The sequence below is a fragment of the Marmota flaviventris genome, chromosome X (genome assembly GCF_047511675.1).
Source record: "Marmota flaviventris isolate mMarFla1 chromosome X, mMarFla1.hap1, whole genome shotgun sequence".
In the NCBI taxonomy this organism is placed as follows: domain Eukaryota; kingdom Metazoa; phylum Chordata; class Mammalia; order Rodentia; family Sciuridae; genus Marmota; species Marmota flaviventris.
This window is the reverse complement of record NC_092518.1, coordinates 52,825,497-53,089,023: the sequence shown is the minus strand read 5'-3', so window position 1 is coordinate 53,089,023 and position 263,527 is coordinate 52,825,497. Positions and strand designations below refer to the sequence as shown.

At 36.4% G+C, this 263,527-nt stretch overlaps 2 protein-coding genes, 1 long non-coding RNA gene and 1 pseudogene across 3 annotated transcripts; 2 read left to right on the top strand and 2 right to left on the bottom strand.

Moving 5' to 3' along the window:
• Positions 1-30,117: 30,117 nt before the first annotated feature.
• Uprt (uracil phosphoribosyltransferase homolog) lies at positions 30,118-51,813 on the top strand. The gene is made up of 7 exons (XM_027922976.2): positions 30,118-30,662; positions 41,334-41,376; positions 44,315-44,384; positions 45,431-45,493; positions 47,379-47,540; positions 48,175-48,273; positions 50,589-51,813. Exons 1-7 carry the CDS (start codon positions 30,292-30,294, stop codon positions 50,693-50,695), a joined length of 915 nt encoding a protein of 304 aa, XP_027778777.1. The 5' UTR covers positions 30,118-30,291; the 3' UTR covers positions 50,696-51,813.
• A 21,962-nt stretch (positions 51,814-73,775) lies between these two features.
• On the bottom strand, positions 73,776-77,199 carry LOC114081486 (serine-protein kinase ATM-like; annotated as a pseudogene).
• Positions 77,200-88,946: 11,747 nt separating this feature from the next.
• On the bottom strand, positions 88,947-193,825 carry Zdhhc15 (zinc finger DHHC-type palmitoyltransferase 15). The gene is made up of 12 exons (XM_027922975.2): positions 193,455-193,825; positions 170,076-170,102; positions 143,447-143,541; positions 136,906-137,026; positions 127,164-127,233; positions 125,203-125,235; positions 124,345-124,465; positions 120,285-120,417; positions 118,217-118,343; positions 115,824-115,927; positions 103,518-103,595; positions 88,947-93,047 (listed from the first exon to the last, which is right to left on the bottom strand). The coding sequence occupies exons 1-11, from the start codon at positions 193,588-193,590 to the stop codon at positions 103,549-103,551; spliced, it is 1,014 nt and encodes a 337-aa protein (XP_027778776.1). The 5' UTR covers positions 193,591-193,825; the 3' UTR covers positions 88,947-93,047; positions 103,518-103,548.
• An 84-nt stretch (positions 193,826-193,909) lies between these two features.
• On the top strand, positions 193,910-245,109 carry LOC139703309 (uncharacterized). The gene is made up of 3 exons (XR_011705711.1): positions 193,910-194,230; positions 229,937-230,007; positions 245,012-245,109. It is a non-coding gene; the product is annotated as an uncharacterized lncRNA (long non-coding RNA).
• The last annotated feature ends 18,418 nt before the right edge of the window (positions 245,110-263,527 follow it).

Genomic DNA, 263,527 nt, shown 5'->3' with positions numbered 1-263,527 from the left:
GAGCGCATAATACAGGAGACATTATTTGCAAAAGATGCACAAAGAACTGATGTCCAAAATATACAAAGAAGTCTTAAAAGTCAACAATAAGACAACAAACAATCCTATTTAAAAGTGGGCCAAAGACTTGAACACACATCTTACCAAAGAAGACATAGAGATGTAAAATAAACATGAAAAGATGTGAAACATCCTGTCATTGGAGAATTGCAAATTAAAACAACAATAAGATACCATTAGACATTTAATAGAATGCCTAAAATATAAAATACTAATACCACCAAATAATGGCAAGGATGTGGGTCAATAGGAACTCTGATTCATTGCTGATGGGAATGGGGGCAATTTCTTACACAGCTAAACATACTCTTACCATGTGATCCAGCAATTGTATTCCCTTGTGTTTACACAAATGATTAAAAACATAGCCACATAGAAATATCCATGTAGATATTTATAGCAGCTTTATTCATATTTGCTAAAACTTGGAGGCTAACTAGAATGTCTTTTCATTGTTGAATGGGGCAATTAAACTTCAGTCTATCCAGGGAATGAAGTATTATTCAGTATGAAAAATTTGAGTTATCAATCATGACCTTAAGTATTTTAAATATGTAATGCTCCCTCATTGATATACAAAATTACATATAAGAGAATTTGAGGGGGAAGGGAAAAAAACAAGAGAAAGAATTAAATTACAACAGATGGGGTAGAGAGAGAAGATGGGAGGGGAGGGGAGGGGGGATAGTAGAGGATAGGAAAGGTAGTAGAATACAACAGTTACTAATATGGCATTATGTAAAAATGTGGATGTGTAATTGATGTGATTCTGCAATCTATATTTGGGGTAAAAATGGGAGTTCATAACCCACTTGAGTTGAATGTATGAAATATGATATGTCAAGAGTTTTGTAATGTTGTGAATAACCAATAAAAAATAAAGTGTTTTAAGAAATAAAAAAAATAGGTAATGCTAAATGAAAGAAATCAATCTGAAAAAGTTTAAATACCATATGATTCCAACTATATGACATTCTGGAAAAGACAATACTAGAGAAACAGTAAAAAGATTGGTGGTTGTCAATGGTTAGGGGAGAGAAATAGATGACATTTACCTTTATTTTGGTGGTGCTGGGGCTTGATGCCAAGCAACCACTCTACCACCAAGTCACACTCCCACCCCAAGGAGTAATGAATATGCAGAACACAGAGGGTTTTTATATCAGTGAAAATATTGTGTGTTTTAGTCAGCTCTTATGCGGCTGTGACTGAAGGACCCAATCAGCACAATTGTAGAGGAGGAAAAGTTTTTTTTTTTTTTTTTGAGGGCTCACAGTTTCAGAGGTATCAGTCTTTAGAAGTCCAGCACCATTCCTCAGGGCTCCAGGTGAGGCTGAATATCGTGGCAGAAAAGTGTGTCAGAGGGAAGCAGCTCACATGGTGATAAGGAAGCAGAGAGAGAGGTCACCACTTGCCAGATACAAATATATACCCCAAAGCCATGCCCCCAATTAAGTACTTCCAACAGACACACCCAACCTGCCTCCAGTTACCACTCAGTTAATTTCTTCAGAGATCAACTCACTGATTAGGTTAAGGCTAAAACTGATCATTTCTCCCCTGAATCTTCTTGCATTGTCTCACATGTGAACTTTTTGGGGGATACCTCACATCCAAACCATAACATTATGTATGATACTATAATGGTGGATACATGTCACTATATATTTTTCAAAACCCACAGACTATGACACTGAGTAAACTATAGACTTTAGGTGGTAATAATATGTCATACGGGTTCATCAGTAGTAACAAAGGTGCCACTCTAGTGTGGGATGTGAATAGTTGGGGAGTGTTATGTTTTAGATGTGGTGTCCCCCAAAAGCTCATGTGTGAGAAAATGCAAGATTTGAAGGAGAAATGACAGAGTTATAGTCTTAACCTAAAGTGAATTAATCCCCTGATAGGCAAGTGGTATTTGAAGTGGTAGGGTGTGGCTGGAGAAGGTGAGAATTGGGGGTGTGGCTTTGGGGGAACATATTAGTATTTGGCAAGTGGAGACTCTCTCTCTCTCTGCTTTCTGATCATCATGTGAGCTGCTTCCCTCTGCCACATTCTTCTGCCATGATATCCTGCCTCACCTTGAGACCCAAAGAATGGAGCCAGCTGTCCATGGACTAAGATCTCTGAAACCATGAGCCCTCAAATAAACTTTTCCTCCTCTACAATTGTTCTGGTCATGTATTTAAGCCACAACAGTGAAAAAGCCGACAAAAACAGGGAGGCTATATATGTTGGGTGTGAGGGGACATATGGGAACTCTCTGCTTTCTGCTCAGTTTTGCTGTGAACATAACATTGCTCTAAAAATATCTAAAAAAGAACTGTTAAAACTCAACAAAACAAACACACAAATAAAAAATGGGTAAAAGGCTTGAGTAGACACTTCACCAAAAAGGAGATATGGATGGCACATAAGGACATGAAAAGAAGTTCAACAACTTCAGTCATTAGGAAACTGAAATATAAAGCCACAATAAAATAAACCTTACAATTGTTAGAATGGCAAAAGTAAAATATCCTGACTCTACCATGGGTGGACAAGCTGAGGAACAATTGTTTCTCTCATATATTGCAACTTGATACAGTATGTTTGCAAAAAAAAATGTTGGCAAAACAGTTTGGATGCCATATAACCAAGCAATTTTACTGCTATTATCACATATGCCCTAGAAAAATAAAAACTGAGTTATCACAAAAAAAAATTGTAATTGAATATTTATTGCATCTGTGTTCAAAATTTTCCCAAACTGGAAAAACCCAAAATGTCTTTCCATTGGAGTTATAGTTTGTATATTAAGTGTCCCCCCAAAAATTCATGTATGAGACAAAGTAAGAAAGCTTAGAGGTAAAATGATTGGGTTAAGAGAGCCTTAACCTAATCAGTATGTTAATCCCCTGATAGGAATTGAGTGGTTACTATAGGTAGGTAGTGTATGGCTACAGCAGGGCGGTCATTGGGGGTATGCCTTTGGAGTATGTATTTTGTTTCTGGTGAGGAATTCTCCCCACCCCTCCTCCTTCCTGGTGTGATGTCCTGAGTAGCTTCCCTCTACCACACCTTTCTACCCTGAAGTTCCACCTTGCCTTAAGCCCTAAGGAACAGAGCTGGCTGTCAATGCACTGAGACCTCTGAACCTGTGAGACTCAAAATAAACATTTCCTTCTCTAATTGTTCTTGTCAGGTCTTTTGGTCACAGCAGCAAAAATGCCGACTAAAACAATTGGTGAATGGATAAACAGTGGTACAGCCATTCTATGGAATACTAGCTAGCAATAAAAAAGGAATGAACTATTTTTGTATGCAACAAGATACATAACTCTCTGGCATTTTCGAAGAAAATATTTTCCCATTCATTTTATGAGGCCACAATTACCCTGATACCAAAATCATACAGATGGTAGAAGATAAAAAGTCATTAACGACCAACATCCTGGGGCTGGGGCTGTAGCTCAGTGGTGGAGCGCCTGCCTCGAAAATATGAGGCACTGGGTTTGATCCTCAGCACCACATAAAAGTATGTGTGTGTGTGTGTGTGTGTGTGTGTGTGTGTGTGTGTATAAAGACCAACATCCGTCATGAAAATAAATGCCAAAACCTTCACAAAATATTATTACCTCAAATCTAGCCATATGTAAAATGAAGTATAAAGTGTGACCAAGTGGGCTTTATTCTAGAAATACTAGGCTGCTTCAATATTTCAAAATCAATTAATATAATTCATCATATTAAGATTGTAAAGAAGAAAACCCACATGATATTTTCATTTGGTGGGAAAAAAGCATTTGAATAAACTCAACATACATTGAAGATAAAACTTCACTTTAGGGACTGAAAAGAATCTCCTCAATCTGATGAAGAGAATTTATAAAGAACATACAATTAACTTCATACATAATGGTGAAAAATTGAAAGCCTTCCCTCTAGCATTTTATAAAAGACAAGTATGTTTTTTCTCAGTATTCCTACCCAACATAGTAATGGAAGTCCTAGCCATGCAATACGCAAGAAAAGGAAATAAGAAGCAAGCAAATTTAAAAGGAAAAGATGCAATTGTTCTTGCTTGCACATTATGTAATTTTACATTTAGAAAATCCGGAAAAATCTACTAGACAAAATAAACTTCTAGGCCTAAGAAAGGAGTTTAACAAAATTTCAGGATACATGGTCAATATAGAAAAATCAGTCTTACTTCCATATGTTAGTAATGAACAATTGGACATTGAAATTTAATATACCATTCATTTACAATAGCTTCAATAAAAAATTAAATATTTAAATATAAATCTAACAAAATGTGTTCAGGATCTATAGCTTAAAAGTACAAAACTCTTATGAAGAAGATCAGTGAAGACCTAAATAAGAGATTGAAGGTATTGGCTTCATAAGGAAGGCAGGAAATCTGAATAAGATAGGGTCCCAGCTATTAGAGAACTTGCAATTTGGTAGGGGACAAATATATGTACTAAAATAGCCACTAAGGAGTTTGTAACTAGTGCCACAGAGAAGTATCATCAAGATTCACATGAATTTTCAGGAGGAGGGAATTGCTCCAAGATGAAGGGATTAGGAACAGGCAATTTAATTTTATCTGGAAGGTTTATATCAAGTAGATGGAGGGGCAGAATTTATAATAAAAAAGAAGGTTATAAGCCAAAAATAGATAGGAAAATGTACATGATATGTAGGGAAGAGTAAGTGGTCAAGGTTTATAGAAGCATGAAGTTCTTATAAGGGAGTACTGGAAAATAAGCTAGAAAAGTAGTTTTGGAGAAATATAATGTGTTTTGAATGTCAGATGGTTCAGTTTAAGTTACATTCAGTTTGAAATAGGAAACCAGTAAAGGAAAGCATGTGTTTGTAATAACAGGAAATCATGTCGATATCTAAAAAGGAAAATCTAGGTCAGCATAACCTTTAGACATTTGTAGAAGAGTTGCCTGGGTACAGGTTTAGGAAATAGTTACCATAGTGTCAGTCTCTATAGGAAAAATTGCTGGAACAGCTTGCCATCTAGTACAGAGAAATTAATGAAGCATTACATTTAAAAATTACAAAAGTAGGAAGAAAAGCAAAGGACAGAACTGACTGAGAACCAGAGGCCAAAGCTAGGTTGAAACAGGCATGGAGGAATACATAGAAGCAAACTTGAGGATTAAATTGATACAAGAAATAAAGGAGTAAATAGGTGAACATGTGGACAAAAATGGCTCAGAATGTGGAGGGGGCTTCATAAGAGCTTGCCTGAGAGCCAAAAATCCTTCATAACTGAATTCCAAATTAGATGGACATATTCATAGATTCCAGACAGTGATCTTTCTCAACATTCCCCAAACTCACCATTTTTTTTCATGCTTTTGCACATACATTTTCCCTGCATTCCTTAATATTTGTTCCTTTTTCAACCTTATTTTTACTCTTCATCTACCTGGTTCACATTATTCCGCCTTCAAGACCTAGTTCAAGTGACACATCCTTGTGAAACTTTGAGTACAGTCAATGCCTCATTTCTTAGTTCAAATTTCTTCCTTAGTAGTTTATATTGCAATGATCTTCCTCCCTCATTAGATCTTTAGCTACTTGTTAATACTCTATTTTATTTATCCTATATTCACAGTACTTGGCATAATACCTCAAATATAGATTACAGGAAATTGAATTATCAATTACCTAATTCATTTTTAAGAAACCTTTGGCTTCAATTTGCCTTATTTTAAAGAGATCTTATTATTGTCATTGATATTAATCTTCACTTAAACATTCTCCAGCAGGTGAAATATGGTATACTCTGTTATCACATTGTCTTTGAATCATATTAGTTGGTGGATAATTCCAGATGTTTCCAATTTATCTGTTGCAAGGGTCATACAAGAAATATTGATTTTATACCTGGTGAGTTCTCAGAAAGTTTGGGTGAAAAATCAGTGGTGGGATAATAGTGATAAAAATAATAGTTCTGGGCTGGGGTATGTGAATATTCATTTCCCCAGAGTTTTGTTTCAGATCCATACCTGCTCCAAACTACAAGGTCCTTGAGAGAGCTATATTGAAATAGGAATTCAGAGTGTTTTGAACCATGATTATCTTTCCTCTTTAATCAGAGGTCTGAGTGATCATGGTGGTAATAATTAACAGATTGGGTTTAGCGAGATAATTCTCTGAAGTCTACTTAACAGTTGTGGTGCTAATGGTGGAACCAGGAAATACTGAGGATAAAAATGATAATTCCGTGGAATAGTATGTTCTGCACTGCAAATTAGTGTTTTGTTTTTGAGAGAAAGTTGTGCGTTAGAAATGATGACATTCATTTTATAAAGTTTGAGTAACACTGGGATCTAGTTTGGATATGCATTTTGGTGTATTCTGTTTTACCATGCACCTGAAACTAATCTGCTGAGGTTAATAAAACTTGCTCCTAGAGAGGAAAATATAAGTATTTTCACAAAATAATTAGAAGATGGTGACCTTGATTGGAGAAGATTTGGTTCAAGACCTAGTGGTGCATTTTTGGGACATTTTTGCAGCCAAAGTGATGTCTTGAAGGGGAGGAAAGTTTCATTTGTTTAATGTATTGAGTAGCATAAAGAAGAGTTTTATTACAGGCTGGGGTTGTGGCTCAGCGGTAGAGCGCTGCCTAGCACATGTGAGGCCCTGGGTTCAATCTTCAGTACCACATAAAAATAAATAAAGGCATTGTGTCCAACTACAACTAAAAAAAAATAAATACTTTTTTAAAAAAAGAATTTTATTACTAAAATTACTATAAGTGGAGTTTTAGCATAATAAAATTCATATTGTAGCACAAGAAGTTAAGGCCTCCGAGTTTTTGAAGACTTTCTGCTTGCTAATTGAATACTCTGCCCAGTGGCACATTTCATTTGCCTTTAAATGGAGTTTGATATAATTAATGATCAATAATCAACCATAAGTGTCTTGGAGAAGCTAAAGTAATTGAAGGGAAAGTTCATGGCATAGACATATGATATGGATTTATGTTTCCCTAGGGTAAAATAAAAGAAGGTGCAGAATTGGGACTTTGGTACTATATGAGGCTGAGCATAAAAACAGAAGGTAGGCTTGCATATACAAGGGTCTGATGTTATCCTTAGATGAGAAAGGCAAAACTCTTTTGTTCAGTTTCAGCAACAGATAGACAGTGATAAGTGGGTTTCATCAAATATTATCTTTTGTTTTAGCCCTAAATTACAGAATAACTTACTCTACACTATAATAAATATAAATAAATATGAAGATTAAACCATGAACGTTTGACATTCAGGACATTCTTCCTCTTTTAGATAAGAAAGTATTTTAATGAGCAAGTGTGTACCCTACTTTCAGAATATTTCTGTAACATATTGGTTGGTGAAAATACTTGTCTCCAAGTTATCGATTGCAGGGACCTTATCTGTGACTTGGTAGACTCACAAGATTTAGGTGAAAATCAATATCAAATGGTTCTAGAAAAAACACTGAATAATTCTATTCACATCAAGACACTTTGAGAATAATGAATTCACAGTAAGACAACATGCTGAAGCAATTCTGACACATCTACATTCTGGGCATTGATCAACATTTACAACCTGCTATATATATATGCCACACATTATAATAAGCTCTGAAGATATAATGTAAAAAACATGATCTTTGCAATTGAGGTGCACATAGTCTAAGTAATGACATTCCAGACAAACCTTGAGATAGGCCACTATCATGAGTTCATTAATTAATGTGGGCAACTTTTTGAGAAATCTGACAATTCATGTTGGCCAGTTTTCTTTAATCATTTGCTTTAAGACATCATTCCTTGTCTCCACATCATTCTTTTGGCATGCCCATTTGCTTGAGGATGGTAAGGCACAATAATGACAAGGGATGGAAACAGAACTTACGATTACTGAATACCCACAATTTACTAAGAACTGTGCTAGGTACTTGATATATGATATTTTGTTTAATTCTTATAATAAACCCGTGAAATAGGGGAAGTTATATGATTCTCAGTATTCAGATAAGGATAAGGAGCCTCAAGAAAATTATTCTGGTTACACAATTTGGAAGGCAGAGAAAATAAAATCTAGTTCTACCTACAGAGCTCATTTATTTCTGTTACATTAAATTGTGAAGCAGGTGATGGAAATGTGAATCATATTAAAAGCCAGGCAGCCTGTGAGTAAACTGGAGTATGTCACAAATAGTTCAGAAATGAGGCATGTCTTCTGAGAATGCTAAGTTGCAAATAAGATGATTTAAAAAAGAACTCTAATCCCACATTTTAATTTTTCTCTTGAATATTTACAGCATTGATTGTCTTCAAAGAATCAGCCTTTTCTTTTATTGTTTTTCTCTATTGTTTTTGTTTTTAATTTCACTACTTTCTGTCCTTATCTTTTATTATTTCCTTCCTTCTGCTTGCTTGAATTTATTGTTCTCTTCTTTTTCTAGGTTTTTTGAATTGAGAATTTAAAAGCATTGATTTGAGACATTTATTCTTTTCTAATGTAATCATTTCTTTAAAAATTTTAAGTTGTTTTAATTAGTTATACATGACAGTAGAATGCATTTATGCACTTTGATATATCATACATAGATGGGATATAATTTCTCATTTTTCAGAGTGTACATGTTTTAGAATCACATTGGTCATGCAGTCATATATATGTACATAAAGTAATAATGTCTGTTTTGTTCTACTGTCCTTCCTATCCCGACATACCCTCCCCTCCCCTCCCTTCACTTCCCTTAACCTAATATAAGGTAACTTAACTCTATTCTTCTCTAGTGCCTTACCCCCTTATTGTGAATTAGCATCTTCATATTAGAGAAAACATTTGGCCTTTGGTTTTTTTGGGATTGGGTTATTTTGCTTAGCATGATATTCTCCAACTCCATCTATCTATTGGCAAATGCCATAATTTCATTCTTCTTTAAAGCTGAATAATATTCCATTGAATATATCTACCACATTTTCTTTATCCATTCATCTATTGAAGGACATGTAGGTTGGTTCCATAGTTTAGCTATTGTGAATTGAGCTACTATAAACATTGATATGAGATACTATAAACTTTGATTGATACATAGTGTGCTAATTTTAAGTTCTTTGGGTATAAACCAAGGAGTGGAGAAGCTGGGTCAAATAGTGGTTCCACTCTAAGTTCTCTGAGGAATGTCCATACTGCTTTCCATAGTGGTTGTACCAATTTGCAGTCCCACCAGAAATGTATGAGTGTGCCTTTTTCCCTACGTCCTCACCAACATTTATTGTTGCCTGTATTTTTGATGATTGCCCTTCTGACTGGAGTGAGATGAAATCTTAGAGTAGTTTTGATTTGCATTTCTCTAATTACCAGAGATGTTGAACAATTTTTCATATATTTGTTGATTGATTGTATGTCTTCTTCTCTGAAGTGTCTGTTCAGTTCCTTAGCCCATTTATTGATTGGGTTATATGCGTTTTTTTTTTTGTTGTTAATTTTTTGAGTTCTTTATATATCCTAGAGCTTAATGGTTTATTGAAGGTGAATGTAGTAAAGATTTTCTCCCGATCTGTAGGCTTTCTCCTCACGTTATTTTTTTCCTTTGCTGAGAAGAAGCTTTTTCATTTAAATCCATCCTATTTGTTAATCTTTGAATTTAATTCTTGCGCTTTAGTGGTCTTGTTAAGGAAGTCAGATTCTACGCCAACATGATAAACATTTGGGCCTACTTTTTCTTCTATTAGGTGCAGGGTCTCTGTTCTAGAGCCTAAGTCTTTGATCCACTTTGAGTTGATTTTTATACAAGGTGAGAGATAGAGGTTTCATTTCATTTTCCTACATATGAATTTCTAGTTTTGCCAGAACCACTTGTTGAAGAGGCTATCTTTTCTTCAGTGAATGTTTCTGGCACCTTTGTTTAGTATGAGATAACCTTTGATTTATTTATGTGGGTTTGTCTCTGTGTTCTTTATTCTGTACCATTGGTCTACAAGTCTATGCCATTTTTGTTACTATAGCTCTGCAGTATAGTTTAAGGTCTGGTAATGTGATGCCTCCTGCTTCACTCTTCTTGATAAGGATTGCTTTGGCTATTCTGGGTCTCTTATTTTTCCAAATAAATTTCATGATTGCTTTTCCTAGTTCTACAAAGAATGTCATTGGGATTTTAATAAAAATTGCATTAAATCTGTATAATGCTTTTGGTAGTGTGGCAATTTTGACAATATTAGTTCTGCTTATCCAGGAGCATGGGAGATCTTTTCATCTTCTGAGGTTTTCTTCAATTTCTTTCTTTAGTGTTACGTAGTTTCCATTGTAGAGGTCTTTCACCTCGTTTGTTAGATTGATTTCCAGGTATTTTATTTTACTTGAGGCTATTGTGAATGGGGTAGTTCTCCTAATTTCTCTTTCAGTGTATTACTTGCTGATGTATAGGAATGTGTTTGATTTGTGGGTATTGATTTTATATCCTGCTACTTTGCTGAATTCATTCATTAGTTCTAGAAGTTTTCTGGTAGAATTTTTTGGATCTTCTAGATATATAATTAGGTTATGAGTAAATAGTGATAGTTTGAGTTCTTCTTTACCTATTTGTATTCCTTTAATTTCTTTATTCTAATTACTCTGGCTAGAGTTTTAAGGATGATGTTGAATAGAAGTGATGAAAGAGAACATCCTTGACTTGTTCCAGTTTTTAGAGGGAATGCTTTCAATTTTTTCTCCAGTTAGAATGATGCTAGCCTTGGGTTGAGCATATATAGCTTTTACAATGTTGACGTATGTTCCTACTATCCTTAGTTTTTCTAGTGTTTTGAACATGAAGGTGTGCTATATTTTGTCAAATGCTTTTTCTGCATCTATTGAGATGATCATATGATTCTTGTTCTTAAGTCAATTAATATGATGAATTATATTTATTGATTTCCATATGTTGAACCAACCCTGCATCCCTGGGATGAACCCCACTTGATCATGGTGCATTACCTTTTTAATATGTTTTTGTATATGATTTGCCAGAATTTTATTGAGAATTTTTGCATCTATGTTCATCAGGATATTGGTCTGAAGTTTTCTTTCCTTGATGTGTCTTTGTCTGGTTTTGGTATCAGGGTGATATTAGCCTCATAGAATGAATTTTGAAGGGTTCTCTCTTTTTCTATGTCATGGAATACTTTGAGAAGTATTGGTGTTAATTCTTCTTTGAAGGTCTTGTAGAACTTGGCTGAGAATCTGTTTGGTCCTGGGCTTTTCTTGGTTGGTAGGCTATTGATGGTATTTTCTATTTCATTACTTGCAATTGATTTGTTGAAATCATGTATGACCTCCTCATTCAGTTTGTGTAGGACTCATGTCTCTAGCAATTTGTTGATATCTTCTATATTTTCTATTTTATTAGAGAATAAATTTTCAAAATAGTTTCTAATTATCTTCTGTATTTCAGACATATCTCTTGTGATATTTTCTTCTTAATCTTGTATTTCAGTAATTTGAGTTTTCTCTCCTTTTCTTTTTATTAGCATAATCAGGGGTTGATCTGTTTTATTTATTTTTTCAAAGAAACAACTTTTTGTTTTGTCAATTTTTTCAATTATTTCTTTTGTTTCAATTTTATTGATTTCAGCTCTGATTTTAATTATTTCCTGTTTTCTACTGCTTTTGGTGTTGATTTGTTCTTCTTTTACTAGGGCTTTGAGATGTAGTGTTAGGTCATTTATTTGTTGACTTTTTATTCTTTTAATGAATGCACTCAGTGTAATACACTTTCCTCTTAGTACTATGTCCATAGTGTCCCAGAGATTCTTTTAAAAATATTTTTTAGTTGTTGATGGACCTTTATTTTAGTTACTTGTATGTGGTGCTGAGAGTCAAACCCAGTGCCTCATGCATGCTAGGCTAGCACTCTACCACTGAGCCACAACCCCAGCCCCATGTCTCAGAGATTTTATGTTGTATCAGTGTTCTCATTTCCCTCTAAGAATTTTTTATGTCATCCTTGATTTCTTATACTATCCATTTATCATTCAATAGTGTATTATATAGTCTTCATTTGTTAGAGTAGCTTCTATTTTTTACTTTATCATTGATTTCTAATTTTATTCCATTGTGATCTGATAGAATGCAGGGTATTATCTCTGTCTTTTTGTATTTACTAAGATTTGTTTTTTGGCATAAGATATGGTCTATTTTAGAGAAGGAGGTATGTGCTTCTGAGAAGAAAGTATATTTGCTGGTTGATGGATGAAGTATCCTACATATGTCTATTAAGTCTAAATTATTAATTGTATTATTTAGTTCTATAGTTTCTTGAGTTTTTGTTTGGAAGATCTGTTCAGTAGTGAGAGAGGTGTGTTAAAGTCACCCACTATTACTGTGTTGTGATCTATTTGATTCTTGAAATTGAAAAGGGTTTGTGATGTATATAGATGCTCCATTGTTTGGGGCATAAATATTTATATTTGTTACATCCTACTGATACATACTTCCCTTAAGAAGTATGGAATGTCCTTCTTTGTCTCTTCTGATTAACTTCGGCTTGAAGTCTACTTTATCTAAGATGAGGATAGAAACCCCTGCTTGTTTATGCAATCCATATGAGTGATATGCTTTTTCTCATCTTTCACCTTTATCCTGTGGATGTCTTTGCCCATGAGGTGAGTCTCTTGAAGACAGCATATTGTTTGGTCTTGCTTTTAAATCCAATCCACCAATCTATGTCTTTTGATTGATCAGTTTATGCTCTTAACATTCAAGGTTATTATTGAGATATGATTTGTATTTCCTGTTATTTTGACTTATTTCTGGTTTTTAATTTGACTTAGTTTCTCTGTTGGTTGAATATTCCTTTAGTGTAGATCCTCACTTTGCTGTTTTTTGCTTTTTCTTTTTTACCTCATCCTCATGGAGTATTTTGTTGATAATGTTCTGTAGTATAGGCTTTCTAGTTGTGAATTCTTTTTTGTTACTCATGGAAGGTTTTAATTTCATCTTCAAATCTGAAGCTTAATTTTGCTAAATATAAAATCCTTGGTTGGCATCCATTTTCTTTCAGAGCTTGAAATATATTATTCCAGGACTTCCTAGCTTTGATGGTCTGGATTGAGAAATCCTTTGAGATCCGAATTGGTTTCTCCCATATGTAATTTGGTGAAAGTCAAGATTCCCTACTTACCTTTTGCTAATGAGTGTGGTTTCAGTTTTCCCAGTGATGTTTGACTGGACTAGACTGTCTGGCTAGACTCCCCACTCCCTGACTAGAGAAAATAGACTTTTATTAGGGCTTTTTGGTTTGTATCTATTGATGTTTCTGAATTGTTTACCCCTCTAACACCTAGTTATATGAGGTAAAAAGAAATTCAAAGCTGATCACAGTGGCACACACCTGTAATGCCAGCTGCTTGAGAGGCTGAGGCAGGAGGATTGCAAGTTCAAAGCCAGCCTCAGCAACTTAGTGAGGCCCTAAACAACTTAATGAGGCCAAAGTACACTGTTATATTGAGTTCATGTATGAATATGTAACAATGAATCCCACTGTTATGTATAATTATAATGTACTAATAAAAAGGCAAAAACATAAAAAATACAAAAGCCACCAGCTGCTGAAATGATGTTCCAGATGTTGGCCCACTTACCTCCTGAAAGTTGACCAATCTTTAAACTCCACTCTTCCCCAAAACATATATGACATAAGCAGGCTATTGTGTTAGATTGTGCCCAAATGGCATAAATCTGTTTTACCACAAAAAGCAATAAATTCAAAATTTGTCTTTTTTTTTTTAAATGAACTTTCTTTAGGGGTTGGTGATGTAGTTCAGTTGTAGGGGACTTTCCCAGCATGTGTGAGCCTCTAAATTCAACCTGGCTTCATAAAAATGAACAAAATAAAAAGCCTTCCCTTAGTATTTCTTGAATGTTGAGTCTTCAAGCAATAAGTTTTCTAAATTTTTTTTTCTGGGTAAGTCTATTTTTTTAAAATTTAGTTGTACATGAACACAATACCTTTATTTATTTATTTTTATGTGGTGCTGAGGATTGAACCCAGTGCCTCACATATGCTAGGCAAGCGCTCTACCATTGAGCCACAACCCCAGCCCTGAGTAAGTCTATTTTGACTTTATCTTTTTTAACAATAGCCTTACTGGATATAGGATAATTGGTTGAGTTTATTCTTTGAGGACTTTGAATATATTATCCCACTATCTTCTGGCCTCCATTGTTTCTGTCTGTGAAGCCAGCTGTAAATTTACTAGGGTTCCCACATAAGTGACATGTGTTTTTTCCTCTTGTTGTTTCAAGATTTTCTGGTTTTGATTTTCAGCATTCTTAATATGCTGTGTCTGTTTGTTAATATATTTGCATTTATTCTACTTGGAGTTCATTGATCCTCCTGAATGTGTAGGATATTGTTTGCCAATAAATTTGGAAATTTTTCAGCAAAATTATTTCTTCAGGTATTTTTTTCAACTTTATCTTTTTTCTTTTATATTCTTCATTTTGTATATGTTTGTGTGATTAATAGTATCTCACATTTCTCTAAGTCTGTTTAATTTTTTCCTCTCTATTGCATAATCTCTACCAATATCTCTCCAAGACCATTAATACCATTAGCAATTTTCTTCTACCAGTTCAAATCTAATATTGAGGCCCTGTGGTTTTCCCATGTTTTACATTTTATTTATTGGTTTTTTGTTTGTTTGTTTGTTTGTTTTGGTGCTGGGGATTGTACCCGGGCCTTGTGCATGTGAGGCAAGCATTCTACCAACTGAGCTATATCCCAGCCCTTATTGTGCTTTTAAACACAGAATTTTTATTTGGTTCTTTAAAAAACTTTATTGATATATTATACTTGATGCAACATTGTCATTATATCTTCATTTGCTTCTTTATCAAACTTTACTTTAATTCTATGGATATATTAGAATGAGTATTTTGAAATCCCTTCCTGTTGAATCCAGTATCTGTTCACTCTCAAAGGCAGTTTCTGTTCCCTGGTTGTTGTTTCTTTCCCAGTGTGTGGGTTATACTTTCCTGTTTCTTTAAGTGTCTCATAGTTTTTGTTGAAAACTGGACATTAGAAAATATTTTGTAACAACTCTGGGTATTGCTTCTCCCTCACAATTTTTATTATTTATTTCCTTATTTCTTTAAAGACTAGCTGAAGTATTTAGGTGGTTTATTTGCCCTTTTTCCTTGTTGTTTCCCACAGTGAAGTGTCTGATGTTGTTCCTCAGGGGGGGGGTGTGTGGCTTTGGGTATGCCACAGTTGCCTTAGGGATAACAGTGGTACTGGTAGAAGTCTTTTCCACTCTTTCCCTGACCACATCCAGTAGTTAAGTCCCTATCTTTACTGTAATGTCTTGGGGTATAAATTCCACTACAAAATACAGTAGTCTTCCTTAATCTACAATTTTGCTTTCCATGGTTTTAGTTGTGTGTGTGTATGGTCCAATGCAGGCTGAAAATATTAAATGGAAAGTTCAGAAATAATTTGTGCATTTTAAATTGCATACTATTCTGAGTAGCATGATGAAATCTCTCTCTATCTTGTCCAGGATGTGACTTGTCCCTTTGTCAAGCATTTCTATGCTGTACATACTACCCTCCCACTAGTGACTAAGTAGCCATCATAGTTATTATATCAACTTTTAGGTATTGCAGTGCTTATGTTCAAGTAATCCTTACATAGTAGCTATGTCAAGCCTGCATCATTCATCTTACTTCATTTCATCACATAGGCACTATATAAGATATATATATATATATATATATATATATATATGAACAAAAAGGGTGAGTACAGTATTTTGTAGATATTTTTGAGAAACAGAAAGATCAAACTCATGTAACCTTATTGAAAGTATGTTGTTATAATTGCTCCATTATATTAATCCTGTTAATCTCTTACTGTGCTTAATTTATAAATTAAACTTTATCAAACTCCTGTCAAAAGGAAGAGGTTATGACAAAGGGAATTTACAGAAGACTGTTGGATCTAATGAAAATACAATCTAGACTATACATAGCAAGTGTGCAGGAGAGAACCAGGGGAAAAATAGCTGCAGGACCCTGTTTGAGTTTAGAACAAGTATCAAACACTGACTTCATAAAATATTTCTTAGGAGCCACAATTTGATTAATTACAGTAATCCCCCCCATTCATAGGGGGTGTCATAGTCAGCTTTTTTCCACTGTGACTAAAAGATCCAACTAGAACAATTTTGGAGGAGGAAAAGTTTATTTGTGGGCCCATGGTTTCTGAGGTCTCAGTCTACAGACAGCAGGCTCCATTCCTTGTTTCCAAGTGAATAAGGACATCCTGGAAGAAGAGTGTGGCAGAGGGAAGCAGCTCACATGTTGATCAGAAAGGAGAGAGAGAGAGAGAGAGAGAGAGAGAGAGAGAGAGAGAGAGAGAGAGATCTCCACTTGCCAAATATAAATATATACACCAAAGCCATGCCCCCAATGCCCCACTTCCTCCAGCCACACCCATTTGCCTTTAGTTACCACTCAATTAATCTCATCAGATGATTAGTTCACTGATTGGTTTTTGAGGTGTATATATTGTTTTTTTTGGTATACACACACACATATGTATATACACACACACTACATACGTGTGTGTGTGTGTGTGTGTGTGAGAGAGAGAGAGAGAGAGAGAGAGAGAGAGAGAGAGAGAGAAAGCTTTTTTTTCTTTTCTGCAGTACTAGAGTACTAGGGGTTGAATCCAGGGGTGATCTTCCCCTAAGCTATATCCCTAGCCCTTTATTTATTTATTTATTTTAATTTGAGACAGGGTCTCCCTAAGTTGCCCAGGCTGGCCTCAAACCTGGAAAATCCTTCCTCAGCTTCCTGAGTAGCTGAAATTATAGGCATGCAACCACCACATCTGGCATAAAGTTTAATTTACAAATTAAGCACAGTTTAAGATTAACAAAAATAACAAAATAGAGTGATTATAACAGCATAGTTGCAATAAAAGTCATATGAATTCAATCTTTCACTCTTACCCCCCAACCAATTTGCTGGCAAAATTTATAGGCTTTATCTGTAAAATATGTCAGCATTTGGCCACTTTCCACCCCCTCCAGCTAGGTCTAAGCTACTATTATCTCTCCCCTGGATTGTTGCAATTGCTCTCTAATTGATCTTCTTATGCCCATCCTCAACATGGTTCTCCTTTCTTCTACCTCCTAACATACCAGCATGATATTTTTAAAACCTAAATTGTATTAGGTTATCCCTCTTCTTAAAACCATCTTATGTCTCCCTATCTCAGGGGAAAAGCCTATATGCTCTTACAATGGCCTAAATGACTCCACAATGTCTGCCTGCTTCCTGCCTAGTTTACTCTGACCACATCTGCTATTACTGTTGGCTCTCACTCACTCTGAACCCTCCTACTCACTCTGCTCTTTTCAAAAATATGTTTGGTACCAGGGACTGAACCCAGGGTGCTTAACAATGAGCCACATCCCCAGCCCTTTTATTTTTTATTTAGAAACAGGGCCTCACTAAGTTGCTGAGGCTGGCTTTGAAATTATGACCCATTTGCCTCAGCCTCTGGAGCCCCTGGGATTACAGGCAAGCACCACCATGACCAGCTCACTCTCCTCTTTTACACAAGAACCTCTTTTTCTCAGGACTTTTGTATTTCTTATTCCCTCTGCTAGGAACACTCTTCCTTCAACTATCTCTATAGATTGTATCCATATTTCCTCAGGTCTTTGTCCTTATGTTATCTTTTCAATGTGTTTTTCTCTAATTACCCCCACTTGAAATTGATCTCCTTTCTCTCCCATTTCTCTGTTCCCCTCTCTGCTTGCTACTATTTAACATCATGTATATTTCACTTAGTTACTTTATATATTGTCTGTATCCCTGCCATTTGTCTGTAATCTCCATCATGGCAGGGATATTTTTGTTTTTCTCATCAGCCAACATTTAAGAAGAATGTTTGATACAAAGTTGTTTTAAAATAATATTTGTTGAGAAAAAGAACTAAAGTTCACAATGTAAGGAGGGTGCATAAGGGCACTTTCTGAGCTGGGAGAGTAGGGCATAGAAATAAAGATGTGGGGGCTGGGGATGTGGCTCAAGTGGTAACTCGCTCACCTGACATGTGCAGGGCACTGGGTTCCATCCTCAGCACCACATAAAAATAAAATAAAGATGTTGTGTCCACCGAAAACTAAAAAATAAATATTAAAAAAATTCTCTCTCTCTCTCTCTCTCTCTCTCTCTCTCTCTCTCTCTCTCTCTCCCTTTAAAAAAAAGATGTGGAACAAAGCCTCCTCTAATAAAGGGTATAGAATAAATCCCTCTTTATTTTCATCATGAATTGGGCACAAACTGGCTTTGTGCATATATATGAGCTCCAGAGTGCCTCAGGGCCCAACATGTTCCTTTTCCCTCCATCCCCTATCATCCAGTCAAACCATTAGGTATTTGATTGCCAAATCACTTGGGCCGTGACAATGCTTCACAATGTCCATGAGCATAAGCCCCTCCTTACTTAGCAGGTTGATACACTGGTAGATTTCCAATATTCTCCATATTGTTATCACTGTTGTAGTTACATGACTTCACACACTTGAGGTTAAGAGAAGAGGATGAGGGTGGTAGAGATGGTGTTTGGAATATAACTGTTTTGGGCCTGGAGCCAGAGCCAGAGTTCAGCTCTCATCATTATTTACTCAGAACTATGTGTCCCACACAGGAATTTTCCACAGACATGCTATTGTACAAATATTTTAATAATAGAAAAATATGAGAACTTCAAGGGACCCTGAGACCCTATTTCCATATTTCATGATAGAAGAACATGAGACCCAGAGAGGGGACAAAACTTACCCAAGTTCCTACATACAGCAAATTAGAGAAATTGAATTTTTGCTCCTTGTCTCCTAGGCTAATATTCTTTCAAGTAGTAGACATTGAATTCTTTCTTGTGGGATACCCAGTTAAAGAGAATACCCCTAGAATCAGCAAAAATATTGTAATATAAGCCAAATGCAATATAGTAATCCCCTTTACCTGCAGGAGATATGTTCCAAGACCCCCAGTGGATGCCTGAAACCATGCATAATACCAAGCCATATCTATACTATGTTTTTCTTATACCTACATATCTATGAAAAGCTTAATTTATAAATGGGCATAGTAAAGAGAAGAGGTTAACAATTCTCTCTCAAAATATCTTGTTGTACTGAACTCATCTTTCTTCTTACCTATAGTTGATCATAAATAACTGAAACCATGAAAAATGAAACTGTGGATAAAGAGTATAATACATGATTCCTATACTTACCTAGAGAATTTTATCTCATCAATAATTAAGTGATATGTGTCAGGACTTTTGTCAGCAGGTGCATGTTAGTTCATAGTCTTATAACTTCGTCTTAACAAATCAAAGCCAGAACACATTTAATTAATCTTGTCAATCCAATTCACTGGTAAGTAGTTCTGATACTGCAATTTGCAAAGTAGGAGTTTAATCAACTGCAGCATTATCTCTTTCCTTTTGATTTTTTGACAGTTTAAAACATCAGGTTCACACAGGCACTTTGATAATGGGGTTGTTTGGAATTGTGTTTCTTTCTGTAATAGATTGGGTACCTCTGGAAACAGACTGAGGTAGAGATTTGTGTGCAGGAAGTTTATTGGGAAGTGCTTTTCAGAACAACATCTGAGAGGGAATAAAAGAAGAAAGGCTGAGTAGAGGGAGAAGCTGCCACAAAGGACTCAGTAAACTAAATGGAAGTTCTGAGGTTGGAATGGCCCTCCAAAGACATTTCAAATTAAGGCAAGGGTATGTGGGTCTTTGTATCACCACAGGGATGTGTCAGTGGATGCAGTCTGCTTCCATAAAAGAGAAGGGTGTATAACACTGAGTAGGGCAGATCTCTTAGCCTAGGACAATTCCTGGTGAGAGATATATTTCTAAGTCTTAAAAGGCAACATTCTGGATAGCTAAAGAATGAGTGCCTAAGTCCTGACTGGCAGATGAGGTGGCACACCATAGAATGTATCACACTTTCTCTTCCCTTATATTCAACCATCCCCCACTTACCCAAATGGTTTCTTTCATTCATTCCATGCTTTACTCTGTACTATTAAGCCTATAACAGGGTTTAGCAAAATTGTACTTTCTCTTTGGTTTTGGAATATAGATTCTGTTGATAATTAAAATCTACAGTCAAGAAGAAATGAGTGTCTTTGCCTGGTTTTGGGATCCAGGTGATATTGGCCTCATAGAATGAGTTTAGAATTACTGTCTCTTTTTTTCTATTTCCTGAAATAAATTGAAGAGTATTGGTATCTTCTTTAAAGGTCATGTAGAACTCGGCTGTGTATCCATCTGGTCCTGGGCTTTTCTTGGTTGGTAAGCTTTTGATGGCTTCTTCTATTTCCTCACTTGATATTGGTCTGTTTAAATTGTGTGTATCTTCTTGACTCAATCTGGGAAAATCATATGACTTAAGAAATTTGTCGATGCCTTCAATGTCTTCTATTTTATTGGAGTATAAGATTTCAAAATAATTTCTAATTATCCTCTGTATTTCTGTAGTGTCTGTTGTGATATTACCTTTTTCATCACATATACTAGTAATTTGAGTTCTCTCTCTCCCTCTCTTCATTAGCATGGCTAAGGGTCTGATAATTTTATTTATTTTTTCAAAGAACCAACTTTTTGTTTTGTCAATTTTTTTCAATTGTTTCTTTTGTTTCAATTTCATTTCGAATTTTAATCATTTCTTGACTTCTACTGCTTTTCCTGCTGATTTGTTCTTCTTTCTCTAGGGCTTTGAGATATAGTATGAGGTCATTTATTTGTTGACTTTTTCTTCTTTTAAGGAATGAACTCCATGCAATGAATTTTCCTCTTAGTACTGCTTTCAGAGTGTCCCAGAGATTTTGATATGTTATGTCTGTGTTCTAATTTACCTCTAAGAATTTTTTAATCTCCTCCTTGATGTATTCTGTAACCCATTGTTCATTCAGTAGCATATTGTTTATTCTCCAAGTGATGGAGACAATTTTATTTTTTATTTTGTCATAGATTTCCAATTTCATTCCATTATGATCTGATAAAATGCATGGTAATATCTCTACTTTTTTGTATTTGCTAAGCGTTGTTTTGTGGCATAGATGGTCTACTTTAGAGAAGGATCCATGTGCTGCTGAGAAGAAAGTGTATCCACTTGCTGCAGGTTGAAGTATTCTATATATGTCAGTTAAGTCTAAGTTATTGATCATGTTATTGTGTAGTTTCTTTATTCAACTTTTGTTTGGAAGATCTATCCAGTGGTGAGAGAGGTGTGTTAAAGTCATCCAAGATTACTGTGTTGTGGTCAATTTGACTCTTGAACTTGAGATCATAGCTGCACCATTGTTTGGGGCATCTATATTTATGATTGTCATGTCTTGTTGGTGTATGGTTCTCTTGAGCAGTATATCTAATGAACATAGATGCAAAAATTCTCAATAAAATTCTGGCAAATCAAATACAATAACATATCAAAAAGATTGTGCACCATGATCAAGTGGGATTCATCCCAGGGTTGCAAGGTTGGTTCAACATATGGAAATCAATAAATGTAATTCATCACATTAATAGACTTAAAAATAAGAATCATATGATCATCTCAATAGATGCAGAAAGCATTTGACAAAATACAGCACCTCTTTATGTTCAAAACACTAGAAAAGCTAGTAATAACAGGAACATATATCAACATTGTAAAGGCTATCTATGCTAAGCCTCAGGCCAAGATCATTCTAAATGGAGAAAAATTGAAGGCATTCCCTCTAAAAGCTAGAACAAGACAGGGATGCCCTCTTTCACCACTTCTATTCAACATAGTTCTTGAAACACTGGACAGAGCAATTAGATGAAAGAAATCAAAGGGATATGTATAGGAAATTAGCACTAATTGCTGATGATAGGATTCTATACCTAGAAGACCCAAAAAACTCCACCAGAAAACTTCTAGAACTAGTAAATGAATTTAGCAAAGTAGCAGGATATAAAATCAACACCCATAAATTAAAGGCATTTCTATATATCAGTGACAAAGCCTCTGAGAAGGAAATGAGGAAAACTACCCGTTCACAATAACCTCAGAAAAAATAAGATACTTGAGAATCAACTTAATGAAAGAGGTGAGAGATCTACACAATGAAAACTACAGAACCCTAAAGAGAGAAGTCAAAGAAGACCTTAGAAGATGGAAAGATCTACCTTGCTCTTGGATAGGCAGAATTAATATTATCAAAATGACCATACTACCAAGAGCACTATACAGATTTAATGCATTTCTGATCAAAATCCCAATGGCATTCCTCATAGAATTAGAAAAAGCAATCATGAAATTCATCTGGAAAAATAAGAGACCCAGAATAGTTATAGCAGGTGGCATCGCTATGCCAGACCTTAAACTATACTACAGAGCAATAGTAACAAAACAGCATGGTATTAGCACCAAAACAGACTGGTAGACCAATTGTAAAGAATAGAGGACATAGAGACTAACCCACAAAATTATAGTTATCTTATATTAGACTAAGTTGCCAAAAACATGTACTGGAGAAAAGATAGCCTCTTCAACAAATGGTTCTAGGAAAACTGAAAATCCATATGCAACAAAATGAAAGTAAACCCCTATCTCTCACCATGCACAAAACTTAAATTAAAAAGGATCAAGGACCTAGAAATTAAACCAGAGACTCGGTGACTAATAGAAGAAAAAGTAGGCCCTAATTTTCATCATGTGGGATTAGGCCCCAACTTCCTTAATAAGACTCCTATAGTGCAAGAATTAAAACTAAGAATCAATAAATGGGATGGAATCAAACTAAAAAGTTTCTTCTCAGCAAAAGCAATAATCTGTGAAGTGAACAGAGAGCCCACATCCTGGGAGCAAATTTTTACCCCTCACACATCAGATAGAGCACTTATTGCTAGGGTATATAAAGAACTCAAAAAGCTAAGCACCAAAAAAACACATAACCCAATCAACAAATGGGCCAAGGACCTAAACAGACACTTATCAGAAGAGGATATAAAATCAATCAACAAATATATGAAAAAAATGCTCATCATCTATAGCAATCTGAGAAATGCAAATAGCTACTCTAAGATTTCATCTCACTCTAGTCAGAATGGCAGCTGTTATGAAGACATACAACAATAAGTGTTTGAGAGGATGTGGGGAAAAAGGTACACTCATACATTGCTCGTGGGACTGCAAATTGATGCAGCCAATATGGAAAGCAGTATAGAGATTCCTTGGAAATCTGGGAATGGAACCACTATTTGACCCAGCTATTCCTCTTCTCGGACTATCCCCAAATAACTTAAAAACAGCATAATACAGGGACACAGCCACATCAATGTTTATAGCAGCACAATTCACAATAGCTAAACTGTGGAGCCAAACTGTTTGCCCTTCAGTGGATGAATGGATAAAAAAATGTGGCATATATACACAATGGAATTTTACTCAGCAATAAAAGAGAATAAAATCATGGCATTTGCAGGTAAATGGATGGCGTTGGAGAAGATAATGGTAAGTGAAGTTAGCCAATCCCAGAAAAAAAATGCCAAATGTTTTCTCTGATATAAGGAGGCTGACTCATAGTGGGGTAGGGAGGGGAAGCATGGGAGGAATAGATGAATTCTAGATAGGGAAGAGGGGTGGGAGGGAAAGGGAGGGGAGAGGGGATTAGCAAGGACAGTGGAATGTGATGGACATCATTATCCAAAGTACATATATGAAGACTAGAATTGGATGTCAACATACTTTATACACAGATATGAAAAATTGTGGTATATATGTGTAATAAGAATTGTAATGCAAAAAAAACCCCCAAAGTATATGTATAAAGGCATGAATTGATGTGAACATATTCTATATATAAAGATATGAAAAATTGTACTCTATATATGTGTAATAAGAATTGTAATGCATTCCGCTGTCCTGTATTTAAAATAATAAAATCAATAAAACTTTAAAAAAAAAGAAGAAGAAATGAGGGAGACTGACTAGCAACTATAAACTGGGAACCATGACACTTCTGTTCTTTTGGGGGGATACTGGGGATTGAACTCAGGGGCACTCGACCACTGAGCCACATCCCCAGCCCTATTTTGTATTTTATTTAGAGACAGGGTTTCACTGAGTTGCTAAGCACCTCACTATTGCTGAGGCTGGCTTTGAACTCACTATCCTCCTGCCTCAGACTCCAGAGCTGCCGGGATTACAGGCATGCACCACCGCTCCCGGCCTTCTGTTCTTAATATGTCAATTTTAAAGGTTTTCTTTTATACAAGTTCTACTCTTTTATACAAGATCTGCTAGTCCTGCCTCCCACACTTTACCAGGAACTATTTAGGATCTCTATGGAAGGTGTAGTATTCAACAAGTAAGCTAACCTGCAAAGGCTGGTAATATTATTTGAAAAGTGATTAAACATTTTTAAAGTCCTGAGATGTGTTGCAACATGGATTAACCTGGAGGACATTATGCTAAATGAAATAAGCCAGGCATCGAAAGACTGAATGATCTCACTAATACGTAAAATCTTAAAGAGTTGAACTCAATCAGAGACTGGAATATTGTTTTCCAGGGACATGGTATGAAGAAATGTTGGTCAAAGGATATTAACTTTCACTTATAAAATAAATGAGTTCTGGGCGTGGTGACTATACTTAATAATATTGTACAGTATACCTGACATTTGCTAAAAGAGTAGATTTTAAGTGTGCTCACCACACACAATATGGTAACTACTTGAAGTGATTGATGTGTTAATTCGCATTATTGTAGTTATCATGTTATTATGGTTTAGATATGAGGTTTCTCACAAAAGCTCGTGTGTGAGACAATGCAAAAAAGTTTAGAGATGAAATGATCGGATTAGGAGAACCCTAACCTAATCAATTCATTAATCAACTTGAAAGGATTAACTGGGTGGTAACTGTAGGCAGATAGAGTGTGGCTGGAGGAGGTGGGTCATTGAGGGTGTGTCTGTGGGGTTTATATTTTGTCCATGGTGAGGGGAGCTTTCCGCTTTCTGATTATCATGTCTTGAGCTGCTTTCCTCTGCCACACCCTTCTGCCATAATATTCTGCCTTATGGGCCCAGAGGAACAGAGTCAACCATTAATGGACTGAGACCTCTGAAACCAAGAGTGCTGAATAAACTTTTCTTCCTCTAAAATTGTTCTTGCTATTTCTTTTGGTCACAGCAAAAGCTGACTAAAACACATGCTATAATGTATATACATATCAAAACAGCACATTGTATACCTTAAATGTATACAATAGTTTTGTCTGTTATATCTCAATAAAGCTGGAAATAAGCTAACAAACAGAATAACAGGATCAGGCATTAAAGAAAAATATTTGAAAGTAGGAGAAATAAATAATAAATAATAAAAGTTATACATTTAAAAAGACACCCAAATAGACATTTTGAGATCCATAAGAACCAAGGTAAGATATACGTCTGAAAGGTGATACAGATATTCATTTGGAAAGGAAAGTGAATCACAGTATTTGTTCATTGTTTATCTTTTAATTAATATATTTTGTTTGTAAGAAATTTAAAATTATAGCGTAGTGGCTTAGAAGCATCCCCAAAGTCAACTTGAATTAAGTGATTCTAGGAATTAGCACACAAAGCAATTGCCTAAGAGTTCATCAGAGGACTGAGTATCAATAAAACATTATATTAGGATTCCTCAGCTCTATTCTATAGTACAAATTTTTGGTCATAGTTTAGATATAGTACTATAGGTGAGATAATATCTAGTGTAGCATAAAGTATATGAATAAACTTGGAGTAATCAGAGGATCTGGGTTAAAGAAACAATCTGGTTGAGCTGATCAAACTTAGGGTTTGAATGCCAGCTCCTGTACTTAACTGCCTACATGACATTATCAGATTAATTAAATCTTAATAGGTCTCAGTTCTTATCTGTAAAATGGGATTAACAATAAGGCCTATTTCCTAAAGTTATTGGAATATTTAAATGAGATGTTTGAGGTATATTACATAAAACATAGGGTTTAATATTAGTTTTATTTTTTCCTCACTATGCTACTACTACTTAAGATATGACTTAAATTAGGCTCCAAAGTCTCAATTTTCTCACCTGTAAAACAGGAATAAAAATACTGCACCTGACTTCTCCACAATATCAAATGAGATAACTTACATAAAAGTGTCTTGTAAAGGCACTATGTAAGTTGCATGAGAAGGATTCCTATTAGTACATGCAATTGTATTGTTGTTTCCCATAACTGTTAGGGATCATCTCAAATTTAGAGCTTGAAATCTAAAATGAAATTCATAGTCATCTCAGTTATTGCAATTTTCCAGCTTTTTGCTTTATCTGTCTCTGTACCTCCATCAAAAAGTGGGAAAAGGAGCAGACATGGTGGTGCATGGCTGTAATCCCAGTCACTGAAGAGGCTAAGGCAGAAGGATTACAAGTCCAAGGCCAGCTTGGGCAACTCAGCAAGACCCTGTCTGAAAAAAATATGAAGGGCTGGGAATACAGCTCAGTGGAAGAACATCTTGGGGTTCAATCCCCAGGACCACAAAAAAGAAAAGCAAGCAAGTAAGTAGTGGGAAAGGGGCTAGGGGTACAGCTCCAGCAAGTTGGTTCTTACGGATCTCAAAATGTCTTGGTAGAACACTTGCCAAGCATTCACAAGATTCTGGATTTGATCCCCAGCCCCACCAAATAAAGAAATAAATAGGAATCAAGAAAGCTAAATTAAAATTTGTCAATTCTACTGTTAGTATCTATGGTGAAGGTTTCCATGCTGCTTTATCCGTTGGTTATTAAAGATTCATGCTATCCATGACCTCTAGGAAATTCCAAGATCTTCTCTCATTTTTCTTTTTTTTAAAAAGTGTTTTTAAGATTAAAAAAATTATTTATTCTAATTGGTTACACATGACTTGTATATTGCCTTTTGAAACATCATACATAAATGGAGTATAACTTCTCATTCTTCTAGTTGTACAATGTAGAGCTACACAGGTCATGTAATCATATATGCACATAAGGTAATCATGTCTGATTCATTCTATTATCATTCATACCCCCATAAACCCTCCCCTCCCTTCATTCCTCTCTATCTAATCCAAAGTATCTCTATCTACGCCCCCTTGTTGTGAATTAGCATATGTATATCAGAGAAAATATTTGGCCTTTGGTTTTTTTGGGGATTGGCTTATTTTGCTTAGAATGATATTCTGCGGTTCTATTCATTTACCAGCAGATGCCATAATTTCATTCTTCTTTATGGCTGAGTAATATTCCATTGTGTGTATACATACCACAATTTCATTATCCCTCATCTGTTGGAGGGCACCTAGGTTGGTTTCATAGTTTAGCTATTGTGAATTGAGCTGCTATAAATGTTGATGTGGCTGCGTTACTGTAGTATGCTGATTTTAAGTCCTTTGAGTATAAACTGAGGAGTTGGATAGCTGGGTCAAATGATGGTTCTATTTCAAGTTTTCTGAGGAATATCCATACTGCTGTCCATAGTGGTTGCACCAATTTGCAGTCCCACCAGCAATGTATGAGTGTACATTTCACACTTTTGCCACATTTATTGTTACTTGTATTCTTGATAATTACCATTCTGACTGGAGTGAGATGGAATCTCAATATAGTTTTTTAAAAATTATTTTTGGAGTTGTAGATGGACAGAATGCCTCTATTTTATTCATTTATTTTTATGTGGTGCTAAGGTTCGAACCCAGTGGCTCACACATGCTAGGCAAGTGCTCTGCCACTAAGCTACAGCCCCAGCCCCTCAGTATAGTTTTGATTTGCATTTCTCTAATTGCTAGAGATGTTGAACATTTTTTTCATATATTTGTTGAGAGATTGTATTTCTTTTTCTGTGAAGTGTCTGTTCAGTTTCTCATTTTTCTTTATATGTGTTCCAGCACCTGGCAAATAGTAAAGGCTCAATCAGTATTTGTTATCTGAATTATTTCATGAATCTATAGGAATGTGTAAAGAAGACTAGATTTGGAGTCAAAAGAATAGGGTTCATGTTTTGGCTCTGTTCCTTTTTGGATGTGTAATCTTGGACAAATTCCTTTAGGAAACAGAATTATACAGATATTGTCCATAAATAGGTATTGGAAATCCTAAAGATTTTTTGAAATTTAAATGAGACTGTATATGACTCTTTGTAAATTATACAACATCAAGCTTAAAGTGTTGTTATGATTAATAATTAGTGAATTTTGCCTTTAAAAAGCCTTAAATGGGGACTGAGGTTGGAGCTCAGTAGTAGAGCACTTGCCTAGCACATGTGAGGCACTGGGTTCAATTCTCAGCACCACATAAAATAAATAAATAAAGTTATTTTTTAAAAGCCTTAAATAAATTTCCTATATAAATAGAACTGTTAATGCTTATTTGTTAATATAGGTAAATGTATGCATGAGGGCTTACTATGAAAGTGAAAAGAAGACATACTGACAACTGTACTGTTCTAATTCATATTCTGTGGTATTCACAATAAGGTCACATGGCTGATTAGACACTGGACAAGACTACATCGCAGTTTTGGTTCTGGGATGTCTTATAATACCATTTTAAATTCATTACTGCATTTAAATTACTGCTAATGATAAAATGCTGCATTTCAATGTTTTCCCTCAGAGTATTCATGTGCAAAATAGCCATTCAATTGTTCCTGCCCACTTCAAGTTAGCAGATGCCACTTTTAAACCCAGAGACTCTTTCCTTTGTATTATGTACTAGGTTAATAGATGCACAATCTTACAAATCAGGATTACAATTCTAGGTTGTAATTCTTATCATCCAATCAAATTTAAACTCTACACTATAGTTACAAGTTAATAGTATACAGACCTGGAGGGTGAGGTACAAAACAGATATTGAAGGAGGAAATAGCACTAATAACAATACCAAAACAACACATTAACACACAGAAAATGAAAAACACAGAGCCAGATCAAGGCTCAAGTCCTGTTAAAGAACAGGATGTTTCTACTGTTACTCATACTTCTCTAAATCTCTGCACATGTGGTCATGTTCCTCTGTGGAAGGAGGAATTTTAAGAATTGACTTTTTGGAAGGCAAAATAGAATTACAGAATGTCAAAAGTGGAAGGACATTCAGGGACCAAATAGTGCTTCTCACTTTATAGATGGGAAAAGTCATGCCCAGAGAATGGAAAGGGCTTGTCAAATGTTGTCCAATAATTTTTTGGCAGAATTAGCACATTTCTGACTTTCAAATTGTAGCTCTTAACAAAAGCAGCGTATAATGTGCTCTCAAAGACTACCATTTTTAAAAATCACAATCACTGGGTTGTTAAGAACAAAAATTCTTGGTTCCCATTTCAAATCTTCTGAATCACAATCTCAAAGGTGGGTCATGAGAACCTGCATTTTTAACAAGCTCTACATTTGTTTTCATATACACCGAGTTTTGAAAAGTAGTGAGTCCACACACTTAAGAAAAAAAGCATCTTTCCATGTATTTAAAAGAAACAAATTGGTAGTGGATCTGAAATGGCATCAGAATCCCCATGGTAACGTGTGCAATGAAGGGCCCAACCAATCCAGGTAAGAAAAGCTTTAGCAGTCAAGCACACTTATGAAGCTGCAGCTTGTACAACAGTCTAATAGGGAACAGGCCCTTCATCAGCATGCCAGGTGTTTTTTTACTCCCTCCTTCAGTTACAAAGACAAACTATCCTGAAGATGCCTTTACTGAAGTATATTTTCTCTGCCTAGACAAAAAGTCTGAAAACATGTGCCTTAAGTGGGTGATCTAATCCCCACTTCTCCTGGCTGTACCCATTACCCCAAATGTGGAAGACCTATAAGCCCCCGGAAGACCCAGAAACCAGGCGCTCCAGGCAAAAGCAGCCTTTACAGGCTATGTGCTGGAATCCACGCAGCATAGTTGACTCAAAAGAGTTAACAAGTAGCCTGCTTTAGAGTGGCAGGGAGAGAGGCCAATAGGGTGTCTACGTGAGCAGTACGTCCGGTGTGGGCAGGAGTGAGGCAAAGCTGGTGAAAGGAAACTGTTAGCGGCCTAGAGGTGAGAGGGCAGGCAGGGTTAGGGATTTCGAGAAGGCGGGGGACGACTGGGAGAGCACCGGGCCTCTGCCCCTTCTCCCCGCTCTCCTTTGTTCTTAGAGTTCCGTAGCAGCGGGGACAGCCCGGGGCTCGGTGTATGGCCACGGAGTTACAGCCTCCGGACTCCATGCCCTGTCACAACCAGCAAGTAAACTCTGCCTCAACCCCATGCCCAGAGCCGTTGCGACCTAGCGACCAGAACCCGGATCATGCCGAGGGAAATAGCGCTTCTGTGGCCAAGCTGACTCTCCTCACCGGGCACGCCCATTCTAGCGTGCCAGCTGAGCGGGCTTCTCAGGCCTGCGGCAGCGCCAACCTTAACTCTGAGTGCAACAATGACAGTGGAGACGCACCTCAGGGCGACTCCCTCCTAGGGGATTGCGAACTCTCCAGGCAGATTGGGGCGCAGCTTAAACTACTGCCTATGAACGATCAGATCCGGGAACTGCAAACCATCATCCGGGACAAGTAAGCCCAGAGCGGAAGGGAAAGGGAGATGGAAGGTCCACACGGGGTGGGCGGGGTTTGGAAGTAAAACTGGGAAGGGATAGTGTTCTTGAACTTGGCACAACTGGTTTTAGGAGAGTAGGACAGGGCCTTTTCTTTCGAGTGTGTAGTGTGTGTCTGTACACGAGGTGACACATGCCTCCAGCCCTTTCCTAGTTCCCGCGTTCAACCTGCTTTGTGTAGTGACCTTTCAAGTAGCCTCAGGTCTCTTCCGGCCTCTTTGTTTTTCTCAGGGATGACGAATCTCAACCTTTCCAGGCAGTGAACGCCCCTAAGTTATCTGCCCAGTGACTGTCCACGTGGTAAATTTATAATCAAGAAATGGTTACTACCTTTAGTTATGCATCAACACCAAATAACTCAGGCTCACGAATAGAAGTAAAACAATTTCTCGGAAATTCTATTGTACTCCATTAGCTTTCTGACCCTTCAGTTTTTGCTACGGCAAATATGTCATTTTGTTTTAGGTCTTGGAATTCAGATTTATCTGATCAGATGAAAGCTTATTATCCAGGTCTTATCAAGTTTTATTATAAACTTTCACAACATAGTTAACAGACCAAAGGGATCTAAAGGAGCCTTTAACCTCTCCTAATCCCACAAACCAATGTAGCCAGAATATAATTCTAAAATGCTATTTTGAAATTTTACAAACCCATGTTGTATATGGGTATTTTCAAAGGTAATAATGCACCATAATGAACTACAGCTGATTTCTTTATTAACAGCACTTTTTCTTTTCCTTTTTTTTTCTTTTGAGTCTTGCTATGTTGCCCAGGGTGGCCTCCAGCTCCTGGGCCTCAGTCTTCTAAATACCTGGAACTACAGATGCATGCTTGCTGTCACACCAGACTCCAATTAGCACATTAAATGAGTAGCTACAGCATGTCAGAACACCATCTTTTCAGTGGTGGGGGCATGCCTTAGTCTTTTTAAAATCTACTGTATGTCGGGATACCATAAGGCTATTCTTTTTAAATTTTTTAAAATATTTACTTTTTAGTTATAGGTGGGCCCAATATCTTTATTTTTTAAAAAATTTTTTATGTGGTGCTGAGGATCGAACCCAGTGCCTCATGCATGCTAGACAAGCACTCTACCACTGAGCTACAGCCTCAAGGCTATCTATTCTTAACATACAGCTTTGATTTGGTAACTGCCCTACTCAGCAGCCTTCTTTGGCTTCTCAAAGCCTACCAAATAAAGTCCAGGATCCTTGGCTTGACTTTAATTTCCCCCCCCCCCCAGCACATAGTTTCTAGGAACTATTATGAAACATCTCTGCTTCTGTTTTCTTCTGGAATTCCCTATATCCCCTCCATACATGTTCAGATCCTACCTGTTTTTCAAGGTCAAACCCATTTCCATCCACCTTTGTCTCTGCCAGGAAGCTTTCCTTTTAATCATTCATCCTGGCCTATCTCCCTTGGCCTTTTTAATGCACCATTGGCCTTCTGTTTTGCATATTGTTACTTGTGCATTGATCTTTTCCTGCCTATGAGGTTTTAAGCCCCTTGAGGGCAAAATTTTTTGTTTTTGAGTTCCAACCATGTCTTGCGAGAAACAGATACTCAATTACTAAAGATTTTTTCTAGCTCTTAAAATTATATTAAACTATCCTAGTAACTGTATAAATGGTAAAAACTTCTGTGTTATGTGACCTAATAGATTAAGTAGTGATCTTAAATGCTTTGCTAAATTAAAACATATGTGACACAAAGAAAATAGGATGATAATTCTTGTTTCTGTAAAACAGGAGTTAACTAACATTGGGTCTTGTGTCCCACTTCACCTGTGGATGAATTTCAGGGATTTAGTCAACCCTAAGAAACTGGCTGGAATATTTTATTTATATGTGCATTTTTAATGGTTGCTTTAAAAACAATATATTTATTGAGACATAACTCATACACCATACAATTTGAGCATTTGAAGTGCATAGTTTAATGGTTTTAACTATGTTCATGGCTGTGTATCATCATATTCTGCAATTAGTTTTTGAACATTTTCATCACTCCAAAAAGAAACTTCATACCCACTTTCCATTTCCCTTCAATCCCTCCCCAAGCTCTAGACAATCACTGATCTACTGTATATCTGCTTTGCCTCTTCTATACATTTCTTTTTAAATTTGTTTTTAACTGATACATAACATAAACATTACACGTTAATGGGGTGCCATATAATGTTTAATACACATACATACACACTACATGATGTTTCAATCAGATTAAATATATCTATATATCCAAACATTTGTCATTTCTTTATGGCAAAAACTTTTGAAACCCTTTATTCTAGCTTTTTGAAATGTACAGTATATTATTGTTATTTATGGTCACCCTACAGTGCAGTAATAGTATACCAGAGATTCTTGGTCCTATCTAACTTACATTGATCAAATTTTTTCTTATCCCTTCTCCCATCCTATTCTTCCTAGCCTCTGGTAACCACCATTCTATTGTCAATTTCTACAAGATCAATATTTTTTAGATTCCACTTATGAAAAAAGATCATGCAGTACGTGCTATTTGGGACATTTCAAATAAAAGAATCTCTTCTGGGCATGGTGACACATACCTGTAATATCAGCTGCTCCCATGGCTGAGGCAGGAGGATCAAAAGATTGTGACCGGCCTGGGTAACTTAGCCAGACTCTGTCTTAGAATTAAAAAATGAAAAAGGCTAAGAATGTAACTCAGTGCTACAGCTCTTGCCTAGCATGTGTGAAGCCCAGGTTTGATCCTATACACATAGAACACAAAAGGAATCATACTATATGTGATTCTTCTGTGACTGTTTTCTTTTAGCATAATATTTTCAGGGATCAGCCATGTTCTATCAGTTTATCATTTCTTTTTATATCTGAAGGGTATTCCATTGTATGTATATACTGTAGTTTGCTTATTCATTTAACATTTGATGGATATTTGGGTGGTCTTCATTCTTCTGCTATTCTGAAAACTGCTACTATGAGCAGTTGCTTATGTGCCTTTTTTTAATAAGGTGAGGATCCTTAGATTTCATTACATTTCACAGAGAATCATAGTAATGTAAAGGTCAAGAACCATTACTATTGAGCTGGGAAAGAGCATGACATTCAGCATTTACATATGACAGTATCTGTACATACCTGAATATACTTCAAGGTTTTTTTTTTTTATCTTTTGTGTTCACTCTCTCTCCCTCTCCCCCCTCCCCCTCCCTCCCCCCACCCCCTTCTGCTGAGGATAGAACTCTGGGCCTCTTACTTGCTAGGCAAATGCTCTACTGCTGAGCTACATCTCCAGCTCACCTGATTGTACTTTATTACAAAAGCCTGGGTTAGATAGTAAATCTGGGTGTAAGTAGAATATTTTTCTGAGTTTGTAAGGAGACAGCAGGATTCAGAGGATCCTGCAAGATGTTTTAGCATCTCTGTGCTTCAGCATATTTTCATTTGTAAATTAAGATTTTGGTACTACCTCATGGAGCTCCGGGCAGGCTAAAACAAGATACTGTCCATGAACATTTGTTATTATTTGTGAGGAGCTGTGTACATTTAAGGCATTCCAAGCCTTCAAATTTGGATTTGTGTACTTTTCTTATTAAAACAGTAAAAGGGGGCTGGGAGTATAGCTCAGTGGCAGAGCACTTGCCTAGCACATGCAAGGCACTGAATTTGATCCCTAGCACCAAAACAAAAAACAAAAACTAACAAGGCAGTAAAAGGAATTCAACTGCAGATAGAACTCACATTCTTCTTTTGAAAATCACTGAGATTCCTAGATAAATGTTATTATACTTTGATACAGTGCGGAAAGACCCACTATAATTTTTGATAAGCTGAGGCTTATTTAGACTGGGGACAGTGTTTTTAGATTTGTTTTTGTTAACTGAATCTGTTAACAGAGGATTTCTCCTCTGTCCCTTTTCTTTAAAAAATTGTCACCCCTCACATAAACAAGACCTGTTTCAGCTTCTGTATCAGGCTGAGGTGGTGCTTATGGTAAGAAAAGCTATATTTATGTAGGTCTGGTTATGGAAGTTGCCGTTGATTGTCATGCCCTGTTCAGGCATGTGAACAGCATTTGTGTGCACTATGGAGCCCTCTGATAATAGAAATCGTTGGAGTTCATGTTGTGTTTTTTTATTGTTCCTGATCTTCAGTATCCATCTAGTGAAGGGATTGCTTTATGAGTTGACTTTGGCATGTGAAACAAGTTGATCCAGCAGGACTGTATGTTGTTGTTATTGTATGTGTGTGTTTGTGTGTGTGTGTATACATATATGTGTGTGTGTGTATATGTGTATGTATATAGGTATATATATATATGTATGTGTGTGTGTGTGTGTATATATATATATATATATATATATATATATCAAAATTGAGAACATTGTAATGATTTAAAATGACTTTTTGTTTTGAAATGTGATATTTGAAACATAATATGTTGGCCATATTATTAAATTTCACAGAAATTATTTTCTCTGTGAGAGTGCAGCAGTCCAAACACCAGATGAGCAGATAATTTACTCAGTCATACATACATGGGTCACTGGTGAACTATGTAAAAGAAATGACTCCTTCATTTCCTTGTGTTTTTATTGTTGTTGGAGTTTTTCTTCTCATTGTTGTTGACATGGTTTAAATCACATATCCTTCCCTTCTTGCTTCCTTTATATACTAAATCAGTTACAGTCTGAGTGTACTGTGCTTTTTCCCTTGAAGATAGTTCATGGTGTCATATTTAAAGCAATGCAGTATATTTAAAATTTCGCCCTCCTTGCCCAGTTTTTTGTTTTCTTTTGTTTCCTGGAACATTATAATAAAGCTGTTTTGTGAGCTGTTGAATATATCCTATGTATATACTTGTCCTAGGAGGGCCTTTCATATGTCCTCTACAGGTTGCTTGGATGAGAGTTGAGCAACCTTGAGAGTATTTTAGTCCATGAATTAGCACTAAAGAAGGAGTGCATTCAGCCTTATAAATGTTTTTAGTCACCTGGAGAGGAGACAATTAACCTCAGGATAGATGAACATTTTTGCAACTCCTTTTTTTGTTGTTGTTGTTACTAGGGATTGAACCCAGGGGTTCTTAACCACTGAGCCACATCACCAGCCTTTTAAAAAATATGTTTTATTACAGACAGGGTCTTGCTGAGTTGCTAAGTGCCTTGCTGAGTTGCTAAGTGCCTTGCTAAGTTGCTAAGTGCCTTGCTAAGTTGCTGAGACTAGCTTTGAACTCCTGCCTTAGCCTCCAGAGCTTCTGGGATCACAGGCGTGTGCCACCACACCTGGCTTCTCCTATGCTACTCTAATGTGAGTGCAGCCTAATGTGATTTGAGTCATCAAAGCGATATAATATTCTTAACCAAAACATTGTATCAGTATTGCCTGTGGAGTGTTTTTTTTTTTTTTTAAATATGAGTAGATGGTCTTCATCCTTAGAGGTGGTTTGAATAGTCTCAATGGAATCTGACCCCACGTTCTGGGAGAATAGTCAGTGTCCCCTATGTGAATTGCCTGGCTTCAGATTTGGATACAGAGTGGTCCAAGGATTCCACACACTAAACCAAATCAGCCTAGAGAACCTAGCCTGGCATCATCCCAAGACTGGAGGAATATCAGAACTTTTCCCTTAAATTTGTACAAAACCAAAATGTTCACCAAAGAAAAAACCTGACCTGCAAATTGTTTAAAACATAGACATGTCTTTGGTTTTCATGTGTTTCCCAGACAAATTTTCTAACTGGCTTTTAGTGCAATATGGAGGAAGTCACATCTTTAAGTCATACAGACAGACAACTATTATTGGGCCTATCATAGTAATGTCTCACCAACTAGACTGGTCACTGAGGAGGCAGAAATAGGATCTGGCCTGGTACAGAGGCATTAACATAGCAATCATAATAAGAGGTAATGATGATTTCTCTTGCTTTTCTATCTGATCTTGAATGTTTACATTGAATGCTGCTTTGAGGTGCAAATAAATCATTAGTGGCACTCTGTTTTATGAGCTTATTAAGAAAGTTCTAAAGATCTTGGTCTTGATGGCTTGCACCTGGAAGGTAGTAAAAGCTCTGTCTGTAGATTTGTCCTAGGAGGGGTTTGGTATGGCTTCCACAGATTGCTTGGATGAAAGTTAATCCAGTAGGACTACTATTGTTGTGTTGTTGTTTGTGTGTGTGTGGGGGGGGCAAGACTGAGAACGTTGTAATGATTTAAAATATTTTTTTAGTTGTAGATGGACACGATACCTTTGTTTTATTTATTTATTTGTAAGTGGTGCTGAGGATCAAACCTGGTACCTCACACATGCTAGGCACGTGTTCCACCACTGAGCCAAAACCCCAGCCCCTAAAATGACTTTTTATTTAACTTTTCACATTGGGTTAGGTTTGTTCTGAGTACTTCTTGTTTTTTTTTTTGGTGTGTGTGTGTGTGTGTGTGCATGAAGGTGAAGGAAGGAGGAGTAAAAATATTTATAAATCATTTGCATACCATGGCACATGTTTGGGCTATTCTTTATTTTAGTGATTATATAATAGCAGGGGGGTAAAGCTATGTCTTCAGATCTTTCACTAAACATTAACTTTAAATGAAACATAATTTTGATTTAAACCTGCCAAAAATATTTAATGTTTCATTTCCCTTTAACCTGTTATTTAACAAATAAAAACATGTTAGAGTGAAAACTCATATTCTTATTTTAATATTCTTACTTTTAAATTCCATTTAATTCTTCCTCCTCAACTTAAGTTGCCAGATAAAATACAGCAAGCCTAGTTAAATTGAATTCAAATAAATAATGAATAACTCTTTCATATAAGTGGAACTTAAATATTGCATGGGCTTTATGAAACAGATTTAATTGGGCATCCTGTATTTTTATTTGCTAAGTGCCCAACTCCAGCTTCCCCTGCCCCAAATGCTGCAGACAATCCTTGTGTATGATCTTTCTGGAGAAAGGGTGATACGTTTAAACTTGAAATAACACCTAATGCAGTGCTGCGAGGATTTGATAAAATTAAATTGTAATGAGTCAGAAGATTTTGCTTGAATCACTTTTGGAAAGAATAAATTCTTATATGTGATGTGCTTATTACATACACTTTACAAGCCATATTATAAAAACTTCTCCCTCTTCAGAAGGAACATTTTGATGATGTTTTATTGCTTGAAAGGCTCTTTATTTCATTGTTTGCATTGTATATGCATGCCAATTTGATTCTCAGGGAGATAAATATCTTAAGAATTGGCTACCTTTTAGTAAACTTTCTTTTATTAGAGCAAAATATAAATAAGGGATTTACTCAGGCACTTGGAATCCGAGAGCTTCCGGCAAGGAAGAGCCTTGAGATACTTCACCTCTATAAGCCTCACTGCTCCCCTTGCTAAAGTGGTAGTAATAATAGAATCTACCCCTTAAGGGTGTGTGAGGATTAAATAAGATAATGCACCAGAAGTGCTTAATACTTGACTCCAAGGAAACTTTTTTAATAAATGGAGGCTCTGAGAAAGAATGGGGTAATGTAATGTGTGATGTTAGGTACCTCCTATAACTTATGGACTTTCAAAAAGCTTTATAATTAAGTTGTTGGGAATTTGTGATGTAAATATATTTATACACAATGTATATATACACGTGTGTGTGTACATACACACATATTGTTGTTATTGATTTTTGTGAAAAAAATGGTGGGAGATTTGTCAGGTTTATTCTGAGTAGATAGAAAAACCAGAGTAGAGTGATTAAATGGAAGTTTCTGTTACAAGAATCAAAGTGATAATCATCCCAGGAAAAGATGTCCTCCAACAGTCTAGAGAGCCCATCCGGTGGTAATGATGTGGTAGTGGTAGTGGTAGTAGTGAGCTTATTAAGAAAAAGGAAGAGGCTCTTTACTTGAAGTCTTAATTTTTTAATGTTATAAAAATTCCTTTCATATTTCTGTATCTTATGGATGAAACATAAATATCTAGCCTTTTAAAGGAAAGGTTGTTCAGACTGTTAAGAGGTTTCATCTTGGTTTATATTTGCTATGAGATATATATGTTTTAAAATACACACGATTGCTGTATTCTCTCTGGACATTTTAAAGTGCTTTATAGACAGTCATACATAACAAGCAGGGAAGATTCAGGTTTATCCAGTCCACATTAAAATGAGGATTTGGTTTCCAGTATGAATCTTGTTCTTTGATTGTTTCTATGCAAAGTTCACTTTTTAAAATGTCTGCTTTGGGCTTTCATCTTGTTGCTTAAGGTTTGTGACATATTTGTGTTGGGGGAGGTGTCAAGAAAAGTGTATTTTCAGGTATGATTAGGTCTCCATTGTTAAACCTGTCTGGGGTTTGCACAGTTTAAAAGATGCTCAGTTTAATATTAATTAGATTTCCATACTTTGAAATATGAATGCTTGAATATGATTGTTTAAATATGCAATATTTGATTATTTAGATATATATTTTAGAATTTTTCCAGGGATGTGTTTCTGTGTGCTTTTGCTTTGTGATGATTTTGCATTAGATCTTTGAGGGGCACTCTTATCAGATAGAAGATGATTGTTGTTTTCCAAAGCTTTGTTTCCAGTAGGAGGGATTTGTTTTAAATGGTTTTGAGACAAAATAATTATGATTTAAAACAAAGTGTATGGAATGAATAAGAATGAGGGTCTGGTTTACATTAAAACATCTTCACTAACAAATAATTTTACCCAGTGTTGAACCTAAAGCAGGGTCTCAGAAAATATGTGCAGGTTGATTGATCCAACAAGTCAATATCTGCTTTATGATACTCTAGTCTCAACAATGTTAAGGATTAAATGTGATATCAAATGCTACTATGATTTTTTTAAAAAAATAATTACCTTATTTTATTCAAGCTTGAATCTCAAAATTAATTTAAAGTAAACAGTATGAGTCTGAAGTCTGCCTTTGAAAGGACAGGAGGAAGATTAGTAATTACTGTTTGTAGTGGGGTAACTTGGAGCAATGAATGGTTTACTTGTAGGCCAAATAATTGTCAGGAGGTGTAACAGTTCGTATTAGGTTTCATGATGTATACCATCATACAAAAGTTATCAGGTGAGGCTTATTTTTTTTAGATGATCTGAAAGATGTTAAAGTGTCTGATTCCAAAATAAAACAACAAATTTGGGCAGATCTGATCACTTAAGCTAGTATAACTTTTCTGTGTAATATGTAGATGTGTAACTTAAGAAACATAATACAATTTCAGTGTGTTCTAAAGATATAGCACAGCATATTTCATTAAGGCAAATCCAGATTTTTCTTCCCTTTTGAAAAACTCAATTCAGGCTGCCTAGACAAGTTTGTATAGGTCTCACAGAACAGTAGGCTTCAGTATTTTTTTATACAGTTTACTGCTTTTTCCTTCCTTGACAAGCATGTTGTGAAGATTAATTATAGAAATGAAAGGTGCTGGTGAATAGTGTAGTCTCATTTGAAAGCCACAGCACACAAAATGGTGTCTGTTTTAAATGGGTTCTCTGTATGTATAGGGGTGTGTGTGTGTGTGTGTGTGTGTGTGTGTGTGTCTGTGGAGAGTTTTCTGAATTTAAGGAATATTTGTACATAAAGAACACAGATCTATATTCTTGCTTTTGCTCAATTACAGTCCATATTTTAGAGAGTTAATATCTGTAATATGATATAATTGTGGCTACTCTAAACCTAATACCATTTGTATCAGTGATATTTCATTGCTTTCCTACATCAGAAAAAGTGAATGCAGCTTGAAAAAATGGTGATTAATGATATGCTGAGATACTATGTGCTTGCAGTATACCATTTTGATGTTGTGTTGGGGAAAATTTTAGGTATGCTTTGGATAGGCCGGTAGGGATTTTTAGACACTTAAGGTGTAAATCAGTGCATTCAGAACTTACATGGAAGAATGTGGAGGAATATTAATAGATTTTTACACATGGAAAGAACATCAATCATTCCCTTTTTGGATAGTAAACAGCTTGTGGGTAGATGCAATCCTGGATTATTAGTACTTGGGTGTCTCAGAATATAAAGGGAATGTTTATAAAAATGGCAGAAAGATCTTGTGTATGAAAAACTTGTTAAAAAATTATCTGAGAAAAAGGCCTTGGAAATTGGGTTACACATTCTTGAAAGAGGTTGCAAAAATAGATTTATTTGTCTGTACCATTATAATTCCAAAATGGATTAGAGATAAAGTGGATAGGTCACTTATCTCAATAATATAGGGCATAGATCAAGGTGACTTAAGGGGGAGCGTTGGGAGAACTTGGTTTTCTTACTGCAAAATTTCCTTGTTTAAGCTTTGGTCTTGTTGCCATGTTCTAGAGGGAACTTTGTTCATCTCCTGATTGAATAATATGTACTTGGGTAGTTCATTGGGGGACTGCATGATCTTTTCAATTCATATCTTTTATGTTGATATCAAATAAGCATTTTCAATAATATTTTTCAAGTCATTTCATTTTGGTGCCAGTATACTAGTAAAAAATATCTTGTTTTAGTAATAGTTTGTATGCATAAGCATTTAAGCTTTTAGTATGTAATAGGTCTTAATATCAGTATAACTATATGTATTAAGCAAATATTTTACCTTAAAGCTCTAATTTAGACTAAAACTTGTACTATTTTTTTTAGGACAGCCAGTAGAGGGGACTTCATGTTTTCTGCGGATCGTTTGGTAGGTGGAGGCTTTCCATTTTCATTTCATTGTTGAACCTAGTGATATACTCATGGTAGGCGAGGGGGCTTTTTGTTCTGAGCATTCTGGGGGTGAGATAGATTGGAAGAGGTAACCATCATCTTGCTAGGCTTCTGAAGTGTTCTTCCCACTGTTGCATTAAAGTTCTGCCTCAGTCCCTTTCACCTCAAAGCATTGCCCATGAACTCATTCCCTGTTCACGTACTCAGGTACTACTGCCTCTCAGATGGAATTTGGTAATTTGGTGCTCAGCAACTCTTAATTGCCTCATCTTAGATCAATGAAGTAAAGTGTATTTGAGGAAAACCAAAGATGTAAAGAGAACTAGTGATGTCCATCTAACACAAAAAAACTAATACATTCTTTTGTAGTTTACATGGGAGCAGGGCTGTGTTTATTTTGCCTCTGTTCTTTACTATCCTCACATATGATATACTAAGTTGAACTCTCTTTACTTTCCTGGGGGTCTTCTTATTAAGGTTTGGCCAAGCCCAATTCTGTTTAGCTCGAGTCATCAGGAAGGATCTCAGGTCAAATTGTTTAGTTTTTAAAGTAACCACTATTTTCTATTTGTATGTATGTATTTATATATATATATATACACACACACACACACACACACACACACACACACATCAGTGTACCCAGTGTTTGGAATGAAGCTGACACTTTTTCTGCTCTAGTTATTAATCGTCATCATTCATGAATATATGCTGGACTCATGTGAATCAGACACTGTGATAGGTTGTGTTGGGAGGGAGGAAATATAGCAACCAGGAATATATGCATAGCTCCTGATCTTGTGGAGTTCACAATCTTAATACTGTTGTCAGTTTGTAGTTTGGGAAAGAAAATAATGTGGCTTAGTAACCTTGCAGTTATAATCAAATAGAAGAAAGTAGATTATTAATGGAAATGTGAGGGGGGAAAACATGAAACTTTTCATTTAGATTTTCCCTAGAGAGTTTATTCCAAAAGAATGTAGATAGTTCCTATTCTGCTTTTGGTTTTAAATATTCTTGGTTTAGAAACTAATTCTACATAAAATTATTTGTGCTTTCAAGGGCAATAATAACCCTTGGATAGAACCAAGATAAATGTGGGTGACATTTCTGGGGCAATAGGTCATGTTTTTTGTTTTTGTTTTTGCTTTTAGTTTTATCTAACCAAAAGAATAGATTCAAGAAGGAAGAAAATTGTGTTTTAATGGCTACTTGGAGAGAAGAGTGATCTTCATGTTCACTGATAGAAATTATTCCTCTTTTTTCTGTTTTCCTTGGGCTCTTTTTTCTTTTCTTCCTTTTTTTTCATTTTGAGACAGGACCTTGCTCTGTAGCCCAGGCTGGCTTCAAACTCCTGGGCTCAAGCAATCCTATCTCAGCCTTCCAAGTAGGTGGAACTAAAGGCATGCATCACCTTACCAGGCACACATGCTCTTTTGTATAGGAAGTAGGAGTTAAGTTCATGGTTATTATAAAGTGCTTTCCTGAAATAACAGGTATTACATTCTAACCAAATGAGATAATAAGAACCTATGACATAATTCACCTGGGGGGATGGTGATTTGGACCTCTGTTCTTTGCACTTGGCTTTGAAGGATCCCATATGTGGTGGGGGAGGGTCTATTGTGATTGTGGTAGGGACTGTAGCTGTTTAGGTTTCTATAGTTGAGGATTTCTAATATATCATCTCCTTATAGTGGACATTAAGTCTGTCCTGCATTTGTAAGGGTTGACTTCCCTGGCCCTCAGATCCTGGAGTTTTTAATATTTTATTTATTTATGTTGGGGTGCTGGGTATTGACAGGGCCTTGCATATGCTAAGCATACAATCTACTGCTGAGATATACTCCCAGACTCTTTATATTTTAGTCACCCTTCTTCTGATTTTATGTAAGATTCGTACATACTAATTTCTATCCCAGGGTGGCAGGGGATGGGGCAGGAGACAGGACTCTTTAGACTAGTGTTACTAGGAGGAGGTGGTCTAAGGTCTTCTTCAAAGAATCCTCTGTAATGTGCTCATAAGAATCAGAAATCTCCACAAAAGTGGTGGCTAGAGGTGAGTGTGAACATGTGCACAGTGTTCATGAAGTTTTCGGACCCTCTCTCTGATTCTGCAGGCTGACAAAGTGCTGGGTCGTTTAGAATTGATCATTTTAATGGCAGCAGGGTGTTATGTTGTGATAACAGAGCATGGAGCCTGATGCTTCACCCTGCTGTTCCTGATTCTTAATCAGTAATGTAATATTGATTGGAGAAAATGTGCTTTGTAGGCTCAACTCTGCCTTTGTTATAATAGGCTTTGGTTGATCATGGGAATAGCATGCCTGGTTTAGTTTTCCTCTGTATCACACATTATGATTCTTGTAAGCCTTTTCAATATCTGAGAAACCCCCAAGACATTCTATTGGATCCTCCTTCAGACTCAGCAGACGGAATCAGCCTATCCACTCATTTATTTCAAACTCACAAGAACTTTAAGGCATTATTTCCATTATGGTGAACCTTTGTTTAAAAATGATCCAGCTTAACAGTTTGAAAAGTACTGAACGAGGCAGAGAAGGTTCCAGTGGGCACTATTTCTAAGGTAACCAGAAGTATGTTAATTCCAAGGGTGACTGTCATGACTCTTGTCACTTACTGGAGTTTTGCATCTCTCAGGGCCTGGACTGATTGATTAGGAATCAGAAGGCGTATTGGAGCCCTTTGGTGGCAGTCATGTCCCCATTGGAGGTTAAATACCTAGCAGCAAGCAGCCTGGCATTTAGATCTATTCTGCCTCTAATACATCATGGGGGCACCCTTCCTATCTACATAAAAACTAAATCCTTGCCTAGTGTGCTACTGACTCTGCCTACTGTCAGCAGGAGATTCTCAGCAGGTTCTTTCAACTTATTCCTCCTTTGACTCTCTAGATCAGACTTGTTGTGGAAGAGGGATTGAATCAGCTGCCATATAAAGAATGCATGGTGACCACGCCAACAGGTAACCAGGCCATTACTCTCAAATTTTCCTCATAAAAATTTTGAGCTAGATTGGGGGAAAATGGAAGGCAAGCAGTGTGAGTAAAATCAGTATGCAAAATGAGATGTCTAGGTGGAGTTGTTCTTTTAAACATCTTTAAAGAACTCCAAGACATTTAGTAAAGAAATTTTTGTAGGTGACTTTTTGTTAGTGGCTTGCTTGTCAATTCAAATAAAAGGTTAATAAATATTATTCAGCATACAGGATTACCTCTGATGATGGGTCATTGGGACCAGATTTAGGAATTGCTGGCAGCTTATCTTCTCCTCTGTTGAGAAGCTGCTGGTGTTAACAAATGGGGAAGCTGGTTTGGCATTGAAACTCCAGGTTTAAAAAAAAGATGAGAAGAAAAAAAGAAAAATGATGAGAATTGGAGAAATTACCTTGTTCTAATAGGAAATAGCCAAAGATCCTTTTTTCAGAATTTGAAATTACACTTTGGTTCTATAATAGATAATAGAAAACTGTTCTATTTGAAGGATTGACTTTATGGAAAATTGGGGGTTGAGCTTATTACATCATAATTGACATAAATTCAGGAGCAGACCAAGGGTTGAGTAGCTTGATAACTACTCCAGCCTCTTCTGCTTTTAAGGCAGAATGGAGGCTCATAAAAAGAGATGGAATAAGGAGGCTTCTGCCGTGGCTCTCAGTGGGATCCCAGTTTGAATTGATGGGGTACATAGTATTCTCAGAGTGTAGTGATTCTTCTTTGAATTCAATTTGAGGAACGTGTATGTGAATATCATGCTATGATAAGTTCTATTCCCATTCGATGAAGTCTGCCTCTCCCAATTATCACCACAGGTTTTATATGAGGAATTAAGAAATAACTATGAAAAATCATGACTCATCTCATTACTTTCACAGGGAACTTAAGGCATTATACAATGGGTCTGGATAAGGATTACTTTGTACCCATCTGCTTTAAACCATAGGTACTTTTATAGAATAAGTAGGTTTTTCCATTGATGAAAGATAAATTCTTTGGTTTTATATCCCAACAGGGTACAAGTATGAAGGAGTGAAATTTGAGAAGGGAAATTGTGGGGTCAGCATAATGAGAAGCGGTAGGTTTGCATATATGTGATTTTATCTCTTGCATGCATAGAAATGGCTGCTGTTTTCCAGGAGACATGTGAGTTTGTCTGTCATAATTGTGGCCTGCCTTCCCTTAAATCTTACCACCTATGTTGTCTATTTTCCTGCTATCTTGAAGTCGTGACCTATGTCCTGCTAAGTTTGGCTACCTTTAACTGCAGAACATCTTCTCAAGTGGCCTGCTCCCATGGACAAACCAGCTTTCAAAAAGATTCAGGGGAGGATGGGAGGACAGGACGATGTGATGCTGCTGTCTTGAGGAGAACAGGCAGTGTTCACAGGAATGTGGCATAAATTTAGGCTTGAACAACTTGAATACCTGGCCAGAGAAAATATTTGTTCAGTTTTCTGTTGCAGGGAACAGTACTACTCTGTTAAGAGTGGGACTTATTTAGTATTTTTTTTTAATTTTATATTGATGGCTATGTGACTATGTAGACAAAAGCAATCATCATTAGCTCTAGGATTCCCATTTGCTGGTTGTATTGTGTCTGAGTCTCTCTAAACCAACCTTTGCACAGCAAAATTGCATGCCTATAACTAGAACCTATACCTGTTATGTGGGATGTTTTTTTCCATTCAGCAAGCATAATTTTTTGCACAAGATTCATTTTCTTTTCTTTTCTTTGGCAAAAGTGGTAGAAGTCCCACTTGCTTGTGTTGAAAACAGTTGAATTTTTTTTTTTTTTTTTTGGTATTTGGGATTTAACCCAGGGGCCCTTTACCACTGAGCTACTTACTCAGCCATTTTTGTTTTTCGAGACAGGGTCTCACTAAGTTGTTTAGGGCCTTCCTAAGTTGCTTGGGCTGGCTTCACACTTACAATCCTCCTATCCCATTCTCCTAAGCCACTAGGATTACAGGCATGGGCCACCCTGCCTGGCACAGATGGATTTTTTTTAATGCTTATTTTTTTAGGTGTAGATGGACACAACACAATGCCTTTATTTATTTATTTTTTTTATGTGGTGCTGAGGATCAAACCCGGGTCCCGCCCATGCTAGGCGAGCGCTCTACTGCTGAGCCACAATCCCAGCCCACAGATGGATTTTTTTAACATAAAGATTAACTTTGCTGCTGGGTGCTCCACTGCACCCTCCTGTAATCCCAGCGGCTTGGAGGCTGAGGCAGCAAGATCATGAGACCCTGTCTCTAAATAAAATACAAAATAGGGCTGAGGATGTGACTCAGTGGTTGAGTGCCTCTGAGTTCAAAACCCAGTACCCAAAGAAAAAAAAAGATCGACTTTTCTCCTCTGGCTGTAAAGTTGAGTTTGTGAACAATTGAATACCTTCAGTAAAACTGGCATGTGAAGCTCCCTTTGTAAAGAAGGTATCTCTTAAGCAATGTTATCATTCTCAGGACAATATTATTCATCTTTTTTAATGGGTGAAGACTGTTTTAATGGCGAAGAGACTGTTTTTTTTTTTTTTTTTTTTTTTAGTACCAGGGATTAAACTTGGGCACTCGCCCACTGAGCTACATCCTTAGCCCTATTTTGCATTTTATTTGGAGACAAGGTCTCATGAGTTCTTTTTGCTGAGGCTGGCTTTGAACTCATGATCTTCCTGTTTCAGCCTCCCGACCTGCTGGGATCATAGGTATGCGCCACTGTGCCCGGCAAGAAACTGGTTTTATGTTTCCACTAGTGATATAAAGTTTCTTCTTAAATTTGAATGAAAACAGTTAATTTTAAGAAAAAAAAATAGTATTGGTAGAATTCTGATATGGCCTAAAAAAGGAATTCACACTCAAAAATAGCTCACATACTCTGCTTTAGCCTATTCTTGGACTTTGACCCTCTCCCCAAATATTTTTTCCTTTTCCTTGTTTTTATTCATTTATTTCTTCAAGGTGAGGCAATGGAACAAGGTTTACGAGACTGCTGTCGATCCATACGAATTGGAAAGATCCTGATTCAGAGCGATGAGGAGACACAAAGAGCCAAAGTATATTATGCCAAGTTCCCTCCAGACATCTATCGGAGAAAAGTCCTTCTGATGTATCCAATTCTCAGTGAGTGGCTTGAATTTAATTTGTAAGCTTTTGTGAGGATTTAAATTTCACCTTAGTGTTTCTCTCCTAGGTACCCTGATACAAAAAGCTCAAATAGATTCTAAATGTATATTTTTCTCAGTTTGATTTGTAGTTGCTCTGGGAAGTTCACCAGGGAATTTTCATTGTGCAATAAGGAAATATACATTAGTCAAACTTTATTAGTTGTAAAGAGCTTCTGTCTTGAAATAAACACATTGAAGCTAATGACCTAATGAGGCAAAATATATAGAACAGATAGTATATTGAAACATGTCTCCTCTCTAGCCTAATGAATACAGCAGTGATTTTTTTTTCTCTAGGAGGTAATATTTTTTTCTGTTATTCTGTTCTCTTTACATGGTCTTCCATGCAGGTGAGTGGGCATATGTTAGATTTGGTAACTCAAGTACTAAATGAATTTAGGGATTTTAGGTATTTAAGAACTTTATGTGTCATGTCCGTTATTGAAAATAACACTGATAAAGAATAAGCACCTTTAAATGAATCTTTGCCTAGTGATCTCATATATTAGATTATTATATTGCTCTTACTTCAAAAACATTTTTTAAAAAAGTTAATGTTGCTAATATATTTTGTTGTCTTTTGATTTCAGGTACGGGAAATACTGTGATTGAAGCTGTAAAAGTTCTCATAGAACATGGAGTTCAACCCAGTGTTATTATCCTACTCAGTCTCTTCTCTACTCCTCATGGTAAGTTCAGCAAGAGGTAGTAACTGGAGTTCTCATGTAATCATGAGATGGATATGTGTGCATCTGTCTTGCTTCTCATTCTGAGAGAAAGTTTAGTTTCCTCCATATTAAATTTAAATCTAATTTTGGTAGTTGTAATTTTTGTCTGTCATCTCCAAGCTTAGTGATAATATTTTACAACTATTTTCTGAGATGGAGTCTCATATGTTGACTAGGCACAAGTGTTCTTCCTGAGGTGTGGGGCTCCAGGCACCCACCACCATGCCCAACTTATTTTACACCATTCTGATGTTCAAATTCATATGGAGAAGTATGAACTAACGACATGCAAAAGAATTTCAGTTATTTTCCTTGTGGCCCTGATTGGGTAGAGCCTGCAGATGGCTGAAAGGTCCTTGTTTCCTCTGGCTCCCCATTGGAGACTGAGAACAGCTTTAAGCCACAAGAAATTTGAGATTCTATCTCGTCCTCTGCCCTTATTGAAGTAAGTTTTGCAGTGTGTAGAAAAGAGCAGAAGATTTTAAAGTTAGACTTCTATTCAAGGGGTGTGGTGAGAAAACTCTGTTCTTCATTTCCTGTGAGAGATGTGCCTAGTTTAAGACTTTAGCTTTTTCACCATACAATTTAGGACAAATGGTAATGTGTTCTAAGAAAATAGTTATAAATACACATAGGAATTTAGTTTCTATGATATGCATTATAAGTTTACTTACGAGGAAAAATTTTCAAAATATATAAATGACTAACAAGGAAATGGATAAACAAATAATACATACTTAGAGAATGTAATATAGAAATATCAAATCATGTTTTTGTAAAATATTTAATGACATAAAAAGCATAGGCAGTAAATGTAAAAAAAAGTATAATCAGTAATAGCATTAGAATACCATGGAATGTTATCACCAAGTTTAGAGATGACCAATACAAATTATGAATATTTTAACTACCAAATTCAGACTTTAATTTAACATAATACCTAATAAATCTTTTCTCAGCATTAGAGGCTAAGCAGATACATAATAATATTTCAATTTTGGTTTAAAAGTAAATGCACACTATCAGTAGTGGTTATTTTATGATGGAGAGATTCTGAGTGATTTTCATTTTATTTTCAAGTTATTTGAGGAAATTTTGAAGTGTTCTACAATGAATTTGTATTTGCTTCATAATTGAAAAGAAAGAGAAATAGAAGGCTTCTCTAGTCCAGGTGTTTCCTTATTTCTAAATGTTCTATGTCTCAACCAACCATAGAGAAGCTACAGGGTAACTGATTAGGAAAGCTACTTTTCTGTAGGCTATTGTATAAAAATTATGGCCTTTTTGATTACTTTGTTGTTTTGTAACCAAAAATTACCTGTAATTTAAACATTGATGGTGATGGAGGGTGATTTGCTTGATCATTATTATATGTAACACTGGTAGCATTGACAACATTGAGATAATTCAGTAAAATGCACCTTTGCAAATAGAAAGGTAATCTCTTTTGTTCCAATAGTGTTTATTAGAATAGGCGTACTATTCTGTTACATTATAGCTGAAAAAGTCCCATTCTGTGACAGGTTTGCCATACCAATTTAGATTGACTGGGTTCCAACCAATCTTAATTCCCTGCCTATCCCCTTCCTCCAAAGCTTAAGTCATTACTTCTAAAAAAAAAAAAAAAAAACTGTCTTGCTCTGACACACAAAGAAGTCTTTGTACTTGTTTCTCAAGTACTTGTTTTCTCAGTTGGGAAACCTTCATTTTATGTGTGATCCTCTTTTTAGAAAGGACTGTATTCACTCTATTCTAGCCACCTTTAAAATAAAACAACTGATCACTATGGCACACGCCTGTAATCCAAGCAGCTTGGGAGGCTGAGGTAGGAGGATTGTGAGTTCAAAGCCAGCCTCAGCAACTCAGCAAGATCTTGTCTGTAGATAAAATATTTAAAGAGGGCTGGGGATGTTGCTCAGTGGTTAAGCACCCCTGGGTTCAATCCTTTGTACCAAAAAATCAAAAATAAACAAAAAACTCTTCAGGGGAACAGTTACTATAAGTGAATAACTCTTTTTCAAATCTTGGATATAAACCAGTTTGATCCTAAGGATGTATTAGTGAGAGGGCAAGGTCATAGTGTGACTACTATCATATTTTAAATATCAGATATTACATAAATGAAGAGATAAGCCACATCTGACTAGGAATCAAAAGGCCATTGCTCTCTATCTTCTGTCAATATTAGATTTAGTGACAATAACTATAAAATTCCTGAATTCCAACTAGTCCTACCCAAAATTCCTGCCATAACAATTTTTTTTAATTTTTTGAAGGTGCCAAATCAATCATTCAAGAATTTCCAGAGATCACAATTTTAACTACTGAAGTTCATCCTGTTGCACCTACACATTTTGGACAGAAATACTTTGGAACAGACTAAGTTACTGAAGGAAAATGAAATATCTTGTGTAATATTACAGTTATGTTTTGATTTTCTGTTTGTTTTACTTTGCTTAAGGACTGGTGGAAAAATAAACATTAAAAATCCTTTGTAACTTTGGAAGTGGCTATAGTAAAAAGGAAATATTTGAGTTTTATTAATTTTATTTGGTTATTTCTTAACAGCTGATACCAAATTTAATAATGAAGCACATGCACAGCCCTTAGAAAAGATGGAAATTTTAATAGCATGCTAGTGAAAATTGCTGAACCTTCAGTGAATAGAAATTGTTCCCTAATTTATGATCCTCTTAGTATGAAGGTTGCTCACAGCCACAAATGAAACCTCAATGAGAGTCAGTTCTTTGGCCCACTACAGTTTGGATTTCACTTAGTGTGCTTTTAGCTCTAGGGAGGTTTCATGTTATGTGGCTGTTGTCCACCTTCTTCTACTCTTCCTAGTACTATACATGCTGGTAACTTGGACAGGAGAGAAAAAGAATGCCTCCTGAAATATTACATTTCCATTAATATCCTCATTTAAATGGTAGACACAGGATGCATAGTTAATTCTTCAGTAAGGCCATTATGTTGCTCATGGGTCACTGCCCAAACTGTGCATGGTTGATAGGTGCCTTGCCAAGATGTTATATGGTGAAGAAGATGGTTGGGCATTTTTAGTACCTGGAACTGTAACATTTCACAGGCTGAACCAGGGATGTCTGGATGCCAACAAGGGAGAGCTAAGGTATGATTAATGCCACCAATCCTCTAGAAAGGAATTAGTGGCAGCTATTCTAAGGAGTGGGGAAAAGGGAAGATTGTTGCTAGATTTCATAGCCAATAAGTAAATCAAAGTAGATCATTTTTAATTTGCATATTTCTACTAGAGGCCTTTGATTGGATAATTAGTTATTTTGCATGTTTGTCAACTGTAGATGTTATGAAATGGAAAAGAAAAACATATGCTCTTTAAAAAATTCCTAAGATTTTTTTATGTTAATATTTAAGTTTTAGTGAAGGAAAGAAACCATTTTAAAAATCAGTCTTTGTGTTCTAAAATCTGCTTGTAAAACCATGATCCCATTTTACATTGATATTAAAAAAATTTAACAGTGGTGACTGGCTGACTACTTGATTAATTCTACTTTCCTGGTCGTCTATTGTGGGCCTCTGTTCAAAAGTACCAAAAAGAGCAAAAGGCAGTGTCTTGGAAAGAACTGAAGCTGAGGAAAGTCCGCAAAGATTAGAGGGGAGGAAAGAAAACTGGTATATGATGGATTACACTTTACCTTTGCAACCTAGAACACTAGAACTTTACTATATTTTCCTTTTATTTTTGAAGATCGCCACATGATAAACAGATTAATACATTACTCATGTTACCATTCTCATAGGGCAAATGTTACTTTCAGTTTATCATTGAAATTCTCATCTATATTTGTCAGTCAAGTATTTTGATACAATGTGGATTTTGTTCACTCCTGATTAGCAGAAGCTGTACTGAAGCTCATCAAAGCCAAAGTTATCTCAGGAAAGATATGACCCAGCAACAGATTTGCTAGAGATTGTTGCATTAAATTAGATGGACTACCATGACACTTGGCTCCATCTTTACTTTTAACCTATTTGGGTTTACATTTAATCTGGGTTTCTTATAAGCAGTCTAAATTTGGTCTTGCTTTTTAAAAATTAAATGTGACAGTCTCTGACTTTTAATTTGGATGTTTAGATCATTCATTTATTTATTTTTATTCTAAATTGTTATATATTACAGCAGAATGCATTACAATTCATACTACACATAGAATACAATTTTTCATATCTCTGGTTGTACACAAAGTATAATCACACCATTTGTGTCTTTATACTTGTACTTAGGGTAATGATGTCTGTCTCATTCCACTGTCTTTTCTACCCCCATGCCCCTTCCCTCCCCCTCCCTCCCCTTTGCCCTATCTAGAGTTCATCTACTACCATGCTCTACCCCCCAACCCCATTATGAATCAGCATACTTATATCACAGAAAACATTTGGCATTTGGGTTTTTGGGATTGGCTAACTTCATTTAGCATCATATTCTCCAACTCCATCCATTTACCTGCAAATGCCATGATTTTATTCTCTTTTAATGCTGAATAATATTCCATTGTGTATACATACGACATTTTCTTCATCCATTCATCTACTGAAGGATATCTAGATTGGTTCCACAGTTTAGCTATTGTGAATTGAGCTGCTATATATATTGATGTGGTTTTGTCCCTGTAGTATGCTGTTTTTAAGTCCTTTGGGTATAGACCAAGGAGTGGGATAGCTGGGTCAAATGGTGATTCCATTCCCATGTTTCCAAGGAATATTCATACTGCTTTCCACATTGGCTGCACCAATTTGCAGTCCCACCAGCAATGTCTGAGTGTATCTTTTTCCCCACATCCTCACCAACATTTATTGTTGTTTGTATTCTTAATAGCTGTCATTCTGACTAGAGAGAGATGAAATCTTAGAGTAGTTTTGATTTGCATTTCTCTAATTGCTAGAGATGTTGAACATTTTTTCATATATTTGTTGATTGATTGTATATCATCTTCTGAGAAGTGTCTTTTCAGTCCTTGACCCATTTATTGATTGGGTTATTTGTTTTTTTGGTGTTTAGATTTTTGAGTTCTTTATATATCCTGGAGATTAGTGCTCTATCTGATGTGCGTGTGGTAAAGATTTGCTCCCAAAGTGTAGGCTCTCTATTCACCTCACTGATTGTTTCTTTTGCTGAGAAGAAGCTTTTTAGTTTGAATTCATCCCATTTATTGATTCTTTATTTTAATTCTTGCACTGTAGGAGTCAGGGCCTAATCCAACATAATTGAGATTTGGGCCTACTTTTTCTTCTATTAAGGACTCAGTGTCTCTGGTTTAATTTCTATGTCCTTGATCCACTTTGAGTTGAGTTTTGTGCATGGCGAGAGATAGGGGTTTAATTACATTTTGTTGCATAGGGATTTCCGGTTTTCCCAGCACTATTTGTTGAAGAGGCTGTCTTTTCTCCAATGCATGTTTTTGGCACCTTTGTCTAATATAACTGTAATTATTTAATGTGGTTATTAATATGATTGTTTTTAAATCTACCATCTCACTGTTTGCCTGCCTTCTATTCTTTATTCACTTTTCTCTCCTTTTTACCTTGAATTATTTATGATTCCATTTTACCTCTTGATGACTTATTAGATATAATGCTTTGTTACTTAGTTCTTTTAGGGTTTATAGTATACACCTTTCATTTATCATAGTCCACTTCAAGTATAAGAACTTAAAATAATGTTCTTCCATTCCCCCTACTAGCCTTTGTGCTCTTTTTGTTGTATATTTCATTCCATACATATTGAACCCTATAATGCTTTATTTTTGCTTTCAACAGTTATTTTTTAAAGAGATAAGACAAAAATAAGAAAAATATTATTTTAATTTATTCATGTGTTTATCATTTTAGTGCTTTCAATTTTTTGTATAGATCCAGATTTCCATCAGGTATTATTTTCCTTCTACCCAAGGGACATCCTTCCTATTTCTTGTAGTGCAACTCTCCTCCTAGTGATGAATTATTTCAGTTTTTGTGTGTCTTTTTAAAAAAGAACAAAGTCATTTAAAAAGTCAATGAAATGTTTTTTTATTTCACCTATGCTTTACAAGGATATTTCATTATCATAGGATTTAGATTGGCAGATTTTTTCTTTTGTTACTACAAAAAAATTGCATTAAATCTTTCTTGCATTTCTTTGATGAAAAAACTTGTTATTTTTCCACTTCCATTTAATTTAATTATTGATGAACTAGGATTTATATCTGCCATTTTTGCTAATTGTTTTCTATGTCTTCTCTCCATTACTGCTTTCTTTGATGTTAACTAGACATTTTCTTTTTCCTTTCTTGGTTACTGGGGATTGAACCCCTAGGAGTGCTCTACCACTTAGCTATATCCACAGCCCTTTTTATTTTGTTTTGAGACATTAAATTTAAATTGCCCAGAGTGGTCTTGAATTTGAGATCCTCCTAACTCAGCCTCCCTAGTCTCTGGGATTATAGGCATGTATAACTAGGTATTTTCTTGTGTATCTGTGATGGGGATCCTCAAGACTATCTCCAAAACTCATAGGACTCAGAAGTCATTATACTCATGGTTTATTACAGAAACCAGATACAAAGCAAAATTAGTAAGGGTTTATGGGCATGTGGGGCAAAGTCTGGAAGAAACCAGATGCAAGCCTTCAAGAGTCCTTTTCCAGTAGAATTTCACAGAATGCACTTAATTCCTCTATCTACAACATGTGTGAAATATGGTCTTTCATGTAGCTCACTTGAGCCTAAATATTCCAGAGGTTTTGTTCATGTGGGTGTCCAGTGCCTGCTTGATGGATTGTAGTTACCAAAACCATCAGAAGGAAAGCAGTCGTTCCCCATAAATCACATTGTTTATGCACACCACAACAAATTGTTAGTGTGGTTCAAAGCTCCAAGTATGCAAAATAATCTTATCAGTTAGAATTTTCAAACGCCTTAATTCCTACTTCCTAGACAAGGGCCATTTGTAAGAACAGATAACTCTGGGAATGTGTAAGGTGTGAGCAAATCAGACCTGCTGAGTCAACTCTTTGCTGTAAGTCCACCCAAAATAGGCAAAGACTTGAAGAAGCAACTAATTCATCCTATCAAGGTGTTTATATATATATATGTGTGTGTGTGTGTGTGTGTGTGTGTGTGTGTGTGTGTGTGTATCCATATTTGTATTAATTTGTTTCTTCCCTTGGTCTACCTTTATACTTTATGATAAATACATCAAGGTATTTAGCAATTAATTAGTTGATGGTTAACTTGATCTGGTCCCTCCTCAAGCCAAGCATTTTCCATTGATATCAGGTCCTGAGGAAACTTTAGTTACATTTACTTTATATATAATTATCAATATCTGAATTATGTCTTATTTACATAAGGTAATTGAATCTAACCAGCAAATTCTAACATTACACCATATTACACAATGGTTATAGTACTGTTATGTATCATTCCACAAGTAGAATTAGCTATTTGTTATACCTTCCCAACATAATTGGCCCTTGACCACGTGCCAGATGTTCTTTTTTTTTTCATGCAAGAGAACTTTATTAGAAATAAAAATAAAGTAAAAGTGAGGCTTAAGCAAAAAGCACTCTCAAGAGAGACAGTGGACCATCTCCAAGCTGAGAATGACAAAGGAGACAATGCTGTCCCCAGTTTTATTTCTGTTTGATGTTTACCAGGAGAACTGGGAGCCACCTTCTGTGCTCTTTGCCAATCAGGTGTTCAGCTCCTCCTTCACGTCAGGTGGTGGAGTTTTTGACCTTAGTTGGTCTTCTCCGGAACTGTCATGGTAGCCATCCTATTTAGGGGATACTACCAGATGTTCTTATAGAAAGGTGCTGTCACAATTTACCAGGATTTGGATACTTCCAGGTTCCAAGTTAGATAGTATATTGGTTTGCTTGGACTGTCATTACAATATACCATGGACTAGGTGGCTTTAACAATGGACATTTATTTTGTCATGATTCTGGAGGTAAGTCCATGATTAAGGCATTGGCAAGTTTGGTTTCTTCTGAGGTCTCTTTCTCTCTGACTCTCAAATGACCACCTTCTTATTGTGTCCTCACATGGTCTTTCCCCTGCATAATAGATCCATGGTGTCTATATGTCCAAATTTTCTATTATGGTACCAGTCAAATTGGATTAGGCCCTACCTAATGGCCTCATTTTAATGAAATCCCCTCTTTAAAGACCCTATCTTCAAATATAGATACTAGTGGTTAGGGTTTTAACATTTGAATGGTGGGGGAGACACAATTCAGCCCATAACATTTGGGGCAAAGCTAGTCATCCTGTCTCAATTCACATGATTTTACTAAGACTGTTTTCTTTGTGTGCTGTTATGTAGCAAGGCCCATCTGTTTCTTATGACAAGTATAAGGGTACAATTTAGAATGATTTCTACTGATAACTGCTGCAAGGTACAATTTATTTGATTCATTCTTGGGTTGAGGGTAAACAATATACATTTATGTAAATTAATTTTGCTTCTAGAGAACTTAGAAGTTTGGAGGTCAATAACATTTCCAGAAGTGTTGATGAAGGTCATTACCTATGGTGAAAGGTATTAACCTATTTCTAGTTCAGGATCTGTCTGTTTTAAAAGAGTCAGAAGACCCTCTTGGGTCAGGGTATAAGCCCTTTCTGAGCACTGAGTCCTAGAATTCTGCAACATTTTTCAGTGAATCTGCCTGACTGAGTTTGCTAAAACTTCACCATCTTTCTAGGCTGATTATCATCCTCTTCCTTTCTTCTGGAAGTGTATCCCTTCTAATGGGATTAAAGGAGAACTCAGTTTGATCCAGCAAATATCACTACTTGTTATATCTCCTCATAAAATCAGTATGTTCAAGAAACATCTTCACTTCCATGTTCATTGTGGTACTATTCGCTATAGCCAAGAAATGTAAACAATCTAAGTGTCCATCAAATGACTAAAGGATTAAAAACATTGATACATATACACAATGCAATATTATTCATCCAAAAGAATGAAATCCTGTCATTTACAACAACATATATGGAACTAAAGATCATTATGTTAAGTGTAATAAGCAAGGTACAGAAAGACAATTGCTTCCTGATCTCTTATGTGGAATCTAAAAAGCTTAATATCATGGATGTTGAGAGTAGACATGGTGCTTAGCAGAGGCCAGGGAGAGTAAATAGTAAGGGATTGGGATTGATCTGTGGATACTAAGTTAGATAATAAGAAGTCCTGGTATGCTATTTATTGCATGGTAGGGTAACTATAGATAATCATACTGTACATTTCAAAAAGCTAGAAGAAAGTATTTTAAAAGTTTTCACAATAAAGAAGTCATAAAAGCTTGAGAAGATAAATATGTTTAACCCTATTTAAACATTATACAATGTATACATCTATTGAAATATCACATGATACTGCATTAATATGTATATTTTTATGTTTTTATATATTGTTAAAATTAAATAAATGAAAAAGGATTCAAGTTTATCCTTTGATGTTTAAACTTGGCATCTATTGCTCATATAAGCTCTTTTCTGTCTTGTTGACCAGTATTTAATCCATCAAGTGTGTGGTTGCCATCATGTACAAATTGCTTGAGTGCAATTAGGACACATTTTGTACCCCAAAATGTTGGGTATCCATACAGAAGTTATGTAGCTAGTAATCACACTTACATGTAATTTACTCTTTTTTTTTTTTAATTTTTTATTGTGGGTTGTTCAAAACATTACAAATTTCTTGACATATCATATTCCACACTTTGATTCAAGTGGGTTATGAACTCCCACCTTCACCCCATACACAGATTGCAGAATCACATCAGTTACACATCCATTGATATACAAATTGCCATACTAGTGTCTGTTGTGCTCCGCTGCCTTTCCCATCCTCCACCCTCCCCCCTCCCCACCTCTCCCCTCCCCTCCCCTCTTCTCTCTCTACCTCCTCCACTGTATAACCCTGAGGGTCTCCTTCCATTACCATGCAATTTCCCTTCTCTCTCCCTTTCCCTCCCACCTCTCATCCCTGTTAAATGTTAATCTTCTTCTCCTGTTCTTCGTCCCTACACTGTTCTTAGTTACTCTCCTTATATCAAAGAAGACATTTGGCATTTGTTTTTTAGGGATTGGCTAGCTTCACTTAGCATAATCTGCTCTAATACCATCCATTTCCCTGTAAATTCTATGATTTTGTCATTTTTTAATGCAGAGTAATACTCCATTGTGTATAAATGCCACATTTTTTTTATCCATTCGTCTATTGAAGGGCATCTAGGTTGGTTCCACAGTCTTGCTATTGTGAACTGTGCTGCTATGAACATCGATGTAGCAGTGTCCCTGTAGCATGCTCTTTTTAGGTCTTTAGGGAATAGACCAAGAAGGGGAATAGCTGGGTCAAATGGTGGCTCCATTCCCAGCTTTCCAAGAAATCTCCATACTGCTTTCCAAATTGGCTGCACCAATCTGCAGTCCCACCAGCAATGTACAAGTGTACCCTTTTCCCCACATCCTCGCCAGCACTTGTTGTTTGACTTCCTAATGGCTGCCAATCTTACTGGAGTGAGATGGTATCTTAGGGTGGTTTTGATTTGCATTTCTCTGACAGCTAGAGATGTTGAGCATTTTTTCATGTACTTGTTGATTGACTGTGTGTCCTCCTCTGAGAAGTGTCTGTTCAGGTCCTTGGCCCATTTGTTGATTGGGTTGTTTGTTTTCTTATTGTCTAATTTTTTGAGTTCTTTGTATACTCTGGATATTAGGGCTCTATCTGAAGTGTGAGGAGTAAAGATTTGTTCCCAGGGTGTAGGCTCCCTATTTACCTCTCTTATTGTTTCTTTTGCTGAGAAAAAACTTTTTAGTTTGAGTAAGTCCCATTTGTTGATTCTAGTTATTAACTTTTGTGCTATGGGTGTCCTATTGAGGAATTTGGAGCCCGACCCCACCGACTGTAGATCGTAGCCAACTTTTTCTTCTATCAGACGGCGCGTCTCTGATTTGATATCAAGCTCCTTGATCCATTTTGAATTCACTTTTGTGCATGGCGAGAGAAAGGGATTCAGTTTCATTTTGTTGCATATGGATTTCCAGTTTTCCCAGCACCATTTGTTGAAGATGCTATCCTTCCTCCATTGCATGCTTTTAGCCCCTTTATCAAATATAAGATAGTTGTAGTTTTGTGGATTGGTTTCTGTGTCCTCTATTCTGTACCATTGGTCCACCCGCCTGTTTTGGTACCAGTACCATGCTGTTTTTGTTACTATTGCTCTGTAGTATAGTTTGAAGTCTGGTATCGCTATACCGCCTGATTCACACTTCCTGCTTAGCATTGTTTTTGCTATTCTGGGTCTTTTATTTTTCCATATGAATTTCATGATTGCTTTCTCTATTTCTATAAGAAATGCCGATGGGATTTTGATTGGCATTGCATTAAACCTATAGAGAACTTTTGGTAATATCGCCATTTTGATGATGTTAGTTCTGCCTATCCATGAACAGGGTATATTTTTCCATCTTCTAAGATCTTCTTCTATTTCTCTCTTTAGGGTTCTGTAGTTTTCATTGTATAAGTCTTTCACCTCTTTTGTTAGGTTGATTCCCAAGTATTTTATTTTTTTTGAAGATATTTTGAATGGAGTGGTTGTCCTCATTTCCAATTCAGAGGATTTGTCGCTGATATACAGGAATGCCTTTGATTTATGCGTGTTGATTTTATATCCTGCCACTTTGCTTAATTCATTTATTAGCTCTAATAGTTTCTTTGTAGAGCCTTTTGGGTCTGCTAGGTATAGAATCATATCATCTGCAAATAGTGATAATTTAAGTTCTTCTTTTCCTATTTTTATGCCTTTAATTTCTTTCGTCTGTCTAATTGCTCTGGCCAGTGTTTCGAGAACTATGTTGAACAGAAGTGGAGAGAGAGGGCATCCCTGTCTAGTTCCAGATTTTAGAGGGAATGCCTTCAGTTTTTCTCCATTCAGAATGATGCTAGCCTGAGGCTTAGCATAGATTGCTTTTACAATATTGAGGTATGTTCCTGTTATCCCTAGTTTTTCTAGAGTTTTGAACATAAAGGGATGCTGTACTTTGTCAAATGCTTTTTCCGCATCTATCGAGATGATCATATGGTTCTTATTTTTAAGTCTATTGATGTGGTGAATAACATTTATTGATTTCCGTATATTGAACCAGCCTTGCATCCCAGGGATGAATCCTACTTGATCATGGTGTACAATTTTTTTGATATGTTTTTGTATCCGATTCGCCAGAATTTTATTGAGGATTTTTGCATCTAGGTTCATTAGAGATATTGGTCTGTAGTTTTCTTTCTTTGAAGTGTCTTTGTCTGGTTTAGGTATCAGGGTGATGTTGGCCTCATAGAATGAATTTGGAAGTTCTCCCTCCTTTTCTATTTCCTGAAGTAGCTTGAAAAGTATTGGTATTAGTTCTTCTTTAAAGGTTTTGTAAAATTCTGCTGTATACCCATCTGGACCTGGGCTTTTCTTAGTTGGTAGTCTTTTTATGGTTTCTTCTATTTCCTCAATTGATATTGGTCTGTTTAGGTTTTCTATATCCTCCTGACTCAATCTGGGCAGATCATATGACTTAAGAAATTTATCTATGCCTTCACTATCTTCTAATTTGTTGGAGTATAAGGATTCAAAATAGTTTTTGATTATCTTCTGTATTTCTGAAGTGTCTGTTGTGATATTGCCTTTTTCATCCCGTATGCTAGTAATTTGAGTTCTCTCTCTTCTTCTCTTCGCTAGCATCGCTAAGGGTCTGTCGATTTTGTTTATTTTTTCAAAGAACCAACTTTTAGTTTTGTCAATTTTTTCAATTGTTTCTTTTGTTTCAATTTCATTAATTTCAGCTCTGATTTTAATTATTTCTTGCCTTCTACTTCTTTTGCTGTTGTTTTGCTCTTCTTTTTCAAGGATTTTGAGATGAAGTATGAGATCATTTATTTGTTGGTTTTTTCTTTTTTTAAGGAATGAACTCCAAGCAATGAATTTTCCTCTTAGAACTGCTTTCAATGTGTCCCATAGATTCCGATATGTTGTGTCTGTGTTTTCATTTATCTCTAAGAATTTTTTAATTTCCTTCTTGATGTCTTCTATAACCCATTGATCATTCAGTAACCTATTGTTCATTCTCCAAGTGATGTATGCTTTTTCCTTCCTTCTTTTATCGTTGATTTTCAGTTTCATTCCATTATGATCAGATAAGATGCATGGTATTATCTCTACTCCTTTATATTGTCTAAGAGTTGCCCTGTGACATAATATATGATCTATTTTTGAGAAGGATCCATGTGCTGCTGAGAAAAAAGTGTAACTGCTTGATGTTGGGTGGTATATTCTATATATGTCCATTAGGTCTAGGTTATTAATAGTGTTATTGAGTTCTATAGTTTCCTTATTCAACTTTTGTTTGGAAGATCTGTCCAGTGGCGAGAGAGGTGTGTTGAAGTCTCCCATGATTATGGTATGGTGGTCTATTAGACTCTTGAACTTGAGAAGAGTTTGTTTGACGAACATAGCTGCACCATTGTTTGGGGCATAAATATTTATAATTGTTATGTCTTGTTGGTGTATGGTTCCCTTAAGCAGTATGTAGTGTCCCTCTTTATCTCTTTTGATTAACTTTGGCTTGAAATCTATTTTATTTGATATGAGTATGGACACTCCTGCTTGTTTCCGAAGTCCATATGAGTGATATGATTTTTCCCAACCTTTCACCTTCAGCCTATGTAAGTCTTTTCCTATCAAATGCGTCTCCTGTAGGCAGCATATTGTTGGGTCTTGTTTTGTGATCCATTCTACTAGCCTGTGTCTCTTAATTGGTGAGTTTAAGCCATTAACATTTAGGGTTATTATTGAGATATGGGTTGTTCTTCCAGCCATATTTGTTTATTTCTGTTACTAAACATGGTTTGTTTTCCTCTTTGATTATCCCCCCCCCTTTACTGTCCTACCTCCCACTGTTGGTTTTCATTGTTATTTTCCATTTCCTCTTCCTGTAATGCTTTGGCGAGGATGTTTTGAAGAGATGGTTTTCTAGCTGCAAATTCTTTAAACTTTTGTTTATCGTGGAAGGTTTTAATTTCATCCTCCATCCTGAAGCTTAATTTCGCTGGATACACAATTCTTGGTTGGAACCCATTTTCTTTCAGTGTTTGAAATATGTTATTCCAGGATCTTCTAGCTTTCAGAGTCTGTGTTGACAGATCAGCTGTTATCCTGATTGGCTTACCCCTAAATGTAATCTGCTTCCTTTCTCTTGTAGCTTTTAAAATTCTCTCCTTATTCTGTATGTTGGGCATCTTCATTATAATGTGTCTAGGTGTGGATCTCTTATGATTTTGCACATTCGGCGTCCTGTAGGCTTCTAGGATTTGGGATTCTGTCTCATTCTTCAAGTCTGGGAAGTTTTCTTGTATTATTTCATTGAATAGACTTCTCATTCCTTTGGTTTGGAGCTCTGTACCTTCCTGTATCCCAATGACTCTTAAATTTGGTCTCTTAATGTTATCCCATATTTCTTGGATGTTCTGCTCATGGTTTCTTAACAGTCTTGCTGAGCTGTCTATGTTCTTTTCCAGTTGAAATACTTTGTCTTCATTGTCTGATGTTCTATCTTCTAAGTGTTCTACTCTGCTGGTAGTATTCTCCATTGAGTTTTTAAGTTGGTTTATTGCTTCCTGCATTTCTAGGATTTCTGTTTGTTTGTTTTTTATAACCTCTATCTCCCTGTATAGTTGATCCTTTGCTTCCTGGATTTGTTTGCGTAATTCGTTGTCGAAGTGATCTTTCATTGTCTGATTTTGCTGTTTAATGTCTTCCTTGATACTCCAGATCATCTGAAGCATGTATATCCTGAATTCTTTATCTGACATTCCATCTGCTGCAGCTGTTACCTCTTCTAAAGTTGCGTTGACCTGCATTGCTTGTGGTCCTTTCTTTCCTTGTCTTTTCATACTGCTTGCGTATCTTTCCTGCAGGTGCGGGCGGCGGCTCTGCTCTCTTCTTATTCCAATTGGGGTGTCGTGGCTACCACGCCGGCAGGTCACTGGGCCTGTTCTGGGAGCTGGCGGCGGCTCTGTTCTGCCCCTACTCCAATTGGGGTGACGAGTGTACCACGCCGGCAGGCCACTGGGCCTGATCCGCCGGTCGGTTGCAGGTTTGCCTACCCTGCAGGCGCGGGCGGCGGCTCTACTCTGCCCCTACTGCAAATGGGGTGACGTGTCTGTCGTACCGGCAGGCCACTGGGCCTGTCCTGCTGGTCGGTCGCAGATCTGCCCACCTTTCGGGCACGGGTGGAGGCTCTGCTCTGCCCCTACTCCAATTGGGGTGTCGTGACTACCCCGCCTGCAGGACACTGGGCCTGTTCCTGGCACGGGCGGCGACTCTGCTCTGCCACTACTCCAATTAGGGTGGTGTTTGTACCACGCCGGCAGGCTCCTGGGCCTGATCCGCAGGTCTGTTGTAGGTCTGCCTACCTTGGAGGCGCGGGCGGCGGATCTGCCCTGCCCCTCCTACCACGCCTGCGGACCCCTGGGCCTGATCTACAGGTTGATCACTGGTCTGCTCACCCTGCGGGCACGGGTGGCGGTTCTGCTCCGCCCCCGATTGGGGTCACGTGACCACCACACCGGCAGGGCCTGATCCGGGCGTGGGAGAAGGATCTGCTCTGCCCCTACTCCAATTGGGGTGACGTGTGTACCACACTGGCAGGCCACTGGGCCTGACCCGCCAGGCTGTCACAGGTCTGTTTACCTTGCACGCTCATTCGTCACAGCGCGAACCGCGGCTCTGCCCTGCCCCTCCTACCACGCCCATGTACCACTGGGTCGCGGGTCTGCCCACCTTGCGGTTGCGGGTGGCGGCTCCGCTCCGCCCCCTCTCCAATTGGGGTCACGCGGTCACCACGCTGGCGAGCCGCTGGGCCTGCTCCGGGCGCTGGCGGCGGCCCGGCTCCTTCCCTCTGGCTCGACGACAAATTGAGGAGACTCGGGTGACTGTGCCTCACCCCCCCTACCAGGAGACCAACTGCTTATGTCACCACTGGTATTGATGAAGTTCCCTCCTCCGCCGCTTTCTGCAGACATCAGATCTCTGCCATGTTGGTATCCTATGCGAATGGCAGCATTTCGTTCCCCTTGCCGGGCAACCAAAGCACCGGGTGAGTCCTGACCGGCCCTCAGCAGGACCCGGACCGAGAAGCAGTTTCCGCGGGCTCCTAGCCCCGGGCCAGGGAAGTTCCGGGAGCCGGAACTCGGCCACTCCGTGCTCGGTGTAAGCTCCTATAAATGTAAGCTCCAAGAAGCAGTCCCCGCGGGCTCAGTTCCGGGAGCCGTAATTCGGCTGCTTAGTGCTTGTTGTATGCTCTGGTAGGCGCAGGGTCCAAGAAGCAGCCTCTGCGGGCTCAGCAGCCCTGGGCCATGGCGGTTCCGGGAGCCGGAACTCGGCTGCCCCGCGCTGGGTATTCACTCCGATAAGATCAGGTTCTAAGAAGCACCCAGGCGCTGAGCCCTAGCAATCTGTCTGCAAGCCGGAGGCGAATTGCAGCCTGAAATTACCTGTTCTATGGCTGAATGAGCTGCGGTCAGTCGAAAACAGCAGTGGTGACGTCAGTTTACCCACATGGTGGCTGCTGGCCTCCTCTGTGGTCTGACCGGTGTGGAGAACCGAGATGAACCGCTTCCTTCCCCCGTCTCGAACCCAGAATTCAGCCCTGAGTACGGTGCTTGCGCGGCTGGCAGAAACTGCAGCGCTGTAACCCTGCGTCTCTATCCCAGCGCACGCTGCAGATTCTAGCCTCGGGCCGATTTGCTGAATAAGCAGTGCGACAAACCTCTCGCGTTTGAGTCCCCGTAGCTGATCCTCGTGCGATGGAAATCCTTCCTCCAGGTTCCGGAGCACCCCACTATTGCTGGAAATTCCTAACAAGATATCCTTTAGCCGTCCTGACTTGTCATACTCCCACACAGTGAAGCAGCACACGGGGGCAATGCACTCCCCTCGCCGCCATCTTTTTTTTCTTCCTGTAATTTACTCTTGAGTTTGACATAAAGGCCTTCCTTGCCTCAAGGTGGAGTCAATTCCTATGAGAATTTGATCCTACCATGTGCTGCCTACTACCTTTCCATCAGAAGCTCATTGTTTTTTATTTTATTTAATAGCTTTATACCCACAGAGACAAGGGTGAATTGCATTTATACATAATACACTTTGTTTTTTAAATATGTATGTAAATTTAATAATGAAGCTATAGGAAGTTGCAGGAGGTCTAAACAAGAAGCAACTAACTACTTGTAATAACAGAGCATCAGTGTGGTATCTCAAAATACCCTGGAGCCTCCTGAGGTTTATACATAATATGCTTTGGCATCATGGGCAAGTGACTGTGACATTCTGTTCAAAATAACCAAAAACTTTTCTTAAGTATTTAGTGATCAAAGTTTGCAATTACGCAGTGATCTGTGTGTCAACTATAAACTGCATGGTTCGATGATTTGACAGGGAGTAATTCCTAGAAGATTATTCCGAAATGATACTGTTTTTAGTATATTTAACATGAATTTTAAGAATCAAAAGATATTACTAGAGACCCATCAGAGAACCTGACCAGAATATTTCCCAGCATGATTCCCATTAGGGCATCTGATGTAACTGTGGTAAGAGAGAATTGTATTCTCTTTCTCTGAGCCTTGCTTGAAGAACTAATGTAATATTGTATTTCCCTCATTGCATAGTGGAAAGGAGCAAGAGGGCAGCTGAGTAAGATCTTCCAGTGATCACCCCTGTAGACACATCAAGTCAAACAGCTACTCATGCACCAAACTACCTTCACAGAGCTAAGGAAATCAGATGAGAGACCATATTGCCTGCTTTTTGTAAAACAAAATGAAAAGACAAGAAGGCAGAAAGGAAAGAGTTGACCACATAACCCCTCCCTCAACTCCCAAGCAGCCTAGCGTGGAAAGAAGTGCCTCCTGCTTGGAGGGAGAAGGAATTAATTCCCTCATTGTATAATCCATCTATCTGTTCTTTTACCTGCAGCTATATTTCTTTTATTTGTCATTGATTTCTTAAAAAAGATTTTAATAGTTATTGATGGACCTGTATTTATTTATTTGTTTATATGTGGTGCTGAGAATAGAACCCAGTGCCTCATACATGCCAGGTGAGCACTCTACCACTGAGCCCCAACTCTAGCCCCTTGTCATTGAATTTAACCTTAAATATTTATCTTTGGAGGATAGAACTGACCCAGATTGATGGCAGCAGCAATGTGAGTCTAGTGTGTGCTTCCATTTTAGTCCATTCCTACCTATATAGAGTTACACATATATATATATAACTAATGGCTTATCTTGATCACTGGGCAATATAACTGCTACCATTGTTGATCCCAATTTTATAAGATGGGTATAAAGTTTAATCCATTCCAAATTCCAATAGTCCCCCTCTTATCCAGAGGAGTTGAGTTCCAAGACCCTCGGTGGATCCTGGAAACCACAAATTTAATGCCTTTTTCCATTTATCATGCTGTGCCCATATTTTTTTGCAGTTTAAGATGTGACAGCAAAACTAGCAGATTTCTTTTTCCTTCTTCACCAATTCACAGATACAAGATTCAGTCTTAATGTAGATCTTAGTAATTTCAGCATACAGATTTTTTCCCCCTTAAGTCAAGAACTGTCACCTTTTCACTTAAAAGAAGCACTTTATGGCTTCTATTTGGCATATTAGAATTGCCAACATCTACTCTTGCACTGTGGGGCTCTTGGTAAGTATAATAAGGGCCAGTTGAACATAAGCACTATGATAACCTGAATACTCAATCTGATAACTAAGAGAGCTACTCAGTGATAGTGTATATAGCATGGATAAAACGGACAAAAAGATAATTTATGTCCTGGGTGGGACAGAGCAAAACAGCATAAGATTTCATTACAATATCCAGAAGAGTCACATTTTTATTTATTTGTTTATTTTTTTATAGTGCTGGATGTTGAAACCAGGGTCTTTGTACATGCCAGGAAATCACTCTATCACTGAGCCACATCCCTAGCCCAACTCCACATTTTTAAACCTGTGAATTGCTTTTTAAAGAATTTTCCATAAATTTTTATCACTGCTTGTAACTTGAACCACCATAGAAAGCAGTGTGTTAAGGGAGAGTGTTGTTTCTTGCTTAGGGATCAACACTGCTTTTCACAGGCATAATTGTATCTCTGGTCCCAAAATCACTACCTCAGGTAGGAAATAAGAATGGTAGGGTAATGTGTGGAAGAATGATATAGTTGTAATAGTATTCTCCCTGCCCTCAATACCCCATATCACCCACAAAAGTGGAGGAGTCTATCTAGTGGGTGCCTTTCTTTGGTCTTTCTCAAGTTGAGTGTGAGCACACACTTATAAATGGAAACTTTCATGCCTTTGTCTCCTGCCAATATTTTAGAGAGAGAATTAACACACCATAAAGTAAAAGCTTTAAAGTGTTCAAGTGGATGATTTCTAATATATTCACAAACCTAAGCAACTATCACAATCTAATCACAGAATATTTTCATCAATTCAGTAAGAAACCCTGTATTCATTAGTAGTCATGTCCCGTTCCCCCTCCCCCAGTCCCTGGCAACCACTAATCTACTTTCTGTTTCTATGGATTTGTCTATTCTGAGCATTAGTTATAAATGGAATCATATAATGTGTGATTCATTTCAGTTAATTTTCATGTATGATATAAGGAAAGAATTTAACTTTATTCTTTTGCACATGGATATCCAGTTCTTCTGGCACATTTGTTGAAAAGATCATTGATTCCCCCATTGAATTGTCTTGGCATCCTTGTCGAGAATCAATTGGCCATAAATATAAGGATTTATTTCTGGACTCTCAATTCTATTTCATTTTCCTGTGGGTCTATCCTTATGCCATTTTATTACTATAACTTTGTAGTAAGTTTTGACATCAGGAAATATGTGTCCTTCTATATCGTTATTCCTTTGGAAGAGTGTTTTAGCTATTTGGGACCCCTTGCAATTACTTATGAATTTTAGGATCCGCTTTTCCATTTCTGCAAATGAACCATTGGGAATTTGATAGGGATTACAAAGAATCTGTAGGTCACTTGGAGTAGTAGTGACATCTTAATATTAAGTCTTCTACTCCATAAACATGGGCTATGTTTTCATTTACTTAAGTCCTCTTTTATTTTTTCTACAGCATTTTATAGATTTTAGGGTATAAGTATTACACATTCTTGCTTAGATTTATTATTAAATATTCAATTTTTTGATGTCATTGTAAATGGAGTTGTTTATTTTCTTTTGGATTGTTAATTGCTAGTGTATAGAAATAGTGATTTGTGAGTTGATCTTATGTCCTGCAACTTTGCTGAATTAATTTATTAGGTTTTTTTTGTGTTTATTCTTTGGGATTTTCCATATATAAGACCATGCCATCAACACACAGAGATAGCTTTACTCCTTCCTTTTCAATTTGGATATAATTTTTTTCTTTTTTGCTTACCATGGCTAGTAACAATGTTGAATAAAAATGGTTAAATTAGATGTCCTTGTCTTATTAAAGGTCTTAGGGAAAATAACTTCATACTACCATTATTGGGTACCATAAAATGTACCTTTTTATCTCCATTAACATTTTTTTTTGTCTAATATCTATTTGAGCGATAATAGCACAGTCATTCCAGTTTTCTTATGGGTGTTCTTTGTATGATACATTTTTTTCAACATTTTGTTTTCCATCTATTCTCATCTTTGAATTTAAAATATCTTTCCTATAGACAAGATATAATTGGATGTTATTTTATCTACCCTAACAATCTCTGAATTTGTTGGATTGCTTGATCCCTTCACATTTAATATTATTATTGATATAGTTGGATTTATGCCTGTCATTTAGTTTTACTTTTCCATATATTTCATGTCATTTCTGTTCCTCTGTCTTGCCTTCCCTACTTTCCTTTACATTAAGTGAATATTTTATTCATATTAATTATTTTTCATTATTGTAAAGTTATTTTCTTATTGACTACTCTAGACCCTAGGGGCCTTACCATATGCAGATGTTCCTCAACTAATGATGGGGATACATTCTGATAAATTGTCAGTTGAAAGTATCATAAATTGAATTTACATTTAATACATCTACCAAACATACATTTAATACATTTAAATACACCTACCATATTGAATATACCAAAAGTACATTTAATATATTACCATACATCCTAGCTTATAATATAGTAGACTTCAGAGTATGGGTTGTTCACCCTTGTGATCATGTGGTTGATTAGGAGCTCTGTCTCCCTGCCCAGCATAGTGAGAGAGTACTGTAGTGCTTATTGCTAGCCTTGGAAAAGATCAAAATTCAAAGTATGGTTTCTACTGATACATATCATTTTTTCACCATTGTAAAGTTGAAAATTTGTAAGTCAAATTATTATAAGTTGGGAACTGAGTGTGCATCTCCACTTTAGATTCTATTAGCAATAAGAAAAACCAAAGTATTTTTACTACTCTCAGACATCCTATGCAGCGTTTTTGATATACTAGATATGTGGGAATTTCTCACACACCAAGAAATCATTTCTCCCATGGACACTTGTGGAGTGTCCTCTAATGCAATTCAATTCTGACACTATTTTACCTAGAAATAGCACCAGATCCCACAGATTAAGGGCTGAGTTCCCATAAGACTGCTTCCTACTTCCCACTTCTCACTTCATGATGCCAGTTACAAGCTCCAGAATGTATTATCTATTTCTGACTAATGAGCTATAAATTGAGGGTTCCCAAGACCCCATCTTTGGGTTTGATTAATTGGCTAGACAGCTCAAAGAACTCAGGGAAATATTTATGTTTACTGGTTTATTATAAAGGATATTACCAAGAATACAGATGAACAACCAGATGGAGGAGACGCATAGGGCAAAGTGTGTGAAGGGACATGGAACTTCCAAGCTCTTTCCAGGCCTTCCACAGTCCAGAACCTTCACTTGTTCCAGTCGGGATGCTCCTTGAACCTTGTTCTTTGAGGTTTTGCGGAGGCTTCATCGCATAGGCATTATTGATTATATCATTGGCCAGTGGTGATCAACACAACTTTAAGCCTTTCTTCTCTCCCTAAAGGTTTGGTTGGCAGAAAGTGGGATTGAAAGTTCTAACACTAATCATATAGTTGGTATCCCAGGCAATCAGCCTCTATCCTGAGGCCATCCAGGATTCCTTGGACATCAGTCATTTTATTAGCCTACCAAAGGACAAGAGATTCTAAGGGCTTTAGGAACTGTGTGCTAGGAACCAGAGGCAGAGATCAAATATACATTTCTTATTGCATCACAGTATCACAGATTCATACTAACTTAATCCCAATGATATATAAAGACATCACCCTCTGTAGCTCTATTTCCTCTTTTCACTGATATTATTATGTATATTATGCTATATATGTTAAACACCAAATAATATACTGTTACAATTTTTACTTTATTTAATTTTATGTCTTTTAAAGAACCTATGGAAAAAATAACAAGTGTAACAGAATGTGTTAGTCAGGTTGCTGTTGCAATGGCAAAATACCTGAGAAAATCAACTTAAAAGGAGGAAAGATTTATTTTGGCTCACAGTTTCAGATTTCAGTCCATGGTCACTTGGCCTTATCACTTTGGGCCTGCAGAGAGGCAGAACATCATGGCAAGGAATATGCAGTGGAGCAAAGCTGCTCACCTCATGGTGGCCAGGAAGCCAAGAGAATGAAATGGAGGGAGAAGGGCAGGGGCCAATGCCCACTTCATGGGCATACCCCCAATGACTGAAATGCCTTCCACTAGGCACCATCTCCTGGAGTTTTTGCCACCACCCCATAGCACCTCAGGATGAACACATATGTTTTCAGAGGACATTCACTATCTAGACCATAATGCAGAAGTGATTATATTAACTTACTTGCCATTTCTTGGTATTTTTTCATTGTTTATTGTGGAGTTAATATCATTTCCTTTCTGACTGATACAGCTTCACTCTTTCCCACCACCTTTTTAAAAAAAATTATTTATTCTAATTTGTTATACCCACAGCAGAATGCACGTGTGTGTATGCATGCATGCATGTGTGTGTGTGTATGCTGGTAAAATAGGATAATAGGCCAAAGATGCATCTTACAATAGTTTTTTTATAATTTGCATGTGTCTCAATGAAGCTTTTACCAAAAAGAATCTTTGATAGAGCTGGATAAGATTGAAAAGGGAAAGAAATGTGAAAAGTGTAGATCATATTTATTTATTTGGTACTGGGGATTGGACCCAGGGGTGCTTTATCACAAAACCTCATTCCCCCCTTTTTAAAAAAATATTTTTTAAGTTGTTGATGAATTTTTATTTTGTTTATTTATCCGTAGTGCTTAGAATCGAACCCAGTGTGTCACACATGCTAGGCAAGTGCTCTACCACTGAGCTACAGCCCCAGCCCCCATATCCCCTTTTAAAAAAAATTATTTGTTCCTTTTAGTTATACATGACAGTAGATTATATTTCGATAGATTTATATAAACATGGAGTATATATTATTCTAATTATGATCCCAGTCTTATGATTGTATATGATGTAGAGATTCACTGTGATGTCTTTTATTTTTTTATTTTGAGACAAGGCCTCACTAAATTGCTGAAACTGTTCTCAAAATTTTGATCCTCCTGTCTCAGTCTCCTGAGTTGCTGAGATTACAGGCATGTGCCACCATGCTGGATAGTTCTCCCACTTCTTTGGTGCTGTTATTGCCAAGTTAATTTATTTATGTTATGAGCCCAATGATACAGTATATACTTATTGTTTTATAAAATCATTTCTGAAATCAGTTAAGAAAGGAAAGAAATGGTATGAATTATACTTACCAATTATATATAATTATAATTAATAATATATAATGGTGTTTATAATTTATATACATCATATAAATACAATATACTATAATAACCTTTATGATGCTGTTTGATTTTTTTCATGTGTGGATTTGAAATACTCTCTGGTGTCAGTTTTTTCATACCAAAGAAATTTCTTTCATATTTCTTATTAGGTCATATTAGCATATTCTCTCATTTTTTAATCTAGAAAGTCTTTATTTCTCTTTGGTTTTTTAATACCTTTATTTATCTATCTATCTATCTATCTATCTATCTATCTATCTATCTATCTATCTGCCGCAGTCTGGCTGGGCACAATCAGGAGCCACTTGTCAAAAGAAACTAACTTTATTTTTAGAACCACACACGCCAAACAAAACAGCCTCTCAGGAAAAACCCTCAGAGCCTCAACTGCCACCACCGGCTTTCCACAAGCCTCTCTCTCCCACACAAGCTTCTCTCCACCTCCCACAATCCTCCTGCTCTTGAGGCCGATTGGCTGGGTCACGTGGGCGGAGCCAAAAAAGTCCCCCAATGAGCAGCTCCGTGGTCTGAAAGGGCAGGGAAACAGCCCAATGAGCATCACCGCAGGGGAGACAATCAGCTAGATGTTGCTGGGGCCGCTGTGAGCCAATCATCAGCCGGCAGCTGGAAGTTTGCTGTGGCCCCTTCAGCTGTGGCTCTCAACATCTATCTATCTATCTATCTATTTATATGTAGTGCTGAGGATCAAACCTAGTAAGTACCTCACACATGCTAGGCAAGCGCTCTGCCATTGAGCTGTAACTCCAGCCCCTCCTTGTTTTTTGTTGTGATAATACACACACATACACACACACACATAACACACACACACACACAATTTGCCATTTTAACCATTATAAATGTACAGCTCAGTGTGCAATCGTCTCTACTATCCATTTCCAAAACTGAAATCTATAACCATTAAGTAATAATTCTTCATTCTTTCCTCCCTCATGCCTTTCCAGTTTTGTGTTTACTTTCTATCAGTATGGATTTGCCTAGTCTGAATATTTTATATAAGTGAATCATACAATATATGTCCTTTTGTATATGGCTTATTTCACTTAGCATTCTTTCTTCCTTCCTTCCTTCCTTTCATCTGAATGCTTTCATTGGTAAAATTTCATTTCTTTTTTAAATTGCTTTTTTTGGTAAATACATGACAGCAGAATACATTACAATTCTTATTACACGTATACAGCACAATTTTTCATATCTCTGTATATAAAGTATGTTGACACCAATTCATGTCTTCATACATGTACTTTGGATAATGATGTCTATCACATTCCTCCATCATTGCTAACCCCCTGCCCCCTCCCATTCCCTCCCTCCCTCTACCCTATCTAGAATTCATCTATTCCTCCCATGCTCCCCCTCCCTACCCCACTATGAGTCAGCCTCCTTATATCAGAGGAAACATTGGCATTTGTTTTTTGGGGATTGGCTAACTTCACTTACCATTATCTTCTCCAACTGCATCCATTTATAAGGAAAACTTTCACAACCAACCTTTATAACTTACCTAGGCACTTTGCTGAGATATTTCACACCAGTTTCTCACTGAATGAGTATCTTTGAGTAGTATGTTGCTACAATCAGCTCCGTAAATACCATTTGATGAATCTCTCACTGTATCCATAATATAATTCAAGAGTTCTTTACATTTTAGCCTGTGTACTCTCTTTGTTGCACATTTGAGGAAGCATCTGACCAAACTACTGATTTCTTGGAACTTTTTCTGTATGGAGGTTTGTGTTGGGGCTGATACATTTCATTTTTCTGTTCTTAGACATTCTATTTCTTTCTGAATATATTTCTGTTAAAATCTAAAAACAGCATCCCAATTCAAATATTTTCCTTGTTTGGAATCTGAATGTCTATCTAAATGTTGAGCTGTTCCAGGATCCCAAATCAGACATTTACATTTCTGAACTTTTTTATTTCATTCTGTAGCTCTATCATGTTCTAGTTGTCAGTAGCAAATAATCAGATCATTAAGTGCTAAACTTGTGGTTTTGATTTTAGAACATATTATCTCTTCTTGCTTCTGGTTTAAATGTGGTATGCTAGCACAATAATTTCAAGGTTTATGCACGTTGTAGTGTATATCAGGGCTCATTCTATCACTGGTATTCTATTGTATGTATATGCCACATTTTTAATCCATTCCTCTGTTGATGGAAAATTTAATTGTTCACACTTTCTTTTGCTTATTGTTTGATTTTTTTTTAGTGGGGTCTCACTATGTTGCCAAGACTGGCTTAAAAACCAAAACACTTTCTTGCTATGAGGAATAAGGCTGAACTGAGCACTGACATACAAGTATCTGTCAAGTCCCTATTTTCAGTTCTTTTGGATACATTTGTAAGAGTGGAACTGCTAGGTCATATGGCAATTCTATAGTTAAAGGAATTGACAAAGTGTTTTCCACAGTGGCTGTGCACCATTTGATATTACTAATAGCAAAGTGTGAGTTCTGATTTATCCACATCCTTGTTAACACTTTCAATTTCCTGGTTTTCTAAGTATGTATATTGTAGCATTTCTAGTAGGTGTGAAGTAGTATCTCATTGTGGTTTTGATTTACAATTTCCTGATAGTTAATGATTTTGAATATTTTTTTCTTTCTTTGAATATTTTTTCATGTATTCATTATTTATTCATAAATCCTCTTGGAGAAATTTTATTCTAGTTTTCTTTTTTTTCCTGTTTTTGCCCATTTTTAAATTGGGTTGTCTGCTTGTTGTTCAATTGAAGAAGTTCTTTATATATTAAACCCTTATCAGTTATGTGGTTTGCAAATATTGTTGGTATTGTGTTGACTGTCTTTTTGCTTTCTCAATAATGTTCTTTGATGCACAAAAGCTGTTACATTTGATGAAATCCGATTGATGTATTTTGTTGTTATTGCTTGCACTTTTTGTATCATATCTAAGAATATATTGCCAAACGTAAGGTCACAAATATTTTCCCTATGTTTTCTTCTGGTATGGTTTGTATGTGATTTGTAACTCAAAGGTTCATGTGTTAGAAGGCTGGTCTCTAATGGGATGATGTGATGATGGGAGCTTAAGAGGTGGAACCCAGCTTGAGGACAGTTTGGTCACTGTGTGTGTGTGGGGGGGAGACACTAACTTTGGAAGGAAATAATGCTGATCTTGCAGAATGAGTTCATTCTCTTAAGAATAAGTTGATATAAAAGAGTGAGATTGTCTCCTATCCTGTCTCTGTTTTCCTATCTTGCCATATGATGCCTCCCTATTGTATGCCCTCCCTCTACTGTGATGCCATTCACCATGAGATCCTCACCAATGATGAGCTGATACCAGCTCCATGCCCGTGAGCCTCCACTATTGTGAGCTAAATAAAACTCCTTTCTTTATGAAGTACCTGTCCTCAAGTATTTTGTTATAGTAACTGAAAATGGATAAATACATCTTCTAAAATTTTTTGAATATAATTTTATGCTTAGCTCTTTGATCCATTTTTGAATTAATTTTTATATGTGTAAATCCAGTTATACCAGCATCACATTTGAAGGAACTATTCTTTTCACATTGAATGGATTTGGCATCCTTGTGAAAAATCAATTGGCTACAGAGATATTGTTTATTTTGAGCTCCTCCTTTCAATTGCATTTTATGTAGGTCTAATGTGCTTTTAGTACACTGTTTTGATTATTTTAGCTTATTAGTAAGGTTTGATATTAAAAAAGATGTGGATAGGGCTGGGGATGTGGCTCAAGCAGTAGCACGCTTGCCTGGCATGTGTTTGGCCCGGGTTTGATCCTCAGCACCACATACAAACAAAGATGTTGTGTCTGTCAAACTAAAAAATAAATATTAAAATTCTCAAAAAATGTTAAAAAAAGATGTGGATTTCCTTAATTTCTTCTTCTTTTATTTAATACTAGGGATGTAGCTCAATGGTATAGTGCTTGCCTAGTAGGCACAATGCCCTGAGTTTGATCCCCACCACTGCAAAAATTATTTTGGCTATTTGGGCCCACTTAAAATACACATGAATTCAAGGATCAGCTTTTCCATATTTGCAGAAACACAGCCATTGGGACACTGATAGAAATCACATTGAATCTATAGATTGTTTTAGGTTTGTATTGCCATGCTAATAATATTATGTGTCTCTGTGTGCATTAGATGTCTCTTTATTGTCTTTCAACAAAGTTTTCCAGTTTTCAGTATGGAAGTTTTTCATCTCAGTTAAATTTATTTCTAGGTATTTTCTAGATATTATTGTAAATAAAATTACTCTATTTCCTTTTCAAATTATTAATTGCTGATTTAGAGAAATAAAACTGATTCTTGTGTATTGATCTTGTACCTTGCAATCTGGATAAATTCCTTTATTAGTCTAATTGCTTTCTTATGGACTCTTTGGGATCTTCTCTATATAAGATCAATTCATCTGTGATTAAGGATAGTCTCATTTCTTCCTTTCTGATTTGAATGCCTTTTATTTCTTTTTTTCTAATTACTATGGCTATCCAAATATGACCTAGTTTCCTTTATGATTTCTTCTTTGACCCAAGGGTTATTTAATAATACATTATTTAATTTCCACAAAATTGTGAATTTCTCTTTTTTTCTGTTATTAATTCCTAGTTTCATGACCTTGCAGTCCTTGTTAGACTCTTTGGGCTACCACAACAGAATACCAAGGACCAGCTGCTTAAACAGACATTTGTTTTCTCACACTTCTGGAGGCTGGAAGTCCAAGGTTAAGGTGCCAACAGGTACAGGCAGGGTTGTTTTTTGGCACGTTCTGTCATCCTGGCTTGCAGACAGCCACCTTCTTTCTGTGTATCTTCTACTTCTTATAAGCACAACAATCCTGCTGGATTCAGACTCCACTTTAGAGGCCTCATTTAACTTTAATGACTTTATTTTTTCTGTGATGGTGCAGATCAAACACAGTGCCTTGCACATGGTAAGCAAGTACTCCACAACTGAGCTACATCCCTAACCCCTTTAATTACTTTCTTAAAAGTCTTATGACCAAATACAGTCAGATCAGTATTTTATAGCTTCAACCTACAAATTTTGGGGATACACAATTTAATCCATAACATCAGGGTTTGCTGGTGTTCTGTTTTGAAGGCAGTAGTAGTAGTCCTTTTGTTTAGTGACTTTTACAAACTTTTTTGTATAGACCGTATTCCTTTTTGGATGTGGTCAGTGAAATCACTATTTAGCTCATGTCCAACTAATATTTTGACAGACATTCATGAATAACAATAGCTTAAAACAGGAAAAAACAAACAAAAAACTCCAAAAGAAACAAAAAAAGAAAACCAAAATCAATGCCCCTAAACCAAAACACTTCATTTAGTCTTTGCAGATTGGCTCTGGGCTAAAGCAATCCTTCAGCACTTAACCAGGTTTGTTCTGAGCCTAGGGATAAGCACAACATGAAAGTTTAGATTCAAGTCTTTTCTGAGCATTCATCTTGCCAAAGGCATGCACATGGGCTTCTAAATTTCTTCCTATATGTGGATGCTTCTGAATTCTTTATTTTTTCCCAACAATTCTCCCCAGCTTTTTCTCCCAGACTTTAGATGGTCTATTGTTTCTATCTTTTGCTTCAGGTGTCTGTGGATTATTCTCTTTACAGTATTTTCCAGCAATACACACCACTTTTCCAGCCTGAGTTCCAAGTTTGGAAAAACAGAGAATAGTACCTTGCAGTAATCTTTCATGTTGCTCTCAGACAGGTTAGAACAGGCATACACAATAATTTGTGAATAAGCTTTGCTCTGCTCCCACCAGAATCAGAGACCAAGATCCTACACTGGGAACATGGTCTGCTGCCACTTCAAGGCACAAAGCTTTCCACCATTTTCAAGTTTGTTTTTTCTTCATTCATGTTTGGTTGCTACATACATGTGACTGTTTTCTAGATTTATGACAAAATTGGTCCTGACAGTTTTTGCTTTTTTCAATAGTTCTGTAGGGGACAAAAGAATGGAGCTATTCTGTAATTTTGTTTTTCTTTTTGAAAGATAGTTTTTCTGCTCTTAAGATTGTTGATTGATAGGTTTTTTTAGCACTTTGAGTATTTCATTCTGCTGTCTTCTGGCCTATATTGTTTCTGGTAAAAAAAAATCAACTGTTATTCTTACTGAGATTGTCTTGCAAGTGATGAGTCATTTTTCTCTGTTTCTTTCAAGATTTCTTTTGCCTTTGGATTTTGACATTTTGGTGTATCTAGATCTCTTGGCCTTATCTACTTTGAGTTCATTAAAATCATAGAGTTTTTCATTATATATGAGAGGTTTCAGTCATTTCTTTGGACATTTTTTTTCTGCTTCTTTGCTTCTCTCCTTTCATTCTGGTACTTCCATTGCATTTGTTGGTGTGATTAATGATGCCCCACATTTACATGACTCTATCTACTTTTCTTCATTCTTTTCTTCTCTGTTCTTTGGATTCCATAATCTTCATCATCTGTCTTCAAGTTTGCTGATTCTTTCATCTTCCAGCTCAAATTTACTATCAAACACCTCAGTGAATTTTTCAATTTCTTTTACTTTTCAACTTGAGTTTTCATTTTTTTAAAATATCTGTCCATTTATTGGTTTTCTTTATTTGATGAGAAATTATCATCATACCTTTATTGCTTTAAGCATAGTTTCCTTTAATTCTTTGAACATACTTACTGTAGGTGTTTGAAAGTCTTTGTCAGCTAAGTCTGACTTCTAGGCCCTCTCAAAGGCAGTTTCTGTTATGTGATTTTTTCCCCTATGTATTAGTCATTTTTTCTTGTTTCTTTGTATGTTTCATATTTTTAAGTTGAAATTTCAACATTTCAGATAATATATCCTAGCAAATTTGGATATCATTCACTTTGCCTTTTGAGCCTGTTTTTGTTTTTTTGGTTTTTTTTTTAGCTTAGAAATTCAGCAGGACTATTTTAGTACAGTCTATTTCCAATGTAATGTGAAGCATATGATGTCACTCTTCAGATTCAGCCTTGGGCATGCACACAGTCCCCATGGGATTACATACATTAAGCAAAGCTCTTTCTGACTGTGTCTTTCCCTGATCTTTCTGTTAAGCTATCTGCCTCTGTTAGCAATATACCCAACCATTAACCTCTACTAATTGCTGGCTGATCGCTCTATTTCTAAATTTGTGACTTGAGTAATAAATTGTTTTACAATCTGATCAGTTTGGGCATTTTTGCAACAGCAGTCTCTGGTGCAATTTTTGGGAGGGTGCTGGCATTGAACCCAGAGGCTTACACATGCTAAGCATACCCTCTACCACTGAGCTTTGCCCCAACCCTAGCAGTAATCTTTGAAACAAATTCTTGAGGCTTGTTTCTACCACAGAAGGGCTTTTATTCACTCTTTCTGATTTTCTGTTAAACATCTATGATTTAGCTTCTTGCTCTATTGACGCTAGAGTCTTCTCTTGATTGCTTACCACCAAAATTTTCATTGTTTTTAAGAGCACCCTTACACTTGAATTCTCCTACACTCTGTTCTGAATAAATTCTCTTCTGTTGGGAGAACTTTGAACTACCTGTTCTCATGGTCCTGCCTCTCCCTTTGGGCAAAACATCTGCACAACTCTTCAGAACAGTTCACACGGAAAGTGCCTCACTTGTCTGGAGTGAATGCCCTGCTTCATGAGGAGGGGACTGCTTTGGAATTGTAGCCTCTGGTCTTCCTTTTCCTCTCCTGTTATGCAACCATACTGAATGAGCAAGATTGTTTGAGGGTGACTGAGACACTGATATTTTCAATCTGTCTTGCCTTGGATGCAACTTCTCTCCCATGGCTATGGGCTGATGGATGAAGGGTCCCAAAATTACAAGTCCCTTTTGGCTAAGACAGAATTTCTGCCACATGAAATTAAAGGGATGGGATGAGAAATGTTAGTGGCCTGCCTCTCCAGAGCAGATCCTGGAGCCTTTCACTGGTAACTGGAGGGGGAGAGGGAGCCCTGTGCTGCATCCACATGAGGAAGAACTTGGATCATGCTAAGCTGGGGGTAGTGCAAATGGAGGGAGCAGGCTGTGTTTCAAATGCTATATATTATGACTGTTCATAGTGAGATTTCATAGATTTTCTGGAATCATTGTATGCTCTTAGAACAATTTCCAGAGATTTCAAATGGTTGTTTTAACTATATGTTTTTTTTTTTTTTTTACCAGTTATGGTTCTTTTGCTGGGGAGAGCAAAAGATGATATTAACTCCACCATTCTGGAGTTAATCTCCTTTGGCCATTATTTCTTCAAAATATTTTTCTGCTTCCTCTCCTTCAGGAATACAATTACACTTATGTTAAGCAAAATGAAGATGTCCCACAGTCCACTGTCTGTTCTTTTTGTCTCTTTTCCCCTTTTCTGTTTAATTTTAGATAGTTTCTAAGCTACCTACACTTGCTGTGTGATAAAGTTCACTGATCATTTTTCTGTAGTGTCGAATCATGTGTTAATACCATCAAGCAATTTTTTTTCATCTGTTATCTTTTTTAACTCTGGAAGCTCAGTATTTTAAAATCCATGTTTCTTCTTAACATGCTGAGGTTTTCTTGTACATTTTTGAACATATGAAATAAAGATGTAATAACTGTTCTAATGTTTTCCTACAAATTTCTTTATCTCTGCCACTTCTGGATCTGGTTTTCCTGATAGAATTTTGTTTATTGGTTGTATTTTATGGCTCATTTGAACATCTGATAATTTTTATTGGGTGCCAGATGTACATTTCACCATGTTGCACAATACATATCTTTGTTACCATTAATATTGAGTTTTGTTCTGGGACACAGTGAACTTACTTGTGAATAATCTGATCCTTTTAATACTTGTTTTCAAGGTTTGCTGGGCAGATCCAGAGCACCGGTTAGTCTAAGCATATTTTTTCCAACCATTCACTGCATGAAATCCTTGTGAGTATTCTAGCCCATCATCTACAAGCTATCAGGTTTTCCCACTCTAGCTGGATGCAAAATAGACTGGTTCTGGACCTGTGGGTGGGATAGTGATTGTTTCCCCTGCTCCTTTTGTGTGGTTCTTTAGGTTCTCCACTTGGAGAACCACCCATTGTGTAGCATTAGTTTATACACAATTAAAAGAGATATTAAAATTTTAGGCATGCAACTTGTGAGATCTAATAAATGACAAAGAGTTATTGAGTAAAAATGAGTATAATGCCTGTAATAGAAAATTCTCTTTAAAAACCTATTTCTGACATTTAAAAACCAATGTCAGTATCACTAAAAATAACACTGACATGAGCTAAATATTCCAAGAGCTGTCATCTTAAGATTAATTTAATTTGATGAGAAGCATTTGGTCCCCTGTTGTCTGAAGAGAGGACTTTATATAGTACCTGCTGTGTACACAGCCCGTCTCTCTGATATCCTTAGCAACAACCATACTGCTGCTCACCCAACTGCTTCGAAGCCTCAGGTAATGGGGTAGAGGATTATGGAAACAGAAAATTCTGAAAATATAATAAGCTCAGCAATAGACTTTGGATTAATTGGTAACTTGTAGCCAAGTTTGATTATGTAGCACAGGATCACATCCAAGTACACTTATTTGATTTGATGATTGTATAAAAGTGGAACACAATTTAAGGTAGGAAGTTCGTGTGTGTGTGTGTGTGTGTGTGGTGCTGAAGATCAAATCCTCCTATATGCTAACCATGTACTAGCTACACCCCAGCCCCAAGTTAAAAATTTGAAACTAGGATATGTAAATGTGTTAAAGAGCCTCTCAAAACCTTCTGAAATTATAAAATTTGTTACTTTATGTGGAGGGTGTCCATGGCTTTTTCCAGATTCTGAAAGGAGTATCTGACCAAACTAAGGTTTAAAGCAACCTCAAATGATTTTTTTTTGAGAGAGAGAATGTTTTAATATTTATTTTTCAGTTTTCAGTGGACACAACATCTTTATTTTATTTTTATGTGGTGCTGGGGATCGAACCCAGAGCTCCACGCATGCCAGGCGAGCGTATTACCGCTTGAGCCACATCCCCAGCCCTCAAATGATTTTAAATATTGTCCCTCTCTTCTTTCCTACCTCCTTCCTATTCCTCTTTTCTTTCTTGTCAACAGTATTCACAAAGATGATAACTTTTGGCAGCGAAAATTATTATGAAGAAGTCTATTTAAAACTATATTGGTAATCCCAGCAACTCAGGAGACTGAGGCAGGAGGATTGCAATTTTGAGACCAGCCTCAATAGCTTAGAACCTAAGCAACTTAGACTCTGTCTCAAAATTAAAATCATTTAAAAATGATAGGGATATGGCTCAGTGGTTAAAGGCCCCTGGTTTAATCCCTGGTACCAGCCTCCCCCTGACCAATAAAAGAAAGAGAAGAAAAGCTTGATTGGGCAGCACTAGAAAGACTCCACATAATAAATACATTTTTAAATTGATCAACCACGACAGTAGTGTCTGCACTCTTTGAAAACAGTCATATTAATGCAAAGTTGTTTTTGATAACTTTGGCTGAACTGAGTTTGTCTGAAACTTTAAGATGAATAAGAAGTAGAAAAGTTCCTATGTTCATGATAAATAAAAGTAGTTAAAAATGTTTAGAAATAGGTGCTCCATGTGATTTCTGTTAAGATAATCAGAGTGATTTTAATTCTGAAGTCATCTCTGGATTACTCAGCTAATAGGATAGTTGTAGCAGAGGTAAATTAATGTTACTCTTGACTAAACTGCAAATTTTATAGACTAAAAATACCTATCTATAGTATGCTGTTTTTAAGTCCTTTGGGGTATAGTCCGAGGAGAGGGATAGCTGGGTCAAATGGTGGTGCCATTCCCAGATTTCCAAGGAATCTCCATACTGCTTTCCAAATTGGCTGCACCAATTTGCAGTCCCACCAGCAGTGTATGAGTGTACCTTTTCTTCCACATCCTCACCAACTTATTGTTGTTTGTCTTCATAATAGCTGCCATTCTGACTGGAGTGAGATGATATCTTAGAGTAGTTTTGATTTGCATTTCTCTGATTGCTAGAGATGATAATAGAGGTGATGAGCATTTTTTCATATATTTGTTGATTGATTGTATATCCTCTTCTGAGAAGTGTCTGTTCAAGTTCTTGGCCCATTTGTTGATTGGGTTATTTGTGTGTGTGTGTGTGTGTGTGTGTGTGTGTGTGTGTGTGTGTTTTGGTGCTTAGCTTTTTGATTTCTTTATATACCCTAGAGATTAGTGCTCTATCTGATGTGTGAAGGGTAAAGATTTGCTCCCAGGATGTGGGCTCTCTGTTCACCTCATAGATTGCTTCTTTTGCTGAGAAGAAACTTTTTAGTTTTATCCCATTTATTAATTCTTAGTTTTAATTATTGCACTATAGGAGTCTTATTAAGGAAGTTGGGGCCTAATCCCATATGATGAAGATTAGGGCCTACTTTTTCTTCTATTAGGCACTAGGTCCCTGGTTTAATTCCTAGGTCTTTTGATCCACTTTGAGTTGAGTTTTGTGCATGGTGAGAGATAGGGGTTTACTTTCATTTTGCTACATATGGATTTCCAGTTTTCCTAGCACCATTTGTTGAAGATGCTTTTTTTTCCTCCAATGCATGTTTTTGGTACTTTTGTCTAATATAAGATAACTGTAATTTTGTGGGTTAGTCTCTGTGTCCTCTATTCTTTACCATTGGTCTACCAGTCTATTTTGGTGCCAATACCATGCTGTTTTTGTTACTATTGCTCTGTAATATAGTTTAAGGTCTGTATAGTGATGCCACCTGCTTCACTCTTTCTGCTGAAGATTGTTTTAGCTATTCAGGGTCTTTTATTTTTCCAGATGAATTTCATGATTGCTTTTTCTATTTCTATGAGGAATGCCATTGGGATTTTGATCAGAATTGCATTAAATATGTATAGTACTTTTGGTAGTATGGTCATTGTGATAATATTAATTCTGCCTATCCAAGAGCAAGGTACCAGCACAATTTACAATAGCTAAACTGTGGAGCCAACTTAGATGCCCTTTAGTGGATGAATGGATAAAAAAACATGTGGCATATATACACAATGGAATTTTACTCAGCAATAAAAGAGAATAAAATCATGGCATTTGCAGGTAAATGGATGGCATTGGAGAAGATAATGTTAAGTGAAGTTAGCCAATCCCCAAAAAGCAAATGCTGAATGTTTTCTCTGATATAATGAGGCTGACTCATGGTTGGGTAGGGAGGGGGAGCATGGGAAGAATAGATGAATTCCAGATAGGGAAGAGGGGTGGGAGGGAAAGGGAGGGGGCAGGAGATTAGCAAGGATGGTGCAATGTGATGGACATCATTATCCAAAGTACATGTATGAACTGGTGTCAACATACTTTATATACAACCAGAGATATGAAAAATTGTGCTGTATACATTTTATAAGAATTGTAATGCATTCCACTGTCATTTATTAAAAAACAATAAATAAAAAAGAAAATACTTATCTAAAAAATAGAAGGCTCACAATTTAGAGGAAATGACAATCAAGGAAAATAGGTTAACAATGTTATTTCCTATCTCATCTTGCTATTCTCTTTTTTAAAAAAAATACCTTTATTCATTTGTTTATATGTGGTGCTGAGATCTAACCCAGTGCCTCACACATGCTAGGCAAGTGCTCTACCACTGAGCCATAACTCCAGCCCTCCTTTTTGTTTTTCTAAAAATATTTTTCTAGTAGATGGACGCATACCTTTATTTTATTTATATGTGGTGCTGAGAATTGAACCCTTCATTATCTTCTATTTTATTGGAATATAGGTTTTCAAAATAATTTCTAATTGTCTTCTGTATTTCTGTAGCGTCTGTTGTGATATTGCCTTTTTCATCCCGTATGTTAGTAATTTGAGTTCTCTCTCTTCTTCTCTTCGTTAGCATGGCTAAGGGTCTGTCGATCTTATTTATTTTTTCAAAGAACCAACTTTTAGTTTTGTTAATTTTTTCCATAGTTTCTTTTGTTTCAATTTCGTTGATTTCCGCTCTGATTTTAATTATTTCTTGTCTTCTGCTACATTTGCTGTTGTTTTGCTCTTCCTTTTCTAGGGCTTTGAGATGAAGTGTGAGCTCATTTATTCCAAATTCCTTAATAGGACACCCATAGCACAAAAGTTGATAACAAGAATCAACAAATGGGACTTACTTAAACTGAAAAGTTTTCTCTCAGCAAGAGAAACAATAAAAGAGGTAAATAGGGAGCCTACATCATGGGAACAAATTTTTACTCCTCACACTTCAGATAGAGCCCTAATATCCAGAGTATACAAAGAACTCAAAAAATTAAACAATAAGAAAACAAATAACCCAATCAACAAATGGGCCAAAGACCTGAACAGACACTTCTCAGAGGAGGACATACAATCAATCAACAAGTACATGAAAAAATGCTCACCATCTCTAGCAGTCAGAGAAATGCAAATCAAAACCACCCTAAGATACCATCTCACTCCAGTAAGATTGGCAGCCATTATGAAGTCAAACAACAACAAGTGCTGGAGAGGATGTGGGGAAAAGGGTACTCTTGTACATTGCTGGTGGGACTGCAAACTGGTGCGGCCAATCTGGAAAGCAGTATGGAGATTCCTGGGAAAGCTGGGAATGGAACCACCATTTGACCCAGCTATTGCCCTTCTTGGACTATTCCCTGAAGACCTTAAAAGAGCGTACTACAGGGATACTGCTACATCGATGTTCATAGCAGCACAATTCACAATTGCTAGCCTGTGGAACCAACCCAGATGCCCTTCAATAGATGAATGGATAAAAAAAATGTGGCATTTATACACCATGGAGTACTACGCAGCACTAAAAAATGACAAAATCATAGAATTTGCAGGGAAATGGATGGCACTAGAGCAGATCATGCTTAGTGAAGCTAGCCAATCCCTAAAAAACAAATACCAAATGTCTTCTTTGATATAATGAGAGCAACTAAGAACAGAGCAGGGAGGAAGAGCAGGAAGAAAAGATTAACATTAAACAGATACATGAGGTGGGATGGAAAGGGAGAGAAAGGGAAATTGCATGGTAATGGAGGGAGACCCTCATTGTTATACAAAATTACATATAAGAGGTAGTGAGGGGAATGGGAAAATAAACAAGGACAGAAATGAATTACAGTGGATGGGGTAGTGAGAGAAGATGGGAGGGGAGGGAGGGGGGATAGTAGAGGATAGTAAAGGTAGCAGAATACAACAGTTACTAATAGGGCATTATGTAAAAATGTGGATGTGTAACCGATGTGATTCTGCAATCTGTATTTGGGGTAAAATTGGGAGTTCATAACCAACTTGAATCTATTGTATGAAATATGATATGTCAATAGCTTTATAATGTTTTGAACAACCAATAAAAAAAATAAATTAAAAAAAAAAAGAGAATTGAACCCAGTGCTTCACATCTTCTAGGCAAGCGCTCTATCACTGAGCTACAACTCTAGCTTCTCCCTCTTGATTTTTTACATCTTATAGAAACCTCAACTCTCAGAATCCAGTAGTCTGACATACATACATATAGTTTTTGTAACTCAAAAGCAATTTCAGGTTTGTATTTGTATTTGTTCCCTTGGAACCACATACTCTAATTGTCCAGGTGTGACTTAGATTGGTAAGAATAACTTAATGGCTTTTTTTTTTTTTTTTTTACTAATTTATAACCTACATTCCTATTGTTCCAATAGTAAAACTTTTGTTTTCCCTGTACAGTGAACTGTTTTGTTTTCACTGAAAGTCTAGACATGCAAGAGCAAGACATATTAGAGCACTGTCAGGATAAGGGTTTGAGATTGTGCTCATTTGTAAAATTGATTTGAGTACTTCATTTAAGGCTTATGAGGAAAAAGATTTTTCAAATATACTTTTTTTTTGGGGGGGGGGTGGTGGTATTGGGGATTTAGCCCAGGACTTTGCACATGCCAGGCAAATGCTCTACAACTGAGCTATATACCCAGCCCCCAAATGTACTTTTTTTATCATAAAATTTCCACCCCTCTAGAGTTGGTAGTCTAAACACTGAAATGTGCTACTGTGTGAGAATATTTTAATATTCGAAAAGAAACTGACTAGTTTTTCAATGTCACCGCATATGGTGAGAAAATTAGATTTGAAAAATTCTGTTTCTTATAACATGAAGAAAATGCTTGTCAATATGTTTACATGTTCCTGTATAAGGCTTTATACATATATCTTTTTAATATCTATAAAATTTCTTTTTAAATGTCTATGCCTTGAATTTCCTTGGTAACTTTAACTCAAATAAGATTATTATACAAAGGTTTTTTTCTTTTATGCCTTTTTTAAAATCTAGAAATTAGTTGTTCTTTGTTTCTAGTATGATAGGAATGTCTTTTTTACATTGTGTTTGTGATGCAAATTAAAGCTGTTTGTAGCTGATGCAGTAGAATATATTAAAAAGGATGTTCAACAGAGATATTTGAGATTTCTACCTAAGACAAAGTAAGCACTTTTTTTTTTATAAGCTTAACTGGAATAAAAGATTTTCTTTTAGGTTTTGTGTTAAGCCTGACCTCTATGGGTTTGGCCTCTCTTAAGTGATTTAAGTTCTCCATTATTATTTTGTCAGATAGTCACAGATGACTTTTCTAAACTTTGGTTTTCAATATTTTGCATTTCTAATGACTTCTGCCTTCTTGGCTGGCTAATTGGGGGAATTTCTCCATTTTGTCTGTAAAGGACTTTTGTGCAAATAATACATCTTTTGCAGGAAACCTTATTTGGGGATTACTTACTGAGGGTATTTTCAAATATTTCTCTGAGAGTAATGTATGATTTAGAGGCAAGTGGGCCAGAATGTTCTTTTCTCAGGATCATTGTATGTTTTTTCAGGTGACATGCATCTACATAAATAGTAAACATAATTTTTGGTGTTATAAAAGCAAACCAGGAGCTAGGGCTGTGGCTCAGAGGTAGCTCACATGCCTGGAATGTGTGAGGCACTGGGTTCGATTCTCAGCACCACATAAAAATAAATAAATTAATTAAATGAAGTTCTATCAACAATTGAAAATATATATAATATGTATTTATTAAAAAAAGCAAACCAGAGCCAGGCACAGTAGTGCACACCTGTAATCCCAGCAGCTTGGGAGGCTGAGACAGGAGGATCGCGAGTTCAAAGCCAGCCTCAGCAAAAGCGAGGAGATAAGCAATGCAGTGAGACCCTGTCTCTAAATAAAATACAAAATAGGGCTTGGGTTGTGGCTCAGTGGTCAAGTGCCCCTAAATTCAATCCCTTGTAGCCCTCCCCCCAAAAAAAAAGCAAACCAGAGTTCACATCACCCTTAGATACCAAACAACAACTCCTTCTTTTTCTTTTTACTTCTCAACAATGACAGAGTGAAAGACAAAAATGTGTGAGACTGTGCAGAGACTGAATATGATTAAATGTCATTAGACTGGTCAGCTTTCTATGTAAAAGCCATTGCTGTTAATTTTCCAACTCACATTCATGTGGGAACGAAGAGAGAAATACTGAACACATGGGACTGGGTGTTCAGAAGATGAGATGTTACAGAAGAGTCTATATACCACACATGCCAATCAGCCTGGGAGTGAATAATCTTCACTATACACCATGACATGAGATGTATACGCTTCCATTGGAGCAGTCTAAAACTTCAGGCTTTGCCAACGTTGTTTAACAAAACCATAACATAGAAAAGAAACAAAAATTTTATGCATATACTTTTAATAAGGACATAGGAAGATAAAGCTAGACAGCATTTGTCAGTATTTCTGCAGCAAGACACATGGTTTTAAGAATACTATATACAATCACTTTGAACAGATTGGTGGAAAAAAGGATTTGTAGCAAATTGGCAACTTGAGCTTAACTGCTGAGGTCCCCAGTGCCTTTCTTTTTCTGGTTCTCCAATACATTTCACATATTACCAAGACCCAGTCCCAGCTTTCCTGCTGTGTTCCTTTGCTGATTTAGCCAGCAGGGTGAAAGCAATTATTCCTTGAATGCATCTTATCTTATTGTTTTTTTCCCTTTAATGCCACTCCCTACTAAGAATCTATTTCCTGATATATTGAATCCATTGTATGTTTTAACTCATTCTGCTGATGGCTGTGTACCAGGCTGCTCCAAAGAACACATTTAATGATTTTGAACACTGTGCAGGACACAGCTCTAGCCCTTTTGGGGAAGTAAACAAGTCATGGGTTGCATGCTATTAGGAGCCACCCATTCATTATTATATTACATAATAGTCACATGCAAAAGACTACAGTTTAATATGGCACATTGCAGCTATGGTTAAATTTGGATGTACCATGCCTCATCAACCATTTCCTACTGATTGGATGGAGCTCATGAATTTTCTGAGAACATGGGACTTGTGAAAGGGTCTGACAATCTTGTTAGATATTCTCTGTGCCTCTGCATAGAACTTGTCTTTTACACCAACTGAGTCTCAGCCACTGTGAAAGTGAGGTTTTAGAATGTATATATGAAATGTTCTTTACTTTCTGTGATTATTAGACATGTTTTTAGAAGTAGAATCACTCCTTTAAGGTATTTGCTCCTGATGACCAGGCAGCCTGCTTTGGAAGGAGTGTGTGTGAGTGTGAGTGTGTGTGTGTGTGTGTGTGTGTACGTGTTTATGTAGATATGTGTGATTGGAGATGAAAGAGAAACTCTTTGATACTGTCATATTCTTATGAATTGGGGCTTTGTTAAATTTCAGGTATACATTAAATTAATGTATAATCAATATTCTTAAAACATACCTGCTAGCATGTGCTTAAATCTCCATTAACCTCAATGTCTACACTTCATGTAATTTGGCATAAACATGGGGGCGCACATTATTTTCCCTGGTGAAGCAGCCCTGAAACTGGGCCTTATGGATGCCATAGGAGATTATGACACTGGCTGATGCCATGTCACATGGGGCCAATGGGGGAAAGAGGCACATAGTGCATTAGAAAATAGGAGTTATATAAATTGCTTACTTAAGATTTCGGACAAAGTGCAACTCTTCTGGAATGTACTTCTGTCCTAATTGCTCTAAGCTGTTCCATGGTGATTTCAGTGCTACGAAGCCAAATCACTCTGTGTATTGGACATGATGACTGTGAGCACATCCATGTGCTTTTGGGAAGCATTTCATCTATTTTACATTTATTTTCCCCTATTGTGGAACAATAATTTACATTATCTTTCCAAAGACATTGTTGAACAAATGGAAGAACATTAACAAAATTCTCTAAGCTATGCAATAAAAAAATCAGCAATGAAAGTAAAGAAGAAAGAATGGAGCATCTTGGTTTGCTTAGAAATACTGTCATGGTTAAACTTTTCATTCCAGTCCTGCAATTAAAGACATATAAGAGCACTAGGAAGTTAACATAGCACCTTTTGGCTGTAGGATCTTAACAATGTGTATCTTCATTTTGCAAATGGGGGAGAAGAGTACCAGAAATTGGAAAATGAGATCCCACAGAGGATATTGGGCAGGACTCCAAGGAAAGAAAGCAAAGGAGCAAGGTCAGCATGTGCTAATTATTAAACAAAAAACTGTCTTCTTGATCAATAATCAACCAGATATTTGACTAAGTACAGTATTCAATACCCTTATGATCTACAAATAGGGATAATATCAGAGTCTATGAACTAGTGGGATCAAGGTGCTAACATAGGAATAAGGTTTCTTTTTTTCTCAAGCCTTCAGGTAAAACCCTGAATCATTTGGCCTTCTGAAGACATTAAATAGTCAGTTTTGCATTATAGCTCCCCTGAGCTTTACCCTTCCAGAGGTTCCCTGTAGTTTACTGTCTTTTGTGACCTGATTTCTGTGAGAGCTGAGTGCTAATACAATCAATGCTTCAAAGAAGTTCTTGTTGCCTTTCCTGACTCTAAATCATAGAAAGTAGCTGCTCTGCCTAAACTCTTGGCAGAAGATGACAGACAGGAAAGGGGAAGATTGCTTTGAGGCCCACTGTACTCCATTTAATATTACATTTGTATAGGAATAGAAGGCAAACTTGTCCATCATAAAACCATGTGGATGGCCCAATAAGCTTTCAAGAGAAACCTAAGCAATAAAAGTGTTCTAGAAGAGCGGAAAGGGAAAAACCTTCCCATCTGAACATGTAAGATCTCATCATGAAATCTAGCGTGCATAGTCTTCTGGGCTGCTTCATAGCTTCTGAGTTTAAGAAACAGACCCTGGCCCCTGGCCCAAATAGATTTAATAATGCCTAGTATTCTCAAATGAAACGCTGACCACAATCCATTTATTTTATGCTAAAAATCTCACTTTGGTCAAAATTACAGAGGGGGTCCAAATTAACAGGTTCTGTCATTGCTTTATGTAGCTGAATTGCTCACTGTCTCAGTTGCATTAGTGCCTCAACACTGATTTATTTGTAATAGGCAACTCTATTTTTTAACTGAAAAAGATTTCAGGGAGGATAATTTAGTGAACTTAACCATCCCACAAGGAGCTCAATTCCTTGATATCTGTAAGATGCCTCTAACTCCCACTGATCTCTATAAGAGTTGGGGCTTTTATTGTCAGCAGCTGGACACTAGAGTGCTGGTTGAAAAATGAAAAACATCAATACTCTTAGGTATTATTATTATAAAGAAGCAGCATTAGTGTCCATACTCATTGATTCAGGCACTAGGACTGAAAGAAAGGCTGATTATAAATAAATGGGGAAATGGATATAAACTATCTTAATGGCTGAGCTACCACTGAGGCTTTAAAAAAAGGGGATTGGCATATTACTGTTCAGTTATCACTATCTGTACATTAACCCCTGCTGTGAAAATACAGATCTTTAGTTAATCCTCAGGCTAATGTCAGCTGTGAAACTTCACCCTTTGAACAGTATTGTAATTAAACCTGAAAATCACCCTAAAACCCTTTACAAAACCGATGGCCCATAACTTAGGCTGCTTATAATTTTTCTTTCATCATAACAGTACTTTATAAAAGCTAAAATAAAACTAGAGAGCAGAGAAATGAATAAAAGTAATTGGAGAATTTTACCATAGCCTGACATTAACACTCTTTAAAACACTAATTCTTATGTTTCATAAAGTGGAAGTCTGATCTGATCTAATCTGATCTGATCTGATCTTTTCTATTAGCTGTGGTGCTTCCAGGAACCTCTGTGACAGAGAACAGGTTTTACATTATTGTTTGATTCTCAATTTGAGGACCTTGATCATAGTGTATTGAATCTCCCTCTCAAATTTGAGACATTTGATATATGGATGATTCAAAGCTCAGCAAATATTGAAATTGCTATTTAGGGAAAAGGCATGATTAATAAATCCTCAGGCTTTTTAAACCTTGAATTTTACAACTTTAGAGCAGAATTTTGTATAGATATGCTGCACATATACATGTTTATAAAGGCACATGCACCAAGCAGCCAATGTATGCTGATTGCCCCCAATACCAAAAAGACCCTTGTAGATATAACTAATAGTTTTTCTGGGGGAATTAAGGATTCCAAAGAAGGCATCTGAATTCCCTTTTACCTGACAAGATGAATGTAAAGATATATATCTTATATTTAGGCTTTCGTCAATTGGGAGAGGATAGGAAAGGAAGAAAAACTGGCTTGAAGTTATTGTTACCAACTGCAGAGCAGTCAGTAAATTAAATAATTTGTAAAGTCCTGAAACATCTGCACAGCAAGTATTTGATGGAATGCTTTCAAACTGTGAAGCTTTAAATCCAACATGGTGGCTTATTTTGAGAATGGTTCCCAATATTGAACTCTGTAAGCCTCATGAGAGATGGTGAGTCCTGGGAATAAAAAGAAGAAATTCATAGGTGAGCTGAACAACAGTAAAATTTCACATGGAAACACCCATTTAACAATAATATGTAACTGTTAAAATTATGTTTATGAAGAATATGGAATGTACTGGAAAATGTAAATTGAAAAGGATGAAATGCAAAATTAAATACATAAATTAGAGTTATTTTAACCCCCAAATTGGATGTGGAATAAAAGTCTGAGAAAATTCACTAAATTGTTGTAAGTGGTTGACTCATGGGTAACATATTTTTATATTCTCTACTGTCTACTTGGATTTTTTCATATTTTCTTTAGAAAATATGTAATAATTTGTTAATTCAAAATGCTTATTTTTGAAATCTACAAGGAAATAACATGAGCTTTGAAATTGAGCAGTTCCAAATTAGAATTCTAGCTTTGTCACTTGTTAAGTTGGTGACTCTAGATAAATTGTGTAAATGGACCTTAGTTTTCTCATCTGTAAAATTAACATAATAAAATCAGACTAAAGGAATAGAATACAGGATATCCTCAAGTAGCTATTTTTAGTATAAGCTTTCTGGAAAACAATTCAACCATATACACTGAGTCTTAAAAAGTTCATAACATAAATTTGCTTCTAGGATCCTATCTTACAGAAATGGTTATAAATGAGGGGAACAGATTTCTGTTCTGTCTTATCATAATACTGGAAAATTAAATAAAATAAAATAAATAAAAATTAAATAAAACCTCAATGTTGGACAGCAGAGAAATGGTTAAATAAAAATTGTTGCTTGATATAACTGAAAAATTACTTTTGGTGTAACTGAAAACAACAGAATTCAAAACAGAACACAATATGGTCTCAATGTTTAAAATATATCAATAGAGCCAGGGGTGGAAGTGCACCCCCACCAACTTGGAAGTCTAAAGCAAGAGGATCACAAGTTTGAGGCTAGCCTCAGCAACTCAGTGAGGCTCCAAGCAACTTTGTCTCAAAATTAAAAAAATAAAAGGACTGGGAATGTAAATCAGTAGTTAAGCAACCCCAGATTCAATCCCTCATATATAAATATCTCCACAGAAAATACTGGAAAGGATACAAAAAAATGTTAACAAGTTATCTTTAGGTGGTAGGGTTATACGTGATTTTTTTCATAGTTTTTTTCTTTTTCAAGTATCCTTAATATACTTTTAGAATTAATTCAAGCATATTATTATTTTCTGGTTATAAAAGCAATACACTTCATCATAGAATACGTGGAAAATATAGAAAGAGAAAAAGAAGAATAGTGACCTCTAATCTTATAGACTGTTGCCCATCTTCTCTCCTCATCCATTAATCCAGTAAATGTTTACTGAATACTTACCCCATGCCATGCATTTAGCTGATACTAAAATGTCAACAAGACATAATCATTGCCTTCAAGGAGTGTACAATTCATTGTGGACAGCAGATAGGCAAATAGACTATTACAACACAAAACAAAAGTCTCTTGTAACAGTATTATGATAGCATCCAGAAGGGATATATAGTTTAGTTGTGGGAGTTACTCAGTGATATCCTAAATAAGTGATGTGGAATGTGAAACCAGAGGATAAATATTATTTAGCCAGCTGAAGTAGAGCTGGGGTGGAAAATGTGGGAGTTGTCAAGAAAGAATCGCAGTCATGCAAAATAGTAGGGGCATGTTTGAGAGACTGAACAAAGTACAGTATGGTTTAAGCATATAGTTTGAGGATAGGACTGGTGGAGAGGAAACTTCAAGGTTGAGAATAATGAGAGATAAGCCTGGAGATAGGAGTATGGGCTGGATCATGAAAGGAGTTGTAAACCATGTTAAAGAGTTCAGACTATTCAAAGACCAGTAAGAAAAGCTACTAAAAAGATTGAGCTTTTCACCATTGTAGTTATAATACAAAGAATGGACTAGAAGGGGACAAGACTGGAGACAGACCAGTGAAGAGGCTATTGAAGTAATACAGGTGACATATGATCTAGCGGTCATGATAATTAAAATAGAGGAAAGTGCACAGCTTCCAAAAATATTTAGAAATTGTAATCAATGCACCTTGGTGATTAATCAGAGAAGGGATGAGGTGAAGCAGAGAGAACAAAAATGGGAAATTGATTTTTTGTTTTTGGAGGGAGTAAGGTTATTCAGATCTGGAGCTCAGGAGAGAGTTCTGGGCTGGAGATGCATATTCAGTAATCAGTATATATACAGTCTTTAGCCAAGAAATGACAAAAGGAATAAGTAGATTTATGTGATGGTCAGGAGAAAGCCTACAAAGTTCGGGACGACATTGTTTTAGGAGATTTCTGATGGTAGAGGGGAGGAAGGAGGGTATAAGAAGTTTGTGTTTGAGAGAAGGTTTTTTCTTTTTTTTTGCAGTGCTGGGATCAAACCTAGGGCCTCTTTCTTGTCAGGCAAATGTTCTTCTAGTACTGAGCTATACCACCCATCCTGATTTAATTTTTTAATTTTAAATTTTAAATGCAATAAAATTAACTTTTGTTTGGTCTACAATTCTGTGAACTTTTACACATGCATAGAATCTTGTAACTGTCATCACAGAATGCAGAGCCTCCCCTCACTCCTAACCCTGGCAACCACTGACGTGTTTTCTCTCCCTATATTTTTGCCTTTTCCAAAATGTCATATGAATGGAATCATGCAGTATTGTAGCCTTTTGAGACTGAGTTTTTTTTCACTTAGCATAATGCATTTGAGATTCATCTATGTTGTTGCAAGCATTAATAGTTCATTCTTTTTTATTGCTGAGTAGTATAGTTTGTTTACCCACTCAAAAAGACTTGTTTTCCAGCTTTAGACTTTTGTGAGTATAGGTGCTATCAATATTCATATGCAAACTTTTCTGTAAATATACGGTTTCACTTCTTTAGGGGAAATATTTAGTAATAGGATTACTGAGTCATATAGTGTTTAATTTTACGAGAAACTGCCAAATTGATTTTCAGAATAACTTCACAATTTTGCATTCCCAATAGTAATGCATGAGATTGAATTTTTCTGCGTCCCTATTAGCATTGGTATTATTGCAATATTTAAATTTTTTTCTCATTCTGGTATGGGTGTAATAGAATTTTCTTATGGTTTTAATTTGCATTTCCTAATAGCCAATGATGTTGAGCATCTTTTCTTGTGCTTATTTGCCATTTGTATATCTTCTCTGATGAAATGTGCATTTAAACACTTTGTGCATTTTTATTATGTTGGATTTTCTTACTTATATATAATGAGTTTTAGAGCACTTAACATATTATGGATATAGTGTTTTTATCATATATGTCTTTTGCAAATATTTTCTTCCAGTTAATGACTTATATTTGTATTTCCTTACTAGTGTTTTTCATACAACAAATGTTTTTAATTTTGTTGAAGTCCAATTTGTAATTTTTTTCTTTTATTGTCACACCTAAATCCTTTTTGCCTAACTCAAAGTGAAGAAGATTTTCTCCCGAGAGTTTAGTTTTACACTTCTATTTAGGTTCATGATCCATTTTGCATTAATTTCTGTATATGTTGAGGTGTATTTTGTGTGAGGATGTCCAGTTTTTCCAATACCATCTTTTGAAATGATTGTATATTCTCAATTGAACTGACATTACACATTTGTGTAAAAACCAATTGACCTTCTTTATGTGGGTCTATTTCTGTATTTTATTCTGTTCCATTAGTTTATGGGCCTAAACTTTTGCCAATGTCACACTGTTTTGAGTCCTGTAGCTTTATAATATGTCTAAATTGAATAGTTTTGAGTTCTCTGGTTTTGTTTTTCTTTTTTTTAATTGATTTTTTTTTTAAAAAAATAAATGACAGTGGAATGCACTACAATTCTTATTACACATATACAGCACAATTTTTTATATCTCTGGTTGGATATAAAGTATACAATTGACAAATTGACACCAATTTGTGTCTTCATACATGTACTTTGGATAATGATGTCTATCACATTCCTCCATCCTTGCTAATCCCCTGCCCCCTCCCTTTCCCTCCCATCCCTCTGCCCCATCTAGAATTTGTCTATTCCTCCCATGCTCCTCCTCCCTACCCCAGTATGAGTCAGCCTCCTTATATCAGAGAAAACATTTGACATTTGTTTTTTTTTTATTTTTTTTTGACATTTGTTTTTTTTTTGGATTAGCTAACTTCACTTTGCATTATCTTCTCCAACTGCATCCATTTACCTGCAAATGTCATGATTTTATTTTCTTTTATCGCTGAGTAAAATTCCAGTGTGTGTACATATGCCACATGTTTTTATCCAGACATCTACTGAAGGGCATCTAGGTTGGCTCCACAGTTGTTTTTCTTTTTTTTTTTTTAACACAGTGTCATTTTTAATACCTTTATTTTGTTTATTTTTAAATTTATTTTTATGTGGTTCTGGGGATCAAACCCAGTGCCTCACATGTGCTAGGCAAGTGCTATATCACTGAGCCACAACCCTAGCCCTTGTTTTTCTTCTTTAGAATTGTTTTGACTATTCTAGTTCTTTTGCTTTTCCATATACATTTTAGAATAGGTTTGTCCATACTTATAAAAAACCTTGCTAGAATTTTAATTGGGATCTAATTAGATCTTCATGTCAATTTGGAGAGAATTAATCTCTCTTTTTTTTTGAGATGGAGTTTCACAATATTTTCTGGGCTACTGTCAAACTCATAGGTTCAAGCCATTCTCCGGCCTCAACCTTCCAAGTAGTTGGGACTACAGGTGTACACCTTTGTGCCCAACTAACAACTGAAAACTATTTGAGTCTTCTCGCTCATGAATATGGTATGTCTTTCCATTTATTTGGGTCTTCTTTGGTTTCTTTCATTAGTGTTTTGTAGATTTTAGCATGCAGATCCTATATAAGATTTGTTATATTTATGTCTAGTTATTTAACTTTTTTGGAGTACTGTGTTTTTAATCTTAGATTCACAGCTGTAAATTGCTAATATATAAAAACATAATAGATATTTGAGTGTTGGTCTTGTGTGCTGTAAATTTGCTAAGCTCACTTATTAGTTATAGTAGTTTTGTAGATTCTTTGAATTATCTACATATACAATCATGTCATCTGCAAACAAAGATATATAACTTCTTTCTTTCCAACTGGAATATCTTTTATTTCTTTAGCATTATTGCATATGTTAGGACTTTCATTATAATACAGGACAAGAATAATATGAAAGAATAGATGAAGCTATGGCTAATGGAGAACAGAAGTACCACCTGTGGTTATATAGTATTTAAATAATAAGTAGTTAAGAATTACCTAAGTAAGTAAATAACGAAGACTTATCAGGTCAGTTGAGGCTAGAGGCCACACATCTGTAATCTCAGTCATGATATTTGCAATCAGTAGCAATCAATATTTATAATGCATTTTTTGTGGTAGTTTTCAACAGCCTGGGTGTAGGAGTGGAGAAGAGAGACAGATGGATTGAATCTGGAATTTGGGTTTTTGCTGACTAGGGCAATGAATTTAGTGGCATAAGAATATTAGCAAGAGAATTTGAAATGCCTAGGCTTGATGAAGATGTAGGTAACTCATATCAAAATTTTGTCTTTACTTATATTTTTGGCATATTTCCTTTCAATGGTTTTCTATATATATATAGATGTATTTTATATTTAAAAGTTTTAAATTAAAATGTAATTTTATAAAGTTTTCAAGGCACATTCCTGTTGGAACCTGTATTTTTTTTGTTGCCAAATATATTTCATTGTATGGGTATATCTCATTTTATTTATCTACTTATCAGTAGATGGACACTTGGGTTGTTTCTACTTTTTGAACAAAATGAATAATCTTATGAATATTTATATAAAAATTTCTGTGGATGTATGTTTTCATTTTTCTTGGTTATATATCTAGGAGGTTTTTTTGTGTGTGTGGTGCTGGGGATTGAACCCAGGGCCTTGTGCATGTGAGGCAAGCACTCTACCAACTGAGCTATATCCCTAGCCCTAGGAATAGAATTATTGGGTCATTTGGTAATTATATATTTAACATCTCAAGGAACTGCCAAAATGTTTTCAAGAATGACTACACCATTTTACTTTCCCAGCAGCAATGTATCAGGGTTTTGACTTCTTCACATCCTCACCAAAATTGTTTTCATCTATCTTTTTCATTGTAACTACACCAAGTGGATGTTAATTGATATCTCATTGTGGTTTTAATTTCCGTTTCCCTAATGGCGAATGATGTTGAACATTTTTTCATGTGTTTAGTGGTTGTTTGTTCATTTGTATATCTTCTTTGGCAAAATATCTGTTTAAGTTCTTTGTCCAGTTTAAAAATTGGGTTATTTTCCTTTAATTATTGAATTGTATGTGTTATTCATATGTTCTGCATTCAAGTCTCATCAGATATTTGACTTATGAATGTTTTCTCCCCAACACCACTTATTTTATGTTACTATTTATATGAAGTGTACAAAATAGGCAAATCCATAGTGATAGAAAGTAGACTAGCAACTGCTTAGGGGTGGGAATGGTGAGAATGGGGAGTGGCTGCTTATTTGTATGGGGATTCTTTTTGGGGTAAGAAATGTTCTAAAATTGATTTTTGTTATGGTGAATATACTAAAAGGCACTGAATTATAAATGTTCAAATTATATAGTATGAGAATTATATCTCAATAAAACTGACAAAAAATATCACTATTTATTTATTTATTTGGTACTGGGGATTGAACTCAGGCATGTTCTACCACTGAGCTACATTTCCAGTCCTTTTTGACTTCTTATTTTGAGACAGGGTCTTACAAGTTGCTGAGGCTGACCTCAAACTTGTGATTCTCTTGCCTTGGTCTCCCAAGTTGCTGGGATGACATGAATGTACCACCTAGGCCTGGGTAAAATTATACTTTTGAATTTGGGGTTGGGGTGGAGTTCGTGGTAGCATGTGCAAGATCCTGGGTTCAATTTCTAACACCATGTAAAAATGAAATTAAGCTGCATTCACACAGCTTTTTCATAGTCTTATTAATTATTCTTTAAATAATTATTTTAATAGTCACACAATTTTTCTTCAGAATGATGTACCAATATATTTCACCATTCCTCTATTGCTAGATACTTAGTTTTGCTTCAAAATTTCTACCATTATAATAAATTGATGATAAATAATTGTGCAGAGCTCAGATTATTTCATTAAAATACATTCCTAAAATGAATTAGACAAAATTATGCTCTGTGAATGTATATGCACAGTGAATTCCACTTTTATGTATATCTATAAAGCACCAATTAAAACAAATAGATAAATAAATAGAAGGAAGACCATTAGCAGAGGAAGGGGAATTGGGGGAGGGAGGAGGTGTTGGAAAAAGGAGGCACCTGGGACTTAAATGGAGCAAATTAAATTTCACACATGTATGATTATGCCAAAATGAACTCAACTATTATGTATAACTAGAATGCACAAATAAAAGCATAAAATACATTCCTAAAATGGAATTAGTTACTAGATAAAATTGTAAGAACAATTTAAGGCTTTTATACATGTCACCAAATTACTCTAAAAAAATGATCTATGTATTTAAACTTACATCAGTAGTGTAAAATAACATCTATTTCAACATGTCTTTGCCAATACTAGGTACCACAATTTGTAAGTACTGGCTGATTTAATAGACAAAAATTGCTATTTTAGGTTATTTTAATTTGTATTCTTTTATGGTGAAGTTGAACAATTCTCACGCATCTTCATTTTAATTCATATGTTACTGATTTTTCATATCTTTTGTCCATTTTCTAACATTGCTTACTGATTTACAACAGCTTTCTAATTTATGGATGTTTAATTTTGTGCACTGTATATTCTGCAAATGTTTTTATGAGTTTGCCTTTTCATTTTGAAAAAAAATCATCTAGAATCAGTGCATTTTTTGTGTAAAAATATGGCAATAATTTCTTTTTATACACAAAAATTTGAGACAAAATGAAAATAAAGTCAGCGTTTGTTAACTCTAAATGGCAAGCACATATGTAAATCATCATTCTATCCTTCATTCTTTAACTAAAATATGTTTCAAAATAAAATAAAGGAAAATATATAGACATTTAATAATTTGAACATATATAACTATTCACCTGTTCTGTTCATAGACATTAAAGTTGTTTTAGTTTGGAGTTTTTATAAATATCACTGTAATAATTATTTATATATTTTGTTTTTATTTTTATTATAATAATTATTATTATTTGTGGTGCTGGGGATTGAACCTATGGCCTTGCACATGCAAGGCAAGCACTCTACTAACTGAGCTATACACTTCCAGTCCAACATTTAAAAAAAAAATTCTCCATTTCTTGATAAGTTTTAAAATGCTCCAATTCTTCCCTCCGGTGTGCCCAAACACTCTTTTATTATTATCAGAACATAACTTTGTGTTTTTTTTCTATAAACTAATTGGTTCAGTTAATTGGACAAATTGCCATGGAAAAGGTATGAAACATATAAAAATATATTTCATAGTTCAATATTCACTGAAGGTGTTCTGAAAAACGTAAGTGTTATATAGTAATATGAGTTTGGGAAACAATTTGTTCCACTTTGGGGGACTCACAATGTTCTGTAGCATGTTAAAAGTCCTGATAAATACTGCAATAAAGAAAAATGTCCATGATTTGCACAAAGGGAAGGATCCAACAGTTAAATTAGTTCAAGTGAATATTACAACCTCCTGTTGGTGAGTCACAAAATTCAGTAGCATATTGAAAGCTTTAAGAACTCCTACAAGAAAGACAACTCTCTCTCCGGCTGGGGTTGTGGCTCAGCGGTAGAGCGCTTTCCTAGCACTGCGATGCCCTGGGTTCGATCCTCAGCACCACATAAAAATAAATAAATAAATAAAGGTATTTGTGTACATCTACAACTAAAAAAAAATAAAATATTAAAAAGACAACTCTCTAACCCTTATATAGGGTTTTGTAGAATACCTTGATAACATACAAAAATCAGAAAAGAAGAGAGATGAGCACCATAGATAACTGAAATCTAGATACTACTAGCATATGAATTATCTTAGCTAAATATTAAACATTTCATCTAGGCTGTGGATAAGAAAGTAGATGGAATTCTTCCTTCTTTTTAATATTATTATTATCATTATTATTTGCTACCAGGGATTGAACCCAGAGGTGCTTTACCACTGAGCATATCCCTAGCCCTATTTATTTATTTAGAGGTAGGGTCTCCATAAGTTGCTTAGGGCCTTGAAAAATTGCTGAGGCTGGCCTTGAACTTGCAATCCTCTTGCCGCAGCCTCCCATGTCACTGGGATTACAGGTGTGCACCATCATGCCTGGCTTTAACCTTTAAAATTTTTTTAGTTGTATATGGACATAATACCTTTATTTATTTTTATGTGGTGCTGAGGATCGAACCCAGTTCCTCACACATGCAAGTTACAACCCCAGCCCCTTTAACCTTTGATTATGTGTGAAGATGGAGAGTAAGTAGCCCAAGTCAGATTTTTAAATGTAATGCCATCATGAAAAGAGCACAATTTGAGGTCAGCCCTGGGTTGAAATCCTAGGTGAGCTACTTATTAGCATGTAATCTCAGATAAGTAGTTTAACACCTCTCTGCACCTCATTTTTCTCATAAGTAAAATGGGAATAGTAATATTTGCCTCACAGAGTTAACATGAGGATTAAATGAGATAACACATACAAAGTACACAGCAAAATGACCGGCATATACAAAGTCTTATACAGTATCTTTACTTGTATATAGCTGACCTTCTGTAAGGGACAGAATTGAGACCTCAGAACCCACAGGCAGATTGACAGCCTTCTGAATAATTGATAACTTTTTCTTGAGAAAAGAATTGGAAATTTTACCAGATTAGAGTTTTGAGCTTCATGGTATTTCTATAACTAAAAATCTCCTTTTAATATTAAATTCCACTTGGTTTATTTACCTGTGAGTGCTGCAAAGAGAAGTCTGTTTAGCTTTTCACTAGGCTAAAGAGAATCCTGTGTGTAAAGCTGCCTGCCACTGATTAAAGATTAGTAGCATTTTAGGAGGGTTGGAGTGTAGGGAGGATGCTTTTTGCCTGTTAGTGGGTAAGAGTAGGTTATTAACTGACATAATGGAGTCAGGCAAAAGGAACCTATTTGTAACCCATATCATTTCAGAGGCCTGGAATGCACCGTGACAAGGTTTATAATTCACAGTATGAAAGTAGATAACCTGAATGGAATGTTTGGCTGTTTCAGTATCCCCTGGGGTCTTTTAGCACAAGTGACATAAGTGTGAGTTTGTAGGGAATAAAGGAGTCTTTTTCAGTACACTGCACAGAGAAATTATGTGTAGAACATCTGCTTATGTGCACAATGAGATTGAAGAATTTAACATTCTGTTTACCAGAATGAGAATTATTCCTTTTGTAGTTATGTTCCAAAGGCTACTTCTTAGCAGTCTGGTGGCCCTGAATGTGCTTCCCTAGAAATACTGACCTGTTTGAGAGATTCAGAAATGAGAAAACTGCTACGTTTCTGTTTCCACTGCAAGAGATGATGAGACTTCTGGATAATCTGTAAGATTGAAAAATAAAGGTGAGTGCTATGATTTGGATATGGTTTGAGTCTCTTCCTGAAAAGTTCATGTGTTAGAAGCTTGATCCTTGGTGTGGCAGTGTTGAGGTGGTAACCCTTTAAGAGACAGTGCCTGGTGGAAGCTGATTAGGTCATTGGGGGGTGCCACACTCAGAAGGCAATATTGTAGTTATCACTACCTGGTTAGTTCTTATAAAAGCAGGTTATTATAAAGCAAGACCACGCCATGTGTTTGGCCCCTTCTACATGTGGCCACTTCCTTTTCTGTTTCTCTACCATGTTGTGATGGAGCTAGTGGGGCTTTGCCAGAATGCTGTTCTCATGATGTTTGGACTCTCCAGCCATCAGAATTTTGAGTCAAATAAACCTCTTTTGTTTATAAAGTACTTACCCTCAATTATTTTCTTATAGCAACAGAAAATAGAATAAGACAGTGATCAAATGCCCCCGTGTCTCATTTGGGTAGCTATTCATTCAATGGCATTTTTTCTTCTTATCTACTCTGGAGACAGCAAATATCTACAAATATTTACAGACTGGTGTTCTACATGGGAGCATTTGTAAACAGTCCAGCTATTCACATTCCAAGAGCAATCAGCCTTCTATACTATGAACTAAGATTACTTTATTTATCAGCATTATCTGATCCATAATAATGACTGGTATTTGACTTAAATAGCTGTGATGACAGCTCAACATCATCTGACTTTAATGGAATGTTTTGGGTCTCCCTACTCACAAAATTACCCTATCTTGCTGTTATTCCATTGGACATAATTGAGATAGCTATTATAGTACTTTAGGTGTTGGTATATTTCTAAAAAGGAGTGAGGTTTCTAGAAAATAAGAGTCCCCAGATTAACAAGTAACATCATTTGTGGTACAAATGTTTTTGTTTCTGACCTCCAGCTTTTTGGAAGAGCAAAATACACTCTGAATCAGCAGCTTAATGCATGGATAATCACTTTCTTCATACACTCAGCATAATAATGTACTTGGCACTTGGAGATAAAAAAAAATTGACAGTGGTCATCCCCTACAGTTTCTGCCTGGTATATTTTCTTTTATGAAATTAGTGTGTCATCCAGAGTACTTCCATAACTGGGAGATCTCTGAAGACTCAGGGCCAAGCAGTCAGGGTGGGTTACCTTTGCCATGGCAGGTTAACAAACCCTCATGCCAGTGAGTTAACTAGGAAAATTCCAAACACAAGGCTGCTTTCTTCTAGGAATAGTGGAAAAGTAAAAATGCTTCTGAGAATGTTTTTCCTTTGAATCATGATCCCATGGTAGGCACAATATTCTGTGTTGTCTGGAATCCCAGCCTCATAGTATTCTTGCTATTGAATCTGAACAGAAAACAGCTGTAGTGACCAGGTCTTCAGTGATGGACATAGAGAATAACTCATATTTGTACAACAAAGGGAAACAGAGGCAGAAAGTGTTTAAGGATGCAACTCATCTCACCTATCCAACATTTCTACCAAGAAGGCAATTGACAGAGGAAAAGACAATTCTGGAAGTATAACAAATTTCTTTGCCTTGCTGCTTCTGAGAAGTGATGTTAATCCTTTTGATGCTTACTCCTTGAAAATGGTTGGTTGTCTCAATATTTTTAGGTGTGGTTGGCAAAAATGAACCTTTCCAGAACAGATTTTTAGGATTCTGCTAAGTGGATTTTTTTTACTTTTTTTCCATTGCAAGTCACAATTTTATTTGGCACAAAACATTTCCACCATGCAGTTATTTGAATTAAAATCATGTGCTTTCAGACATTGATATTTGTGCTGAAAAACATGATTACCAATTTCCTTCATTGTTTTACTCCCAGGGTAAGATTAAGGTAAGGCTGCATAGGTAGGCTCACCTGGTAAGAACCAAATTGAGAAAATGCAGATACTTAAAATAAAATAAGGTTCTTCATAACAAAAGACAAATGAACAATCTAGGAAGTCAATTCACCCTCTCTTTTTTTGCCATCTGCACTTATACTACTTCCCCATCCCACCTGCTTTTGCTGCCTATGCAGTAGTGATTTCACCATTATTCAATGGGTGAGTACTTGAATCAAGGATGATATCATTTTAGTCTTCTTGAATGCTGACGCTTGCCTTGTTTTTTTTTCCTGTTTGTCCTAGATCTCCTCCATTTCTTTAACATTCTAGGTTCCTAATAAACCCTTGATTCTATGTAAAGTGACTATGACAGCATATTTACATTTCTTTCTAGCCAGTGGTTCTCAAAGATTGGGAAGAGTAGAGAAAAGGATGCAATGTGGAGTCTGGAAGAACTTGCACTGTGCTGTGACAACTTCATGACCTTACATAAATCATAAACCAGACTCAGTTATTTTTTAATCTATAAAATAAGGCAATGATCTCTCATTTATATTATTTTTCATACCTACCATGAAATATGAGTGTTTGCTAATGTTCTATCTTTGAACCTCTGAATTTTTCTTTCATCATTCATTTCCTTGTCCACATAGATGCATGCCAATACTGCTTATATGATTCCCAATTTTTACTTTCTCTAATTTTATTCTCTCCTTTGATTTTCTCCTTCACCTTTCATGGGTTTATCTGCCATAATTCCTATAACTACCAACGACTTCCAGATCTCTCTAGTTGGTGGGACTATGTCCAGTTATTTAAAATGTCTCTTAGCTTTGATCCCTCCTCTCCATTTTTAGTGTTACAACTACTCATGAATCTATTACGACACACACTGGACTTCCTGCTGCTCTTTTTAGGTCTTATCTATCCAAATTGTAACTCATCATGCTTATCAGTACCTGAGTAATATTTCTCAAATTTATCTTTCATTATATCAATATTAACTCACGACCTTAACTTTAATAGCTATTTCCTTCATCAAGTCTACAAAGCCCTCCACCATGAGGTTTTATCTTACCTCTCTGAAGACTACTGCTCACAATGCACAATGCCTACCATGTGCTTCAGAATGGGTGGCCTCTTTAGTCTTCTTATCACATTCACATTGTACCTCTTACTTGAAGTGTCCTCTTAGCATCTATGTTAATGTTTTCCACCCTAATCACATTTAAGGAAGTCCTACCTCTTCCTTAAAACCTTACTTGTATTGACCATATCCTTTCCCTTTTTATTGATATAGTTTAAGCATCACTAACCATCAATCACACACCATATGTATCACACAGTGCTTAGTATAAGGCTAAGCCTACATTAGGTATGTAATTAATAGCATCACTTTTATAGAAATGCTCACAATCAAATGCATTGGACTTAAGGGCTTTTCTCATCTTTCCCTGCAATTGTGAATTTCTTGAGGGCAGAGGCCTCTTTTCACTTATCTTTATATCCCTCCATAGTACCATGTTTGATGTATCCCCTCGGAAGTGCCTTCTGACCTCAATGGTTAAAGACTTGCATTATTTCAGAGTTTATGACTGGACAATGCAGGTAAAACAGTAAAATGAACATCCATGATACTACTGCATGAAATGAGTTTTCTAGGAGCCAAGGGCATGGATACTCTCTTCTTATCTAGAGACCATGGGGATCATGTTACTTGCAGATTGCTTACTTACCCAAAGGAGTAGCCCCACCCTAACCTAGTATATTATGTTTGATCCTTTCAGGGATGAGACCTAGAATTACTACTCTTGAGCAAAGGCAAATGACAGGTGTGAGAATAGGTCGTTGATAGACTGGTGGCCAAATGCTAGATAGAGGTGATAAGGGGAGAAACTATGTGCATATAGAGAATATATGAATAAAATATTTGGTTTCAGGACACATGAGGTATATTAAAATGTAAGTTTACAATGTCCTTTAGTATATAATAGCATTCTTTTTTTAAAAAAGAAAACTGGGAATGGAATCACCATCATGGCATTTGCAGGTAAATGGATGGAGTTGGAAAAGATAATGATAAGTGAAGTTAGCCAATCCCCAAAAAACAAATGACAAATGTTTTCTGTGATTTAAGGATGCTGATTCATAATGGGGTTGGTGGGGAGCATGGGAGGATTAGATGAACTGTAGATAGGGCAGAGGGGAGGGAGGGAAAGGGAGGGGGTATGAAAGATAGTGGAATGAGATGGACATCATTACCCTAAGTACATATATGAAGACATGAACAGTGTGACTCTACTTTGTGTTACAAACAGAGATATGAAAAATTGTGCTCTGTATGTGCAATATGAATTGCAATGCATTCTGCTGTAATATATAACAAATTAAAATAAAATAAATATTAAAAACAAACTAAAAAATCAAATGATATGAATTGGAAACAAAGAAAGAAACTATTTGGTGAAAAATTACAGGTTGTGGTTATTTAACTTGACTACTGAATCCTGAGTATTAGATGGGCCCATAAAACATCACAGCTTAGGGCTGGGGCTGTAGCTCAGTGGTCGAGCACTTGCTTGGAACAAGTGAGGCACTGGGTTTGATACTCAGAACTGCATAAAAATAAATAAATAAAGATTCTGTGTTCATCTACAACTAAAAAAATATTTTTTAAAAATCACACCTTAGAGCTGAAGATAGCTTGGACACCATGGCATTGAAAATGAGGTCAGAGAGTAGAAGGTACTTTCCACAGTCTCAAGTCCAACCTAGTGGCAAAGCTGGGAAGTGTTTGCCATGTCAGAGCCCTATGTTTTTCCATTCTTTTATTTTTGGTGAAATAGTCACAGACACTGAGATAATTTATTTTGAATGGAACTTAAAAAGTCTATAAACAAAAAAAAAAGGAAATAGGCACAAAGGAGAGCTACTGGGTGGTACAGTGGTTAAGAGTTTGGACTCTGGAACCAGTATCTGTTGCATACTTAGTTGTATGACTTTGGGTTTCTCTGAATGTGAGTTTCCTCTTCTGTAGAATAGGGTTGTTTAATATTTACAGCTCACAAAGTGATTATGATTATTAAATATAACAAAGCCTGAAAATCATCTGGCACATAATAGTCATTAAACTAACAGCTGTGCCCTCTGATGAACCCAACTATCATTTTCTTTTTTCAAAATTTTTAATTTGTTCTTTTTAGTTATACTTGTTCTTTTTAGAATGTATTTTCACATATAATACACACATATAACTTCTCATTATTGTGGTTGTACATGAGGTGAAATTACACTGGTCGTGTATTCATATATGAAGATAGGAAAGTTATGTCCAATTCATTCTACTGTCTTTCCCATTCCCATCACCAACCTTCCCCTCACGCACCCACCACTCCCACCCCATCCATTCTGGTGAACCTCCCCTTCTCCTTCCCACCCGCCTATTGTGAGTCAGCATTCACATATCAGAGAGAACATTTGGCCTTCGTTTTTTTTTTGGGGGGGGGGAATTGGCTTATTTCACTTAGCATGATAGTCTCCAGTTCCATCCATTTACTGGCAAAGGCCACAATTGCATTCTTCTTTATGGCTGCTAACCATCATTTTCTATGTGCAACTGTGTTTTGCTGGGGTTGCAGAGAATAAGGAAATGCAGTTGACGAGCTCTTTGACTTCAGTGGGTTCCCATCTAGGACCCTATTGTACAAACTTTTACTAGAGCCAAACTATTTTCTTCCTGTCCCCCTCACTTAGTTTGGGGTCTTATTAATTACAACCAATGAATTTCCTCATATCTTCTGTCTCTTTCCTTGCCACCAATCCATATCCTATCTAATCATTAAGGCCCCAATTCTATCTACACTGTGACCAGCCTAGCCCATAGGAAATCACCCTTTCCCCCCCATTTAATTATCAATTTATTCTGAATTCCTATGTGGAAAGATGGAAAGAATTGACTAAAACTAAGGGCTTTTCCATAGCTGTCTGTACCTACTTCCATTATTCATGGGAATAAATAAGAGCAATTTGGTACCTAAGGAAGTATATTTTTGAGGCAGAAAACATGAATTTAAATTAGGACCCTAAGTTCTGTGGCAGCATTTAAAGTTCCTCAGGCATAATCATAGGTCTGATTAGGCCTGAAGAACTAAGTGATAAAGTAAGGTTTCCTTCAAGTAAGATTCAATGGCTATCTCTCACTGGGAGATGATTGCACAGAATATCACCCAAAGAGGCTTCTTCTAAACAACAAAGCTCTTAATGTGAAAGACTTCTTGTCTTTGAACCAGAGCTCTTGTATACAGGATGTACTCGAAGAGTTTGAGTTCTGAAGAAGAGAAGGGCTCTCACCAGTCCTCTCAGAAGGTCCAGGGATTAGAGCAATCTCAGCCCTATAATGAAAGTGTGCTTTGATAGGAGTATCATTTCATCATCTTCTGAAAATAGTATTTTTCTCAGATCAATCCCCTGCTCAGAAACCTTCAGAAATTCATCACCCACAGAATAAAGTTCTTAGTCTTGTATCCGAGGTCCTACCCAATTTAATATCAATTTACCGGCTGAGTCAATCTAAAAATCAGCTCATCTGGTCAATAACATATCCTGTATTGTGTTTTATTGGACAGCTTTTCAGGTATATGTCTTATCTCCCCAGATAAATGTAAGACCTTTGAGTTTAGAGACTGTACTGTTTAAAACCTGTAATGGGCTCAATGTTGTAACTTTAGCATGCTCTCAATAAATACTGCTTTATTTCTTCTGCTGTTCTTTCCAACAGGTGATTTGTCATGGCAGCAGAAACTATCAGATTAAAAATAAATCAAAAACCTGTTCTACATTGAGCAATAGTAATGGCTGTCAAACAAAGAAAGCTTTATCCAAATAAAGGAGTAGAAAATTAGCTACATATGAAACACTTCATATACTAGAAGATGAAATTATTATTTGTCTGGGTACGTGTTCAGCATTTGACAAGGAGGAGATTAATTCCTCCAAGTCCTAGTTATCATTAGCATCAGAAAGCTATATTGGCAAATTAAAGCAAATTTTGGTTTTGTTTTATAAAGATTTTTTACTTTATAAAATATACCTCTTGGGATATACTCTATTAAAAATTATCAAAGGAAATCAAAGAGTTCATATCTAGTCTCATTAGTTGGAGCTCAAAGCAGTTATGGCTAGTTAAGGAAAGTTCAGTTCTTTTACCACTAGATTCTTGTTTTTTAAAGAGAGAGAGAGAGAGGAGAGAGAGAGAATTTTTAATATTTATTTTTCAGTTTTTTGGTAGACACAACATCTTTATTTTATTTGTATGTGGTGCTGAGGATCGAACCCAGTGCCCTGCACATGCCAGGCGAGCATGCTACCGCTTGAGCCACATCCCCAGCCCAACCACTAGATTCTTTTGAAACGTTTTTCCTCTTATAGTTGATACACTGATATCGAATAAATAAAATATGTTGTGCATAATTATCACATACCCTGGGGCTTGATCCTGTCTTGGAACTCTTTACTGGATTCTCAAACTAGGATAATAGAAGCACTGGTGAGAAGGAGAAAAGGAACAGACTTTACAGTCTCTACTAGGAAATAAAGTAAGTCTAATGGACAGAGGTTACGTAATTACAATTGGCAAATGCTAACCTTAAGTATTTATATCAAAGTCAAGACTGAGTTAATTTCCTGCCAAATAACCACAAAATAAATGTATTTGGTAATGTTTTTGTGAAGACTCAAATTTGTGGGTCTAGGCAAGAGATTCATTGAAAGGTCCATTACTATGAGTTGATATTTGTGCCTGAAAGTAAGAGGAACTGGGAAGTCCCTGGAAACTGTGGGACAGCTTTTCTCTGAGTAGTTCTGATTCCATCAGAGTTAAGCCTAGACCCTTAAATCTCATGAATACCATTCAGGGCTCAGGTGCCTTGGTTTCTTATAGTCTGGGCAAATCCACACCTGAGATAGTAACCTTATAGGAGAGTGTTAAGGAGAACCCCTACATGAGGGCTATAGGTCACTTGAAGTTGCTTATTTGAGTCAATGTGAAAATAAACCTTTTATGCCTCCTTTGTAAGATCTTCAAAACCAATTAGGGCTGTATTACTATTTATTATAAAGTATTTCTGGATAAGAACTTCTTTAGAGACAGCTAATATTATTCTATCAGGGATGTTGGGAAAAAGAGTTACTTCCAGATGACATTAGCAAGATGGTAGAGTTGGAGATATTAGCCTCCCTTTCTTGCACAAAGAACAACATTTTGGCAGCTATATATAAATGAAAATAACTCTGGAACAGCTCAGGAGTCCATTTAAAAAGGGTCTTAATTAGAACAAGATATATTCCATGCTTATATAATTATGTCAAAATGGATTTTACTGTCATGTATAACCAAAAAAAACCAATAAAAAGCTGTATCTACAGTGGAAGAAACAACTCAATAATGATCACACAAAAGGGGTGGAAAGGATAGTTTCATTTTGCCTGTATCACCCCATCCCCTAAGCTGGTATCACTTTGCAGGAAAAGGGAATAAATTTAACCAAGGAAGTGAAAGATACATATGTTAAAAACATTAAAACAATGATGTAAGAAACTGAAGAAGGCACAAATAAATGGAAAGATATCTTCATGGACTAGAAGAATCAATATTGTCAAAACATCCATAATACCCAAACCAATCCACACACTCAATGCAACCCATATCCAAATACCCAGGGCATTTTTCACAAATAGAAAAAAAATTATAAAATTTGTAAGGAACCACAGTCAAAGTAGCCCTGGGAGGGGTTTGGAGGAGAACAAAGTTAGAGCCATCACATGATCTGATTTGAAATTATATTAGAAATCTATGTCAACATACTTTATATACAGAGATATGAAAAATTGTGGTATATATGTGTAATAAGAATTGTAATACAAAAAAACCCAAAGTACATGTATGAAGACATGAATTGATGTGAACATTCTTTATATACAAAGATATAAAGCCCTAGGTTCAATCTCTAGCACAACACAAAAAAAGTCAAAAGATAATAAGTTGGTGAGAATATACAGAAAAGGGAACCCTTGCATTCTGTTGGTAGGAGTGTAAATTGGTATAGCCACTAGGGTAAACAGAGGAAAATGGAGGTTCCTCAAGAAATTTAAAATAGAACTTCCATATGACCCAGCAATTCCTCTTTTGGGTATATGTACATTCCATGTTCATTGTTGCATTTTTCATGTTCACTGTGGAATATTAAAGATATGGAAATGACAAGTGTCTATGGATGCATAAATGGATTAAAAAATTGTAAAATTCACACATACACAGGATTATTATTCAGCTTTGAAAAAGAGAAAATACTATCATTTGCAAAAAAGAAATGGATGAAATTGGAAGACCTAATGTTAATTGAAATAAGCCAGTCACAGAAAGAAAAATCCTGCATGATCTCTCATATATGAGGAAACAAAATAACAAAAAAGTCAAATATATAGAAACAGAACAGAAGGGTGATTACTAGAGGCAGCGTAGGTAGGCATGGTGAGATGTAAGCCAAAGTATACAAAGTGGAAGTTATATAGGATGAATAAATCTAAAGATCCAAAGTATAGTATATAAACTATAGTTAATAGCATGATACTGTATACTAGAAAATTTTCTAAGAAAGTATATTTTAGGTGTTCTTATCACAAAAAATAAGTTAACTAAGAGATGATTAAACTGCTTACCCATAGTGATTACCTATGCATATATATCACAAAACTTCATGTTGTACACCTTAAATTTTTGCAACAAAAATAAAAAAAGAAGAAAATTATAAGAGTTATTCCTTTGTGCTACAGTTTGGATCTTAAATGTCCTCCAAAGACATTGCTTCTGAGAAGGCCAAGGGCTTCTTTAACATTTCACATATAAGTAGGCTTTGACTCACAGCAGTTTCCATTCAAAAATATCCCTGACAGTCATATCAATTTTATTATTCATGACACTTAAGGATAGTTACCACAGATGCTACCTATCCAGTTAAGAGGAAATGGATCCCAATTTTGAACAAATTTGTAGAAAGACTTATATTGTAATTTCTAATTTTTAAATGTAAGCTACAGGAATGACCACAAGTAGAAACAGATGTTTCTGGATTACTTCCTTAAAAAGATAAAATGTAACCTCAAGTCTCTACAAAGTTTTTTAAAGATGCCTGTTAAATATTCTCAGGAGACTACATGGATCTGTGTACTTGATTTATATACTTTTCTGTGCATTTGTACATTCATTAAAACTTTATTTTTAAAAGCCACATAAAACAAGCCCATTTAAATCCCTTTATTCATAAAGTTGTTTCTTTTTTAAAAATATTTTTAGTTGTTAATGGACCTTTACTTTATTTATTTGTATGTGGTGCTGAGAATCAAACCCAGTACCTCATGCATGCTAGGCAAGCACTTTACCACTGAGCCACAACCCCAGCCCTGAAGTTGTTTCTTTACCTAGTACTTTTCTGTATTAAAATAAGGCAGGGAATTCAAAGAAGATAACTTCATATAGTTCCTGACTATGATATTATATTTTTACTTAACAGGCCACTATTAGTATATTTTAGCATTTTAGTTGTTTTCATTATGTAATGAAAAAGTACATGATTTATAGTAAACTAAACAGAATATTTTGGGCTGGAATAAAACCCTGTCATCATTTCTAAAGGAAATTAAGTTCAACTCACATAAATTTACTTATAATACCTTTCCCAGGAATCTACGTTGTTAAAAGTACAAGGACTATTTGTGGATGATCAGTTATGCACAGAAAATGGAGAAACTGAGAGAAACATAGAATCAACTGGAAAAATAGCACAGCCTGAGAACTTGTGTTAGAGAAAAGCATCCTTTTCTAACAAAGTTGTTAGATGCTAAAATGAGTTCAATGAAGTTTAAAAACTCATCTATGTGATATGGCATAGTCTCACTAAAGAAGACTTAATAGTCTTATGATTTTATGAATTATGTAAGATTCAGTTGAATTCTTCAGAGAGCAAGATGGCACCAAATCACATCACTGTGGTTCATATGTATTTGTTCACATGAGAGACATAACATCATACTGGGGGAAAAAAAATCCCAGGATTTGGAATCAGGATGCATTTTTTAGTCCAGGTTCTATCACCTTCTTGCTCTGTGATCTTGAAGAAGTTATTTAACACATCATAATCTAAATTTCTTCAGTTATAAGATGAGGATGGTATTTGTAATAATGTCTACCTAATACAATGGTTGCAAAGGTCAAAGGTTGGAAAAAGCAGGCAAATAGTACTTTATCAAATATAAAATGATACACAATTTTTAAATGATTGAATGTTTTTTACAAAGTCTTAAATTGAAAACTGCTTCAAAAGTAGCTTGTTAATGATGTGGTGCTACATCTATACTTAATTTTTTTCTGCTTACCAATACAATTCATAGATGGTTTTTTTCCCATTGTGGAGTTATATCAAACCAGGTCCAGACTCCTTCAGATTTCTATTAGAATTTGGGTTTTTAAATGTCAAATTAAGAGTTTGTATTACTTGTGGACTGCAGTAAGCAAGTCTATTCAGAAAGACTGAAGGCTGAACTCTGGTAGGTCAAAATATAGTTAATTTTCCAGTAGTCATCAGGAGGTACATGAGGGAGTTTCTTCTACTGTAAATTCTTTGGGTTGGGTGATTAACTGTTTTCTTTTGTATGTATGGATCCAGGGCTGTTTTGTTTTCCTTTATTCTATAAATGTACTTTTTTTCTAAAACTGGACTTTGAAGTAGAGAAGCTGGTCCAAGATAATCTAACTGGGTGAACATTGAGAAAGCTTTATTTTCTACCTCTGCTCCCTAACTCATTGCTTTTCCATGTCTTCATACAATCTCATTCATCCCAAGTACTGTTTGTGGTAACTATTATAAGTCTCTATTTAAAAACAGTACCAGCTATTGTTTTATTTGAAACAATAGCTAAAAATTACTCTCTGGATGGCTGGTATTGGCAACATAAGCAAATGTTAGAGTCACAGAAGTAGGCCTACCAACAGGCAGAGAAATAGGGCTGGTAATGTGAATACATGCACAGCACTTTATTAGGTTTCCTGATTTATCTGAAAAGTTATAAATCATGACATTGCAAAGCTGGTAAGGAACCTCCTAAACTGCCATCTAATCCCATCTAAGCTACCCAATTCCACTAAACAAATCTGGCCATACTTACCATTTTCCATCCAGAGGGCACTTAAGAGGCTGACATGCTTATAAAATCTTTCTGGATATGATTTACTCACGACACATTACACTGGTTGTATTAACATGGATCTATAGTGCTCAGCCTGCTCAGCAGAGAAAAGACTTCCTTCTGAGACAACCCACCTCGATTATCATCCTCATTGTCTTCCCATCGTTCTTCATTTGCTAGTAGTGGGTTCTGTGACTCATTCATTGACCTCATAGGGAAGGAGTGTCCATCACCAGGGCTGAGGGAAAGAAAGGCAGTGAGATTTTGCAGTAGACACACACTTTTTGTAAAGGTCATAATCCTTAGAAATAGGATATATATATTTTTCTATAATATAGGTTTTGTTTTCTAAAACCTGAAATAGGTTCTTATAATAGCATCATTGTAATGCTTTAAATTTCCATATTGTGTTTGCATGTCCACATCAGTGACTATTTTTGTTTGTAAGAAACTTGTTGTCCACAATGCCCAGTACAGCAATATGCAAGCTTCATGATTATTTAATGATGACGATGCCAACTTAAATTCCACTATCTTATTGTTTGATTCTAAACATTCATGGAAGATGAGTAGACTGAGAATGAGTGAATAGAGTGGAGATAAGCTGCTGTGAACTGGTGATAGGTAATTCCCCAAGTACCTTATCATTATTTGGCTTGCATAGAAGAAAGGTTATTAGGAACTATGAGAAAAAGCCAAAATGAGGTATCCCTAGAGTGCAGATTTTGGGCACAATTATCCACCTGTGGGTATACTTTGTGGATGTTTATGGTAACCTAGGGTCACTTCTCTGGTTAATTTCTGACCATTAACAGATCAGATATATTGGAAGGAATTGTGGTGGTCCTGGATAGATCAGGTTACAGTTTGTCAGATTTAAATTTGGAATGTATTCACTGATAGAGACTCAAGTGTTCAAAGTGTAACCTGGTCTAACACCTGTGTCTCTATATCTGAATATATTCCAAATTTAAATCTGAGTGATTTGGATTATTCATTTGATATGAGCTATGCCTTTTCTCCTGTTCATGAATGTGATTAATCGAAAGTTGACAGAGTTTATTGATGCTACTGTACAGATAATATGTTACTGATTATAAGTAAATGAGGCTTTTGTTTTTATATCAGAGAAGGATCATTTTAGACCTCCCTTTGAAGTGGTAATGGTGTGCATTTGTGTCTGCATGTGTGTGTGAACAGGGTATAGATAATTGCTGGTAACAGTTATTAACCAACATTACCCAGTGACATAGTTTTGCCTTGTGATTTATAGTCAGGAGAGTAGAATATATATCACATTTTAGACAAATGCGTCTATAAAACACTAACTGGTGCAGAGGAAGTATCAGGGCAATGAGTGAAGGGAAGGGGAAAATTTGCCTTAGTTACCACCTAACCCCAGCAAAGTTTCTTCAAATAAGTGAACATAAATGTATCCTTGTCTAAGGAGCATATCTAAAGGGGGATGCAAAAAGCCAGTAAACAAACTGTTGCAGAGCTAGTTTTGTTAATGGTTAATCTGGTTCACAAAGTTACTCAGAGGACACAAGCTTTGGCTGTACTGATTTCTCATTCATTTCCTTTTCTGCATTCTTGTTGTGGTTTTAAGAATTACACACAATCTATAAATCAATCTTTCTTTCTTCTCATTTTTCCTTCACAAAAATAACGTTAATATTTCATGCAAAATATGAAAAATGAAGAAATGTAAACTATTTACTGAGACTATTTCCCTTACCACTTTTAGTATTTTTGTCATATTTCCCCTTTTTCTTTTCTTCTCTCTATATGTTTATTCATATTTTCTTTTTAAAATATTTATTTTTAGTTGTAGTTGGAAACAATACCTTTATTTCACTAATTATTTTTATGTAGTGCTGAGGGTCTCGCACGTGCGAGGCAAGCGCTCTACTGCTGAGCCACAACCAAAGCCCCTTGTTCATATTTTCAATCAGCATACATACCATTTTGGATTTTACCTTTTCACAGATAATATACTATGCATGTCCTCTTAGTGTGACATCATCTTATATCCACTACTTTTGACTACATAATAATCTATCTAGTGGGTATATATATATATTTTTTCTATAATATAGGAATATATATATACATATACATATATATACCTATATTGTAAGATATTTATGTTGCTTTTGATTTATTACCTGTAAATAATTCTACGAGAGACATTTTTGTACATAGTTCATCTCTGTCTTTAGGTTAGATGCCCAGAAATGTAATCACTGGGACAATAAATATGTACATTTTTATAGTTTTGATACATATAACCAAATTAATTTATAAAAGATTAGTACTAGTTTACCCTGCCACAAACAAGACAGGAAGATGTCTATTTTATCATATGCTTGCCTCATGATTTGTCTTTGCTAACCTAGAAATTAAAAACTTGGGAAACAGAGTGTCATGTTAGACAGAGACCCGCTATATACTATAATCAAAATTGAATTTGGTACTTCAAATCATAGTACATAATCAACCTCTTTCAGTGGTAATAATTACCCACCTGGACCCAATAGGTATTAACCAGAACTTCTTATTATCTCCAAACACCTGCTGGATATTCTTGATGAAGCCAAGATTGAACCCATTTTTCTCTGGGCCACTTGTAAACACTGGAGTGCAGAAGGCCTCTAGAATAGGGTAGGAAAGTTGGTGGGGGGGAAAGAGGAAGAAAGAAATAAAGGAACAAATTTCAGCAGTCATGATTTTACAGTTCCCCATGAATGTAACTTGCTTCTATGATATCTTCTTGCTGTGTTAGTATAGGTCCCTCATTCTTAGTTACTGTCAAATTTGTAAAAATCAGTTTAATCACTTAATACCAGGTAAGTTTGTAATTCCATATGAAGAAATAGTACTCATATTTTGAAAAAGGCAGGGGAAACACATTATGGTAGAAATAATTAAGCAGCCATGGGAGTAGCATGTATTTGTACTGCTGGATTTCAGGAGTGAAGGAACAGATTTAACAACACTTTATTTGAATCTAAGTGGCAACAACAGCCAAAAGGTTTCCATCTGTAGAGCTGGGACCAAAGTAATGACACATAAAGAGATGATAATGACATTGATTTGGTTTTGAAACATTTCAGAAATGAAGATGTTCACACTGAAGCCTGCAAGGTAAGAAACTGAGTTTTACTCCAGATAAAATGTCAATGGGTGAACTATAATCACCTCAAAGACTATGAGGAATTGGACCACGTTAGTGCACATTATTTTTAGACACACATTTATCCCATTAAGCAAACACTTTCACTGTGGGACTCTGGCTGCATCTGACCACTTCCCATTTGTGCTTTATTTTCAGACCCTGTTATCATGAAGCTTTTAGTACTTTTCTACTCTGTAGCTGATCTCTAAGCCAAATGTGCTAATTTACCACCCTAGCAACTAAGTGCTACATATATATTTGATTTAGAAAATGAAGCAAATACTTTCTTGGCTGTTAGTATTATTAGCAAATGTACTCCCAAATTGCAATAGCTTTTGCACCAAACTTTCCTCAAGTTTATTCTAATTAAACATTCAACTCTTAATCACTTTCTCCTTACTTCTTGTGTACTGATTTGTAGAAATTTTAAACATTTTTTTACCATTACTAAAATAACAACAAAAACAAAAAAAATTGCACTGGAATCCATCAGAAATAAAATACTCAATAACAAGCAAGGTTTATTTCTTACACTTCTTTTCTTCTTGGGGAGGATACTGGGGATTGAATTCAGGGGCACTCAACGACTGAGCCAAATCCCCAGCCCCATTTTGTATTTTATTTAGAGACAATGTATCACTGAGTTGCTTAGTGCCTTGCTTTGGCTGAGGCTGGCTTTGAACTCCCAATCCTCCTGCCTCAGCCTCTGGAGCCCCTGGGATTATAGGCGTGTGCCACCACACCCAGCACCTTACACTTATTTTCTAGAGACTAACTTGTTCAACATGTTTCTTGTTCCCATGCTTCCTGTTCCCATGCTACCTACACAGTTCCTTAATAACTACAGATATTCAGTTATTTGATTCTTTTTCAAGACTTTGAATTCACTCTGAAGGCTCTGTGTTGGGATGTACTCAATAAATTAGATACTTCTATCTTTACTGACATTCATTTCCTCCTTTTAACATTTTCTTCTGTACTGATTCTTTCCTTCATTTCCTCATGTGAACACATTTTTAAGTCTTCTGAGTTGTGAATCTGGGGAGCTATTACCCAATACACACTCTAAAGAGCAATAGCCATTTTTGGTTTTGTGTAGGGTTTTACCTATTAATGCTCTCTTTAGTCTATAAGCTTCATTCACTATGGTTCTCCAGTTTGGTAAAATGTATTTTCACCTGTCTCAGATTGGAGTCAAAGAGATGTCACTATAGCTAAAATGTTTCATTGAAAGTTTTTCTTTTCCTCAGGGAAAAAAAACACAGATCAATCTGATAAACTCTAATATGTTTGGGGGGTATATTTTTGGCAGTACTAGGGATTGAACCCAGGGCCTCACACATTCTAGGCAAGTGGTCTACCACTGAGCTACATTCCCAGCCCAATGCTTTTTCCTAGTCTTAATATTCAGTCTTACCTAAGGTAGTTTTGTTTCTGCTGACAAGCCAACAATGGTAACCAAAGAGAATCACAAGGCTGACAAAAAACATGCAGGCCACAAAGAGGAGAAAAAGGACATGGAACTTAGAGCGAACACTGGGCAATTCCCCCTAGAAAAGAACAAAAAAAGATTAAAATGGGAAAGCTTGGCTACGTGTTCTACATAGGTTATAGTTTTTTGCATGTATAAAATATCTAGGTACAATTTTAAAAAATAGATTCTGTAAAAAATTTTTACAAAATTGTTCTCTGTTCATGATCATACCTCATTAAAGATATGCTCTTAGTCTACAAAGCCTAGAATAGATCATTGCTTAAGTGCAATTCAGTGTAAAATAGAGTATATAATGTACCAGTTAGAAAAGGGTAATGTGAAAAGGGAATATTTGGAGCATAATTGGCATAAAGGTCATATTTCATTTAGTTTGAGAAATATGAATTGTTGGTTAGAGGTGATTTTGATGTCATAGGGTCCATCCTTTTATCTCAAGGTGGGCTATTCTAGAATTCTTTATATGTCATGTTTCCTTGGACATATGGCTATTGAAAATGTCATAGTGATGAATGTAGGAAGTTAAAACACATACATAGAATTTTAAAATGTCCTACCTATAAGTCATGACCTGATTTTAAAGCTGCTGCACATTTTATATGGTTGTTTTTTATAGCTGAAGTGGAATGTGTTGGTATATTAGATCCTGTGGAACAGCTGTTTAGACAGTACAAATCAAGAAGGATTTTACTGGCAATGTAAAAGTAGGTGGCTAAAGATTTTTATAGTTATCTGGGACATCTTATTTTCCATGTGGCACCAATTTTTCTTTAAACATGTAATTCTAGACCAGAATGAATGTTCTAAAGTTCTGTAGCATGCATATCATGTAACATTTTGTCTTCTGAAGAGAACTTTATAAAACATTTTTAATTTGGAGTGAGCAGTTGGAGGAATACTATTGCTTAGTTCCTCCTTTCCCATGCTGGTCATTTTTCTGGCAAGATGAAACAATTTGAAATATTTCAAAATACTTTCCAGTAATAGTTAAAAGTATGTGTGTGTGTGTGTGTGTGTGTTTTCTGGTACTGAGGATTGAACCCAGGGGTGCTTTACCACTAGTCCTTTATATTTTGAGACAGGCTTTTACTGTTTATTTTATTTTTATTTTGAGACAGGGTCTCATTAAGTTGTTGAGGCTTGCCTCAAGCTTGTGATCTACTGTGTTGTGTATCTACTGTGTTATCCCTTGATAGAGTTCTTAATACTAAGCTTTTAATTTTTTTTAGTTTGAAGAAGGTTACAGCCCTATACTCAAAAATACCTTCTCAGGAGACAACCAAGCTAAATTGCTTAAAGCAATGATCACTAGAGGCAATTCAGAGGAATATTGGTAGAATGACACTACTATCATGTTTCTAAAATAATTTATAGCCTCTGTGAGGAGATTCATGGCCCAGTGTGGGAGATATGTGTTACTACTTTTGCATAAGGCAAGGATCAATCTCCTATCAAAGTAGCTGTTGTTTAAGTTAATATTGAGAGGATAGAGAAATTCTGACGGTCTTTGAATCCTTTATTCCAAAGGAGCTAAAGCTTTTCCATACCAGAACCCTAATGGGCAGTAGGACAAGGTATAGTATATATGATCACTGGGCTTAGGATCAGACTTAGGTTCAATTCTCACTTTGAAATTTACAAGCTAGGTGATCTTTGGCATGTCACTTAACTACTATGATCCTCATTCTTATCACCTTTGAATGAAACTAATAATTCCTGCTTTGCCTACTTCTCAGGATTGTGCTGAGGATCAGATGAAATAAGGGAAGTGCTTCAAAAACCACAACGTATCATATAAATAGAAGTTGCTGTTCTTAGAAACACAGCTTGTCTCCTTGATAAATGGCTTTTAAAATACATGGCAGTGTTTACTTTTTATTTTAAAGAGAGATTTGATTTAAACTGAGAAAACCATCCTCAAACCACACTAAGGTGCTTTTTGGCTGGAAAGACTGCAAGGAATCATTTTCTTGAACTGTCAATGCCCTTTTCATTATGAGGGCAAGCAGAGACAGGTTTCCTTGCCTCGCATATGTCAGGCACAAGCTAGGATATCATGGAGAAAAAATGAGGGAATAGGAAAAGGACAAGGGTATGTTCAGCCCTGGTATTGCTTGTGAATGCGGCCATGTTTCTTGTGATTAATTCATATCCAACTATCATCTTTCAAGAGCACAAAAAAAGCATGCAGCACCTAGCTAGCATTGTGGTATTTGATTATTGGCTGGCTAGGAGGGCTAAAGGCAAAATATGTGAAATGCAATCTTGTTTACTTTGTTATGAGGGTAAAGGGTGGTTTTTAAACAGTCGCCTACTGTGTTAAGTACCAAGAAAGGTCTGTAGTGAAGATCAAGGCTGACACTTTCCCTGTTGATTGGATGCAGCAGATTTTCTTCACATTTAGAGTAGTAGCTCAGTGTGTGGATAGAATGCCAAATAGGTCATGGAAACCTGTGCAATAGAAAATAAATCTTGTGCTGTGCAAAGGGGTAAAAGCAATGTTAAGATGTTAGCATGGTGAAACATTTCCTATTTGGGGAAAATGTATGAGAAAAAACTTCGTTATTTATGCTAATAGTTTCTTTGAGTCTTTGAATTGCAGATTTTGATATCTATCATATAATTCCCTATTCTTAATGTTATTAAATATTTGAATCGATTAAGCAAGTTGAAGGGGAATGGAAAGCATATATCACTATAATTTTGTACACTATATTTTCTAGACTACTAGGAATCAAAACACTAATTTATAATTTAAATATTCTCAGCAATTTACCTTCTCACTGCCTTGTCTTTTTCTTGTTTGCTCCAGTTTATTATAATTTATATTCTGACCACAGAATTCATGTTCTTTCCCACAGCTTTACCTCTCTAGCTAATGTGCTTGTGCAGTTCCTAAAGTAATAAATATTTTCTCTGCCACATTTGTCTTTTGCTATTCAGGATAAGTTTGGACAACGCTCATCATGGATATCTTAGTAACTGTACTGGAATTGTATGGAAGAGGGTTCTTCTGGAGTCCACTGGCATGAAATTTAAAAATAACATATTTCACTGTACTTCTGCCAGACCCTATAAACATATGTACAGGGTCTGTACCTATGACTGATATCTTCAACTAGGAGAAAGATAAAAGCAAGGTATTTGAGATTTCATTGTAATTATTAGAATTATATTTTGAAAGGCAAAACACTTTCAACATCTGTTTCATTTGATCTTGGCAATGAGCCAGTAAGGCAAGTAATGAGAGCAGTATTACATCTCAGTTCTCCTAATTTCCAACCCAGGGTTTATCATAAGTTAAAGAAAGACTTTCCTGTTCATTTGGTCACATGAGAAGGTATGTTAGTGTATCTCTCTATATGGTAGGAATTTTGCAAGTCTCCTTTGACCTAATTTCATGTTCAAAGGGGAGTGCTTTGTTAGCCTTTTTTTTTTTTTTTTTTAGAAACCAGGGATTTGAATTAGTTCCAACATTTTTCAAAAATATAACTTGTAGGAAGGAGGTTTTAAAAACTCAGTTGGGGCTGAGGATGTGGCTCAAGTGGTAATGCGCTTGCCTGGCATGTGCAGGGCACTGGGTTCCATCCTCAGCACCATATAAAAATAAGATAAAGATGTTGTGTCCACTGAAAACTAAAAAAAAAAAATAAACAAATATTAAAAATTCTCTCTCTCTCTCAAAAAAAAAAAAAAAACTCAATTGCAGAAGTACATTTTAAAGAATTGGTAGGAGTCAAGAGGTTAGGTAACTGAGGGCCTTAGCAAGATTGTCATACACAAACAGAAACTTGTTTAACTAGAGTCTTTAAACAGCAACCGCTGGTCTCAGAGTATATAACATGAAAACTTTGTTTTTAGTGGCTTACCCCTTTGGTTCCTTCAGTATTAGCTATTTCAAAATGTAAAATGTTATAGGACAAATAATGTCACAGACTGAAGTGTATGTTTGTCTGTGGGGGACCCTTCAGAATTTGTAACTTACTCTCCAATACTTGATGAAATAGCTGAAGACAGTTGTAGCAATGTACAGGCAGTAAAGAACAGAATAAGCTAAGAACTGAAGAAAGAATTTGTAGTTGGAAAATCCAATGCAGTTGTTAACCCTAAAAAAAAAAGAAAAACTAATTTGAAATCAGGACCTATTGATTGAAAACACACTGACATATAAGTGGACTAAGCAATGGAAGCATGTTACTCCTACTGTCTCATTATGTGTCATGTAAAACCCAACAGAGATAAAAGTCCCTTAATAGGAACAGACTGGAAAAACAAATTCACATCTCACTTGTTTCTCCTTTCATTTACAGGCACAGAAACATCTAATAGTTCTGGACTAGTTCCTGACACACCCGAGCAAACCTGGATATTGGTTGCTAAAAAACTATTAAAGTCTTAGCAGCTACATTTGGTAGAGTTGTGGCTTGTTCTTTTTTGTAATCAGGTGATTTCACTGGTTCTCTAGATCTGATGTACAAAATTTAACGAATTGCTGAATTTAACAATCTACACTATTTCAAACATCAAGCAAGCTAGAAACAAAAATAAATTGTGTAACTTACAAGAGGAAAAATATTGTGCTATATTTCATTACTATGCTCAATTGCTAAAGTTAATGGACAGGAGACCATTAGCTTTGTGACCCCAGGAACTCTCTACTATACCTTTGGTGGTATGGTTATTCATGCTCTAAAATTTTACCCCTCCCCTATCCCCCACACAAATACAAAGCCCAGTGAATTATGATGACAGAAAAAGGCATGGTACAAGTATGCTTAGGAAAGTGAGCATATTGAACAACTTTGACCCTTTTAGAGGAGAGAAATGAATCAAAGGGACATACCAAGGGCAGTGATGGTCCATTTTTAAAACACACCTACAAAGGGGAGAAAATACAGTGCGATAAGTGAGGCTATGGAAATGAAGCAACATCTCAAAATTGAACTCAAGGTTTCACCAGTATTTTTACATAGATCCAGTATACCTGTTCCCAGATCTCCATTACAGCAACTGCAAAACCATTGTATCTGTTATTCCTAGGATGAGATGATCATAACAAATACTTTATAGGATTATGCTGGCAGCAAGTTACACACTTAAAAGTCCAACCTTTAAAAGGGATTGGAATCTCCAGGATATTGATACAACAGAAAAGGTTCAAGGCATCCCCTCTAGTTTTGTTCAATACTCAGTTTAATAAAAGCACAGGAAAAAAAAACATATGGCTGTAGTCTGTGTTTGAATCAAAACTAAGAGAAATATGAATGGCAAAACCATCCAAGAAGAGGGGATGGGGTTGTGGCTCAGTGGTTGAGCTCTTGCCTAGCATGCATGAGGTACTGAATTCGATCCCTGGCACCACATAAAAATAAAAACAAATAAAATAATAGTATTGTGTCCATCTACAACTAAAAAAACATTTAAAAAGGTATACAAGAAGAAAGGCATGAAGATTACATATATTAACATAAAATGGTTTTACAAAGCTAGGACTTATTTTTTGTTGATTAAAAAAGAAGCAGAGTAGTTTAATGCAATAAATGCACTTCCTGTAATCTTGTATTGTATGGCACACAAGAGCCTACCAAGGCTCCTGAGGTAGAAATAGGAACATGACATATAGAGTCATCTGAGTTTTCCTTTCAAAGAAGCCCAAAGCTGGAACAATTTGAGCCACAAATTAAATAAATACAGTAGTACTGGGTCATAGCACAAAATAGAAAAATGAATATTCATGCCTCCATATTGAGATAAATAAATGATTGACTAAATAAGTAAATGGGAGAGAAAATGCACACTTCCCATACAGAAGAATCCCAAATAATTTATACAGACACTCCATCTTCAAAAAGTGGGAGGGGCTGAGGTTGTGGCTCAGTGGAAAAGTGCTTACCTAGCACATATTAGGACCTGGGTTCGATTCTCAGCACCACATAAAATAAATATAAATAAATAAAGTTATTGAAAAAAAGAAGAGGGAGTATAATTTCCCATTCCTGTAGTTGGGCTGTGCGAAGTAACTTCCTTTTGAAGAGTACAGTAGAGGGAGGGGGTGGAGAATAATTTTACAAACACTACTTGAGGCAGATGATAAAGATTAGCATTGCATGTTTATTTGTACCCTTGATATGATGTAATCAGAATGGCACTTTACTTCTATGGTCTTCCTCCCCAAATCACATTACCCCAGTCTAAGGATCACGAGGAAAGATAAAAAAAAAAAAAAAAAAAAAACCTCATCTGAGGAACATTCTACAAAATCCCTAACCATTAATCCTGAAAACTGTCATGATCATCAAGAACAAGTAAAGTCTAAGAAATTGTCACAGCTTAGAAGAGCTAAGGAGACATAACTACAAAATATGATGTGTTATTCTGGATGGGATCTTAGAACAGATAAAGGGCATTAGGGAAAAATTGAGGATCTCTAAACAAAGGATAGCCTGTAGTTAAAAATAATGTAGCAATATTAGTTCACTAATTGTAACAAATACTAATAGAAGATATTAATAATAGAGGAAAGTGAGTGTTGGGCATATGAGAACTATCTTCATAATAAATCCATAAATCTAAAGCTGTTCTAAAATAAAAAGATTATTTTTAAAATGTGATTATATTTCTCTTTCTATCTTTAGAATAGTTTGAATCATCATCATTCCTGTGAGGGTGTTTGGCATGTACTCATTATGACTGAAAGGAAATGCTCTTATCTAGGCATGGTTGCATGTTAGGATCAGTCATTTTGTTGTCTAGGCAACCATCAGTAGCTAAGCTCAGCCCAGGGGGAATATTGCTGTCACTTACATGGCACAGACAGAGCAGTGATGGCAGCGGTCTGGCTTGATCAGATGGCACCGGTCACAGAATCGTACAGCTACAGGAAAAATAAGGTGGTTAGCATTTCTTAGGGCTCACTGTAAGACCTCATATCTTATTATTAGTCTACTGGGATGGCTTGTTATACACTACACACAGATGGTCTCAATCATCTCAAGTTGCCAAGCAAAAGTCAATCATATAGAAGAATTGTGCTATGTATTTCTTTTCTTATTAAGTCAGTCTTGAAAGCACCTTTCAGGAGAATAAGGGAAAAGGCTTCATATTTAGATATCAGACCATAAGATTTCATATTATCAAACAAACTACTATCAACTACTTGAGGGGTCTGGAGAAATCATTTAGTCTCTATTTATTGAAACTCTCCTATCTGGAAATAAGGATTCACAATTTAATTCCTGTCTCATGAGGCTAAATTTCATAAATGCATAAAACTACAAAATGGTAAAGAAAGTGGTTCTTAGAATAACAATTTATGCTAGACCCTGGGTTCAATCCCCAACACTACAAACAAGACAAGACAATTTGGAAAATAGAAGGGAATTTTTCAGTTATTTCAATTGACCATTTCACAGATAAGAAAGTAAAGTCTTGGTCCTTATCAAGTGATTTGCTCAAAGCCACATAGCAAGTAAGTGGCAGGGCTGTTACCTGTACAGTTTTTCTGATTACTTCATTCAGGTTTCTATTCACCCTGTAGGTCTGATATAAAAATCCCTCCTGCCCATTTGTTCCCTCCCTTTCTCCTTTCTTTCATTCCATCCTCTTGGATTAAAGCTGTTTTCCTTTTCTTCTGATTTTTTTTCATGTTCACTGATAGAGGATGCCTGTGTATAATGTAATTATATTAAGTATAAAAACTAAATAATTTAAGCTAATATAATAATTCCACTTAAAGTGTATATTAAGCACACATAACTGATTCAACACAATAGGCCACTAATTCAAAAGATTCCTGTGTTCATCCCTATTGATAAAGAGTATATGACAAAAGATAGAGGTATTATTAAGTCAAGAATGAAAGGAGAGAGGCTTTCATGTTTGGATCCTTTAGCACATTTTTAAAGATACTGTCAATGCCATAGATTGATCTACCATCATCTCTCCTGCAATAGTTCTGATCCATGAGGAGGTACAATAGACTACAAAAGAATTACTTGAATTTTGTAATTTGTACAGATAGAAATCTAGGGAACATGTGTGGGAATAGATACTGAAGATTTGAAATAATGGTGGAAGGAATATAAAGTTAGATCTAGACAAAAGTATTGATACAGGCCCACTGAGCAGATTTTGCATTAATGTTGCAGCTCAAGGAGTTTGGCTGGTTGATTGGCTGAAACATGGACCAAAATGTGGCACACAGTGAATGAATCTGAAATGCCATACCTGCCTTGGTTTAATGTAGAGGAAGGGATTCAAAGATTTAAGGAAATTGGAATGTTAGGATGAATTTATCATTTAATACCTACTCACTCACACTAAGAGGGTCTATAAGACATACCATTTACCAATACTGTGAGAAATAAATTTATGAGGGGAATCTCGAATGCTTGAAGAGCTTTTTTAAAAATACCTTTGTTTATTTATTTATTTATATTTATGTGGTGCTGAGGATCAAACCCAGTGCCTCACACGTGTTAGGCAAACCGCTCCACCAACTGAGCTACAACCCGAGCCCTTGAAGAGCTTTTTGACTGCTCTTGTCTCTATGTCAGTTCTCGCTGTAGTCACTAAACTGGGAAACCTAATGCGATGGAAGTAATTGGATCATGTGGTGGCACTCAGCCACAAAAAGCAAGGTGGATGCAGCTATGGTTATGGTCATCAGAGTCAAAATAGCAATTAGAATAGTCTGAACTCATGCAGATTTATGGCTTTGGCTAATGAATCATGGTGTTTCTAGAAGTAAAATAGGTAGAAAGCCTACTAAATTTTTACTTGAGCTATATAAGCAAAAATGTTCTAGATTAAGTGAACAAAAGTCTTATTTGAATCATTAAAAAAAGTAGTCATGGCTTGAGCCAGCTCACAGACTCAGAGGCCCTTGAATAAAGGAGAGATTGTATTCCCGTGAGGAAAGACACTAGAATATTACCAACACTACTAAAATTTTATACTGTTCAACTTTCCACTATCCTTCATCAAAGGTACCTTTGGCCTTTTACCAAGGCAACTGTGCATTAGGAAAAAAGAAATAAAAGCATCATTCCAGGGGGCTACTGGACACTGGCTTTGAAGTGACATTAACTCCATAAGACCCAAAATGTTATTGTGGTTCACCAGTCAGAGTTGGAACTTACAGAGGTCAGGTGACCAACAAAGTTTTAGCTCAGGTCTGATTCACAGCAGGCACAGTGGTACCCAAATGCCTCCTGTGGACATTTCTCCAGTTTCTAGAATGTATAATTGGAGTAGACATGTTTAGTAGCTGACAGAATCTCCACATTGATTCTCTGAGCTGTATAGTGAGGGTTATCACGGTAGGGAAAGGCCAAGTAGCAGCCAGTAGACTTGCCTCTACTTAGAAAAATGGTAAGACAAAGTAATACTGTGTTCCTGGAGGGATTGCAGTGGTTGGTGCCATCATCAAGGACTTGAAGGATGTTGGGTGATTACCCTTACTACATATCATTCAATTTACCTATTTGGCCTATGCAGAAGACATGTATTCTGAGGAATTATGATGAGTTATTGTAACCTTAACCATATGGAGACCCTAATTGTCAGATATGGCTTCATTGCTTGAGGGTACCGGGTATGTTGCTATTGATTTGGCAGGTTCCTTTATCTCCATCCCTGTCTATTAGATCCACTAGAGGCAGTCTGCTTTCTGCCTGGCAAAGCATCTTTACTTTCCTACCCTGAGGGCATATCAACTCCCCAGTGCTATGTTATAATTCAGTTTGCTGGGATCTTGATCACCTTTATCTTCCACAAGATATCACATTGGTCCATTACCTTGATGACATTATGCTGATCTGACCTAGTGAGCAAGAAGTAGCAACTATTCTAGACTTATTGGTAAGACATTTGTATGCCATTGGGTGAGATAACAAATCCAATGAAAATTCAGGAACATTTTACCTCAGTGAAATTTCTAGGGGTATAATGATGCGTGGCATGTTGACATACCCCTTCTAAGGTGAAGGGTAAGTTATTGCACCTGGCCCCTCCTAAAACAAAAGAAGAGGCACAGTGCCAAGTAGGCCTTTCTTTTTGGATTTTGAAGTTAACAAATTCCTCATTCGGGTTTGGTACTCTAGTCCATTTACTGAGTGACCTGAAAAACTGCTAATTTTGAGTGGGTCTCAGATATAAGAGCAGGTTCTACAACAGGTCCAGGCTGCTGTGTAAATGCTTTGCTGCTTGGGCCACATGATCCAGCAGATAAAATTGTGCTTGAAGTATCAATGAAAGATAGGGATGCTGTTTACAGCATTTGGTAGAGCCCTATAGGTGAAATTTAAGTGCAGACCCTTAGTATTTTGGAGCAAAACCCTACCATTCTCCACAGATAGCTATTCTTTTTTTGAAAAATATTCTTAACCTGTTCCTGGGGCTTAGTAGAGATAAAATCCTTACCCATGGGTCACCAAGTTACCATGTGACATGAGTTGTTCATCATGAGCAGGGTGTTATCTGATTCACCAAGCCATAAAGTTGGGCATGCAGAGCAATACTCCACATTCAAACTAAAGTGGTATATATATGACCAGTCCTAAGTAGGCCCTGAAGGCATATGTAAGTAACATGAAGAAGTAATCCAAATAACTGTAGCCCCTATTCCTGCTATATGACCTTCTGTCTCCCAGCTTGCATGGTCTCATGGGAAGTTTCCTACCATTAGCTGACAGAGGAAGAGAAGACTCATATCTGACACACAGAGGGTTCTATGATATGCAGACACTACTTGAAAGTAGACAGCTAAAGTACTACAATCCCCTTCTGGGATATACCTGAAAGACAATAGAGAAGAAAAATCCTTCCAGTGGGCAGAACTTTAAGCAGTACACTTGTATTTGCTTGGAAGGAGAAATGGCCAGGCACATGAGGATATATCAATTCTTGGTCCTTTGCCACTGGTTTGGATGGATGATTGGAGACTTGGAAAGAATAAAACTTGAAAATTGGTGAAAAGGAGATCTGGAACAGAGTTATGTAAACAGACCTCTCTGAATGCAAAAACATTATAAAGATGTTTGTGTCTCATGTGAATGCTCACTAAAGGTTGATTTCATGTGTCAGTCTTAACTTGCTGCTATAACAAAATACCACAGCCTGAATAGTTTCTGAACAACAAATTTATTTCTCACAGTTCTGAAGGCCAAGAAATCCAGATTTAGTGCTGGTGAGGGAGGGCCCGTTTCACAGATAGCACCAACTTGCTGTTTCTTCACATGGTGAAAGGGCAAGACAGCTCTCTGGGCCTTTTTATTAGGGCATTAATCCCATTAATGAGTGCTTCACCCTCACGATCTTGTCACTTTCCCAAGGCTACACCTCCTGTTACCATCCACATTTAAGTTTTCAATGTATGAAGGGGTGGGGGCTCACAATCATTTATATCATAGCACCACAACAGAGAAGGATTTTAATAATCAAACAGATATGATGACTTGTTCTGTGGATACCAGTCAGTCTCTTTCCACAATCACCCCATTAATGCCCAATGGTCTCATGGACAACATGGCTATGTTGGCAGAGATGGAGATTATTCATGGGCTCAGAAACATGGCCTTTTATTCACCAAAACCAACCTGGTTTTGGCCACTGCGAATGTCCAATCTGCAGGCAGCAGAGAACAAAACTGAACCTCTAATATGACACCATTACCCATGATTATCAGCCATGTACTTGGTGTCAGGTTGATTATATTAGAATGCTTCAATCATAGATGGGGAAGCATTTGTTTTTATTGGAACAGAAAGTCTAGATAAAGATTTGGTTTTTCTACATGCAATATTTCTGCCAAAACTAATACTGTGAACTTACAGAATGCCTTGTCCACTATCATGTATTCCACACAGCAATGGTGTTGATCAAGGAACTCACTTCACAGCAAGACAAATAAAGCAATGTGTCCATGCTCATCAAATGTACTGGTCTTACCATGTGTATCACCATTCTGAAGTAGCTGGTTTGACAGAATAGTGGAATGGTCTTCTGAAGGGTCAGTTACAGAGCCAATGAGGTGGCAATACTTTGTGGGACTAGGACAAAGTTATTCAAAAGGCTACATATGATCTGGATAAACATTCAATATATAATACTGTTTTTTTCTGATAGACAGTATCCATGTATCCAGGAATTAAGGGTGGAAATGGGAATGGCACCATTCATTATTATTTGGGGGGTGGGACCAGGGATTGAACTCAGGGGCACTTGACTACTGAGCCCCATCCCCAGCCATATTTTGTATTTTGTTTAGAGACAGGGTCTCACTGAGTTGCTTAGTGCCTCGCTTTTGCTGAGGCTGTCTTTGAACTTGTGATCCTCCTGCCTCAGCCTCCAAAGCCACTTGGATTACAGGAGTGCACCACTGTGCCCAGCTGTACCATTCATTATTACCCTCTGTTACCCACTAACAAAATATTTATTTCTTGTTCCTGTGACTTTTTACTTGGCTAGTCTAGAGGTCTTAGGTAAAAAGGGAGGAATGCTTCCACCAGGAGACATAACAATGATTCTGTTGAACTGCAAGTTAAGACTGACACCTATTCATTTGGAGACCCTTGTGCCTCTAAATCAAGAAGGTAGCTGCAATATTGGCTAGGAAAATTGATCCTAACTACTTAGAAGAAATTAGACTACTATTCCATAATAGAGCTAAGGAAGAAGCTACCTTAGGATATTTCTTAGTACTTCTATGTCCTGTGATTAGAAGAATAGAAAATGATAACAAACCTAATTTAGGTAGGACTACGTATGGACTAGACTCCTCAGGAATGAAGGTTTGAGTCATCCCACCAGGTGAAGAACTATGATCAGCTGAGGTGCTTGCTGAAGGTAAGGGAGTACAAAATGGGTAGTGGAAAAAAGTAGTTATTAATGCCAGCTATGACCAGGTGACCAGTTACAGAAATGAGGACTATAATTGTCATAAGTATTCCTTCCTTATTTTGTTATGAATATCTCTCTGTGTGTATCTCAAATATCTTTCCTTTCTTCCTTCCCGTATTTGCTTATCACATAACATAAAATGTATTGATTTGACATCATAGTATTTGAGTTTTGTTAATTTTATATCATAGTATTGAAGTTACAAGGAGAAAAGTAAACACCACTGAAGGACTTTTACCTCATCTTATAGGGAAGGGTTTAGTTTGTTTTTGGTTGTACACAGGATAGTTGTAACATGTTGGGCAGAATTATTGTCTTATTTTTTTTTCTTTTGTGGTGCTGAGAACCAGACTAGAGCCAACCTGCCTGGTAGGTGAGCACTCTCCACTGAGCTACACCCACAGCCCTTGTTGTTTTTATTTAGAGATTAAGTATGGCTTAAGGAGATGTGTATGTATGCCAAGTTAGTAAGAGGTGATGATTCATTTTATGTGTCAACTGAGTCATGGGGTACTCAGATATTTGGTTAAATATTATTTCTGGGCATCTATGTGAGAGTATTTCTGGGTAAGATTAACATTTGAATCAGTAGACTAACTAAAGCAGATTGTCATCCCAAATGTGGGTGGGGTTTATCCAATTCCTTATGGACAAGAATAGAATAAATATATAGAGGAAGGGAGAATTTGCTTTCTCTCTGCCTGACTGCATGAGATAGGTCATCATTTTTCCTGACCCCAGATTGGGATATCAGCACTCCTGGTTCTTCTGCTTTCAGATGGCAGACCACAGGGCTTCTCAGCTTCCATGATTGTACAAGCCAATTTCACACATGTACATACACAAATACACTCACCACATTTTACTGATTCTGTTTTTCTGGAGAATTCTGACAGATACACATGGTTAGTTCCTTTTTATCATTCAGATCTCAGCTCAAATAGCACTTCTTCAGAAAATCCTTTCCTATTACTCTATCATAGGGACTGCAAACAAATGCCTTAAGGATCTAGGGAATTCTGAGTAGTAAATGAAGCAGCCTGTTGGAGATTGTGCAGAATCTGAGAATTCATGTTCTTTCTAAAGAGGACTGCCACTACTCAGATCCAGCTAATTTTTGCCATGTTGGAAGGCAAATTATTGCCAGACTGTGTAAGTTTCAAGAGAAGCCAGAAACCTGGATTTTTAAGTAGAAATATTCTAATCATTAAAAACTAGCAACAAATGCAAAGTTTTAAAAGTCACTTTAGACAGACAAATAAAATGTGGTTGGTATACATAATGGGATATTATTTAGCCACAAAAAAAATGAACTCTTGTTATTTGTAGCAACATAGATAGAAGTAGAGGTCATTATGTCCAGTGAAATATGTTAGGCACAGAAAGACAAATACTACATGTTCTTATATGCTCAAATTTCAAAAGTTGATTTTATGGGCTGCGGTTGTGGCTTAGTGGTAGAGTGCTCACATAGCATGCTTGAGGCACTGAGTTTGATCCTCAGCACCACATAAATGTAGAATAATGATATTGTGCCCACTTAAAACTAAAAAATATTTTTTAAAAAGTTGATTTTACAGTAGAGGATATAAAAGTGCTCAATAGAAACCAGGAAAAGTAGTAGGCAAGGATATAGAGGGAAGTTAGATAATAGGTACCAAAATATAATTACAAAGGAAAAATAAGTTCTAATGTGCTACAACATAGTAGGGTGACCATACTGAAAACAATTTATTATTTAATTTGTAAAGAGCTAGAAGAGAGGGGCTGGGGTTGTGGCTCAGCGGTAGAGCAAGGCCCTGGGTTCAATCCTTAGCACAACATATAAATAAATAAATAAAATAAAAGTATTGTGTCCACGTACAACTAAAAAATAAATTTAAAAAAATTTTAAAAAAAGAGCTAGAATAGAGGAGTTCGAAGGTTCCCAACATAATAAAATGTCAAACTTTAAAGAGAAAAATACTAATTATCCTGATTTGATATTACACATTGTATACATGTATCAAATATCACACTATATCTCATAAATATGTAAAATTATTTTATGTTAATAAAAACACAGAGATAAAACAAACTATATCTCTGAGCCCAACTCACCCCATATGCATCTAATTTGTATCCTCTGCACTATTATATTATTTTGTTGGCTACTGCCTAAAATTATATAATTTTCTGTTTCTCTCTTCATTAGAATTTAAACACCACAAGAGACTTTGTGACTCTATGTTCAGCTGTGTATTCCCAATGTTCAGAATAGTGCTCATACACATTGGTTACTTTTTAAAAATTAGTATTATGGAAGTTTTCAAATATACACTAAAAGTAGAGACACTAGTATAATAAACCCCAGGTACCATATCCAACTTCAACAATTATCAACCCTTGTGCCATTTTTGTTTAATCTGTTTCTTCCACTGGCTTTTTACTTGAGCATTTTAAGTAAATCCTAGATATTGTGTCACTTCCAGCCAAAACTATTTCAGTAAGCATTAAGACTTTAAAAAAATCATAACTGTTGTATTACTACTCTAACAAAAATAACAATAAGTCCTTTATGTTATCTTAAGTCCTTAGTATGCAGACCAAATTAAAATTTCCCCAATTGTCATACGGTGTCTTAGTAAACATTTGTTGAATAAATAAAAGATGAGGGAATGAACATAATTGCCTTACAGTATACTTTTCTAAGGCTTGAAACATAATCTCCCATACTAGAAATATTAGAATGGTTTGGCCAGAGAAGTCTTGTATTCAAAATTTTAAAGGTGGAGAACTGGTTCAACAAATACTGTTCTAGTCATACCAATAAAATCTAAGAGTATAATTCCATAGAGAATATTTACCCAAATAAAATGAAGATATCTCTTTGCACAGATACTTGACCCATACTAGTTAAGTACTGGAAACAACCCAGATGTGTATCAATCAGTGAATGGATAAACTATGATATACAATGTAAATAAAAGGAATAAAGTATGCAAAATATGAATGAATCTCAAAAATATGCTGAATCAAAGAAGCCAAACACAAGTGTACATACTGTATGATTCCAATTTATAAAATTCTAGAGCAGAAGAAACTAATCTATAGTAGAAAACTATCAGAATAGTGGTTGTCTGTGGGTCAGGGATTGACTGGGAAGGGGCATACAACTTTCTGGGGTGGTGGTAATGTTGATAGGGGTTTTAGTTGCACGGTTGTGTTTACTTTTCAAGAAAAAATGAATTTTACACTTAAGATTTTTACATGTTTTGTATGCTAATTTTGCTAAAAATAATGTTAAATTATTTAGGTGGGTATGTATTGATGCATGGTATTTACTTTGAAATGTATCAGAAAAATAAGATGGTTTGGTAGAAGATGCTAAAGGAATGGATATATGGACAGATATGTCCATACATATGCAATATAAGCAATATAGTAAAATGTTAGTGGTAGATTATAGTTTTGGTGTTGCAGGTGTTTACAATTCTCCCAACTTTGATATGTGTTTTAAAACTTTTATAATAAAATGTTGAGAAAAAATTCCATAGTGGCTTTCAGAAGATGAAAGAGATAATGGGCTAGGTTGACAACATACATCACTTAATGTTTCTGAGATCTTTGCTGAACTTCCTCTCTTGCTGACATTGAATACACTGACCTCCACTCCCGGTTCTTGTGTAAACTGGTAGCTTCTTGGCCATATCAATAAGCATTTGCTTCTGGACCTCAGGTCTCTCTTCATTTTCATAGCGCTCCTTGTCTGTATAGGACAAGTGGAACTGGAAGCAGAAGTGATAGGCAAGACTTTATTTTACAATGTTTGCAGAAAGGATTTAAAACAATAAATATGTAAATGAAAATATCTGTTACCTATCCTTGAAGATCAGGTACCAATTTTGCTTATAACCTGGATACTTATCTCTGTTATATTATCTGACTTTTATCTCAATTTTCATAATTCTATGGTATGTAGTACTGTTGTATAAATACAGTAAAACTTAGATAAAGTATCTTGTCCAAGGTTGAACTCATTCAGCTCAGCTCATCTGACTCCAAGACTTGCACATTGTTCACTCCATTATACCATAATATGATGTTGCAAAGCAGGTTTGTAACACATTGCTTCCTAGAACCCGTTGAAGGTTAACCATGTTTATTAGGTTGCATGTGTTTTTTTCAGATGACACTGATAACAGTCTTGGAGAAGCTGGATGAGACCGTGATATTATCTGCCTATTCTAGTCATAAAGTAGTAGAAATTTGAGTATTTCAAGTATGTATTTGAGAAGTTTTTTGATACGGACCTTGTTGTCATATTATGCAAAGATACTTCACTAATCTTGCAAACAATATGCTAACAATTTCCCAAAGTAATACAGATCTGAAAGCTTTCTTTTGTCTGGGCCAAAGGGTAGACAAAGGTGAAAAAGGGAATTTCTGGGTTTAAGCCTCAATGATGCTCCTGAATATAAACTCAATTTGGAAAATCAGACACTCTTACTTTTTCTTCATCTGTAAATTCAAAAGATCAGTTCAGATATGCTGGGTAAAAATAAGAAATTGAAAGTCTTACTTAAAGTCTAATTTTTAGATCATTTAAAAATATTAAAACATCAATCTTTTAACCCTTCTAATTGGTATCTAATATAGTATCTTATGCAACTTTATTTTATCTTTTTTAAAAATGTTTTTTAATTGTGGATAGACCTTTATTTTATTTATTTACTTGTAGTACTGAGAATCAAACCCAGTGCCTCACTCACACCAGGCAAGTGCGCTACCACTGAGCCATAGCCTCATCCCCTTAATTTTATTGTATTACTATTTTGTTGCTGTGCTGGAGATCAAACCCAGGGCCTTGTGCATGCTAGGCAAGTGCTAGGCTAGTTAAGCTAAATATATGCCTATAGTGTATAATGACTCAGCAATTCCACTCTTAATTATATAACCAAGAGAAATGAGTGTGTGTGTACATGTGTACGTGTGTGCATACATATAAAACACATATATGTATACAAAAGATGTGTACAGGGATGTTTAGTCTTGTTCATAATAGAAAAAATGGTAACAATTCAAATGTCCTTCAATGAGTGAACAGATGAACCAATTAGGATAAAAGGGAATAATCTACTTTAAGAACCATAGTGGTATGTTTTATGGTATAATGTCACTCTGAAGCAAAGTAAGCACCCTCTTCAATATATGTGGAAATGTGTAGGAGCATTTTGGGATGTTACAATAAATGTGGTATACTATAGGCACTTAATATTTAGCCCAGGATGCTAAGGATTCTGCAATGAACTGTACCAAAAGGCTATAAATCTATGTTACAAAGTAGTAAATGAATATAAAAACATCTGGTTATTTTATTTCTTAGTAGAACAATTATCTTGATCAACACAAAGGTATGAGTTCTTTAAAAATTCTTTTTTACTTTTGATAATTAAAAGCAGCACCTTGGGGCAGCACTTTAGTTTTTGAAATGTTCTTACAAATGTAACTTTCTTATGGTACACTGCATATACCTGAAAGGTGAATACAGGGTTGTTTCTACTTGTATGCGAGAAATAACTTGTGGTCTTTCAAGAGGTCAGCTTTGGTTTAGAATGTCAGGCATGGATGCCTTATTTCAGGAACTAACCAAGCCTTGTTGAGTATCAGAATGCAATGAGCCAATGAATGCATTTGGGTAGGACAAATGATGATAGACTGGGATGTATGTTGTATTAGAGAAATTAATATTGTGGAACTCTCCATTCTCTTAACAAATTAAAAATGATAAAAGATGTAGTTTTGTGGTGCTTGACTAAATCCTGTCATTATCTGTCATGGTTTAGATATGAGGTGTCCCCCATAAGCTCATGTGTGAGACAATGCAGGAAAATTTAGAGGTGAGATTATGAGAGCCTTAACCTAATTGATGAATTAATCCCCTGATAGGAATTATTAACTGGGTGATAACTGAAGGCAGATAGGAGGAGGTGGGTCATTGGGGCTGTGCATTTGGGGTATATATTTTGTCCCTGATAAGTCAAATTTAGTCTCTCTCTGCTTTCTGGTACCATGTTCTGAGCTGCTTTCTTCTAACACAGCCTTCTGCCTTGATGCTCTGCCTCACTGTGGGCCCAGTGCAATGGAGTTGGCCATCTATAGACTGAGACCTCTGAAACTATGAGCACCAAATAAACGTTTCCTCCTCTAAAATAGTTTCTGTCAAGTACTTTGGCCACAAAATGAAAAAAACTGACTAGAACATTTCACCCAGTTTAGGCTTATAAAATTGCTAACCATTCAGGTTGCAAGTGTTTTTTTCAGGTGACACTGATGAGTCTTGGAGAAGCTGGATGAGACTGTGGATGGCCTACAAGCTTCATAAATAATATAAAGGGGAAAATTATTTTTATTGAGCTTAAATCACATAACTTAAATTTAATTTTAAAGGATGCATTTACAGTGTACAATTCAGTGATATTTAGTACATTTACAATGTTGTGTAACCATTATCATTATCTAGTTCCAGAACATTCTCACCACCCCAAAAGGAAATACCTTACTCATTAAGCAGTGTCCATTCCCATCTATCCCCAGACTTGCCAACCAGTAATCTACTTTCTGTCTCCATGGATTTTCTTTTTTTTTTTTTGGGGGGGGGGCAGTCCTGGGAATTGAACCCAGGGACTTGTGCATGCAAGGCAAGCACTCTACCAACTGAGCTATACCCTTAGCTCTGGATTTGCCTTTCTAGATATTTCATATAGATATGATCAAAACTGTGTGGCCATTGGTGTCTTGTGTCTTTCAATTAGCACATTTTCAAGGTTCATCCATGTTATACTACATATCAATACTGAGTTTCTTTTTATGACTGAATAATATTCCTTTACATGGGCATACTGTACTTAATTTTTCCATTTTTCTGTTGACGGACTGTTAAGTTGTTTCCATAATTTAGCTATGGTGACTAGTGCTACAATGAACAGTTAAGCATAAGAATTTATTTGAACACTTGTTTTCAAATATTTTGAGTATATATCTAGGAGTGGAATTTCTAGGTCACATGGTAACTCTACATTTAACTTCATGAAGAACTGGACAGCTATTTGCTATACTAGCACTACCATTTTATATCTCTAGTATCAGTTTAGGAGGATTCTGATTTCCTCACATCTTCACCAATTCTTATTATTTTTCATTCATTCTTTCATTCAGTTTTGACCTTCCTAGTGGTTATGAGGTAGTATCTCATCATGGTCTTGATTTGTATCTCTCTAAATAACTAAGGTATTAAATAATTTTTCATGTGCTTATTAGACATTTGTATATATTCTTTGGAGAAATGTCTGTTCAAGTCTCTTCTCCAGTTTTAAATTGGGTTGTTTATCTTTTGTTGTTGAGTTCTAAGAATTATTTATATGTTATGAACACTTGATACATCATATGTATAAATTGCAAATATTTTCTACCATTCTTTGTGTGATCTTTTCATTTTTTTGATAGTGTTGCTTGATGTTCAAAAGTTTTAGTTTTGGTAATATCAAATGTATTTATTTATTTATTGTTGTTTGAGCTTCTGTTGTCACATTTAAGAATCCATTGCCAAATCCAAGGTTATGAAGATTTCCTCCTAAGTTTTTAAAATATTTTTATTAGTTGTTGATGGACCTTTATTTTATTTACTTATTTTTTTATATGTGGTTCTGAGAATCGAACCCAGTGCCTCACACATGCTAGGGAAGTGTTCTACCACTGAGCCACAACTCCAGTCCCCCACCCCTAAGTTTTATTCTAGGAATTTTGTAGGTTTAGGTCTTATATTTAGGTCTGGTCCATTTTTATTGTAATAAAATATATATAACAAAATTTAACTATTGAAACCGTTTATAGGTATACAGCTCAGTGGTATTAAGTATATTCCCATTGTTGTGCCACTATCACCATCACCTCCAGAACTTTTATTAATGACCCAAAGTAAAATTTTATACTCATTAATTAACTCCCCATTCCCCACCCTGTATTTTTTATATGTTGTTGTTGATAGTAGGCATCCTAATGGTTATGAGGTAGCATCTCATTGGTTTTTGCTCTTCATTTTCTGGTTAAGATATAAAATTAGACTATTTAAAATACTTATCCTTTTTAAGCGTGTTTACAACTTTATTGAATCCCATGGGTTTTTTTTTCATTTTCATTCATCTTTGTTATGGTTTAGATATTAGGTGTACCCTAAAAGCCCATGTGTGAGACAATGTAAGAAGGTTTACAGGAGAAATGATTACGTTATGAGAGCCTTACTCAATCAGTGAATGAATCCCCTGATTAGGATTAACTGAGTGGTAACAGTAGGCTGGCAGGGTGTGGCTGGAGGAGGTGGGTCCCTGGAGGCATGCCTCTGGGGTATAGATTTTGTCCTTGGTGAAAGGAACTCTCTCTGCTTTTCAATCATGTCCTGAGCCACTTTCCTCCACCATACTTTTCTGCCATGATGTTCTACCTTACCTCAAGCCCCAAGGAATGGAGTCAGTCATCTATGGACTGTGACCTCTGAAACTGTGAGCCCCAAAATAAATGTTTCCTTCCTTAAAATTGTTCTTGTCAGGTCTTTTGGTCACAGCAGCAAAAAAGAGCTGACTAAAACAATCTTGACGAATTTTCTAATTTTCCTGTGATTTCTTATATGATCCGTTGGTGAAGAATGTGTTTAATTTCCACATATATGTGAATTTATAGTTTTCCTTGTCTTATTGATTCTAGTTTAATTCCATTGTAGTCAGAGAAGATACTTTATATGAGTTCAGTCTTGTAAATTTACTGAGATTTCTATTGTGGCCTAATGTGTGGTCTATACTGGAAAATGCACTTAGGAAGAATGTGTATTCTGCTGTTTTGAAGTGGGTATGTTACATGTAGCTGGTTTACAGTGTTGTTCAAATCTTTCATCTCCTTATTGATCTTCTGTCTAGTTCTTTTATCTACTATTGAAAATATGGTGTTGAATTCTCTATTATTGTATGACTTTATATTTTTTCCATTAAATCTGTTAGCTTTTGCTTTTTATAGTTTGGGGTTCTCTTATTGATAACTTTCACATATTCTTGATAAAGTGACCCTTTTTTCAATATAGAATGTCTTTGACTCTTGTTAAGTCTGACTTAAAGTCTCTTTTGTCTGATATTAGAATAGCCACCCTTGGTCTCTTTTGATTACTATTTGCTTATATATTTTTCTGTTCTTTCAACCTTTTTATGGCTTGCTTCTAAAGTTAAATTTTGTGGACAGCTTAAATATAGATCATGATTTTTTAAAATTCATTCTGCCAATCAGCCTTTTACAGGGAAAGTTTAATCCACTTATGCTTCAAGTAATTATTCATTAGGAAGGATTTCTGCCATTTTGCTCTTTATTTTCTCTCTATATTATATCCCCCATATTCCTCAATTCCTGCATCACTGCCTTTCTCTGTGTTTAATTTTTTCCTTTTGTATCATTTTGATCCATAATGGAGAAAATTTGGATCCGCACTTTTCCTAGTGTTTGGAAACTGGTAAAATCTTTCCTATTGCTTTTTTTACCTACTTCAGAATCTAACTTAGCTTAGATAAATGCTTAGTAGCATTTATCACATAATAAATGCCTGATATAACCACAAATTCCTTCATGAATTTCAAATACTGCATGAAACATGTGGATTTAAGAGAACACAGCTTGAAAATGATTGATTAAACAATTATATTTTTCTTCAGAGTCTTGCTGGGTATGAAAATAATACGCTTTCATAGAACTGAACTTGTTGAGGTCTCAGAATTGAAGTAGGTCTTTGTTTTTTTCCTAATTAAATCACAGTACAGGTAATGGTTTCCTAGTCTTAAGATATCCAGGACTAGTGGTTTCACAAACTCATTCAATAGTATGCCCTACCTTTAATGTACCTTTATCACTAAGTGTTCTTCTTTAAGATGAACTTAAACCAGTCATGGTGGTGTGCAACCAAAACCCAAGGGACTTGGGAGGAAGAGGCAGGAGGATCACTCAAGCCTAGGAGTTCAAGGCCAGTCTGAGCAACATAACACGACCTCATTAAAAAAAAATGATTACCCTGATTTTATTTTTAATGGAATTTAATTGCTCCACTTTTGTCCTCTTCTTGCTTTATTAGCATCTCTACTTTGTTCTTAGCATGTATGAAGTAACGATATTCTTACCTTCTGGTTAGGTTGCTGTGGGAGTGTAAAGATAGACTTCCAGTAGGTCCATGCAAAGAACACAAAAATAGCATGGTAGAGTATGAGGTAGATAACTGAAATGAAAAAAAAATCAGGACTTATGTTAACTTTTTATCCATTTTGAGAGTTCAAAAAGACAAACTTCCATGACAAATTTTTATCTTATTTTCCTATTGCCAAGTATTCTCTAGTATTATTATGAAATATTCATTTCTAACATTTTCCCAAGCAATGACAGAAATAAGTCATAATGCCAAATTTTGAAGCAGAGACTTCCTGGAGGTTGTATGCTCTAAAAGTTGCCATGTGATTCTGTGAGTAAAACAGAAAATGTCCTTTATGACAATATAGGAAAAGCTACTTTTATTGTTATTATCTCTGACACTGGGAGTAATGAAATATGACAGCTATATAATTTAGAGATTATACCATTCTCTCATATTATTATAATATTCCATATTATCTCACTTTATTTTCTCAATAACATTGTGCAATAATAGTATAGGGTAGTTAATTAATTATCATGGGCAGTTGATTAACCAAAGCCACACACGTAGTGTATAAAACGGCATAGTGTTAATAGCCAAGTATTAGACATAGGACTTCTGACTCTAGGTCTCAAGCTCTTTTCAGTAGCCCAAAACATTACACACTTTTGATGTACCTCTAAAACAGTTGCACAAGTGGCTCTCCACTGCCTTCTTTTTCATAACCTTTGCCTCTTAGATAGCTCTTCTAACATGGGGAATTTTGGTATTCTCCACCAAAGTGGTTATAAAACTGAAGGTCAGTTTTTGTTTCATTGTGAGTCCTTGAATGGCTTGGTATTATTACTTCAATCCATCAGAAAGACTCAAGGGAATGATGTGACTCAAGATAAAGGTAACAGGGCTGAACCTCTCATACATTTATGGCTAAATTGAAAAATGCCTTATTCTCTGGCCCATGCTTCCTGCCCCACAGTACAAAACATTTTATATGTGCTTGACTTTAGTAATTATGAAATCTCATTTTAAAATTCAAGAATATAAAGTAAAAGATTAATGTTCACCCCACACATACATCTAATTTCCATTCTCCTCATCTTAAGGCAACATCTCTTTGGTGTTGGGTATGTATCATTCCAGATCTTCTCATTTTTATATGCTTATAAATGTATTCATACAATAAACATGAAATTTTTATGGTATTTAAAATTTTTCTTTGTGTTGTTTTTGAAAAGTAATACATTCATAAGGTTCAAAATTTGAAGTTAGGGAAGTATACAATGAAGTCTCCTTTTTATCCCTGTCCCTCATCTGCCCAGTTCCTTTCCCTGGAAACAATAATTTATTGTGTATCCTTCTGAAGTTTTTTAAAAACAAAAATCACTAGTGTGCTTTCCATACAAATAGTAGTATTCTACACACTAGTCTATATACTATTTGATATTAGTAGTAGTCTATACAGTATTCTATATACTATTCTGTACCACACTTGTTTTTCACTTAGAGTTGTAGATTATTTCACTTTATATAATTTGGAGAGAGTGAGCTTTCTCAATTCCTTTTAAAAGACTTCAAGAGATTCCATTGCATGAATTTACTATAACTTATTGAACCAGACTGTCTGATGGAACTTTTGGGTTTTTTCCTCTTCTTTTTCTAATAGAAACAATACTTCAATAAATAATGTGTATGTATATTGGTTAGCACATGCACAAAAAATATGTGTAGGATCAACTCCCTAAAGTAAAATTGCCAGGCCAAAAGGTATGCCTTCTAGTAGATATTGCCAAGTTGCCAATGAGAAAAGTTGTATTTGATTTATGTTCTCAACTTCAATGAATGAATGCTTCTTGCTCCATAGTCTATCCTTTGTGAAGTGTTATCATGATTTTTTTAATCTTAGGCAACCTTTATGTTTATAGAGATCAAGAGTAATGGGGTTAACCAATTTAGATCACCAGGCTGATAACTAAACACTTGCACTTGGCAGTATTTTACTGGCATTAACTACGTTTTATTACAATGATTGAGATGGGAAGTGTGGGACTTTAACTTCATCCAGGTCCTACTACACATTATTGACTGGTTTGCTTATGGAATTGGAAATGGCTGGGTCTCATTTCTGTATTCCAAGGATTCACATAAATTATGGATGCTTTTTTTTACAGACATGTAAAATGAAGGATCTTGTGGCTAATGAAATCAAGGTTATTCCATAGATTGATATGATAGTTTATACTATAGATTTCATAAAAATTTTAGAGTTGGTGGAGACCATAGAGATTATCTAGTTCAAACCACTCATTTTATAGAGAGGTAAATGATGCTAAGAGATGACAAGTGATTTGATCAGGGTTACCAAGTGAAGTTATAGAAGCAATAGAACCAGAAATCAGGTTTCTTCACTCCCAGTCCAGAACTCATTTTCTTAGAACAGAAATTCTCAAATTTCAGTTTGCATCAAATTTACCCAGAGAGGTTATTAAAATGCACATTGCCAAGCCCTACACTAAAGATCCTGAATCAGTAATCTGAAAAGGAGTCTAAGAATCTAGCAACTCCTCAAGCTCATTCTGAGTTAACACCATAAGAAAGAGAACCTCACAGGCCATTTGGTTGCCCAGCCTACCATCCAAAGGAGGAAGCCCATCTCTAACATCCCTGGCAGCCAATTGCTTCATCTCTGCCAATGTGAAATGACTGTTTTTGAACTATGGGCAAGCCTCATGATTCTCAATTTTATATATAATATATATATTAATATATATATAATTTTATATATAAAATATATATATTAATATATATATAATTTTATATATAAAATATATATATTAATATATATATAATTTTATATATAAAATATATATATTAATATATATATAATTTTATATATAAAATATATATTTAAAAATATAATGTTCCTAAGCTATGGTCCCAAATGCATGCAAGTCCATTCTTTTCTGCCTTAACATGCAACATATTTCTTTTTGTTAATTTTTTTTAGTTGTTGATGGATGTTTATTTTATTTATTTATATGTGGTTTTGAAAATATCCAGTGCCTCATACATGCTTGGTAAGTGCTCCACCATTGAGCCACAACTCCAGCCATGCAACATATTTCTTTACAATTAGTATTTATACCTAAAACTGTCATTTTTATAAACTGCAAGGACACTAAGTCTTTCTTTTAATATGATGTTCCAGTGAGGTTTCAGATCACTAGAGAAACTGAACAGTTTATGAACTGTATCCCTGAACTGTCATGACTCATTGACATTGGAATGAAATGGGAAAACATCTTTAAAAAAAAAAGTAAATAAAAGCACAGGAGAGCCCTTTGCTTATCTGATAGTCGTGGGGCATCAGAAGCTGCAGGAGCTAAGATTATCTACCACATGAAAGCCAAAAACCCTTGAAGTGTGTGTGTGTGTGTGTGTGCACGCGCACGCACACTTTTTTCTCTTTCTTTCAACAAGGTTTTCAGCTTTTCAGGTTTGCAAGAGGAGCAGAAATAAGCCATAGGGAACATGACCAACTGCCAAAGAAAAATCTACCTAAGTACGTAGTTTGCGTTTAGTCACTGTGTTGCAATGTGAATAGCTCATTATGGTAATAGGTTCTGAAATTAGAATGATTACTTGAGCTTTATTCCTAAAATAATGATTCATAAATACCTGGATAAAAATGATAGAATCTGAAATTACATGGTTGAAGTAGCATAAACTTGTTATTAGCAACATGTTTGGCCAGCGGGATGCCTTTTCTAGGTGTTGCTCCCAGGGACTACTTGGGAAATGAGTGACTGTGTGTGTGTGTTTCTGTATGTCTGTGTGTATGCAATGTCTGTGCACACATTCTTGTGTGAATAATAATGAATGCAGCAGATAGACTACTCTGAATGAAATAAGATGAGCATCAAAGTGGGAAAAAGAGGAAAGTAAAGCAACTTTACTATATATTTTCAGAAATACAAATGCTAAGAGTTGTTGCTGTGACAAAGTATCTAACATTTTCTCTTTAAAAGCTATGGTTGGAAACTATTTCGTTTAAAAACACAGGGCTAGGGATGTAGCTCAATGGTAAAGCACTGGTTGTATGAGGCCCTTAGCTTGATAGCCAATAGTGGAAAACATAAATTTTTAAAAAGGAAGTAGAAACAAATAACAAAGACTAGCTTGATCATTTCAAAGTGACTTTCCTTGTAAGGCAGGAAAGAGACATAGAACAACAGGAAAATAGCTACTTATTAGCATCACATTGCTTTGGGCTAGGGATATAGCTCAGTGCTCAATGCTTGCCTGGCAGGAATGAAGATCTAGGTTCAATCCCCAATACTGTAAAAAAAATGAGATTATTGTATGTAATACCTTTCATGCAATTGATGAATAAAAGCTCTTAAGTTGATAGAGGAGGAAAATGTGGAGAAAGAATCACCTTGCAATTTACACATTTTTACGATTTAGATAACGTGTCCCCCAAAATATCATGTGTGAGAAATGCAAGAATTTCCAGAGGTGAAATTAGATTATAAGAGGTATAACCTGATCAGAGAACTAATCCACTGATACATGTTAATTTAGCAGCAATTGTAGGCAGGTAGGGTATGACTGGAGGAAGTTGGTCACTGGGGTTGTGCCTTTGGGGTTTATATTTTGTTCACGGTGAGCAGAGCTCTGTTTCTTGTCGCCATGTCCTAAACTGCTTTCCTCAGCCATGCCCTTCTGACATGACGTGCTGCCTCTTCTTGAGCCCAGATATGGAGTCAGCTGTCTATGGACTAAGACCTCTGAAATTGTGAGCCAACATAAACTTTTCTTCATCTACATTGTTTTTGTCAGGTCTTTTAGTCCCACCAATGAAAAACCTGACTAAAACACACACTATAATTCAAATAGGGACAGCAGTTGTAGCTTTAGCAATTGAAAGAGATCTCTCCTAAACTCCCTATTTTAGCTCAGGATAGAAATCCCCAGATTATGATCAGGGGAAATTTGTCAGCAAGTGACATCTCCCTTTGAGTTCAACACTTAACAATGAGGTGTTGATTCTAATGTTTGAGCTTACTATCTTACTTACTTTGACTGTTTTATAATTTCTAACAAAGAGCTAAACCTTCTCTCTCCCTTATCTGAAGAAATGGAGAGAATGAGGTCAAGGCCCATAGGTTGTGCCCAAGGACCTACGGACACTTCATGAGAATATAAGAATTGCACATGAGTTGTTTCTGTTGTAATTACCTCCTAGCATTTAAGGTTTTCTCCAGTTGTTTCCAAGGTTTAGACAGTTATCTCCCAGGAGACTCTCTGATGGTGGGATCAAATTCTGGTGCCAACATATAGAATTGTGTTTTGAAAGGGCATAGTCTTCCTCATTAATATCAATTTCAAAAGTTGGGGTTATAACCTATGTAACCCAATCTCTCTTAATTATCCATTAGGTATATGCCACTCATCAATTTATATAAACTTTTCATAAAGCTACTATGTTTTCAGTCTATACCAGTTCTTGGGCGCATAATGAGTCTCATAAATTTGCAAGCCACTATTGTGAAATAGGGCTTCAGCTTATTATACTGAAATTAAACTTAGCCTTTCCTTTCCTTTCCCCTCCCTCCCGCCCCCCCCCCTCTTTCTTTCTTTCTTTCTTTCTTTCTCAGTGCTGGAATGGGATCTAAGGCCTGGTGCATGCTAGGCAATCACTCTACCCCCAGCACAAAGCAGAATTTTTAGGTTTCAAAGAGCTTTTTCAGTTCTTATGTATAAGAATTTGGTGAACAAAGCCAAGTTAACAAAATACACAGACTTCATGTATTTGCGAACATGAATTATAGTCCCTTTCAGTTTTTGCTCTGTCCATGTTAAGGATGCTTCTGCCTTTTGGTCTATTTTGGACATTGAGGTGTTATGTGAAACAAAATGGATTTAGAATCAGATGACAGGAGCTTGAATTCTAGATATGCCACTTAATAGCCTTGCCAAAAATCACATGAATATATGTAATCATATGTATATGTGCATAGGTATGTGTGTGCATATATGTAATATGCAAAATATATGCTTAACTACATTTTATATGATGTGCATATATATGTGTATAATATAAAATGTAACATGCATTTATAAATATATAAGTAAATATTTAAGTATATATTATATGCATATTATATAAAATGTGTAATTTATATATATATATATATATATATATATATATATATATATATATATATATATATATTTTTTTTTTTTAAATACTTGCCTGACAAGGTTGTTGTGAGAACTTAATTGACTTAAAAATATGAAAATATCTGACATACTTTAAGGACTTAAAAACAGCTATTTTTTCCTCTCCCTTATTTCCTCTCAAATCTTAGTGATTTGTCTTTTGAGATATAGTGATAAAAATTACACAGACTTCAGGGGCAGACACAAAATGGCTTTGTTAAAAGAGAGGAGAATAGTTAGTTTCTAGTCTTCTCTGTTATGTCTAGCTTTTCATTGATTCATTCATCTTGGGGATAAAGAACTACACAAAGCAACATCCTTTGGGGAATAATCTTGGGCTGCTTTAAAATGTGTAGTTGGGATATAATTATTCCACATGTACAATATGGATTAAGTACAGCCCATTGCCTCCATGTTGTCAGGAATATTCACTGTGGATTCTAAAGAGGAACAGAGAATCTCTATTGTCTACATGGTTACATGGTGCTGGGGATTTGTGAACCAATTTTTTTTTTTTGGCAGGAGGATACCAGGGATTGAACCCATGGGTGCTTAACCACTGAGCCATATGCCCAGGCCTTTCTATTTTTTATTTGGAGACAGGGTCTCGATTTGCCTCACTAAGTTGCTAAGGCTGGCTTTGAACTTGCCATCCTCCTACCTCAGCCCCCCCACCCCGATCCTCTGGGATTACAGGCATGTGCCAGCACACCCAGCTTGTGAATCAATTCTCATTGGTCAGGTTAATGAGAGGGGTTCTACCAATTGCAGGTTTGCTACCTCAGAATGTATTATCTTTTGTTGATGCAACCAATAAATCCTCTGCCTGATTAACATGATGTTGACTTGATTTATTTCTTTTTTTTTTTTTTTTGCAATGATGGGGTCCAAACCCAGGGTCTTGCACATGGTAGGCAAGTGTTCTACTACTGAGCCACATCCTTACACCTTTGATTTATTTTAATATCATAAACTGTCAAGAGTTTCAAATGACCTCAGATGCTATTTGGTGTAGTCATCGAGAATACACATAAATGTGCTTTACATTATCCCTAATAATCAGTTACCCAGCTTTTATTGTAACACTTGAAATAATGCGGAACTTATCAATTCCTGGGAAGCACATTCTATTGTTGGAAAACTCTGACTGTTAAACACATTTTCTTTATATTATGGAGAAACATGTCTCCTGGAAATTCCCTCCCATTGATCCTAATATGGGAAGAAATCAGATTTGCTTAAAAAACAACTCACTAATAAGACAAACAATAAAAAAAATGGGCAAAAGATTCAGCCAACTTCACAAAAGAAGATATACAGATGGCAATCACATGAAGAGATGCTTAACATTATTAGTCATTACAGAAGTACAAATTAAAACCCACAAGGAGATACCACTTCATACCCCATAGAATGTTGCCAAAAACCAAAACAAAATGAAGCAACGAGATGATAACATCAAGCAATGGTAAAGATTTACAGAAAGTGGGATTTTCATATATCACTGGTGGGGAAGCACAATGGTAGAACTACATTGGAAAACACTTTGGCAGTTATTTGTAAAATATATAAAGTATATATAAACATATACTTACCATATGATTAAGAAATCTCACTCCTAGGTTTACCCAAGAGAAATAAAATCATATATTCCCACAAATGCCTGTACATGTATATTTTCATCAGCTCCATTCCCCAAACTGGAAACAACCCAAATGTTCCTAAACTGGTGAATGAAAAAGTGAACTGTGATACATCTGTAGTATAGAATACTACTCAACGAAAAAAAAAAAGGAACAAACTATTCATATATGCAGCAACACAGACAAATCTTAAAAATGTATGCTGCTAAGTTAAAGAAGCCAAATACATACTGTATGATTCAATTTATATAATATTAAGACAAAGGTAAAATGTAAGGGACAAAATTAAAAAACAAAACCAGTTCAGTGGTAGTGAGGGATAGAGAGTAAAAGAATCACTTGCAAATGGGGGAGAAAGAAAAATTTGGGGTAATGTAAATGTTCTATACATTGATTGTGGTGGTGTTTATATTATTGTATTTGTCAAAATTCATTGACTTGCACATGTAAAAAGGGTGACTCTAGCTGAGCTCTCCTCCTGCACTCACTCTCACTAGTGTTCTCTCTCCCTCTCTTCCTCCATGTTTGTCCTTGCTGTTTCAACCTTACTTAGTTGGCTATAAAAATTTTAGATCATGTGGACTGCCACTTACCCCCTAGACTTTATTTGATACAACTTTTGATTAATCCATGATTGCAGTGAACACACCTGTTTATATCCTAATATTCAATGGCCAGGACAAGCACTCTACCACTGAATTACACTCCCCAGCTCTGGATCTTTCAAATGAGAATGATTTCTATTTTAAAAAATTTCTTTAGAGTTCTCTCCCCAAACCCCCTCATCATAAACAGCTCTCTCGATGGTACCTATTAAATAAAAGAGCCCTTTCACCATTTAAAAGGCAGAAACTGATTGGACCTCATTTAAAAATCCTTTTATTTTGGGAAGAGCTTTTGGATCTTCAGAGGCCTCTGATTTAAAATTCCCTTCCTCTGAATCCAGCTCCATTTCCTGGGGTAAATTTCTTTGACTCAGGAGAGAAACAAATAAAAATTAGTTTAAATTCTTTGCTTTGGATTTGGCTTTGTATGTCTTCTGACTATAGGTTCCCATTTTTTAGACAATTTTTTGTAGATTAACGTTCTCTTATAATCCTTCCTTGTCTTGTTCTATTTTGTTTGAAGGTCTTATCTACTTTTGTTGTTTGCTTTTAAGAAATAAGCATTTCACTGAATCAAAAATCATTTTGCATTTGTTAACAGACCCAAATATATTTCGGTCCTTTGTAATAAGAAACTGTAACAGGGATCTAAGAGAGTCTGCCTTTACTAAAAGCAGTGGCTCTTTCCCTAGACCCATACAAATGCTATGAGTAACTGAAAGAAGAAGAAATCTTGCCATCTCTGCCTTCATTTCTACCTGTCTCTTTATGAAACTTAAAACTTTGTGACACTACTCAGTTCTGCATGTATGCAGTGTTAATCATTTAAGGAATGTTCATTAAAAACTAGCAGTACAAGTTTTGTCAGCCCTAAACTTATCTAACCTCTCTCCTCCTTGAACTCTGAGGCTAGATTTGCTACATCCTGTTTCAGATGCCCAGAGTGGTGTAGTCATCATGGGCTTCCAGAATTATATGAGAGGGAGGGTAGGGAGGGAGAGGGAGAGGGAGAGGGAGGGAGGGGGAGAGAGAGAGAGAGGGAGGGAGGGAGAGAGAGAGAGAGACACACATCTCTGGAGCTATTCCCAGACACAGAACTGAAGGGATGGTCAAGGTCAACCAGACCACAGTCTGATCAAGACCACTTAATGATGCCCTCTGCACCAATTCTGCCTTTCTTTCTTTCTTTGTTGGTTTAACTACTTTAATATCAAAGAAGATAAACTTTAAGGTACATACAATGTATTGCCAGGTGCAGAGAGGGATGAAACACAATGATAACAGTTAAATCTTTCAGGAAGCATAAACAAACTTGTGTGCACCTAGTAATATAACCTCAAAATATGTAAATGAAAATCAGAATTAAAATGAAAAAATGGATAAACTTATACTTATGTAGAATATTATAAGACTCATTCCTTAGTAAGTGATGGAATAGGCAAAAAAATTTCAGTGAAGGACTGGGTTGTGGCTTAGTGGTAGAGCACTTGCCTAGCATATATGAGGCACTGGGTTTGATTTTCAGCACCACATAGAAATAAAATAAAGATATTGTGTCCACTTAAAACTAAAAAAAATCAGTGGAAATACAGAATAGTTGAGCATAATTATTAACAACCCTCACCTAATTGACATACTTACAACACTGCATCAACAACTAGAGAATGTGGATTCTTTTTGAGAAAATATGACATGTGTACCAAACTTGACCATGAAGGGGAACACAAAGCAAATTGTGACAAATTCTAAAGGACAAAATCATACAGCAGCTCTTTTCTAAGCACAATGAAAGTAAGCTAGAAGTCAGGCACTGTGGCCCATGGCTGTCTAGGGAGGCTGAGGCAGGCAGGAGGATTCCCACTGGAGGACAACTTCATCAATTTAGTGAGGCCTTTGGTGTCTTAATAAAAATTAAAAGTGAAACCCTGGAGATCCAACATGGCGGCGGGCGCGGAGAGATCAAGTCTCTGACCTCTTCAGCTGTGCGGGCATAGGGAGTCGTAAACCGTCTAAATGCTGTTTGCTCAGGATCACTAGGCAATGCTGAGCTGATGTGGATCTGGGGCGAACAGTCTGTGCCTCTCAGAACACACACCGAGCCCGGATTGGCTGAATTCAAGCTCCCGTTCGCCTGCATCTCGCAGACAAACTGCTGTGACTCAGCACTAAAAGATCCCGCTGAAACAACTGGTCAGCCCTTCTGAACCTGCGGAGGTTAATACCAACCGAGCCTTCATAGGCAGTGGCCACAGGATTGAGTCGGGGCTTGGAGAGCCAGTCAAGACACACCTGTTGCATTGGTCACCCGGCAAAGGGAACGAACTGTCGCCATTTGCATGGGATACCACCATGGCAGAGAACTGATGTCATCAGAATGCGGCGGAGAAGATAACTTCATTGAAACCGGCGGTGGCAGGTGTGTAACCCAGTAGGCCTCCCCCTCCACACAGCGGGGAAACCTTAAGGGCCCCTCCCAGCTCTCCCGCAAGTGCCCCTCCCAGCTCTCCCGTGAGCGCGATAGTCAGACCGAGGGAATCAGGAGTGGCGTGGAACCCCCGGATACCGCTCCCACCAGTGCTGACAACTGAGGTCTCTTGCACCAGCTACCGGGGGTGTGGCTACCGGAGGGCAAGGAAAATTCGCTGAGGGTTCTCAGCCCCAAGCTCCACAAACTTAGGGTCTGAGGGAATGGCAAACAGGGAGAGTGTGCCCAGTCGTTCAAGAAAATAGGGCTCCCGGGAGCAGCAGACCTGGCGCGAAGCCAGTATTGTGGTGAACGTCACCGGTGAGCGGGGCCTGGCTTGAGGAAAAGTAGGGAAGTGACTAGACACAAGAGAAGGCCCTAGGCACTCAGGATTGGAGACCCGCCCAGTCTGGGAGGAGGAGCTGCTGCAAAGTGATTGGTTCCTGCGTATTGAGAGGAGAAGCTTGGCCCGGTGGGCACAGCTCCACCTACTGGAAGAGAAGTTAGTCAAACTCTAAGACTGCATTTATTAATTTTTTTTTATTATTTGGGTTTTTTTTTTAATTTTCTTTTTTAAAAATTTTTAAAAATATTTTTAATTATTTTTTTAATTTTAATTTTTTTGATTATTTTTTAAAATTTTTTTTCTTTTTTTATTTTCTATTTTTTTCTTTTGTATTTTCATTTCTTTTCAATTTCCTTATTCCCCCTTTCTTGAATTCTACTTGCTTACTCTCATTCTCTTTAGTGACTTCTTCCCTTCCCCTCTAATACCTTTCCTCCCAAGCATCAAATAAATTTATAGGAGTAAACAGTAACTCAGAAGTCAAACAGAACAAGAAGTAACATGAGCAGCATGAAAAAGCAAGGAAGAAAAGGAGTACAAACAATGCAGGACAGCCTAAATATTCAGGAGGACCTAGAGGCATCAGAAAAATGGTGAAATAAAGAACTCAAGGAATACCTTAAACAGATGGAATGGAACATAAAGAGGATATGAGACAGCAAATTAAAACAGTGAAAGAACACATTGAAAATGAATTACATAAACAGATAAAAGAAGCAAATAAGCATCTTTATCAGGAGATAGACACTATAAAAAATCAAACAATAATTCTAGAAATGAAGGAAACTATAAACCATATTAAAAACTCAAATGAGAGTATCACTAACAGAGTGGAGCAAGTAGAAGCCAGAACGTCAGATAATGAAGACAAAATATATCATCTTGAAAATAGTCTAGCTAACTCAGAAAGGCTGGTAAAAAAATCACGAGAAAAACTTCCAAGAGATATGGGATAACATAAAAAAAACAAACTTAAGAGTCATCGGGATAGAGGAAGGTATAGAGGTTCAAACCAAGGGAATGAGCAACCTGCTGAATGAAATAATTATAGAAAACTTTCCAGAAATAAAAAAGGAAACGGATATACAAATTGTAGATGCATACAGGACACCGAGCATACAAAATCACAGTAGACCAACGCCAAGACACATTGTTATGAAGATATCCAACATACAGAACAAAGAGAAAATTTTAAAAGCTACAAGAGAAAGGAGGCAGATTACATTCAGGGGTAAACCAATAAGGTTAACAACGGATTTTTCATCACAGGCGCTGAAAGCAAGAAGATCCTGGAACAACGTATTTCAAACACTGAAATACAATGGATGCCAACCAAGAATTCTGTATCCAGCAAAAGTAAGCTTCAGGTACGACAACGAAATAAAAATCTTTCATGATAAACAAAAGTTAAAAGAATTTGCAGCCAGAAAACCAGCATTGCAAAGCATCTTGAGCAAAACACTACACGAGGAAGAAATGAAAAACAATAACCAAAAACAACAGTGGGAAGTGCCTCAGTAAAGACAGAGGGTGGGGGAAAAGCTAATCATGGAGAAACAAACTAAATTAAAAAAAAAAGATAAATAATCAAACATGGCTGGAAGTACAAATCATATATCAATAGTAACTCTAAGCGTTAATGCCTTAAACTCTCCAATAAAGCGACATAGGCTGGTAACATGGATTAAAAAAACAAATCCAACAATATGCTGCCTCCTGGAGACACATCTGATTGGAAAAGACATACACAGGCTGAAGGTGAAAGGTTGGGAAAAAATATACCACACACACGGTCCTGGTAAGCAAGCAGGGGTGGCCATCCTCATATCAAATAAAATCGACTTCAAGACTAAGTTAATCAAAAGGGATAAGGAAGGACATTATATACTGTTATAAAAAAGGGTCTACAAAAAAACTACTAGAACTAATAAATGAATGCAGCAAAGTGGCAGGATATAAAATCAACATGCATAAATCAAAGTCATTCCTGTATATCAGCGACAAAACTTCTGAAACGGAAATGAGGAAAAACACCCCATTCACAATATCCTAAAAAAAAAAAAATACTTGGGAATCAACCTAACAAAAGAGGTGAAAGATTTGTACAATGAAAACTACAGAATCCTAAAGAGAGAAATAGAAGAAGATCTTAGAAGATGGAAAAATATACCCTGTTCATGGATAGGCAGAACTAACATCATCAAAATGGCGATATTACCAAAAGTTCTCTATAGGTTTAATGCAATGCCAATCAAAATCCCAATGGCATTTCTTGTAGAAATAGATAAAGCAATCATGAAATTCATATGGAAAAAATAAAAGACGCAGAATAGCAAAAGCAACTCTAAGCAGGAAGTGTGAATCAGGCGGCATAGCGATACCAGATTTCAAACTATATTACAGAGCAATAGTAACAAAAACAGCATGGTACTGGTACCAAAACAGGCGGGTGGACCAATGGTACAGAATAGAGGACACAGAGACTAATCCACAAAGCTACAGCTATCTTATATTTGATAAAGGAGCTAAAAGCATGCAATGGAGGAAGGATAGCATCTTTAACAAATGGTGCTGGGAAAACTGGAAATTCATATGCAACAAAATGAAACTGAATCCCCTTCTCTCGCCATGCACAAAAGTTAACTCAAAGTGGATCAAGGAGCTTCATATCAAATCAGAGACTCTGCGTCTGATAGAAGAAAAAGTTGGCTCCGATCTACATATTGTGGGCTCGGGCTCCAAATTCCTTAATAGGACACCCATAGCACAAGAGTTAATAATAAGAATCAACAAATGGGACTTACTTAAACTGAAAAGTTTTTTCTCAGCAAGAGAAACAATAAGAGAGGTAAATAGGGAGCCTACATCATGGGAACAAATTTTTACTCCTCACACTTCAGATAGAGCCCTAATATCCAGAGTATACAAAGAACTCAAAAAATTAGACAATAAGATAACAAATAACCCAGTCAACAAATGGGCCAAGGACCTGAACAGACACTTCTCAGAGGAGGACATACAATCAATCAACAAGTACATGAAAAAATGCTCACCATCTCTAGCTGTCAGAGAAATGCAAATCAAAACCACCCTAAGATACCATCTCACTCCAGTAAGATTGGCAGCCATTATGAAGTCAAACAACAACAAGTGCTGGCGAGGATGTGGCGAAAAGGGTACTCTTGTACATTGCTGGTGGGACTGCAAACTGGTGCGGCCAATTTGGAAAGCAGTATGGAGATTCCTGGGAAAGCTGGGAATGGAACCACCATTTGACCCAGCTATTGCCCTTCTCGGACTATTCCCTGAAGACCTTAAAAGAGCGTACTACAGGGATACTGCCACATCGATGTTCATAGCAGCACAATTCACAGTTGCTAGACTGTGGAACCAACCCAGATGCCCTTCAACAGATGAATGGATAAAAAAAATGTGGCATTTATACACCATGGAGTATTACGCAGCACTAAAAAATGACAAAACCATGGAATTTGCAGGGAAATGGATGGCACTAGAGCAGATTATGCTTAGTGAAGCTAGCCAATCCCTAAAAAACAAATACCAAATGTCTTCTTTGATATAATGAGAGCAACTAAGAACAGAGCAGGGAGGAAGAGCAGGAAGAAAAGATTAACATTAAACAGATACATGAGGTGGGAGGGAAAGGGAGAGAAAAGGGAAATTGCATGGTAATGGAGGGAGACCCTCATTGTTATACAAAATTACATATAAGAGGTTGTGAGGGGAATGGGAAAATAAACAAGGAGAGAAATGAATTACAGTAGATGGGGTAGAGAGAGAAGATGGGAGGGGAGGGGAGGGGGGATAGTAGAGGATAGGAAAGGTAGCAGAATACAACAGTTACTAATAGGGCATTATGTAAAAATGTGGATATGTAACCAATGTGATTCTGCAATCTGTATTTGGGGTAAAATTGGAAGTTCATAACCAACTTGAATCTAATGTATGAAATATGATATGTCAAGAGCTTTGTAATGTTTTGAACAACCAATAAAAAAAATTAAAAGAAAAAAAAAGGGCTGCAGTTAGCTTAGTGTTAAAGTGCCCCTAGCATGTGTGAGATGCTGGGTTCCATTAGGAAAATTAGAAATCCATATGTAAAAGAATGAAATTTGGGGCTGGGGTTGTGGCTCAGTGGTGGAGTGTTTGCCTAGCACATGTGAGGCACTGGGTTTGATCGTCAGCACCACATAAAAATAAATAAATAAAATAAAGGTATTGTGTCCATCTACAACTAAAAAAAAATTTTAAAAAGAATGAAATTTAACTCCTATCTCTCACCCTGTACAAAAGTCTCACAATGGATCAAAGACCTAGGAATTAGACCTGAAACCCTGCAACTGCTAGAAGAAAATGCAGGCCCAACACTTGAACATGTCAGCACAGGAACTGACTTCCTTAACAAGACTCCTATGGTGCAAGAAATAAAATTTTAAAATCAGTAATTGGGACTGTATAAATTAAAAACCTTCTTTACAGCAAAGAAAACAATCAACAGAGTGAATAAAGGGCCTACAGAATGGGAGAAAATCTTTGCCACCTGTTCCTCAGGACAATAATATCCAGATGATACAAAGAACTTAAAAACTTAATACCAAAAAGACAAATACTCAATTAATAAATGGGCAAAACGCCTATATGGATACTTCTCAAAGGAAGAAATACAGTCAACAAATATAAAAAAAGGTAGACATCTCTAGCAATTACAAAAATACAAATTAAAACTACATTGAGATTTTATCTCACTCCAGTCAGATGGCAATTATCAAGAACAGGAATAATAATAAATGTTGGTGAGGATGTGGGGAAAAAGGTTGTTGGTGAGACTGCAAATTAATACAGTATGGAGATTTCTCAAAAAACTAGTAATGGAACTACCATATGACACAGCTATCCCACTCCTCAGTATACATCCAAAGGATTTAAAATCAGGTTGCTATAGTGATGCAGCCACATCAATGTCTGTAGCAACACAATTCGCACTAGCCAAGCTATGGAACCAACCTAGGTGCCCTTCAATATATGAATGGATAAAGAAAAATATGGTGTTTATATACACAATGGAGTATTACTCAGCCATAAAGAAGAATGACATTATGGCATTTGCTGGTACATATATGTATCTTGAGACTATGATGCTAAATGAAATAAGTCAGTCCCCAAAAGTCAAATGTCTTCATGATATATGGAAGCTAATTCAAAATAATGGGTGGGGTGGGGTGTGGGGAGTAAAAACAAGGAAGAAAGAGTAAAGGAAAAAAGAGAGTGGAGAGGAAATTTCATCAAAGTTGAAGAAAAATCAGTAGAGTAGATGAAGGGGATTGAAGAGGAAGAAAACAGGATGGGAAAAGGGAAGAACAGTGGCATGAATCTGACAGAATTTTCATAAGTACATGCATAGATATGGCATGGTGAGTTCTGGCGTTGGGTGCCGATAGATAGATAGATAGATAGATAGATAGAGTAAACTGTAAATGCATTGAAAAGGAATTGTGGAGTGGTAGAGAGCAGGGAGAAGGGGGAAAGTGCTGGGGACTTAATCAGAGTAAGTTGTGTTCCATGCTTTTGTAATTATGACAAGGTGTATCTTGGTGGTGATTATAACTAAAAAGAATTTTTAAAAACCTCCAGAGTATACAAAGAACTCAAAAAATTAGACAATAAGATAACAAACAACCCAATCAACAAATGGGCCAAGGACCTGAACAGACACTTCTCAGAGGAGGACATACAGTCAATCAACAAGTACATGAAAAAATGCTCACCATCTCTAGCTGTCAGAGAAATGCAAATCAAAACCACCCTAAGATACCATCTCACTCCAGCAAGATTGGCAGCCATTATGAAGTCAAACAACAACAAGTGATGGCGAGGATGTGGGGAAAAGGGTACACTTGTACATTGCTGGTGGGACTGCAGATTGGTGCAGCCAATTTGGAAAGCAGTATGGAGATTTCTTGGAAAGCTGGGAATGGAGCCACCATTTGACCCAGCTATTCCTCTTCTTGGTCTATTCCCTAAAGACCTAAAAAGAGCATGCTACAGGGACACTGCTACATCGTTGTTCATAGCAGCACAATTCACAATAGCAAGACTGTGGAACCAACCTAGATGCCCTTCAATAGACGAATGGATAAAAAAAATATGGCATTTATACACAATGGAGTATTACTCTGCATTAAAAAATGACAAAATCATGGAATTTGCAGGGAAATGGATGGCATTAGAGCAGATTATGCTAAGTGAAGCTAGCCAATCCCTAAAAAACAAATGCCAAATGTCTTCTTTGATATAAGGAGAGTAACTAAGATCAGAGTAGGGACGAAGAGCAGGAGAAGAAGATTAACATTTAACAGGGATGAGAGGTGGGAGGGAAAGGGAGAGAGAAGGGAAATTGCATGGAAATGGAAGGAGACCCTCAGGGTTATACAGTGGAGGGGGTAGAGAGAGAGGAGGGGAGGGGAGGGGAGAGGTGGGGAGGGGGGAGGGTGGAGGATGGGAAAGGCAGCGGAGCACAACAGACACTAGTATGGCAATATGTAAATCAATGGATGTGTAACTGATGTGATTCTGCAATCTGTGTATGGGGTGAAGGTGGGAGTTCATAACCCACTTGAATCAAAGTGTGGAATATGATATGTCAAGAAATTTGTAATGTTTTGAACAACCAACAATAAAAAATTAAAAAAAAAAAAGAAAATGATGAGTGCATAAACAAATGTGGTATATCCATACAATGGAATATCATTTAACAATAAAAAGAAATGGAGTACATCAAAAAACAAAACAAAACAAAACAAAAACCTCCAAAGACGAAAATGAAACTTAAAACCTAGTTAAAACACATTAAAAATGTTTACTAAAAAAAAAGAAGGGTAACTCCGTATGTAAATTTTGGGAGGGGGTACTGGGGATTGAACTCAGGGGGCACTGGACCACTAAGCCACATCCCCAGCCCTATTTTGTATTTTATTTAGAGACGGGTCTCACTGAGTTGCTTAGCACCTTGCTTTTGCTGAAGCTGGCTTTGAACTTGCGATGCTCCTACCTCAGCCTCCAGAGACACTGGAATTACAGGCATATGTCACCACACCTAGCTTGTAAATTTTATCTCAATATATCTGAACAAGACAACAACAACAAAAAGAGATCTATACATGGGCCTTTTCCTTTGATGTCTTCTCATCTTGGATTTTCTAAAATTCAGCAAGACAACTATTTATTCTGACTTCCCAGCTAAATATTTTCATTTTCCTCGGTGGCCAGGTCCAAATATGTTTGGAATAATGGGCTGTAGGATTGAAAGCAATGTCAATAGATACATAACTAGAGTGGGAAGTATAATCATTATTCTGAAACTGAGCATTTATTTCACTATAGCTCATGTCTAACATATAGATATCTTGTCATTTTAACTCAATATATGCCCCCATCCAGCAGCAAGCTGATGTAATTGGAGATTGCTGGGGCCATGCTGGGAAGGATATAGGATTATGGAAGTTCTAGCCCAGCCCATGGAGAGAGATGAGGTGAAGTATAGCAAAAAGTTTTGAAATGGTATATTTATAAAAGAATTTTGTGAAAATGTAAAGAAGCACTGGGCACAGTGGCGCATGCCTATAATCCCAGAGGCTCCAGAGGCTGAGGCAGGAGGATCACAAGTTCAAAGCCAGACTCAGAAATTTAGCAAGGCGCTAAGCAACTCAGTGAGACCGTCTCTAATAAAATAAAAAAAATAGGGCTAGGGATGTGGCTCGGTGGTCTAGTGCCCCTGAGTTCAATCCCTGGTACCCCTCCCCACAAAAGAAAGAAAATGTAAAGAAGCATAATTACTTTTCAAAATTTTTTACCAAGAGATGTATACGATAGATACCACTAAACCTTACTCCATCTTTAAATCTGCCAACATTATAAAGGACTTATACTTTCTACTCTACTCATTTCTGTATTATTTGTATTTTATGAAGTCCTATTACTTTTAAAAAAATTAGTTGTAGATGGACATAATACCTTTATTTATTTGCTTATTGATTGATTGATTGTATGTGATGCTGGGGATGGAATCCTGTGCCTCACATGTGTTAGGCAAGTGCTCTACCACTGAGTCACAACCCAACCCTTCATATTTTATAATCACGAACAACAATAAAGTTTTATCTTTAAGTTCATTATTAGAGAATTGTTGAATGAATCATAGTATGTCAATACTCTAAGATGATCTAAAAATGAGATATATTTGTATGTACTAATATGGAAATGCATCTATTATATACTATTAAATGAAAAATCAAGTTATAGAATAATAGGCACAGTATCATCTGATTTAAAAAATCAAGTCCATACAAATATACATGTTCATACTTATGTTTGTATGTAAATGTAGAGAAAAATATCTAGAAGAATACAAATTAACCAAAAGATGGTAGTTGTCTATAAAAAGTGATAGGAGAGGAATTAATGCGAGGAAGACTTGAATTTTTATCTTATATATTTCTGTCTTGATTCAATTTAAAAATATTAATATTAAAGGAACTTTTAGAACCATGTTAGCCTATAAAGGAGGATTTTGTCCCCAATCCTTCTTTGTCAAATAATTTTACAATGATAAATATAAAATTGTATAATTTTAAAGTTAAACTTATGTTAATACATTGAAAACACAAAAATTGTACATACTAATAGGGTACTATGTGATGTTTCAATACACGTATACATTGTGTAATCAGAGTAAATCTATTCCTCAAACATTTATCTCTTCTTTATGGTGAAAAGATTCAATATCATTTCTTCTAGCTTTCTGAGATATATACCACATGAAAACTATCTCTCTAGTTATTCTATGGTGCAATAAGCACACAAGAACTACTTACTCCCATCTACCTGCAACTTAGTCCCATTAATCAACCCTTCCTCATCTGCACCTCATCCCTCATCTCTCCCTTTCTCTCAGCCTTTACTAACTACCATTCTATTGTCAATTTCTATGTGATTGACTTTTGTAGATTTCATATATGAATGATATCATGTGGCACTTGTTTTCTGTGCCTGGGCTACTTTGCTTAACATGACCTGCATTTCCATCCATATTATCACAAATGACAGGATGTCACTCTTTTTATGGTTGAATAATATTCCATTGTGCAAATGTATCACATTTTCTTTATCCATTCATCACTTGATAGACACTTCAGTTGTCTAAGCTACTGTGACCAGTACTGCAATGAACATGGGAGCACAGGATGTCTCTTTGACATACTGCTTTTCATTTCCTTTGGATATTTACTGAGGAGTGGGATTGCTCGATCATATGGTAGCTCAATTTTTAATTTTTTGAAGATCCTCCATACTGATTTCTGTAATAGCTATACTAATTTATACCAGCAATGTATAAGGATTCCCTTTTTTCCACATCCTCAGCAGTTCTTTTTGATCTTTTGTCTTCTTGATCATAATCATTCTTATTGTAATGAATTAATATCTTATTGTGGTTTTGGTTTACCATAATGATTAGTGATGTTGAACATTTTTTCATGTACCTGTTTGCTATTTGTATGTCTACTTTTGTTTACATCTCTTAACCATTTTTAATTGCATTTTTTTGGTGTTGAATTTTTGGAATTACTTATATGTTCTGGACAGCAATCTTTGTCAGATGAATAGTTTGCATTATTCAGGTTGCCTCTTCAAAATCAGTATATTATTGAGAGCCCTGAGATAATTGCTCAAAACCACACTGAAGATTTCCTATACAATCTAGAACTGAATATATAAGATCAAGTTGTGGCCACAACTTTTTCTTCCCTGTACTCTTTAACCCTTTTTGTGTTAGATATTTCACTAATATATTAAGGTTAGTATAACCAAGAAGAGGACAGAAAGAAAATATTTCCATGGTCTGGATTTTCAAATGGAAACCTGATTAAACTCTTGTATCAGTTTGCTTAGGCCATAATAAAGTACCATCCACTGACTGTCTTAAATGACAAAAATTTATTTCCTCACAATACTGAAGACTAGAAGTCTAAGTTCAGGTACTGACAAGTTAGCTTCCTTCTGTGGTCTCTCACCTTGGCACATAGATGGCCATCTTCTCCTCATATCTTCATATGGTCTTCCTTTGATATCTGTGTCCAAATTTCCTTCTCTTATAAGGGCATCAGTCATATTGGACTAAGGTCCACCACAGTGACCTTATTTTAACTTAATGACCTCTTTAAAGGTCCTATCACCAGATACAGTCACATTCTGAGGTACTGGGGGTTAGGAATTCACATGTAAATTTGGGGGAACTCAAGTCAGCCTACAATAGTTTTATTATTAAGGAAGTCCATTGATTTTTTGAGAAGATAAATAATTATAAGCATTTTGGTGTTTAACTTTTTGAGTTCTTTATATACCTTAGAGATTAGTGCTCTATCTGATGTATGAGGGGTAAAGATTTTCTCCCAAAATGTAGGCTCTCTATTCACCTCACAGATTGTTTCTTTCCCTGAGAAGAAGCTTTGTAGTTTGAGTCCATCCCATTTTTTGGTTCTTGATTTCAATTCTTGCGCCAAAGGTGTCTTATTAAGTAAGCTGAGGCCTAAATTTTTTGTAGTTGTTGAGAATGCCTTTATTTTATTTATTTTTATGTGGTGCTGAGGATTGAACCCAGTGCCTCACAAATGCTAGCGAAGCATAGCCACTGAGATACAGCCCCAGCCCCTTATGCATTTTAACTTTAAGGGAGAAACCTGAGAATTTAGTATGTAAACCCTTGAAAATGCAAATGAATTTATAAAGAATTGAGTTGAACTTCTGTTTAACATTATTAAAGGCCCTTCTTGAAGATCAGCAACCATGGGAAATGCATTGCTCTTAATTATATGTGAATTGTGTGATGGATCATGTGATGATTGTGTGATGGATCATGCCTGATGTCCATTTCATTTTTAAGTTTTTCTCTTAACCTTTCCACATCCTTTGGCCTTATTAGATTCCTAAACTCCACCGCATTCCAAATCCAGGTAAGATCTTCAAAATATAGATAGTATCATGCTAAAATGAGATCATTTTTGCAATATACTTATGAAAGCAAAAGAAACACATTATCATGGTATACTAAAGTATGCTCTATGGAAGAACATGTGGAGTCATATCTTTAAAATTTTCTGAGTTCTGTATAAACAAGGCTGACATAATATGTAATATTCTGAGCTATGGCCAGATGACCTGGACTTTAGTTTTTTTTTTTTTTTTTTGCACTAGAGTCAGCATGACTAGAAAAACACATTTTACTCCTTTGGATCTCAATTGATATACCTATATAATATGAATGCATGGATTTTGACCATCTATTTATAAGAGGAATCATGAGGAATTATAATAGAGAAAAATGTTTCTTAGAAGAAAGACCTTTCAGGTCCTCTCCAATGTTAGTAACAATACCAATAGCAATCATATAGTAATAGTATTCACTACTATTTTTTGTACTTATCATATTCCAGCAATATGCTAAGAAACATACATCATCTTACTCATGTTCAAAATAACCAGGAAAGGTATGTATCATCTCTATTTCACAGAGTAAGAAAGTGAGACTTAGATTAAGTTCCCCTGTTATGGTTTAGATATTAGGTGTCCCCCAAAAGCTCATGTGTGAGACAATACAAGAAAGTTTAGAGGTGAAATGACTGGGTTAAAAAAGTGTTAACCTAATCAATACCTTAATCCCCTGGTAGGTATTAACATGGTGGTGACTGTAGGCAGGTCAAGTGTGGCTGGAGGAGGTGGATTGATGGGGCATGCCTTTGGGGTATATATTTTGTCCATGGTAAGTCAAGTTTAGTCTCTACTTCCTGGTGCCACGTTCTGAACTGCTTTCCTGTGCCACGCCCTTCCACCATAATATTCTGCCTCACTGCAGGCCCCAGGGAGTCAGCCATCTATGGACTGAAACCTGCAAAACTTTTTCTCCTCTAAAATTGTTCTTGTCAGATATTTTGGTCAAAGTGGCAAAAAAGCTGACTGAAACATCCCCAGTGTCATATACATGGAAAGTGGTAAAGTTGACTTAACCCCAGGTAGTTTTGACACCAAAGTCTTTGCTTATCTGCTTCTTTGTTACAATGCCTTTTTTTCTGGTACTGGGGATTGAACCCAGGGAGGCTGTACCACTGAGCTACATCTCCAGCCCTTTTTATTTTTTTATTTGGAGACAGGGTCTTACTTACTAAATTGTCCAGGCTGGCCTCGAACTTGCCTCCTGAGAAGTTGGGATTTTGGAATGTGCCACCACACCTGGCATTTATAGTGCTCTTAATGGTATATTAGAGATGTAATTTAACAGGCACTGTATTAGTTTCTTAGGATTGTGGTAATAGATTAATAAATTACCACGAGCTGAGTAGCTTAAGAGAAATTTATTCTCACAGTTTTGGAAACTAGACGTCTGAAATTAAGATGTAGGTAGGGTCATGCTCTTGCAGAAGGCTTCAGGGTTGGATCTTTCTTTGCCTCTTCCTAGCTTCTGATGGCTGCTGATAGTCCTTAGTATTCCTTGGTTTGTGGCACCCTCACTCCAATCTCTGCCTCCATCTTCACATGGCTGTCTTTTCTCTGTGTGTATCTGTATATCCAAAATTTCTTCTCATAAGGACACCAATGAGTAGATATAGACTCAGTCTAATCTGGTATGACCTCCTCTTAACTTGATTGCATCTGCAAAGATCCTATTTCCAAAAAAGGACACATGAACTCAGTTTCAGTTTCAGGTAGACATGAATTTTGGGGGAACACTCTTCAGGAACCCTAAATAGACAAAAAATGGAAAACCTGTTTTATTTGTTCTTTTTAGATATACATGACAGTAGAGTGTATTTTGACATATTTTATAAACATGGACAATAGCTTATTCTGATTAGGATCCTGTTCTGTGGTTTTACATGATATGGAGTTTCATTGGAGGCATATTCATATATGAACATCAGAAAGTTATGTCAAATTTGTTCTATTGTCTTTCCTATTGAAAAATGGAAAAGCTTTTGCAGTATGTTCGACTATGGCTTTCTTAAGCTTTGGAGATGAATGAAAAGTTATGCAATATGAGACTTTCATTTCTTTGACTTATATTTTCTTTGCCTATGCCAAACATTGTTCCTGCTGGTAGTCATATACTACATTTTATTCTACTTTAATAGTTCAGTGTTGTTTGAAACAAGTCAGGTTCAGAGGATTAGTGAGGACCTCAAATAGTCATTAGACTACTAGTCTGTTTCTAGGCAAGGCTCACTGATTTATGCCAGATAGTTGGGTATCTAATACATCCTGATTATGTAATTTCATAGCATTCCTTAGTAACATGCCCTAGTGTTATGTTCAGAAGTTTTTTTATAAGTTAACCTTTGACTTTCTGGTTACAATTGAATGTTGGTTTATGTGATCTACTATTTTTGAAAATCCTGACATATAAACAAAAGTAAAAAGTGAGATTGTTAATACTTAACATTTATAAAGCAGACTATTGCTACATACTTTCACTAGCTTACAGTAAATCCATAAAATGTCATTAAACTAGCTTCATTTTATAAAAATTGAGATTCAGAGAAGTTGAGTTACTTTCAAAAGGTCATAGAGCTAGTAAATGACAGAGTTAGAACTCCAATTTAAATTTTAAGAAGCAAAATCTAATCTTATTTGTTACTGTGCTAATAAATTTAAGAAATGTCAGGAGATGCAATTTGGAATCACAGAATCTTAGAGTCAGAAGAAAAGTCATACACTTTTGTAACAATCTCCTAGAGAACCCAAATCCTGGTAACTGGATTGATGCTACCCAGAAGATATTTAACTGGGTTGGGCTTACAAATAATACTTCATACCTATGTAGTTACGTACATTGATAACATGCAAAAATGAAGATATACTACTTTGTATACTGGAAAAAAGCAATTGAACATCAAGTTTCTGATTAAGGAGCTCAACTAAGCAAAACTAGGAGTTGCAGAGTGAAAAGTAAAACAAATGCAGATTTGCTTAAGAACACAGGCTTTGAGGTCTAACAATTTGAATCCTACCACTTATTAGTTAGATAGCCTGAGATGAGTTACTTCTCTAATTTCAGTTTCCTTCTATGTAAAATGTGACTCATATATATATATATGAATCACACTTAACAGGGAACTCCACACAATAAATTGTAGTTTCTACTAATAAGAACAATATAATTGACATTATTCCCCTTATTTTTGAGCATAATATCTAAGCCCCCACCTGACTTGTCTTGAAAGTTTATGATGATTTCTGACCTTAAGGTAAAAAAGAACCATGCATAACATTCTAGAGGAACTTAAGACTTGCTCTCTAATGCTATAACAATAATAGCAAATGTTTATTGAGTCACCTGGATGTGCTTTGTTCATCTCTATTCTAAGTGCTTAATGTTCTTAATTCATTATGTTTTCATAACAACTCTAAGAATTAGGTATTATTATTATTTCTATACAATACACAAATAAAATGAGCACAAGGACGTATAATAATTTATTAGGAAGTAGCAGAGCCAGGATTTTCATTCAGACATCTAGCTCTAGAATACACACTTTTTACTAGTATGGTCTATTATCTCCCAATCACACCACTCTGTTCTCTCTATAACAAATGCTTCTGTTAAATGAGTAATAGCAAACTGAAGCTTTAAAACAGCATAATATGAATGCCGGTAGGTTAATGAGTTGTAACAATTAATTCCCATGCAATTAGAATTAAAGTGGCAAAATAAAGTAGCTACATACATACTCTGGCTATCATTGACAAAATAATATAAAGCTAAAGGTTTGTTAAGACTCATGTTCAGCTTATACTTTTTAATGGAAAATGCCTGAACATCTTAAGAAGGAGGTATAAATTGCAGGTAAAGCCAAAATGGTGGTGAGGAGTGGAGAAGAGCACAGTAAATATATACAGGAATTGTGATGGTAAAGGACTTAGCCCTTGTGGCTCCCTGTGGGTCTCTTATTCTATGCCCTAAAAAAGGAATGGATTGGAAAGAAAGCCCATGTATCTGGAACAGTGATGAAACAAAGGCAGGCCTAGGTCACATAACAGAGTAGTTACCTCTGTCCTTCTCTACCATAAATCCTGGTAACTTTTAACCCCTGTCCTATAGCCAAAGGGGCCACTGAAAATATTTTGTGTCCTATTTCTGGTAAGCTTCCTGAAAAACATCGTCCTAAACTTTCAAATCCCCTAAGTGTATTCCTGAGAAAGTCGCTCAAATTTATGTAAATCTTTGAGAGAGAAAGAATAATACAGTCCTAATACAATTTGCAACATACACTTACCTTTTTCTGCTGGGCTCAAAACAGTCACTGTGGAGAGGGGTGGGGGAAGGGAGAGAGGGAGAGAAGGAGAGAAGAGAAGAGATATCAAAATTAATATTTTAGAACATTTTTTCCTACAATACATTTTTGAGCAATTTATATAATGGCACTTCAGAAAACCACCAGCCTAGGATGAGAGAAGGGAAGGATGATTAAATTCCTTCCTTTGATATCTTCCTTCATCGTAAGCTTTTAGTAATTAAGAATTTCCACTCATTCAGCAAACACAGGTATATCTTGATTTTTTAAAAAAACCCAATGAATAGAAACACCCAAGTTATATAACATGGCATTAAGAACTTAAAAGCTGATCAATTAGGAGATGATTACAAATGTCTCTTGACTGACATGAGGTTATATCCTTATAAATCTATCATTTAGGTTGAAAATATCATTAAATTGAAAATGCTTTTAACATGCTTGACTTACTAAACAATATATTTAGTCTGCCTTAAACAGGCTGAGAACACCTACATTAGCCTTCAATTAGGTAAAATCATCTAACAAAAAGTCCATTTTATAATCAAATGGTGAATAGATCATGATTTACCTAATATTGTACTGAAAGTGAAGAAAAGAATGGTTGCATGGGTATGCTTTCACATGATCATAAAGTTGAAAAATTTTAAGGTGAACCATTGTTAAGCTGGGGACTATCTGTATTACATTCATAGCTATTTTCTATAGGATGTCTTGAAATACAAAACTTCTCATTTATTTGGAGGTAAGACCATGTGGATGTTGCATGCCAGCTCTGATGTCAGACTGAGTTAGAAGTGCAGTTGTACTATTTTGTGACACCCTGAACAAGTTCTTTAATTCTCAAGTAACCTTGTGAGGTAGGTACTATTAAGAATTAAATGAGTTCATGTACATAAATGCTACTTAGCAGAATATCTAGCACAAGGTAAGTACTCAATGAATATTTATTATTATTATCTTTGAACTAAGATTTCAGAGAATATCACAACTGGAATGAACTTTATAGTGGCTATCTGGTTTATTTATCTCATTTTACAAATGAATGGAAAATGTACTGAAGCAGTAGCAAATGATTGGCCTAGGCCATAGAACAAGTTAGTGGTAGAGTTGGGAGTAGATTCTAGCCTCTAGAGCTTTTTCCACACCCCATTTGTACTTTCCCAATCTTTCCTTGCTAGCTTACTGTGAGTTATATATCACTTTTGTTTAGAATGCCGTTTGTACAAAATGAGGCCTACCTGTCTTTACTCACCACTGCCATCTGTGTGCACTTATACTAGGTGCTAAGGTAAACAGAAATTATAAGCTCTCAGTCTTGAGAAGCTGTTAAATTAAGATGATCTTTATACATAATAATTAACAGTTAAGGGTCAGAGAAATGGGGAAAAACCCCAAATAGAGAATGAGACTGTTGGAGGTGCCATTTCTTCAGGCCCTTCATCAGTCACGCTTTCTTTTCACATGCAGGTCTATTTTTATTGAGTCTATTAAAATTCTCCTTTTAATGATTATTTGTATGGACTTTATTAAAATTGTTACATTTTCTCTGTGCTAAAAATCTGACCAGATGATGTTTCTTTTTTTTTTCTTGGAGAAAAATACCAAGTCCTTATTTCTTGATTTTGTCCCCAGTTAAAGAATCCTGATTTAAGAATGCATGAAAGAAGGCTGGAGTTGTGGCTCAGTGGTAGAGCACTTGCCTAGCAATGGGTTCAATCCTCAGCACCACATATAATAAATAAATAAAGTTTAAAAAAGGAATGCATGGGCTGGGGATAGAGCTCAGTTGGTAGAGTATTTGCCTTGCATGCACAAGGCTCTGGGTTCAATCCCCAGCACCACACACACACACACACACACACACACACAAAGAAAAAGAAAAAGAAAGAAAGAATGCATGAACGAAGTATATATTCTGACAATACAAATGCAAGAATAAATAAGAATATCTGATGGATCTGAGGGTCACCCTGGGACTACATGAATTTTCAAACGCATCTTACCTAACTGCACTGGTATCACTAGGCCTTGAATTGGACTTATCTCTTTTAAATGGAGTAAGAGAGAACAGAGTTGCTTGGAGACCAATCTTAATAAAGAATACCTGATAAGTTGCTTTTTGGCATATCTCCTCCTACCTCCTGCTGAACACTTGATTAATTTATTTTTAACTGCTACAAAGAAACATGAAAGTTGTACATATTAAATGGGTACCATGCAATGTTTGATACATGTATACATTGCATAATGTTTAAGCCACATTAAAAATATTTATCTCCTCAAAAATTTATCAATTCTTTGTGAACACTCACTTTTTTATGTTAATTTTTTTCTTTTTTATTGGTTCTTTTTAGTTATATATGATAGTAGAATTCATTTTTATAAAATTGTATAAACATGGAATATATCTTACTCTAATTAGGACCCCATTCTTATGAATGTATATGATGGTGGGATTCATTATGTTGTACTCATATATGTACATAAGAAAATTGTTTCAGATTCGTTCCACTGTGTTTCCTTTTCCTATCCTCCTCCCTTCCCTTCATTCCCCTTTGTCTAATCTACTGAATATTTATTCTTCCTCTCTCCCCCTTTATTTTGGGTTAGCTTCCACATATCAGCAAAAATATTTGATCTTTGGCTTTTGGGGCCTGGCTTATTTCACTTAGCATGATAGTCTCCAGATCCATCCATTTATTGACATATCATAAAATCATTCTGCTTAATGGCTGAGTAATAGTCCATTGCATATATATACCACATTTTCTTTATCCATTCATCTGTTGAAGGGCCCCTAGGTTGGCTCCATAGCTTCCCTGTTGTGAATTGAGCTGCTACAAACATTGATGTGGCTGCATCACTGTAATATGCTGGTTTTAAATCCTTTGGATACACACACACACACACACACACACACACACACACACATACACTGAGGAGTGAGTTATCTGGGTCAAATGGTGGTTCCATTCCTAGTTTTTTGAGGAATCTCCACACTGCTTTCCAGAGTGGTTACACCAACTTATAGTCCCACCAGCAAAACCCCAACCTTCACCAATATCTATTGTTCCTTGTATTCTTGATAATTGCCCTTCTGACTGAAGTGAGATGAATCTCAGTGAAGTTTTAGTTTGCATTTCTCTAATTTCTAGAGAGGTTGAACATTTTTTCATATATTTGTTAATCACTTGTATTTCTTCTTCTGAGAAGTGTCTGTTCAGTTCCTTAGCCCATTTAATGATTGGGCTTTTGTTTTTGGTGCTAAGTTTTTTTTTAAATTCTTTATATATCATAGAAATTAATGCTCTACCTGAGGTGCTGGTGGCAAACATTTTCTCCCATTCTGTAGCCTTTCTCTGCACATTCCTGATTGTTTCCTTTCTTGTGAAGAAGCTTTTTAGTTTGATGCCATCCCATATATTGATTATTGATTTTACTTCTTGTGCTTTAGAGGTCTTGTTAAGGAGGTCAGTTCCTGAGCTCATACATTGGAGTGTTTGGCCTACATTTCTAGGTCTTGGGTCTACTTTGAGTTTTGTGCATGGTGAGAGATACAGGTAAAATTTCATTTTGCTATGTATGGATTTCCAGTTTTCCCAGCACCATTTGTTGAAGATGCTATCTTTTCTCCAATGTATGTTTTTGGCACCTTTGTCTAGTGTGAGGTAACTGTATTTCTGTGGGTTTGTCTCTGTTGAACACTCACTTTTAAATAAGAAGTGGGTTTCCTAATTCCCATTTATTTGGCCATTTGCTACAGCACTGTGGGTGAGGAAAGATAACCTAGAAATTGTGTATTAGATACTGAGATGAGACAATGTGCCTACAGAAGAATAAATAAGAACCAGTGAATTTTCCAGGTGGGGGACAGTTATCTTTAAGTAATTACAGGACTCTGATGTGTTAATAAGATTGGTTTATATGAGCTAAAAGCAGAGGGAAGAAATAAAATCAATGGATAAAGGTTGGAACATTTTAGCTCAATATAAGAAAAAATGGGAGAAAGGGAGGAAAAGGGAAGGTACTAGGGAATGAGATTGATCAAATAATTTAAGTGTATGTACAAATATAGTATAATCAATGCCACTATTATGCATAATCATAATGCACCAATAAAAATGAAAAAGAAAAAGAAAAAAATGATAATGATGAGGTGGATGAAGAGGAGAAACAAAAGGAGAAAGACTACCAGCAGCCTTGGGAGAGAAGGAGTTTCCCATTACAAACACTTGGAAATGTTGTACAGGAAATTCAGACATTAGTTTGGCATTAGACTTGACTTTCAACATCTTTTCACTCCTAGAATTCTATAAGGAGCCAATAAGTCTATGGGAAAAATGTTTTCTTGTGAAATTCCCTGTTGGAAGAGGGAAAACGGTGCCTTATTCTAAAAGATTGTGGCACTTATCTAGGTAGTTCTGCATTTCCTGTATTTTCCCAATATTGACTTTTGCACTATTTAAGGAAGAGACTAAAATACTTCAGTCACATTTAAAATGAAATGTTCTAAGATTTGTACTAAACTTTTATGAAATGAATCCTTTATTGTGAATCTTGTGGGTAAGCACACATTTAGCCAATTCTATGGGTAACTTGCCAGGCATAATTACAGAGTGATATAGTGATACATGCAATTACATCTGCTCTGTTTCTTCAACTTTCAGTTCACTACTGGGAAGTTAAATGACTCAAGTTATCATCAAATAGCTTTTTGCACTATCTCTCCTCTTTTGTCTCATCAGTGTACTGATTCTTTGCAACAAGGTATGGAGAACAGTTATGGAAAGGGAGAGTATATGGAATGGTTTTTCATCACAGACATCTGGTGTTAAAATGAAAATATATCTCATGACTTCCTTTAAGTAGAAGCATATCATAGGTTCACAGAAGAATATGTGTAGAATAAGCCTAATATGTGGCTTAATGAGAATGGTCAACAAATACAGAAATGACATGGAAACAGGTCTGTAGAAGTGCTGTCAAATAGAAACATAATGTAAGTAAAGTAGTTTAGGTTTTGTAGTAGCAACATTCTAAAGTGCTAAAATGTGCCAAGAAAAATTAATTATAATAATATATTTTATTTAGTCCAATATATGAAAGTTTCATTTCAACATGTTATCCATATGAAAATCATTAATGCTATATTTTATATTCTTTTTTTGCATTAAGGTTTTGAAAGCTAGTGTGTATTTTACGATTCTAAAATATCTCAATTCAGAGGCAACCTTTGAAGAATTAATAAACACATGTGGCTAATGGTTACTGAATTAATGCAGTTCAGAAGGACTTTTGATATGTGGAAACTAGAGCAAAATAAGGGGAAAGGGGTGGGGGATTATATGAAAATTGAAGGGAGATCAGTGAAAAAGAGGGAAGGGATTCAGTGGGAAGGAGGAGGGGAAAAGGGAGGAACTGCAGAATGAAACTGACAAAATTATGCTATGTATATACAAGAATACACCACAGTGAATTCTACCTTTATGTATATCTATAAAGCACCAATTTAAAAAATAATAAATAAATAAGAGTAGAAGTATAACAGAGGAAGGGAGGAGGGAAAGAGCAAGTACTGGGCACTAAAATGGAGCAAATTATATTCTACTCATGTATGGTTATGTCCAAATGAACACCACTGTTATGTATAACTAAAATATACTCATAAAATCATCTTTACAAAAAAGGGACTTGTGAAAGGGGAGTGGGAATTTTGAAAATATGTGAGTACAGTGAAATGACTACTCATTTACAACACAAAGTTCTCTTAATTAATGACATGATTAGGAAGGGAATTTATTGAATTGATGTACAGTATACCTTTGTATGTATTTATAATGTAGCTCTGACACTTGTGTGACCTTAGGCAAGTTAGTTAATTACGCTGTACATAAATTTTTTCATTTATAAAATGAGGATAAAATTATTTACGTTATCAGGTTGTTATAAGGATTAAATTATAAAATAAGTGTAAAGTATTTGAGTGCCTGGCACAGAATAAGGGCTTACTTATTGTTGGCTATTGATTATCATTTTCATGAGAAAGGTGAATTGTTCCATGAGGTTAGGTTTTTACAATAAATTTAGGATAAAATATGTGTAATTATTGAAAATGTTGCACATGGTGGTTTTAAAGTAATTTGTTCAATGTGAAAATGAATAACTTGATTCCCACTTTTCCCCTTAGATATTTATTAAATACTCAGTAAGGAGAAGGAATAAATTTGAAATAGGGAACTGAAATACTCTACTGATTATTCTCTGCTTGTTGAAGGCAAGCTAATCATACCAGTCTGGATCCTCTGAAAGTTACCAGCCATATATTTATTTTTAGGCAGTTATTCTCAAATCTGGATAATTTTAACAATTACTTAGGGAGCATGATAAAAACATAGATTCCAGGACCCCTTTTACATAAATCTCAGGGTAGAGGTACAGGAATTTGCATTATAAAAATTTAGCAGATAATTCTGGTTATCATACAGGTTTAAGAACCACTGGAGTTATTTTACAGTTTTGATATGATATCTTGGCAATCAAGTGTGATACATTTAATCGTTTAACATATGGATGACTTATAAAACTACTGGTAATAGAGTGATTCCTATAGGTTTGAATGCATAGCTTTTACCTCTGTAGAAACTTGGTTTCTTGAAAATGATCCTTCTACTTTTTTGTCTTCTACCATTTGAGGAGAATTAGTTCCTAGATCTTTTTATTTTTTAATCTCAAAATGGATATTATTTTCACCAACAAGGGCAGAGTAAGGAATTTCAGAATTCTATCCCTCCCTAATAGCAACTAATGAGGTGGCAAAAACTGTCAGAATCAACTTTTGCAGAACTCTGGAATCTAGTTTAAAAAAAAAAAAAAAAACAGCCAAGGGGAAGACTTGATGAAGGGGTCAATGCTTTGTAGTAAGAGAATGTTATGGCATTTTAAATTGGCTGCCTACCATCTTCCACATCCCGGATCTGCAAAGATTATGAGATCACAACCCATATTCCTGGCACAGGTTTCCAATGCTAGAGGGAGCAATATGGATCTGGTGGTTGTAAGCTTCGTCCATCTGGTGGCTCCCCAAAGACCAACGCAAAGGTTTTCCTGTGTTTAGTCTGACTCAGAATATTCCCAGGGCTGGGATGGCTTTCTGAGCAGCTTTTGCCAGAAGCATTTAAAGGAACAGATAATGACCACAGCAGCCTTGGACAAGGACATCACTTGGCAATAAACAGACGAAAAAAAACCCAGTAAAGAAGACATTCACAAAGGAGATACATAGGGGGAAAAGGGAATTTAAGTGTTGTCATGTGTACCACAGAACTAAGAAGGGCATGAAGAAACCCGGGATGAGATGCATGTTCAAAAAAGGCCTGAGAACAAAAAGAAAAAAAAAAATTAAAGGCCTGAGAAGACACTTATCGTGGGACATCAGGTACTCCACAGCAGAAGTGAAGGCTAAGGCACAATTAATTGTAAATAGCCTAGTTAAGAGTTGAAGGAATACTCCAATACAGAGAGAATGTGCAAAGACTGAGAGATTGTATTTTTTTCTTTTCTAATTTTTTTCCAAATGGTCATGAAATCTCTGTCAAACCTCAAACCAACCACATATTTAAGGAACAGAGACTTCAGAGACCACACATGGCAAAGAATATGGTCTTTTAAAAAACAGTTAGAAAAGTCACTAAACAAGCAAACAATGCACAACTGGCAGCATAACAAACCCCAGAGAAAGAAGAGAACCTCATTTCTAGAGTTGCCAATTTGTAACATTCAAAATGTCCACTTTTCAATAAAAAAATTAAAAAGCAGGCAAAGAAATAAAATAGTATGCCCCATTAACAGGAAAAACAAAAAGAAAATGTCTAAAAACTATCCATGAGGAAGCATAGGCATTGGATTTACCATATAAAGACTTAAATCAAACCAAGGGAAAAGAACTAAAGAAAACCATGTTTCACCAAATAGAGAATGCAAATGAAGAAATTAGAGGAACCAAATAGAAATTCTAGAGCTGAAAAGAACAATCAGTAAAATTAAAAATTCACTGGAGAGGTACAACTGCAGATTTGAGCAAGTAGAAGAAAAAGTCAGTGATCATGAAAACAGGTCAATTGAAATTATAAAGTCTGAGTAGCAGGATGATAAACAATGAATAAAAATGAACAGACCCTATAAGCCCTGTAGGATACCATTAAATGTAAAACAAACACACACACACACACGACTTCCAAAGGGAAACGAAAGAGAGAAACAGCAGAAAGAATACTTTAAGAAATGATAACTAAACACTTTTCAAATTTGATAAAAGACACAAGTCCAAACATTTACAAAGTACAAATGCCAAATGTCTTCTTTGATATAAAGAGAGCAACTAAGAACAGAACAGGGAGGAAGAGCATGAGGAAAAGATTAACATTAAACAGAGACGAGTGGGGGGAGAAAAAGGGAGAGAGAAGGGAAAGCATATGGAAATGGTAGGAGACCCTCAATGTTACACAAAATTACATATAAGAGGTTGTGAGGGGAAACGGGGGGGAAACAAGGGAGAGAACTGAACAACAGCAGATGAGGTAGAGAGGGAAGATGGGAGGGGAGGGGAGGGGGGATAGTAGGGGATAGGAAAGGTAGCAGAATACAACAGTCACTAATATGCCATTATGTAAAAATGTGAATGTGTAACCAATGTGATTCTGCAATTTGTATTTGGGGTAAAAATGGGAATTCATAACCCAATTGAGTCAAATGTATGAAAGATGATATATCATGAGCTTTGTAATGTTCTGAACAACCAATAAAAAAAAAGAAACTTCACATGAAATAAAATGAAGGATATTCAAACTGATAGTCAAATGTCAAAAGTAAAAGATAAAGAGAAAATCTTGAAATCAAGAAAATAAAAGTGACTCATAACATGGAAGAAATGCTCAGTACGACTAATGGCTGATTTCTCTTAAGAACGTATAGAAGCCAGAAAGCAGGGAGATGCCTTATTTAAAGTGCTGAGAGAAATACCTGTCAATCAATATTTCTATGTCCAACAAAACTATGCTTCAAAAAATGGTGGAGAAATGAGATATTCCCAGATTTAAAAAAAAAAAAAAAAAACAGGGAGTTCATCATTAGTAGAACTGCCCTATAAGGAAAGCCAAAAAGAGACTTCCAGGAAAAATAAAAGGGTACTAACTATAACTCAAGCTATAAAAAGAAAAAAAAAGAATACTGGTAAAGGCAACTACATAGATAACTACAAAAACCAGTAGTATTGCATTTTTGGTTTTTCTTTAATTTTTATTTTTCAATTGTAGTTGGACACAATACCTTTATTTTATTTATTTATTTTTATGTGGTGCAGAGGATCAAATCCAGGGCCTCACACATGCTAGGAGAGCGCTCTACTGCTGAGCCACAACCCCAGCCCTGCATTTTTTGTTTTTTAACTATTCTTATTTGCTATATTATTTAAAAGACAAATGCATAAAACAAAATGATAATTCTATGTTAAGGGCAACATGATGCAAAAATATGTAATTTGTGACAATAACAATACAAAGGGGGAATAGAGCTATATGGGGCAAAGATTTGTATACTATTAAACTAAACTACCAAATACTGTGTATAATTCTAATGCTTTAATTAAAATAAAGCAAAAAACTAAATTGGTATTAATTCAAACTTGATTAATATTAAGATAACATTAATAATAATACTCATGGTAAACACTAAGAAAAAAGTAAAAAAAAATTAATGAAAAAAGAAAGCAACAAAATAAGAATGCAATACTATTATATACCTATAGAATGGTGAATTCCAGAAACACTGACCACATGAAATGCTGGCAAGGATGGAGAGCAACAAGAACTCTCATTCTCTTCTGGTGGGAATGCAAAAATGGTTCAGCCACTTTGGCAGACACTTTGGTAGTTTCTTACAAAACTACCATCCAGCCTAGCAATTACACTCCTTGGTATTTACACAAAGGAGCTGAAAACTTATGTCTACACAAAAACCCACACAAAGATGTTTTAGCAGCTTTATTCAAAATGGTCAAAACATGGATGCAGCCAAGATATCCTTCAGCAGATGAACAGATAAGCAAACTATGGTATATCCATGCAATGGAATATTATTCTCTGCTAAAATACCCCCTCCCCCCGCGCCTGCAAGGTAGACGAACAGGGACCACCCACAGAACAGGCCAAGCGGCCTGCTGAGGGGCACAGCCGCCCCCCCCCCCCAGCGCCTGCAAAGTAGACGAACAGGGACCACCCACAGAACAGGCCCAGCGGCCTGCTGAGGGGCAGAGCCACCGCCCGCGCCTGCGAGGGAGACTTTGCAACTATACAAGACCAACATAAATATATAGGGGGAAAATTCAATAGCACAACAGTTTCACCAAGCAGAAAGAAACGCGAACAGTATGAAGAGACAAGGAAAGAAAGGACCACAAGCAATGCAGGTCAACTCAACGTTAGAAGAGGTAATATCTGCAGCAGATGGAATGTCAGATAAAGAATTCAGGATATACATGCTTCAGATGATCTGGAGTCTCAAGGAAGACATCAGACAGCAAAATCAGACAATGAAAGATCACTTCAACAATGAATTACATAAACAAATCCAAGAAGCAAAAGATCAACTGTACAGGGAGATAGAGGTTATAAAAAACAAACAAACAGAAATCCTAGAAATGCAGGAAGCAATAAACCAACTTAAAAATTCAATGGAGAATACTACCAGCAGAGTAGAACACTTAGAAGATAGAACATCAGACAATGAAGATAAAGTATTTCAACTTGAAAAGAACATAGACAGCTCAGCAAGACTGTTAAGAAACCATGAGCAGAACATCTAAGAAATATGGGATAACATCAAGAGACCAAACTTAAGAGTCATTGGGATACAAGAAGGGATAGAGGTTCAAACCAAAGGAATGAGCAATCTATTCAATGAAATAATACAAGAAAACTTCCCAGACTTGAAGAATGAGACAGAATCCCAAATCCTAGAAGCCTACAGGACGCCGAATGTGCAAAATCATAAGAGATCCACACCTAGACACATTATAATGAAGATGCCCAACATACAGAATAAGGAGAGAATTTTAAAAGCTACAAGAGAAAGGAAGCAGATTACATTTAGGGGTAAGCCAATCAGGATAACAGCTGATCTTTCAACACAGACTCTGAAAGCTAGAAGATCCTGGAATAACATATTTAAAACACTGAAAGAAAATGGGTTCCAACCAAGAATTGTGTATCCAGTGAAATTAAGCTTCAGGATGGAAGATGAGATTAAAACCTTCCACGACAAACAAAAGTTAAAAGAATTTGCAGCTAGAAAACCTTCTCTTCAAAACATCCTCGGCAAAACATTACAGGAAGAGGAAATGGAAAATAACAATGAAAACCAACAGTGGGAGGTAGGACAGTAAAGGGGGGAAAAATAATCAAAGAGGAAAACAAACCATGTTTAGTAACATAAATAAACAAATATGGCTGGAAGAACAACCCATATCTCAATAATAACCCTAAATGTTAATGGCTTAAACTCACCAATGAAGAGACACAGGTTAGTACAATGGATCACAAAACAAGACCCAACAATATGCTGCCTACAGGAGACGCATTTGATAGGAAAAGACATACATAGGCTGAAGGTGAAAGGTTGGGAAAAATCATATCACTCATATGGACTTCGGAAACAAGCAGGAGTGTCCATACTCATGTCAAATAAAATAGATTTCAAGCCCAAGTTAATCAAAAGGGATAAAGAGGGACACTACATACTGCTCAAGGGAACCATACACCAACAAGACATAACAATCATAAATATTTATGCCCCAAACAATGGTGCAGCTATGTTCATCAAACAAACTCTTCTCAAGTTCAAGAGTCTAATAGACCACCATACAATAATCATGGGAGACTTCAACACACCTCTCTCACCAATGGACAGATCTTCCAAACAAAAGTTGAATAAGGAAACTATAGAACTCAATAACACAATTAATAACCTAGACTTAATTGACATATATAGAATATACTACCCAACATCAAGCAGTTACACTTTTTTCTCAGCAGCACATGGATCCTTCTCAAAAATAGATCATATATTATGTCACAGGGCAACTCTTAGACAATATAAAGGAGTAGAGATAATACCATGCATCTTATCTGATCATAATGGAATGAAACTGAAAATCAACGATAAAAGAAGGAAGGAAAAAGCATACATCACTTGGAGAATGAACAATAGGTTACTGAATGATCAATGGGTTATAGAAGACATCAAGGAGGAAATTAAAAAATTCTTAGAGATAAATGAAAACACAGACACAACATATCAGAATCTATGGGACACAATGAAAGCAGTTCTAAGAGGAAAATTCATTGCGTGGAGTTCATTCCTTAAAAAAAGAAAAAACCAACAAATAAATGATCTCATACTTCATCTCAAAATCCTAGAAAAAGAAGAGCAAAACAACAGCAAAAGAAGTAGAAGGCAAGAAATAATTAAAATCAGAGCTGAAATTAATGAAATTGAAACAAAAGAAACAATTGAAAAAAATGACAAAACTAAAAGTTGGTTCTTTGAAAAAATAAACAAAATCGACAGACCCTTAGCCATGCTAGCAAAGAGAAGAAGAGAGAGAACTCAAATTACTAGCATACGGGATGAAAAAGGCAATATCACAACAGACACTTCAGAAATACAGAAGATAATCAAAAATTATTTTGAATCCTTATACTCCAATAAATTAGAAGATAGTGAAGGCATAGATAAATTTCTTAAGTCATATGATCTACCCAGATTGAGTCAGGAAGATATAGACAACCTAAACAGACCAATAATAATTGAGGAAATAGAAGAAACCATCAAAAGACTATCAACTCAGAAAAGCCCAGGTCCGGATGGGTATACAGCAGAGTTTTACAAAACCTTTAAAGAGGAACTAATACCAATACTTTTCAAGCTACTTCAGGAAATAGAAAAAGAGGGAGAACTTCCAAATTCATTCTACGAGGCCAACATCACCCTGATACCTAAACCAGACAAAGACACTTCAAAGAAAGAAAACTACAGACCAATATCTCTAATGAACCTAGATGCAAAAATCCTCAATAAAATTCTGGAGAATCGGATACAAAAACATATCAAAAAAATTGTGCACCATGATCAAGTAGGATTCATCCCTGGGACGCAAGGCTGGTTCAATATACGGAAATCAATAAATGTTATTCACCACATCAATAGACTTAAAAATAAGAACCATATGATCATCTCGATAGATGCGGAAAAAGCATTCGACAAAGTACAGCATCCCTTTATGTTCAAAACTCTAGAAAAACTAGGGATAACAGGAACATACCTCAATATTGTAAAAGCAATCTATGCTAAGCCTCAGGCTAGCATCATTCTGAATGGAGAAAAATTGAAGGCATTCCCTCTAAAATCTGGAACAAGACAGGGATGCCCTCTCTCACCACTTCTGTTCAACATAGTTCTCAAAACACTGGCCAGAGCAATTAGACGAAAGAAATTAAAGGCATAAAATAGGAAAAGAAGAACTTAAATTATCACTATTTGCTGATGACATGATTCTATACCTAGCAGACCCAAAAGGGTCTACAAAGAAACTATTAGAGCTAATAAATGAATTCAGCAAAGTGGCAGGATATAAAATCAACACGCATAAATCAAAGGCATTCCTGTATATCAGCGACAAATCCTCTGAAATGGAAATGAGGACAACCACTCCATTCACAATATCTTCAAAAAAAATAAAATACTTGGGAATCAACCTAACAAAAGAGGTGAAAGACTTATACAATGAAAACTACAGAACCCTAAAGAGAGAAATAGAAGAAGATCTTAGAAGATGGAAAAATATACCCTGTTCATGGACAGGCAGAACTAACATCATCAAAATGGCGATATTACCAAAAGTTCTCTATAGGTTTAATGCAATGCCAATCAAAATCCCAACGGCATTTCTTGTAGAAATAGAGAAAGCAATCATGAAATTCATATGGAAAAATAAAAGACCCAGAATAGCAAAAACAATGCTAAGCAGGAAGTGTGAATCAGGCGGTATAGCGATACCAGACTTCAAACTATACTACAGAGCAATAGTAACAAAAACAGCATGGTACTGGTACCAAAACAGGCGGGTGGACCAATGGTACAGAATAGAGGACACAGAAACCAATCCACAAAACTACAACTATCTTATATTTGATATATTTGCAATGGAGGAAGGATAGCATCTTCAACAAATGGTGCTGGGAAAACTGGAAATCCATATGCAACAAAATGAAACTGAATCCCTTTCTCTCGCCATGCACAAAAGTTAATTCAAAATGGATCAAGGAGCTTGATATCAAATCAGAGACACGCTGTCTGATAGAAGAAAAAGTTGGCTACGATCTACATACTGTGGGGTCGGGCTCCAAATTCCTCAATAGGACACCCATAGCACAAAAGTTAATAACTAGAATCAACAAATGGGACTTACTCAAACTAAAAAGTTTTTTCTCAACAAAAGAAACAATAAGAGAGGTAAATAGGGAGCCTACATCCTGGGAACAAATCTTTACTCCTCATACTTCAGATAGAGCCCTAATATCCAGAGTATACAAAGAACTCAAAAAATTAGACAATAAGATAACAAACAACCCAATCAACAAATGGGCCAAGGACCTGAACAGACACTTCTCAGAGGAGGACATAGAATCAATCAACAAGTACATGAAAAAATGCTCACCATCTCTAGCTGTCAGAGAAATGCAAATCAAAACCACCCTAAGATACCATCTCACTCCAGTAAGATTGGCAGCCATTAGGAAGTCAAACAACAACAAGTGCTGGCGAGGATGTGGGGAAAAGGGTACACTTGTACATTGCTGGTGGGACTGCAAATTGGTGCAGCCAATTTGGAAAGCAGTATGGAGATTTCTTGGAAAGCTGGGAATGGAGCCACCATTTGACTCAGCTATTCCCCTTCTCGGTCTATTCCCTAAAGACCTAAAAAGAGCATGCTACAGGGACACTGCTACATCGATGTTCATAGCAGCACAATTCACAATAGCAAGACTGTGGAACCAACCTAGATGCCCTTCAATAGACGAATGGATAAAAAAATGTGGCATTTATACACAATGGAGTATTACTCTGCATTAAAAAATGACAAAATCATAGAATTTGCAGGGAAATGGATGGCATTAGAGCAAATTATGCTAAGTGAAGCTAGCCAATCCCTAAAAAACAAATGCCAAATGTCTTCTTTGATATAAGGAGAGTAACTAAGAACAGAGTAGGGTCGAAGAGCATGAGAAGAAGATTAACATTAAACAGGGATGAGAGGTGGGAGGGAAAGGGAGAGAGAAGGGAAATTGCATGGAAATGGAAGGAGACCCTCAGGGTTATACAAAAGTACATACAAGAGGTAGTGAGGGGAAAGGGAAAAATAATACAAGGGGGACAAATGAATGACAGTAGAGGGGGTAGAGAGAGAAGAGGGGAGGAGAGGGGAGGGGGGATAGTAGAGGATAGGAAAGGCAGCAGAACACAACAGACACTAGTATGGAAATATGTAAATCAATGGATGTGTAACTGATGTGATTCTGCAATCTGTATATGGGGTAAAAATGGGAGTTCATAACCCACTTGAATCAAAGTGTGAAATATGATATATCAAGAACTATGTAATGTTTTGAACAACCAACAATAAAAAAATTAAAAAAAATAAAATAAAATAAATGAGCTATCAAGACATGAAAAGACATGGATGAATCTTAAATGCATAATACTAACTGAAAAAAAAATTGAAAAGATTAAATACTATGATTCCAAGTACATGAAATTGTAGAAAAAATACAGCTATGGTGATAAAAAGTCAATTATATTCAGGAGTTTTGGGCAAGGGAGGGATGAATAGGTGGAGTACAGAATATTTTTAGGGAAGTGAAAATATTCTATGTAATACCATAATGATAGATGCATATTGTTATACATTTGTCAAAACCCACAGAATGTACAATATCAAGAATGAATACTAAAGTAAATTATGAACTTGAGTGATAGTGATGTCAGTGTAGGTTCCTGGATTATAACAAATGTACCATCTGTACCACTCTGGTGTGGGATATTTATTGTTGGGGAGGCAGTGTGTGGCAGGACTTTTTGGATAGGAACTCTGTGCTTTCTGCTCAGTTTTGCTATGAACCTAAAACTGCTCTAAAAATAAAATGAATTAAAAATTTAAAGGCAGAGAGGGATGGAAACACATACACACAAAAAAGATGTAAAATATACAGAAAACAAATGTCAAATGTCAGAAAGTAAGTCCTTAATTTTCACTAATTACTTTAAATGATTATGAATTAAACTCTGTAGGCAAGAGGAAGAAATAGGTAGAATTGATAAAAACATAAGGCTCACTTCATATCCAAAGATATAAATTGGTTGAAATTGGAAATATACAAAGAAATATCCATGCAAATAGTAACCAAAAGGGATCTAGGGTTGCTATACTAATATCAGACAAAATAGATTTAAGCTAAAAATTTATATTAAGAGGCAATGAATGACATATATTTATAAAGGGGCTAATATATCAAGAAAATGTAACAATTATAAGCATATATATATACTCAACAACAGAGCCCCAAAATATAAAAAGAAAACACTGACAGAATTGAAGAGAGATATAGATGGTATTGCATCAACAGTTAGAGACATCAATCCCCATTCTTAACTATGGATAGAAACACTAGACAGAAGATCAATAAGAAGATAGAAGACCTGAACAAAACTATAAACCACCTACATCTAACAAATGTATGGAGAACTCTCAATCCAAAAACAGCTGAATGTACATTTTTCTCAAGTACATATGGAACATTATCCTTTATAAACCATACATTAGGCCACAAAACAAGTCTTGATAAATTTAAAAGAACAAAATCATACAAAGTATTTTTCTCCAATCACAATGAAATGAAATTAGAAATCAGTAAAAAATTATGGGGAAATTAAACAATATACTCTTAAAATGTCAACAGGTTATAGATTAAACCACAAGTGAATTATTAGAACAAACTAAACCTAAAGTTAGCAGAAAGAAGGAAATAATAAAGAAGAAATAAATCAGAAATAGCTTCTCTTTCACTTATAATTTTATTTATTTGATTTTTCTTTGTTTTTCTCCACTGAACTACAAGGATCATAAATGAAACATTTCATGCCAACAATTGGAGAACCTTGAGAAATGGATAAATTTTGAGAAACATACAAACTACCAACATGGAGGTAAGCAACATAAAAACTGAACAGATCAAGAAGTAAAAATGGAATATGTAATCAAAAACCTCCCAGCAAACCAAACTCCACAACCACATAGCTTCATGGTGAATTCTATCAAACATTTTAAAAAGAATTAACATCAAGTCTTACAGAGCATTGAAGAGAAGAACTTTTCCTAAATCATTCTATGAGTTTGGTTTGAAGTCCACTTTATCTGATATGAGGATAGAAACCCTTGCATGTTTATGATATCCATATGAATGATATGATTTTTTCCCATTCTTTTACCTTCAGTCTGTGGATGTCTTTGCCTATAAAAATATGGGACATTTCACAAATTTGTGTGTCATAAAGTGGCAATTCTCTCCAAAGTAATATATAGATTTAGTGCAATTCCTATCATAATCTTAACTGCCATTTTTGCAGAAGTGTAAAAGCTGAACCTAAAATTAATATGGTATTACAAGTGATCCTGAACAGCCAAAACAAAGAAGAGAAATAAAGTTGAAGAATGCCCAATTCTTGATTTAAAAATTTATCACAAAGGTACAGTAATAACTGAGTACAGTACTGGTAAGACAGACAAATAGATCAATGGAACAGAATTGTAAATGCAGAAATAAATATATACATTTGTATCAACTGATTTTTGATAATTATGTCAAGATCATTCAATGGAGAAAAGAATAGTCTCTGCTACAATGGGTGTTCTGATAACTATATAGCCACAAACAAAACACAATGAAGTTAGACTCCTACTAGATACAAAAATGATTCCAGGATAGAGCAAATACCTAAATGTAAGAGCTAAAAGTAAAGAACTCTTATAAGAAATCACAGGGGTAAATCTTTACTGCCTGGCATTTGGGAATAGATTCTTAGATACGACACCAAAAGCAGGGACAACAGAAGAAAAATAAGTTAACTCAATGTTTCAAAATAAAAAAAAATGTTTTGCATTAAATGATACCATCAAGAAATCAAAATGACAACTCATAGAAAGGGAAAAAATACTTGCAAATAATTTATCTGATAAAGACTGAGTATCCTGAACATATAAAGAAATATTTACAACTCAACAACTAAGACAATCCAATAAAAATCCCAATATAAAAATGGCCAAAGGCTTGAATAGATCTTTTTCCAAAGACACACAAATGGCCAACAAGTACATAAAAAGATGCTCAACATCTTTAGACATTAGGGAAATGCAAATCAAACCACAATAAGATGCCACTTTACACCTACTAAGATGGCTATAATTTTTAAAAAATGGAATATAGCTAGTGTTGGTAAGGATGTGGAGAAATTGGAATCCTCCTACATTACTTGTTGGAATGTAAAATGGTGCAGCCACTGTGGAACACTTTTTTGAGTTTCCTCAAAAAGTTAAACATAAAACTACCATATAGCCTAAAAATATCCACCCTTCTCCCTGGTATACACCCAAAAGAATTGAAGACAGATATTTAAACAAATACTTGCATGCAAATGTTTGTGTGAGCACTATTCATAATATACAAAAGTAGAAACAGCTGAAATCACCATCAACAGATGAATAGGTAAACAAATTGTGGCATCTACATACAATAGCATATTATTCAACCATAAAAGGAATGAATTACTGTTACATACTATAATGTAGATGGATAGTGAAAATATCAAGGTAATTAAAAGAAGCCAGACACAAAAGGACACATATTGCATAATGCTACTTATACAAAATATCCAGAATGGGTAAATACACATATAGAATGCAGATTAATAGGTTAGCAGGGACAGGGGGAGTAGGGAACAGGGAGTGACTGTTCAGTGCCTATGAGGTTTCCTTTTGGGGTGAAGAGAATGTTTTTGAAACTACATAGAAGAAATGGTTGTACAACCCTATGAACATACTAAATGGGCACTGAAATGAATTCTTTAAAATGGTTAATTTTATATTATATAAATTATATAAATTTTACCCCAACAAACTGTATACAGTTACTTTTCTCCTTCTCTAAAAGTTTAAGCCTCTTATTTTCACAAGTCAAGAAGAACGCTTTACATTCTTGTTAACAAAAACAAGCTGGTATCTAATGAATTCTTACAATATGCTGTGAACTGTGATTCATGATTTTCAAGCACCATATTATTTATACCAAATAACAGCAATGCTTGGCATATAGTAGGTACTGAGCAAGTATTGTGGTATGTAGAAACAACTATATAGGTAAGGTATATGTGAGGCAACTGAGGTTGAGAGAGATTAGGTAACTTGCCTTGGGTCTCTTGGCTAGGAACTACCAGGATCCAAACTCTAAGAATTATAGTACAAAAACATCACTTTGGGTTTCAGCTGTAACTTGATATTGTGGAGAAAGACATCAGGTTCTATCCCTAGAAAGAAGTCAGTTCTTTAATGTTACTCTTTGAGTCAGCCTTTTCGCTGCCATAACTAGAAAGACCTGATAAAAACAATTTTAGAGGAGGAAAAGTTCATTTGGGGGCTCACAGTTTCAGAGGTCTCAGTCCACAGACAGCTGGCTCCATTCCTTGGGGCTCAAGGTGAGGAAGAACATCATGGCAGAAGAGTGTGGCAGAGGAAAGTATCTCACATGATAATCAGGAAGCAGAGAGAAAGACAGAGACTCCACTTGCCAGATACAAAATATAATACCCCAAAGGCATGCTCCCAATGCCCCATCTCCTCCAGTTATACCCAACCTGCCTTCAGTTACCACTTGATTAATCCCAATCAGGGGATTAATTCACCGATTGGGTTAAGGCTCTCATAACCCAATCATTTCACCTCTGAATGTTCTTGCATTGTGTCACACATGTGCTTTTGGGGAACGCCTCACATCCAAACCATAACAATTATGTTTTGAGTTGTATTGAAATTTGAATCTGTACTTTGGTTTCATTGAAAGAGGCATAGCCTTGGTAGGAGACAGCTTTGACTTCCAATTCTTTATTCTTTAGTAATGGTGTTACTTTAAGAAAATTTGAAATTCAAGTTGCTTATTTGTAAAATGAAGATGGCAGGATGGAATGGTGGAACTGAAATTGGAAGTCAGGGTTGCCTTATTCTCCTAATTTATTTATTTACTTTTTTGAGTAAAGACCAGACTGGTTTTGAACTCCTGGGCTCAAGCAATTCTCCTGCCCCAGCCTCCTAAGTGCTGGGACTATAGATGTGTGCCACAGTACCCAGCTTATCCTAATTTTTAATTTGTGGTAACTGGTGTCAAATGTTAAGAAAACAGTGTGCAAGCCAAATAAAATACCTCTACAGGTTACATCTGGACTGTGAGTCACAAGTTTTGACCTCTGTGTTACTTGAGAGGAAGAAGGATGTTAAATAGTATGGGGGTTAAGAACATGGACTGTGGAGCCATACTGCTGGAGTTGCTATCCAAGCTTGGCCATTTACTAGCTCCATGACATTAGATAAGCTACTTAGTCTGTTCCTCAGTTTACTTGTCTGTAAACTGGGCATAACAATAGTATGTATTTCATAAGGCTATAAATCAGTTATTTACACTGATTCTAACCCTGATTTACACTGACTTACCCTGATTTACACTGATTCTAACCCTGCCTTTACCTCAGTTTGCTCAGCTGTGCCTCAGTTTTTACAAGCTTGCAAAATGGAGATAGTAATAGTGCCAGCTTCATAAGCTTGTGAGTATTAAAGAGGTAATATGGAGAGAGTTAATGTATCTGTTGTACTCAGAACGTTTTCTGGAACAAAGTTAGTGTTATATGAATGTTAGGCATTATCAGAGCTGATTTTTTAAAAAGATTTCTTGGCAAAGCTCATATGAGTCAGTATTAAAGAATTCCAAAATATGTTTAATAGTACTTACAATATGGCACTGATCCTAGGAGCAATGTCCATACCATAATAGTGGAGCTGAACTTTTGACCTTTAATCAATCATTCAAAAAAGCCAACGTGGTGAGGTCTGAGAATAGGAAAATTTCCCACTTATTGATTGCATAGTCTGCTTAATGTAACTCAATACCAGATTGAGATAGAAAAGAAAAACAGCTTAAAAATGTATCTATGAAAGCAACTAATGGAATTTATATTTAAGCACTCTTTGCATTTTCCATATTATCTCTATGAAGGAGGTGAGGAAAATTCAAACTCTGCTGTATATAGAAGAAAGTTCTATATTGGAAAATAGGGTCATTTCTTGCCTCCTTAGTACACCTTAGTCTACCTAGGATAGAATACTGCTTTATTAAATAAGTAAGAGAAGAGGTGTATAAGTTAACTCAGGCCCAGGGATTGAAAAATCAGTACCCCAACCATGATTTGTAAGGTGAGAAGTTCTGGTATGAAAAAAAATAATGGAGTCTTGGAAGGACTTGGGTTTGAGAGAATGTCTGAGGATAAAGTAGGAATTCTAATACAATGGGACAGAGAACCTCACACTGAATGAACAGGGAACATTGCAGGTCACAAGTATAAGGGTACTGGCAATGGGATTCTAGGGTTAAAGTAATGATAAATATTAGTGGAACCTCTTTTGAGAAGAGATGGGGATTCTTGTAGAGGCAAGGGGAAATTTCACTGTGAAATGATTCTGTTTTGAGGAGACAAGATATAATATTTGAAAACTATTATGAGTTTATAAGAAAACTAGAAGGCCATTAATAAGGACAAGGGACTAGGGGCAATCCACATAGGAAAGGACTTGTACTGGGATATATTGTGGAATCTGGGGTCTTAAAGCACAAGATGGTGAGAACCATATAACAAATAAGGAAGGGACAAGTGAGTTTTATTGTGACAGGACAGGGTACAAGAGAATACCACAGAGTCATACAAGTGTTGTTCTAATGAGAGGGAACAAGAAACAATGCTCCTATTGGGAGAACTAGGAAATGTTAGTAACTCCAATAGGAAAAGATGGGACTTCCCCAGTTTGAGAAGATGGGGACAAATGTAATCTTAACTCTAAACACCAGAGGAAGAGGTTGGCAGAATGTGGTGTTAACAGTAGAAAAGAACTGCAGGAGGTGGGGAGTGAGTCCCCTCCCCCCCAAAAAAAGGATAACAAGGATTCTGGAATCATGATTTAAACCTGTCCTTTGAAGGGTTATGATAGAGATTGTGGGATCCCTTTGAGGAAGATAAAGAGAACACTGTAGTGTGAGAAGATAGGAGAAAAGGCAAGATCTCAGTATGACAAAAGCAGATTCAGTAGTAGGAGGTGTCAGAAAATAACATGGGACCCCCAATGGAAAGGAGTTAAACTTTCCTCAAAGCAGGAAGGCAAGAAACTGGAGGGAACAGTTGCGTGATAAAATTAGGGGCTCCAGTTTGAGGGGAGAGATTTTTGTGTAGAACCCCTGTCCCATTAGAAGGGCCAAGAAAACAGGGAGAGTCCACATGGAAAGAGAATGGAGGGCTTACATTACTATGTGAGAAGGGGAGGCCTCAGTGGGACAGAACAGAGTGTACTGTGGGATGGCAAGTGAATAAAGATATAAAGCACTTCAGGCAATGTGAGATTTCAAGAAAAGTATGGATCTCAATGTGGGAAAAAGGTGAGCTAGTGAGAAAGTACAGGAAATACTTTTGGATTCTTAGTTAGGAGTCCCTAGTATGGAATCCTAGTAGGAGGGAAAATGGTAGGGCTCATAGTTGGATGCATGGGTGGGATTAATAGTGTGAGCAGATAGTTTAAGGACACAGGATTTGTTGTTTCCTCAATTGGACAGGGTGGAGGCCCTTAGAAGGAGAACATAAGGCGCAAGTGGTTGTCCTGCATGAGTAAAGGGTGCCCCAGTGGTAAGAGCCAGGATATTACTGTGGGTAGGGCAAAGAAATAAGAAACCCTAGGTGGGAAGTGATGGCGACATGGTGGGACCCTCATGGGAGGGTGCAGGAGATATTGTGGGAAGCCAGAGGTTGGGACAGGGGGCTCTTCAGCGAGCCAAGGGAAAACCGCAGAGTGAGGGCTTGGAACACAGGGGACACCAGTGTGAAGGGTAGGGCAGACGATTATGCTGGAGCATAATTTCCCCACCTTAGGTGCCCAGCTCCACTTACCCAGGCAGAGTTCAAAGACGTAGGCATAGTAGGACCAGAGCACGACGAGGACAATAACGAGCACTGGCACCCAGGACAGTACTCGGCGGCAGCACCGAAGCCCCCCAGACAGAGCCATCTTCCAGCCCCGCCGCATCTTCGGCTCGAAGATCGACCTAGCAGGCCTGCTGGCGCTGGGTAGGAACTGCTTGGGCGGCGGCTGGGAGGCGGGAAGGCGGGCTGTGCGGCGCTCCACTGCCTAGCCTGGCGGGAACCCTCTCGCCTAGCCAATGCCACCTGTGGGTCTGCACTGCTGAGTGCGCCCAGCCTGGCACAATAGGCGTGAGTCACGGCGTGGAGGAACTGGTCCTGTTGGAGCGGAAGGTGATCAGTCAGGCAGTCGAGGCTGGGCACGCTCAGAGGGAGCGCAGTCCCTCCCCTTTCCGCCTCTCCCCCTATCCCCCACCCCTTTGCTTCAGAGCTTGATGCAGAGCTAGACCTCTGCAAAACTGTAAAGCGGAAGAAATTTGGGTCCGCCCATCGGCTCCTGCTGCACTGCGTCCACCCTCTTCTCTCCAATTTCATTTCTCTATGTCTCTGTCTATCCTTGCCTTTCCCTTCCCGTTTTCCTCGCCCTCTCCCTGACTCCCCCCTTCCCCGCTCACGCACTCATACGAGGACACATACTGTGTGAAAGATGCACTGTAGCATCTCATGACTTAAAGGTCATCCAGCCCCATCCTCCCACTGCTGCTTGAACAATATGCTTAACACGTAGTGCTGCAGTCGATGCTGGGGTAAGTCCTTTGACAGGGCACTCCCTCTTTTTCCTCTCTGTTTCCCTTCCTGCAGAATTAATTTAGTATATTTTCAGGATAAACACAGTGGTACAGAGAAACAAATGAGGGAGATAATGATTCTGTAAGGGGCCAGGGAAAACTACAAAGGCAGTGATATTTGAACTAAGCTTAATTAATAAGAATTTTTAAGCAGATGAAAGCAGGAGGACCTTTCAGACAGAGGAGACAGCTTTTAAAAAGGCATGGAATAAGAAAAATCCAAAAGTGTTCCAGGAACATATCGTGTGGGATGAACTAGCATGTAAAAAGGAGAGGCTGGAAAATTAAACTGGGAATGTAGGATGAGGCCTGGATGTGAAGGTTCTTACATGCCTTCCAGGGTGTGAGAACATAGTCCTGTAATGAATATTATGAACAGCCTGAAAGGTTTTAGGGGCAATGAAGTGACATCAGAGATGTGTTTTTGCAAAAGAACTGGCAGGATTTGGGAGAGGAAGATGTCCTGGAAGCAGAGAGACCAATTAGGAGGTAATTTAATTCAACAAATGTTTTTGGAATGGTTCCTTTCTGTTAGGTCAGCTTTGGTATAAAAAGAGGCCTGTTGCCAAGAAGCTCATGTTCTCATCAGGGTGATAGGTGTTTTTTTTTTTTTTTAATGCAAGTACAATAATAAATAGAAGTATGGGTAGCCTCTTGACATTTATGGATTTGACACTCACTGTTTTAATGATTTCCAAAGGTCTGTTACATGAAGACATTGTAATTTTGCTGTGATCAATGTTTGATTCACATTCTGCATGACAGCTGTGTGGGAGCAAGGGTTTCTATAAAGTTGCTCTCTGTTCTTGATTTATGGTTATATATGCAATAAACTTCCTAAAATGATAAGATCTTTATTGTTTCTTTTCAGATTAAGTTAAAGGTTGATGTTACTAAAGTAATGATGTAATGAAATGCAGTTTATTTTAGTTACAGTATTTAATAGCTCAATTAATTATTTCATCCCTACAGTTCTGATGTGGGTACTTAAATTTTCCAATTAGTCATGAATTTGGCAACTCTTAGGACATATGTTTTGGGATTGTCAAGGGTATTCTCATTAAGCTAAGTAGCTTTCAGGAGGCATTAAGAGTGAAAGGGACAGTCTGAACTGGGTTTTTGAATAATGACTAGGAGTTCATCAAGGAGATAAAAGGTGGGAGTAGGAGTTACAGGGGAGAAGACCCCCCCCCAGCAAAAGGCAAAGCTATATAGATCATCATAGCATATTTGGTGGTTGAAAATAATCTGGCCTTGCCTAAATGTATTAGAATAGTCTAACCAAGAGACTGTAAAGGCCTGGGCCTATGACAGGAGATGAGGAGAGAAAGAAGAAGGGGACAGATGTAACAGTGTTTGGGGGAAAGAATCATCAGAATTTATTGACCAGTTGGCAGTGATGTATGAGATAAATTATAGCTAACTACCAGAAATTCTAACCTCAATGCCTGAATGAGCAATTTGCTAATTAACACTCTAGAAGCTGTGGTGAGAAGAGCAGATTTTATAGGAGTAGGTGATAACTTTCATTATTGGACATGGTGAGTTTTGCCTGAACCTTCTGAAATTAGCCTTGGCACCAATCAGTTAGTCTGGGTTTAGGGTTTATGACAGGGATGGCTCATATGCAAAGTAGCACAGAAGGCTAAGAACTAGAGAGACAAACCATGTACAACAAGGTTTGGCAAACTATGCTTATGGACCAAATCTAGCCCACTGACTTTTTCCAAATGAAGTTGTATAGGAACACATTCATGTCCACTCATTTACCTATAATCTATGACTCTTTTGCACTGCAGTAGCAGAATTAAATAGTTGTGACACAGATTATTTGGCATACAAAGCCTAAATTTAAAAATAATTAAAGACTTTCCCCTTTTTGGGGCAATTTTAGATTAACAGCAAAACTGAAACAGTTAAGAGATTTCCCATATAACTCCTATCCAAAGGCATGCATAACCTCCTCTTGTATCAAAATTTTCCACCAGGGTGGTACATTTGTTACAATTTATGAATCTACATTGACACAAAATTATCACCCAAAGTCCAGAGTTGATAACATTCACTCTTGGATGGACAAATGTATAATGACATATATCCACCATTACAGTATCATATAGAATATTTTCACTGCCTTCAAAATCTCTGTGCTTCACCTATTTATCTCTTCCTTCTTCGAATCCCTGGAAACTACTGATTATTTTATTTCTCTGTAGTTGTGCCTTTTCCAGAATGTCACAGAGTTGCAATCATATATTATATAGCCTTTCCAGATTGGCTTCTTTTATTTAGTAATATGAATTTAATATTCCTTCATGTCTTCTTATGGCTTGATAGCTCTCTTCAGTGCTGAATAATACATTGCCTAGATATACCAGTTTATTTATCTGCTCACCTACTAAGGGATATCTTGATTGCATCCAAGTTTTGTTATGAGTAAAGATGCTATAAACACTGATGTTAAGGTTTTGTATGGACATAAAGTTTTCAGTTCGTTTCGATAAATACCAAAGAGTAGGATGATTGGGTCATGTGGTAAGGTTATGCTTAGTTTTATAAGATATTGCCAACGTGTCTGCCAAACTGGCTAGATCATTTTGTATTCCCACCAATAATAAATGAGAGTTGCCATGCTCCATCCACTTCCTTGCCAGTATTTGGCATGGTCAGTGTTCTGAATTTTGGCCATTCTATAAATTCTGAAGTAATATAGCTTTGTTGTTTTAATTTGCAAATCCCTAATGCTATGTAATGTAGAATGTCTTTTCATGTGTTTATATGCCATCTGTATGTATTCTTTGGTGAGGTGTCTGTTCAGGTTTGACCCATTTTTTAAACAGAATGTTTATTTTCCCACTGTTGAGTTTTAAAGTTGTTTGTTAACTTTGGACAACAGGCCTTTATCATACATGTCTTAAAATATTTTCTCCCAGTCTGTGGCTTCTTTTTTCATTATCTTGATTGTATCTTTTGCAGAGCAGAAGATTTTAATTTTAACAAAATATAAAATTTGTTTCATAAGTTGTACCTTAGGTGTGGTATTAAGTCATCACCAAACCCAGATTATCTAGATTTTTACCTATGTTACCTTGTAGGAATTTTATAGTTTTGTGTTTTGCATATAGGTCTGTGATCCATTTTGAGTTAATTTTTATGAAGGGTATAAGGTTTGTGTCTAGAATATTTTTTCTTCATGTTGTTCAGTTGTTCAAGTGGCATTTGTTTAAAAGACCCATAAAAAATGGGTCAAAAACCTGAACAGACACCTCCATTGTGTTATGCTTATTCCTTTTTCAAAGATCCATTGGCCATATGAATTTCTAGGCTCTCTGTTATGTTTTATTGATCTATTTTTCTATTCTCAACAATCACATTGTCTTGATTACTGAGGTTTTATAGTAAGACTTGAAGTTGAGTAGTATCAGTCCTCTTAATGTAGTTCTTCTTCTCTGATATTGTGTTAGCTATTCTGAGTCTTTTGCCTTTCCATATGAACTTGAAAACTAATTTGTTATATCCACCAAATAACTTGTTAGGGTTTTTATTGTGATCCATTGATTCTGTAGATCAAGTTGCAAGCCTGATACCTTGACAATGTTGAGTCTTTCTATCCATGAACATGGGAATATCTCTCCTTTTATTTAGTTCTTCAAGTTTTTTGTCAGAGCTTTGCACTATTCTTCATACATATCTCGTATATGTTCCAATAGATTTCTACTTAAGTATTTCATTTTGGGAGATACTAACTTTAAATGGTATTATGTTTTAAATTTCAAATTCTACTTATTTATTCATTGCTGTTTTATAGAAAAGTAATTGACTTTTGTATATTAACCTTATGTCCTTCAGTCTTGTAATAATTGCTTATTCTAACTTTTCTTGTTGATTCTTGTAGAATTTCTGCATAGACAACCATGTCATCTATGAACAAGGACAGTTTTATTACCTGCTTACCAAACAGTATAATTCTTTCCTTTACTTATCTTATTGAGTTACTTAGGACTTCCAATAAATGTTGAAAAGGAATGGTGAGAAAAGAACGTCCTTGCCTTTTTCCTGATCTTAGTGGGAATGATTCTAGTTTCTTTCATTCATATATATAGTTTTAGTTGTAGTTGGGCACAATACCTTTATTATTATTATTTTTTTATTTTTTTGTGGTGCTGAGGATCGAACCCAATGCCTGGCACGTGCTAGGCAAGCACTCTACTGCTGAGCCACAACCCCAGCCCAAACATTCTAGTTTCTTACATGATGTTAGCTATAGGGGTTTTGTTTTATTTTTAGATATTCTTAGAATGTTGAGAAGGTTCCCTTCTATTCTTAGTTTCCTGAGGTTTTTTTCATTATTAAATCTGAATGGATGTTGGATATTGTCAAATGCTTTTTCTTTTCTAAATTAATTTCTATTGGTGCATCTAATTATACGTAAGAGTGGGATTCATTTTAACATATTTGTATATGCATATAACATAATTTTGTCAATTTAATTACCCAGTACCTCCTCTTTTCTTCCCCTCCTCCTTCCCCCTGGTTCCCTTCTTCTCTTCTTGTGGTCTCTGTTCTACTTTCATGAGACAACCACCATTTTTTTTTCTCTAGCTTTCATATATGAGAGAAAACACTCAACTCTTTACTTTCTGAATCTGGCCTATTTCACTTTGCATGATATTCTCCAATTTCATCCATTTATCAGAAAATGCCATAATTTCATTCTTCTTTATGGATGAGTAAAACTCCATTTTATATATGGCTGTTGTGAATTAGGCTGCTGTAAATGTGGGTATGTGCCAAATAATTTTTCTATATCTACTGATTTCATCATGTGATTTTTCTTCTTTAGCCTGTTGATTTGTTGAATTACTTTAAATGGATTTTTTGAGAGAGAGAGAGAGACAGAGACAGAGACAGAGATTTTTTAATATTTTTATTTTTTTTTAGTTTTCGGTGGACACAACATCTTTGTTTGTATGTGGTGATGAGGATTGAACCCAGCGCCGTGCGCATGCCAGGCGAGCGCGCTACCGCTTGAGCCACATCCCCAGCCCCTAAATACTTTAATTGACACTCAAATGTTGTACCACAATTGAATACCTGGAATAAATTTTGTCTTGTTGAAGTATATAATTGTTTTCATATAGGGTTCAATTTGCTAATATTTTATTGAGGATTTCATATCTGTTTATTATAGATATTTACCTATAGTTGTCTTTTTCTGCTTTTAATTCTTTGCCTGATTTTAGTGTTAGGGTGATGGTGGCCTCATAAAATGAGCTAGGAAAAATTTTCTCTGCTTCTGTTTTATGAAAGAAATTGGAGAGAATTGACATAATTTATTCCTTAAATGTTTTGTAGAATATTGATGTGGAAGGTTATTGATTCAGTTTGTTTTCAATTTTTTCAATTACTCTCTCCCTTCCTCCCCCCTCTCTCATTACTGGGCAACTGAGCATTGAACCCAGGGGTGCTCAACCTTTGAGATATATCTCTAGCACTTTTTATTTTATTTCTGAAACAAGGTCTTACTAAATTGCTGAAGCTGGCCTCACACTTGCTATCCTCCTGAGTTATTGATTCAACTTATTTAATAGATATAGATCTTCTCAGATTGTCTGTTTCTTGTGAGAGTTCTGGCATCTTTCAAGAAATTGGTCTGTATCATCTAGGTCATCAAATTTGTGAGCATAGAGCTATTCATAATATTCCTTTGTTGTCCTTTAATTTTCATGCGATCTGTACTTACGTCCCTTCTTGCATTTCTGATATTAGTAATTTGTGTTCTTAATTTCTTAGACTGGCTTTTGGTTTTGTTGACTTTTTCTGTTTATTTCCTCTTTTTGTTGCCATTGATTTCTACTCTAATTTTCTATGTCTTTTCTTCTACTTACTTTGTATTTAATATGCTCTACTTTTCCTAGGTTTCAAATGTTGAAGGTTAGGTAATTGGTTTTAGATCTTTTTTTTCTTTTCTAATACATGCATTCAGTGCTATAAATTTCCACTTAAGCACTGTCTTTAATGAATCTCACAAACTTTGATGAGATCTATTTTCATTTGGTTTAAAATATTTTAATATTTCTCTTGAAATTTCATATTTGATGTATTTAATCAATTTTTTTTCTTTGCTTCTCTCTTTTTCTTCCAAGACAGAAGGTCTTACTATGTTGCCCATACTGGGCTTGGAACCCTGGGATCAAGTGAACCTCGTATTTCAGCCTTCTGAGTAGTTGTGACTACAGGCATGTTATATATTCTGGATGTCATTTCCTTATTAGATGTATGGTTTCCAAATATTTTCTTCCATCCTGTACATTGTTTTTTTCATTGTATTGATTGTTTCCTTTACGATGCAGAAGGTTTTCAGTGTGATGTAGTCCCACTTGTTTTCCTTTTTATTCCCTATGTTTTTGGTGTCCTATCCAAAAATGATTGCAAACAGCCTTTTCCTGAAATTTCATGTTTTCGTATCATATCTTCAATATATTTGAGTCAATTTTTGTGAATAGTTTAAGTGTCCTATTTTATTCTTTTGCATGTAGACATCCAGTTTTCCCAACATACTATATTGAATAGATTATCCTTTCCACATTTTGTAGTCTTGACACCTTTTGGAAGATCAGTTCACTATGTATGCATGAATTTATCTCTGGGCTCTATTTTGTTCCATCAGTCTATGTGTCTGATTTTATACCAGTATACTACTGATTTGTTCACTATGCTTTTGTAATGTAATTTGAAATCAGGAAGTATGAAGCCTCAAGATTGATTGTTTCTTCAAAATTGCTTTGGCTATTTGAGTCTTGTGTTTCTATATTAATGTCAAGTTTGTCATTGGAATTTTGATAGGGATTGTAGATCTCCTAGGGTAGTATGGACATTTTGACAGTATTGCTTCTTTCAACTCATAGACATAGGATACCTTATCTTTTGTGGGTTCTTTAATTTCTTTCTGCAATATTTCATAGTTTCCGTGTCCAAGTCTTTCACTTCCTTGGTTAGGTTATGTTTAAGTATTTTATTCTTTTTGATACTATTGCAAATCAGATTATTTTCTTAATTTCTTTTTTAGATAGTTTATTGTAAGAGTGTGAACATGCAACTGATTTTTTGTGTTGAATTTGTATTCTGGAACTTTACTGTATTCATGTGTTGTTCAACATTGTTTGGGGGTGCATTCTTTAGGGGTTTTACATATAAAATGTAATCTGCAAACAGATTTTTACTTCTTTCTTTCCAATTTGGATGTCTGTTGTTATATTTTTTTCTTCCTGAATAATCTGGCTGAGACTTACAGTACTACATTGAACAACCGTGATGAGAGTGGACATCCTTGTCTTATTTCTGGTCTTAGAGGGAAAGTCTTTAGCTGTTGAGTATGTTAGCTGTGGGCTTGTCATGCATGGCCTTTATTATGTTGAGACACATCTCCTCTATACCTAATTTTTTGAGTGTTTTTATTATGAATCAGTGCTTAATTTTTTTAAGGCTTCATTCTGTTAATATGATGTGTCACATTTATTTATTTGTATATATAGAACTACTCTTGCATCCCAGGGATAAATGCCACTTAATTATGTTGCATTCCAAGTGAGAGCAGAGTTTTCACCTAAGACATCTTGGGATGCCTAAACCAGAAAACAAGCTGAGCTGAAAAAAGTAGAGAGAAGGAGGGGGAATCTAGTAAAGGTGACCAAATCAAAGAAGGCTTAGAGGCAGGAATTTGAACCTGAGACTCAGAGGCAGGGAGATTAAAAGATGAGAGAAAGAATAAATGTAAATGAGTTGGAATTAATGGCAGCTGCATGGTGGGACTGCAAATTGGTGCAGCCAATATGGAAAGCAGTATGGAGATTCCTTAGAAATTTGGGAATGGAACCACCATTTGACCCAGCTATCCCTCTCCTAGGTTTATACCCCAAAGACTTAAAAACAGCATACTACAGGGACACAGCCACATCAATGTTTATGGCAGCACAATTCACAATAGCTAAATTGTGGAACCAACCTAGATGCCCTTCAGTGAATGAATGGATAAAAAAAAAATGTGGCATAGATACACAATGGAATATTACTCAGCAATAAAAGAGAATAAAATCATGGCATTTGCAGGTAAATGGATGGTGGTAGAGAAGATAATGCTAAGTGAAGTTAGCCAATCCCCAAAAAACAAATGCTGAATGTTTTCTCTGATATAAGGAGGCTGACTCATAGTGGGGTAGGGAGGGGGAGCATGGAAAGAATAGATGAATTCTAGATAGGGCAGAGGGGTGGGAGGGAAAGGGGGTGGTTTGCGATGATGGTGGAATATGATGGACATCAATGAAGACATGAATTGGTGTGAACATACTTTATATACAACCAGAGATATGAAAAATTGTGCTGTGTACATGTAATAAGAATTGTAATGCATTCCGCTGTCATGTATTTTTTTAAAAAAATCAATTTAAAAAATGGCAGCTGCAATTGGAGTAGGTGGTTGCAGTAGTGAGGAAGAAATACGAGAAATATGAGTGTGTTTAGAGAGATGGTAAGGAAGGTCTGAGGTGATCATGAGAATGCTTGTGAGTATTTGTAGCTTGGTTTTATGAGTCAACCCATGTTTAATACTTAGGAGGGTCAGTTACATTAAAGGAACAATGGCAGAACAGACATTACCATTTTCTGGGTTGGGGCATACTGTTCTTAATTGGAAGGGAAATTGTGATATATTCTGCGTGTTTTGTAGTGGCAGGAAAGCTCCCATAACTGCTCTTCTTGCTAATATCTAGCCAATTACACCAAGTATTACAACTGATTAGTATCAGTGGGAATCAGATACTTGTTTCACCATGTATTCTGGTTCCCATTATGAAGCTTCTCAGGCAGGTGTGAGTCATGGGTTGACATTGGTATGACCTAGCAAGGAGTAGTAGAAGGAATATTAAAACTGAGTGGGACACTGGGGTTATAACTCAGTGGTAGAGTGCTTGCCTTGCACATGTGAGGCACTGGGTTTGATCCTCAGCACCACATACATATAAATAAAATAAGATACTGTGTCCATCTTTTTAGAAAATATTTTTAATATCTATTTTTTAGTTGTAGTTATACACAATACCTTTGTTTTATTTATTTATTTTTATGTGGTGCTGAGGATCAAACCCAGGGCCTCGTATGCACTAGGCAAGTACTATACCGCTGAGCCACAACCCCAGCCCCCAAGAATATCTTTAAAAAAAAAACTGAGTGGGAAGCAATTGGAACTTGAAAGGCTGCCGGGGTCTTCAATGGCTACAGAATATATTGGCAGGGTTAGATAGTGGTGATGTGTTTGAAAAAGAAAAGACAGCATGTCACACTTTTATATCTCCCCTGGGGCTGTTCAGTATTCTGTCTTGTAGATCTTCTTAACTGGCTAGTATGCTTCCTGGGTACTGTGTGACCTGTGAGGATTGCAGTATTATCCTATGGTATGGGGAAATTACAAATGTGAAAGCCATTATTGTAAATCAGCATTTGGGTAAATATTATAATGAGTTGTTATAAACAAAGACAAATTAGAGTGGTAAAGTAGAACTAGACATATTATTTGAAGAAGTATTACAGTGCAGATATATTTCCAGAACTTTGATTAAAGCATACCCCTTGTTTTACCTATTGGTCCACATATATAGTCAGAATATGGAGAGCTGTGAATATTGCTTTCCAGAGTAAGGATTTTAAATGAGGGTCTTGGTCAATTTCAGGTAATGAGTTTCAAGGAAATGGATACTTCTTTGATAAACATTAAGTGTCAGTTAGTAGTTGTGAATTGGAGTTCAGAAAAAAGGGGATACATATATTATCTTAATGAGGGTTCTGCCACTTGTAATATGATATCATGCCCTTAGGAAGGATAAAGATCCAGAGAAGTACTTTTTTGTGAAATCCACTGAAATGGAATTTCATGGAAAATTTGGTGCTTAGGATAGGGTAGAGTAATACTTAGGGCTTTCAGTACCTGTCCTCAGACTGAAACCACAGTGTCTGACATACAGTAGGTGCTCAATAAATTTTTGTGCATGATGAATTTTTCACTTACTAGACATGCTCAGAATTTCAAATAGGCTTTAGTAGCTATTTAAGGTACTGTGGCAGAACCACATACCTGAAGTTTAGGCTACTCCTTCCAGGACATTGACTATTCATTGAACATTGGGTTTAGCTTTGAGGGGCTAGATGAAGAAGTGTCTATGTCAGAGATCCTCAAGATTACTCCAAGGTTTGGTGATTTGCGAGACTTCCAGAACCATGTATATAATGTTGTTTATGGTTAAAAGTAATTATAATGATGCAGAAGGATACATAGCTAGATCATAATGGAAAAAGACACAGATGGAGTAACTCCCTGTACAGGCTTTGTACATTCTCTTTTCCTTATGAAGAGTTACATAGAGTGCACTCTCCCCCAACAAGGAAAACGCAGCAACACATGCAAAATGTTTTCTACCATGACAGCCCATTAGAGACTCAGTGCCCTGGGGTTTTATTGGTGACTAATTACATAAGCACTCTCTGCCTAGCACGTACTGAAATGCCAGACTCCCATAAGGAAGGCAGGTGTTCAGTCTCACTTGCACAAATAGTCTAGGCACAGTGTGCCACTCTAATCAGTTAACTGTTGACTGGGAATACTCCAAGAACCAAGTTCCCAGATGCAAACAAAGGGCTAACCTTATAAGCAGGACCTTCTAAGGATAGCAATTTCAGGCCTGCTGCCTTAACCATCTGTCTGCTGTACTGTAGCTGAAATCAATGATCATAATGTTCCCAGGCCAGATAATTTCTTAGGGTAGGATTCTTCTGATACCTCCTGATATTTGGGGCCTGTTTTAAATCTAAGATCACAGGAAAAAGAAAAGTTTTTAAAAAGGAAGTCTACCCCACTGGGTATAGACTGAATTTTTCTAACCTCTGATGCTCTAGATTGTCATGATTTTATTAGACCTCCTTGAAATTTTGGGTGCCTTCAGTGTATCCATGTCTTGATGGTAGCCTCAATCATCAATTTCCTTTTCTCACATTGAATAGTTACCTTTAGCTATGACCAGTCTCTTTTTGAGAATTACAGACAAAGGAGAAGTTTCCCAAGGTAAATGGTTAGATCTGGGTAAGCCAATATTATGGGAGAAATAGTTTCAGCTCCTGGAATATATAACTGTTGTATATAATAACTCTTTCCATTTCTGAACAACTAATTTAGTGGAAAGGTCATTAGGAAAGGATGGCAAAGATGCTGTCAGTAACATCCAACAATTCTAGAACTGCCAGACTCCTTTGGTTATCTGGAGGGCTTCTCAGTATAGAACTTCTGGTATTTTCTCTGGAATCATATGGATGCCTTGGTTTAATGAATATAGCCTTAGAAGTGTTCTTTCAGGCTATTGAAAGTAAAATCCTTAAGATTGACCTAGAGGTGGTAGTGCTGTACTTAGCCTAAAATAAAGGCATCATTCATTTTTAACTCAGATGCCAGAGCTTCCCTTTCCCTGGGAATTTAGGTAAATGTGACTTGACTCCTCAATCTCACAGTCTTCACAAACCAGCATCTTTTCCATGATTTCTTTGAATGTTCAATCCTATATTTTCACTTGTGCCTCTTTGCTATTGAGAGATGAAAGTAGGTATTATAATTACATAAAGCTAGGAGCAGAGAGAATTGTGAGGAGAAATGAGGAATAACTGCTAATGTGAATGGAGTTTCTTTGGGGGATGATAAAATATTCTAAAATTCATTGTGGTGATGGTTACACAACTTTGAATTTTAAAGAAATCATCGAACTGTGTGCTTTAAATGGGTTAATTGTATGGTATGTGGATTATATTTCAAGAAAGCTGTTATATTTAAAAATAAGGATGCGTGTCATTTTATTAGATATTGTGGATTTACTGCCAGAAGAGTTGTAGCAGTTTGCCTTCCCACCATCAATGCATAAGAGTGCCTAATTCCTCACAGCCTCACCAACAGAATGTGTTGTCATATCTTTTTGCCAGTCTGATAGGTGAGAAATGGTGTCTCAGTGCAGTTTTACTTTGCATTTCCCAAATTTTGAATGAGTTTGAACATGTTTTCATGTTTGAGGATAATTTTTTTTATCTTCTGCAAGTTATCTGTTCATCTCTTTTCCTCATTTTTCCATTGGGCTTTTTATTTTATTCATTCAATTCTTAAGAGTTCTTTGTATATAATATATATCAGCCCTTGTCTGTCAGCACCCATACCCTTTTCTTTTTTTGGTACAGAGGATTGAACTCAGGAGCACTCGACCACTGAGCCACATCACATCCCCAGCCCTATTTTGTATTTTATTTAAAGACAGGGTCTCACTGAGTTGCTTAGGGCCTTGCTAATTTGCTGAGGCTGGTTTTGATCTTGCGATCCTCCTGCCTCAGCTTCCTGAGCCACTGGGATTACAGATGTGCACCACCTCGCCTAGCAACACCCACACTCTTAACCATTACACTCTACTGCTTATCTGCTCTGACACTTTACCCATGAAGACACCACTTTTCCAACCTTTATCACTGAAAATGGCTCAAATGCTTGTCATACAATTATTTAAATGTAGTGTAGGCTCTTAAGGTACATGATCTAGGACCACATTTCACAGCAATGTTCCCCTGGAGTTCTGCCAGTTTTGGGAGAATGCAGGTAGGTAAAGCAGCTTGATAACCTATTTAGAGATTGTTTAGGAAGTTTTCCTTTTTGAAACTCTATTATTTATTTATTTATTTTTCTGCAGCCCCAGATGAGAAATCTGGCTGTCCCCAGTGCTAATAAATAATAAGTCAAGGTAGAATCCTATCTTTGGGGACAGCAAGACTTCTTGCTTTGGTAGTCACCTTTTGGGGAGGGCGGTAAAGGAGTTACACCCTTCTGTTTCCTGGACTATAGATCAGCTTAAGAAAAGAAGTTATAAAGATTTTTGTTTTGCTACATTCTTATCTGTGCCACTGTCAGGACCTTGTCCAGCATCCTAATTATTCTCCCTTTTGGAGTGAGCCTACCTTATCATTATTATTTTTGGCTGCCCTTTGACCACCTTTGGCTGCCTTTCTCTTGACAGTTTGGAAGTTTCTTTAAAAATGAAACATGCAATTACCATATGCAATGGTTTGACCAACCCTCCAAAACTCATGTTGAAATTTAATTGCTATTCTAAGTGTTGAAAGATGGGACCTTTAAGAAGTGATTAGGCCATGAGGCTCTGTCCTCATGAATGTATTAATGTCATTTTCCTAGGAATAGGTTAGGTATTGCAGTTCCTGAAAAAAAAGAGATGAATTTGGCTTGATGTTTCTTTCTGTCTTGTGTGTGTTTGCTTACCCTCCCACCATGTTAAGGCACAACATGAAAGCCCTCAGCAGCTGCTGGTGCCATGCTGGACTTCCCAGAATATAGGACCATGAGCCAAGTAAATTTCTGTTCATTTTAAAGAATCCTATCATTCTAGCAGTAGAAAATGTGCTGAGACTTTATGACATAGCAATTGAATTCTTGGGCATTTATTCAAGATCAAAAAAATGCATATGAATGTTCATACTAGTTTATTCATAGTAGCTAAAAAGTAGTGAGAATTCAGATGCCCTTTAATAGGTGAATGGCTAAACAAACTATGGTACATTTATACATTTATACCACAGAATACTATTTAGCAACACATAGGAATGGACTCTGGATACAACAAATTGGATAATTCTCAAAGGCATTATGCTAAGTGAAAAAAAAAGTCAGTTTCAAAATGTTGGGGAGAGTACATTCCATTTATATGTCACTCTAGACAAGAGAAAATTGAAGTGTCAAAGAACAGATCAATGGTTCCCAGAGGCTAGGATAGTGATAGAGTGTAACTAAAATGTAATATCATAAAGAAGGTTTCTTTTTGGCCGAGGGGTGATATAACTGTCCTTTATCATGATTATGGTAGTGGGTATATGAATCTGTGCTTGTGAGAAATTCTTAGAATGATATGCTAAAAACATCATTCTTGCTTTATTTTAATTTTAAAAACAAACAGAAGAAATTCAATAGAAAAATAATAACCATGCTGCTAGTAAAGTATAAACCTAATTCATTTTAAAAATAAAGGAATGGAGACATATTAGACTGGACCTTGAATAAACAGAAGAGGAATTAGGGATTTATTTATCAAATAGTGGGGAAGAAACAAAAGCTTGTAAATTGGGTGGTAAAAAGTATATTTGTGTCTGATTTGTACAAAAACCGCCCTTAAAAGAGTACAATTAATAAGGGAGTGAAATTAAAAACAGGAGATATTCTAGATGAGAGACAATAAACAACTAAAAGTGGGTCAAGGAGAGTAAGAACAAAAATGGTTGGATAAGACCTAGATTTGTTAGACATTATGACCAACTTTGCAGAAATTAGCCACTGGTTTGATTGGCAAAAGAAAAATGCTTTGCTACTAAGTTCTTTATTTGAAAGGTCACTTTCTTCCTGTGTTCTGGCTAAAAAGTCATTTGCATAAAATTCCACAATATTAGGCCTTTGAGTATATTTAATAAACAACACTCTATCTTGTGTCAGAATGGAAGTTCTGAAATGCAGGCCCTCAGGCAGAAGTAGCCATGTCAAAGTCCCAAACTTGTAACCACCTGATAATTCTGTGAATGCTGGCTCTGTCCCCAGATTTCCATAGTAATAATATTAACACTTACTGCTTACCATTATGCCAGACCCTGTTTTAAGTGCTTTGTGTATACTTTTTTTTTTTTGTACCAGGGATTGAACTCAAGGGCACTTGACCACTGAGCCACATCCCCAGCCCTGTTTTGTATTTTATTAGAGACAGGGTCTCACTGAGTTGCTTAGCACCTTGCTGTGTTGCTGAGGTTGGCTTTAAACTTGAGATCCTCCTGCCTCTGCCTCCCAAGCCGCTGGGATCACAGGCATGAGCCACCGCTCCCAGCCTGTGTATACTGTTCATTTAATCACATCAAAAGTTCCAGAGATAGTACTGTTATCATTCCATTTTGAGATGCAGAAACTAAGACATAGACCCGCCTACAGTTCACACTGAAAGTTAAGAGACTGAGCTGATATTCAAAACTTAAGCAGCCTGACTCCATGGCCGAGGCTCTTGAATGTTACACTGGGCTACCTCATAAGAGGCCAAAGAGCCTTGAAAGCAGGCAAGTAGAAATAGACAACTCCTAGCAGCTTTCTTTACCTTGACCATTTCCCTTTAATCATTTCTCCTTTTTGTGTTATCTATTGTTATTGTTGCTTTTATACCCTTTGCCTAATATTAAGTGCTCTTGTTCTGTTATCAGTTCCCTCAATCACTTTGTAGGCAACCTCTTCATAGTGGTCCTCATGTCCCATTGTGGGAATCTTGGGTGACTCTTTTGGTGAGTCTTCCTCCTAGGTTATCCTAATAAAGAACTCTATGGTTGTTTGTTTTAGAGTCAGAAACTGAGTGGGGCTGATAGGTTTCTGGGATAAACTAAGTAGGCCTTTCTTCTGAGTCACTTCATGGGTATGTGGAATGAGGTATTCTTATCTTAACCCTAGGCAGATTTCAGGAATTCAAGAGGAAGGAGCAAGATTTTCCGACTTGCACAGCTGACTACAGCCAGCAAGTGAAACCTAGCCCATTATCAGTTTTTATAAATAAAACTGTATTTAGTCATGCCTATTCTATGGCTGCTTTTTTTTTTTTTTTAAGTACGAGAGAACTGAGTAGTTGCGATAGAGATCATGGGACCCACAAAGTCTAAGATATCTGCTATTTAACCCTTTACAAAACAATTTTTGCCAACCCTTGTTGTATGAGATGAAATATCCTACATGATCAGAGGATTCTACACAGGGAAATGCTAACAGATTAAATTTCTATTTTAGATGGAAACATTTAAAAGCACTAAGAGGAAGAATCTATATCTAAGGACCAGAAAGGACATTATCAAAATATGGTAGAAAGAGTACTTAGTGTAAATAGATAAAAGGGATTAGCTTTTGAAGATGCTGGTTGAGAGGTAAGTTCTGCAAGATTTGGCTGGTGTGTGTGTGTGTGTGTGTGTACGCTATATGTTAGAGGATCTCTTTTCTAAGCAAACATGAAGACAGAGAGAGGAACATAGTGCAAAATAAATGTAGAGGAAAATACCCTTCTTGTTTCCTGATTTTTTTTTAAATGACCACTTTGTTTTTTGCAGAGTTCCAGAAATTTTGTCTGAAGTTCGTCTTCCAAGGCCTGTATTTGTTAGACAACATTGCCCCTAGCGTCTGCATGTCAGCATCACACTCTAATAGGCAGACTGAAGAACATTACTTGACCAGGGCAGCAATGGTATAGACCAATTGCAAAGATCACATTACTCTTTTTTTTTTCTTTGTCAAAATTTACATTGATGACCAGATATGCTCTCATCAGAAATACACTGGTAAAGTCTGCTTATTAAAAGAGGCTAGTAAGATTGAATCTGGTGCCTTTTGCTTTTCCTTGTAAAAAAAATTCATTTAAATATAAAGTATTATTCTCTCTCAAGAAACTTCTTTTAGCTCTGCCAAATCTGTAAGGCTATGGACTAAGAATAACACTTTAATGAGTTTTGAGATTCACTTGTCATAGATGGTCTTGTGCAGGAATTACTGAAACAAACTGCCCTTCTTTGCCATTTCCCAGGCCAGGATTGCTGCTTTCCTTTTGAAGCCCTGTGAAGATATTAAATCAGAAAGAAGATGCAAAGCACCACCTCTATCATATAAAAGCCTGGATACCTTAGTCCAGAACTGCCCTTTCTCCTCCCTCCCACTCTCTTCTCTCTTATTGTGAACTCATGAAGGATACCTCTGTATCTTTCCATAAAAACACTGGTAACTGCAAGAGATGTGGGAATGGCCATGATTCTCAATCATAGGCTTTTACTCCTAATAACAAATATATGCTGAGTGTTTTAATTCAGGACACAGTACTCCATTACCTCCAAATTGAAAATGTAAGTGGATAAAGTGTAATGGGGCAGATCTATTGTGACCTTTATTTTACTCTCACTCTCCAGTTATTTTGGCTTGGAACAATTAGAGTAAATATTGAGTAGTTATAATAGTATCATTATGTTTCTTGCAGATTAAACATGCTCATGTACAGATTTGATATCCTTGTTCCCCAAAAGGCTGCTGGCATTGTTCCCTGCCTAGAAATTTCCTAAAGAGGTCATAATTCTAGGACATAGGTGAACAGCTAATGAGATTGCCCTCCCCACTTCCTTTTTCTGTTTTCATTATTTCCTTACCTTTCCCCCATCTTTCCTGAATCTGAGTTGTCTCAATCTGTTAACATCATCACTGGTGGTACAATTTCTTTGTACTTAGTTAATTTTATTTTATAGTGATGAGAACACAACATGGGATATACTCTTTTAACAAAAATTTAAGTGCAAAATACAGTATTATTGACTGTAGGTACAATGTTATATTCATTGGCACAATCAAGAACTACCATGTAGTAGAAAAAATTCTGGAACTATAGTTATGAAAGGCTCCTTCTATAACACAAGTTGTGATTTTATGATTAAGTATCTGAATGCCCTGTAGAACATTGCTTAATATGTCTGATCTTCAGTTTTTTCATCTTTATTAAGGGGATAGAACCAGGTAGTCTCAGGGATATCTGAAGTCCATTTGAGTACCTCCAAATCCATGGACACACCTCTTGCAGTTACCAGTGTTTCTATGGAAGGATACAGAGGTATCCTTCATGAGTTCACAATAAGAGAGGAAAGAGAGGGAGGGAGAGAGATCTGATATGTAGAGATCATTCAGTGAGAGAGAGCAGGAAAGAGAGGAGTTGATTCTAATCCATGACATGATATCTGTGGGGACTTTTAAGAGGAGGTGAAAACAGCATGATTTGAACATAGGGGAAGATGATTTCAGAGTAGAGGCTTGACCTTGAATCTTGAATCTTTCAGGAAACAAGTTTTAGAGATAGGCTTCTTGGGTTTAGTTACAAGCTCTACCATTTAGAAGCTGCTATATCTTGGGAATGCTACTTAATGTCTCTTGAGCCTCAGTTTCATCATATGTACCATGGATACAAAATAGTAATTTGTTTCAATTAAATGAGTTAACATATATAAAAGTCATAGAACACTGTGTGGAGGCTAGTCATGTATCTGGATAGAGAAATGCTAGGAAACTAGGTAAACTTTCCTATAGATAGAGTTTCTGTAGGTATTATTGAAGATGGAAGCTAGAACTTCAAAGAGTCAGTTGTAGCTGGAACATATGCTGTGGATATGTCATGTGGGTAGAAAGCAATCAAGAGTCAGACTTTGGTGGTCTTTGCATCTTTAATCAAGGGGTTTTTAGGTTTATGTTGGAGAAGTTGAACAAGTAATGGTTTTCTCCAAAGCCCATAAGAGTGCCTAGTTTATAGTAGATACTAAATATATATTCACTAAATATATATTTCTTGCATGAATGATATTTGGAACAGTAGAATGAAGTAGTGTTCATATTTGTTTACTAAACAAATGACTCTGGTAATTATAAAATCTTGCTGATGAATTAGGGAAAGAGAGACCACTGATACATCAGTGTTATAGTTCCTACCTTTAATGTCCCCTGAAAATCTCATGTGTTAGGCAATGTAATAATGTTCAGAGGTGAAAAGATCATATTAAGAGAGCTGTAACTTCATCAGCAAATTAATCCATAATGAATTAATAATTAAATGCACTACTGGGTGATAACTGTGAGCAGGTGGGCATGGCTCCAGGAATGAGGTCATGGGGGTCGTGCCTTTGGGAACTATGTCTTCTTCGTGGCTCCTTGCTCTTTAGCTCTCCGTCTGGTTCCTGGATGCCATGAGCTCATCAACTTTCCTCACCATGTCCTTTCACCATGATATTCTGCCTTACCTCAGGCCTAGAGCAATGGAGTTGGCTGACCATGGCCTGAATCTCTGAAACCATGTGCCCAAAATAAACTTTTCCTTCTTTAAGTTGTTCTTGTCAGATATTTTGGTTGCAGCAACAATGGAAAAGAAAAAAAGAAAAAAAAACTGACCAACAGTCTGTCATTTGGGAGGCTCTCCCAAGAGTCTAGATGAGGCATGATCTGGGTTTACCCCAGGAATAGTGACGATGTGAACAAAGAGTGAACATGGTGGAATGGCCTTCAAGAGATCAAAAGTGCAGAATTGGGTAGGCATGGATAGATGTGATGGCTGACATCCAGCCTCAGTAATTTTAGGGAGGATGTGCACCATAGAGTAATAGAAACTGGTGTGAGGGAGAAGAAAAAAGAAGATGAAGATAAGTAGAAGAGAAGAAGTATAGTCAAAACCACCCATTTTTGCTCTAAGATTTATTTCCAAGGGCCAGTCTCTCCCCTGTCCTTGAGAACTATTCCAGAAATCTCCTCCAGGACTTCTCCTCCAGGGTTTCCATATTGTTAAGCCGTACTGCCTCTGCTCTTCACAATGGGGGAGAGACGAAAGATCTCTGAAAGACTGAGAAAGCCAAAGATCATGTGAAAAAGAAGGTATTTACTGCACATAATCACAAGTGGACTTGAGATTCCTTAAAGGAGTCTTTTGGCATTAAGTCACAGGGAATATTTTAAGAAAAAGTCATTATACCTTGTGTTTCACTCTGGAACAGGATGTTTCTCAAATTTCCTTACTTTGCAAAGTCAGATGGCTTTATATGCAAATATTTTCAAATGAACCAGAGTCAGGCTGGGTTTCTTCCAAACTATTGTTTACTTTAGTCATCCATGAGTAGTTTTTTGGTTCCTCAGCCTGGATTGGATGTTCTTCCAGGGCATGTAACTGCTTTTCCCTGTACATTTCCCCAACATGATACTTAGGCCAGCATTCCTGGCATCATTCACTGATATCTCATCCAAATTTGATTTCCTCCTACCACCTTTAATTAGGATCCAAGAACTAGAATCCAGGGACTATGAGCATGAGAACTCAGTAATGGATCCAAAAGTTAATGTTTTCCTGATCCTTTCGCTGATCTCTGTTTATGATAATCAACAAAACCATTGTACAAAAGATGCCAATATGCATTTTTTCCTTAATTGCAAACATACAGAGACTCAGGAATTTGTTGTAATGCAATTCAAGATCCCATGAAGTCCCTTTATTCCCTTGTTTCTACCACCAGTCTGATTTAATTGGTGTGTACATTAAGTTTTAGCTAGTGGAGTGTGATGGGAATAGTCATGTATCATGATGGTCTTTTCTATTTTTAGCCTATATACACTAAGGTTTTTAGCATATATATAATAAGCTTTTGATTCTCTGAATGACTGTAAGAAAATAAGTAAAGACAAAATAAGGAGCTTTTAAGGTCAAAATATTCCTGATAACTGGCCTCTTGATAGCAAGCTGTTCATATTCTCCAATAAATTTTGAATTATGATTTCTTCACTTACATAGCCCACACTGACCCATAGTCAGCTGGGTGTATTTTCTTATGTAGGTAACATGAAATGAACTGAGCCTTCTGACATCAGCATCATGGTATTCTGATTCTGTTCCTGATCAAACCACTAAGGTGTGCATGACCTGGGGAAACTCCCTGGACATCTTTTCCAACTCTTTTCTCATCTGCCCCATTATGAAAACATGAGTCCTTCAACCTCACTTGCCCATTCTTTTGCATTTTCCTGTCTTCACCATTCCTCAAAGAACTATTTTCAAACTTCTGTATCATCTACAGCTTCTAGCCTGAAACCACAACACACTATTGGGGTGGGCTCAAATTGATGCAATCTCAAGGAATAATACATATCTAGAAGTTCTGCTGAGGCTTGCTTTGCTCTTCATTAGTGTTCAAGCCTCAATGACTCACAATTATTCCTGGATGACCATCATCCTCTTCTCCTGCACTTACCCTTATGTCATGCTCCCAAGCCCTTGAGTATTGTGTGTTCTAAGGTTATGTGGAATATGAATGATAAAAAGATGCCATGTCTGCTGGCAGAGAAATCCCAGACCATGTGCTGTGAGAAAAGTTGGGGAAGATAGTCTCATACTATAGACAGCATGCAGACAAAAACTGAGGTCATGGGCATGGGATGGTTCTGCTCTGAGTAAATTTGCCAATGATTGGAAGAAATTAAAGAGTATGTAGAGATATGTTGTGATCTATAGACATCACATATTTATTAGTCTGTTTATTCATTCATTCATTCATTCTGTAAGAGCCTAACAATTCCATCTAGGACTAGGTTAGACATTCAAAATGTTGGCTAGATTCCTTGCCTTCGGGGAACTTATACTCCAGTGAGAACTATAGGAAATTGGAAAATACAACACAGTATAGTATAGGTTTTGAAAAAAGTAAAATGTTTATACTGGGCTTACTGGAAACTCATAAGAGAGCATCTGACCAGAACTTTATTTCTATGTAGGCTTCTGGAAGGTGACTTCTAATCTGAAACCTAAAGCATGAATGATCATTGCACGGTCAAAGAGAAGTGAGAGGTAATTTTCTTGGCGGTGTGGCTTGACATATGCAAAGGTCAGAGAAACATGGAAATTCTTCAAAGTTAAAGAAAATATATAGATTTTCTTACACTTTTCAAGAGTGAGGAAAATGGTATATAGAACTAGGAATTATTTTCTAAAGGTTTGAAGCAGAGAAGTGGGGAACCAAGTTAGTAGGGAAGTTAATTGATATAGTTGTTATTAATAGTGCAAAATGTATAAGATTTGAACTTGGATCTGAATTTATTCAGAATCTGGTTAATTAAGATCCAAAAGCTAGATGTCAGAAATGTTATAATGTCTGATATATGTGTAGGCACTAGTAATAATGTTGTTTTCTGAAAATATTTTGAATATTTATCCAAGAGAAGTTTAGTATGTTCTGTAGTACATAAAGTTTCTTAATTGAAAAAAATCATATTTGTGGTATAGTGTTGAGTGATTTAACTTCCCATAAGGAAAATTCATTTAAAAACAAGGGAAAGATCAGATGAGTAGGGGAGAAATTGGTGACCTGGAAGCTCATTCACAATGAATCTGTACTAATGGGTGGAAGAAAAGGTCTTGAGTGGAAAGAATGTGTATTCCCCTAGTATCCTTACATTTGAGGCCAAGGTTCCAGGGGAACAGTTTAGTAGAAATGTTTTCTTCTCCTTCAAATCCCCAGTCTCTGGTATAATGAAGAATCCATGCACAGACTAGAAAGACTGCTACACTGAAAGCCTAGTGTCCTGGATCCTGGTTCTCTTGCTACTATTAAACAATTGTATGTTCATGAAACATTCCTTAACATCTCTGATTTCCTGTTTTCTCTCTCCAAAATAAATAAGGTAGATGTGCCTTGAGTCTCCAGTTTGAACACTGCAATATTTGACTGTATCTATAGGGTGCCAAGTTGAAAAAATGACGCAGCCCTGCCCTTTGTTGTCTCAAACATCCATCTACATATAGCCAACTGTCACATAATAATACTAATGACAAGAGCCCTGTGAGAGTATAGCTTTCAATGATAAAGAGAAGTGATGAAAGATTTTCCTTATGTTGGTGAGGCCACATAATTATGGCTTGAATGACATAATTATGGAGGACAAATAGACCAGATTAATGGAGCCAATCTGAGAAAATGCAAGTCTAATATTAGAGACACAGTAGTACAATGGATAGGAAATGTTTTCCTTTGTAAATTTTTTATTAAGTGCATTAATTATGCATATCAATGGGGTTCTGTGTGATATTTCAATACCTGTGTATAGCACACACTGATCAAATCCAGCCTCCCTTAATCCACTCTCCCTCTCTGCCTTCCTAATCTCTATAATCACCACTCTATGTTCAGGTCAATTTAAGATTCTGCTTTTGAAAAGTAGAAAGAAGCTAGAACTTGATGCTCCTTAAATTTTCAACCTAGCAGATTCCAGGCTTATCTCGTAGATAATTCAGAGTAAGCAAATATGTTTAGCCTGGGAATGAAAGATGAGTCAGATACATGCTTCAGAAAAATGAAGCTTGATATTTAGCCTTAAAAATAGAAGGAAATCTTGCCATCTGTGACAGTGTGAATGAACCTGGAGAACATTATGCTAAATTAAATAAGCCAGGCAAAGAAAGACAAATACTATGCATTCTTATTTATTTGTGAAATCGAAAGTAATCAAACTCATAGAAGCCAAGAAGGAAATGAAAGGTGGTGGGGATGGGAAGATGTTTGTCACCATACCCAGCAAGAGTACCGCTTTTCTTTCCCTAACCCAGGAAATGGACAAACTATGTTAACAGACAAAGTTGCATTTAGACAAGAGGAACAAATAAGTATACAAGGTGAAAAATAAACAATAATATGAGTAAAGTTCCTCACTTAATGAATGGTTGTTATTATAGTATAAAAAATACACCTTATAAAAACACTGACTCAAATGTCTTTCAGCTTTGCCAAGACTTGATGTCTTTACAAGATATGTTTTAAATTAAAATAGCAAGAGCTTATGTTTTTTAACTCCTCTCCCCAGGTAATGTTACTCATTTAAATGTTTCTTCTAAAGACTAAATGTTTTCCCTGTTTACAAAGAAAAATAAAAACTAAGCCTTGAAATGATATAAAAGTAAATTCCACTTTATGGTATACGTGAGAATCTCATCTGAGAAAAGGATTTCAGCATGAACTGGAGAACTCATGTGAAGTTTGGGAAGAAGTTTTTCCAGAAACAGGCCTTTCTGAAAAGAATCATAAGCCAAATGCTAGAATGAGTGAGGGACATGTAGGGAACTGACAAGTACAAATAATGCTATTCTGTCTCATGAAAAAAGTCAAATGTTCATCAGAGATTCGAGCGTATTCTGTAGTCAATAGATATTGACTAAAAGCTTCTGAGTCCTGAATGGTATGGATCTGTTTCTGTAAATATCACTGGGTAGCAGTATAAAGGATTGAATGAAGGTTGGGATCATTCATCAGGAGATGCCAATAGACCAGAAAGTCTGAATCATTGAAAGGATGCCTGGAATTAGGACTCTGATTTTTGAGAAAGTAAACTTAGAGTTTGTCCATTTCCTGGGTTAGAGAAAGGGATATATCACCATATCCCTTGCTGGATATGATGGTATATATATGAATAGGCAGTCTCTACCCTGCTGCTTCAGCTTATAGTGCTAGGGACCTCTTGTTACTGGATGCTGTCTTCTGTGAGCCGTCACCACCTAATCCCAGAAAAGTCTCTGTCCCCAAGTCTTCCATTTGTTCTTCACCCTTCCCTTAAAGGTTTTTCTGAAGATTTCCTCTTAACCTGAGCTTCCACATCCTGATTGATATGCACTCAGAGACCCAATCTGACCCTTCTTATTAAAGTCAATTACCCTAATGTGTCCTTCCCACACTCTGTAAAACTCAATATCACCCGTCCCTGTTATTTTTTTTTCATGCTTTTAGCAATGTTTGAAATAAATCTTATTTTTATACTCAGGTATTCCACTAGAGGGTATTATGCCACTTAACACAAATTACCATGAAGTGAATGTTGTAGGAGGTATGTCATATCTTTACTGAACTCTGTAGACTTGTTGAAGACCCTCTTTAGAGATGGAAGTGACAGCATGAAGAAAAGTTTGATCCTCACAGGTACAGGGTATGATGGAGATATAGATCCATAGGTAGCCAGGCATATGCTGAGCACAGAGAAGGTTACAGAATGTACTAGGAGATGTGCTCTATAGTTCACTCAAGGACATACAGAATGTCCATTTAGGCAAGTATCCCTCCATTTATTACCTCTAACTTATGCATAACTTATGCATCAGCAGAAGGGTGATGAATTCATTGGCTAAAGGTTATACCTGGATAGATTGGAGAGTGGACTAGAACAAGGCAAAAGCCTAGATGAGACAATATTGGTTTTGTTGGATGGTGTTAACTAAGGTGTTATCTCTGGGATCTGTCTGCTGGTTGCTTGTAATGTTCTCCAGGAAGAGGTAAGACATATTTTGAGTATAATCTGGGGCATTAACCAGGGGAGGCTCACAGGAAGAGGAAAAGGTGTGGAACAATGAGGGGGAAAATACCCAACTTCTATGGCTGTAAAGTTCAGGCAGGTATGTCTAGTTGGTCATTATTAAAGGAAGAAGGTGACAGTTTTAAACATCAAAATGGAGTCTCCAGTGAGAACACAGGGTTTAGTAAACTGATTTGCAACCTGGGAGGTATGCTCAGATTTCAGCACAAGTTAGAATAACAAAAATGTAGGTGAGTGAATGTAATTTCAAGTTGGAGCGGATAGCCTGAGATTTGTAGGACTTTATTTGGGAAAAGTTACCCATGTGATGAGTATTCATAGGGTTAAAGTATATATAAAAGACTTCGGCTGCTGGGAAGATGGAGTAGGCATACTTTTCCCTATTCCTCCTGCTGAGTACAACAAAAGCAACTACCCTAGATGTAATGTATAAAATAAGCAAAAGCAGAGAATAAGGCACCTCTACCCTTACTTCTCCCCTCTAGAGTGAAGTCATAGGATTACTGGAGGATAAGAACTTCAATTATAGCCCAGTGATAAGGAGCCACCCCCAGTGTTATTATATGCTATGATTGGAGATAGTAACAAGGTACAATTATGCCCTCCTGCCTAGAAGATTTCAGAGGAGGCCAAGTGAGGAGATATAACTCCCATTCCCTCCCCACAGAAGTCAACAGAGTCCAAATGGGAGCCTGGATTTCTACTCATACCTGCAAGGAACAAGAGTTGCCATTCTCCTTTTTCCTGCAGAAGTGGTATCAGAGGAACCAAGCTAAAATAGAAGGTGCGGATACTAGCCAAAGCCTCATAACATAATATCCAAACTGTACAAGTTTTGATTGATTATAACTCATTATATCAAGAACCAGGAAGATCTCAAACTGAAAGGAAAAAAAAAGACAATAGATAGATCCCATCACTGAAATGAGAGATATTTAAATTACCTGACAAAGATTTTAAAGCAGACATGATAAAAATGTTTCAATAAGCAATTATAAACATTCTTCAGGCATGGAAAATAGAAAGTATCAGCAATGACATCAAAGATATAAAAAAAAACAAAATGCAAATTTTAGAATTAAAAAATATAGTAGCCAGAATTAAAAAGATGGACTCAACAGCAGACCCGAAGGGACAAAGGAAAGAATGAGTGAACTGGAAAACTTAACAATAGAAATTAATAAATTTGAAAAAGCAGAAAATAAATTTTAAAAATTAACCTCCAGGACTACGGCAAAATATCTAATATTCATTTCATCAAAGGCTCAGGAGAAGAGACAAGAAGTATGGCTGAAAAAGTATTCTAAGAAGAGTAGGAAACTTTCCAAATTTATCAAGGAACATATAGGTTCAAAAGGTTGAACCCTAAACAGGATAAAACAAAACAGTTCACACCAAAACACATCACAGGGGGCTGAGGATGTGGCTCAAGCGGTAGTGTGCTCACCTGGCATGCGTGTGGCCTGGGTTTGATCCTCAGCACCACATACAAACAAAGATGTTGTGTCCGCCAAGAACTAAAAAATAAATATTAAAAATTCTCTCTCTCTCTCTCTCTCTCTCTCTCTCTCTCTCTCCCCCTCTCCCTCCCTCCCTCCCTCCCTCCCTCCTCTCTCTATCTTTAAAAATAGTATCAAAACACATCACAGTCAAACTTCTGAAAATGAAAGATAAAAAATTGTTGAAAGCAATGACATCAATAGCACAGTCCACAAGGGAAATAACTGATGTTAGACTTCATCAGAATTAAAAAAATTTAAATCAGCATACTATAGTGATAAGGCCACACAAATGTTTATAACAGCTCAATTCACAATAGCTAATATATGGAGCCAACCTAGGTGCCCTTCAACAGATGAATGCATAAAGAAAATGTGTTATATATACACAATGGAATATTACTCAGTCATAAAGAAGAATGATTTTTGTACATTCACTGGTAAATGGATGAATCTAGAGACTAAAGTATCATGCTAAGTGAAATAAGGCAACCCCCAAAACCAAAGATATGGATGCTAACCCACAACAAGGGTGAGGGGTATAGAAGTTCTGTGGATTAGACAAAGGAGAATGAAGGAAAGGCAGCATGGATAGGAATAGAAAATATAGTGGAATGAATCAGACATAACTTTCCTATGTTCATATATGAATACACCACCAGTGAAACTCCACCTGATATACAACCACAAGAATGGGATCCTAATTAGAATAAGTTATACTCCATGTATGTATGTCAAAATATACTATACTGTCAAATATAACTAAAAGAAACAAAAATTTGGAAAAAAAATAAAAATTTGTGTTTAACAAAAGACCCTATGGAAAGAACAAAAAGATACATATCTCACAAAGGAATAATATCTAGACTATATGATAAATTTTCAATGGGCTAGGGATGTGGTTCAGTGACAGAGCACATGCCTAGAATGCATGAGGCCTTAAGTTCCATCCCCAACCCTGCAATAAACAAACTCTCAAGACTCAATAGTTTAAAATACTGATGAAAAATGGGTAAAAACCACAAAGAGATACTTTATAGAAGAGGGTATACAATGGCAAATAAACGTGAAAAGATTTAGCATCATTAGTCATTTGGTAAATGCAAATTGAAGCCATAATGGAATATCACTATGCATGTATCAGAAGAGCTAAAATTTTTAAAAAAAATATGACAACACCAAATGCTAGCAAGGATGGGAAGACTCTGTAACACTCATATATTGTTAATGGGAATATAAAATGATTTATACAACATGCAAAACAGTTTGTAAAATTCTTAAAGTACTAAATATGAAACTTCTGTATGACCCAGTAAGTATAATCTTGGGGATTTGTCCCAGAGAAAAGAAAACTTATGTTCCCACAAAAACCTGGGCATGAATGTTTGTCCCAGCTTTATTTGTTGTAACCCCAAATTGAAAACAATCCATATCACCTTCAAAAGTTGTATGGTTAAACTGTGGTACATCCACACCACAATATAAAAAGGAATGAATGGTTGATACATCACCTAAATGAATATCAGACAATTATGCTGAATGAAATGATCCAAATCTCAAAGTTACTCAGTATATTATTCTATTTATATAACATTCCTAAAGTGACAAAATTATGGAAATGGAGAAGAGATTAGTTGTTGCCAGGAATTAAGGAGGGAATGGAAGCAGGAGATAATAGGGTGTTACTATAAAAGAACAATAGGAAATATACCTATAGTGATGGAAATATTCTGCACTTCACTGTATCAGTGTCAACATCCTGGTTGTGATATCATACCATAGTTGTTTTGCAAGCTGTTACCATGGTACAAAACTGGGTAAAGGGTATATAGAACATCTCTGTATTGCATTTTACAACTGTGTGTTACAATAATTAATTAAACTGCAAATTTTAATTTAAAACGTGTAACAGTCCCTGCTAACTACTTCTTTTTTCCAAATACCACTTTGCCAATGCCCTGCAACACATTTCTAGTTAGGAGCTAATGGATTGATGAGTCTTCTTTATAATGTTGAAGATGGAATATATATATATATATATATATATATATATATATATATATATATATATATATTGTAGATGTACATAATAGCTTTAATTAATTTATTTATTTTTATGTGATGCTGAGGATCAAACCCAGTGCCCCACAGGCACGAGGCAAGCACTCTGTCACTGAGCCACAATCCTAGTCCCAAGAAGATGACTTTTGAGAAACCTAGAAACTAGAATGGGAAAGCTAGTTAGGAGACTTCTTTATTTTCTGTGAGTGGCCTGGTAGAGGTAGAATATTCACAGGTGAAATGCACATATGTGGGCATGCATGCATGTGTTCAATGTGTGTGTGTGTGTGTGTGTGTGTGTGTGTGTGTGTGTAAGAGAGAGCATCTTCAATAACTAGGAGGGAATAACCCAGGATGAAGAAGAGAGGGAGGAAAACCCTCTGCCAAGATTTACAATACTTATTAGAAATCTTTCCATTCTCTCTTTAAGCCCAATCTCAGATGTTTCCTGCATAAGTCTGCTTGTATTATTTTTTAGGCAACACTGCCACTAGTGTCAAAATTGTTATACTGCACCTTGAATTACATGTTGTTGGCCTGGAGACAGCAACAAGATACTGCCCAGGTGCAGACTGACTGGGACTGGAACAGATCACCTCAGGCCTAGCTACATCTTCTTTTGAATTGCAACAAATGCAAAGAATGAGGTTTCTGGGCCTCATCGTGGCTGCTGTGGTGTTCAGGAAACAGCTGACTCTACTCAAAATTGTTGCAGAGACCCTTTTAAATAATGAGGTAGAGCTGCAGAACTATGTTCAGTTCTGGGTTTTGAAGGATTTTTTAATTTTATTTTTTAGTTGAAGTTGGACACAATACCTTTGTTTTATTTATTTATTTTTATGTGGTACTGAAGCTCAAACCCAGAGCCTTGCCTGCGCTAGGCAAGCGTTCTACCTCTGAGCCACAACCCCAGCCCCAGTTTTGAAAGATTTTGAGGGGTCTTCATGTTGGATATTTTGGGGGCTCTCCCCATGCTCCCAAATCATGAGGGCACCAGAAGTGGAGATGGGAATGGTAGTAATATAGCCCAGGTAGTACAATTAAAGTCCCCACCATTGGGGGTGCTGATCAGGCTGTGGTTTGTAAGCAGTCCTGGTTGTATGTCAGAATCCGTGAGAGGAGTGCATTATGAGATGTTGGATATCAGATGTATAGACATAAGCAGTTTCTGTTGTGAAGCTATCTGGTATAATAACTACCCTCTAATTTGTTGTCATGGATGCTATAAGGAATGGAGGAAGAAGGTAAATTTTCATACTGAACTCTTCCATGTACAAGGTCTTCTCAGGTGCAGAACTGTCATTTTTTTTCTGGAACAATGCCCTCAATGCAAGACAAAGTGGAATGGAGTATGTATCCCCCATGTGTGTTAGAAATGTAGCACTCCCCCTCCCCCCCGACCACCACCAAGTTTAGGAAGGGGCAGGAGCCAGGGAAAGGTATCACATTCAATCTTATGTTTGTAAAGGAGTGTCTAACTTGTATCTCCAGGAAGACTGAAACTTCCTGTCAGGCAGGGATATGCTTTCTCCTCTTCCTTTATTCTTAGCAATATCTAGTGCAACCCCTACTCTGTCATCCAAGTCTTGCCGCTTCCCACGTTCTTATCTTTGATCTCTAAAGACATTAACAGAAGCAATAACCCAACATGCAGAGGGGCGGGAGGCAAATACTCCACACCAGAAATTGTTTTGAAATCCTTTTATTCTCTCTTAGAGTTAAAGCCCAATTTCAGATATTTCCTGAATAATTCTGGCCCTTGTGATTATTTGTTAGGCAACACTGTCTCTAGCGTCAGAGATATTGCACTGTACCTTGAATTATGTGTTGGTGGCCTGGAGGCAGCTAGATACCTGTCAGGTGAGCCCCTGCACATTGCTGGGATAAATATACAACTTCTATGTGCCAGTGCCTGGAGAAAAAAAAGGTAAGAATCTATACAAATGCCACAGAAAGCACTAAAGCTCAGAAGAATCATCTCTGAAATCATAGTAAAAGAGAGGGCATGTTAATCGTAGCAATTGTAGGAGTTTAGTGGGAGTAAGATAATTTCCAACCAGAGGATCCATCATGTGACTTTTTAATTTATTTTTTCATATTTTTAGTGGTGCACCAAAGTTGTACATAATGGTAGGAATCATTACATATATTTTTAAATATTTTTATTGTTTATGGACCTTTATTTTATTTACTTATTTATATGTGGTGCTGAGAGTCAAACCCAATGCCTTACAGGTGCTAGGTGAGCACTCTACCACTGAGCCACAACCCCAGCCCCTCATTATATATTCTTACATGCACACAAAATAACAATACATTTTGATCAATATTCTATCATGCGATTTTGAGAGACAGAGGTAGCAGTCATTCTGGATGTATGGTGTGGAACTGTGTTTTGTGCTGGAAACAGTAGGTAGGAATCAGACCTGGTATATTTAGAAGAGATTTTTTTTCTGCCTTATCACCTGGTCAAAGGCTTGTGGGAACACAACAAAAGATGCCCCAGATCTGTGGTTTTAAAATATCAGTCCAAGAACTATGTAATTTAAAAGATGCACTGGAGGGCATAAGAAGTGTTGTTTAGGTGGAGTGCTTTTTAGCATTCTAGGTAACTCATGATAATTGGAAATATGAACGAATATATGTGAGACATTACAGAATTCTGATGTACATGATTTGTTTATTGGATTGTGGGTTGTTGATCGAGTGGTTTGGTGATTGATGCTGAAGGATGATGTTGCCATTAACAGGAAGGGGGATGGTGGAGGACAAGTGCAGGAGATGCCATACTGTATTTTACAATAATCTTTTATTGAACATGAAAAAAATTGAGGTTTATTCCATGAACTTCCTACATTGTTTCCAGCCACGTACTCATTTTGTTAAATGGCATTGCCACAATAATATTTGAGCTAAGGCAAAAAGATGGAGGGCAGACCCTTTATGAATACTTACTGACAGAGAGAGAGAGAGAGAGAGAGAGAGAGAGAGAGAGAGAGAGAGAGCGCGAGTGTGCGCCTAGTCATGGGCAGGCACAAACAGACTCTCAGGATAATGATAGCTATTTTAGGGCTGGGGATGTGGCTCAAGCGGTAGCGCGCTCGCCTGGCATGCATGCGGTCCAGGTTGGATCCTCAGCACCACATACAAACAAAGATGTTGTGTCTGCCGAAAACTAAAAAAATAAATATTAAAATTCTCTCTCTCTCAAAAAAAAAAATGATAGCTATTTTATATCTGGGCCCATAGTCAAGTGTCCTCTAGCTACTTGTGTGCTGAGAATATTGGGAGAAGACTATTCCCATTCATTCTTCTAGGACAATATGTATAATAGGCCACAAGGTAACAATTATATAAATTACAACAAAAAATTTCATGGAGATACACCTCAAACTTACCTGTGTAATTTAACTCATATTAGTTTGCCTTAGTGGTTCTCTTTATGCCTTTGAGAATAGGCCTTTCCAGGGGGCTGGGGTTGTTGCTCACTGGTAGAGCACTTGCCTAGCATGTGTGAGGCCCTGGGTTCAATCCTCAGCACTACATAAAAATAAATAAATAAAATAAAGATATTGTATTCATCTACAACTACAAAAAATGTTTTAAAAATAATAGGCCTTTCCAATTATCAAGAATATAAGTAACAATAAATATTGGCAAGGATGTGAAGAAACGGGTACACTCATACATTGCTGGTGGGACTGCAAATTGGTGCAACCACTCTGGAAAGCAGTATAGATTACTCAGAAAATGTGGAATGGAACCACCATTTGACTCAGTTTCCGCCTCCTTGGCATATACGTAAAGGACTTATTTTAATAATAGCATTCTATAATGACACAATCACATCAATATTTATAGCAGCTCAATTCACAATAGCTAAACTATGGAACCCACCTAGGTTCCCTTCAACAGATGAATGGATAAAGAAAATGTGGTATATATACACAATGGAATATTACTTAGCCATAAAGAAGAATGAAATTATGGCATTTGCCAGTAAATGGGTGGATCTAGAGACTATCATGCTCAGTGAAATAAGCCAATCCCAAAAAACCAAAGGCTGAATGTTCTCTCTGATATATGAATGCTAACTCACAATAAGCCAGGGCGTGGGGTGGAGGGAAGAATAGAAGTTTGCTCATTAAGACATATGGAAATGAAGGGAATGGAGGGAGATAGGAATAGTAAAGACAATAGAATGAATTTGACATAACTTTTCCATATTCTTACATGAATACACGACCAGTATAACTCCACATCATGTACAAGTACAAAAATGGGAAGTTATACTCCATGTATGTGTGGTATGTCAAAATATATTCCACTGTCATGTATAACTAAAAAGAACAAATTTTAAAAATAAGCCTTTTGCCGAGTGTGATGGCACATGTCTGCAATCCCAGTGGCTTGGGAGGCTGAGGCAGGAGGATCTTCAGTTCAAAGCCAGCATCAGCAACTTAGTGAGGCCCCAAGCAACTCAGTGAGATCCTGTCTCTAAATAAAATACAAAAAGGGCTGGGGATGTGGCTCAGTGGTTAAGTGACCCTGAGTTCAATCCCTGGTAACTCACCCCACCAAAATAGACCTTTCTTTTGTATTACTTTCTTCCCACTCACATATGTACATGGGTACAAAAATCTCTGAGTTAGGGCATACTGCCAACTTACTTAACTTCACAATTCCTCATTTTTACCTTTTCCTGTAAGAGAAACAGTTGAATAAAATTTTAACTTCTAGGACAAGATACATTGAATCTACTCCTGGTTTCACCATTGTACAATATGGGACCTAAAAAGACTACCTAGATGTTTTTCTTAGTTCTTATCAATTATGGGAGAACAAAAGGACTTTAAATGATCTAAATTATCCTATATTTTCCTCAGGACTTCTCTCACTATTTCCCTGAGAAGTTCTTTATGTTTCCCATTGTCTATAAACTTTCTGGCCTGTGACAACAGCCCCATTCTTTTTGTGGGGGCTAGAACGTCTGTGACCAGGTTTTTAGAGTGTACATTAGGTAACAGGTTGTTTTTCTTCCTTTCATTTCCTCCCAAAGCTTATTCCTTCATTCTAACCTGTATGATCTACAGTTGTTTATGGGATTGCTATTGTCCCTCATCACCCATTCATGTCAGGCTTCCAGGCTTCTCGATGTATATGCCCTGGGCCCTGAATAATAATGGATGAGAAGGATATACTGTGCCTGCAGACTGGAGGAGAAGAGGAACCTAGACAGTGTACTCTGGAGAAAGCTGGGAAAGATCATCCCATAGGTTATACACAACATGAGGAGGAAAGTTAGAGCCAAGGCAAGAGCAGAGGTTATTTTTTAAGATATCTAATAATTTAGGATCACTAGTGCCTAGATTGTGGGAATAGATAGTGGTCTACAAAGAAGGGCTATATTCATTAATAATTTAGTATGTTTGTATCATTTGTTCATTCTGCAGTGCTTTTTTAGATACTGTTGTTTACAAGCAAGAAAGAGTCTCTGAGTTCAAGGATACTAACTTGTGAGGAGAGAGAATTTTAAAAATTCAGCATATAGTGACCTACTAATTCTAATAATATTAAATAATATTTACTAAATGCTATATGTGGTTCCAAGAACTGTTTTAAGTACTTTGTAAAGATTTGCTCATTTTATACTCATCACAAACCCTATCATTTAGTATTGTTATTATCCCTATTTCGTAGGTTATAAAATAGAGGCATTGAGAAGTTAGGTAACCTACCCAAATTCACATACCATTTTACTGGATTAGTGTGGTGGGCCACACAAGGTCAGCTTATTAGATGGGCTTACATTTTTAATGAAGGAATTCTGGAGAAAATTAAATTTGAAATGTAATTTAAAGGGTGAGGAGGAAATACTAGGCTAATAGGGTGAGAGATAGTGTTTAAGACTGAGTGGTGGGCATGTGTACAAAAGCATGGAAAGAATTGGAAAATCTGCACTTTGGGTATGGTATTTGGCAGAGGGATACTAGTGGCCTGGACACTTGAGGATTTGGGATTTTATGTAGAAAGCTCAAGGCTATTGTTCATCAGGAGGTCACAGAAGGTTAGTCTGATTGAATCATACAATCAGACTGTGGTCAACCAAGCTGTGGTTATTTATTTGAGAGGAGCTTTTTTTTTTTTTTTTTAATAGAGCTTGTGTAGACCTGGGGTTATGTGAATGTGGAGTGCTGGAGCAATTAGTAGAAAGAACTCAGGGAGAAAAACAGGGGAAAAATAAATGCATATTACAGTAATATTTCTTTGCAAGGACCTCTCCCTCCACTAGGGCCCAATTCCAGAACATTATTTGAGTCCAAAAATTAGGCAACTCCTAATCCACTGTTTCTGTGGTCAAATTGTACCCAGAAATATTTGTTGGAGTTTCAGGAAGGAGATGTCTGATATGTATGATCCAATTTGTAGACCTCTGGGGGTGAAATTACTATACATATTTATATTTCAGGCCCTTGTGGTGGCTACTATTTCAGGTAAGAAATGGTGTGACTGGGACATTTTTCTATTCTTGAACAAGTTGGAGACATCACATGGAGATCTGTTATAAGTAGGATGTAAATTTATTTGAACATGGTTAGAGGTATGACTGCTGAAAGAACTGCTTGGTGATGGGAGTCCCCCAGACTCTTTGAACCCTGAAGACTTCTTGTAGGGGACCACAAGTAACATCTAGAGGTTGTTGGGGATCATGGAAACAGAAGTCAACAAGAGGCCATCATGGAAGTCTTTCCTCTGAAACCCAACAGACTATAGATTCCATTCCTTGAGTTTGGCTTTCTAAATACCTGTAAGATGCTTCCACTTCTCTTTAACTCTCTGCACATGTAAGAAGTAAAGACAGTTATGTTCTCTTCTACAGCCTTGCCTTCCTATCAGTTTATTTTACTGCTGCGAGAGCCAAATAAGATTGTCAACTCCTTGCCTGCCAATCTCCTTAATAGGATGAGATGGCTCTTCCTAATCTGCTCAATTTTCAGTCTCTCACCATTTTTCCTTCTCCCTCTTTTTAGATACATTTAACACTTATACTTCCCCGCAATGGACTACACTCTGTTGTTACCTCCAGGCCTATTGTGTTTTTTCTTCCAGGAAAACTCAGACCTCCCTGAACTGCTTGATACTTTTCCTGAAGAACAGAACAAGACCAGAAGGAGTGAATGGTGAGTATGACTGAATTTGAAAGCAGGTAAATTTGCTATAAAGTTGCTGCAATAGACCCAAACAGTGGGTTTCAGGCCTTAACTAGGACAGTGATCATATGAATATTAAAGAAGGGCTCACGGGGCTGCAGTTGTGGCTCAGTGAAAGAGGGCTTGCCTCATATGGGTGAGGCACTGGGTTCAATTCTCAGCACATATAAATAAATAAAATAAAGATCCAACAACTAAAAAAATATTTAAAAGAAAGAAAGACTCACCTCACGGATACAACAGAGATAAAAACTATAGAAGTCACATTATTTGTATATATACTCTTCAGTAATCCCGACTCTTTCCCCTGACTGTAATTCCAGGTTTACTGTGCTTAGGGACAGGACATGTAGACTTACTGTAAACCCATCTCAATGAAATTCAGAAATCCATCATCTCTCCCTGTTTGATTCCATAGATGGTGTGCACAGAGAAATCCACTCAGGCTTTTCTAGTACCAGTCAATCTGATTTTCTGAGCTAATTGTTTCTTAATAGTAACTACTTAGAGAGACCCTGATTTTCCATTTTTTTCCCATTTTATTGTAACAGATACAATGATGGTTTATCTTTTAAGGCAGTTGTTCTTAACTTTGCTGTATGTTGGAATTCACCCACAGATCTTCAGAAAATACTAATGTCTGTCCTCCACCTTAGACATTATGATTTAATAGATATGTGGTGTGACATGAGTATGAGAGCTTTTTACAGCTCTCAGGTTAAAATATGCATAAAAGTTTGAAAACTACTGCTTTAAGGACTTCTGCATAATCATGACTGGTAGTAGAGCTTTGAGTGGAAGTGTATTCTGGGAGAAGAGCAGAGCTGTCTCTTTGACAGACTAATGTGTTATTCATGGCACATTCTCTGTGAACGATCCAGGTGAAAGAGCAAGGTTTCCTGAAGGAATATTGTGCACCTCATCACTGTAAGACATTGGATGTCATGAGTAAATAGAGATTTATATGAAGGGAAATGCCAGATGATCAAATGTGTATTTTAAAGTCTTGAATCAGTATTGGAGATGGACTGAAGTAAGAGGTGGAACAAAGAGAAAAGATGAGATAATTCTTTCTAATCTCATAAAAGATTATTGAAATAGTCTGACCAAGGGTGAGGATGTGGGAGTGTGAATAAGCAAAAGAGGTTGGATTATTTGGCAAACCCTGTCTTCATGTCACTCATTCATCTATCTGCAAAGGTGGCAAAGGTAGAGAAAAGAGATGTGACAATCAAGTGATAAGTTGAACCTTCCCCAGATCTGCTTAGCACAGGTAGTCAGGAAGGAGGAAAGGCAGAAAGTACTAAAGAGAGAAGATGTTGAAGTTGTCTTAATGAGGAGTTACTGATCTAGTCATGACCTGTGTGAGTAGCAGCACTTGCTCCCCGAAATACAGTGAAGAGATGGTTAGTGATCCCTGAATAGGCCTGGCATAGGAAGAGAAGCAGAAGCTTCTGTTCCCCCAAACCAAGAACTCTACTGCAACTTCTCTTGCTAGATCTTTCTGTAGCCAGAGTGACCTGTCCAAGTGTAGAAATAGCCATGAATCATGCTCTTTCTTGAAATGACTTCCCATTACCCTTGTGGAGGATGAATGAATTCACCACACATCAAATTGGCTGACAAAGCTCTTAGAAAGATGGCTTCTTTTCTCTAACCTTTTTCTCTGGCTATGAGACCCCTGATGATTTTCTCCAAAGCCATTGGAGTTTCTTATTTGCTTCCTGTCACCCTCTGTGCCTACTTTTATCATAGAACTTAGATTAAGTACCTGAATAACCTGGTGACTCTAATCTCTATAATGCACCTTAAGAGCAATGACAATGTCTCATTAGCTATTATATTCTCAGATTGTCAGATGTAAGGTCTGACAAATTGTACACACAATAAATAAATAAATGAATAAATTGGTGAGTTTATTAACTTAGGTATTTTGTTATAGGAATGGAAAACAAACTAACATAATAGCTGATGGATTGGCAGCTCAGTCTCTGAACCCAAACTCCCAGTTCATCATTTAATAGCTGTATATCCTTGGTCAATCTTATTAATATCCCTGTACTTTAGTTTTATCATGTGTAAAATGGAGGAAATAATTGCACATATCTGTGGGGTTGTTAGGATGATTAGAAGAGTTAATATTTTTAAAAGTACTTAAAACAGCGCCTTATATATGATAAATGCATATACATGTTTGTTTTCAAAAACAGACTAATAACTTTGGAGTTACAGTACCTTTTTTGTACTAGGTCTTAAACCCAGGGCCTTATGCATTTATCCCTAGCCCTTTTGATTTTTTTAAATTTTATTTATTCAATTTGCCCAGGATAGCTTCAAATTTGAGATCCTCTGATCTTAGGCTCCCAAATAGCTAGAATTATAGACATGTGCCACCATGCCCAGCTGGAATCATAGCTCTACACTATGAAATTTTAAAGCGATGATGATGTAGGTAAATGGTCAAAGAAGCTAAGTCTTTGTAAATGGAGAGGAAGGGTAAGGAAGGAAAAGAGAATATGCACCTGTACACAGGGCTAGGTGTAAGGTGTGGTGATGAAAAACATCTGGATGATGTCCTTAATATCGTCCATTTCCAGTGAATGTTATTTCCATTCATCCCTTGTGGAAAATCACCACCAGGAAAGAGTCCTTCTTATTACCTCCGTTTTCTTTATATCCATATGCAGTGCCTATTGTGTCCCTAAGAGCTATTTGAAGTTTCCAGAACACTGCAAAAATCAATAAGGCCATGACCCTACAATCAGAGTTAGTTAGGTGGTAAATACACCAGGGTTTTATGCAGATAATTTCAGGAGCTTGTTTGATGTGGCTTAACCTGAGAGGGAGATGATAGAGCAAGAGGAGGTTAATATCCTAGTACCTAATCCATATAGGTAAAACTACCCATAGATAGGTATGAAGGATTTGGACATGAAGTGGGGCATACTGGCAGGAATAAATAAGAAGAGCCAAGCTGGGTGCAGTGGTACATGCCTATGATCCCAGCAGCTTGAGAGGCTGAGACAGGAGAACTGTGAGTTCAAAGCCAGCCTCAGCAACTTAGTGAAGCCCTAAGCAACTCAGCAAGACTTTGCCTCTAAATAAAATATTTAAAAGGGCTGTGGATATGGCTCAGTGGTTAAGCACCCCTGGGTTCAATTCCTGGTACAAAAAAAAAAAAAAAAAAGAAGGGCCAGATTTTTAAAATAGAAGCCCAGTAGTTGTGTGAGCTTATGGGATTTGACAGTTTTGATGTTTTTAAGGATATGTGCATAAGGGAATCTTCTGACTGAATGAGGGGATGGTTAGATCATTAACAGAGAGAGGGACTTGGTACTGAGAGGAAATTTCCACAAATCTCTGAGGATTTTCCATCCAGGAAGTCTATTTAGGCTACCGTACCCCTAGTGTCTGCATAGTAGAAACTACCTCTTCTAGTCTCTGCTGAAGATCATGTAATTGGGGTTTCATACAATATGACTGAAGGTGTTCTATGGGAGTGGTATCCTCCCAAATAGACACTGTCAGGAAATAGAGCCAGTTGACTACATGCACAGGTTACTTCTCAGAGGTAAGAACAAGTATACAGAGGTCTATGATCAATGCCCTGTGGGAGATGCTTCGTGCAGCAGACAACCAGAAAGTCCTCAGAAGTACAGTCCATGAAATGTCATGTTAAGCAGATCCATTTTATATAAAGATCATATGAATGTATCAATTTTTCCTTCTTTATCTGTTTTAGAATAAGTGATCATCAAGACTAGCTTTAAGAAAGACATTGGCAAAGTTTGCTCAATAAGAGTTCATGAGGGACAGCCTCAGTGCCTCTTTTTCTTGTAAAAATATTTCATGATATGCCAGATGCAGTGGGTCATGCCTGTATTCCCAATGGCTCAGGAGGTGAGGTAGGAGGATTGCAAGTTCAAAGCCAGCCTTATTAATTTAGCAAGACTCTAAGCAACTTAGCAAGACCCTGTCTCAAAATAAAAATACCAGGCTAGGGATGTGGCACAGTGGTTAAGTTTCTCTGGGTTCAATTCCTGGTACCCCCAAAAAATATTTCATGATAAGCCTGAAGTATTAAAAACATTTTCATTATTAATTATATATGTCTCACTCTTGAGGACTTTTTATGACTTTAACACATGTCTTACGAGGTATGGGCTTTCCTAGGGCAGGCTTTTCTGACTGGAGTGAGGGAGGTTGTTCTAGATTTGATTATTGTATGTCCATGAGAGTTAGTCTAACACTATCATGATGTTCTGGATGTTTTTAACTCTTCTGATTTATTAAGTCTTTTATCCCCTTATCACATTTTTTGTGTTCTGCTCTCCTTCTCCTTCCTTGAGTGTACCTTCTATTGACTACTTTAAAAACATTTAGGTATCTACCTGTGTGTTAGATGGGATGGGTCAGGTTTTTAAGTTTTAGTTGATATTATGACTGAGGACCCAGAGCTTTCACATTCCTACCCTGTTTCTCTACTTCCCCATGATGTTGTCAGATGAGCTATACTCACAAAAGGAAGTAGGATAATTTTATTTATTCCATTATTGGATGACTTAGTATCTGCTAACACCAGGACAGTACTTAACTGTCAGTCTCTCACCAAGGTTCCAGACCTAAGTGGTTATTCTTCTGTTTCCCCTAAAGATGAGAGTAAAAACCCACTGCTGTGTGATTTGGATACAAAAGTGTATAAAGGGTTTTCAACTTTTGTCCTTCAAGTCATCTGTTATAGTTTGGATCTGGAATGTTCCCCAAAGATCCATGTACTTAAAGGTTTGGCGCCCAGTGCAGTAATGTCCAGAGGTGAGGGTTTGGGGCTCTAACTTTATCTGTAATCCATTTGATAGGTTAATAATTTTAATGGTCTACTGAGAGGAGGTGAAAACTGTAGGAAGGTGTGTATGGTTACAGGAAGTAGATCACTGGGGGCATTCTCTTGGGGGGAATTTATCTTCTCCATGGCCCTTTCCCACTGCTCTGCTTTGTAGCTACCATGAACTAAGCAGGTTTCCTCTGCTTCATACATCTACCATGATGTTCTGCTTCACTTCAGGCACTTTTTATGTGTTAAAGTCATAAAAAGTCCTCAAGAGTGAGACATATATAATTAATAATGAAAATGTTTTTAATACTTCAGGCTTATCATGAAATATTTTTTGGGGGTACCAGGAATTGAACCCAGAGAAACTTAACCACTGTGCCACATCCCTAGCCTGGTATTTTTATTTTGAGACAGGGTCTTGCTAATGAAGTAGGACAACCATGAACTGAAACCTCTGAAACCATGAACCAATACAAACCTTTCCTCCTCCAAGTTGTTTGTCAGGCATTTTTGGTCACAGTGATGAAAAGCTAACTAACACATCTTCTTTTACTCTCATTCTATGAGTTCCTAAATCTAACTGTTGGGGCTGACAACAGTGCATCATGGCTAGGTCCTGGATAAAGAATAAATCTTTACTAGTTATCTTTCTTTTGTGTACCTGCAACTCATGCACAGGGTTTGTGAATTTGTTCTTCATCAGTCTTACAACCTTTTCTTTTTCTTCCTACATTTGGTTAAGAGGCCAAGGATCCTAGGAACTAGAGAGCAGCAATGAGAGCCCTTCACTCCTGAGCCTTCTCCTGTTAGAGGTGGGTGCCTCTGAACTCACCATTATTCCAAATCCTTATTCCTTGTGAAAAATAGAATGATTGCTGCACCAGAATTCTGGAATCCGGAGTGAAACAGAGTAAAATTAAGTAACTATGTGGCCCATCTTATGCAGGGTGATGTAAGCTCTGTGAGGTGATGCACCAATGAAATGGCCATTTTTCTGTCCTCCAGGGTCTTTATAGTAAAGGTATACCTTTAAAGCAAAGGTAGATCCATTCACATATTGATGACTATAAACAAGAGATCCCAGTGGTGAGTGTACTAACACAGTCTGGGTTTCCCTTACTATCCATACTCTCATCTTCCAAATAAAAACTATAAGAACTTGGGAGATTTTTATACTGAAAATTCACTCTTTAATTTGAAAATCCATTATACTTAATGAACCAATGAAAATGGTTAAGTTGTGGGCAGATTTGAAAGTGAGAGGCTGTAGAGTTTCTTGCAGTCACTGTCAGTGGGTTTTGCTTTATGCTCCCGTTGTTTAAACATTATTGCTATTATCTCTCCACTTCCCTGAGACTTTACCCTTCCATAGTCCTAGGTTTAAGTCATGTTGAGCAAGCACAGGGTATTTGTGGCTAATAATGAACATTTGCCACATTAATGCTTTGAAAATCTCAGACTGGAGCTGAGAGGTTCAGGTAATTTAAAAGGTTGTGCTAGGAAATTAGAGAGTGGAGGTAAGGAAGGCTTGCAAAGTCTTCAGATCTATGTATATAGTATGTCTTGCCATGTATTTATTCCTAATATCTCAGCAATATTTTATATATTTTAATATACTGGTCTTATACAAGTTTTTACAAAAATTATTCCTGTATTGCTCATATTTTGATACTATTAGAAAAGGTATATTTTTCAACTTTTTATTTTGAAATAATTATATATTCAAAGGAAGTTGTAGCTAGAGAATAGAGAGCTACCATCTACCCAATTTCTCAAAATGGTTATAACATATAAATTAAGTATAAAATCAAAACCAGAAAATAAGTATTAGAACAATATGTGTATAGTCATTTCATTTATGTGTACTCTGTTACTTGTAGACCACTTTATTTGAGGTATAAATGACATCCAAAATGCTGTACATATTTCAAGTATACACCTGGGAAACCACCGCTGCAGTCTATGATGTTGAGTATAACTAATACCTCCAAGGGTTTCCTGTTACCCTGGTTTTTTACTTCTCTGTTTATTATTTTTGTGATAAGAATACTTAACTAAATATGTACCCTCTTAGCAACATTTTTTAGATAGGATCTTGCTGTGTTGCACACTGGCTTTGAGCTTATGATCCTCCTGCTTCAGCTTCCTAAATAGCTGGGATTACAGGCATGTGCTACCACACCTGGCCCTCTTAGCAACATTTAAGTATACAGTATTATTGTTGATTATAGCTACCATACTATACAGTAGGTCTCTAGACTTACTTGTCTTGCATAAGTGAAACTTTATACCCCCTGAACAGCAACCTCCCAATTTCTGTACCCTTTCCCTTGGTAATCACTATACTACTTTCTGCTTCTAGAAGTTTTATTGCTTTAGAAATTTCATATTAATTGGAATCATGCAATATTTATCCTGTGACTGGCTTATTTCACTATCTTGTTGTATGATGCAGTCTATAGTATTGTTTGGTATATCTCTTATATAGCTATAAGCGTTTATAATGGTTGCTTTAGGTACTACATTATACATACATAACTTATCACAGTCCACTGGTGGTGTCCTTTTACTTTTTATTTTTTATTTATTTGCAGGGGTGGGGGTACTGGGGATTGAACTCAAAGGCACTCAATCACTGAGCCACATCCCCAGCCCTATTTTGTATTTTATTTAGAGACAGGGTCTCACTGAGTTGCTTAATGCCTCGCTTTGTACTGAGGCTGTCTTTGAACTTATGATCCTCTTGCCTCAGCCTCCTGAGCCTCTGGGATTACAGGCATGCATCACTGTGCCTGACTTCATTGTACTTTTTAAAGTGAAATACAGGAGCTGGAATACAGGAGCTCAGTGGTAGAGCGCTTGCCTAGCATGTGTGAGGCACTGGATTCAATCCTCAGCATCACATAAAAATAAATAAAGACATTGTATCCATATACAACAAAAACATAATTTTTAAAAAGTGAAATTTAACCCTTATCTTCATTGATGTCCTTTTACCCCCCACACACATACACTTATATCATTTATATTTTATACCATTTATATCATTATCTTACATATTTTCTCTATATACATTTGGAACCACCTCAGACAATGTTATGATTTTTGCTTCATCCATCAAATGTAATTTAGAAAACTCAAGAGGAAAAAGAGGTAATTCTCAGACAAAGATTTTAAAATAGTTATAAAACTATTGTCTTTACCTATTTGGGGCTCTATCAAGTTTTCTTTATTCCTTCCTGATGTTCCAAGTTTCCTTATTTTATTATTACTTTTCTGTTTGGAGATTTCTTTAGCCATTCTTTTAGAGTACATCTGCTGGTATAAATTCTGAGTTCTCCTTCATCTGAAAATATTTTGCCTCCACCTTCATTCATAAAGGATACTTTAGCTGAATATAGGATTCTGGGTTGATGGTTTTTATGTTGTGCTACTTCCTTCTGGTCTCCATTGTTTCTTTTAATGAGAAATCCTTGGCATTCAAATTGTTTATCCTCCACTGGTAAAGGTGTTATTTCTTTCTCATTGCTTTCAAGAACAATGAGAAAGAAATAACACCTTTCCTTTGTCTTTAGTTTTCAGAGTTAGTTTTGAAAGAAATAAGATCTTTCCTTTGCTTTAGTTTTCAGAGTTTGATTTTGATATTTCTTGGGTGGATTTCTTTGTTTTTTCCCTGTTTGGTAGTTTCTCAGTTTCTTGAATCTGTAAGTTTATTAATTATTTCATTTTTTTCAAGTATGTTTGCAGTTGGTCATTGAAGTTTTTATAACTATTTTAAAATCTTTGTCTAGTAATTCTCACATTCCTGTCATTTTGACATTGTCATCTGTTGATTGTCTTTTTTCATTCAGTTTGAGACATTCCTGCTTCTTGGTTGATAAAAGCAATTTTAGCTGTAAACATGGACACTGTTGGAATTATGAGATAGTGGAGCTTATTCAAACATTAATTTATTTGTTTCTTTGTTTGTTGGTACTGGGGATTGAACTCAGGGGCATTTGACTACTGAGTCACATCCCAAGCCCTATTTTCTATTCTATTTAGAGACAAGGTCTCCCTGAGTTGCTTAGTGCCTCACTTTTGCTGAGCGTGGCTTTGAATTCGTGATCCCCCTGCCTCAGCCTCCCGGGCTGCTGGGATTACAGGCATGCACCACCACACCCGGCCTTCAAACATTTTTTTAAAGATGGCTTTTCCTGACACTACTCTGGCAGGTAAAGGTAATTGCCACTGCATTAGTGCCAGGTAGGTTTGAAGTCCAGATTACCCATGTAGCCTTTGTTGACACCTGAAAGAGCTGCTCCTTGGACTTCTGGATGGGAGGGTGGGATTTATGGCTTCCCACTGTGGCTCCATTTATACCTCCCTGGCTGGGAGGATAAGAATGCCTTTACTGCTTCTTACATGGTCTCCACATGGGAAGAAGGGTTTTCTTGTTACTATTACCACTAGAAGGTAGTGAAAATCCCAGCTTTTCACTAGGTCACTTTGGATACACCTCTGAACCTCATTTCTGAGAGGTTAATGTACTACAGGCTCCCTATGTAGTCTCTACTGATACTCTTCTGGAGGATTGAAAGTCCCAGCTTTCTGCTTGGCTTTCTCTGGCATGATATCAGCAAAGAGGAAGACGGTGTGTACCTCATCACAGACTTGTGAGGAGTGGCTGTTCTTCCTCTCCACAGTCTTTTCTGGCAAGGATGGGGTAAGACCACAGTTCTTTCTGGTTTTTGTTGGAGTAGAACAATTATCTGAAAGTTTTCTCTCTAACAAGGCTGAATCCCCCACCCCTCGTCTTTTAGCTATAAAGAACAGGCTGTTATTTTTTCTATTGTTTTCATTGTGTCCTTTGGTGTTTCTGGGTTGCTGGCTTCTCTATTCCCTCATTTGGGATATGTGAGGCAAAAAGAAAACCCCAGGAACTCACCACATATTGTTCCTTTGGTCCCAAGTTTCCTAGCTAGTCGGACTTCTTCTCTTCACCTTTCAAGAATCTTCTTGTTTTATATCTCCTGCACAGGTCTTTTAATTATATTTAATACAAGGAATCAGAAAAAGTATAACTACTTTTGACTACTCCTGGAATTGGAATTGTTGACAATTTTTTTACCACTTTCTCTAGTCTAGCTCTCCGACTTTTAGCCTTTACTCCACAAGAAATATCCTTTGGGAGAGAACATTTATCTTATCAGTTTTTCCATTCTATTTGTTCATAGTGGAAAAACAGCAGATGCAAAGGCTAAAGAAAGATAGGAAGGGCTGCAGTTGTGTCTCAGTGGTAGAGCACTTGCCTAGCATGTGCAAGGCACTGGGTTCGATTCTCAGCACCACATATAAATAAAATGAATAAAATAAAGATCCATCAACATCTAAAAAAAAATTTTTAAAAGAGAAAGATGGGAAAATCTGCCAACCAAAAATAGTTCAGATTAGAAATATCAGCTGATAAATGGCATGGTATACATGGCTTGGGTCCACCTTGTTTTTCTTTTTTTAAAAAATAGATATACTATATATTATATTACATAATTAATATTAATATATTAATTTAATAATTTAATAATATTAATTATATTATATATGTGTAATATAAAATATATATGTATTATATATATATTTTTTAGTTGTAGTTGGACACAATACCTCTATTTCATTTATTTATTTTTATGTGCTGAGGATTGAACCCGGCCATGCACATGTGAGGCGAATGCTCTACCACTGAGCCACAATCCCAGCCCCCTACCTTGTTTTTCTTACTGAAGGCTTTGAGTTATATCTGGATGACTCAAGATTATTATTTGTGCAAAATGTGGAAGATAGCAAATGACTAGAGCCTCAGAGTCTAAGTGGCAGGACATTAAATAGCTAAGAGATGGTGCTAAGTAATCCTGATCAGAAATCGTCTGCTAATTGATTTATGGAATTTAAGGTGAAGGGATCCAATTTAGTGAATGGGAAAGGTTGGTGCCCTTACTAGAGGGGGAACTCTGGGACTCCATCAACTCCTTCGTTGGGGTAGAACTAAATTCCTTAAATTTACTTTATTATTTCAGTAATAGTATAATATTTGAGCTTATTTATGAGGTGACACTGCCCTTGTCATTTCAAATTTTAATGCTAAGTTAAACCTTGATGGTCTATAATGAAGAGCTCATTGTGGAAGTTGCATATGTATAAGCTTCCTGCCTGTCATTGTAATCTGCTTTGGCAGAGACTCTAAGAACCCTATTATGTCTTCAACATAATTTCATCACCAGAAATCTAGATGATGAATTTTTATCCTGTATGAGTATTTCTATTCAGTTTTAGAAGGTAGTGATACTTGCAAAAAACTAACTGGTCAACATGCAGGCCTTGTTCCAAAGAAGGTTACTCCTGGTTAATACAGAGTGTGCATGCACAAGAACCTGGCTGTAATAGTATACAAACCTTGAATTGACAGAGTAAGACTCACCTCTTTTCAAGACGTACTTCACTGCCTACTTTGAAGTGACAATGAATGCTATTCTATAAAACAAAAGTAGAAGTTCCATCTCATCATGTAAATCATGCACAAAAATAAAAACTACCTCTAACTGAAGCCTTTGCACCTAATTGATCTGAAGATATTTCTATATTTCTACAATAATGTTGCAATGAGCTCTCTTTTGGGTATGAGAAATTACAAAGCAAGGACCTTAATTTCTCAAAATTTCTTATGATAGTTGTGCTTTCATTTATTGTAAAGAATCTGTGCTAAATAATGATAATTTCCTCAATTAGTACTGTAGTTTGAATGTGTCCCCCAAAGGTCATGTGTTGAAGACCTAATTCCCAGTATAAAAGTATTAAGAAGTGGGACCTTTAATAGGTGATTAGGTCATAAGGGCATGGCCCTCATGAATAGATTAGTGGCATTATCACAGAAGTGGGTTCCTTATAAAAGGATAAATTTGGCTTCTTACTTCTCTCTCACTCTTGTTCTCTTTTGTCTTTTTGTCTTCTGCCATGGAATGATACAAGAAGAAGCCCTTTGTCAGATACCAGGCTTTGACCTTGAACTTTCCAGCCTCCAGAGCCAATGAGAAAGAAATTTCTATTCACTATAAATTATCTATTCCATGGGATTCTGTTATAAAAGCACAAAATGGACTAAGACAGTGAGCATTCACTGACTTGCACTTCCTTAGTCAGCATCTGACACCATTCATGTATGTGTGCCCACTAATGTGTCATATACTGATTTGAGCAGAATATATAGAAAGATGATATCAACCGAGGTCCTGAAACAACCTGTGTGAATGTTTTAGTATTTGTTAGAGCATTCAGAGATAAGTGAAGCACATGAACACATTTGGATTACATGGCGAGTACAATGTGATGACAGGCCAGGATATAGGAATACACAGAACGAGATTGGATGAAATTGGCAGTAGACTAAAGAGATAGGATCATATTGTCACTAGGGAAGTATAAAGCATTTATCCTTTTATTTTTTGTCTCTTCATTCAACTTTCCCATCCATCCATTCATTCTTCCATCCATCATAAGTGACTGCCTCCTATTTGTTAATTGCTGTGCTAGGCAATGTAATCAAGTGTGAAACCATTAGTCTGAGTCTTTGCCCTATGACTAATACTATAACCTTTATTGTCACTTTCACCCCAACTCTCTTTTCTCAGTCCAGATATTACTTTGTATAATTTGCAATTGGCATGCAGTGTAGAATGATTTCATGATCATAAAGTAGGAGACTTATTTCTAGTCCATTTGGTCATGTAACATCTCTAAATACTGATTTTTTTTCTCACTTTTGAGCCTCACTGATTTTTTTTAGGAAACCTCTAACATGGTAGTAAACAACAAAAATACATATGAAGTCTCATGGGGCTGGGGTTATGACTCAGTGGTAAAGCACTTGCCTAGCATGTGTGAGGAACTGGGTTTGATTCTCAGCACCACATATAAATAAAAATAAAGTCCATTAACAATGAAAAAATATTAAAAACATGTATAAAGTTTGTTTTGAATGGACAAGTAGTCCAGCATATTCAAGGCCTGAATATGACTTTTATGACTAGATCTGAGAATGTGCTAAGGATGTGTTGTGATCCAGAAAAGTCAGCTGGAGTCAGACCTATGGTGCTTGTAAGTATAGTATATTGCAGCTATTTTTGTAGACATTGAGGGTTTTTTTTTAAAGAAAAACTAATAGACTTTATTATTTTTAGAGCAACTCTAGATTTGCAAGAAAACTGAGCAGAAAGTACAAAGCGCTCATTCCTCCTTTAATTTTCCCTAATATTTTCTCCCTTGGGATAAAATATACATGACAAAAATTGAACATTTTAACTGTCTTAAATGTACATACAGTTTAATGGCGTTAAGTACATTTAAATCATTATGCAACCATTACCACCATCCAGAACTATCCCATCATCCCAAAACAAAGCTCTTTACCCATTAAATAATAACACCCCTTTTTCCCTTCCCATTAGCCTCTGATAAATATGATTCTACTTTTCTGTTTCTATGAATTTGACTATTTGAGGATATTAGTCAGCTCTAAGTGCCACAAGAAAGTGCCATAGACTAGGTGGCTTAAACATCGGAAATTAATTTTCACTATTCTAGAGCCTAGAAGTTTGATATCAGGGTACAAGCAAGGTCAGTTTCGGGTGGTGGCTCTCTTTTTGCTTGAAGATAGCCACCCTCTTGCCATGTGTTCACCTGACGTTTCCTACGTGTGTGCTCATGGAAGAGAAAGAGAGCAAGCTCTCCTTGATCTCTTCTTACAATGGAACTAATCCTATTAAATTAAGATGCCACCATTATGACCTCATTAAAACTTAATTGCCTCCTAAAAGCCCTATCTCCAAATACAGTCACATTAAAGGTTAGGGCCTCAATGTGTATATTTTGGGGGAATAATTCAGTACTCAGTGTCTCATAAAAGTGGAATCATATAATATTTTTCCTTTAGTGATGGACTTATTTTGGTCAAGATAATATCATCAAGGTTCATCAATGTTGTAAGAAGTATCATAATTTCCTTCCTTTTAAGACTGAATACTTTTCCATACATATATAGTTTATTCATACATCCATTGATGGACATTTAGAATGCTTCCATCTTTTGATTATTATGAATAATGTTGTCATGAACATGAGAGTACAGATATCTGCCTGAATCACTGCTTTCTTTTCTTTTTTTTTTTTTGCTACCGGGGATTGAACTTGATCACTGAGCCACATCCTCTATTTTGTATTTTATTTAGAGATAGGGTCTCACTGAGTTGCTTAGCACTTCACCATTGCTGAAGCTGGCTTTGAATTCATGATCCTCCTGCCTCAGCCTCCTGAGCTGCTTTCAATTCTTTAGGGTCTATACCAACAGTGGAATTGCTGAATCATAAAGTAATTCTATATGTTTGTTTGTTTGTTTTAAAAACTACTTGCTGTTTTCTTCAGTGACTGTACCAATTTAAATTCAAACCAGTAATATTCAAGGGTTCCAATATATATTGAGCATCATTTCATATGCCTATTGGCCATTTGTGTGTCTTATTTGGAGAAATGTCTATTCAAGTCCTTTACCCATTTTTAAATTGGGTGGTTTGTATTTTTGTTCATTTATAGAAGTTTTTAAATATATTATGGATATTAGTCTCCTTATCATATGCTGTGGTCTGAATGTTTTTGCCCCCTCAAAATCCATATGTTGAAATCTTAACCTACAAAGTGTTGATATGAAGAGGTGAGACCTTTGGGAAATGATTAAATTATGGGAGCAGAGCCCACATGAATGGCATCAGTGCCCTTATCAAGAGGCCTGAGAGAGCTTGTTTGCCCTTTCTACATGTGAGAACATAGCACAAAGGTGACATCTATGATGAAGTGAGCTTTCATCAGACATTGAATCTGCTAGAAACTTGATCTCAGACTTTTCAGCCTCCAAAACTATGAGAAATAATTTTCTATTGTTTATAAGCTACCTTGGTTATGGTATTTTTGTTATAGTAGTCCACACAGACTAAGACATCATATAAATGATTTGTAAATATATTCCCTCATTCTGTGAGATTATTTTACACTATTGATAGTGTCCTTTGATGCACAAAAGTTTTTGTTTTAATAATGTCCAACTCATCTTTTTCTTTTTAGTTGCCCATGCTTTTGGTGTCAAGTCCAAGAAATCATCACCAAATCTAATGTCACAGAATTTCCAGTTTTCTTCTAAGAGCTATGTAACTGTTCATACATTTCTGTCTTTGATCATTTGGACTTCATTTTTATATGTGGAATATGGTAAGGGTCCAATGTCTGTCTTTTGCATGTGGATATCCCAGCCATTTGTTGAATAATGTCCATTCACTATCGCATAGTCTCGACACCCTTGCTGAAAATCATTTGTCTATATACACAAGAGTTTATTTCTGGGATCTCTACTCTACTCCATTGGTTTATATTAGTCAGATTTCCATCTTTGTAACAAAATACTAATGTAATCCACTTACAAGGAAGAAGACTTATTTTGGCTCAGGATTTCAGAGATTTCAGTCCACGTTCAGCTGGATCCATTGCTTTGGGGCCTGTGTCAAGGCAGAACAATATGGTGGGAGTGCTTGATGGGTCAAAGATGTTCACTTTATGGTGGCCAGGAATCATAAAAAAGACTCAGGAAGGGGCCTGGATATCAATATCCCCTTCAAGGGCACAACCCCAGTGACCAAACTTCTTCCCAGTAGGCTCCATGACTTAAAGTTTCCACAGCTTTTCAATAGCTTCACAGGCTGGCAGCCAAGACTTTGGCATAAAGGCCTTTGGAAGACAGTTAGGATCCAAGCCATAGCAGTGTATATATGGTTATATGGCAGTATCAGACAGTTTTAATTACTGTACTTTGTTGTGATAAATTTTAAAACAGGAAGTGTGAGTCTTCCAGCTTTGTTCTTTTTCAATATTGTTTTGACTATCTGGGGTCCCTTGAGAGTCCCTATGAGTTTTTCAAGCTTTGCAAAAAAATCATTTTTGAGATTTTGATAGGGATTTCATTAGATATGTAGGTAGCTTTGGTAGTGACATCTTAACAATATTAAGTCTTCCAATTCATGAACACAGGATGCTTTCCATTTGTCTTCTTTAATTTCTTTCTATAGTGTTATATATTTTTCAGTGTATAAAACTTTTATGTTTTTAAAGTTATTCCTAAGTATTTTATAAGTTTTGGTGCTATTATAAATGGAGTTTTTTCTTTTTCAGATTGTTCATTGTAAGGACATAGAAATGCAAGTAATTTTGTGTTCATTATATATCCTAGAAATTTTCTGAATTAGTTTTAATAAGTCTTTTTTGTGTGTGGATTCTTTAGGGTTTTCTACAGATAAGGTCATATTATCTGCACAAAGAAACAATTTCACTTCTTCATTTTCAGTTTAGATCCCCTTTAAGTTTTTTCTTGCCTAATGGTTATGGCCTGAACTTCCAATACTATGTTGAGTAGAAACGGTGAAAGTTGGCATCCTTGTCTTGTTCCTGATCTTGTAGGAAAGTTTTCGGTCTTCACCATTGAGTATGATGTTAACTGTAGGTTTCCCTATTACTAACATTTCCTACAATTAAATGAACAATATTGATACATTATTATTAACTAAAGTCCATAGTTTACACTAGGTTTCAATCTTTGAATTCTACATCCCATGGGTTTTCACAAATGTATAACATGCATCCAACATTATAATATCATGCAGAATAGGTTCACTTACCTAAAATCCCTAATGTCCCACCCATGCATCCCTCTCTTCTACCTGAAGCCCCTGACAACCACTGATTTTTTAAATGCCTCTATAGTTTTGCCTTTTCCAGAATGTTAAATAGTTGGACTCATACAGTTTTTTCAGATGTATTTCAGTTATCAATGTTCATTTAAGCTTCTTTCATGTCATTTTGTGCTTTTTATGTGTGTGTGGTGCTGGGGATTGAACCCAGGGCTCATTTTGTGCTTAATGTCAAATTTCCATTTATTGCTGTATAATATCCATTATACGGATATACCAGGGTTTCTCCATTCACCTACTGAAAGGACATCTTGGTTGTTTCCACATTGGCAACTATGAATAAAGCTAATTACAAAATTTACGTGCAGGTTTTTGTGGGGACATATATTTTTAACTCAATTGGGTAAATATTAAAGAGTGTGATTACTGGATCATTTTATAAGAATACGTTTAAGCAAATCTTTACCCCTCACACATCAGATAGAGCACTAATCACTAGTGTATATGAAGAATTCAAAAAGCTAAACACCAAAAAACAAATAATCCAATCAGTAAATGGGCCAAGGACCTGAAAGGACACTTCTCAGAAGATGATGTACAATCAAACAACAAATACATGAAAAAATGTTCATCATCACTAGCAATTAGAGAAATGCAAATCAAAACCACTGTAAGATGCCGCAGTCTGGCTGGGCACAATTCAGGAGCCACTTGTCAAAAGAAACAAACTTTATTTTTAGAACACACACACACGGCACCACACAGCTCCTCAGGAAAACCCTTAGAGCCCAACTACCACCACCGGCTTCCCACAAGCCTCTCAACCTCCCCTACTCCTCCTGCTCTTGAGGCCGATTGGCTGGGTCCCATGGGTGGAGCCAAAAAAAGATCCCCAATGAGCAGCTCAGTGGTCTGACAGGGCGGAGAAACAACCCAATGAGCATCACCACAGAGGAGCCAATCAGTTGGCAGCTAGAAGTTTGCTGGGGCCGCTGTGAGCCAATCATCAGCTGGCAGCTGGAAGTTTGCTGGCAGCTGGAAGTTTGCTGGGGCCCCTTTGGCTGTGGCTCTCAACAGTAAGATTTCATCTCACTCCAGTCAAAATGGCAGCTATTATGAAGACAAACAACAATAAGTGTTGGTGAGTATGTGGGGGAAAAGGTACACTCAGACATTGCTGGTGGGACTGCAAATTGGAGTAGCCAATATGGAAAGCAGTATGGAGATTTCTTGGAAAATTGGGAATGGAACCACCATTTGACCCAGCTATCCCTCTCTTCAGTCTATCCCCAAAGGACTTAAAAACAGCATACTACAGGGGCACAGCCACATCAATGTTATAGCAGCACAATTCATAATAGCCAAACTGTGGAACCAACCTAGATGCCCTTCAGTAGATGAATGGATAAAAAAATGTGGCATATAAACACAATGGAATATTACTCAGAAATAAAAGAGAATAAAATCATGGCATTTGCAGGTAAATGGATGAAGTTAGAGAAGATAATGCTAAGTGAAGTTAACTAATCCCCAAACAACAAATGCCAAAAATTTTCTCTGATATAAGGAGGCTGATTCATAGTGGGGTAGGGAGGGGGAGCATGGGAGGAATAGAGGAACTCTAGATAGGGCAGAGGAATTGGAGGGAAAGGGAGGGGCATGGGGTAATTAATGATGGTGGAATATGATGATCATTATTATCCAAAGTACAGGTATGAAAACACGAATTGGTGTGAATATACTATGTATACAACCAGAGATATGAAAAAATATGCTCTATATATGTAATAAGAATTATAATGCATTCTGCTGTCATATATAAATAAAAAAATTAAATTAAAGTAAGAATACATTTAGTTTTCTAAGAAACTACCAAAATGTCTGTCAGAGTGGCTGTACAGTTTTGTATTCCCACTAACAATGAATGAGAGTTCCAGAATCTCATATTCTATTGACTATTTGGTATTTCAGTGTTCTGGAATTTAGTTATCTATATAGGTATGTAGTTATATCTCTGTTTCATTCACAATTCCATAATGAAATTATTTTGAGCATCCTTTCATATACTTACTTGCCGTCTGTATATCTTCTTTGGCAAGGTGTATGTTTATGTCTTTATCTCATTTTTAATATTTTTAGCACTCTTGAGATTTAATAATTCTCTGGATATTTTGAATTCCAGTTCTTTACAATATTAGTATTTTGTAAAATTTTTCTCTTAGTATGTGGCTTCTCTTTTCATTCTTTTAGCTCTTTCACAGAGCAGAAATTCAACAAAAGCACAGCATGTCAAAATTTGGTAGATGTAAGAGATCTTCGAAGGAAATTCATAGATTTCTTGCCTATATTAGTAAAGGAGAAATATTTAAAATCAACAAACTAAATTCCAACTTAAGGAATTTGGGAAAAGCAGATTAACTGAAAGTAGTCCAAGGAAAAATTTAACAATTAAGAGTAGAAATCACTTGAATTGAAAAAGAAAGAAAATCAACATGCTCAATATATGAATTTTAAGAAGGTGACTATAAATATTGACAATCACTTAATAAAGCTTTTGAAGAAAAAAGAGAAGAAATGTAATTTATTAATCTCAGCAATAAACAGTGGGTCAACTGTGCAGATCCTATAGACATTAAAAATATGGGGATATTATTACTAAATATCATTTTAACTCTAGATTTTTTTGTAGATATTCTTTATGAAGTTGAAGAAGTTTCCCTCTTTTCCTAGTTTTAATAGTTTTTTTTAATCATGAATGGGTATTGGATTTTGTCATATGCTGCTTCATCAAATGATGATAATCATATGATTTTATTCTTTAGTCTCTTGATGTGTTTAGATTATATTTATTAATTTTTGAGTGTTGAATTAGTCTTGCATACCTAGAGTAAATTCTATTTGGTCATGACATATAATTCTTTCTATAGATTGTGTTACTTGATTTGTTAATATTTTATTCAGGACATTTGCATTTATATTTATAAGAAAAATTGGTCTATAGTTTGTTGTAATATTTCTATCTGGTTTTTGTATTAGGGTAATAATGACTTCATAGAATGAGTTTGGAAGTGCTCCATCTTCTTCCACTTTCTGGAAGTTACTGTAGAGAATTGGTATTATTTCTTCTTTAGATGTTGAGTAGAATTTAGCAAGGAAGCAGTCTGGGTTCAGTGTTTTCATTTTTGGAAGATTATTAATTACTAATAAAATTTCTTTAATAGACAGTCCTATTCAGATCATTTGTTTCTCATTGAGATTTTTGTAGTTCGTGTTTTTTCAAGAAATTAGTCCATTTAATTAATTGATGTTATCAAATGTGTAGATATAAAATTGTTCATAATGTTCCTGTATGATCTTCCTAATGTGCATGCGTAGAGTAGTGATCACTACTCTTTCACATCTGATATTGGCAATTTGTGTTTTCTTTTCTTATCCTTATTAATGTGACTAGAGGTATGTATCTTTTCAGAGAACTAGCTTTTGGTTTCATTGATTTTTTTCTCTATCCTTTTCTGTTTATTGATTCCTGTTCTCATTTTTATAATTTCTTCTACATGCTTTAGGCTTACTATGCTCTTTTTCCTCGTTTTATAAGTGGAGAACTTAGACTATTGATTTTAAATCTTTCTCCTTTTCTAATATATGCATTTAATGCTGTAAATTTCCCTTTAATCACTGATATCCCATGTGTTTTAATAAGTTGTGTTTTTATCCTGTTCAAAATATTTATAATTTCTCTTGAGATTTCTTTATTGAACCATGTGCTATTTAAATGTGTGGTGTTTAATTTCTAAATACTGAAAAGGATTTCCCATCTATCTTCCTGTTACCAATTTCTAACTTAATTACATTGGAGTCTGAGAATGTACTTTATATAGTTTCTACTCTTTTGTATGTGTTCCAATGTGGTCTCTGTTGGTGAATATTCCATGTGAGCTTGAGAAGAATGTGTATTCATTCAGTTATTTTAGATAAAGCATTCTTCAATGTCAATTAGACCAAGATGCTTTATCAAGCTGTTTAGGTGAACTGATTGAGGTTTATGGTTTTCTATTTACTTGATCTATTACTGACAAAGGGGTGTTAAAATCTTCATCAGTAACAAAATTTTGCCATAATAACAATTTTAACTCAGGTAATTTAACACTCTATTATTACATGCATATACAATAAGAAGTGTTTTGTATTTTTGGAGAACTGATCCTTTATCATCTTTTGCTATTCTTTATTCTTGATAACTTTCCTTTTCCAAAATTTGCTTTGTCTATAATTAATATAGCTGTGCCATCTTTATTTTGATTAGTATTAGTATGATATATCGTCTCCATTCCTTTACTTCTAAGTTGTCAATCTTTATAATTAAATTGAATTTCTAGTAGACTACTTATAGTTTGGTCATTTTGGGGGGTACTTTGATAGTCCCTCTTTGTGTGTGTATGTGTGTGTGTGTGTGTGGAGAGAGAGAGAGAGAGAGAGAGAGAGAGAGAGAGAGAGAGAGAGTTAGTTGTAGGAAGACAAGTCAATTTATTTATTTATTTATTTATATTTATGTAGTGCTGAGGATCGAACACAGTGCTTCACACCTGCTAGGCAAGTGTGCTACCACTGAACTAAACTCCAACCCCTGAAAGTCTTTTTTTAAACACTTTTTAAAATTTGTCCTAGTTAGATATACATGACAGTAGAATGCATTTTGACACATTATAAACAAATGGAGCACAACTTCTCCTTCCTCTGGCTGTACACGATTCAGAATACTGTAATCATATAAGTATATAGGGTAATAATGTCTGTCTAATTCCACCATCCTTCCTATCCCACATCCTCTCTCAAGCCCTCACTCACTTCTGCACAATCCAAAGTTCTTTCACACTTCCCCAACCCCCCATTATGGATCAGCATCCACTTATCAGAGAAAACATTCCCTGAGTCTTTTAATCAATGTTTTTACATCATTCACATTTAAAGTTTTATTGACATATTTGGATTAATATCAACCATATTTTTAACCCTTCTGTATTCTTTTCTGTCTTTTCTAATTTTAATTGAACGTTTGTTTTTACTCTATCTTCTCTCATGGCATATCCCTAAGACATTTTAACAAACAGTTTAGTGTTTGTCTCTATAGAGTTTATTGTATACATCTTAAAATAATGCAAGTTGATCATCAAATAATAATGTTCTACTTAATGAATGGTACAGGAATATGATAATAGCATTCCCCCTGCCATTGATGTAACATTGCTGCCATTAGTTTCACTTATTCCTGTGTTATATTCACAAATACGTTGTTGTTATTATTATTACTTTGAACAATGTTAACTTTTAGATCAAGTATGAATAAGAAAATTAAATTACATTTGTACTTGTTTTATTCCTTTCAAAACCCTTCCTTTCTTCATATAGATTCAAGATTCTGACCTATATCATTTTTCTTTTGAAGAACTGTGGACATTTTATGGAAGATATGTCTATTGGCAGTGAATTCTGAAATTTTCGTTTGTCTGAGAAAGCTTCTATTTTCTTTCACATTTTTAAATTTAGTTGTAGATTGACATAATAGTTTTGTTTTATTTTGTTCATTTATTTTATGTGGTGCTGATGTTTGAACCCGGGGCCTCACACGAACTAGACAAGCACTCTACAACTGAGCCACAACCCAGCCCCATATTTTCTTTCACTTTTGAAGTTAATTTTGCTGGATATAGAACTCTAGGTTGGTATGCTTTTTCTTTTAGCAGTTTAATTATTTTATTCCATTCTCTTCTTGTTTACATGATTGTTGATAAATTTTCCACTATAATTCTCATCCTTTTCATTCATATAGAATGTGTTTTTTAACTTTGTAAATTCTTCTAAAATTTTCTTTTTGTTTGGTTTTCTGCAATATGAATATTGTACAACTATTCAATGTATTTTATTTTTTCAAATCCTACATGATGTTCCCTGAGCTTCTAGTAGCTTTGGTTTAGTTTCATTAATTTTAGAGCATTCTCTGATTTTATTCAAATGTTTCTTCGCTGTTATCACTGTCTTCTTCTGGTATTCAAATTATGGATATATTATTGTGGTTTGGGTATTATTCCATAGTATTCAAATGTTTCCTTTTGTTGTTTTCTTTCTTTTTTATCTTTGCTTTTAAATTTGGGAAGTTTTTATTGCTTTATCTTTAAGTTCACTGATTCTTTTCTTGGCTTTGTCATGAGCCCATGAGCCCATCAAATGCATTCTTCATTTCTTTTAAAGCATTTAAACATTTTTTTAGTATTCCTTTTGATTCTTTCTTGGAATTTTTACCTCTCTGCTTATATTATTCATCCATTATTGCATGTTTTATGTTTTTCCACTAGAGCCCTCAACCTATTCTTCATGATTATTTAAAATTCCTTGTCTGATAATTAAAAAATATGTGACATATCAGAATTGATTGTAAAGTTTGCTTCGTCGCTTCAGACTGTTTTTGCATGCTTCTTAATGTGCTTATAGTTTTTTTTTCTTGAAATCCAGACATGATATATTGGGCAATTAGACCTTAGGTAAAGAGGCTATTAGTATAAGATTTTATATCTATCCAGTCCTGGGATGTTATTTATTGGGAGACTTTTTATTACTACTTCAATATCATTATTTGTTATTGATCCCTTTAGGTTTATTATATCCTTTTGGTTCAATTTTGGTTGTCTGTGTCTAGAAATCTGTCCATTTCTTCTAGATTTTCCAGTATATTGGCATATGGTTTTTCAAACTGATGCCTAATTATCCTAGGAATTTTAGTGGTATCTGATATCTGTTTTATATCCCCTTTTCCATCTCTAATTTTATTTATTTGGGTTTTTTGTCTCTTTTCTAGTTTTGCTAAAATTTTTCAACTCCATCTTTTTAAAGAACCAACTCTTGGTTTCACTGAACCTTTATACTGTTCTTTTAGTCTCTATTTCCTTTATTTCTGCCCTGATATTTACTGTTGATTTCCTTCTGCTGATTTGATGTTTGGTTTATTCTTTTTATAATTCCTTGAGAAGCATCGTTAGCCTATTTATTTAAGATCTCTCTTTTTAAAATGTAGATATTCATGCCTATAACTTCCCTCTTAGTATGTTTTTTGCTGCATCTCATAGATTCTTCTGATATGTTGTATTTCCATTTTCATTTGATTGTATGAATTTTAAAATGTATCCCCCAATTTCTTTGATGACTCATTTTACATTCAAAAGTCCACTGTTCTATCTCCATGTGCATATATAATTTCTGAAGTGTCTCCTGCTGTTAATTTCTAGTTTCATTCCATTATGATCTGATAAGATTCAAGAAATTATTTCAGTTTTTTAATTTCTTAATAGTTGTTTTTTTAAAATCTTTTGTATATCTTTATTCTATTTATTTTTATGTGGTGCTGAGGATCAAACCCAGGGCTTCACATGTGGTAAGCAAGTGCTCTACCACTGAGCTGCAACCCCAGCCCATAGTTTTGAGTTTTATTAAGACTTGATTTATGGCCTAGTATAGGATCTCTTTTGGAAAAAAAAATCCATGTGTTGATGAAAGGAATATATATTCTGCAGCTGTTGGATAGAATATTCTTCAGATATCTGTTAAAGTTCATTTGATCTGTAGTATAATTCAACTCTAATGTTTCTTTGTTGACATTTTGTCTACTGATCTCTCTATTGATGGAATGAGATGTTGATGTTACCCATTCTAATTGTGTTGGGACCTATCACTCCCTTAAGGTCCAGTCATGTTCACTTTGTAAGATTGAGTGCTTCGACATTTGGTGCACATATCTTACACTTATTATATATTTTGGTGAATTATTCCATTTATCTGTATGTAATAAGCTCTGTCTCCTCTAACTTGAAGTCTGTTTTGTCAGATATGAATATAGAAATTCCTTCTTGTTTTAGGATTCCCTTTGCTTTGAATATCATTTTCATCTTTCACTTTCAATTTGTGTATGTTCTTGCAGATGAGTAATTTTCTTGCAGGAAGTATATTGTTGAGTCTTGTTTTTTAATCCAACCAGCAATTTGGGGTCTATTAGTTGGAGAATTAAGATGATTTACACTCAGTGTTATTATTGTAAGTTATGTAGTTGTTCCTGTCATTTTCTTATTGTTCTTTAGCTTGTTTTGAATATTCTATGTTCATTTCTCTTTCTCTTATTCATATTAGAGGTTTGGTGGTTTTCTGTATCAATAACATTTGATTCTTTCCTAATTCTCATCAGCTTAACTACTCTTCTATTGGAATGTATTTGCTCACATACACTCATGATTGTGTTTATCTTTCTTCTATTTCTGGGTCTAGGATTTCCTTAAGAATCTTCTGTAATGCTGGTTTAGTGATCATGAATTCTATTACTTATTATGGAAGCTCTTTATTTCTTCTATGATTCAAAGGTTAACTCTGCTGGGTATGATCATCTTGGATATGTGCACTAATTAAATGAAGTTGGGGTTGTAGCTCAGTGTTAGAGCACTTGCCTAGCACGTATGAGACACCAGGTTTAGTCCTCAGCACCACATAAAAATAAATAAATAAAGGTATTGTATCCATCTACAACTAAAAATATTTTTAAAAAGAAGTTTAATTTAAAAAGAATAATAGAAGGGAGATCAATAGAGTAAAGCAAGTGCATCAGAGGAAAGGAGGAATGGAGGGAAAGGAAAGATCTTGGGGAATAAGATTGATAAAATTATGTTATATACATGTTCAAATATAGCACATGTGATGCCCCAATAAAAATAAATAAATAAATTTTAAAAAGAAAATCAATTGATGTAATTTACCTCAGTGTTGGATTAAAAAAATATAATAGATAAAGGAAATGAATTCAACAACTGTTCATTTAAATATCTCAGCAAACTAGGAATAGAAGAAAATGTCTTCAATCTGTTAACAGGTATGTATGAAAATCCTACAATGAATATCTTGCTTAATGGTGAAATGCTGAATATTCTTTGCTTATGATTGACAGCATGGACAGGATGTCCACTAGCATCACTTCTGTTTCCTAATAGTACTGGAAATCCTAGCAATTGCAGTAAGAGCTAAAATGCATAAATATTGGGAAAGACTAAGCAACACTGTCATTTTTATTTTTTTCTCTTTTTTATTGATTTTAAAAAAATAAATGACAGTGGAATGCATTACAATTCTTATTATACAAATACAGCACAATTTTTCATATCTCTGGTTTTATATAAAGTATGTTCATACCAATTCATGTCTTCATACATGTACTTTAAATAATGATGTCCATCACATTCCACCATCCTTGCTAACCCCCTGCCCCCTCCCTTTCCCTCCCACCCCTTTGCCTTATCTAGAGTTTGTCTATTCCTCCCATGCTCCCCCTCCCTATCCCACTGTGAATTGTGCTGATATAAACATTGATGTGGCTGTGTCCCTGTAGTATGCTGATTTTAAGTCCTTTGGGTATAGACCGAAGAGAGGGACAGCTGGGTCAAATGGTGGTTCCATCCCCAGCTTTCCAAGGAATCTACATACTGCTTTCCATTATTAGCTATCTCTCAGCATGCACAAAACTCAACTTAAAGTGGATCAAGGATCTAGGAATTAAACCAGGGACCTTGTGCCTAATAGAAGAAAAAGTACGCCCTAATCTTCATCATGTGGGATTAGGCCCCAACTTCCTTAATAAGACTTCTATAGTACAAGAATTAATATCAAGAATCAATAAATGGGATGGATTCAAACTAAAAAGTTTCTTCTCAGCAAAAGAAACAATCTGTGAGGTGAACAGAGAGCCTACATCCTGGGAGCAGATTTTTACCCCTCACACATCAGATAGAGCACTAATCTCTAGTAAAAAGAACTCAATCTCTAGTATAAAGAACTCAAAAAGCTAAGCACCAAAAAACCCCAAATAACCTAATCAATAAATGGGCCAGGGACCTGAACAGACACTTCTCAGAAGAGGATATATAATCAATCAAAAAATATATGAAAAATGCTCATCATCTCTAGCAATTAGAGAAATGCAAATCAAAACTACTCTAAGAGTGCCGGAGCGGAGCGTTATGTGTGTGTGCAGGGTAGGGCTGCCGGCGGGCACGAGGAGGCAGATTCCAAGACAGTGAAAAGAAGAACTTCCACACCCTGCACACTGCCTGCGTCTCCAAGATGGAGTCAACTTCAGCTCTAGGCCTGGTCAAGCAGGGACGAGTGGCCTCTCAGATCTGCCTCTCTTCTTAAACGAAGTGAAGGAAAATACAGACAGAAGCCAAAGCCATACACCCCTTCCTCCACCCACCAACAGCAGCTGGGGTGGCCCGAGGGAGTGAACACAGGGGCGCTTAACCACTGATCCACGTTCCCAGCCCTGTTTTTTTTTTTTTTTTTTAATTTGGAGACAGGGTCTCACTGAGTTGCTTAGTGCCTCACTAAATTGCTGAGGCTGGCTTTGAGTTTGTGATCCTCCTGCCTCAGCCTCCCGAGCTCTGTGATCTTTCTTTTTTTTTAAGGTAGTGTGTTGATGTGAAGATTATTTAGACAGAATGCAAAGATGTTAGAGGAAGCCAGACTTTGACTCACAAAGAGAAAGCCAAGATTCCAAGATGGCCGCGAATAGAGTGCATCACACCCCGTGTACCGCGTCACTGCGCAGGTGAATAACGAGTTAGAACGACAAAAAGCTATCTTGTTAGGAATTTACAGCAAAATTGGGGTGCACCGAAACCTAGAGGAAGGATCTCCATCACCGAGGACTGGTTATTGAGTCTCAAACGTGAGCCAACTGTGCGACCGGAGATCCAGGCTGACTGATCCACCGCCCGTCGCGCGGCCCAACCCACGGCTTCAGATGGCGGGGCGCCACCGAGAAGCAACCAGCAAGCAGAGAGAAACGGTGCTACGGATTCTGTGGAGTCCTGCCGGCTGTGCCCTCACTGAGCTCCGGGCTGAGTTCGGGGATTGAGATGGGGAAGGAAGCGGTCCAGTTCTATCCCCCACAATGGAAAGTCCACCAAGGAAGCCAGCGGCCACCATCTTGGAGAGCTGACGTCACCACCGCCAGTTTCCGACAGATTACAACAATAAAACAGGTGTGTGTTACTCAGCCCATCTCCCATACAGTGGGGAATTCGCATAAAATCTCTCCCAGGCTTTCCGGGGGAGGGATTATCAGAACGATCCTGCATAGAGATGCGGGGAAAGGTAGAGACACCTGACCTCCAACTCCCCCTCCCATCAGCGGCGAAAACAAAACCTGTCTTGCCAGCTCTGGGGGAGGGGCAAGCGGAAAAAATCAAAACAATAGGGTGCCGGTTTCCAATAGCCACCCAACACACCCAGCAAACTGCAGGCCCAGAGTACAGTTTGAACTGCCGAGAGGCATCACACAGGGGAAGGCCAGGCTAGCAGGAGAGGCCAGGGCTAGGAGGAGAAGCCAGAGGACGAGAGGCCAGGCTCTCGTGACTGGGCAGCTAGAGACCGCACACCCACCGGCGACCGACCATCCGCCCGCTGCCCGCGCGACTGGGCGGCTGGAGTCCTACCACCCGACCGCTGCCCGAGCGACTGGGCGGCTAGAGACCGCCCGCCCACCAGCGACCGCCCACCCGCTGCCCGCACGACTGGGCAGATAGAGAACACCCGCCCGCCGGCGACTGACCGCCTGCCCGCTGCCTGCGCAACTGGGCCGCTGGAGACCGCCCGCCCGCCGGCGACCACCTGCCCGCTGCCAGCGTGACTGGGCGGCTAGAGACTGCCCGCCCGCTGGCGACCGCCCGCGGCCCCCGTGACTGGGCGGCTGGAGACCGCCCACCCGCCGGCGACCGCGCGGCTAGACCTGGAGGTGCGGCCCAGCAGGTATGGCGCAGAGACTCTAGGAAGAGGTCTATAGCCAGGCCTTCATGAAGTAGCCAACCGGGACCTGAAACCAACCAGAGACAGACCAGTCCCACCCCTCCCTTTGGACACCCCTGCAAGGAGCCTGAGGCCCACCATAGCAGAGAGGTGACGTCACCGGAGTTCGGCTGACGGAATTCCTTCCCAGCGGAATCCACTTTAGCAGGAATAGTCTACCACCACAAAGGAGAGACAATAGAGATATACAAAACCAAAACAAATTTATAGGAGAGAGCAGAAACACAGCAATCAAACAGAGCTGGAAAGTAACATGAACAACATGGGAAAAAAGGATTACAAACAATGCAGGACAACTTAAACCTACAGGAGGACCTAGAAGCATCAGAAACATGGATAGGGAAAGAACTCAAGGCATACCTAACTCAGATGGAACGGCATATTAGAGAAGACATGAGACAGCAAGTCCAAGCAATGAAAGTATATTTTGAAAACGAATTAAACAAACAAATTCAAATGGCAAAGAACGAGCTTTACCAGGAGATAGAGATCTTAAAAAAAAATCAAACAGTAATCCTAGAAATGCAGGAAACTATAAACCAAATTAAAAACTCAAACGAGAATATTACAAATAGACTAGATCAAGTAGAAGTCAGAACATCAGATAATGAAGACAAAGTTTATCAACTTGAAAAGAATATAGTCAACACAGAAAGGATGCTTGAATCTCATGAGCAATCTATTCAAGAGATATGGGATGTCATAAAAAAACCAAACTTGAGAGTCATTGGTATAGAAGAAGGTATAGACGTTCAAACCAAAGGAATGGACATCCTATTAAATGAAATAATTCTAGAAAACTTCCCAGAGATGAAAGATGGAATGGATTGCCAAATCCTGGAAGCCTACAGGACCCCAAACATTCAAAACTGTAATAGACCAACTCCAAGACATATAATTATGAAGACAGCCAACATACAGAACAAGGAGAGAATATTAAAAGCTACGAGAGGAAGGAGGCAGATTACATTCAGGGATAAACCAATTAGGTTAACGACTGATTTTTCATCACAGAGTTTGAAAGAGAGAAGATCCTGGAACAATGTATTTCAAATGCTGAAAAATAATGGATTCCAACCAAGAATACTGTATCCAGCAAAATTAAGCTTCAGATTTGAAAATGAAATTAAAATATTTCACGATAAACAAAAGCTAAAAGAATTTGCAGCCAGAAAACCAGCACTGCAAAGCATTTTGAGCAAAATACTACAAGAAGAGGAATTGAAAAATAGCGCCCAAAACTAACAGTGGGAGGTATCTCAGTAAAGGGGGAGAAAAATAACCAAAGAGTAAAAACTAGCCAAACTAAAATAAATAAATAAATAAACATGACTGGAAGTACAAACCATATTTCAATTGTAACCTTAAATGTTAATGGCCTAAATTCACCAATCAAGAGACATAGGCTAGTAACATGGATTAAAAAAACAAATCCAACAATATGCTGCCTTCAGGAGACTCATATGATATGAAAAGACATACAAAGGCTGAAGGTGAAAGGTTGGGAAAAATCATACCACTCACATGGCCCCCGGAAGCAAGCAGGAGTGGCCATACTCATATCGAATAAAATCAACTTCAAACCTAAGTTAATCAAAAGGGATAAAGAAGGACACTATATACTGTTAAAAGGAACCATCCACCAACAAGACATAACAATTATCAATTTGTATGCACCAAACAATGGTGCTGCAATGTTCATAAAACAAACTCTCCTCAAGTTCAAGAGTCAAATAGACTACAACACAATAATTATGGGTGACTTCAACACACCGTTCTCACCATTAGACAGATCCTCTAGACAAAAGCTGAATAAAGAAACTATAGAACTCAATAACACAATCAATAACCTAGACTTAACCGACATATATAGAATATATCAACCATCATCAAGTGGATACACGTTCTTCTCAGCAGCACATGGATCCTACTCAAAGACAGACCATATATTATGCCATAGGGCAACTCTTAGTAAATATAAAGGTGTGGAGATAATACCATGCACCATATCTGATCATAATGGAATGAAACTGGAAATCAATGATAAAAGAAGGAAGGAAAAATCCTGCATCACCTGGAAAATGAACAATATGTTACTGAATGATCAATGGGTTACAGAAGACATAAAGGAGGAAATAAAAAAATTCTTAGAGATAAATGACAATACAGACACAACATATCGGAATCTATGGGACACAATGAAAGCAGTTTTAAGAGGGAAATTCATTTCCTGGAGTTCTTTCCTCAAAAAAAGAAAAAAACAACAAATAAATGAACTCACACTACACCTCAAAACCCTAGAAAAGGAAGAGCAAAACAACAGCAAATGTAGTAGAAGACAAGAAATAATTAAAATCAGAGCAGAAATCAACAAAATTGAAACAAAAAGAAACCATTGAAAAAATTGATAAAACTAAAAGTTGGTTCTTTGAAAAAATAAATAAAATCAACAGGCCCTTAGCCATGCTAAGGAAGAGAAGAAGAGAGAGAACTCAAATTACTAACATATGGGATGAAAAAGGCAATATCACAACAGACACTACAGAAATACAGAAGATAATTAGAAAGTATTTTGAAACCCTATATTCCAATAAAATAGAAGATAGTGAAGATATCGATAAATTTCTTAAGTCATATGATCTGCCCAATTGAGTCAGGAAGACACACACAATTTAAACAGACCAATAACAAAGGAAGAAATAGAAGAAGCCATCAAAAGACTACCAACCAAGAAAAGCCCTGGACCAGATGGGTATACAGCGGAGTTTTACAAAACCTTCAAAGAAGAATTAATACCAATACTTTTCAAGCTATTTCAAGAAATAGAAAAAGAAGGAGCTCTTCCAAATTCATTCTATGAGGCCAACATCACCCTGATCCCGAAACCAGAAAAAGACACTTCAAAGAAAGAAAACTACAGACCAATATCTCTAATGAACTTGGATGCAAAAATTCTCAATAAAATCCTGGCGAATCGAATACAAAAGCATATCAAAAAAATTATGCACCATGATCAAGTAGGATTCATCCCTGGGATGCAAGGCTGGTTCAATATACAGAAATCAATAAATGCTATTCACCACATCAATAGACTTAAAGATAAGAACCATATGATCATCTCGATAGATGCAGAAAAAGCATTCGACAAAGTACAGCATCCCTTTATGTTCAAAACTCTAGAAAAACTAGGGATAACAGGAACTTACCTCAACATTGTAAAAGCTATATATGCTAAACCTCAGGCTAGCATCATCCTAAATGGAGAAAAACTGAAGGCATTCCCTCTAAAATCTGGAACAAGACAGGGATGCCCTCTCTCACCACTTCTATTCAATTTAGTTCTTGAAATACTAGCCAGAGCAATTAGACAGACAAAAGAAATTAAAGGCATAAAAATAGGAAAAGAAGAACTTAAATTATCACTATTTGCAGATGACATGATAATATATCTAACAGACCCAAAAGGGTCTACAAAGAAACTGCTAGAGTTAATAAATGAATTCAGCAAAGTGGCAGGATATAAAATCAACACACATAAATCAAAGGCATTCCTGTTTATCAGCAACAAAACTTCTGAAATGGAAATGAGGAAAACCACTCCATTCACAATATCCTCAAAGAAAATAAAATACTTGGGAATCAACCTAACAAAAGAGGTGAAAGATTTATACAATGAAAACTACAGAACCCTAAAGAGAGAGATAGAAGAAGATCTTAGAAGATGGAAAAATGTACCCTGTTCATGGATAGGCAGAACTAACATCATCAAAATGGCGATATTACCCAAAGTTCTCTACAGGTTTAATGCGATGCCAATCAAAATCCCGACGGCATTTCTTATAGAAATAGATAAAGCAATCATGAAATTCATATGGAAAAACAAAAGACCCAGAATAGCAAAAGCAATTCTAAGCAGGAAGTGTGAATCTGGAGGTATAGCGATACCAGATTTCAAACTATACTACAGAGCAATAGTAACAAAAACAGCATGGTACTGGTACCAAAACAGGCAGGTGGACCAATGGTACAGAATAGAGGACACAGAGACCAATCCACAAAATTACAACTTTCTTATATTTGATAAAGGGGCTAAAAGCATGCAATGGAGGAAGGATAGCATCTTCAACAAATGGTGCTGGGAAAACTGGAAATCCATATGCAACAAAATGAAGCTGAACCCCTTTCTCTCGCCATGCACAAAATTTAACTCAAAATCGATCAAAGAGCTTGATATCAAATCAGAGACTCTGCGCCTGATAGAAGAAAAAGTTGGCTCCGATCTACATATTGTGGGGTCGGGCTCCAAATTCCTTAATAGGACATCCATAGCCCAAGAGTTAATAACAAGAATAAACAAATGGGACTTACTTAAACTAAAAAGTTTTTTCTCAGCAAGAGAAATAATAAGAGAGGTAAATAGAGAGCCTACATCCTGGGAACAAATTTTTACCCCTCACACTTCAGATAGAGCCCTAATATCCAGAATATACAAAGAACTCAAAAAATTAAACAATAAGATAACAAATAACCCAGTCAACAAATGGGCCAAGGACCTGAACAGACACTTCTCAGAGGACGACATACAATCAATCAACAAGTACATGAAAAAATGCTCACCATCTCTAGCAGTCAGAGAAATGCAAATCAAAATCACCCTAAGATACCATCCCACTCCAGTAAGATTGGCAGCTATTATGAAGTCAAACAACAACAAGTGCTTGCGAGGATGTGGGGAAAAGGGTACACTTGTACATTGCTGGTGGGACTGCAAATTGGTGAGGCCAATTTGGGAAGCAGTATGGAGATTCTTGGGAAAGCTGGGAATGGATCCACCATTTGACCCAGCTATCACCCTTCTCGGACTATTCCCTGAGGATCCCTGAGTGTACTATAGGGATACTGCCACATCAATGATCATAGTGGCACAATTCACAATAGCTAGACTGTGGAACCAACCTAGATGCCCTTCAATAGATGAATGGATAAAAAAAATGTGGCATTTATATACAATGGA

Excerpts from the sequence above, each read along its gene's own strand:
- Uprt (XM_027922976.2), top strand. The coding sequence starts at position 30,292 with ATGGCCACGGAGTTACAGCCTCCGGACTCCATGCCCTGTCACAACCAG. Across the intron at positions 30,663-41,333 it reads CAAACCATCATCCGGGACAA|GACAGCCAGTAGAGGGGACT; the intron begins GTAAGCCCAGAG and ends TATTTTTTTTAG. Across the intron at positions 44,385-45,430 it reads CATGGTGACCACGCCAACAG|GGTACAAGTATGAAGGAGTG; the intron begins GTAACCAGGCCA and ends ATATCCCAACAG.
- Zdhhc15 (XM_027922975.2), bottom strand. The coding sequence starts at position 193,590 with ATGCGGCGGGGCTGGAAGATGGCTCTGTCTGGGGGGCTTCGGTGCTGC. Across the intron at positions 125,236-127,163 it reads CACTGCTCTGTCTGTGCCAT|GTGTGTTTTAAAAATGGACC; the intron begins GTAAGTGACAGC and ends TCCCCTTTGTAG. Across the intron at positions 120,418-124,344 it reads ATTTCATCAAGTATTGGAGA|GGGGAATTGCCCAGTGTTCG; the intron begins GTAAGTTACAAA and ends GTTCTTTTCTAG.